Source organism: Chrysoperla carnea, chromosome 2, assembly GCF_905475395.1.
Source record: "Chrysoperla carnea chromosome 2, inChrCarn1.1, whole genome shotgun sequence".
NCBI classification, from domain to species: domain Eukaryota; kingdom Metazoa; phylum Arthropoda; class Insecta; order Neuroptera; family Chrysopidae; genus Chrysoperla; species Chrysoperla carnea.
The window spans coordinates 35270380-35505645 of NC_058338.1; the positions used below are offsets into that span (position 1 = coordinate 35270380).

Below are 235266 nucleotides of genomic sequence, written 5' to 3' on the forward strand. Positions count from 1 at the left end.
ACATTTCAATCAATAAATAATGAATGACCTAATTCAATATTAACAAACATACAAATGAGAGATTTCTGGAAATTGAATTTAATTGTTTCATGTAACGTGATTGAAAAAATTATTTATGTTTATTATCCAAAACCTAATTTTCATCCTGTATATACTGTAATTGAGGTTAATGGTCCAAAATCATATTATATAATCCTAATCATATTAAAAATTAATCTAAAATTTTTTATTAGAACGTGTTCCAATAGCATCCGCCAAACAGTATAAGATATCTAAAACCTGAAATTTCTTTAAAAATCTCTAAAAATTCTAAGATGTTTTGCTTGAGTGTACTTCCTTGTTAATAAGCCAATTTTCACAATTCTACAACTTTTTTATATTTACACAATAGCATTTTCCGTAACATAAGGGCTTTATTATAAAACCATGTTCATGACATATCCGAAAAAAGAAAAAAAACTGATTTTCGAGGCCTTTGTCCTTGAATATCCAACAACGTGAACGCGTGATCATATGTGACTTTTGAGACAACATTTGTACTATCCAAATAAATATGTGACTTTTGAGACAACTTTTGTACTATCAAAATAAAGGTTTGTACAAAAATTCAGCTTATTCGGTTAGATTCCGAGGTGAAATCCTAAAATGATTAGATTACGTCGAATATATCCAGGACACATTGTTTATTTGGTTAAATCATGTTCTACTCATTATAATTGTTCCTTGGATTAATTCACAGTAGTAGTGTGCTTGATGCTCAAAAATTATCAAACAATATTAGAAATAGTACTCAGTTTTTTCTTAGATTCACTGCTTGAGTATAGTATGTATGTAATTTATTACGTACAGCCAGTTTATGTGTTTGCCTTATAACAATAATTTCATTAAAAAGAATTATTAAAATTTGATTAAAATTCAATTTCATTAAAAAAGAAAACTCAATAATGTTATCGTAAATCAGATAGAGAGACGCCTTTGGCAAAAATAATTTAAAATATTATGTAAAATATAATTTTGTTTAGTTTACCCGATTGGCTTAAGAAACTGGATACTTAATTGAAACTACACACTCACGCTTTTAGAAGCCTAACCAAAATGAATTGTTACAATAGCACAATAAATGAAAACAAATTGGAAAATATTCATTAATCAAAGTTAAATTGAATAGAGTCTTTTGGAATTTTTCGAAATATTCGTATACGTATACTCGTTTACATATTTCAGTCAGATATTATTGAAGAAAAAAAATGTATCTATGTTATGAAGTATAACCCCAAGTGTCACATTAAATGTAATTGGTTCATGCTGCTTGTTTGCATTTAAATTACAAAATTTACATTATCACTAATACATACCTACATACTGAATGAATGCACTTTTTCTATCATGATTCTTTATATTAATATTATCAAAGATAATAAATGAGATCTCTATTTTTTCCTCTATTTTCTAGACTACCAAGTAGTCGTAATCGGTATGCATTAGCTAATCCTAATAACTCGTATTGTGTGTTTGCTACTCGTTGTTAATTTAGTGACAACCTGGTGCAAAACACAAAATTAATCGAGATTTATTTATGATTCTTTATTTTCAATATTTTTATTAAATAAAAAAATTTGAAACTTAATTTTACATTGTATCCAAAATTTCAGCATTCTACGGCTAATGACTTTTAAGAAATTTGAGATATATGGCAGCTAATACACTCGTATGTACGGACGACATTGAAACTAGCCAAATCAATTTACGGGTGTCCAAAATAGATGTATAATCTCTAATATAAATGTCAATACAATAATAGGTCATGGGGATCACGAGATGTACAATTTCATGTTGCCATACGACAACCAATGATTTTAAATTGAACTACGATAACAGGCTTAAACTAGATTTTAACAGATTTTAGGCATTGAATAAATAGATGTATATTGGAAAACATATATCTATGAAATTTCCTTCTAATTTGCAAAATAGTATCTAATAATTCAGCGTTTTCATTTCTAGCTCGCTGATACCTTGTCTTAGAAAGATATTAAACTAATCTAGTGGTATGCGCACATAACTTACATGCATCTGCCTTTTCGTGCTCCGTCAGATTCAACTACAACCTTACGTGCTGTGACAAATGCTGGTTCTTATTTATCATTTTATGTGGTAAAAAGGTATGGGATGCGCCTTGTTTGGATTCAAAATAGTAACATGGTGGCTCGTAATGAACAAATATAATTAGATATAGGATAATAAATGATAATTCTAGGATATTCCGAAAAAAATTTCGATTTTTGGTCCAATTACACAGATCAATTTTTGTATTATATACATGCGCATTTCGACTACCATGTAATCATCATCAATATGAATAATCTAATCGATGTTACTCTTTATTATTATTATCTAATATTGCATGTTACTCATTGCTAATTTTGTGACGGTCTGCACGTGGAACGAAAATACTAGGACTACCTAGGTGATTTTATAGACATCTGGGCCATAATTATGTTCGTATCATCGATATTTCTAAGCGTTACAAACTTGCGACTAAAATTAGTATATCTTGATATATATTTAATGTATACAGGATATAATATATAATAATCGTTCTTGCCTACAACACGTTTACATCGATTTTTCTATTACTGTCTCCAATTCACTTTTTAATTTTAAATAAACAAAAACATAGTTCATAAATTCACATTATATTTTAATATGTGGTGTGCATTAAAATATATTTAAAAGATATATCTTAAATTTTCCTTTGTAACAAGATCTATACAATATGTATACGTACATACATGTACATATATACTTTCTTACATGTACACATTCTGTTATTTACTTGTAACAAATATATATAATTTATATTATATAACAGTAAAATAGTATGTAAATATATAATTATCAAGTTTTAAGAGAGAGGAATATGTATGTATTATATACAATTTCTTTATACATAATTTAAATTCATTAATTTTAAAACATTGTTTAAAGGTATGTAATAGATGATAAATAACAGCAAACTTTACTATGACAAGTTATATATTATAACAATATGTGTCAAAGTACAGAATGTTCAAGGTTCAATATTTAATCTCTTAATAGAATTTAACTGTATATTACACTTGTATACGTTTTTTGAAAGCTAATATTACGCTAAGCTCGGTTGAAAACTGCCTGCTTATGCTTATTAATTACATAAATACAATCTGCTTCTTTAAAAATAATATAAAGCTATGTTCTTGAAGTTTTTATCACAAAAACAGTTATTACAACGAAAGTGAGGTTTGATTTTCGAGCAACACATGACAGATCTTGCTCTAAATCTCGATAGACTTTTAATTTATAAAAATATATTAATCACAAAATATCAAATTTTGCTCCAAACTTGATTGGTACAATAAATATATCAACTTCCCAAAATAGCTGTATTTCTTCAAGAAAAATTGTATAAACGAGATAACACGAAACGATTAAATACTTTAACAATTTGATAAAATACAAGAAAAATTACTTGGGAACATCAAACACCTCGAATTCGATGTTTAAGTCAAATAAAAAAAATGAATACCATTTTTCTTGGCATTTGTTTTTGGCATTATGGCTACCAGAATGATCCACATTATTTATTAGACAGGTGGCTTTATTCAAGGCCTGATTCGAAATTTTACTCTCCTGTAAGATAGATATTGATTTGATATCGCGTTTTTAGATAGCTGAAAAATAAATTGTTCATCACTGACAAGATGGAGAAATATTTTTTTGTAAAAAAATAATTTTAAGAATATTGAACGCGCAAAATATTTGACAAATGTGCAAAACGTATGAGCAAATCACATATCATATTACCGGACGGTTGACGAGAGTGCTGACGGGTTAATCATCTTTAATACTTCTGAATGAATTAAAAGTTGATTAATCTGGAAATACAATTAACCAATCAAAACGTCTGCTAATCGACTTGTAAACACTGTATAATATTTATTCCTGTACATAAATAATAAACTTTATTTAATATGTACAAATTCGTAGAGTATTTATATAGGAAGAATCTATTGTTATTATTTGTATAATTTAATTCAAATATTGTAAATTCATTTTATAAATAGTTGTAAATTAAACGAACTGCTTGCTGTTTGTGTGATGTAAATTAAAACATGTGACATTAACACATTAGTGATGCAGTAACAGCTACCATGAACAGCACATGCAATAGAAAAAATTTGACCTCCAAAATTTTAGAAACTTGCTGAAAATTTGCTGTTACGTAAAAAAAAAAAAAATTTACTGAGTTAATAGTTGAAATACCATGTATAGACAGTGTTGATTATGCAATCGTTTGTTTTTTATTCCCATATAATACATACTATATAATTTTCGCTTAATTTACGCCCTCACGGGTAAACAGTTATGCTTAGGCGAAAATGTTTCAAACAGAAGTTAGTCTAATTTTTTATAATTTTTTATAAGGAACATTTTTTACATTGAAGCTTTTGTTCTATCTCTAACGGTTTACAAGATGGGTCCTACGGACAAAAGACCTACTTGACCTCAGGACTCAATCTCATTTTTTACGTCCTGAGCACGCCATAAAGTTTCAGCTCGATATCTCTTTTCGTTTTTAAGTTATCGTAATTACAGACGGATAGGAAGACCGACAGACAACCGAAATGCACTATTTACGTAATTTTATGAACAGCTATAGCAAAATTTTTTTTGCAGTATCAATATTTATAAGCGTTACAAACTTGGGTCAAAACTTGTTCGTCCATCAAGTAAAAATCTAAACAGTAACTCAAATAAGGTGGTGTAAAAGTTGTACCTGACGTATCAAAAGCGGCAGACCAATGCGACGTTTTTCATATTATCATATTAGCTGATATGTGTGAAGCTCCAAATATTACCAGTTTGTTGTGCATACCTCAAAAACCGTACATTCAATCGTCACATTTTACTATTATCAGTTATTGTATGGCTTTAAAGTGATCGGAGAAAAATTGATGTTTTTAATTTCCAAATTTTTCAAAAGCTTAATGTGACAGAAACTTTGACATAATAATGGACACTCTTTCAAATAATTTCAATCCATTTTTTCAGTACTTACTAAAATTTTTGGGCTAAAAGTCGGATTTCTTGTACTAAAAATCAGATAATCGAATGAACCAAAATTCCAGAAGTACATAATGCATATATTGGTCCCATTTTAATAAAATTTTACTTTTTTCTTCGAATTGTTCTATCTTTAACTCTATAGTTATTAGTTATAGTAGAATACTAAAACACAAAAAGAACACAACAAAAGTTAAATTACTTAGAAGAAAAATACTCTCATCGCATTTTCTTCACTAAATTTCTATCACAGATTTATTTTTTATAAACTTTTCAAAGAAATCTATGTTAAGTAAGAAGAATAGTTTGTATTCACCCTTAAATTTCCCCAAAATAAAAACGAAATTCATAGGCAAAGTGCAGGATTTTTTTTATCACCTTCTTTATTATGATTATACTTTTATTATTGTAGCACAAAGATATATGTATATAGATAGTAACAGTGAATAAGAAATTATTATTATCGTATAAACAATTGGTTTGAAAATGAACTTGATAATCACAAAAAGCTTATCTCTGTCCTATCTTTTATTATTCACAAGAATAATACATGCTGTACATTGATAAAATCTATGTACAAACACATCTGTACAGGGTGGACAAACTCAAATGTAAATGCATTGTATACTTACTGAGCAAAGTAAATGGCCAAAAAACTAATTTTTAACATATCTAGGTGCCATAAAAAATGCACGGATTACCTGCATATAATATTATATGTAATCCGTGCATTTTCTGTGACACTGAGTCACAGAAAACTTAATCGGTTGACACAAAAGTAAAGTGACACTCCAAAAGGTTTTCGAATGGAATTTTTTTGTAAAATGTTTCAAATACTTTTAAGGTAAAAATATCGATCTTGTTTTTGCATATGTTTGATTGTTTAATTTGTATATACCTACTTGTAACCTTGAAGTAATCATAAAAGTCTCGATGAAGATCAAATATAAAATTTAAAATGGTGGATCCATGTTTTTGATCGTCGGTTCGTTTAAAAGACATAAACAAATTTTTATTCGAAATATTTTTCTGTAACCTGAATAGCTACGACAGAAGTTGAATTTTAAATTCTAACGATAACTACTTTTTTTTTAATCAAGTCTAACTAAAGATTTTTTTAAATCTTTTCTTTATAATAAAAAAATTTATAGCTTTCTACATAAGTAAATTTTACAAAGTTTAAAAAACCCCCGACAAATGCGATTTATTCCTTGTAAACCGATTTTTGGAAACTTAGCTATAAAATGTTCTGAATCAAGTCGGTTCGACGGTTTAGGGGCTACGATGCCACTGAGAAACACACAGACGCACAGATAAACACTTTAAACTTATAACGCTTCTTAAATCATTATCAAAGTGATGGTCAAGGACATCAGATGAGATGAAAAGGATACTTAGAGAGCTATCATTTTTTGGAAGAAATTTTTGGAAATATTTTAATTGAAATGGAAATATTTGAGTTGACAATGTTCTTTTGAAATATTGTTTTGAATTACCTAATTATTTTACCATTTTACTTTTCAAAATCAATTGAGCCAGGTTTATTTGACCATTCATTTTATTTATATGTTAAAATTATACGTCATGCCTTTTCCAAACTAAATCGATTTTGAATATCATCGCCAATTTTTTTAGTTTTTTTGAAAACGGAATAGCTAAGAACACTCTCCATTAAATTACCTTTCAAATGCTACGATGGACACTACGATTCCACAGACAGGCACACAGACACACGCATATAGCGATCAAACTTATAAACCCCTTTTTTAGTTCGGGGGTTAAAAATGTTTCCATGAAACAAGTATTCCAAAATATTTATGATGAGCATCCTGTAATAGATATGCAACCTAATCTAACATTATTGTACATAACCTAATCTAGTCTCTGTTATATTCAAGTAGGTAAAATATCTATGGTAATATATATAAACAAAGTAATAATTTAACTTTCGTATGGATAGAAACCATTCTTGAGGATCTGAAGTACACAATTAATACTTGAAGAAATGAAAAAGCTGAATTTTCTGAACTTTACAACTTCTAATGTACTCAGCGTCCTCAAATAACGAAAATTCATTGAATGTTTGCCGGAAATATATGCGTTTTTCAGAAGTAACTTCAATCTAAGAAAAATAATAATTTTTTTGATAATTAATCAATTCAAACATATCTAAAAAGTTGCAGGATCGAAAATTGATTGGTTTATGAAAATACAAATGGCCTATTTTTAAACTTAATTTTGTTCACGGGAGTGTGAAGTATTTTCCAGAGCACTTTTTTTTCGTTTTTTTATAAATGGGCTCACTTATGCAAAAAAGTGAGCCTTGTGCAAAACAAAAAATTTTAATATTTCTTAAAACCATGTAAATTTTTCCAGTATCATATCTCAATCACTATTTATTCAAATTTAATATACCTACTTTCAAAATGATAGTAGGAACTAATGAACAAAGCTCATAGTTTTTGAATTCAACTGCAAAAACCTAAAGGGTTCAAATAACATACCAAAAAAGCAGCTTTGCATAGCGTTTTGCGATTTTAATGTAGGTTTTGTTCATAATATGTAACTTATGTTCATAATATACTTAGTAATAGTCCTTTTAGTAACTGACCCTATAGTAGGACTCCAGTTAGATTAACAAAGACTTAATTAAAGCGCTAGAGTCAGCCGTGGTGTAGGTTAGATAAATTTTTTGAAAGGATTTTAACAATTGATATGAGTGGCGTTCTGATCCAATTTCCGTCTCATTTTTCGGGCTAGACCCTCTCTATTATTACATTACCTAATTAAATTACAAAATGACATATTAACTAATAACATACCAATACCCACGACTTCACTCGTATTATATGATGGTAAATTTTAATACCCAAAGTATATTTCATGGTCTTTTATTCTAGAGATAAAACCCACTTAAACCTTGGAACCATAATAAGAGAAATAGAATGATATAATTCATATAATATGGTGTATCAAGTAGTTAATCGAGTACATTTGAATATTATCAACGGCATCGGTATGGTTGGTTCTACAACAACAATATCCTAAAAATCTACTACACCAAACTGTATTTCGTTAGCTTGGTCATTCATGTTTCAGTTGAAGTGTAGCATATTGTAGCTTTATTATCGGAGTTGTTAGTGAGCTTTTGGTTATGATCCCACTTTAAATTTAAGGTACTTTGCGCAATTCAAACATTTCAACTGGTAACATTTAATAATATAATGCACTCAAAACCAACTGGTGTGGTAAAGAATGGAATTAATTTACATTATAGGTTGTTTTCGACACACAGCTCTTACCAAATATATATAGAATTTTGGAATAGAATAAAGTTGTTACACCATGTATATATGAAATATATCATAGTATATTAAACTTAGTCTCAAGTTTGTAACGCTTAAAAATATGGACGCTACATACCAAATTTTGGTATACGTGTTCACAAAATCACCTAATTAGTCCATTTCCGGTTGTCTGTCAGTCCGTCTGTGAACACGATAACTCAAAAACGAAAAAATATATAAAGCTGAAATTTTTACAGCGTGCTCAGGACGTAAAAGGTGGAGTTGAGTTCATGAATGAGCAACATAGGTCAATTGGGTCTTGGGTCCGTAGGACCCACTTTGTAAACCGTTAGTGATAGAACAAAAGTTGAAATATAAAAAATGTTCCTTATAAAAAAATTAACAACTTTTGTTTGAAACATTTTTTTCGTAAACATCACTAGTTACCCGTGAGTGCGCAAACTAGGCACAAATTATATATTATGTATTATATGGGAATATCAGTTATATATGTGTGACATGTATGTATGTGCAATGTGATAAAGTAATAATAATAATAATGGAGGTTTAACCTCCGTATTTGTGACATACGCCTTATCACAGAGGCCACCCACACCATTATTTGTTAATCTTTATTTATTCAATTACAAATATATTTTTACAATTGATAAAGTAGTAATAAACACTGCCTATAATTAGTATTTCAACATTTAAGTCAGTCAATTGTTTGTTTTCACTTGTTTTATGAATTTGTTTCCATTCATTCCAAGCGAAAATTATCATAAACATTCAATATATGTCGTTTTTTGAGATTCCTCCATAAGAGCTATATAGTTAATATTGACTTGCTGAAATTTTAACCTCGTGTTTTTTGAGTAAACGTCTTCTATAAAAAAATTTTGAGCCTTTAAATCAAACATTGTTGTCATGCTCACACATCTTTAATATCAATTATTGACGAGATATTTGACTGCACTAATTAATTACATCAAAGTTCGCATTTACCCTTTCATCTCTTACCCAAGTCTTCTTTGATGATTATTTTGTGAAAACCGTGAAACAATTTTCTTATTTTCCACATAACCAGCAAAACAGCCATAAACGACCAATGTTGAAGACAAAAAATCATACAGTTAATTGTCTCTGTGACAATTCTTCGCCTAAGGTTTGTTTGCTTCTACTTCTCTGAATAAGCTTATAGTACATTTTAACGTATTATTGTATTTTAAGTATTTTTTGTTTAACAAGAAAGTCCACGCTTTATTCTGCCCAAAAGTATTGAAATATATTTTGATGAAGTTAGACATTCTGTAGAAGTCGGACAAAATTAACTTTATACGAAATTGTTTTCTGGAACTAAAGGGTTTTTGTTTATGTTCAGTGTGAAAACTAGTTAGTAATATACCATACGGTGCTCTTCACTTGTATTGTAGTACCTACCATCCTAAAATAATAATGTAGTGTTATTATCTGTTACTAAATTACATTATTACCATGTGAAATTCAAACATTTTTATTTGATATTATAGACTAAGAGCCAGAAAGGACTTAATAACCGTATTATTTTGAAATATCTATTTAAAACTCTCAGCAACATCTTGAAATGAGTAAAAGCTGAGAATTTTTTTTTTTGTTTCAGTTCGTATAAAGTGTCAAGTCATCCATTGTTTCATTTCAACTCAATCAAAGTGTCAATTTGAGTCACTGAAAAAAACTTTAAAGATTTCTTGATAATTGGTATAAAAATAATAAAAAAAACATGCGAGGCAGTCTTTGGGAACAGTCGATAGCGAAAACTAAGGAACTTCTGAATTGTAAAAAATAGAATAATACTTCTAATCTAAAAAATCTTCAGTGTAACAGTTGACACTTCACATAAAAAAAATGGTGTTATATTGTACTGACTTTCTCTATTCTTGCGGTGTGTACACTCTCCTGCACTATTTTGGAGTATTATATGATTCGGCACAATATTTGTAGCTACCCAAATTAAATGAATTAAGCCTTACAGTAGGCTTATTATTATATTTTTCAAATTTATATTGGAAGTTAAAAGAAGAATATAAGCCTGTGTGCATGAGTTTTATATCAGACAAATTCCATGGTTACATTATACTACTTTATTTTCAAGCGGTAACCCATCCTAGAACTAAGTGCTGAATGTTGTTTAAAATCAGTGATCGGACGAGAACCGTTGTTTTCACTTACAAAATTTGATTTGTACTATCAAACCGATCTTGATTAGGGCTGCATTTAGGTACACAAAGCTTTGAGTCAAAATAACATGAATTTACCTTTTTCGTGCTGGCTCTTGGTTTATTTCATATCATCTATGCATGTTGGCGTGTAAGTACCCAACAAACCACTAGCAGCTCGAACTATGAATGCTAAACGCAATTTAACGACACAATATTCTTACCCGTATACTTTTGTGTTGTTTACGTACATCTATTTTGTTTAAATTTTCTGAACAAAGGAAATACTTAAATTATTTACTTTATATCTTTGAATAAATTTTCTATTTATTTCACTCATAATTTTAATAACAATTTAGATTTTTTGTACTAGTACCCTTTTTTGGGTTACAAAAAGAAATATCATTTGAAATATTTAAAATATTTTTAAAAATATGAAAGAATCTTTCAGTAATAGATAATTTAAGTTCATGTCTTTTAACCACAAAAAACGAAACCACTATGTTACCTGTACGTTTTTAGGAATAATTCGTCAATAAAATTAAACGAATAAACGTGGAATAGAGATCATGTGTGTATGTCAGCATCGGTCCAAAAATTAATACCATTTTCACATCTTCAGTCAAATCAAGTCATAGTAATTGAATATGTTTTGTACCGCTTACTAAATTTTCCAACAAATCATTCAATACAACACAATCAGAGTTTTGGAGTGTTTTAATAGTTACAAAAAAATAATTATCGAACAGGCCTTTGTCCTAGTATCGATTTGAACGTATCTTTCGTTGAAATTTGAAAATATGTAAGATTAGATGACAAGATTTGAAATTAAAATCGATTGAAAAACATATCAAAACAAAAAATAATTTTTTCTTCTTATTCTTGCAAAACAACTTTTGGAAATTGTAGATTATGACGTCTCGTAGTGACTACCAAATTCAAAAATACTACCAAAGTCAAAAATAATCTTGTAAATAACTAAAAACATAAAAAATCATTTAAAAAACAACTTTTTTAGTTTATTTCAAAGAGTACGTTGTTATAAAAATTGTGATTTGTATGATATGAAACAAAATAATTTTATCTATTGAACTTAATATTTCAATTATTTATATTACTGCAAGCAATCAATGAAAAATAAATTTATATAGCCATTAACTTTGATAAAACTTGAATGGTATAATATCACAAATAATATCAAGCGACTGTAATTTCATATATAATTAACTAGCAATTTGTTGAAAACTACAAATGAACTAAAAGTTCGTTTGTAGTTTTTGTTTATTTTGAATTTGTTTATTATGAAGCTGAACTGATAATAATTATAACTATTTTTTCATAATTTAATTTATATTCATTTATATTCAAATAAGACAACAAATAATTAATTAAACTACTGCACTTAACAACTATGTAAACGCAAGTGAAATTTGCAAAATTTAAAAAACCCCCGACAAATGCGATTTATTCCTTGTAAACCGATTTTTGGAAACTTGGCTATAAAATTTTATCAATCAATAGACGCACAGATAAACACTTTAACTCTCCTTTAATTAATATTAAAGTGGTGGTCAAGGACATCAGATGAAATGAAAAGGATACTTAGATAGCTATTATTTTTTTGGACAAATTTTTGGAAATATTTGAATTGCAACTGAAATATTTGAGTTGACTTTGTTCTTTTGAATTCTTGTTTTGAATTACCTAATTATTTTACCATTTCACTTTTCGAAATGAATTAAGTCAGGTTTATTTGCCCATTCATTTTTATAGTCAAGTTCAAATTTGAAACAACATAGCTAAGAACACTTTCCGTTAATTTTCCTTTTAAATGCAAATATTATGTATTTTTATCGAACCAAAAAGTATCGCTTTCTTGTTATGGGTATTTATACTATAACCAATTTCTAAAATTGTGTTTTTAGTGTTTTACCATATTTCTTGAAACTAAAAAAATAAAAATTTCGAAAAGATTATCGGAATATCAGTTATATAAGTTTAATTATTTGTTCCAATCAGCCTTATTTGAATATAATAACCATACATATATTTATTTTTGTGGAATGAAAAATAGTCTGTATCTATTTATATCGAAGAAACTAAAATAAGAATCCTAATAATTAAAAGTTAATTCCTAATTAATTCTTATTGAACTTTTAGTTATAGCTTTAAAATAAAAGCAATCAAATCAACATTATTTGTTCATCCTTTTATCGGTTTAATTTTTAAGCATGCATTTCCTTTTATTCGTTACTAAGGTTATTGAATTTATACATTGGTAAAGAAATTGAATATAAACCGATGACTGATGAAAGAGACATAAGCTTAGGTAAATCAACACTACCGTCAGAAAATTATATTATTTTTAAATTTATATTATGTAATAAAATAAATCATTATTTTGTATTTGTCAATATGAGGTGTTTTATTATTCCAAACATTTTAGGTTTTCATGGTTTCTTTAGAGCAGGCTTGGACAAACGTGGATTACAGAAAACCCTCGAACTATTAACTTAACATACGAGTATGACAGTGACTACCTAACCAGTGACAACCTAAAATACAAGTAAGACAGAGAGACAACATTTTTTTTCTATCTATCTCATTACTATAAGAGAAACTGAGATAGGTAGAAGAGTCGTATACCCGTCTCGCTTCCTCCTCTATGAGCAATGTGGACTTGGATAAAGAGACACACAGCAAAGTTTATGACACACAATAAAGCTCTAACAATGGTGACTTGTGTGTAATTTATTAACCCCTGAGTCAAAAAAGGGTGTTATAAGTTTGATCGCTATGTGTTTGTCTGCCTGCCTGCCTGTGATATCATAGCGCCTAAACAAATGAACCGATTTGGATTTTTTGTTTCGTTTGAAAGGTTATTTAATAGAGTGTCAAATTTTTCGGGTACGGAACTCTGAACTCGCATTTGAAACATATATAAGATTACTGTGCATTATATAACCTTTTTTCTTAAAATGTTTTGAAGATCGTTGCCAGTTTTTTTTCGGGTACGGAACCCTAAACTTGAAACTTGAAACAGAGTTAAGAACACTCAGCGATAAACTACCTGCCAAACGAAACCAAAGAAAATTAAAATCGGTTCATCCGTTTGATGGTACGACGCCACAGACAGATAAACATACACACGTAGTGGTTAAACTTACACTCATTTTTTTAATTCGCTGGTTAAAATGCATTTGAGCATACTCACAAAACGTAATGAAAATTTTTTCCTTTTGAAACGTATAAAATTGCAATTATCATTCTTCTCTTATTAGTTATAAAATAAGAATTATTCAGGCTTTGAACTTTTTGTTTCACCTTTACAAAATATAAGTAAATACTAATATGCTTTTTTACTTCTTTTGATTCTGTGTATATTTGAAGATATTCAAAAAGATTACTTGGATATTGCTGCCTAGTATGCATACAAGTAAGGATTCCATGCATCACAACCTTGATGTACCAAAGAGAAACGAGTAGAAGCAAATATCGATATATAAGACGTCTTTACCTGTATAAGATCAATGTAAATATAGACGCTTGTGTACCAATTTTGTATATATATAACATTTCAGGTATTATGTTTCATTGAAGAAAGGAACGTCATGCAACCAATTCAATACGTATCGATCACATATGTAGAGTTTATCCCACTCATCTATTTTGTGCTTATGTAAACAGGAAAATATATAGGCAAAAAAATAAAAAACTAACTCAATTCAAAGATGATTATAGTTATGGGTTTTTTTTTAAAGTGGTGATTATTTAAAATTGAATTTTCTTTGAATGGACAGAAATCAAATGAAATGAAAATTCGTCGATTAAGAAGTTTTACTTGAAAAAAACTTAAACTTTGAAAAACAGTTTCGGCTTAGGATATATAATATTGTAATGGGTAACGATTTTCGAAACCGAAAATTGCAACATATCTTTACGTTTCATGGTCAGGACAAAGCATTAACACCAATTTCGAAGTATGTGCTTGTGTGTGTATGTACGTACAATCGTGGACATTTTTCTCGACATCAATATCGCGCGAAGAAAAAATGATATCGACTTCGTTGAGGTGTCGATTGAAGCGTATTAACGGCAATATGACCTAAAAGAATTTCTAAACATTCAGCCAAGTCGTTTCGAGTCGATCGAATTTTAATTTATTTTTTATAACTACTTTTTTAAGCTGGGAAGTTATTCGTGTGGATCTAAATGGCCGCAACAGATCCTACCCACGGCTTTTTTAAATTACCCACTGGTCTTACAAGTTTTTTTCAAGTTAAGTTAAAAAGTTGGGCCTCAAAAACAGTGATGCAAATCAAAATAGAATCTTAAATAGGCCATTTTCAGGTAGGCTATTGGACTGCGTGTTCTTGAAGAGTTAAAAAATTTAAATTTATCATTTTAATCGTATAATTTTAATAGAACAAAATTAATGGACGTATTATATATTCCTATTTTAAAAAAGTAATTCATTCTTGAAAATGCATAGAAGTTATGGAGGATATATCAATAAATTTCTGCATACATATTCCGTTTTGCACAATTTCTAAGGATACAAAAATAAAACCAAAACTACAAAAACCATTTATATTTTAAATATTATATTTCAATTTTTAATTAAACTAATAACGGAAAAATGAATACTTATAATAAGTGTACACGTTCTTACACACCTAACATTAAAAATGTTATTTGCCTTGAAAAATGTTATTTGCCAAAGTATTTCTTGGTTTTTATTTTAATAATTGTTTTTTCTTTTACAGTTCCACCAGAAAAATTAAGTATATTAGATGCACAAGGATCACACATTCCACATTACATTTTGGGCCCATACAATGAAGGAGCAAGTATCGATATTACCTGTGTTGCTACTGGAGGTCAGTATTTAACATTTACTTAATAATTAAAAAAATTTTGTTATAAATTATTTTCTTTTAAATCGTTTGTACTCTAATATAAAACTAAACAAGAAAAAGGCGCCAAAAATTATGCCCCAATTTATTTTAATTTTACATAAATATTGAAGCAAGTAACAAGAAATTGCCAGTGTGAAAGGAAATATTATTCAGAAAAAATGGGGGTTATTTACAATAAATATTTTCAGAAATTATTAAATTAAGTTTAATTCGCGATAAATAACTTCAGAAAAGTAAGAGATTTTTGAGAATCTTACAATTTAGTAATTTGTGTGAGGTAATTGTAAAAGTTAAAAAAATTTCTGGATCATCTTCAAAATTCTGAACAGTATTTATTCTGATCTAAGATCGTAAATGGCCATCTTCTTTCTTCGCGAGTAAGATTTTTTTCTTTAAAAAAACTTTTCTCTGTTAAAATTATAAGAAATTATTTTTGTCCTTTTTGTAGCTTTCGTTTTTATGACCACACTGTATAACGAGCAAAGCTTACATTGTATCAAAATAAGATACATTTATGATGTATGTAATACATACATTATTTAATTGCCAATAAAATTTCGACAATATTTTAGCTCTACTTAACTGCTGACATATTATTGCACAATTTATCATATTATATATATATACAATGTAGCATTTATATAATTTTAAAATTTTCATAATTATTTTTGATTGGCAAACTTAATTTTATGTTATCTTTCGTTAAAAATTTTCACGCACGCCCCTCTTTTCACGCCACGTGCCTAGTTTACCTTGCACCTAATCCGCCTCTGTGAAACAATATTGTGAATATTACGACTTTTCATTTTATTAAGGTTTAGATTTAAGAAGGTTTTAGGTTGAAGCAGCCAATATATACATAACTGTATCGCTCGCATTCCTATCAAATAGCATGATGCGAATTGAAATATGACAAAAAATTGTTTTTTTATCCTAATACTTCTTTACGAATCCAGGAAAATCTTTATTTTGAAAGATTTAAGGTTTCTGTAGCCTAGTGGTATTCTGTGGCCTAGTGATTTTTTTATTGCTCGCTAATAAAACATTAAACTTCGTTTATGTCCTGAATTCAGAAACCATATTTTTCCTTCATATGTGCATTCTGGTAACATACACTGTCTGTGTAACATTTTGCTTTGGCTCTACTTTTGCGTGTTTTCAATGAAATTAGTTTTACGAAGAACATAAATCCTGAAAAAAGTCCATTTTCTTTTTTTAATCTTCAGTTATAATATTTCTGTTTTCTGCGATCAGAATTTTAGCTGTGTTTCATTAATGAATGTTCACTATTTTTCTTATGTATTCAGTAAATCATTAGTTTAATTGGGTAAAGGCAGCAACAAAACAAATCTAAGTAGACATCAAGAAACGTGTATTTCTTGCTAATCTATAAACATGTTAAACCTATAAACATGTGTTAAGTTTAAAACGTTATTCAATTATTGTCCTATTATCGTAATGAAATTGAATGTTATGTATAAATTAAAAAATTTGTGTTATTACATTAATTTTAAATAGAACCGTTTTTTTTAATGACTAATCAATTTTAGTTTTTCGATTTTGATTGATTTCAATTAGAAGTGTTTTTTTCACTCAATTTTCGATACACGTGTTTTAGGTAAAATACTTGCTTGATACAAAATAAATTAATTATGCTATTTGAAACACATGTAAACAAAATCACAACGTTTTCCACAAAAATGACTCTCTTCTTTGGTACCAATAATGCTAGAAATTATTAAAAAGCTGAGCTCCCGTAAAACGTATTTGCCTTTGTCTACATATAAGGGTACTTTTAAGCCTGTTTGAATATTCTAAGAACTTTAAGTTCATAGAAACGTAAGGTATAAAAATAAATAAATTTATTATTGTTATTTTTATTACTCAAAAACAATAATTGTATCGTGTTATTGTATTACATGCTACAACATATTTAAACAATAAATAAATAAATGTATTATATATGATTGTTTCTGTATATTTAGTAAAAGAGTGAGTATTATAGTTAGTGTTATAGGTACATTCTTTATTCTACATTTTGGTATTTTTCTTTTCACTTCGTATTTTTTTCTTTCCTGCGTATATCATTTTTATTATTTAGTTCTCTAACTCCTACAATTGTTATTATTATTTTTTTCTCATATATTTATATATTTGTTTATTTTTTCTTTTATGATTATTTTATTATGGTTTAAAATCATGCATGAATAAATTTTTCTGTATGTTTTATTTTTATTTTTTTTGTTACAAAGATGTTTCCTTTTTTTATTATTAATTTTTTAAAAGTAAAACAAAACAAAAATTTTTCATGGATACGTATTACACAAAATTTCTTTTTATTGCTGGATGTATGTTGTGCTGTTTGTATAATAAAGTTTGTTATAATTGAATTATAAAAATCAGAATTTTTCTATTGTTGTAGTTAAAGGAAACCATATTATTTTTCAAAGACGACAATTTTTGTACGACGACAAATAACATCAAATTTGAATAGCTTTCGTCTTCTAGGAAAACTTTGCATTGATTGTTCTACTGACTAAAATAACTGAAAGAATAAAGTTGATTAGCAAATGTCAATTTTTTTACTACAAAAAACATTTATTTAAAATGTCTGTTTCGAAAAATCAGAGAAACGGCAATTGAATGTTGAATATTTTATTGTATTAGACAAACTTCCCTAAAATATAATAATAATTCTCTATCAGTTTTAGCTCAAAAGCAAAAAATTTTGCTAAAAAATCAAATAAAATTATGATTAAGGATGTATGAGCATGACAAAAATGTTTGATTTAAAGGCTCAAAATTTTTATAGGCAGACTTTTACTCAAAGAATATGTCATTGAAAATCGATATAAAATACATTGGCTCTTAGGGAGGAATCTCAAAATACGACATATTTGGAAAGTTTTTAATAATTTTCGCTTGGAATGAATGAAATAAATTTTTATAGAAAGTAAAAATATAAGCAATGGCATAGAAAAGAAAAAATCCAAGTGTCTCCGTCCATATAATGCATGTAAGAGCAGGATAGATTTAGGGTTGAAATTTGAAGATGAAGTTTGTTATAACTTCATGAATGTAGACGAAAAATAAGAAAAAAAATTTTCGATATGTGCTTTGGTTTTCGAAATATCGAAAGCTAAATAATTAAACAAAATTTTCAATTTTCGATATTTTTAAGATTACGCCAGATATCGAAAAATGGTATTGTTACTTTTCGTCTTATATCGTCAAGCTATGATATAATTTATGATCGAAATTGAAAATATACATTCTGTACCCCACTGCCGTTCTCATACATCCTTAATATAAATTCTTTAGCATAGAATGTGGGAAAAATGAAGGATGTTGTTTACTGTTTTATAAGGAAAAATGAAATTCTTTGCCAAACTTGATGACATTTTCATGGACAAAGAACTTTGGAGTAAAGATTGGTTGTAATTACTAAAAAAAAAAAAAAGTTTAACCCAGTTGCGGAAATTTTCGAAAAGTGGTACTCTTCACAATAAAATAAATGAATAAATTTTGTATATTATTATTATTCGATACAGCTATGACATATTTATTGAACGATTTGAATTCAAGGCGTAAACACGTTACATGAAAACGTATATACAAGACAATTCAGTATTTTATCGTTGCTACTTCCTTTTATGATTCCCAAATCGAATGACGAAATCTAGCATACAATACAGGTGATTCAAAAATTCTCGAATTTGACACGCAGAGAACGGCTGTGAGCACATGCATACGATTTTTTTTAGTACCAAACTCAAATGTTAAAATAAGATGTTATATTGATCATTAGTTCTAGTGTTCTTAAAACTTAGAGATTGAAATCGATTAGATCTAAAGGACAAAGTTAATGGGAAAGCTTTTTTCAATGTATTCGATAGACGTGTAAATAAGAAATTTTAGAGTCTAAAATGTTGAAATTGTATTCTTTAAAGCTAAGTACTAAGAAATAGCCGTCTCCGAGCTTTCCAAGACACCTACTTTATAAAGGGCAAAATAGTTTTTATACTTTAGTTTATAAACATTAACAATTTTAGTGAGAAAGGTCAGTTTGTAATTAGCTGACCTGCGTTTTAAAGGAAGTAGGGCCCAGCAAAGGAGGTAACTCCAGATATAAAATATCTATAGATTGCCAAACTCTTGAATCAAAGTAATGCTACCAGATGCAAAAAACCAATACACCTTTTACTTTTCTTTGTGATAGTATACCGTTTCGAAATTGTTTTGATTTATGCCAACAAAATGCATTACTACATAATGCCGATACTCTTAACAAATGTTTAATTTGATAAGTTTAAACCCCTCTTACATCGAATATGTTTATAGGTAGAAATACAGTTGAAAAACGAATTTCGATATTATATTAAAGAAATACACCATCTGCATAATATACATATTTGCATATAAAGTCTGACAGGCTAGACATATGAATTGAATGTGATTTGGTGTGAGTGTACTGTCTAGAATTTAGATAATATTCCCATAGACTTTAATTAAAGTAATAGAATTTGATGAATTATATTTTATTGTATGATTAATTTCCTAATATCATTGTGATTTAGCTGAATAATTGATAAATATACAGAGTGGTTCACAAAAAAATGCTCGAAAAAAAAAATTACGTCACACTTAGTTTGTGAGCTCTAGAGAAAATTAAATTGTACTAGGTGGTACCATAATACCTTTCCAATGTAAATGATGAAAAATTATAAAAATTATTTTTTCTTTGAACATTTCGTTAACAAGTACCAGTTGCTGTATAAGGAATTTGCCAATCTTTACAAACTACAGTATATCTAAAACCTACCCCCTTTGGAGTCATAACCAGCTTTGCGCGTAATGCTACATTTCATAAATTGTATAGTATGGAAATAGAGCTTATTATGAATTGTGAATTTGTAATAAGTATGAATTGTGATTTTATTGTTATGTTACTCCCGTCATTGGAGATTAAAAACAGAGAAGTTCCAATTTTTCAGACTCCTTGAGTTTGAAGTTTTGCACAAGCATCCATATCGAAAATAGTAAGCAAGAAAACACTGGTTCAAGTCTGATTAGATATTGTTAAGCACCGAGCCAAGCTTGGCCATGTCACTTGCTGATAATGTAGCATTCTATAGATGGAATAATTTTTAAAATCAGTTACTTAAAATATCAGTGAAGTCAAAAATGTCGGTTTCAATATTTATTGGATTTTGACTTTTGGTGCAGAACCTTAATTTTGTTGAAAATAAAATATATCCCATTTTATTTGGTGATGAGGTAGCATTCTATAGGTGAAAGAACTTTTAAAATCGGTTAAGTAGTGAACTCAAAAATTACGGTTTATATATATTTTCATACAAACTTTCATCACCTACCAACCCAAACCTTCACCCTTTTAGAGGATGAATTTCGAAAAATCCTTTCTTTTGTGACACCCACAGTATAAAATCAATATCTTCTCGAAATTCCTAACTTCTATCATTAGCGATTCCTGCTGGGCGTCGATATATCAGTCGCGACATTACCTATTCCCCCTCCAGATTATTTCTTCCATCTGAAATGTTTCTGATTTTAAATAATATACAAAAAGAATCATTTTGAAAAAAAATTATGTATTCCTCTATCCGACTCTAATATTAAATGGCTCTCTATAAACACGAGTATTACTTTATGGTATGATACATAGTAGATGTACGTACAATAAACCTGACTATTGCTTAAAACGTAAGCGAATCAATGATGAAACACAACACAGAAAACAGTTTATAGGTGCCGGCAACAAAAACAACATCAAAATTTTATTTTCTTGAAAATCCTGATAAGGTTCTAGTCGTCTAGTTTTCGGGATATAGTTGTGTATGTTATAAGGTACTGTATATATGTATGCTATAAGGCATTTATAGAAAAAGCAAACAGGCACATAAATGCATTCAACAAAATGGTATTATGTCATAGGATAATCTGGATTATTCAGAGAAAATGATATTATATAATGCAATTCTATTATATGTTATATATATAATGTTTTTAACCTTCAATTTTATTAGTCTGTATTCGTTAGAAACATCTTTATATTTAAATGCTTCAAATTTTATATTTTATGTCAGCTATAATCATAAATGTTTTAATAAATTTATTATTTACAGGATATACTTTTAACCTTGGGTGTGTATCCGTTTATTGATTTTTAATATTATATATTGTTATTTGTTTGTATTTGTGTGGTATATCCAGTTTCAAACCGTAACGGGATATAAATATTATCAAAGATAATAAATGAGAACACTAGGATATTTCAAAATAAATTTGGTGCAGTCCGCCATCAAATTAGCAAGGAGTAACATTCATAATAAGAGTAATCACTAGCTAATTCTTATTGATGATGACTACTTGGTAGTCGAAAATACGTATTTTAAAAACACAAAATACTGATCTAAGAAATTGGGGCAAAAATCGAAACTTATTTCGTAACGGGATGACTAGGTCAAGGTGTACCATTTCTTAATTTTACCTCAAATGGAGTGTACAAATATGTTACAGTTGACTAAAATGAGAGAGTATCCGAGCTCTTCGCACAGTTAACATATCGAATCGAAATTACGATTGTATCAGCATTTCCATGATTTCAGATACTGTATCTCGCATCGGAAAAAGTTTGACATAAGGATTGCCAGTAGCAAAATTGCTTAAATAATCTATAATATAATGAAAAATGGCAATTTTCTGCGTTTCAGAAGTATATCCACAAATGGTCCTTGAATCAAGTAAGATTGAGGGAACTGAAAAATTGCTGACGAACTGGTGTTTCCTCACTAATTCTTTTTTTTAGTTCAGCTAGCAAAAAACGTATTTTTTAAATTTTAATCTAAGTGGAATGTAATTTGAGCTTCATCAAGATTTGTTAGTTAATTCGTAATCCTGAATATGATATTCTGATCAGAAAAATCTGTAAAACTTTTAAAACAATTTTATTTAAATTTCTTTCTTGATAAATGTGCGAATTTTCATGATAAATGTGCGAATTCAATTCGATTTAAAGAGGGTTAAAATTACGTTCAAAGATTTCGTTACATAGATTCATAGATAGAAACATTACAGAGATACATACCAAGTTAATTAAAGCATGATAAAAAAAGGAAGTGTGTTTGTAATTGAATTATTTATAAATCCGTTTCAAATCAATGGAATATAAGAACTGACCTTTTTATACGAATGGCTTCTGTTATTATATCAAACATTTGTTTTTCATGATATGTTTGACTGTATTCCATACAGATCGTGTGATTTCACCATTTAATATTATATAATACTAGCTTGATACCCGCCCGCTTCACTGGGCTTAAAAGTAAAAATCACCACTTTATAGCTTCCACCTATTTTAATCTCACATATCAACGTTCCATAACACTTGAAGGGATTGTTTTACGCAGCTAAAAGATATGCACAGTTTTCAATTTTTTTAATTGTAAAGTAGTCATAATTCATTGAGTATATCAGAAAAGGGAGCCATAAATTGTGACCATTTTCTATTTTACATTTTTACAGAAATCTTTTATTTATGATTCAAAATGATGATCATAGCTCTGCTCCATCTGTGTTCATCATTTTAAACCATAAATTAAAGATTTTTGTAAAAATTTAAAATAGTTAATGTCGGATTAAATTGATTAAAAAAAAATTTTTTTTTATTATCTATATCTTTTTAATTTATAGCTCATGTGTTATTCTGATGTATTAGCTATATTGCTGTACAGTTTCATTTAAAACGCGTAACAAACAAACAAACAAACAAACATCCTTACTTTCACATTTATAATATATAGGGATTATGTAAACGCTCTCTAAATAGATAAAAATATGATAACAAGTTATAACAAAATTTTCATTTATGACATGAATAACATACATTGTTGAATAATGATATTTTATATTATATTTTTTGTTACTCATATTTATATACATTTTGTTTGTTATTATGTTACAGGTCGACCCACACCACGTGTCACATGGTGGCAAGAGAACGCTCTTTTAGATGACAGTTTTGAGGTACTTCCGGAACGACGTGTACGTAACGTGTTACGTTTAGAGAAATTGCAAAGAAAACATCTACATACAGTATTCACCTGTCAGGCAAGCAATAATAATCTTATTGCTCCAATATCTAGTGCCGTCACATTAGAAATGAATTGTAAGTAAAAAAAAAAAATGTATATCGTATTCTATAATATATAAAATTTATTTTTCGTATTCAATTTGTTACTGTTATAAGAAGTTATATATCTAAAGATTTTATCTGTATACACAGTTTGTTCAACAGACAGTGCTTGAATAATATTTCAATATTTTTCAAAATCCTTACAGATGTAATGAGTTTTTTTTTAATATTAACTTTTAGAAAATCTAAAGCAGCTTCTGAGGATAACATGTGTTGGAAACTTACATCATAAACTATCAACTCTACAATTTGTCGGGAATATAGCACTCCCTTTATGAGCATTTGCTTACGCTCCATTTTAAAACACAAATAACAGTTATTTTTCAAATATTTCACAAATATATAATGCGCGAGCAAATCTCTCTTCACGAAACTAAAGATTACCGAATAGTTGGCGGGAGTGTTGCCGGATTAAATTTCAGTGAGGTTTATGTGTAGCGTTCTAAACTTGTGCAGGCCATGAATAAAATGGTAAACAGAAAGAATCTCACTATCCTACAAAGGTAAATTGCCCTATAGTAACTACAGAAATGAAGAACGACTGAGTTCAAGCTGCACTAGAGGTAACTTTAGATCTGCTAACACTAGCGTGGTGCGTTAAAGGCCTGGTTTCAAAGCTTGCTTTAAGACTACGCACACTCGATGAAATGAACAGAGAAGAGATAATATCAAGCGAGCAAATCTCTCTTCACGAAACTAAAGATTACCGAATAGTTGGCGGGAGTGTTGCCGGATTAAATTTCAGTGAGGTTTATGTGTAGCGTTCTAAACTTGTGCAGGCCATGAATAAAATGGTAAACAGAAAGAATGTCACTATCCTACAAAGGTAAATTGCCCTATAGTAACTACAGAAATGAAGAACGACCCAGTTCAAGCTGCACTAGAGGTAACTTTAGATCTGCTAACACTAGAGTGGTGCGTTAAAGGGCTGGTTTCAAAGCTTGCTTTAAGACTACGCACACTCGATGAAATGAACAGAGAAGAGATAATATCAAGAAAAAAGTCTCCTGAGTCAATCAACGGACTATATAGTAGCTGAAAATACCCCTGAGAAAAGATTGGGAAAATGACTCAGTAACCGAAGAGCAGGATGCCTCAGCAACTCCAACGGCGTAGATTAGTCTATTCAGAGATACTCGACATTTAAGTTGTTTAGACTGGAGAATAGTTGCAACCTCCTAGCTAACAGGCCAAACAAGTTATAGTTTACGTATGTATTCTGGCTGAAATCCGGGGCACTACGTCAAAGGTGATAATGTCAAAGATAACGATGAGTTGCTATAGATAGTTGAATTTTATAACAATTAGAAACTACATCTACTGAATGTGTAAATGTGAATTTATAGCTAGACCGTTATGTAGGCCTATAATATGCGTATTCTACATTTTAACTAAAAGCCCTTCTGTCCTAACTCTTAAAAACTCATAAAATAAATGTGTAGCATTAATTCCATTTTTATGTAAACGCTGTAGAAATGCAATCTAGCAAAATATAAATGCACACACCTAAATATAAATGCATTTCTAGTTCACAATTTCAACATGCTATACGTAAGAAATGAAAATAGACATTTTCTAATTTTCAATTACTGCTCGAGGATGACTGACCCAAATAAGATAAACCACATAGAATTATAATTTACATATACATACATACACGTACTAGCTAGCATCTCTTATTCCTTTGAGACGAGAAGTCTGCATTTAAACGAAGAAAGACATGTGAAACAAAATGCATAAATAGATACATAAATTGTAACAAGTGATGTATGAAAATCACATTTAAAGAGAGATTGTCTTTATTGTGTTCTGGTTATAAGTTTTCTACAAAAGATACATGTTGAACAGGGTATTGTTATATGTTCTTCTTGATATTTACTTTAACTAAAACAAATAGTTAATGTTTCTACGATTATCCCAAAAGATATATTCCCTTTATGGAGCTTTCAAAATATACAGTATTCTTATTGATCAATTTTATGAACTATGTTTATTTTACTCATTACTTTGCCATTATTTATAGAAATTTGAAGTTATATGAATCAATCGCTTGATCCTATCGGACGGGGAAGTTTTAACTTCTAATATATTTTCAAAAATTGAATTGACGGTCTATGCGCAATCGATAAAGCACGCGAAATTCTTATACGGCGAACTCGATTTGTCAAAAAAAGGAGTTTCATACACAATCTTTACAAATGGGGACAAGGGACAATGCATATTTCTAATGAAAAATAATTGATTTTGGAAGACCTTTTACCCACCCCAAACAACAGTTAATTGCACCGAGCCCGTTTTGAACAGACTAATGTTTTCATATACTTCGTTCTAAAAACCCAGAGGTGAATATTTTGCAATTATGTCCCATTCATTCCCATAATTCAAGTATTGCTACATGAGATCATACAAAAACTATGACTGCTACTTCAAGGAAGGATTAAAATCATGTAGCATTGTTTTTTCAATCAAGACACATGAAAGTATTACCTGTAACTGTCCGAAATCAAGTCTCAACCTACATTTTAAGAATATTCAATTAACTTCATGAACATCTTATCTATCTGTACATTGCCATAATACACACACATCGCTACGAAATGAAAGTATTTTATAACTTTTTCCACGTCAAAATAATCAAAATCTTCGTGAAATTGTCTAATGTGGTTCCCATTGATCTTAGGTACTTCTTGTTAACTTTCCAAAGGAAGTTAATGTAATGGGGCCTGGCCGATTTTGAAAATCTCCAGTTTTACATTTTTCCGCGATTTCAACGCTGTTATATCCGAATCAAACTCTTTCAATGTGGTATTTGTGTGTGTGTGTGTGTGTGTGTGTGTACGTATGTGCCTATGTTTGTTTGTATTTTTTCGCCTCCATTATCTCGCGAACCAGTTATGACATAAACACGTGACTGGGCTTATTCGACACATTATCGCGTATCTAAGAACTGAAAGAGTTTTCATCAGAATTATTAGAACCGTTTTTAATGGTAATAAAAAAATCTGGAAAAAACTGAATAAACTGAATCTGAAAAGTGGATAAAACACATCATTTATCTATGGAGATTACGATCGTTCTAGGGTAAGCTGTAGTACATATGCGAAGAATAATCTATGAAGGATAACAAGACCTTTTTTAAATGTATTTCTCCCCTCTGGGAAGTTAGTGGTGTGAACTACAGGGATCGCACTCACACGACTTCAGTACCACACCGACTATGTACTGCCTATTTATAAAATGTGAGATAGGTGAAGAAAAGAAGGTCATTTACAAAAACTGTTTATTATTCAAAAACAAACAATTAGTGTTTGAAACATTTTTTCATAAATTTCAAAATAAGTTATATTATTTTCTTTATGAACTGGTTTGGAATTAGTGTAATTGTATAACTTTACAGAGTATCGAAACAAATAACTCGGTGTTGTTGTAATCTTAACTTGTTCTATAACAATTAAAAATGAAACTAACATAAATTTTACAATGAAATTATTTTTAAACATTCACAAGTTTTGATATTTTAATATCCCATAGGCTTAAAAAGTACAAAACTTATATAAATTAACAAAACATATAAACACCTGATGTTTAAATTATCTTCATATTATTTTTATTTTTATTTTTTTGTAAATACTAATTATCGTGCATATAAATTTATTTTACACACAACAACAAAATAATAAAAACAAAACTTCATATGCTTAAAAAAAAAAAACTTTTAATATAAATTTATGCAAACAAATTTAAAATAAATTTTTTTTTTTTAAATCTTTGTTTTGTTGTAAAAATGCTTGTTATAACGACATATTACAAACAATATTTATTTTAAAATGTATTATCATAGTAGCATCGTAACATCGTTTTAGATACTACTACAACAACACATTTCTTCCCTTATAAATATTACACGTTGATTTTTCTTTGCTGGAAAACAAATTTTTACACAAAATATTCTTTTAAAGTTCCAACGTTATAGTTTGTAGCTTTGCCTGGCACGATTTTTAATGAGAATTGGATTTTGATCATAACCGGTGTTTTTATACCATCTATAATATACATAGTATATTAAGTTTAGTTCCAAGTTTGTAACTCTTAGAAATATTGATGCTACGAAAAAAATTTTGGTGTTCATAGAATCATCTAATTAGTCCATTTCCGGTTGTCCGCCTGTCAACACGATGACTCAAAGACGAAAAATGTTATCAAGCTGAAATTTTTACAGCGTGCTCAGGACATAAAAAGTGAAGTCGAATTTGTTAATGGGCAACATAGGTCAATTGGGTCTTAGGTCCGTAGGACCCATATTGTAAACCGTAAAAGATAGAACAAAAGGTTAAATGCAAAAAATGTTTCTTATAAAAAATCAAACAACTTTTGTTTAAAATATTTTTTCGTAAACATCAATGTTTACTCGTGAGAGCGCAAATTAGGCGCAACTTATATAGTATGATGAGCTTATGTGTTATTCTGATGTATGATCTATATTGCTGTATAATTTCATTAAAAACTATTCGCTAGGTTTTTCCTGACAGCGAAAACAAACAAACATGCTTACGTTCACATTTATAATATATATAGGGATAGGGATTTTATTTGGTAAAACCTACAAATCAAATATCCACTCTTTTATATCATTATGTAATCACATAAAGAATGACATAACATACCATGGTGTATGAGCCTTGCAACAGGATAGTGTTGTATTATTATACGAGAGAAGGCATCTTATAAAATAAATATTTTTACGAATAGCAAGTAGGTAATGTTTTACTAAAAATTGCACATTACAGTTGGTTTAAAAAGTTGATCAAAAAAATCGTCCAATTAATAATGAATATACAAATTTTTTTTTTGTGCACCACTCTTGTCAGTAATTTTCTTATGAAAAATAAATTTTTGTCGAACTTATATATTTTACAAAAATTTATCACTTCGTAAGGTTTTATTATGGGTACTGGACTGTCCAGGAGGTATGAGGCGAACAAATTCATCACTTGAACCACTTACGGCTAAATGAAGGGTACTTTAATTTTCAGAAAGCCCTGGAGAAGTTCAATACTTAGCAATATAGCACCTTCTTGTAGGTATTATTATTACTTAATCCGTCCCTTATTGTAATATACTTCCATTATACAGTACACAATCTATATATATAAAAAGAGAGTGTTTGTTTGTATGTCCCCGATTTTCCCTAAAACTAACCATTGACCTTCGGTAGGGGATTATGTCATTGGGTAGCCCTTAGGCTCCCATTGTGAATAAGGGAGTTTGGTGGGGGTGGAATTAAAACTGATCTAGAAATTCATAGAAAATAGATTAAAAAAATAGTTCTAATAGTACAATAGGAAATTCTGGAATGTTCTATGGATTTCTATCGAATTTTCAAGAACTTTCACGAATATTATCGAATGTTGTATGGATTTTTATTGAATTTTATCAAACTTTCTCGAACAACCTGGAATGTTCCATGGGTTTCTGTCGAATTTTCTAGAATTTTCTCGAACATTCTGGAATGTTCTATGGATTTCTATCGAATTTTCTAGAATTTTCTCGAACATTCTGGAATGTTCTATGGATTTCTATCGAATTTTCTAGAACTTTCTCGAATATTCTGGAATGTTCCATGGGTTTCTATCGATCTTTCCCTTACTTTTCCGTACACACAGAGAGAATTTAAAAAAAAGATATTTAAATGTGCAAAAACAACCCAGCGAAGCGGGTTTAACAGCTAGTCTATATATAATGATAAATATAAATAAATAAATAAATAATAAATATGTCCACTAAACTTATCATTTATTTATCTTTTGTTTTGCTTTCCTTTCTTTTCTCTTATATAATATGTAAACCCATTTTTGTTGTTGTAAAAAACCACGGCTGATAACTAATGTCTCTTTTTATACAATACGTATGTATCTCTCGAAAAATGGTTGTCGCTTGTTATGTGTTTAGAAATAAACTATAAGGTGTATACACAAATGTATTATAAAATTCAAGAAAAATTCATTTTCTAAGTAATTTTAAAACGTTTTTTGGTTGTTATACAGTAAAATTTTTCTATCAATCCATTTGGTATGGGACAAATCAAAGATAGATGATCAAATATCCTTTAAATTTTGTATGGCAGTATAATTAATTGGTCATAAAACGTTCAGTTTTCAAAAAAAATTGTGATAGGGGGGGGGGGGGGTGACTGTGTACAGGATTTTTTCTATATATTGTAGAGGACAACATTACATTCTTAGGAAATAAGTGTCACAGTTTTATGAAAAAATTACTAATTTTCTCTTCTTTATAACGGAAATGTAAAACAATGGCATAAAGATTAAAGGAGGTCAGTATGAATTGTTTTAATAATTCATGTACCTAAGAGGCATTTCAATAAATTGTTGAGCTTTTTACAACGTTGACACCATACCAAACCTTAGAAACCTTGTGCTTTTTTAAGAATTTAAAAAACATTGAATTTAACAGTTGGATCTTGCGCCATAGCTGATTAAGTTTTGAAACATGTGAAATTTACGAAATTTAAAAACCCCGACAAATTTTTTCATTGAAATTTTAAAAATTGGAAGTAGTTTTGAAATGTGCCTACTGCAATAATTTTCGAAAGTTTTCACTTACATTCATATCTTTCCTTATTTCCTAGCACCTCCACCAAATGAAATTACATTCTCCGATGTTGAAAAATTTTTTAACACGCTTATATTAGCTTGTATGTATGTATGTTTGTATGTTTATATGTAGCTCTCTTATTATCATACCCATGCATAGGATATCATCAGTTATATACATTTATTATACTAGCGATAACCATACTATAGATACATATTTAGAACAAGCAACAAGCGTGTTTTTTAGTTTTTTAAACTATTTTCTTATTTTTTTAATATTAAGAAAAAACTAAATATTACTCATGTAGTTTATGAACATTTTGCATACATATTTTTATACAACCTATATATAAATAGTTGCTAGACAAAGTTAAATACTATAACATTTTCTATAAGTGAAAAGAGATAACCTACATATTGTATTATGATAAAATATCTTATACATTTATCCTACTATTACTAAAGTCGTGAAAGTTTGTGAGCTTGTTTGGATGGCTAAATGATGAATAATGAATCATCTTGCAAAAACCACTGGAGGATTTTGATGAAACTTCACAGTATTTTAGCTTATATATCAGAATTCATTTATTATTACACATTCTAAGCTAAGTAAAATTGCAAACGGAGCAAGCTCCGTAGCTGAAGGCCGAAGCCGAACTAAATGTCTAAGGGATGGAAGTACAGTTGGTGCTAAGGGTACGGGCTAAACGGAGGCAATTGAGCTATTGAGCATTTGAAGGATAATATGTGGTGGATTTGTTCCTAAAGTAGAACTTGTCGAATTTCATGAGCGAGAACAAAGCATGTGAAAGTTATAACGTGGAAGTCTTTGTTTTTATTTTTTAGTGAAGTGGGCGAGTGGCTGCCAGTACAAATATAATTTTGACATCGTTAAAAAAATATTATTTAGAGTGTTTTTGTGTATAAACATAAGCAAATAATATCGTTTCTGCAATACTTTATGTAAACAATATAGCCTTCAGCCAAAATAGTTTGATTTTGTAGTTATTTTAACTTTGAATAGATTTATGAACTGATAAATTGAATAATTTATTTATATCATATAGCTTTTGTGAAAAGCTTTTGTATACAATTATGCATTTCATTTTAGAAATTTGAACGTACATTATTAGAATTGGGAAAATTTCAATAATTCAGTTTTTATTTAATTTTTTTGTTTTGCTAAAAAATAGGTGGTAAAAAACGAATAATTTGTTTAAATTCACTGGCTTTTTACTCATACGGAATGTGTACTTTCTTTCAAGAATCAATGTTTATAATTAAGCACTTGTCTTGCGCAAATTATAATATGTCAACAAATTTTTTGATACTCAAACGGAAACTAAACATTCTTGATTGCACGTATTTCATGCACAAAAACAGACTTTTTTGCAATACTTGCAGTTTACTGTAAAGAGATGTCGTGTCAAAGAGCCCCATTTTCTCGTTTCTTTCTCGGAGAGAGCCGAAAAGTTATGTGTGTTTTAATTAGAATAAGATAAAATTTCCCACATTTCTCTAACATATCGAAAAATTTGTTCCTCTACTTTTCGTTTGTTATGAACATAACATGAATTTACTTAGATAAAAACTATTTCTCGCAAAGAACCATAAAACTTTTATGGGAAGATATTATTCGGGGCATCATGACAATATACTGTAAGAAATGACGCCTTTGGTCAAGGAATTGTCTCCTCGTCAATTCATTTTTATGGGAGCCAGTTGAAAATGTTTACTCAACAAAGGGATTTATATGCGTACTTGTGGTTTTTCGATTTAGGTACCACCCTATGGGACAACCTTCTGTACCACCCTATGGGAGAACCTAATTTTTCAGACATCACATTCTCTCCATTTAACAGTTAGAAAGAAAAAACTATTGGATTTCATATTTTGGACAATTTTCAGCATTTTTAATTTTTAACATTTTTTTCTATCCTCACCGTTTTCGAGTTATGCGCATTTGAAAAACAAAAATGCGGATTTTCACCGACAACTTGTTTTTGACAAAAATAAATATTATTTTGGGATTCTGGTGTAAATTTGATAAAAACACTATAACATAAATATAACATATATATTTTAGCTATTGGCATTTTTTACCCTAACGCCACCGTTTTCGATATAGCGGAGCTTGAAAAGAAAAAAAAAATTCCGGAAATTTGTTACTGACGAAACTAAAGATAGTTTTTTTAACACTTTTTGACTCTTGCAATTTTTGATTTTACCACACCGTTTTCGATATATGATGTCCTCATCAGACTCTGCAACTTTTGTTTAAGTTGTTGTTTGATTTGTTAACTACAAAACAAGCGATTAGAAATAATAGATTAAAATGGTCCACGCTTTATATCAAAAGTAAATATATTTTGAAAGTTTTGAGAATTTCGGTTTTCGGATCGATTACAAGAACTTTCCTATGGGAAGTTAATGATCACAATTTAAAATAGTTAATGGTATTAAAATGTATTTATCATTTAATTAAATAAATATTATTAAAACAATTGAAATGATAAACATAAAATAAAAGTAAATAAAATCTTCTTGATGGTAGGTTATTTATTATAATTATATTTATTTCATTGGCTATATCGTTGATAAAATAATTTATTATATTTTATAATCTATGTTCAATAAAACAGTGCTTCTACACTTTTCTACAATATATTTGCAGGAAATCACGTTTTTAATATATGTATCCATTATTATTATAATACAGTAACCTTGTCGTTTGATAGCACGGGGTGGTACCATATCCGGTAGTTCCGATTTTTTGCAGACTTGTTTATAATGTTGGTCTAATGAATAATTCCTGTGACCTCGAGCGCTGAACGCAACTTTGTCAAAAATCGAAAAATTGGTGAACATTTTGGATTTTGGCAATTATAACCCTAAAGGGCTAGTGAAATCCTTGTATGAACGTTTTTAAAGTAGACTAAATTTGCTACAATGTACTCTGTAGATCCAACACTTTCCGAGATAAAGCCTATCAAAATTTATCGACGTAACTTTATACATCAGAGCTAACGTCAAATCCGATCCATCAGATCTAACGTCAAATCCGACTTGTTTAAGTTGTTGTCCTAATGAATAATCCCAGTTTTTGACCTCGAGCGTCGAACGTAGCTTTGTCAAAAATCGAAAAAAACCGTGGTAGTTTTTGAAGTACCTTTTTAAAATATTTTAAAGTAGACTAAATTTGCAACAATATGATATTAGTTACTGTAATACTATGTATATATAAATTTTTTGATATCAGTACGTATGAAAATGCAAGGCATAGCATGGTACGGTAATAGATAGAGAAAAAATTCCAATTTCTGTTGGTGTGCAATCAATGACAATTTGCAAGGTAATAAACTAATTTTTCGATATGATGTTTAAGCCACATTCACGCTTCATTGTTGTCACATGTCTATAATATTGTGGCTGCTCTCTGACTGCAATCTATATAATATGGTACGAAAAAATTAATTCCCAATTCAAAATAATGTATCTGAAAAATTATTTTTACACTTTACCGATTGAAAAACACTGGAAAAAAGGTTTACTTAAATATCATCTACATTGTGATTATCGCTTGTGTTCAATATAAAAACAAATTTCTTTAAAGATACAGGATTAACTTAAGATATAACGCTGAAAAAATATATCTGTATTGTATAGAATGAATAGTGACATCTTCTATTTGCTATAATTTTACTATTTTGAAGGAACAAATACTCAAGTAAACTAAAATCAGCAAAATAATACTTCCAATTTATTTGATTCTTTAAATCTTTTAAAACCCTACAAAAATCTGAAATTAAGAAAATAATTGAACAAAATGGAGATTTTAACTTATAGAACCCTTCGTGGTAACAATTTTTCTGGAGTCAAGTTTCTCACCTATTTTGATCAACCATGTATTGTTGGCCTATTTTACATACACCGGAAATTTTTACTACCAACGAACTGTAATTTTGTTTTGCTTCAAAAATGGGAAATTGATTTGGCTTATCACATTGAAACACGCCATGCGCAGCATAAGTTTTTATATGTCTAAGAATGTTTTTTGTTGTTGTTACAAATAAAGATTGGGTGCAGTTTTGGGCATACTTAGCTTGATTTCATTCTATGCGTTACCATTTTGTAAAAAAGTCTTGATTCATCTTAAAAATATTTTGCTAATTGCTCCTTCATAACTTTTAAAGCTAATAATGTTGCAAAAAGAGATATTTCGGATGGTAAAAACTGTTATAAATGTTGGAACTATCAATTAATGTACACCTTATATGAAAGGTTGGAACACCCTGTACGTATAATAAAATAACAATAACAAATACCATAAATATTATAATTCCAATATAAATCTATGCATTGTATTGATTTCCATTTTATATTAAACAATAATGTAAAAACAAAATGTCTACATTATGGATACAGATAATTTAATATTCTCGTTTCGGAATGTCAGTTATGATTTATTATTCATGAATTCCATAATCATATAAATAAATTAGACGTAAACAAATTCCAAATTCCGTAACAACATGGAATCGAACTAAATGTTTGTTTGATAAATAATTAATGATTCGTTACCAAAACTTATGTATCTTCGAAAATTTTAATGCAAAATGCAATGATCGTTCCTACGAATGCATAGATTCTCCATAGATACAAAATTAAACCACCTTAAATAATTTCGTCATAAGTTTCTATAGCTTAGACATAAGTACCTACAAGCGACGAAACAAAGACGATAGCTTAAGTCTTTCCTCTAAGATTCTAAAATATACATCTTTTATTACTCACAATCAAAATTAGCAGAATCATTACCGGAAATCTCACACAAGCAAGTTTTCCATTTAAAAAGATATAACTTTAAATTTAAATTGAACTATACTTTTGGTAGTGGTATAAAAATTTCTTTAGTTGAAAGACCCAAATGTAGTAACTCACAGCGATAATTATTATTAAGAAAGGTTGCATGTAACATTTTATGCAATATTCCACAACACTAAAAATTTTTTTTTTTTTGGATGAATATTCAGGTGTATTCGTACCGTGAACCTAATTATAGGCTCCTATCGTCATTATGATTCCATTATAATCAAACAATATGCGAACATTGCGAAACGTTCTTTGATCGAGTGCTCTTAGAGATAAGAATAAACAATGCTATCGATGATATCAAACCGATGGCATTTATACTGTCGAGTATTCGTAAATATTATTTTTTATGTACGCGCATTTCAGCGCAGCGAAGGTGCAGGTTATTCAATTGACTGGTTAAATATTATCATTGAAATTGCTATAAAATACTCTTTCATATAAAAAAATTTTGTGTGATATCTCATACACAAGTTTTTACATCATGTATATATATATATATATATATATATATATATATATATATATGAAATATACATAGTATATTAAGTATAGTCCCAAGTTTGTAACGCTTAAAAATAATGATGCTACGAAAAAAATTTAGTATAGGTGTTCATAGAATCATCTAATTAGTCCATTTTCCGTCTGTAAACACGATAACTCAAAAACGAAAAAAGATATCAAGCTGAAATTTTACAACGCACTCAGGATGTAAAAAGTGAGGTCAAGTTCGTAAATGAGCAGCACAGGTCAATGGAGTCTTGGGTCCGTAGGACCCATCTTGTAAGCCGTTAGAGATAGAACAAAAGATTAAATGAAAAAAATTTTCCTTATCAAAAAATAAACAACTCTTGCTTGAAACATTTTTTCATAAATATTACTGTATTACCCGTGAGAGCGAAAATTAGGGGCAAATTGCATAGTATGTATTAATATGAGATTATCAGTTATGTATGTGTGAAATGTATAGGTAGGTATATGTGTAATGTGATAGAGTAATCAACACTGTCTATAGATGGTATTTCAACTATTAAATCTGTCAATTGTTTGTTTTCAATTGTTCAATTTAATATAATAGTTCTATCATTTTATGCGTAAAATCCTTTATAACAATCCGATCATTGCAAGTGAGTGTGAAATTTATGGTTAACACCATCAACTTCCATTTTTCATCCTTTTCTTCTCAAAAAAGAAAAAAAAATCGATCAACTTTTTTAAATTTTATTAAATTTTGGTTTTTTTTAAATAAGGAAATTTAATTGTAACAAAGTGTTGTTTATTACTTTATTAATGATTCAAATTTCCAGGTTCATAATATTACTTTATTGTTTTTTCGACTTAACAGTTTATATTAAATATTTTTAGTGTAATTTTTCTACTTCCTTTCAATTTCTATGCCCAGATTTTGTCAGTTTTTCAACATACCTTGGTGTTAAATTAAAAATTACAAATCGGAGATCGTTCACGAGAAATCTATAACTGAGTTTTTGGAAATTGGAAAACAATTCCAATTCACAAGGTGATTTGACTTACAGCATGAATTAAATGCTTACTAATTACTTAACTTACTGAATAAAATATATCCAAATTGCCCAGGAAGATAAAAACGAATTTTATAATATGTCGTCACAAAACGGTAAATATGAATTATTTCAAATGAAACAAAGTATCAGATATGGTAGCTTTGTTTTAGTATATAAAATATTTAGTCTACTTCAATTATTAAGTAAGTCAATATAAAATTAAAATTTAGATTACAAATGGTAGATATTGTTATTACAACTTTATTTTATTCACTATTATAAATATAATTTATTTACTTATTAACATTTTAATAATGACATTTATACAAAAAGGATTATATTGTATAATAAAGATTAGTATTAATACATATTATATTATATTATGTTGTATAACAAACAAATGATTATTACAAAGGTTCTTTTCTGTATAACTAAGTATCGGTGAAGTGTTGTACCTTGATTAAAATGGAGTTTGGATCACCCTTCAGTTTCTTGAAAGAAATTATCAATCTGTGACAGCAAATATATAAGCACAAAATTACAAGAGAAGAAACATGAGACTGAAAGAATGATGTGCTTTTGTTTTCCATTAAAATATAAATTTTGTAATGTACAAGGGAAATTTACAAAATTAAAAAAAACCCCTACAAATTTTTCGGGTAAGAAACCCTAAACTGGCACTTGAAACATAGAAACACTCTCCATTAAATTACCTTTCAAACGAAACAAAAAAAATCAAAATCGGTTTATCCGTTTAGGCGCTACGATGCCACAGACAGATACACAGACATACATACACACATAGTGGTCAAACTTCTTTTATTTAGTTCGGGGGTTAAAAAACACAAAATTTATTAATTATATAAGTAAATTAATTATTTTTTGTGTTTTAATTTCAACCTATCTAAATCAAGCTAAGTGGTCATTTAAACATACCTTGGATCAAAACGACGTCCTGTTTTAGTGATCAATGAGGAATATGAATACTTATGAATACAATAATTTTTTTTTATATGTTAGTAGTATACCGGGCAAATTTTCATGTTCGCTAAGTAAACGAAATAAGCAATTGAAGTTGTTCTTGGACCCTTAGAGAAGGAGGTATGTATGTGTCCTATGATGCTGTTACGTAAAGTGACAAGTGTAGATTACATTTTTAACAAAAATCAGGTATAACCTTATCGGGTGATTCTAAGGATATTATTGCGTGATTCATTACACTATAGTTTTGTACCATGAATTACATATTAATAAAATAAAAATACGGTTTCTATTGCCTGTTAAAGAGTTGAATCACAAGTAGTGAGTGGGAATAATAGTGCTTTAAAAAATGTTTAAATTTCAATTGTATTCCAAGAAATAGCACTCTCCCATATATACTCAAATAGTTTAATAATCATTTATACATTTGCATCTTTTTAATGTGACTTTAAAAGGTATTTTTATTTCAAGTCATTAATATATATTTTGAGAAATCATTAAATTAATTGCTTTCTACCGACCTTGATATTATCATACAAAGTATTTAACAGGCTTAAAGGTTCTTTTACACGAACAAACAAACTTTAATTTGCTTACCGTAAATATTACTTACGTATTTTTACCCTTACTGTATATTTAAAATGTGTTTGTTTCTGGGGAGTGTTCGGTTATTCAGTCAAAAGTGCTATAATTCTATGAATCGCTGCATTTGTTTTTGTTTTCAACGTGAAGTACCAATTTTGGTACTTACTGAAGTTTCTTTAAATTCAAAATTCTTTATTCCAACTGCTATATAGTTTCTTTATATTTTTGTAGACCAAGCCTTAAGTTAACTTAGTCAAAATAATTGACATGATTCATATTAATCGATCAAATTATCTGTGACTTTTTTCGTAAAAATACGACGAGAAAGAATAACGTGCAAACTTAAAAATTGATCAAAATTCCTCCAAAATCAATTCTTGAAAATAAGACCACCTTTGATGGGCAAGTAAACGAACTTCCAGTTTGTAATAATAAATCATCGCGTTTTAAGAAGATAACCCATGTTTATTTAATTTCATAGTTATTTTTAATTTTTTTTTATTTCACAAATTACTATTTTAATGTCCTCATTTACCTGAATAATAAATATCCATTAAATTTTAAACTATTCAAAAATACAGGAGGCAGTTATAAAATATCAAATGACAATTTGATAAAGAGTTGCAGTTGGTATAAAAGTGTATTTGAGTTTATTTAATTCCATTTTTATTTTTAAATTTTTTTATTTCACTAATGGTTGCATAATAAGCGTGGAGCCCGTGACAGTAAATCTGCACTTACGGGGACTTCGAAAATTCACATATGAATCAATACAATTTACACAATCGCTATTTAACGATAGGTACAATATGTGCCAGTGTTTATCCTGGCAGAAATATTTTTTATATTTTTAATAATAACAAGTATTTTGCACGTTCATGGAAATTAATTTGTAATGACAAGTATTTTATTGCAAATGTTATCTATTTTCAGGAAAATTTGATGTAACAGCTCTTATCGTGGCCAATAAAAAATTAAAAAATCTGGGCAAAAAATATTTCTGAAAAGATAAACCCTAGCACACCCAATCCAAATTATACCCATCGTTAAATAGTATGGATTCATATGCTAAATTTCGAAATCCGTGTAAGTGCAGTTTTGCTGTTACCGGCTCCAGGGCTATAATGTTCTCATTTATCTAAATGATAAATATCCATTACCTAAGCATAAATTAAAGTTTAAACTATTCAAAAAAACAGGAGGTAGTTATAAAGTATCAAATGACAAGTAGATAAGGAGCTGGTCTAAAAGTGTATAATTTCATCGTTGTTGACATTCAGAATAGTGTATTCAAAATTCATTTTTGAGATGCTCCAATAATACGTATATTATAAACAGGGTTAAAATCCAAAAATAAGGTCCAAATGGCATTATCAGCTCAATACTTCAGTTCCCGAAAAAATCAATTCTCAAATTTAAAAAATGATAATCTAGGCTGATAAAATGATTACACGATTGTACCTAAAATATATTACTTAAATTTTGGTATTTTCTAAATAGACCACTGTTAAAGTAAACGTTTTTTAATGCTTTAAAAATATCGTAAAAATAAGTAAAAGATAAAATTTATACGCCAATTGGACTAGTTTTTGACGTTTAAACGTTAAAACCAAAGTTTTTTATGTTTTCTTTTTGGAAAGCGCAGTAAGGTAATGTTTTGTTTGCATAAACAGAATCTGTGGTAAATTTTCGCCATGATAAACTTTTTTAAAGCTCAATCACCGATTAACTTTTGTACAATTAACATCATTGTTCATCCATAAGGTACTATGTTAAAAATCACCATTTTAAAATGAAATAATTCACAATTTTGCCCCACAAGTGGCCCCAAAACTTTGTTGATTGTAATCAAGGGACTTTGAAAACTATCTTTAACCGCAAAAAAAGAACATTCAACGTACTTGCTTAAACAGCCTAGCTACTTTAAGAAAATATAAAGTTTTTTTCCAGAATATCTTCGACTAGATCCTCTTATTCATTTTAACTTAAACAAAGCAATTAAATATATAAATTTTAGTTCCACCTTCTCCTAAGCTAGAATAACAAAGTAATAAATAAAAAAAATAAGTACCTATTATAAATATTTTTACGTGTATGATTAATTTATACCTGTCTAAAAGTAAGCATTTAGGGAATCACAAGTAATATATAGTTTAAGTTTTAAAATAACTACTTCTGATGTTATAATTTGTTGGTAGCTTGGTAAGAGACCATTCACAAAACATATATTTAAAAAATAATATCAAAACAAAAACCACTTCAGTTAAATAAACAAAAATTATAGGTGTATCAAAAAAGGTTTTATTAAATTTCAGTGTATTCAAGATATTTTCCAAATCTTTATTCCACTGTTGTCGAATTTGTGCCAATTCTGGTACTTCATAGTACAAACTCACTTTTGAAAAAATCAACCAAACCTACTTTAGTGTCAGGATCTTGAAAGACTAGTTCTTCCAGTAAGCATAAACTGATTTCAATATCATTGATCATTAATATTATTACTAGTTAACCAAAAATTTTAATAGCGATAAATTACATCATTTTATTTACCAGTTGTCGTTGCTAAATCGTACGAATTACATTTAACAATACCAAGAAGACGAAATAACCAGCCTTATATTCCTTTGGATCTTTTATTATATAAGCATACACAAATACACACGCACATATACACTCGTTTTTCTCAAACTTTCTGAAGTTTAATGCCATTTCCACAGTGATTTTTTACTTAAAAACGCCCCTGTGTATGTTTTTGTTATGGTTGTTGTAACAACAAACTACGGAAATCGGCTACTTTTACATCCTTATTAGTCTGCAAAAAAATCTTTTTCAGAATGCTTTATATTCGTTTTCAAAAACTCTTAAAAATGAGCCATTAGTCGACCCCCATTCTATTACAAAAGTATCGTGTACCCCGTCCCTCACAGGACGGTTGCATTGTCGTTAAAGGGTCCAGATCATGATCAAGTTGAGTTCTTATAAAATTTATTCCATCATTTTGAATCGTTTCCATTTAATTTAAAAGTTGGGAAAATGTTTCTGTAAAATTAGATATATTTTTTTCAATTTAACATTCTTACTGTTAGTAATAATGACCAAATATCAGCACTCTAGCATATGCAAGATGTTTAAACAATTAAATACATTTATTGTTATCGAAACATAATTTAGTTATATTTTACTAGAGTGATACCCACCCGCTTCGCTGGGTTTTAAAGTAAAGATTGATAGAGAATGCTCCCGCTTATCCCTTTTCTGTAATAGTCGAAATACTGGTGAGGATTGTTTTACACAGGTAATATATATTATTTTTTCATATGTATAACAGTAAGCGTGAAAGCGTAACAAACAAATAAACATGCTTATTTTCGCATTTATAATATATAGAGATTTATGATTTAAAATAACATTTCTGGGGATTGAACGATCTAAAATTCAATAAATATATAAATTACGTGTATAAATAAAAATAAATTTCTGAGTATTTGAATAAAATTATATTTTATTATTTGTTTTATTTATTAAAACCATACAATTTTAATAATAATTACTCTTTTAAAAATAATAAAAAACAATATAAACTGTATAAAAATCATTAATCTCAAAAACAGTCTATAAAATAAAATATATAAGCCGTAATAATAATAATAATAATAATTTAAGAGTTTATTTGCAAATTAAGATTAAAATAAATACATTTTTCTTCCTTTCTATTATCCATCTCTTTTCTATGTTTGTTAAATTCTCTCCGAATATTTTATTATTTCAGTACAATTGTATTTTATATTATCACTAGAGTGATACCCACACACTTCGCTGGGTTTAAAAGTAAAGATGACTACTTTTACAGAAATCTGTAATTTATGGTAATGTCAAATAAAATTAATTTAATTTTTATTTTATTTTTATAAATATATCTTTATAAATTATACCTCATGTGTTATTCTGAAGTATGAGCTATATTGCTGTACAGTTTCATTAAAAACCATTCGCTAGTTTTAGCGTGAAAGCGGAACAAACAAACAAACATGCTTACTTTCACATTTATAATATATAGAGATTTCTTCATTATCAATAAATAATTTATAAATAGACATTAGTGTATTTAAAATGATGTTAAAACAAAACTTGTAAATGGTAAATATAATTATTGTATTTTAAATTAATACAAGAAAAGTGGGTAAGTTAGGTTAGGTTAGGCTAGGTTATATTAGCTGTCCTGGAGAGACATACGTAGGCGATAGGGCCCATTGTGATGCCTTATATGCGTTTTACCACCTTTTCCGCTAATACTTTTATTTACCAGCTCCCCAATGACTTTAAAAGGCTGAGTGCACCTCCTTCAGTCACATACCATTCCCAACTCCAGCCCATCAAAATCAATAATTTAATTAATTTGTGACGACGGGAATCAAACCCGTACGTACAATAAGCATACCACGTACAGAATTGGTTACGCTTTAACCAATTGAGCTACGAGGGTTGATATTGGGTAATTCATTATGAAATTTTTTTTTACTTTCACGAATAGAAGAAGTTAATGACAAAGAAATCTATAAATTAATGGAGAAAAAAAGTAACAATTAACTAATATATTCTGCACTAAATATATACCATTTAATAATTATGCATATTTTATTTTGAACCAACAGTTATCCACCCACTTCGCTGGACAATTTCAACTTTAATACAAATACAATCGTGGTATAGTCTTCACTTCTCTTGCTGTCACTAATACCCCTTTTGTTCACGCTCTCGTGGATTTTTTTTATTTTTTGAAAGAACCCTATTGTTTTAAAATAAAATACAGTCCAGGTTAATCGCTGATAGTGTAGCTTTCACCACGACGACGACATATTAACCATAATGGATTCCAAAAAAAAAAAAGATTTTTCATACAAATTATTCGATTATTTTAATATGTCTCGCGTTCCCGTCTGATATATACAGGAGTATCTCGATATACGGGAACTTAAACGGAAAGTTACGGTTATAAAGAACAACCAACATATACTTCCGCATACGCGAATTAGAAATTTTGACAGGTAGTTCAAAAAAATCCTGTTCAATACACATCTCATGCAACGGCTTGAAGAACAACATCCGCGTTTTCGTCTACGTTTGCATATGAGAGAGAAGTGTATAAACCATTAGAAATCACAGAATTTGAAATTCCCTTAAAGCGGGATAGTCCTGTATATATTGAGGATTGAATTAAAACAGCCATGATTTGACGAAAAGTCTTTCAGCTTAAGCGCGTTAAAGGTTTTTGTTTTTCTATACAGTCAGTCAATTTTATACGACAGAAATTTTACAAAGGAAATAATTGCAAACAAATTTTATAATAGCTTACTTTTAGCACAAAAGCATATTTTGTTACATGACAGTTTTTGCCAGTTTGCTCACCATTAACAATAAATTTTTGTTCAAAGACACCAGCTTCATAAATTAATTTGAGAACAAAACAATCCTATAATGTCATTTCCTGAAATTTCACTACTGTTTTTTTTTAGATAGAAAACTAATTTTTTGACAAAAAACGAGTGGAGCAGTACTTGAAGTGAATCACCCTGTCTGTCTGTATACAGATAAATTTTAAAATTAACGAACATTATGTTGAAGCTACTGTAATAATAAGTACATAAGTAAAACTGTCTGTCTACCCTGAAAACATCATTCATTTAGAATTGTAATTATTTGAAGTGCTACTTCCACATTATGAACTTACTGCTCCCATTCAACTCCAACTACCAGCATGCATACACCCTGCAAAGAAACCTTTTGCAACCAACAACCAATGCTGTAGATAGATACATATAGTATTTATATATTCATCAATGTGTATATACCTAGGTAGTAGGTAGCTTCTTAATATCTCTCAATACTAATTTTTTTTCTTTGTATGTATATACTATTCTAAAGCGTAGAGTAGGTACTTTCATTTATATAAAGGCTCCTTACGTTAATTTAAGATTAATGAAAAAATTATACATTTACTAGTGGGATGCTATTATATTCGTTATTTTAACACAAAGCTTTTGATATGACAGTACATAGGACAGGGGCAAGTATAACATTAGTCTGCAATACTTATACGAAGTGGAGCAGAAACATGTGCGATATTAAAAAGCTGCAAGAATTATTCTAAACAATTTTTCCAAATAATCTTTTTAATCAGTGGGCCACGTTTACCTTTCGTTTATCATACTTTCCTGTCATCAATTCGTTCACGAAGAAACGATGAATATCGTAGCATCGTGCTCACGCTATGAAAGAATTTGAAACATTACAAATATAAACTGACAATAAGTGGTTCAAGTGTTACTGGCAATGTTGATTGATATAGGCGGTGACTAACTTCAAGAAGTATCTGCAAAAATGTTTACGCCTAGACGGTTATGATCTTATTCGAGCTAAATACATTAAATTAAACTGTATTTACTAAATAATGAAAGTTTATATGAAACTCTGTAATTTTGGTGGTGAAAAGGGGATGACAGTTTGTATGAAAATTCGTCATTTTTGAATTAACTACTTAACCGATTATTAAAATTATTTCACCTAAAATAAGTTACAATGCAGAGTTTCTGAGATATCGCAATGTTCGGTTTGATTTTAGTCCGTATCTCTAAAACTATTCGACCAATCATCGAACGCAGCCGATTTTTGTACTGTTTGGGTCAAAATTACCATATATACTGAGTTTGATCGAAATTAGAGATTAAAAAAAATTTCTCGATTTTTTGCAATTTTTTTAGTACCCCTTTGAAAAATCGAGAAAAACGCCAAAAAAATTTTTATTTTGAAATTGGATGAAACTCGGTGAATGGAGTGATTTTGATCCAAAAACTATAAAAATCAGGTTAATTTAATGATTGGATGCAGAGTTTCTGAGATATCGCAATATTTGGATCGATTTTAGTCCGTATCTTAAAAACTATTTGACCAGTCAACAAATGCCGATTTTTGTACTTCTTGGGTCAAAATTACCTTATATACTGAGTTTTATCAAAATTGGAGATACAAAAAATTTCTCGATTTTTTTCAATTTTTTTAAAGGATATCCCTTTGAAAACGGTTTAAATCCAGACATTTTCTCAGAAAATTACCTACTACTAAAGACCCATTTACCTTTCCAATCAAATAATTTTCGAAAATAAATCAAAGGAATTTAAATTTATCAATCTTCCCGAAATTTGTTAAACCTTGGAATACGAATGAGGTCGAAGCATGTTCAAATTCGTTTGATACACTTTCTTATTGATAGAAATTCGTGTCTATAAAATTGATTCTTAAAGATGCGTTTAATTTTTCAATAGCGGATCTTTACGTCACAATACTCATCAATAGCATATCTTAAAGACATTAATTTAAAGATACGTAATCGTATCTTTATCCATAGTGTTAAAAAACTATAATATTCTTACAAAAAAAAACTTTTATGTAGAAACTCTTAATATTTAGAATATTTTGTTAATTGACTAAAATAGTTTATCCACTTTTTTATCGCTGTTTTAGAAAAATGTTATTGTACAAACTATTAAGGTAAATAGAAAGTCAGGTAAAAACGAATTCAACAAAATCTGCAAAAAAATGATCGTCTTTAAAGAAACTACTATTCTATTATTGAGTTTTTACCATAATTTATGTTACATGAAGGCCTGGTACATTCTAAACAAGGGCTGTATTTTTACTTAACATTTTTGCGTAAGAGAGCTTACATTTAGATTGTGGTCTCTTTCATTTTTTTTTTTTTTTATATACGATATTTTTTAGATACGCCTACAAAAAATAGTTCCACCCCATTTATTTTGCGCGACCATACTTTTATCACACAAGATTATTGAAAAATTACAAATTGAATTAATTAATTATTGTTTTCTATCCATAAAAAAGTATTATTTTTAATTTAAAAAAATAAGAAAATTTTCATTACAGCTTGTCAAATATTATTCATAACTAAATATGTCTCTAGACACTTCCTAACACACTTCCATGAAAAGTAAACCCTGATATAATCATTTTTAAATTAATAATATATTTTATAAAAGAAAATTGCATAGAAAATTATTTATTACATCAAATTAAATTCATTACGTTCATTATTTTTTCCTTCTACAGGAATGACATAAATCGTTATATCTTTCAAAAAGGGTTTATGAAAGATTTATATCAAAGAATAATTTGCATAATTTTGTGAAAGGTCTTATTGGATATGTTTTTAATTAACAGTATATTTAAACTTGATTAATTACGTTAATCTAGAGGCAACAAAAATGACATATTATTTTTCATAATTTTTTTCATATTTTACTGTTTAATTTTATATGCAAAATTAAAATACTGAAAAAATATTTTGTTGACACAAGAAAATTTTCAACCATGTTTTAATTTTACTATGTTTTCAATTACTTGTTTAGGAGTTTGTTACGTTTATAAGCATGTTTGCTATAAATTATTCAATTTTGGGAGAAAATAATTCTTGATTTTGGAAAAACTCAATGATATACTATACATAATAAAAACACTTACGAAACACAATCGTTGGTTGCTCCGTTCATTATTGTTTAAAAATCATATTCTTTAGTGGAAGATTAAAGTTGTAGCCCTTTTTTTTAAACATTACAAAGATTTAAGTGGCTGTATAATAATAGTACATAAACTTATATATTATATAATACTTAATTTCTCTTAAAAGCTGCCCCAGATCCTCAGCAGCTTACAGCATACTGTCATTAGTTAATTAGTGCCACTGGTTTTGAATGCTTTTTCATTAATTTATAAGATTAGTTTTTTTTTCTCAGTTTTAGCTCATCAAACATTTTGTACTAAAAAAAATCTGATAAACCTAAATATTTCTTGTAAATAAAAAGAATGCACGTTTGCCTCATAAAAATTCAGATCATTGATTTGAAAAGACTCTGCATGTAGGATAGAAAAAACTCATAATAAATGTGACACCATGATGGTAGAAATTCAGAAAGATAAAAATCCGATTTCAATAAAACGTCTCTAATAAAACTATAGAAAATTTAGAATTAGGATGACATTGCTTTTACAACAGGGTTTTTTACGTCCTGTTATTAGATAAACAAGCTCTCAAAAAGTATTAATAAATATCTTTATTTTTTTGTTATTTACTAAATAGTTTTTGACAAATGATAAAATGCTTTTTAGCTACGCTATAAATAATAATGCATATAAACATAGTCTATATATATATATATACATAATACGTTTATACAAAAGCGTTATATAATCCTAAAAATTCGCCACGCAAAGTTTGCGTAAACTAAAAGAATTCACTCTTAGTCAGGATGTTGAATATATAAGCTTGTAAATAGAATCATTTTTTAATTGAATATATAAAGTACAATTATTTTTTATACCCTGAATATATAATATATATATCAAGGTATACTAAGTTTAGTCCCAAGTTTGTGATGCTAAAAAATATTGATGCTACGAGCAAAATTTTGGCATAAGGTGTTCATAAAATCACCTAGTTAGTCCAATGCCGGTTGCTTTCCCGTCTGCTCGCCTGTCTATCCGTAAGCACGATAACTGTTAGTCCAATTCCGGTTGCTTTCCCGTCTGCTTGTCTGTCTGTCCGTAAGCACAGATAACTCAAAAACGAAAAGAGATATCAAGCTGAAATTTTATAGCGTGCTTTGGAGGTAAAAACTGAGGTCGAGTTAGTAAATGAGCAACATAGGTCAATTAGGTCTTGGGTCCGTATGACCATTCTTGTTAATCACTTGAGATAGAACAAAAGTTTAAATATAAAAAATGTTCCTTATTAAGAAATGAACAATTTAGGTTTGCAACATTTTTTTGTAAACATCACTGTTTACCCGTGAAAGCGAAAATTAGGAGCAAATTATATAGTATGTACTATATGTTAATATCAGTTATGTATGTGTGACTATGTAGTTATGTATGTAGTGTCTATCTTTCTTCTCTTACATAACTCTCTGCACATAGTATTTCAACAATTAATTCAGTCAATTGTTGGTTTTCACTTGTTTTAATTAATGAAGAAAATGATCGGATAATAAATAAGTAAAAGATAAAATTCAAAATTTTGCTTTTTTTTTTTAAGTATGTTTGCAACCCTTTCCTACAAGAACGTCCTCTTTTTGATTTGATATTATCCTTAATCCTTCTTAACATTTGTTGTACCCAAATCAGCTTAGTATCTTTCATTCAAATCGAACAATAATTGAGGTAGTAAATAGGCGAAAATTTTCCGAATCTGAATAAATTTGAATAAATTATTTCTAATTTCCATTAATTTTCTGAATTAAAGCAATAACTAGCTCATTTTCGCTGAAAGGAAATTCACTAGAAAAAAATTCAAAGAAAAATAATCCATAACCGCATAACAAAATCAACAACAAAACTGACCATTTAAATAAATTGTATAAAAATTTCTACAGTTTTTTTCTCCTTCTTTGTATTTCTTCTCCACACATCCATTTCTTATAGTTTTGTGATGTTCATTGTTATTTGTTAATAACAATAAATAAATCAAAAGTAAAGGAAAAATATGTCATAAATTTAACAATCAAAGTATAAAAATATTATAGAATAGAATGAATATACACACACAAAACATTTAAGAGCAGCAGAGAATATGATGTATACCATATCAAGGAAGAAAAACCTGAATTGAGTCATTATAAAAAAGAAAAAAAGAAAAAAAATGAAAACATCTATTTTGGTATATATGAAAAGAATGGAAACATTGTTATCTTCAGTAATTCATTCATATTTTTCGTTTCGGGGTTTCTTTCTTCTGTGTTTATACATGTATGGTGCTTCCAAGTATGATTACGGTGATGATGTCACAGAAAATGTACTCACGTAAACCGGCATCTGGCAGAGAAAAAAATCGATAGTTAAGACTCGTTAGCCATTATTGGTGAAATTTCGTCAAATACCAGTTTTGCCCGATGGTTTTCTCTCATCCATAATATTTGTATATAAAAGCGTTCTGTTACGATGTTTATTCACGCTTATCTCAGAAAACCGCTAAATCAATTGGTTGCCGTAACTTGAGATAGGATATTTTTTATCCAGATAAAAGTGTTCCTCAATATTTTTTAACCCCCCAACTTAAAAATGGGGTGTTATAAGTTTGACCGCTATATGTGTGTGAGTGTCCGTCTGTGGCATCGTAACACCTAAACGGATGAACCGATTTTGTTTTTTCCCGATTTTGAGGTTTCAACTGCGTGTTTAGGGTTCCGTATCCGAGAAAACTAAAAAATTGATGACGATCTTCAAAATTTGTTGTTCTTCAAAACCATGTATAGACAGTGTTGATTTCTCGGTCAAATTACACATACATACATGTCACACACATATAACTGATATACCTATATAATACATACTATACTATTAGCGCATAATTTGCGCTCTCACAGGTAAACAGTGATGTTTACGAAAAAATGTTTCAAACAAAAGTTGTTTATTTTTTTTTATAAGGTACATTTTTTACATTTAAACTTTTGTTCCCTCTATCTATACTCATCTCTAACGGTTTAAAAGATGGGTTCTACGAACCCAAGACCCAAATGACCTATATTGCTCATTAACGAACTCGACCTCACTTTGTACGTCCTAAGCACTCTTTAAAAATTTCAGCTTGATATCTCTTGTCGTTTTTGAGTAATCGTGATGACAGACGAACAGACATCCGGAAATGGGCTAATTAGAGAATTTATGAACACCTATACCATAATTTTGTTCATAGCATCAATACTTTTAAGCATTACAAACTTGGGACTAAACTTAGTATATCTTGGTATGTTTCATATATACATGGTATAATTATATTTAGCATTAATGATTATTATAATAAACGTTATATTTGATCTGTTAGCATTGATGTTTGTCACATATAGAAAATGTAATTTGATATAATTGACTAAACTTTATTGGATATTAATTTCACTTCTATGACATAATATACAATGACAAAAGGCAACTTCATGGAATTATTATCCCGACTATACAATGGTGAGGGTTATGTGTTTGGCCGATATGTATGTATGTTCATCTGTTCGAACCTTACTACTTATCATAATTTAAAACGTGAGATATCGTTAGAAGCATCTTAATCGGCCGCTGGTTATAGGCTATGTACACATTAAATTGAATATAACGCCCTCCAGAGAACATAAAGCTTTGATAGCCCTTTTCAAATTTATATATATATATATATATATATGTTGTCATACTTTCTCACGAAATTATAAACCCAAAATGGTTTAAATAAATTAAAGATCGGAAACTAAAACCCCGACAATTACAGAATCGCGCTCTTAAAAGTATGAAAACAAGAAATTATTTTCATCTGAAATTAAATAGTTTTCCACAGAACCAAAAAGAGGTCCCCCGATTGTAATAACGATTTTACTTATCATAACAATTACAGATTAAAAAAAAAATATTTTCTTGTTTTCATTCTTTTAAAAACGCGATTCTGGAATTGTCGGGGTTTTAGTTTTCGAACTTTATTTTATTAAGGTAATAGGATTAATGACAATTTTAACTAATAGTTGGAAAAGTAAACATCAGTTTACCACAAATTATACAAAATACTATATATCTTCTTTAATTGTTGATCATTCAATCTCGATGCTACCGTGAATTGACTTAGTTTTATAGAAAAAGGATGTAATTTTATTTACATTTATAGTTGCTAAATTTCTGTTTTAATAAAATTTTACTATCCTCATCAAAAATTCAAACTCGCTGGCCTATTAACGGTTATATTTTGATGTCATATGGTCTATTATATTTGAGTTCTGGTTCTCGAGCTCGTTATATTTGATCTGATCTTTCAACATTGGTGTTTGTCACAAATAGAACAATGTAATTTGAGATAATTGACTAAACTTTATTGAATATTAATTTCGATTCTATAACATAATATACTATGACAAAAGACAATTTTATGAAATTATTTAGGTAATGATTAATTGTTAATTTTAACTAATTGTTGGAAAAGTAAACAGTTATTCATAATTTATACAAAAATACATCTTCATATAATTGCTGATCATTTAATCTCAATGCCTCCGTGAATGAACTTTGTTGATAATAAAAGGGCTGTAACTTTATTGGCTGACTTATTAACGATTATATTGTAATCACTATTTCCACTTTGAAAATTTTTAATTCTTTCGACGTGATTGAGCGGTGTAAAAAAGGTGGGTAATGAGTGTACTAGATATTTCAGATTACTAAGACGTGTGATTTCAATACACTATCATATTTTGTTGGTCTTGAGGTAACTTTTTGTACAGTAGATCTTAGGCTCAATTCATTAAGGTTAATTTTGGTTAATAATTATTGAATAATTATTACCTTTTTCGATTAATCTGGATTAAATTAGTAAATATTATTTCAAGATCTTAATTGGATTACGTTTATCAATTAAAAAAGAACATTGTCGAGCGTACTAATTAGTTTTAAATCATGCAAGCAAAGCAGAATTGGACAATCCTATTTAGTAACAAAAAAATATTTTGTATTGTTTGAAATTTATACAGTACTTTCACTAATATGTAATTTATACTGCATAAAAAATAAAAATATAAAATCCAAAAAAGGAAGATATAAAATAACTTGCTGTCTTTATTTGTTTTTCACCTGGGACAATTTTCCTAATAAAGGTAAATTAGTTTTTCACAATTTAATATATTAATTAATATAGCGCTGTTAGATTTTCAATTTGCAATTCTCATCCATTCAAACAATTCCCCATCATTCCAACAGCTCTTATTTTATGAAGTAAAAGACGTTTATATTAATTTTGATTAAAATTAGAAAGGGGAACTTTATCATAAGACATAATGTATAATAATAACATATACGTATACATAATGTTTATATGTAATATATGCTTAAACGACTTTTTAAAAAAGCAATTCAATAAAAACATTTTTATGGCTGAAAAAATATATCTCATTTCTTTTCATATGATTTTAGTATCAAACAATTTCCAGCCAAATAGTATGCAAATTATTCAAATATAACTTGGCACACAAGATATTAATATTACTACTGTTATTCATATACATACATACATACATACAAGCAAACATTGAAATTGGTTGTAAAATGTTGAGGAGTGTAGAAGTGGTAGAAATGGTGAAATGGTATGAGTATGAGCAATCCGAAAAACCAACACCAACCAACGGAAAAACCAACAACATTCGCATATATCTCTTCTATATACGTAATATACACTTTTCCTCTTCTCTTAATATAAATTTTTTTTTATATTATATGTAAGTACAGAGTGTTCCATGAATGTTATTTTTAATTTATCAAAATCTGTGTAAATAAACAGATTTGTACCAATTGTAACTGGTGGGATTTATCATAAACAATAAAGTATGTTTCATTTATTTTTAAATTAAAATTGAATTATTGTCGTTTTTATAGTTTTCTTTTACGGATTTAATACTCTATTAAAATCATTTATGTAAAATACAAGATACGGAATTTCAAATCACAAGTATTTGGAACAAAATTATTCTGTTTTGTTTGGTTTTTTTTTCTTGTTTTTACTATTATATAACTGTCCCTGACTGTGTGTTCGATGATCACACAAAACCTATTGGGCCGATTTTGCTGAAATTGGATTTGGATATCACTATGTCAGTATCGGTGAGGACGGCATACTGATTTGACCATTGAGGGAATAGTAACATTGGCAATCCCTATGGTTAGTGAGTCAATACAGTATAGGTGTCAGGCACATACTGATTGGCGATACCTTCATTACTTCTGGTGGATAGCAATATTCAATACTCTAATATTACAGTAATATTACAGTATCTGTCTGTATACCATACCAACATTTTAGTAAATGCCATACATTTTTTTACCGTGTTCTATGCATTAAAAACCAAATACCGTCACTATATATTGCGAGCGAAGGAAGCATTGAAAAAAAAACAGACTGTTGAGGTCAAAAAAAAAAGATAATTATTAAGAGTAAGCTAAGTAAAGGTCTGAGCTTTATACTAAAGGTCTCAAGAGCCACCTTATTCTGGAAGATACTTTCAAAAATTTCGATATTTGAAGCAAGCCTCCTTATACTTTCTCATTTATTTTGCCCCAAGAAGTAATTCACAGCTCCTGAAACTGGGATTACACTTCATTTACGATCAAATGAAGATATTAATACGATTTCCAGCTTGCTGGAAATTAATTTCTCAAGACGCTTTTTATAGATTATATTTGATTAGTCTGTTATCTCTGATAGATAATTAAAATCTCTAAAGGTGTGTACACAATCCATTTTCTTAAATTTTTCCACTTCATTGAAACCCTTATCTTGCCACATCCTGTAGATTTAATATGTACGTATTATGAATTGTGTGTTGTTCTACAATATATATCCATTCTCTTCATTGAAATGAAATGTTCAAAATGTTCATATATATTAATACATAGATTTGTTCGTAAATTTGTAACGAACACTTCACAGTCTAATCATTGTTTTCAATATTAATTGAATCTGACGTTATTATTCCGTTTTGGTGCATTTAGACAAACAAAACTCACCACTTCATAAAAAACAATGAGCGTTTTGTATACCATTAAAAATCGTGAAAAGAAGGAAAGAAAATCACTCTAAATTAGAAAGTAATTATTTATCTCTATATATTATAAACGCGAAAGTAAGCATGTTTGTTTGTTTGTTTGTTTGTTTGTTTGTTACGCTTTCACGCTAAGTGTAAAACAATCCTTACCATTATTTCGAGTGTTATAGAAAAAGGATAAGCGGTAGCAATCTTTATCAATCTTTACTTATAAACCCAGCGAAGTGGGTGGGTATCACTAGTAGACAAATAAAGAAGGAAGTTATTCTTCCTTAATTTTCCTTTTGAAATATTTTTTCGAAATATATATATATGTAGATTTTGCAGATATTGAACATAAAACCTACTCAAATTATTAAATTTGGGCTCCGATTTTTACATTTTTCTCAATTTTAGGCTTAAGGGAAGTCTTTTTTAAAACAATGTTGTTCATTTTTCGCAACTATAATTTTAAGATTGAAACTATTTTTCAGCATTGGACTGAATCATCATCTTATACTCGGTTTTCATATTTATTTGTATGGTTGTTTGTAATAACTCATTGCTTGTTTCTACTTCGATGAAATATACGAGTTAAGTTCTGGCTCTTGTACATTCGAACGGTTTGTGTTCTGTTCATTATTTATATTAGTAATTTGTAGTGTTACAGTGACGGTATTTAAATTAAATTATAATTCATAAGTAGATTTTATTTTCAAGAAGGGAAATTCTTCATTTAAATAAATTAAAAATTTAATACATTCAACGTGACTTAATTTTAATCCATCATTCTTTTAAAAAATTAGTTTTACTATAATTTTAACCTCAAAACGAATAGAGAAACCTAGTTTATTTATTTATATCATTTCCTTTGACATTTGTTTTATAATCGAAACAATTTTATTAAAAAACTATCAACAGAAGCTATAACATATTTTGGTAGATTTTTTATACCATGTCTATGAAATTTACATAGTATATTAAGTTTAGTCCCAAGTTTGTAACGCTTAAAAATATTGACGGTACGAAAAAAATTTTGGTTTAGGTGTTATAGAATCATCTAATTAGTCTATTTTCGGTTGTCCGTCCTTTCGCCCGTCTGTCAACTCGATAACTCAAAAACGAAAAAAGATTTCAAGCTGAAATTTTTACAGCGTACCCAGGACGTTAAAATTGAGGGCGAGTTCGTAAATGAGCAACATTGGCCAATTGCGTCTTGGGTCCGTAAGACCCATCTTGTAAACCGTTAGAGATGGAACAAAAGTTTAAATGTAAAAAATGTTCCTTATCAAAAATAAACAAGTTTTGTTTGGAACATTTTTTCGCAAAAGTCACAATTTACCCGTGAGGTCGCAAATTAAGCGCAAATTGTATAGTAGGTATTGTATGGGAATATTCAGCAAATTGTATGGGAATATTAGTTATATATGTGTGACATGTATGTATGTCTAATGTGATAGAGTAATCATCACTGTTTATACATGGTATTTCAACAATTAACTCAGTCAATTGTTAGTTTTCACTTGTTATAAATCTAAAATTTATAATAAGTAAGTTGGCGGAGCGAGTAAACTTTATTTTTTTACCATCTTTTCATTAGTATATCACCCCCTTCTATACTAAATTTATGTATTTAAATACTTGATCAAACCTATAGCGATTATATCCGTCACGGATTGTGTTTTTGTTTATTAACTAATTTCAATAGATCAACAAGATATATGGATCTGCACGTTTAATTCTTTGTATTAATAGCCGTCACTGTTATCTATAACAAGAACAAAAACGAAAAATATATTTAGAAAAAGTGAAAGAAAATGATAAAACACATATCCGTACAGTATAATAAAATTGAAAAGAAAAATGTGAAACAAAAAAAGAGTAGAAAAAAATCTCATCGGCAAAAAAATTTTCAGATCCATAGAAAAAAACATGCAGGAGGTATGCAGCAGGAAAGGGATGGACGTTGAAAATTATTATTTGATTTTTCATACATACAATATGTATACTATTTGAGTACATGGTGACTCAGTAATTTTTAGTAATACCCTTCGTTTGTTTCCACAGAAATATTTAGATTATAATTAATTTTAATTTTCATTGTCAATAGTTTGCACTTCATTTTATGCAATGGTGGTAAACATACCAATAAAGAAAGAAATAATATTTGCCACTCGAAAAATCAAGGTTTAAAATTAAAGCATAATAAAGCATACTATGAGCTTTCCTACATACAGCAATAGAAGGATTTTAGAAGGAAACTTCTACCAATTCACTATTTAAACTTTAAGAAGGAGAGAACAAATTTCACAATAAATCTCTATATATTATAAACGTGAAAGTAAGGTTGTTTGTTTGTTACATATTCACGCAAAAACTACGGAATGGACCTTAATGAAACTGTACAATATTAAATCTCATACACCAGGCTAACACATGAGCTATAATTAATAAAGATATATTTAAAAAAAAAAATACAAAATGAAAAAATGAAATTTAGTCTATGGCATTTTACTATGCCATCTATAGACATCAGTTTTAACCATAAATTAAATATTTCTCTAAAAGTGGTGAACGAGATACAATTCATGACCACCTATTCTGATTCAATTACTGAATCAAGACAAAAAAATTGAAATCTGTGCATATATTTTGCCTGTGTAAAAAACATTTCTACCCCAATTTTGAGTGTTATGGAAGGAGGATAAGCAAGAGCAAGAGACATGACGGAGATGATAGTATGAATTAAAATACGAAAAAGTTAGTTAAACATTCTTTATTTGTGTTACCACGATAACTCGAGTGCAAACGAACTCGAGTAAAGTTTTCTTTCGAAGTGAAGTTTGACTAATTCACTCGAATCACTCGAGTAAAAGCAGGATTCGAGTCGCAACACTGACTCATCCATATTAAATATTGCATATTAAAAATAAGATATTTTTTTTCGCAAGCATTAAATTAATCATTAATCAATCAAAATATTTGAATTGCGTGTAAGCAAAAAGGATATATATTACAAAAAACATGCATGTTGTATATTGCATGTTTCTTGTACGACACTGGACACAGTGATAAAAATCGTAAGCACACGCAGCATACGTTTTTTTACAAAAACACACGGGTATATTCCGAATACATACAGGGTGTCATTTTTAAGCTACCATATGCTTGAAAATTGAAAAATAACTTTTGTCGATAAAAATGCTTCAAGCGAAAAATGTTGGATGTGTAGGCGCCCATCTAACGCAGCTCATTGAATAGATCAGTCTACTCCATAATTGATAATCGATAGATAAAAATTTTCGTTCGAAACATTTTCCGTAAACCATACAGTTTAAGCAAAAACGGATTGAAAAGTTTAACACAAAAGTATTTTTTCGTACAATTGTTTTTGCAAAATCTAGACACTCTTCGAAAAAAAATTTCCAATAAACTCAATAAAAGTTGTTTGTTTTTCTATAAAGACCATTATTGTTTCAATTGAATGAACAAACGCACAAAAAGCTAAAGTTTTGCTTTCAATTACTGTCTATAATATTCGGCTTACAAAAAAATGTTTAAAACGAAAAATCTTTGCTTATTTGTAAAGAATAACTTTCTAATTTAAAGTGTTCATCTAATGTTTGTCAGTAATGAATCAGAGTAAAGTTTCAATTGAACCTGAAAACTTCCCGGTATAAGATTTGTGCCTTTGAAACTAACATTTTTCGTATGAAGCAATTTCCTCCTTTAAATTTATTTATCGAGTTTCAAGCATATGTCAACGTAAAAAAGACACCTTGTATAAACTTACACTACCCCATATGAAGATAAGTTTATTAAGTCATCTCTTTCATGAAAAATATATTAAACTACAGATATAGGTATATTTCTTTTTTTTCTGAATAGAATGTATATATATCCTAATATTTACATTAAATCCTTTTTTATGAGGCCCAATTCCATATATACTCCACATATTTATCTCGTCATTTTTATCATATTTTTGTGGTAAAGTCTTTTGAAGATATATACATAGATAATTTGATAATAGTCCTTTTATTACATATAAATCCTTAACGCCTTAAGGTACACAAAATCTGTAATATATATATATACAAAGATATAATCAATTGCAAATTAAAATATTTTTATTTAACTTGACCTAAATACACTTAATAAGATTTCTTGTTTAGAATATATATTGATTCTTTGAAAATGAAATATTTAAATTTTTATACGTAGAATATTCACTCGATTTCACTTTTAAAAAGTGGTCACTTGTCGTTATTTAAGGCACCCAGCCATTAAAAGCCAGAAAAAAGACTACAAAAGGAATCAGATGTTGGAAATTAGTTTTGATGCAGGTACAAATAATACCCGACGCAAAAGCGTTAAGGTTGATCGGTCGTTGAGGCAATGAATGAAAATAAGATCTGAAGTTTTGATATGTTATTAATTACTACCTCATACATATAAAAAATTTAAAAAAAAATTATCACCATCTATGCTCAGTAATCAGAATTTACCAAAGATCCGAATCACTTAGTTCAAAGCTAATTGTATAGCTATAATAATGATTGTATAGGTATCGTTTTTTCTAAAAGTTTTAATTTCCTAGGTTACAGTGGTATATCTGTAGCTATACTCTTAGCATGTTGGTGGCGCATTCCAGGCAATAATCCAAAAGATTCTACACTGTTAAACTTTTCACTTCATTTAATATTTATAAACCAAAGCCTTGTATATTTTTAACCTCCGAATTCAAAAAAGGGGTTTCAAAAGTTTGACCGCTATGTGTGTGTGTCTGTGTGTTTGTCTGTCTGTGGCATCGTAGCACCTAAACGTATGAACCGATTTTAATTTTTTTTATTTCGTTTGAAAGTTAATTTAACGGAGAATGTTGTTGGCCATGCTTCAAATGCGAGCTTAGAGTTCTGAACTTAAAAAATCTAAAAAATTGGCGATGATCTTCAAAATCCATTCAGTTTGGAAACGGATGGCATATAATTTTATCATATAAATACTTGCTATGGAAATGAATGGTCAAATAAACCTGGCTCAATTCATTTTGAAAAGTGAAATGGTCAAATAATAAGGTAGTTCAAAACAATAACTCAAAAGAAAGAAGGTCAACTCAAATATTTCAATTTCAATTAAAACATTTCCAAAAATTTGTTCCAAAGAATGATAGCTTTCTAAATATCCTTTTCATCTCATCTGATGTCCTTGACCATCACTTTGATATTGATTTAAGCAGGAGTGTTATAAGTTTAAAGTATTTATCTGTGCGTTTGTGTGTTTCTCAGTGCCATCGTAGCCCCTAAACGGTCAAGGAGAACAGTTCATAGCAAAGTTTCCAAAATTCAAAATTAAAGAATTTTTTTTTCAAGATAGTGACACTGATCATGATTATTTTCTATATCTTGGAAAGAACTTTATCTTTCGTGTCGGAACACTTTAAAATAATCAATTTTAATGCATATAAACTTATTTATCCGAATCATGCTGTATTGAACATGGATATACAAATAATATTATAATATAAAATGTTAGGTAAAATTCAGAAAACTGATTTCAATATGTAGATAATAAATTGTTATTTAATACTGAACGACGTTATGCTAAAGAAATCAATATTTCATAATAAATCTCTTTATTCATTTAATATCATTTTTTTTTTTTACAATTCCAATTTTTTTTATACATATTTGGTTATAAGATTAATTGTGATTTATATGCATATTGTTATACCTATACTATGTGCTAGAACCAATCCATTTATATCTGTTCCGTTTTGATTTTTTTTTTTTTTTTTTACAATTTTATTTTGAAATTTGATTTACTTCAATTTAATAATAACAATGTGATTTATATTATAAATATTCTCACTCAATTCAATGTTCAATTATACATTTTTATTGATTGGCTATAAAATTTTTTTTTTAGGTCAAAACCATGTACCTATAGCCCAGAAGGAATTATAATTCTACATAAAATTTAATGTTAAACAAGTGAAAACAAACTATTGACTGAGTTAATTGTTGAAACACCATGTATAGACAGTGTTGATGACGCAATCGTTTGTTCTTTGACGTCTCGAAAATAAAAAAAGTTATCTTCTTTGAAATAGCCACACATAATATAAAATTTGCACCTAATTATCGCCCTCGTGGGTACACTGTTTACCAAAATATGTTTATGTTTGCACAAAAATGTTTCAAACAAAAGTTGTTTATTTTTTATAAGAAATATTTTTTACATTTAAACTTTTGTTCTATCTCTAACATATAACAAGATGAATCCTACGTATCCTAAACCCAATATTGCTCATTTACGAACTCGACGTCACTTTTTATGTCCTGAGTACGCTATAAAAATTTCATCTTGATATCTCAGACGGACGGACGGGCAGACAGCCGGACAGACGGACAGATAACCAGAAATGAACTAATTTGGTGATTCTATGAACACCTATACCAAATTTTTTTTCGTAGCATCAATATTTTTTAGAGTTACAATCTTGGGACTAAACTTAATATACTATGTATATTTCATATATACATGGTATAATTATACCATTTATGTAAGCATTTTTAGGCAAACTAGGTGAGAACGAAGTACCTGTCGATATATTTTATGAATTACACGCACAATAAAATTCATTAACTTCTTTTATAAGTGATTAAATCAAACAAAAATTATTTTTCGAAAGTTAGAAATTTTATGGAATCTAGTCAATTGTAACTTTTTCCTGTAAGCTAACCAAAAAACACAAGTATTAGGAAAAAGTAAAACTGTACCAGGATAACCCATCACAACAGTTGTAGCTAGAAAGACCGGAAATCGTGATTCAAATCCTGTGGAATGTAATGAATAAATTGACTACGAATGTATACGCCTGAATGGACGCCATCTCAATGGAGCTTTGTTTTGAATTCTTCTTATATTTAGATAATTTTCTTAAATGTTTTTTTAAAAATTTATTATTCAAGTTTTTAAATATCAATGTTTTTTTTTTTTTTTTGTGAATTTTAAGATGTTAAATTTATTATAAATAACAAGTGAAAACAAACAATTGACTGACTTAATTGTTGAAATACCATGTATAGGCAGTGTTGATTACTCTTTCACATTACACATACATGCATGTCACACATATACCACTAGTTCGATTTACATCTAGGTATATAAATATCGCGAGTATGACAAAGTACATGCGTTAAGCAATGCATCTAAGTAAGAGATATTATAGATGTTATATGAAATTGCAAAAAAAGACTTGTATCGTGGGTTCGATGTCTTTTCAGCTATACAACAGTTCTTCTGTTGTGTGCCTGCATAGAGTGGGAGAGAACAATGTATATAATACTGCTCACTTAGATGCATTATATAAAAATTTCAGCTTGATATGTTTTTTCGTTTTTGAGTTATCGTGATGACAGATGGACAGACGACAGACCGAAAATGGATTAATTAAATGATTTTATGAACACCTATACCTAAATTTTGTTCATAGCATCAATATTTTTAAGCGTTACAAACTTGGGACAAAACTTAGTATACCTTGGTATATTTCATATACATAAACTAAAGTACATAAACAAAAATCGAAAATAATTTATGGTTTCTGATTTGAATGAAACTTAGTATATAAGGTAATTTTGACCCAAAAAATTCAAAAATCGTATTCATTTGTTGATTGAAAGCATAGTTTTCGAAATATCACCCATTTTCTCATATTTTGGCTCGATATCTCCGAAACTAGTTGCCTAACCGTTATATTAATACCATTTTTGTAATTTATGGGTCATAATTACCTTAAAAACAGAGTTTTATCGAAATCAGAGCCAACATTTTTTTTTCGATTTTTTCGATTTTTGTAAAGGGGTACCCCTTAAAAAAATTCCAAAAAATCGAAAAAAATTTATGGTTTCTGATTTGGATAAAACTTAGTATATAAGGTAATTTTGACCCAAAAAATTCAAAAATCGTATTCATTTGATGATTGGAAGCATAGTTTTTGAAATATCACCCATTATTCCATATTTTGGATCGATATCTCCGAAACTAGTTTCCTAATCGTTATATAAATACGATTTTTGTAAATTATGGGTCAAAATTACCTTATAAACAGAGTTTTATCGAAATCGGAGCCAACATTTTTTTTTCAATTTTTTCGATTTTTGTAAAGGGGTACCCCTTAAAAAAATTCCAAAAAATCGAAAAAAATTTATGATTTCTGATTTGGATAAAACTTAGCATATAAGGTAATTTTGACCCAAAAAAATCAAAAATCGTATTCATTTGATGATTGGAAGCATAGTTTTTTAAATATGACCCATTATCTCATATTTTGGCTCGATACATCCGAAACTAGTTGCCTAACCGTTATATTAATATGATTTTTGAATTTCTTGGGTCAAAATTACCTTATAAACAGAGTTTTATCAAAATCAGAGACAAAAAAATTTTCTCGATTTTTTCGATTTTTTATAAAGGGGTACCCCTTAAAAAATTTCCAAAAGATCGAAAAAACCAATAATTGTAATTTTGGAATAATTAATAATTTTGAATGGAATACGCAAAGTAGAGCTGCCTATTCGTTTAAATAAATTTTAGTAATTTTTTTATTATGGAAATATTTATGAATAAAAAAGTGAAAACAAACAATTGACTGAGTTAATTGTTGAAATACCATGCATAGACAGTGTTAATTACTCTATCACATTACACATACATACATGTTGATGCGCAATCGTTTGTTTTTTTGACGTCACGTAAATAACAAAAGATACTCACTCTTAAATAGACACACACACAACTGATATTCCTATATTAATACATACTATAAAATTTGCACTTTTGTTCTATCTCTAACGGTTTGCAAGATGGGTCCTACGGACCCAAGACCCAATTGACCTATGATGCTCATTTACGAACTTGACCTCACTTTTTACGTCCTGAGTACGCTGTAAAAATTTCAGCTCGATATCTTTTTTCGTTTTTGAGTTATCGTGTCCACAGACAGACGGACGGACGGACGGACAACCGGAAATGGACTAATTAGGTGATTTTATGAACACCTATGACAAAATTTTTTTCCTAGCATCAATATTTTTAAGCGTTACAAACTTGGGACTAGACTTAATATACTATGTATATTTCATATATACATGGTATAAAAATATAGACAGTTTTTGGTTTTACAACGATATCGACAACCTTTGCTGAACATACTTCCAAAGCACTGTGATGGTTAATTTGTAACAGTTTTTTTTCAGTCAAGGCCACTTTTGCGTAATGTGTAACATGCGATTAGGAATTCAAAAACACTTACGTAAAACGTTATCACCTACATAATCGCGGTCCCGTACTATAGCTTATCGCTACATGAAATATTAAATGAAATAAAACAATTTTTTATTTTCAAAATTGTTTGATATAATTTTCACAAGATAACCATACATAAAACATTTAAAACACCGGCAGAAAACTTCATATATTTTTCTTATCGCAGAATATGAATTAATGTATTCCATTCGTCTTATTATCAAAATGAAGTTTCCGTATTTGACAATGATAGCGAATAAAAATTCAGAAAAACTAGTTATAAGATTTTGTTATTGAAAAAATAATAGTAATTGGAAATTTTTCAAATAACAAGAAAAAGCTTTTCGTCTTTTTATGATCATTTTAGCATACAGTCAATTTATGAATTATAACTGATGATATAATACAATTTCTACATGTATACATATTTTACACAATAAGAAAATGTGAAATGCATTTCTTGGTTTTTGTGTGTTTTTACACTTATTCATTGCATATGTAACGTATTGAGTGTAGCAAAAATAACTTCTAAATTGTTTATAATACCGTGTCCAAAAAACAAAGTGACATTTGAATTTAAACTGCGCGCGTTTGTTGTACATTATGAATTCCTTCCGCCTGGTCAAACAGCCAACAAGGAATATTTTTTGAACGTTATGCGTCATTTGCGTAACGCTATCCGCCTACAAAGGCCGGAATTGTGGAAAGACAATTCATGGTTTTGCCACGATAATGCACCATCCCATACTGCACTCATAATTCGTGATAATTTCTCAACCCATATCGTTCCGCAACCACCGTATTCACCTGATCTGGCGCCGTGCAACTTCTGACTGTTCAGCAAGCTCAAAAGACCGCTTCGGGGACACCGTTTTAATACGATAGAGGAGATTCAAGTCGCAGCAAAGACGGAACTAAAGGCAATCACGGGAAGTGACTACAACCAGTGTTTCGAAGATTGGAAAATCCCTTGGCATAAGTGCATTGCATCAGGAATGGATTACTTTGAAGGGAATGAAATTGATTTGGAAGAATAAATAAAGAATTTTCAAAATGAATACAATGTCACCTTATTTTTTCGAACCTTAGCCACAGCAACGCGTATCTGGGTCTGCTAGTTAAAATATAAAAACATTAATTCGAAGGGACTCAAATTGTGAAATATGATTAAAAGCTAGAAATTGGCTGAAAGCTTCTTATTGTTTTTTTCGATTTCATAATGTCTTACCATAGTACCAACCAAACTTCAATATTCAACAAATTTTTAAGAAACAATCACACTTATCACAAGTTAGCCATTTATTAAAGATTAACGTTTGTTTTTCTAACACACCATAATATTATGTAATAAAGTTCGGTATTCAAAAATATCAATGCAAATGTGAAAAAGAAAATATAGTCTTGTTATTTTCTTATAAACGAAAAATAATATTTTTCAAAAGTGAACAACAAAAAAACCAGCATATACAATCACATGTCAGAAGCATTGTTGTGCATGCATGTATTTTATTGTATAATATTATCAGATAGAGAATAAGTTATCAGTTGGTGAATGATTTGTTTGAATATGTACAGATTGATTTATTCCATATGTTACATTTATTTACTATTTTTAACTTAGACAGAGCGAAACCTAATACGCTGGCTGCTTGGTATGTTCACGGCTACTGCAAAAAGTTATTAAAAGACTAAGCAAAACAATTTTGTATTTTTTGATTAGAGCTTAAAACTTTATTTATTGTTAATACGTTAGTTACATTTTTGCGCTATTGTTAAATAAATCAATTCTCGTGAAATAGAATTTTTTAAATTTGCTGATATTTACTTGATAATCGAAATACGTATTTATAAAAGACGAGAGATTTATCTAGGAAATTGGGGCAAAAATCGAAATTTATTTCGAAATATCAATATAATTATTTTTGTACTATATATGAATATCGTTTTTATTAAATTTAATTACTTTGCACTCGCAACAGGAATCTAATTTCAGTTCTCTTTAATTCATATTACTCGGCAAGTTTTTTGTCTTAATAGTTCACGCCATGATAAATAAACATTATGTAACCATAAGGCTTTGTCGTTTAATATTGTATGCAAGCTAGTGAACAAAACATAAATATTAAATAAAATGACTCTTCCTTTACGAAATCGTAGAATTTTAAAAATGATCTATAATCGTAAGCGTAAGCGTAAAAGCTTATTGAATTCATATTAGGGAATAGTCAAAATATATATTTCTTATGGAAAGTATAAAAAACCATTTAAGAATCTCGTCAATAAATACTCATTTTACATTATTTTTATGAATTTTATTTCCCTTGATTCTAAATTACAAATACTTTTCTCGATCATTCGTTTCCTAAATTCGTATCGTATTTTAAAACAAATTTCATGATAAATAAAGACATCAAATTTATAAATATATAGAATCGTATACAAGTTTATGTCTTCTTTAACGGTAAATAGAAAGTTTAGTCTCCATGTAATGTGTTTAGTTAGATATACGATCATTTTATAGCATATTATGTGCATAAAATTTTACATAAATATGTAGTCTAACAAAAACTTCTTAGATTTTGATATATATGATAAAAATGTATATATATGACAAAAACTTTTCTTGTATCTTTGATGCTTAACCAATATAATTTTAAAATTATGTAATTTATTATTTTTATACTAGAATAATACAGCATGTGTATTTTGAAAACGCCTTTTTATTGAAGTAATTATGCATGATTCGACGTTTTTAATTTGTTTCGGCTATAAGATGATTTATACTTTTTTCAAACCTTGTAACCTGCAAAATTAAGGAAACATTTCCGGTATCCACGTTTAGGAGAAGAGCACTAAATTATCGGATAGGCTATCATGTAATTTAAATAAAAAGTCTCCGATAAATTATTTATAGAATTTGAGCAATGTTTTTTCCAAGCTCAAACAGTTGTGTATTAAAAATAGTTCACTAAACTCACAAATATTCATCAATCGTATACAATCGTATACAAATCGAAATCGTATACAATTGTATACGATTGTTCATCGGGGATGAACAATCGTATACAAATCGAAATCTTTATTGTGCCGTCCCGTTGAAACTTACCAGTAGACCATCTCATTTATTGTAAATCAGATGATGACAAAATATGGAAATTTAAGTTGTTGCAATATCAGCGATAGAAAGTGAAAAGCGGATGCATAATTTTTGAAAATTCTTCACAGCTCTAACATGTTAAATCAATTTATCAATACATTTCTTATCATTTTGTCAATATGTTCGATTAAGCTATTAATAGAAATGCACCCCGAAAAAGAACTCTGATCATATAAAGTCATTCGCAAGTAGATATTGAAAAACTATCAAATGAGAATAAAATTAACTAATCTACAATTTCATGAAATATTATGCACATGGACGTACAAATGAATAACTAACAAAATAATTTAAATTACTAGCTATTTGTAATAAAATGCAATAGATTCGAAAACGAATTGTAAAAATTATAATAAAAAACGTATGTTCCATGTTGTTCAACACACCATTATACACGATAAATAAAATATAGTAGCTTATTCGAGGAAAAGTATTTTAATGTTAATATTCTGGAAGGTAGGAAGGTATAATAGACAATGGGCCCATATTGTAACGAAATTTTTATATATATTTTTGTCTGTCATTTTTAGAATTAGTAAAAGTGTCTTTAATGGAGGCTTGAGTGTCGAATGTTTAAAATCGGTCTTCTTGATATTTTGTATAGAGTCATAATTGTTAATTTCGAGTAACTTTTTTTAGTAACATTTTGTCAACTTTTAAAAACGAAGGGTAGTTCACCAAAAAAAAAAATAGTGAAACAAAATTTTTGGCTACCCTATACATTATTTAGAAGTTTTAAATATTCCTTCATACTTTTCATAATAAGCAAAACTTCTTATAAAGAATGACTTTTTTTCTTAAAATGCAAAATAAGAAAATTTACAAGTATAGTTACCGGTTATATCCGGGGGCACACTGTATATGCCACAAGAAAAGTTGTCGATAAACACGAAAGTTTATTTCCATAAGTTCGACGTCCGAGGCTCGATTAAAACTTATGATTATCAATCCCCAAAAAAGGTAAACAAAAAGGATCATGGAATTTACGCTCCAATATGGACTAACGGTCTTATAGTACCTAGTATAAAGTCAATAATTTTTATTACAATGTGACATGCATACATACATCAAACGTATAAGTAAAGTAGAACATGTGTTTAATTTAATTCATTATAAGCTTTACGGTACTATTGACATTATAATATTATTATTGAATATAAAAAAGCTTTTTATAATAATATTATTAACATATTTTACATAGTTTTATTTTATGGTCTCTATGTTATGGCAGTGTCAGTCAGTTTAAAATCTTACGAAAAAATTAGACCCTAGACCTAGACCCTTTTCATTCCATTTCTAAAAAATTAGAAATGGAATGAAAAAAAAATGAAAATTCGTTTTTCGAAGTATTCAGGTTTTTGTTTTTGCATTAAAATATGTAAAATTTATTGAGTAATAAATAATAATCTGAAAAACAAGTATAAGCAGGAAAATTTAAGACAGCAAGTAAATACTTTGATTTAAGACAATATATTTTGCTTTACGTTAATTTTTAAGAAATCAAATACTTATTTGATTGAATTAAGGAAATCTTTTCGCCGCCAATGTTAATTTTCAGTGAAAGGACTAACGGTACATTTAGAGAATAAAGCTATCAACATCAAGTAATTTAAACAAAAACAAAGAAATGGTTCATTCTGCCTTAATTTATACAAGCCGGAAGTATTTATTATCCAATTATACTATTTCTATTAAAATCGCGCAGGATAAAAACAAACTAAGACATACATAGGTACTGTACTGGTAGAACAGTGTTCACTTTTTCCTGTATCAAAATCCGTTTTGCTTTTCACTAAACATCATTAAACCGAAAGTAGTACTAAATTTTAAAATTTACAGCGGGCATTGCAGCGGAGTCCCCTATGGAGCGTATGACGGTTCGCCAAATATTTCTAGCGATTTTTTTTGCTAAACAATGTGGAAATTTTATACATGCCGCTTTCTGTATATAAATTGAATTGTATATGATGTTAATATACCAATAATGTAATACTTTTTTTTTATAAAAATGTCAATATTATTAATTCATTATTATAAAAAGAATTTTTTTTATTGCAAAAAAAAATTAATTAATATTTTAATTGACTGTCGGTATATCAATAAGCTAATGTTAATACATTACATTTAATTTTCACTTTAATTAGTCAGTACAAAAACATTTACTCGATAAACGTCTGTCTTTGAATATTGTTTTTACCAGGCTTTTGTGCTAGTATTCAAGGGAATTTTCTGAAATTGATTAAAAAAATTAAAACATTTTAACTCTTATTCTTATTTATATTTTTATATCTAAAGTTTTTTTTATATCTAAATATTTTTATAGTTTCTGAGATATCGCAATATTTGGATCGATTTTAGTCCGTATTTCAAAAACTATTCGGCCAGTCATCAAATGCACCCGATTTTTGTAATTTTTGGGTCAAAATTACCTTATATACTGAGTTTTATCGAAATTGGAGATAAAAAATTTTTGTTTTGGAATTTGATGAAACTAAGTGGATAGGGTAATTTTGATCCAAAAACTATAAAAGTTTCCCACCAAAAAATTAAAATACATAAAATTTTGAACTAAAGGCTGTATAAGTAATAGGCCTCACTACGTGTAAGTCTAGAGGAGAAATTGCCCAGCAAAGTGGATGGGTATCTGCTAGTAATATATAAACAAACAAATTTCATTGTAAAATTAAAGAATTAGTTTTTCATGAATTTCACTTGAAAAGTTCCCTAATATTAGCTTCTTTCTCTACATGGACGCTTAAATTTAAAAATACAGAATTACGTCTAACTTTATGCGTCCCTCAACATATTTGTGTATTTCGTAAAATTTAATTTCCAACAAATATTTTCCCATTAACAGGTGTAGTAAATGATTTTTTATGTGGTGCATATTATTTCAATAACAATATTGTGAAAAAGTTAATCGACTCCCCTATGAAGGAACATATGGATTATTGTTTTAACCCATACCTAGGTATATAGAAATTAAAAGCTTAAATTTGACAATTTTTTTCAATTAAGTTAAAATACAACTTTTGATATTAAAGTTAAAAATTATTTATGTTTTGGCTATGAAAAAATTAGAGGTATTATTTACAATAATAGAAGTAACTGCTAAAAAAATCAAGAATATAGACCAATAGTAATTTGCCGGTGACAATTTCGCACATTAAATGTTTTAATAAGCACCAATCTGTACCTCTCTAACACAAACTCTCTTTATCTCCTTTTCTTTTACTGCAAGTGGTTTTAGCAAAGAAATGAAAACACTTGAATTACTTAAATTCTTAGTTGCTTAGTATTAAATTCTCTCGTAGAAGGTTTCCGTAAAGAAATAGAGTTGAAAGTACACAATCATGTGCTAAAAATGCATCAATGAAACAAAGTGAAACAAGTATCAACGAAAATTGCAAAATTAGAAAGGAATTTTTTTAATGCCAATTATTCAATTGTTAGCACAAATCAAATTGTTTGAAATATTTTATCATACGAATTTATTTCAATATTTGATTTTCTGAGAGGTAGTAAACAATCTATGTAAAGTCAAGTGAACAAAAATGTACATGATTTTGAGAATATAAGTTCAACGTTTTTCAAATAAGTGAAAAGAGAAGAATTGTTCCATGCCTGCTTTATCGATATGCACTAAGACAAGAATTTTAGCGGACGATCAAAATATGCTCTTGACGCCACTCATTTAAAAACATTAACTCTAAGTCCCTAACTCCAAAATTCAAAATAATGTTTTACTTTTTTTTTTAATTTTTAATAACTGCGTTTTCAGTAATGATTAGTAACGATCATTTATGCAGACAACAGAATTGGAACGTATGTATATAAAAGATGTGGTAGTATTTAGATTAATATATTAATACTAGCACACCCGGCCACGCGTTGCTGTGTCTAAGGTTCTAGTTATATAACATTGTAGTATGCTATTCAAGGGGAATAGTAGCAGGACATCAGTCATGAAGACCACCATGTTTTTTTACATCGATGACATTTGTAAAAAAACATGGCGACCTACATGACTAATTTTCTACTACCGTTACCCCTTAATACAATGAAATTATTATTTACGAGCGAAGACGGAAACGTTAAAGTTGGTATAAGAATCCGTTGGATTGGGATTTGAAGGGAAGGACTTTGAACACGATTGGTCAAAATTTTCGTACCGTTGATATTAAGCAGATAATTGTGACTGTCAAATAATAGACAAATAATTTGCAATAAATTAATATTGAGACTATAAATTGAGATGTAAACTATCCCATCTTTCAAGTTGGATCAAATTGCACACGGTGTGCAAATCAAATTTAAAATTGGTTCAGTAGTTCAGGAGTCAATCGCGGGCAAACAACGTGACACGTAATTTTTATATATAAAGTTAGATAGTGTATATGTAATCTTCTTTATATTTTGTGAGAAGTTGGATAGTTTTTAAAAAATTGTGTCATTTATCTGTAGAGTCAGTATTATCTCCTAGAAATTATTCCAGATTCATAGGTAGTTGTAGCGTTTCTCTTTTTTAGTTGTATTTGATGCATGTAAGAAGAATATGGGACGCTGTAAACGGTGTGTGACATGTGTGGCATTGAGGTCGAGTAGTTTTCTTAATAATATATGAATGGGTTAGTCTGGTGTGTCTAATTCGTAAACGAGCCAGAGCTATTCTCTCAGGTTTTTACTCTTGATTTCATTTAATGGGATTTAGATTCTTTTTTTTTTTTTTTTTTTTTTTGTACTTATCATTTTTATTTTACAACATTGTAACTTATCTTGCTTAGGAACGTTTAGAGTGGATTCTGTAAGAACTTAGAAAAATGAGACGTAAATTTAATGTAAAATTTTGCGATGTATATCCCATAGCTTTTTAGTCAACCTTAGCGGCTCAGTTCGTTAAAGCGTAACCAATTCCATTCGCGGATTGCCTAGGGTAGCGGCTTCGATTCCCACAGTCACAACAAAGGTGTAGTGCATGGTATATGCATGGAAAAGGAGCACTGAGCCTCATAAATTAATTGAAGAGTTGATAAATGCAATTATCAGCAGAAATAGTGTTAAAACACATGTATGGTTTCACAATCGGCACAATGTTGATGCATTTAAATTGATACAGTACGGTCAATTTGCTATAGTATGGCTAATCATGTTTTAAATATATAATAAATTCTATAAACAAGCGGACTTCTTAAAAAGAAAGGGTATCATAATTCGTAAAACCACTATTTCCCATCGGTTATTTCGAATAGAGTAAATACACATCATAGGCTTTATAAACACGTGCATCGAATGTTCAAAAGCACGATCAAAAGTTGCGACACCTTTTAACAAATTAGAATTAGACGATCAATTTTTTTTAACCGAAACTGTATTTATATATCAAGAGTATAATATTTATATGTAGTTACATACAAAACATTTCATGTTTATAGATAATATATTGAAGTTCGACGAAAGAGTTTGTCATGCATGAGTTTAAATTTTAAATTAGATTTTGTGCCCTAAAACGAATTACCATTTTAAAATGGGAAATAACAGAAAAACAAAATATATGTAACGAAACAGACACAATATTGTACACATATACATATATATATATAAATACGTATAGACAGACGACTATTGGTATTTTATAATACTCTGTGACTAGCTGCCATTTTTTAACTACAAACTAACGACTGCTGTTGCCAATTTTTTCTTTTTTCTTTTTTTTTTTTTTGTTGCAACTGCTATTTTTGTCGTTTGTAAAAATTTGTGTATTTGTGTATGTATGTGTGTATAAGTGTGTATTATATTCACGGTATATTCAAATTATTTTAAAGTATTCTCGTTTTTTTGTAGCGTTGTTTTGCTGATATTGTTGTCTAGTATTAAATTTTCATTTTGTTCTATTGAATTTTTTTATTCTATCATTAAAAAATATCACCTATAAATATTTCGCCAATATCTCAATAAAATATTTAATATTTAGTTGAATTAATCCATTCAATTTTAATACGTATAAATTGAATCAGTTTTTTGTACCTACTAAGTAACGACAAGTAACTTCACACTTCCCTTTAAAAATAAAATGACAGAATGCAACATTAATCGTACTGATATTTTCATTTGATTGACGCTTATAATCTAAGAGCTCCACTTGTCTTTAGAATGCTTATAAGAAATCAAAAATGATTTTACATTGTCCTTAATTATTTAATAAAAGACTCCAAGAGAATTTACAAAAAAGTAACAAATAATTTAAAAAAACCGACTCCAATCAATAATTTTCTTGTGAGCAATTACACTCTGAAGTCTCTAACCACGTCCTTAGCTAAAAATCGAATCAATGGCGTTAATTCTTACAAGTTATTGATTAGATTCGCGGTACTTTAAAATTATTTTTTACTTTTTTGTGCATTGTTTTTGGAATTGATCAATTTTTTTTACCAAAAATTTTTCTGTATAATTTTTTTTGTCAGTTTAAATCTACCTTCATGCGTAGGTAACAAACAAATTCACATATACGTATTAGTCCGTATCTTGAAAACTACTGAACCGATTTTGACGTGACAATTATGGGACCACGTGGAGAGTATATGTAAGAATGACAACAAAAATAATAAATTTATTGCATTTCAATTGCTAGCAAAATTTGAGAATTAATGACGCGGTTACATCTAGACTTTCTCCCCTAAGTAAAACAATGATAAAAACTGCATATTTTAGAAAAGCGTCGGATATTCGAGCCGTACTAAATAAATCGCCATATTATTTTGTTTTACAAGAATATTATTTCTAAAAATTGAACAATAATGATAAAATATCCCGTATTTCATGACATTACAGGGGCCATTTTATAAATTTTTTGTTTTGTTTATATTTTGTTACAGACGCATATTTTGTTAGATACATTTTATTCATACCTAAAATGCTCATTGGAACCTTCTAGTCTCGCTCATTCAATTATCTATGTATGTAATATATACAGACTGTTGATATAGATCGAACGATATATCGAGCGCCTCAAAAGTCATGGACACGAATACAGTTCTGATGGTTCCATCTTTTGTAGACTACAAGCTCATGCTAAAATTTTTCGTGTGAAAGGACCTACCAGTTTTGCGGTACAGAGTGAGTACAGGTGAGAATTGAATGTCACACCCACTGGTATCTCACTCTTGCACCATCCAATATGTACGGCGTTGCTGGATACTAACTCTTCGGTACCGGAAGATGAAAAAAATTGTTTGATCTCCCGTCAATTTCCGAAGCCCTTCGTGATTGATTTCTGTTTGACATTTATGTAATTTCCTTCGAATACTTATGGAAAGGTATCCACCAACACCGTGCAAATTTGCTGGTGCAGAGATGAGACAGCAAGGGCAGGGATGAGATACCTAGGGCAGGAGCTAGACACCTTTACTCACCCTGAACCGCGCAAATTGACCACATGGTGCTTAAACTCACTTTTACAAATAGGAGCATCTTTTTTACTATGATTCCTGATAGGTTATTTTACCGGAAAAATTTCAGCATGATCTAGTAGACTATTGGAATGTTTCAACCAGGCATCTTTAATTAATTATCGAATAAATAAGTACTTAATCGCTTCTGGTATTAGGAATTAATTTTATAAGTGTAGCAATTCTATTCGGAAGGAGCATTTCTGGAGCAATTTTTTGGTATATTATTTTTAGCGCCATATATTAATATTTGGCAATAACTAGTTTATGGTCAAATAATTTCGATATTGTTAAGATTCAAAGGAACACATAGAACAACCTGTATATTGATAAATAACACAGAACTATACAGAAGAGTAGTATACAGTGAATCAGGCGAAAATTACTTTAGAGGATTGTGTACTGTGGTGAATAATGCATATTAAAGTTCGCTATACAACACCCATAGCTATAACTAAAGGCAAATATAATCAGTGATCAGGAGCGGCACAGCACGGACATTAAAAAATTGTAAAACGGCTTTGTGTACTGCACTGCTACATATGAACATCATTTTTGTGTTGTGTATTTTTTTTTGCTTGTTCTGATGTTTTCTTTTCTTATAAATAATAGCAAAATTCTGGGATTTTTAAAAAAATATGCCCTTTGTGGTGTAGTGTTGTTAATTAAGTGCTAGCTTGACATCCGCGCGCTTCGCTGGGTTTAAAAGTAAAGATCACCGAGTTATAGCCTCCATCTTTCTTGCTCTTGCTTATCCCCTTTCCACAACACTCGACATAGGGGTAAGGATTGTTTTATACAAGTAAATAATTATAGTACTATCCAGCTCTTAAGTTATTTAAGATTTTAAATAATAAGTTTTATGAAGTGGCGATATTAAGAGATTGGTGCGCCGTATTTCTGAAAAATGTGATTGGTCATTAAATTTAAAGCGCGAAAAAAGATTGCCCTCCCAAATTTGTAACCATGACACATCTTCTTTGTGTGTTTTCGTTGGGTGTATAGTCATGGTAGGGACAATCAAATCGGTGGTAGCGCTTCCGGTTGATAATTTTGGCGTATAAAGGGCTGTTATGACTAATTACATGTAAATAGTAAAAATTATTGAAAAATAGCAATAAATAAAACTTGTCACAATAGAAATGAGACAAGTTTCTGATAAGAATCAAACGTTTTTGATTTTGCAATTTTTGGAAAATCAAAGATGAAATTACATCTTATTAAATTTGTTAGAAAATAATATTATATTAAACTTGTTAGAAAATAATATAATTCATAGAATTATATGTCCATCCATACAATAATATTAATGAAGTAGTGTATCGTTACTATGTAAACGCCTCCAATAAAACTCACGCTTGGTGCGAATAATATATGTTGGAATTTCTCGTATATACGCACCTGTTTGTAATCATAATAATCCTCAAGAGTTGGTATACCTAAACCAGGTATGAGGTACAATCATGTAACAAGCATGTATTTGTTTATCGATTATTTGTTTATCGATGGTAAACCAATCAATATATTGCAACAAAAGAATTTGATCTGTATAATATAATGGGCCAGTTTCATTTTGGTTTACATATAGGACCCACACACGATTTGAAACTAGTTGCAAACCAGTGTTTTGACTATTTTTCAATAAAATACCACGGAAACCGACTGGTTTGCAAACTAGTTACACAATGGCATGCAACCTAAATTCCAACTGGACGGGAGTCATTGGTGATAAAAATATTTAAACGGATCGTCAGTCGTTTTGGTATGATTGTTAAGAAATGAAGTCAATACTGTAATTTATTTGGACTTTTCCCAAAAAGCTACTTTTACTATCGCAACACACATTATAGAACTGCAGATAGGCAGTTAGAATTTCGTTGATCATGTTTACGTGGCCACAAATACATTAAGTATAATGACTACATCGAGATTTTGAACACCCCTAAAAGGAATACTTTTTGTATGTACCTATTCCGTATGTCCACAGTACGTACTTATATGTCTTGCATACGTAGAAATTACTAGCCGTATAATGTTGAAATTTTGGACTTAAGACTGTTACATCTTGTTGAGCTTCTTTCCCTTTTTAGTAAAATCAAGGCATATAGAAATGAGTTTTCGAAGACGGTAACATCTCTTTGAGCATCTTCTCTTTTGAGCATATCAAGATATGCACAAATTAGTATTCGAAGTCGAAAAAAACACAAAATTTGCTATTTTTCTTTAGACATTAGCAAAATAAATTTTTTTTTAAGAAGCAACTTTTTTTTTTCATAATCTCATCCTTTTTCCTTCCGGTACTATTTTCATTTCCTATCTTTTCTGTTAGTTGTAATTTTTGCGCTCAAAGATGTCAAGTGATCTCCACAAGTTTTATTAGGTAAAATATCAACGCAAAAAACCATGTTATTAAAAAAGTTTCCTGACCAATCCTAATATTAAAACCACTATAAATTTTTGATAAGGTGTTAAAAATATTTCATTTATTTAGATGGCATTGTATTAATACGACTTTATTAAATTTCAATAAATATTATACGTTAATATTTAATAATAAATTAATATTTATGCAAAAATTTTATTTATTTTTTAATAAATAAATAAATGCTAAATTATTTCATTCAACTTTTACTTGCTAGAAATTGATTATAATTTTTTATGCAAACGAGGATGATTTTATTTAAATAAAAGCTTTTGAAAAAGTTTACATGGTTTTTTTTCTTAATTATTTTAATTTTACTAATGCTTATTTTATGTCTGGCAGCATTCATAAATGGGTAAATGCAAAAACATTGTTAAATTTTATGATATTTATATTATTAAATTATTTTAATATTTAAAAAGAAAAACGTGTTTTTTAATTATAAATAATGAAAACTTTGTAAATGCTTTTAATTAAATAGAAAAGAACCGATTTTGTAGATATTCATTGAATTGAGTAAGCAATATAGGTTTGTTTATATTAGGACCATTTTAATTACACATGTTTTCTGTCTTTTTATACCATGTATATATGAAGTATGCATAGTATATTAAGTTTAGTTCCAAGTTTGTAACGCTTAAAAATATTGTTTCTACGAAAAAAAATTTGGTATAGGTGTTCTTAGAATCATCTCTTTAGTCTATTTTCGGTTGTCCGTCCATCCGTCCGTCTGTCAATTTGATAACTCAAAAACGAAAAAAGATATCAAGCTGAAATTTTAACAGCGCACTCAGGACGTAAAAAGGTCGAGTTCGTAAACATACATAGATCAATTGGGTCATGGGTCCTTAAGACCCATCTGGTAAACCGTAAGAGATAAAACAAAAGTTTAAATGTAAAAAATATTAATTTGGTTTTAGAAAAATAAAATTTTTTTTTTATAAATTAATTATTTAAAAATATTTATTTATTTATATATAATTTGCAATGACACTCTTTTTATTTTAAAAAATATGTTAACATGTTTCGGGTTTTATCCCATTGTCGAAACTAATTAAGAAAATACAACAGGTGACAGTATTTATACAAAAAATTTTTTGAATGAAACGTAAAAAAAACATTATACGTCATATAATGAGAATATTTAAAAATTAAAAACAAATTAGAAAACAGCAATAAAATTTTAAAAAACAAAAAATATTTAATAGAAGTGTATTCCAACCTTGAGACACACCTCCATCAAATAAGTCAAAATACGTTAGAATAAATAAAAATGTAAATATAAATAAAAATATTGATAGTAATTTCCAGGAATTACGAGGTTTTGTAAATTTAGAACAATAAAATAAATAAAATTTATATTAATGTAAACAATTTTGATGGGAAACAATCTGTTTGTTCATTCAACAAATTAAGTGGTCCATTTTTGTGTTTATGGATCTCTAAGCCTTCCAACACATCAAGCCTATGTCCTTTTTAAAAAATATTCCTTATAAAAAAATAACCAACTTTTGTTTGAAACATTTTTTCGAAACATCACTGTTTAACCGCGCAAATTAAGAATAAATTGTATAGTATGCCTTATATGGGAATATCAGTTATGTATGTGTGACATGTATGTATGTGTAATTTGATAGAGAGATACATGTAATATAATCAGTAGAGAGAGATACATCTAATGTAATCAACACTGTCTATGCATGGTATTTCAACAATTACCTCAGTCAATTGTTTATTTTCACTTGTTTTAATTGTGAAAAAGGGACATATTACCCTCAAAATATCTTAGACATTGTCATTAAAATAAAAATTAAATGTATTTTGTATTTTTCAAAATTTTAATGTGTTTTTAATGATGGTATTTCAACAAAATATTCTAATATAAATTGTGATTTTGACAATATGGATTCAAACTTTATAATACAAAATAATCATTGATTTTTAATTTATTTCATTTATTGTAGGTTGTATTATCAAAGTAAAAATATCAAAAACGTATAATCATCAGACGGATTAACTATATAAATAAAAAATTTAATATTATAGCAAACATCTTTCAAAATCAAAAATCTTCATTGGTCATAGTGCTTGCTATAATGGTAAGTTTAATTAAGTTTCTGCAGTTTAGGTTGAAGTTGAATTGGAATTGGAATTTTTCGGCCCAAGAAATTTTATTTGTCGAAGGTTTTTCCAATATAAAAAAATTTCAAAAATATAGTTCTATCTGTTCAAAAAACCTTTTGCTAACTAAGACTGTTTTTACTATAATATGCACAACAAAAAACCCTTTTATTTTTAACAATTTCCGTGATAAATTTTGTTTTTGTGAATTGATAAAACAGTATACATCTTTACGAAATACTAGTAAAAGTAAAGTTATCTCAAGGCTAAAACATTTACTTCAAAAAATCTGTTTGACGCCGAATAAAGGCAGGCAGAGTTCAAATAGATTCATAAAATGTTTGCAATTTCAGTAGGTATTGAACTCTAGAAAATATATTGACCTTAGAAATTAATAATGATATACATACATTTGAGTTTTTATTAAATTTTATGACCAAATAATCTATTTTTATTTTCAAAATAAAATAAATCATACCAGTAAATTTAATATCAATGAACTAAATTTAAAAAATAAAAATAAAAATTATACATGTAGGTATTTTATTTATCGAGTTCCAAAAATATTGTTTTGTATATGCTTTAAAAAACAAAAACAACAAAATTATTTGAATATCATTTATCAAAAACATAATTGAAACGTTACAAATATGTATACAAAATTTTTAAAAATAAAAATATTTCCCAAAAAAAATAATGGAAAAACAATTTTTTTTTCTTTTTTTGTAATATTATTAAAATGAATGAGTGTTCAGTATTGTGTAAACAGATAAATTATTATTGAATCAATAAATGTTATAAATGAGAACGCAATACAATGAATTTTCTCTATGTGTACACACACACAATATTTACCAAATATTATAGAAAATATGATAGAAATTGATGAACAAGTTATACTAACACAACCTACCTTTACCTACTCTAGTATCCTATCTTTCATTATGTATAAAATATGGGCCTTGTCAACAAAAATTATTTTTAAATACGCATTTTATGTTATAATTTACCCAATAATAAGAAGTAGTTAAAAAAATTAAAAAATCAAGCTTTTGTAACAAGCTGAAGAAAAAAGTAGAACATAATTTCTATGAGTCCAAAATAAAATTAAAAATAGAGTGATTAAGAAAAAAGTCATTTTATCGTAAAAAAGCGTGCTAGATTTCAACTATTGTAAATATTTTATTGTCAGTATATTAGTAAAAGTAAAGTCAGTATAAAATATCTTACAAGTGTAATTTACAAAATTTTAAAAACTCCCGACAAGTTTTTCTGGTACGGAACCCAAAGCTCGCACTTGAAACATATATAAGAACACTCTTCATTTAATTAACTTATTCCTTAAAGCCTTTTACCAAATTTAGCCGATTTTGAAGATCCTAAACTCGCATTTGAAAGTTAGCTAAGAACGTTTTTTCAAATCAGGTAAAAGCCGTGAATCCTGAATATCGTGATCAGGATAATCGAACAAACTTCTTAAATAATTGTATTGTAATTGGCCCATTAAAAATGTGCGAAATTTCACTTCACTTTGACGTTTTGAAGTGGTTAAAATCACGTTCAAAGATTCGGTAACATTGATACATGGATACATACCAAGGTAATTTCTGTTAACAAGTGAAATTTACAAAATTTAAGAAACATCTGGGAAATTTTTCGGGTACGGAACTCTAATATTGCACTGGAAATGTAAGTAAAAACACTCTCCATTAAATTGCCTTTTTCCTTAGAGCCTTCTTCTAACTGAACCGATTTAGAGGATCATCGCCTATTTTTAAGTTGTTCCGGGTACAGAACCATAAACTCACGTTTGAAACATAGCTAAGAACACTCCTCATTAAATTGTCTTTCAATGGAAACAAAAAAACACCAAATCGGTTCATCCGTTTAGGTTCATCACGATGCCACAGATAGAGAGACAGACACACATAGTGGTCAAATCTCGAGCACCCCTTTTTTTGGTTCGGGGGTTCAAAATGATATTTAATTATCAAAGATAGTAAATGAGCAGTCTTGATTGGGGCATGCATCTTGTAATGGTAGTTTCCGTTTATGTAATGTTAATCTGTAATGAAAATAAATACTAAATACACCAGAATAATATATTATTATTATTATATATATTGTGATGTTATAAATATTATATATTATATTATTACAATAAATTATTATTTTTTTTAATAAATGAAAATTTAAATTGAATATCCAGTCGTCCACAAGTAATTCACTTATCACTCATTTCACATACACAAACAATTATCTACTACATATATCCTTGTTAAATATTTAACTCGAATTTGTATTTTGTTGACAGTACCTACCTTCCTACCTATGTACACAATTTATATAAATCATATTTATAATGAATAGATCAATATTATTGATCTATTAATCTTTAAGTCACTTAGTCCAATGATTTTATTTTCAAAATAACTACATGGTAAAATGGTAAAATAGTCATGAGCAGCAAACTTCCATCAATAAAATCATATTTCCCCTTCAATTTTGAGTTTTTATGGTTGTTTTTGGGAGCTTAAATACTTTTAAAATTTGAAAAAAAATATAAAATGATCCATTTAAAAATCAAAAATTCTGTATCTCCTGATAATAAACAAAAGAAGTGGAAACAAACAATTGACTGAGTTAATTCTTGACACATACATTCATGTAACATACATTATCTTTAAGTCACTTAGTCCAATGATTTTATTTTCAAAATAACTACATGGTAAAATGGTAAAATAGTCATGAGCAGCAAACTTCCATCAATAAAATCATATTTCCCCTTCAATTTTGAGTTTTTATGGTTGTTTTTGGGAGCTTAAATACTTTTAAAATTTGAAAAAAAATATAAAATGATCCATTTAAAAATCAAAAATTCTGTATCTCCTGATAATAAACAAAAGAAGTGGAAACAAACAATTGACTGAGTTAATTCTTGACACATACATTCATGTAACATACATATAACTGATTTACTCATATAATACATACTATACAATTTGCGCATAATTTGCGCTCTCAGGGGTAAAAAGTGATGTTTACGAAAAAATGTTTCAAGCAAAAGTTGTTTATTTTTGTATAAGAAACATTTTTTACATTTAAACTTCTGTTCTATCTCTAACAATTTACGAGATGGGTCCTACAGACCCTAGACCCAATTAACCTGTGTTGCTCATTTACGATCTCGACCTCACTTTTTACGTCCTCAGCACGCTATAAATTTCAGCTTGATATCTCTTTTCGTTTTTGAGTAATCCTGATGATAGACGGACCAACAGACAAACGACAGACGGCAGACAGACAGGCAGACAGACAACCGGAAATGGACTAATTAGGTGATATTATGAACACCTACCCATAAAAATATAAAACTAGATTTGATATGAAGACAAAATTTGCAAGTGAAATTAAAATTACATAAATTTTGTTCTGACAGTCATGAAATGGTTTTATAACACACCACTTCCCTTTCCCGTTTTTTTCGATACAGTTGCATAAGTTTATATTTTTGGGGGAAATATGATTTAAAGTGGAATAAATTCAATTGTAACAATGTTTTGTTGAAAACATTTTTATGTTTGATAGTGAACTGTCATTCTCGGCTATGTAAATGCACAAGCCTTTATGAAGCAGCTAATATTTTGTTTTTTTTGTTTTGACAAACAAATCGAATTTGTTTCTATACTTTGTCAACGGTTCAAATTAAACCATTATGCTCATTAAAAAATATTTCGAGAGTTCACGTTGATTTTTTTAATCAAAAATTGATGACAACACTTTAATTATGACGTAATCGGATTATTTATTTCTGACAAGAACTAGGTACTTTTAGAAAGACGTAGGGAATTACAAAATAAAGATTAGAATAAGTGTGATTTAATGTTGGATTTCCAGTCACAATGGGTGCATCAAAGTGAGAATTCAGAGGAACGAAGAAGAAGAAATTGTTATCATAAACAATTTTGTAAAAAATGAATTTTATTACCTAGAATTCCTATACATCTCATTTTCAAGCAGGAAAAAAAAGAACTGATCTAAAAATGTACCACTTAGGAAAAACAGGATAAGTGAGAGCAAGAGAAGGGCACAGGCTATAGCTCGCGATCTTTACTTTTAAGTCAAGCGAAGCGGGTGGGTATCAAACTAGTCAGATATAAAACAAAGAAATAAATACCTAGATTACAAACTCGTAAAACTAAAAATATGGCTTCTAATAAAAATCAAATTTTGATAGAGGTATTCTTATATTCATAATAATTCCAATTTCTTGTTTCGAATTCATTATAACTCAAAGACGAAAACAATTAGTGTTTTGAACAGTGTCTTTTCTCATCTTGAAAGTGATTTCAATCTTTATCCTAATGTTTGTGAACTTGAAAAATTGAACGATTTCTATACAGAATAAATATTTAACAAATCTCTTTCGAACCACCACTTTATTCACAAGAATAAACATTCCATATTTTATCGCCTTTCCAAAAGCTGACATATCTCCGCAAAAACTTTTTGCAGAGGTATGGCTGTTATGTAAAATCGTTGAAAAAGTATGTTTTAACAAATTACTTGAAAGTTTTTATCAGTTTCTAAGAAATTTTTCATATTTGTATATTTTCTTTTTTGTCGTTCAGAATACTATATTTAAAAAACTATAATGTTTAGCTATTATTATGATTATTAAAAATCACAACATTAAATAATGTTTAAAAAAAAAAAAAAAACCCTTATAATAGGCAAGCCATTATTATAATAACTTAAGCACCATGCCATGTCATAAACATTAAAAGTATTTTCTTATAAAGAGAATTTTTATGTGAGATTAGAATTATGACAGGTTGTTATAGAGAATTAAATACCACAACGCGGAGGTTGGTGGTAACTTTATATAGATTTTTTTTCCTATTATCAATTTTTAAAATTTTGTTTTTTTATTGAATGTTTTTCTATTGATACACAATTAATGAATAAAAATTTTAATAAAATAAAAGGATAAAAATTTTTATGCGTAACATATAGCGCACAAAAAAGTATTATGATGGTACTACAAATATTTTCTTATACTGCAATCTTGAGGGTGAGCTTCGAAGTATAATCATTAAAATTAAATCAAATGTGCTGAATACAATTTTATAAAATAATTTTTGCATAATATACTCAATTACTGGTTTACTTCACCCCGCTTCGAAACCGTCAAAAAATTTTGTCGTCCACAATTTTTTCCGGCTTATAAATAATTTAAATAATGGATACTTTTACATACCGTTGCCTCCAGATGGTACGCTTTTTTCCCCAAATTTCTACACCCCCTTCTATATCAAAAATGGCCGGCCTGCCATATTTATGTTCCAGGAGAGAAAATGCACATTGAATCAGGAACTTTACTATACGTGCTATACCACAGAATGCAACGTTTCATATAAGAAAATACTTACTAATTTTCATATCTAAATATTGGTCAAGATACCCATGTATAGAAATTTATGAAAGGGGAATCCAGACAATTTTAGTCCAGATTTGAACAAATTGTTAGCAAATCGTTTTGCTCTATAAAATTACAACCTCTTCTATAAACTTTTTTGATATTATGGCCACTTTTTAAAATGATGTTACCAATGATGTTCATTAAACGATCAGATTTAAAACGTAACGGTACCGATATTCGTAAAGTCACTTTATGTGGACTTCTTGCAAGAATTATATTGATATCGCTGGTATTATATATTCAGTTTATGTATACATACACATATCAATATAAAGCTGGCAAGTCCACTGCTCGAAGTAAAATTAGCTAAGTTGACATTGAATTGTTTATTATTATAAAGTATTTTTAAAGAATTATAGAGCCGGTTTTTAATTATATTATATTTATAAAATTATAATTGTTTCATAAACATTTTAACATATTATATTAATGTGTCTATTAAAGTTATTTAATAAACTTTTGTGAAAGTTGAAATTAAATATTTAATAAAAAGATTCATTTTAGCATGAGGTCAACTATTGAAACAAACATAAATAAAAATAATAATTACTCTTGTTAATAATAGTAACTAAATGTACCTAAGCTGTATTATATGCACTGCTAAACAGTACCGATTAGTTAACAGTACAATAAAATATGTACTTTACATTGTATTAAGTAAATATTTTCTTGTTCCAAGAAAATTCTTAAGCAGTTTAATACTTATTTTGTTAACTTCGATATTGAGATCGTTGACTCAAAAAATATTGATTTGTTATTAGAACATCATTAGTAATATTTCTTCATTGCGCGGAGGGGTGGAGCATATATCGTTGGAATCTTGAAGCAGGCCTAATTTGCAGGCAAACCAGCTACAATTTAATCTATATTTACTTCTTTCAGCAAAAATTTCAGATTGAAATAAAACTGACACATTTCCAAAAATACAAAAGACCTAATTCGAAATGTAAAAAAATTGTAGCGCACGAGCTAAGCGAATTCTCTCAGAGATTGAAAAAATGACACATACTTTAGATGAATTATTCTTTCATTTCTGTATGAATTTGTGATAAAAAAAAGTTCTCTATTGGCTGTTTATTTATTTACTTTCTTATAACAAACTTTTAGAGCATACATCATTTTATAAGAACCAGGATAGCTTAGTTAATTCAAGAAATTTTATTTCTTAATTTTTGAAAGATACATTTATTAACATTTTTACCGGATGAATACCATCTTATAATCGGAGGTGGTTTACAAGAACTAGACAAATAGCTTATAAAATGTAAAATTTTATAAAAATAATTTCAAAATCAAATGTGTAAATTAACACGATTTCATGATTAATTTCAATCAAAAAATAAATAATAAAATTAATAATACAAATTCGTTAATATCAAAGAGTGAGTATATTGGATAGATAGATATAATACCACACACATAGATTTATAATTAATCATACACGCAACCAACATTATTGTACTAAAAAATTTAATACTATTTTACAGCCATGATAAATTTAAATAGTATGGTTTTATGTACATTTATTTTATAATTTGTGTTTGAACTTCAATCAATTATTTATAATAATTTTAGTATGATTAGTTCCACATTTCAAAATTAATAATAATACCTTGTCTGTCATTTATACAAAATCAATTTTTTTCTATAGCAAAGCATTCACGTATCCGCACGTCATGCAAGCTTGGCTTGCCAATGTGGGACAAATCTGAATTTCTTAGGCAATACTCCTTTCATTTGTAGTATTAAAAACAATATCAACAAGTGAAAACAAACAATTAACTGAGTTAATTGTTGAAATACTATACAATGCATACTATACAATGAACGCCTAATTTGCGCCCTCACGGGTAAACAGTGATGTTTACGAAAAAATGTTTCAAACAAAAGTTGGTTATTTTTTTATAAGGAATATGTTTTACATATAAACTTTTGTTCTATCTCTAACAGTTTTCAAGATGGATTTTTGAGTTATCGTGCTCACAGACGGACGGGCGGACAATCGGAAATGGACTAATTAGGTGATTTTATGAACATGTATACCAAAATTTTGTTCGTAGCATCAATATTTTTAAGCGTTACAAACTTAGGACTAAACTTAGTATACCTTGATATATATTACATATATACATGGTATAAAAAGAAGTTATTGAGGCCCTCTATGAACTTACCCACCAGTTTAATACAAGAAATTTAAAATTAAAATAATAATTTTTGAACTTTATGCAGAAAACTTAATAAGAAGCCGTATAATTTGTTTATTTATAAATTTTTTGTTTGCATAGTTTGCATTTTAAAAATATCTTGGAAATCGTTTAGATATTCACTGTGATCCAAGGTACAATACTCTCTCCATATAAATATAAAATCAATGATTTGATTATTGATTCAAACTGTAAAAGAAAATAATAATTTAAAAATAATACATACATTTCAATTTATTTTATGATAATAATGTTATATTGTAAGTATATTCTACTCACATGTAGGAATTGTATGTCAATATCATTTATTATTTTTTAATGTACGTTCATCATGCGTGTTTAATGTCAAAATTGTTCGTTATGGTGAACAAGATTAAAGAATAGGAAAAAACCGACATATTATATATTATTAACTGTTCGAACCAAATCAATCATTGTATTTTTAATATATAGAATGATTCTTAAATTGTTATATGGTAAAATATAAGTAGCAGACAATAAAAAGAAACTTTATAAAACAAAAGCATTTCAGAGCCAAAATGAAATATGATTCAATTGTAGAACATTGACAAAATGTAGTTTTAAAATCAATACAAAAAATTTCCCTGCGCCAACACCAACAATACTTAACTATGCAAGTAGAATATTTCCAGATATATTTATAAAAGGATAAAACAGCCAATCATTACAAATTTAGAAGCTTTACTACGTAACTTAAGCTTTTTATAACTGTATACTTTGTTTTCTGAAGCACATATCTCCCCCTCTCTTGTAAAATGTGTCTAATACTGCCTGTTGGTTCGACCTGGTACTGGATATCCTTTTCTCTAAGTCTGCGAGGTACCAAATAATATGCCTTTAACAGATTCATGATACGACTTGGTAGCGCTTCATGAATTTCACCTGGTGTTTTCCTTATCTTGGTTCATTCCCAAAAAGAATTTTCCCTGTTATATAAGATTTAATGCGTATGCTTATTGATTCAACAATGATCAATTAATAAGCTAGCTAATTAATTTCTCTGGTCCTTAATTGATTCCTTCCAAACTATAAGCGTCCGAAAGCTTTTTTCCAAGCTCTTTTCATATTTATTCCATGAATTTTAACAGTGTTATTTCTTATGAACTATTTTCCAAAAAACTCTGGTCGTGGGTTGAGTAAGGGTTTTAAGTAGTTTTGCCAAAACTACCATTGAGCTGAGTATTTATTTCAAACATACTTTATAAAAAAGAAAGTTCAATAGATGTCTTTACTTTTTATGGGCGAATTGCACTATTTTTTGCTCAATGATTTTTACCCCTTCGTATAAAAAACTAAAACTGAGCGACACGGCTTGTTAAAGATGGCCAATAATAAAAAAAAAATTGTATTCTTTTTATAATAAATACTTAAGTTTCTATTCTACGCTCTAACAAAGATTGACTATTTAAAATTTTTAAAAAGCAAACTTGAAATTAAATTTATTAAAAAATATGATCAGTATCTATTGCCATTAATAAATTTTATTTTCAGGGTGGTTTTTGTAATTGATTCTAATCAACGGTTTTGCCCTAAACAACATAAAAATTAGTATATAAGCTGAAAAATTCAATCAAATAACATTAAAAGTGATTATTCAACAAAAAATAGTAACAATGAAGTTTGTGGTAAGAAATTATAAATTTATTTTCTGTATTTTGTAATTTATTGTCTATTTGATTTTCTATCAGGTTATATTTTCTGCGATCTTTGTCGCATACGTCCAAGCCAATGTTGCTTTCGATCGTTCAGCAATCGAACAATCAACATACCCAATTTTGACATCCAAAGGTATAGAATACCGTTATGGAGGTCTTGATCATTTAGGATATTCATTGTACCACAACCAAGATATTCTCGGTCAATACAATTTTGGATATGACACAATTAATAACAAACGTACTGAGGCTCGTGATGCCCTTGGAAATGTCGTTGGTTCATATTCTTATGTAGATGCCGAAGGAAAATCACAAACTGTTAATTATCGAGCTGATGAACGAGGATTCCATGTTGCGGGTACAACTATTCCAGATGCTTCATCTGTTGTTGCAAATTTAGAAACCGTTCCTGAAACTGAAGAAGTGAAGTTAGCTCGTGAAGCACATATGAAAGCCTATGAAGATTTCGTTGCTGGAAAATATGTCTTACCTGTCGCACCAGAAGTACCAGCTGTACCTGCTGTTCCAGATGTACCAATAGTACCTGAAGTACCAGAATTGAGACAAATCGATGATGTACCTGAAGTTGCTTTAGCTAAAAAAGAATTTTTGGAGAAATACGATGCTACAGTAGCTATGCTTAAAAGCATTGAATCAGGAGAGTATGTTGTACCAACACCAGCTTCTATTGAACTTCCACAACCAGTTTCTGATGAACCAGCCGTTGCTTTAGCTAAAAAAGAACACAACGAATACCGTGAAGCTCTTAAATCACAATATGAAGCTTTGGAAAAGTTGGCAATTGCCCCTATTGTACCCATCGTACGCGATGCTGGAATCATCCCAACACCAATCATAGCTGTTGAAGGACAATTAAATGAAGCTCTCATTACACCAACAGTGGTGCCAGAAGTTAAATCACTTGTTTCAGAAAAATCCCTAGAAACACTTGTCGCTCCAGTTTCCCCAGTTTTACCACTCTTACCATCTGCTTCATATATTGCACCTGCTTTGAAAAGTGTTGCTCCAATTGTTGCTGAAGGAAAAGTACATGAACCACTTATCGCTTCAACTTATCCATCATTCCCTTTCTTACCAACTTCATACATTGCACCATCATTGAAGAGTGTTTCTCCAATTGTAGCTGAAGGTAAAGTGCATGAGCCACTAATTGCTGGATACCATGGATACCTTCCACATCCATCTCTTACTCTTGAAGGAAAATCTATTGAAGGCAAATCATTGGCATACAATCCATACTACTATCCTTATTACCCATACTTTCCTTACGGATACTCATTATAAATATAACACCTATGCCTAACTAGTTTTTATTAATTATATTGTTTTGTAAATGTTTGTTTCTTAATGAATTTTTTTTAAATGTTACTATTTGAATAAAATAAGTTTCAAATTATTTTATCTATAATCTATTTATTACAATTAATCCTCAAGACATTGTTTCAGAAAGTTTGTGGCAAACTATGGCAATAAAATGAAGAAAAAATCTTTATGTAACAACCTAAAAATTTTTTTTTACAACCAAAATGTATTTTTGCTTTTTATGATTTTGTTTTTGTAAAATATAATAGTTTTTATAAGAGTATTTTATAAGGGGTTTGAGAGCTTTTTTTAAAAACGCATATTGACTACGTAAATATAAACGTAAAATGTCCGTATAATTATTAAAATCAGATCAATAAAACCCAAAGCAACTTTCTTAAAATTTATTCGCTTTATAATATGATCTGATAAAAAAAATTACTCAATTTAGATATTAATAAGATGTCGTGCATAAGATTATATATAGGAGGTAGATACTCTTAACTAGGTTTCATTTTAGTTTAAGATCGATCTTCACTCATTTGATAACCAAATGAGACTTTTTTTAATGAAATTTGATTGAGTTTTAAACACTCCTATTATAGTTTTTCTATCGAAAAGTATTCATGTCTAATTCTGAAACCAATTTCAGTTGGTTATCAGATAGATCTATTAGTGTGTAGGTGTAGATCTATTCATAACATATGATCAGTTTAGCCAACATAGGTAAATCTACACCGATCTGTTAACGATCAAATTGATATCAGTAGAAATATAACTTAATAATGAAAATGGTGGTATAGGCTTGATTGCAAAAAGCATGGAAAAAAATGATTTAATTTAATTTCAGCAAAAATAATTTTGAACACTTTTCGATAGAAAAACATTAATAGCAGTGTTTAAAAATAAAGACAATTTCATAAAAAATACGACCCATCTGGTTATCAGATGGATGAAGTTCGACCTTATACTATCTGTTAAACTATTTAGAATAGTTAATGTTATGGTTAATGAAGACCATGCGTTAACCATGACTCCTAAACAGAAATTTTTTATATCTGTTCTGAAAATATTAGACTTATTTGCCAATTTCATTTGAATTTATTATCATTTCCTTCGCATTGGAGTTTTTTTTTTAAGTTTATCTAAACATAAATTTGTAACGTGCACATTATACAAACAATTGTAGACTTAATTAAATCTCAACAGTCAACGTATAATTCAAGTCATAGAACAACTGTAACTAAAGTTTCTGCCTTGGGAATTTTTTCTAGGCTACAAAATAAAATTCAATTTATTTTGAATTTAAATAGTGTTACTTAAAAATATATCATTCTTATTAAAAAACTCTAAATATTAAACCTATAGGCAAAATGCTCATCTCGTTTAGCTTTCAGTTGAGCCAATAACTTCTATTTTTAAATCTTCTTAAAAGATATATTCGTTACTCTTCAGACATGACGTTAGTTTACATCCAAGCTCTGGGTGGGCCACTCCAGTTTTACCTAAGCAGGCTTAGGGGTTTTTTCTTACTTTTGCTGACTAAGGGGATGAAAAATATTATAAATCTTGCATAAGATAAAAAAATTGTAAAATTATAAAAATGTTAATTAATAATCGTTTTCTTTATTTTATTATGATGTAATATCAAATTTCCGAATTAATTTTCATATTGCTTATACTCTGAATAAATAAATGAGTTTTTCGAGAATTAAAAATGTTGGTACTGAAGTTTAATTCATAGATTTCCAGGAAAATGAATCAAATTAATAAAACGTTCATTGGTATGCCAATGTCTATCGAATGTTAATTTTTTTAGTAGAAGTAAACATCTCATAATGAAAGGTAATAATTAAATATAATTAATATCCAATCTTTGAATAAGTAGTTAGTGAAAAGTGGCGTGGGGTGTTAAATCTTTTTTTATTGTATTTGTTAGTTTGTAATGTGATAAAAATGTCACAAAATAAAAACAATCGTCGCCAAGTTTTGTATCAAAAATTCTGTGAACGTTATATCACCACAATTTTTTTTTGCGTATACAGGTGATGGGGCTTAAAATCAATGAAAGTTTGCTTGTTTATTACCTGAACGCCCCCTTAAAATACCCAAGTAGTACCAAAAAAAAATAAATAAATAAATAAACCCTTTCTTGGGAAACACTGATAGTCAAGGTCATGCGAATATTATAAAAACTTTTCACGGAAAAGGATTTCAGAGCGTTTGCAAATGGAGATTCTTACTGGCCATTTTAAGATTCAAATGAGGATACTTACTGGCCATTGTAAACTCACTTCATATTTAAATTCTCAAAAAAACGCATTCTGGACATTCTGGGCATTTTTATGTCAAATTTTATCCCAGTATAAAAAAGCATTATTTTCCATTTATAATCGAGCCTTCGAGAATATGCCTTCAAATAATATTAATGCACGCACTCTAACGCATGACTATCTCACTCGCACTTATCACCGACGTTATGTTATAATTTATAATATTATCACGGGTAAACAGTGATGTTCACGAAAAAATGTTTTAGACAAAAGTTACTTATTTTTTTAAAAGGAACAATTTTTTATTTTTACTTTTATTCTATCTCTAACGGCTTACAAAATGTCCTAAGGACCCAATACCTTGACTTATATGGCTCATTTTCGAACTCGCTACAAAAATTTCAGCTTGGTATCAATTTTCGATTTTGACTTACCGTGTGCATAGACAGACAGACAACTGAGAAGGGGCTCTATTATTTAAAAAATAATACAATTCAAAATTTGTTATCTTATGACATATTTTGAAGTTACGTAAAGGTTGTTATCACTTAATACTTAATTGATATTTGATTATTATCAATCAAATATGCCGTTTTACTGGTGATATTTCTTTTCAAATTATATCCTCACGGGCATAAGCATTGACTTTTTAGTATAAATATCGTACGATGTCTAACGAATTCATCAGATTAGGTAATCATCGTTAATAACTCATATCGCAAACCAACCAACAATGAAATTTTTGGTAAGTAAAAAAAATTTGTCTCAATCAAATAATAAGTATAGTTAATGTAAATTTTTTGGGATTATTGGGAATTCAGTTGCTAGTCGAAAATTTGTATGGACCGTAAAAAATTAACAGTCCAGAATTACTCGACAATGCAACAAAACTGATATCCGCTGTCCGACATTATGATAATTATAATTTATAGATTGTCATTTGCTCGTGACTGAGGTGTTAGAAAAAGCTTTTTGATTTATCTTCATATAAGAATTATAAACTAAAACGAAGATGTATTTAAAAAGCGCGATATAAATGGTTTCCTTGGTCAGCTTAAAAACTACGTCTATTATATATTACAGTTAACTAACAGCAAATATTTTCAAAAAATTTACAAAAGCATTAAACCCATAAACAAATTCTATTTAAAAACTAATAATTTCAAATAATTTTGTTACAGGTACTCTTATCTCTAGCTGTGGTAGCTTGCTCCGCCTACCCAGGCTACTACCCTGTCTTAGGACGAGGTGAATATCCATTACAATATCCATACTACCCATGGAATCAATATCACAGACAATACCACAACCAAGATACACTTGGACAATACAACTTCGCCTACGACACATTAGATAATTCACGTAGCGAAGTTCGTGATGCTTTAGGTCATGTGGTTGGATCATACTCATATGTAGATGCCGAAGGAAAATTACAAACTGTCAACTATCGTGCCGATGAACGTGGATTCAATGCAGCAGGTACAAATATTCCAGATGCTTCTGCTATTGTTCCTCACTTAGAACCTGTTCATGAAACTGAAGAAGTTCAATTAGCTCGCGCCGAACATTTAAAAGCTCATGAAGACTTTTTAGCTGGACGATATGTTTTACCAGTAGCTCCTGAAGTACCAGTTGTACCAGCTGTCCCAGAAGTACCAATGGTTGCTCCAGTGCCAGAATTAAAACAAATCGATGACACACCTGAAGTAGCTTTAGCTAAAAAAGAATTTTTTGATAAATATGATGCAGCAATTGCTTTAAATAAGAAATTCGAATCAGGCGAATTTGTAATTCCCACACCAGCTTCGATTGAACTTCCACAACCAGTTTCTGATGAACCAGCAGTTGCCTTAGCCAAAAAAGAACACCTTGAATTACACCATGCACTTAGCGAACATCATGAAATTTTAAAGAAATTGATACCAGAACCAGTATGGAATTATCCAGTATTGCCATACAGTGCATACACTTGGCCATACATCACATATCCATAAGTGTATTTAAATGTCGCCCAGAGCCAAACATTACATCCATTCACATGTAATTACCTAATTCTATTCTGTTATGTTATTAACTGTTATGATTGTTATTAAATGTTTTGAAAAATATTTATTCGATTGTTCTTATATTTGCTGTTTTTATCCTATTTGAAACGATTTTTTTTATAGAAATGATATTCAATACCGATACCTGCTACAGCTCTATATATGAGAAATAGTAGGATAACTTAAGGTAGTACGAGCGCCAAGCAAGTTTAGACTTGTAGTTGAAATTATTTGTACCTTATTATCAACTTTGATGATGAATTTTGTTATAACTTTATATATGTAGACGTAAAATAAGAATACAACTTTTCTTTATCTGCCTTAGTTTTCGAAATATCGAAAGCTAAATATTTAAACAAAATTTTCAATTTTCGATATTTTGAAAATTATTCCAGATATCGAAAAATTTTATTCTTACTTTTCATCTTATATTGTCAAGTTACAACATACATCCTTAATTAGTCGGGCACAATGGGGATTTTTGTTTTAAATTATTTATTAAAGTTTTTACATTAATTTGAATAGTTTTTTTTTATTTCTACGGACTAGTTTTGGAGAAATCTTATCATCCATCTACCGTTTCCTAATAAGGTCAGTGTTAAATATGCCTATTTTTGAAATCACTTATTTATATAAATAGTCGGGCAACCACCCCTAAAATTTTCTGGATTGATTTAGACTAGGCTTAACTACATATAAAAAAAACTCAAGCGTTTTATCTAACGTTGTCCTGGCACTCGGATGTCTTTAAACAAGATAACTTTTAAAAGAACTCAAATGCTTTTTTAACACAAATAACTATAACTAAAATATAAAATTCAATGTTATAAATCGTAGGATGTTTAATTACATAAAAGCTTAGAATATCCTTCGCTGTGAAACATTTTACGTTTTAACTAAACTTATTCTGTACTTTATAGGCTAGTATCCTACGTTGTGAGACATTTTACATTATAGTTAAACTTATTTTGTAATTTTTAGGCTATATGTTAATATAATCTCGTTTGAAGCATGATTTTTTAGTTTTTGGAAACTATATTCTATTTCAAATATGTTTTGCTTGAAATATTTTTCATAAATTATTGTTTAATTATATTTTCTTTCTATTTTAGGTAAGTACCCATTGAGTTTCTTCACTATTGCACATCTTTAAATAGATTCATCAAATTGTAAGTAGTTTTAACTTTTTAGACAATATTTTCGATATTTTGTTTTGATGCAAAGATTTTTTTAGTCTAATGATAATTATTCAATCAATCTAAAGTTAACTCTTATAAATATTTATTGTAAAATTGTTGAACGTAAGTTCAAAAATGATTCATTGTCAACACTAAGTGATCGAACTTTAAAAATGTCGATATTGATGAAGATAAATAACCGTGATTTTATCCACTCTTCTTAGCTCTTTTGAAAAGTTGCCTGAAGTTAGGGAATATGAAAGTAACTTTGTTGTCTTCAAATTCCTTAAAAATTAATTGCGGTTAAAAATTTATCGCTTAAGATTCAAGAAACTAATATATTATTTTCTTAAGGTATGTTGATTGAAAAAACTTAACTTTCAAAAAAGAAGATGTTTTCAATTGATTTCTACCTCCAATTTAGTTAGGGCACTTTCCGATTCTTTTACTTTATTATAAATACAAGCCATACCAAGTTAGCAGTAATCAAAATTTCGTGGTTTTCGGTATGTAATTTTCCGGAGATAGCCATGGTTTTAGATACAATTTTCCCGAGGTAGTTACAGAAATCATTTCTTCAATTTACATTAAAAATAAACTTATTTTCTTGAAGTATAAAAGTTTATTTTCGTATTCCATTTTTCACTATAAGATCATATTTTTTCTGTCTACTTTACACATAGAAATGGTAAATGCTATATTATTAAGTGAAAAGTTAAAAATTAGCTGTTGTAAGTGTGGAAAAATGTGAAAAGTTATGATTGTTCACTTAATTATTTTTTGTTAAAGAAACTTTTTAAATGAAAATTTATGTAGACATGCCAGTCATTTTTGATTAACGGAATGAAAATAAGGTATTATAATGACGGAAAATATTATTTCAAAAGAAATTATATGAAGAGCGTTCTTCGTTAAACGCCATTTTATCATAAAGAACATCTTTAAGGTATTTATTTAAAAAAAAAAAAAAGATAACAAAATAATACTGGTGTATAGAAATATTTAGTAAAATGTTTCCCTAATTGTTTTTATAGAAATGAATGATTAGCATAATTTTTATTTTGTAGCTTTTATCTTTCATTAGCACAGCTCGGCTTTTTGTATGGTTTAACAAGTATTGATTCGAATCAAATATAACATACACATATTCTGCGAATTGTTCCGAGTTCGTTACTTAATTTTTGTTTATGTTTTCCTTTTTAGGGTTCCTTATCCAAAAAGTATCAACTGTATACTTTTAAACGTAGAGGTAATCGATTGAATTTTCCAATACATGTATGTTCAATAAACATTAGAAAATTGATACAAATAAAACAGTAGGGGATTCCATCCAAACCAGAAACACGTTTATCTCAACTGTTTTTATTTTTGCACCATTTGCATGCCCCTTTGCTCTTAAATTATAAGCTCTATGTTTGAAAAAAAGGCGAAGAACAAAATTTATTTTATCAATTTTTTTGTGGTATATTAACTTATAATGAAAATCTAATAATGTCTAGACTAATAAAATATGTATGTTAAACTGGTTTATGAAAGGTTATTAATAAGTTGTGTGATTTTATTACTAAATGTAAAACATAATTGTACAATCCCATTTATTATGGTTCTGTAGAATTACATGAAATTCCTAAACAGTTCATGTCCGGTGTTTTAAAATATTAACAACTTTAATCAACGCTTATTTAAATTTTGATGCCTAAATTGGTAAATAATCTTTTGACGCTTCTATAATTAGGAAAAATCAGAACGGAACCCTAAACTCGCATGTTCGGGTACCCTATATTCGCACTTGAAACAAGGACTAAGAACACTCTCCATTAAATTACCTTTCAAACAAAACCAAAAAAAATCAAAACTAGTACATCCATTTAGGCGCTACGATGACACAGACAAACACTAACACATTTTTTCACTTAACGGTATCTTCTGAAATAAGGATCGCTCAGTCTACGAGGCACCAAAACTGAATCATTTTGAATGGAGAGACAGTTCTCAGATTACGACAATTTTTTTGTAATTGTAATAATTGACGTTTGAATAATTTTAATAATTAAAAATAATTGTAATATTGTAAACTGTAATTTATCCTCAATTTACTTGCTGGCCGAACTACCTTCATAAGATAAGGAACAGCCCTAAGGGTGATTTTTATAAATAGCATACGGCTATTGCTTCTTAATTATAATAATTATAATGAAATAATAAATCCATTAGTATACCAAAGCGTTTGATAATACTATATTTAAAATAAAATAAAAAAAGTAGGAGTAGTTCATAACATAAAATTATTCATTATCTTTTTCAATTTTGGAATAATATAAATTCATGTATAATTTTTGTCTACAGAACAACCAATTCCGGTAAGCAAAATCATGTGGTAGAAAGTCATAAATTGATTTAAAGAAATTATTATAAAAAATTGTTTTTTATGATAAAAATTTTATTCAAAAATCAGATGAATTTGAATATTTAAAATCAGCATAAAATTAAATTAATTCGGTAAAAAAAATTCTATTTTCAATCTGATTTGCTTTTTTCTAGGTATTTATAATTTTTTTGACTTTCCAAAAGTGTTAAACATGCAAATGTTTACAATCAAAAGAGTTAGTTGAAAGCATTTTTTAAAACTGAAAACTCCTTCTCAATAATTGAAAAATATACTCAATATTTTGTATGTATCAAGTAATAGAGTTCTATCAAACCAAAGTGGCATTGAACAAGATGTACCTATGTACAACAACCAAGTTTTAAATATTTTTTAACAAAACTAAAAAAGATGAAAAAATACAACAGGCATTTTAAAATGAACACACATAATTTTTCTTTCAATTTTTTTTTAATTTTTCAAACTTTTTATACATTTTTGGCACTATCTATTACCAATTCGATATGAATAGCCTGTTGGAGTTGAAACACCAAATTGATCGTATATTGGTATGGTACCAGAAAATGGAGAATAACCCAACGCATTGTCATTACTCTTTAATAAATTATTACGTTCCATGGTTGATCGTTGAAAATCTGAAAAAGCTACTCGAGCAGCTGATACTTCGGGAGTTTCAGTAACTGGCGACAGTATAGCTTCTTCATGGGTTAATTGTTCTTCGGTAGATTTATCCTTTGCTACATTTTCATTCTTCAACCTTTCTGTGTTTATAGATCTTGAAACTTTCCCAGAATGTGAATTATCGACCAAAATTGTGTCTAATTTTGCACCCATAGGCAATTGAGTACGCGTGGGTTGGAAGCCATGTTCTGAATCAGCTTTATAACTAACAACTTGTACAACACCATGTTCATCGTAAAATGAATATCCTCCTTTAACAGCACCATTTTCTTCGCGAATTTCGTAACGTGTTAATAAAGGTGTTTCAAAATTGTATGAATACCGTCCCCATATATCCTGTTCCATATATCCTGTACGGATTGGATCAATTCTTATGGGAATATGATAATCTTCGTAATTAGTATTTTCATTTGATGAACGACCAATAAACATCGTAGATGCTTTTCGGAAAATAAGCACACACAAAAATAGAGCCTAAAGGAAACGATATGAAAGTTATTTTCATTAAATCTTTGAACCCCTTACATGTTACAATATTTATCCCTTGGAATTGCTTGTTTAATTATCTCCAGGAAATTTCCGGTATCGCATATTTTAAGTTTATAGGTATTAACATTAATCTAAATGGATGAAGTTCACTTTTTAAAGAAAAAGTTCATCAGAATAACAAAAATAATTTTAAAAAAAAAAACGAAAAATTTAAACTTTTATGATTTTTTTTGAAAGTTTTTTTTTTTAAAGATTTGTTGGAACAGTCAGTTGAAAATAATGTAATTTTACTTACCAGAAACCGTTTCATTTTCTTCTTGTTAAACTTTTCAACAATCTAGTAAATTATTTAATAGTATTTTAGACCGCTCGTTAGAGGTATTTATACTTATTTTTGCTTGCTTGTTGACTGAGTTCTTACAATTAATGTAAACATTAATAAAAGGCTAATGACAAAAAGAACTACTATCAATTTTTTGATGATAAAAATTATATTAGTACCAAATAAATATTCTCACACCTTTTGCATCATAATATTAAAAATATTTTGCTGTAAGACTAAAAATTTGTCAACTACAAAAAAAAAACCGATAAAACAGCATAGTTGTAGATTATTGAAGAAATATTATTGAGGACTACTATTTCTAATAATTATATATATATATAAGATTACCTAACCCAATCCTTTGAAACACTTAATCATGTCTTCACTTTTTTTACCTATTTTATTAATCTTGTTTGTTTGTCTGTTCATTGGAAATCTTGTATTTGAAAATAAAGGTGTTTCTCGATCAATTTTATGGTGTAGAAGAAAACTAAAGTACTTTAATCTACTAATCGCTTCTACCATACTTTGACATGGTGGTTTACAGTGCGTATTTTAGATCTACTCCAGTAATTGTAGCTTTCATTTTGATCCAAATATTATCAATTATACATTTTTGGGCAAAAAAATTTCCCGTTTTGACCATTTTACAGACATACTTGTTTTTCGTACATACTTGAGATTTTGAGAAAAGGGAAAAAGTCTAAATATTTCACATCTCTAAAAATATAGTGAAAAACTGTTGAACTTCAATTGATTTTTATACCCTGCAATGTGTTCTTCTTTTTTACTATATTTGTATAAAAATTTGTCCGTGATAAATTAAAGAAATTTAAATTTGTCAAAAAAATAATTTAATATAAAATTATTTTTAGAATTTTTGTAAGAATTAAACCCGAACATACAGTATATGTTGACGCGTTATATTTGAGTGTTAGGACGTGCTTATCATAACACCAACTGCTGACACAATAAAATCCTGAACGAAGAAACGTGTTAAATCCTCCGTATAATGTTCCCATTTTATATACTCCTCTACTATGTAGTAGGTAGCATGTAGCCAGTGTTCCATATAGTATATGAAGATGGGCGTTTTTTTTGCTTGCGGCAAACTTGCTTAAACTCAGACATAGGATATTAAAACATTTATATGTGTATATTATTTTATTTTATATATAATATTATATATTACGATTCTACGTGTATTATATTCATGTACTTGGGTAGGCTACCAATATTATGTGTACAATACTTATGAAGGTCACTATCCTACAAAATTTGCTGATGTAGTTCTCTCAGAATTATTTAATACTAGCAGTAACCTATATGCCTCGCTGAAAAATTTCTACTTTAAAAACAAAGGGTACCGGTTTATAGTTTTTGCTTCCCAAACTCTTACTTGGGAGGTTTATTATTATGCACAATTTCATGAGTTTTAATTTTTTGGTAGGATGTCCCAATTCGTTTTCTAAAATACAAGTTATTCTTTCATATAAATATACATAGTACATTATTTTATGTAGTATCAATAGTTTTGCGGCGCATGCTAAAAAATAACTTTTATATGCTAATTTTGTATACCTTCGCTTACATTGTTGCAATTTATGTGGGAATCTCCATTTTTTGAATATACTACTCATGTTCCTCGTTGGTAAGCTGTTTTATCTATGGTTTTATCTAATTTCTATTTCTCAATTTATTAATTCCATAAATTAGTCTTTGAACCTCCGAATCAAAAAAAGGGGTGTTATAAGTTTGACTGCTGTGTGTGTGCCTGTCTGTGGTATAGTAGTGCCTCAACGGATAAACCGATTTGGATTTTTAATATCGTTTGAAAGGTTATTTATTGGGGAATGTTCTTACCTATGAAATAAAAAATTTTTTAATTATATTTATTATTTTGACATTTCATAAAACAAGGTGAAGGAGATACAATTTGGACATCTGTTCAACCAAAGTTATCAAACATGCTTCTTATATTGAAATAAAATGTAGTCTGATACTTTGTCACTGTAGGTGAGCACTAAGGAAGAATTTTAAAAAATTTTACATTATAATAGAACGATTCACCCAAAAACTAGGTACCAAATTGAAAAATTATTTCACTTCAAGAACGCTTCATTATCAGCGAGTAACATGCGCTATTTTCAAAAAAATTAGGGTTCCTCATCCAAATAATAAAATAGGCGGGATTGTGAACAAAACAAGGATAAGTGACGGCATATGAAGTGAAGGTAACACAATAATTATATTAAAAATAGTATTTAAAATTGAAGTTGCCCAGCGAAGCTTGTGATTTATAGCTAGTTGTCTACAAAAGTTAGAGTTAAAGCAATAAAAAAACAAAGCCCAAAATGAACTTTTGTGAAAATATAAAACAAATATAATTTTTAAAAACTATAATTTTGAAATTTTTTTATAATTGCAGATTTATAAAATTTATAACTACGAGTCCAATAACTTAAAGAAACTACATTAAAAATAAATTCAAATAAGGAAATTTTTATAATTTATATGCAACCAATACTTAGTGTTTACTTAAACATAAAAACAATTCATTTACAATGAATTTTAATTAAAAGTTATAAAGATTATCAAGAGAAAATAAGTGAAAAGTGAATAATAATAAAATAATTCTTTTCTGGATGTAATTAATTGGTCGTTATTTTACAATTAAAAAAAAAAATTATTTTTATTCCTCTCATTCAAGTGAATGAAGAAAGAAAAAATTATGAACAAAAAGAAAGAACAATAGAAAAATTCTGGAATATTCAAAAATCACAATTACATAACTTTAAAATTGTTTTTTCCTTTATTTTTTTACTGAAGTTTATTCGATATATCTAACAAATATTCTAATTTTTTACAGAGTGACAATGAAATTTATTATACATACCCTAAATTTTTAATATAAGGAATATAATTATTATCTTTGATTGGATCTCAAGATAAATATGCAGGGTTCTAAAAAATTATCAGAGTTCTTCTTGATAAAGGAAACTAGAAGGAGATAGTGGAAAATTTGAATGACAAAACAATTATAGACGAAAGTGAATGTCCAATTTCTGACAGATCTCATCGAGCAAAAACTGCTTGTAGTTTTATTAGAAATAACTTTCTAATTTATAATTTTCCCATTCCTTTTATTTGTTTTAATAGGAGTTGCTTTTAATGACCTTGAAGATTAAGGTCAAATTTAATGCTGGAATATTTTCCCCTTTAGAATCAAACAACTTTTACTTTGGCCATTTTTCAAGCCTTAATTACTGATATCAGAGGAAGATTCTATAATTTTTGAAATATCTAATCACGCGTGAACGAATGGAACAATTTTGGTAATTATGTTCTGGTTGTGTTAAGCGGAACATTAGCAAATTTAAGAAAAAAAATTAATGCAATAAATGGTGGAAACGCACATAAATAAAGCATTATATTAACTTTACCATATACTTATGTACTTATTTGCGCTCCCACCATATTTGTCTAGAACTGTGAATCTAGGTATTTAAATGGTATTAAGATATTATTTATCATTATTTAGATTTTGTGAATAGAAGGCCGAAGGGGTGGCCTTGCAAGTGGGTTTAACGGACTAAGCGAGTGGGCTAAGCATAGTATAGATATTAATGAATAAGAGCTGCAGATAAATTAAGATTAATAATCGCTGATCAATAAAGATAATTAAACAAATTGTTGGTGAAACGAAGTTTACTGGGTCATCTAGTCTTTAGATATTGTATTAAGAAAATTTTAAAATAAAAATTGGAAAAAAATTATGTCGCCTAAATTTTGAGAATTTAACCGTGATATTATTTGAAGCGACAAAGTTATGATTCGTTTTACTTACCATTTGGAGTATCCATGTAGAAAAAAAAGAATAACCATTCCGTTAAATCGAAACGACATTAAGTGAAGTACCTAAATTTAAAATGAAATTAGTTAATGCAGCCCATCAATTTCATTACCATGTTGAACCATTTCTTGGTTTACAATCGTGTCTGCCTAAAAATGTATAATTTATTCGATGGATATGGATTTTAAAGACGTCTGCATTTTTTCGAAACAAATTTTGTATGTCGTGAATATTATGAATGCATGCTTTTCAATAACTTATATCAAATAATTTTTTAATTTTAAATTAATTAATTTTGCGTAAATTTTTTACTTTTTTAAATTTTAAACCACAAATCTGGAATTCATTGTCCATATTCTAATATATTTACACTAAAATATATTAGGAAAGATATATTTTCATAGAAGAATAAACTTAAAGTTAATGCTTCTGTATATAAGGAAGGTATAGGTATTTCTGGATAAAAGCATTGTTAGGTCATGAACTTCATATACATGTACGTTACAGTAAAAACCCGAATAATTGGTTTGAAATTCTAGACTATTGAGGTTTAAAAAAAATTCTGATTTTAGTTCTTAATAGTGCTTAGTAATTATCTCCATTGTGGCAAATTGAATACAAATTTATATCAGTCTTTAGGTATCACCTTATCTGAAGAACACAAAGTCAGATCTGATCAATTTGTTTGTGGCATTGTAGCTCCTAATCGGTTGAACCAATTAGGAGCTACATTTTTATTAAGATTTGATCGAGAGTATTCTTCGAACCTTGGTTTGCCAAATCTTGTACCAAGGTGGGTCAAGCGTTGGTTTTCTAAGCTTATGTATGCCAGCCCTAGCTATCAATAAAGACTTTTATTAACAGTAAGCACATATATTCTGATTCAAACCCCTCTGTGTCAAACTCGTATTAAATATTCACATCTATTATGCAAAAACCTTGAACTGATTTAACTCACTTGAACCCACAAGTGAAATTGAAGTAAAAAACAACCATGATAGACTCGAAATTAAAATTGTTTAATGCGTTACTTACACCTAGGCTTGGGCAAAGATTGGGAATCAGTTGAACCTTGGCAATCAATTTCAACCTCCCAACAATCCAGCCTTGAATAATTAGTGATTTGTTATAACCTGTACAGATAAATACCATGTTATTTTAAGACCACAATCCGAAGCTATTCTTATTTTATCGATAATTGTACTAGATATCAGTAAACTATCTTTGACACCAGTTTAATTTGACTATTAAACGGACTCGGACTGTAGCACAAAATATATCACGTTTACTTGCGCGCGAGACCTAATGTTATAAAATGAAAAGAGAGAAAGAGAATGAAACAACGACAAATGACAGCTGTAACAGAAGATAAATGAAAATGGGTGAACTGCATAAAACGCTGTGAGATGGTGGTATATACACTATGTATTGTAAATTACAAACTCAACTTCAAACCGGAAATTAGTCCATACCGTCACATCAAACTGTAGGTACTAAATATACTATATACAAGCTTTAGTAGATATGACATTTTTAAGATTAGATCAATAACTTTTTGAACACAATTATTGATAACATAGTTTATATTTAATACATTTTTACTTCATTCTGCTTTAATTGCTACAAAACCACAAAAAATATATTTATCCCTATTTCAAAACTCCTATCGTATCAATTCTCCAAAGAACACTACCATAACTTAAAGTTTGAAATTATTCGCATCATTTTTTCTTGAGACGAAGTTTTATCACAGATTATTGGTACAGGATAAAAGGCAACGGTTTTGAGTGCTTATTTTCATATGGCTGAATTTTTGTTATTTCTTTCCATGTTGAACTTAGTAGTTAAGGATGAAATGCATCTCACATCGGAAAGTGGTTGCGGAGTTTCTAGCGAACTATTGCTTGATGCGCGCAAGTAAAGCAACCAAATTTATGTGTAGCACGTATCAAATTACACAATAAAACGATGTGCAAACTTTTTATTAATTGTTAGGTTATTGGGGATATTAGAAACAATAAAACTTGTATTGCTAACAGGCATGAAAAATCATTTTAAAAAATGTTCCTATAATAATAAGACGCAATAACAACCGGAATCGCTAATAGGTATTTAGACCACCATATTCAATTGCCAGAACTACTTCAACCTTACTTAACAAGAGAAATATCCAAATTCCAGCCATCAAAATTCAACTTTTTCGTGACATTATTATCTGGTCTGTATGGCTTGCATAATCTCAAAAGATATCATGTTGTTATTTCGAGTGTCAAAATGGATTCAATTACTTTCTATCAGACAGTTAATAATACTAAAAGTCAAAACCACTAAATCGATTTCAGTGTTGACGAACACATACGACGAAGACAAACAGACACAGACAGACCGACAGACAGATAGACTTACTTAAATTTAACAAAGAATAAATTATTATTATTATCAACACACGTTTAACATATTATCCGTTTAAATTGTATGCCATCAATTTTATATGATAAAAAAAGAGCTACTCTTTCTTCGTGTGTTTTTTAACTATCCTATATTATAATATAAGGTTATTGCAAGGATCATATTATAACTCTTATTTATCATTTGTGAATAAATATGGAGCTAGTTTAATCGAATAAAAACTCACCTAAATACGCAGGGAAATTTGGCTGCTTTGTGTGATAAGCCCGATTGATTTGATCGATCTGGATTGTTTCCGGTTCACTAATAAATTACAAAACGTTTGTACTTCGTTGAACTCTGTTTTTAAACTGTTAGAAAATCTATTTTTGGCAATTGAATGTCATCGAATATTCAGACTCAATACGGTAGTTATTTGATATCGAATTTGCCATATTACGCATAAAAATGTAAAATTAGACTTGATACCATGACAAAATTTGAAAGCAGTGAAAATTAAAATTGATTAAAAAACGAAGAAGTTATAATCATTCAAAGATTGTTGCCCAATCTCCTATTAGCGAAACAAAGTTTTATATGTATCAAATAATGACGTGACTAACCCATATCTTCCTCTTTGTTTAATTAGGAATTTTAAACGTTCATATTTTGCGTACTTCTAAATATTTTCAAAAACCAACTTCACTTTTCTGTTTGTTCAATGAGAATTATTCACCTGAAGTGATAAAAAAACTTAGTCAACAAGCCTATTCTACATGAAACTACGTCAGTTTGAGAAATAATCATTAGAGAAAAAATGGAAAATATTGGCTTGGAGAGTTAAAGCAAAATGGTCCAGGAAAATGGACGCTAATGAGATCCAAATTAAGTCTGGGTATTTTCATTCAAAATTAAAGAGATCCTGAATGATAGATGTTATGATCACTCCAGACCCGCGAGTCACAGTGTAGCACGCGAAATAATTTTAACTGTCCCGCGCAAGTAAGTTTTGAAATACGCATCAAATCGAAATATCTTACCCATTGACTGCCGGGAAGGAACGTAGTACTTCTACAGAGTAGAGGTATATACAGTGTACAGTATTAATGACCATGCATTCGACCGTGCGACCGTTTTGCTATCAAATTATCTTCGAATGCACAAAATTCTTCAGAAAATTTTGCAGATTTCTGGAAATTTGTACCGTGGATATGGTACCGTGGATTGGTCTGTGGATAGGTTTTTTCAAACCTTAAAAAGTAAATACCGCACATCCTTAACTGACTGACAAACATATTTGTGACTTGTTGCTACTGTCAAATCGGGTTTGTCGCCTAAAATAAGTAAATTAAAAGATAAACAATGGCAGAAATCACATTGTTTGTACCAACGGTTTAACCTAGAATTCCCTAGATTTAGATTTGAGAAGATACATACTTCAGTTCAATTTTGTTTCTTTATTTAGCATAAGAAAATGTTTGTTTGTTCATAATATTACCTAATAAACAATAAATTAACTTTATTTTTTAATATTAGGTTTTTATTGCGCATGTCCAGAGCGTAACTGAAGTAGGAAATGTAGGTGGCCCGTAATAAACGTCTGAATCCACCGTTTGACACGACTGTTCAAAAGATTGAATATTTTTATTCATAGAGTTGGGTAACAACTAGTATTATTTGCAACAATATTTAAAATTTCTATGTGGTAGTGGTCAAGTATTCCTTTCGCCTGGGATTTAAATATAGTACAATTACTATACGTTTGCATATATAATAAATACACATATGTGTCACTTCGGTAAACGTATATATGGCTAATTTGTTAATATAAACGTGCTTTTATATAAGAGTTTGTCTTTATATGCAAAGCAAGTGTTTATTTTATTTAGCAAAATAACATGCATTATGTTCGGAAGTGATGCCGTTACCAGCACTTTTAAATATAAGAAAATTAATCTGAAAAATTGCAATAGTCTTACTCAGAATTTTAAATGATTTCTTAAAAAAAAAATGCGTAATTTTGTTTTCTCAGTCAAGTGCTTCCTAAAAGTTTCTTTATTTTGATTTAAATTATAAATAAATCAAATGTAATTCAAAGAAACATTATTAGTTGCCCCAGAAATAAATTACGTAATGTGTCTAGTTATGTTTGTTGCCAGCTCCGGTAACAGAGACTCTTTCTGTTATGTACGAATCTAATTGTATTTCATGAAACGTTGAACTGAACATTATTCTCTAAAAAGTTTAAAATAGATTTTCCATAACAATATAATTCATCATGTGTTTTTATTTGAACTGTTTCTACTTTTACCAATTTATTTCATTCAGATAATTATCTTAGAAAGGCTAATAAGAAAAACAAAAAATAAATACTATATCGCCAGAAACATGTAAATGGTATTTGGAAAGTCAGTTTTCTGTACTCGTAAATAGTTACAAGTAACCTATCTGGAAATAAATGTTTAAACTACTATTAAGTATAAATTTCAAACTAAACTCGCAATTGAAACATATCTAAGGACACTCTTCATTCAAAATTCAAATACCTTCATCCTTAGAGCTTTCTCCAAACCGAACCGATGTTAAGTATCATGGCCTATTTAATAGTTGTTCCGGGTACGGAGCCCTAAACTTGCCGTGGAAACATAACTAAGAACACTCTCCATTAAATTACCTTTCAAACGAAACAAAAAAATCAAAATCGGTTCATCCGTTTAGGCGCTACGATGACACAGACAGGCAGACAGGCAGACACACATAGCGCTCAAACTTATAAACCCCTTTTTTGGTTCGGCGGAGGTTAAAACTCAAGTAAGTTTCTAAAAGTTATCCATAGCTTCGTTTCACAAACTATGTAAGCATAATTAATTTCATTTCCCGAATACGTTCGCATTGTGTTCTAATATCTAGTTTTCATCCATTCTCTTATATTCACACTATATTAGAACTTTAAAATAGAAATTGTAAAATAATGTTTAAAATAACCAACACAAAAATATAATAATAAAGTAATTAGGTAGTATTCCATTAATTTTTTTTTCAATTTTTTTTTATTATACATTTAATAAAGAAGCATCGGTCAAGAGAGAACAGATAAGCGTCTTGAAAGTTCCGTACTAAAGTATGATTGAGATAAAAATGATATGATACGGGAACGTAAAGCCACTACTATCCAATTTCATCAACAATATATTTTCGAACAAGAATCTCCGAGGCTTTAATATTTCATTTTTTAGTAGGTACTATTCACAATACCAAAATTAAGAATAATTAAATCATATGATTACACCCCTGTAAATTTTAGAATAATCGAAAACGTTCTCGAGCTACACGGAATTGAGGTCCATGCAGACAGTAATTTTTAAGTATCTTACTTTCTCTCGTTTATGAGTACAAAACCCTAAAAAGATATAAAATAAAAATATTTTTCATAAAATAATAAAAATCAATATAAGAATTATGTTTAAAAATCTTTCACTTAGCTATAGTACTTTCTCAAGTATTTTCGAACACATAATGTATAATAATAATAATAATAACAATACTAAACATGATTTAACATTTTCCATTGTTTTATGACATAACATAACACATAAACATCTATACCAACACGATTTTCATGTTCTATTTCTTTGTTTTCTGGTATTTTAGTATTAAATTGTAACAGTTGGTCATATAATCACTTTTTAAAAACTTATTTTTAATACTCTTATGTTTTCTTTTATATCATTAATTTTATGTATAAACGTCTTTAAAAATATATAATAATATAACAATACAAAATAATAAATAATAAACAATTATTATTACTAATTTTTATTATACTTGAAAATTATTTATGTATTTATTAATCTTTACGTTTATGCGTGGCATACTTTAAGAGGTTCAGATGAGAAAAATTCATTCGAAATATATCTGTTTCTTCTGAGGTACATTTTTTTTTTAAAGAAGATTGTAGGATGGCAGCAATTTTTGCTTAATTTTATATTTTGATATAAAACAACATACCCTGCATAACAGAATTAATGGCATCAAACCTACAAAAATTGTTTTTGTTTTAGTTAAAGTTACCTAGGTATTTCTACTGAACGCTTCACTTATGAGAACTTAATCCGTCAGCACTTGCGTTATAAGGATTTGGCTCACGCTCGATTTTAAACATAGACAACCTTTATTTTTCAAATGGTATTTTTATATTCATATATTTTCTATTTTCTATCTATTTTCGAATCATGAATTTGTCAGAATTTGTCAACCCATCTACAGTTTTTTTAAATATATATTTTCTGTTCGTTTACTTTCGATAGTTTATTATAAGTCGTGCTCAATAAATTAAAAAAACTTGTGCTAAAAATATGAAATTAACTTGTGAAATTAATTAAAATGAGTTAAATAAGTTAGATTATTTCTCAGCTGTAATATTTTCATTCTCAAACATCATTCAATAATCACGCAACCAAATTATTTTTAATCATTTAGTGCATTAAAAGGTAAATTAAAATAAAACAATTGAAAACAAACAATTGACTGACTTAATTGTTGAAATACCATGCATAGACAGTGTTGATTACTCTATCACATTACACATACATACATGTCACACATATATAAATGACATTCCCATATTAATACATACTTACAATTTACGCCTAATTTGTGCCCACACAGGTAAACAGTCATGTTTACGAAAAAAGATTCAAACAAAAGTTGGTAATTTTTATAAAGAATATTTTTTTATTTTTAAACTTTTGTTCTATCTCTAACGGTTTACAAGATGGGTCCTACGGAGCCTAGACCCAATTGACCAATATTGCTCATTTACGAACCCGACCTCACTTTTGACGTCCTGAGTACGCTCTAAAAATTCCATCTTGATATCCCTATTCGTTTTTGAGTTATCGTGTTGGCAGATAGACGGACAGATGGACAGACGGACAGACATACAGACAACCGGAAATGGACTAATTAGGTGATTCTATGAACACCAATATCAAAATTTTGTGCATAGCATCAATATTTCTAAGCGTTACAAACTTGGGAATAAACTTAGTATACCTTGCATATTACATGTATGCATAGTATAATTATATTGAGTTATGCATTACAAAGTTAAAGAATATTTAATTATATATGATTTATTTTATTTTTGGATATAATGTTTTTATAATTCGATTTTTCCCACTACATTGAAGGCTCCTGGTTAAATAGTAAAAACTAGTTCTGAAATTTTCCTTTAAAAATATCTGCTTGGCTTTGTGATGTTCGTTTATGCAACGATTCCGAAAAAAAAGCAAATTCAGATAGATTTATTTTGAAAAATTTAATTGATGTATTACTTGTATATAAGCTTTTCACGTGTATAACCACATAATAAGGATGATTCAACATTATATAATGATATTAAAATAAATCAAAATTGAAAAGCAAATATTTATTATGATGAAGTGTTAAATAAGAACTGAACGCCATCATACAAGTTCATATATTTTAAAATCTTCGTGCAATGTAAAATGAATGGATTGTTTACTTGAAACAGTTTAATCAATCATTCCCTTTTTAAAAAAAAAAACTCTGTCAAATGAACACGGAGTACGATGTCAAGGATTCCGTTCTATAAAAGTTTATTTCTATTAGACATATTCTTGGTATTTGTTACAGTTAATTTCTTCAATACTCTTATAATAATGTTTTTCTGGGTATCACTAGGTGTTGCAGAAGTAAGACGTACCTTTTCGTACAAGTATTTTTTTGTAAATTCATATATATAAAGGCCTTTGTTAAATTGCATAAGTGTTGCCATCTAATTTTTGGTTTCATTGGTAAGTCTGAACGTCTATTGCTTCCATTACGATACTGGTACTCTTTATGAGAAGCACACCTTATTCATTACTTGTTTTGTCACAAGTTAAATTTACAAAATTTATAAAACCCCCGACAAATTTTTCGGATACGGAACCTTAAACTCGCACTTGATAGCTAAGAACACTCTTCGTTAACATTTCAAACGAAACCAAAAAAATTTAAATCGGTTCATCCGTTTAGGCGCTACGATGACACAGACAGACAGACAGACAGACGACACACAAAGCAGTCAAACTTATAACACTCCTTTTTTTAGTTCGGTAGTTAGATGTTCTCAATCGAATTGATTCGACCGTTTAGGGGATACGATCCCACTGAGAAACACACAGACCCACAGATAAACACTTTAAACCTATAAAACTCTATATAAACACTTAAAACTTATAACTTAGTTTTTCGAGTACGGAAACATAGCTAAGAACACTCCCCGTTAAATTACCTTTCAAATGAAACCAAACTAACACACATCAGACAAACTAACACACAGTCATACACACATACCGGTCAAAACTGTATCACCCCTATTTTCCCGTTCGGGGGTTAAAAACGATTTATCCTGAGTAATACAATTGGAAATGTATCATATAGTTCAAATGACTTGTTGAATCGAAATCTAAATTTTAATAAGAATTATTATTACGCCACTTCCAGGAACGTAACTACAATGAAGCACATTTCTATCAGGAGAAAAAGATGTTGAAAAACCCGTTGAAATTCGAGTATCCTGTATTAGAGACGAATTATTTATCCAAAATTGTTAATATTTACTTGTAAATAAACAAACAGTAAAAGTAAAAAAGAAATACAATCACATGGACATCCATTCTTTTGCTTGACTGATAAGTACATTTTATTTTCAGGTAAAATAGTTGGAGCCTCACAAATAGAAATTAAAATGTGATTTAGGATACATTTTCACAGCGGTACAACACTTTATCCTATTATATTCAGATTTCTTTTGGAAACAAAATCCTAAAAAGTAAATGAAACCTCTTCATTTCATTATTTAATAATTTTGATACATCTGAATAGCAATTTCCATATATATATAAACTGTTATTATTTCATAACGGTGATGGTATTTGTAATCAACTGAATAAAAATAATAATGCCAGGCAAAACCATCGAATAAACATACATACATGTATCGATGAGATTGAAACCTATTTTAGTATCTACAAATACTATCGATAGATATATATATATACACATATATCGATATAGAAAGAAAGCTGTTAGCTAAGCCAAGTGTAAAAAAAGGAGAATATTTACCCTCAATCTTAACATAATATTATTTTTACTGTGTGAGTCACGCGGCTTAGGATATTCAGATAATCCTATCGGTTTTATTTGGTTTGAATCTATTGCTTAAGAAAAATTGGTGTGGTGATAGAAAATTTTGTCGGAACCGACCCTTTTGGAAAGCAGCTCATAAGTTTTCAATGCTTCAAAAAAACAAGGTTAAATTTGGTTAAATTGAAAAGAAAATATTCTTGACTTCTATGAATTACTTTATGGCAATATTTGGAAAAAGTCTAGGGGAATTATTAGGTATTATGACAACTTTGTTATTTTCTCGATTTTTGAGAAAATTTGAATCAAATATTTCAGCGCGAGACTTGGCTAGAATTTATTTTCTTACCTGGAGCATCAAAACATAATAAAACCAGATCATTACACATACTCTCTAACCAAAAACATAAAATAGAGGAGAAAGCTCCCATTACTAGCAATGTTAAAAAAGAGGGCATTTCACCTCCAGAATATGCTTTAAATTAATTCTGTTGGTAGAGCTTAGTTCCGATCTAAGGACCTCTGTGTTATGAGTCAGTTCGCTTCCATTGCGCCACTGTGCTCTGTGTCATAAAATCGTAACAACATGTACTGGATTTGTTGTAAACACAGTAGTATTTACAGAATCTAAAATCCAGGTATTCGTGCCTGTGCACGCGACCACCTTCTTTAATTGTTCCCTAACATGTACAGTATAATCAGATTTCTTCCAGTGTATCCTTAGTTTGCCCGTCACTAAAACCTACACTCTAACCTCCTACACATTTAAAATCTACACTCTGACTGCTAAAATTTCGTAATTCACACGTCAAATTAACAACAAATACTCCGACAGCAAATTTGAGTTGTTATAAACTCTACAATTCTGATGTCAAAGATTTTTGTATGTAACCACTTTGTTTTCATTTGAATATGGAATAAAGACAAACATCTTTTTTTGTAAATTTTAAAGATCGTTTCGTAAAATAAACTTTGAATTTTTATTTTCCGCCACTAAAATAAAATTTAACTATAAATGTATGTCTCAGGCAATCATGACGAAGTTAAGCAGCTATCATCTACCTATCGTCATTATACACTTTTATAGAGAGTGAAGTAATATCTCAATGAATGATGAAGTGAAGAAAGCTTTTAGTAGAGGGTACCTACACCAGAAGTAGGGAAGCTATATATATAAAGTGATAGATAGTGAGTGAAGAGAAGCGCCACTCGAAAACGTTTATCTGATTATCTGAAGAGTGAATTTAGGTTAAGAATACAGTATCTATAGATATATATATATACTATACTTTACACTATTACAGATAATAAGTGTAAAAAAAGTGGAACGAAACGAAATATATATGTGGTTGTTTGCTTCTTATACTTATGTGTATAAGTAGTACATAGTGAAGGTAAGGTACGGTACGTTTGCTGTCTTCATCTATAGGAAAATCGTGAATCGATTGGAAAGATTACTTACGATAATCTAACCGTTTAAATCGAATGAAGATTTTTATTACGCTTTTATACATACAGAGTGTTGTGGAATCGGTAATCAGTTTTCTTTTGAGAATTTGACAAAACATAAATTCTCATGATAAGGTAATCCCTTCATGACACCATAACTACCCAATGTTTTAATAGAATACGGGCATAACGTATTTGAGAGAACTTCACAAAATGGAAGAAAATAGAATATTAGAAATATAAATTTGGTGGAATCGGCGTGAAAAAGTATCTCAAGTTAATAAGTAGTAACTAATCCCATGTGCTGCTCTTTGTTGCATTATTACCCACATAGCATACATTTTATGTGCTATTTTTGTTACATCCAATGTGCAGTTTTTGTAAATAAATTTTATTTACACTACCGTCAATAAATTATAGACCATGTCAATCTATTGGACTGTCGGGTCTTTGGGACTGCACTTAGAACTTTTGAAATATGTAAATATGAATGGATATATATACGAAAAAAAATGAAAAACTATGATTTTTTAATATTCATGGACTGTTATCTGTGCTTACGAAACTCTATTTTTTTTATTGAACTCATAAAAATTATTTTCTACTTTTTAGAAACAAAAGCGTTTTTTTTTAGTTTTTTGAAACTGTTATTAATTTTGTTTTGTATCGATTGATAAAATATTTTCCTAAATCAAAATTAGAACTTTCCACCTGCAGTGTAGTTGTGTTTTTATATGAGATGCAGGTTTTTTTTTACACATTTCCTAATCGAAACAAATATGGGTTAAAGGCTATAAATTAAATCTTATGATAAATTATGTTTACGGCATCGTTTAAAAATACGTATTTAGAACCGTTATGCGTACGTATATAACGGTATGATAGTAGTAAAAAATATTCTATAAAGAAATGAACCATTTTATTATTTTGTATATAATCTTATTACCACATTTTCATGATGTGAATTATGATTATCCGTAATTTAGTACTGCAAAAATAATCAATTATTCATCAGATTAATTTTATTTAACGGTTTTGTTGGTGTAAAAACTTTACTTATTTTGAATTGATTCCAAAAACAGATCAGAAGATGATAACGTAAGTTCGTATAGATAAAATTGTTCTTTATTTTCTTAAAAGACATATCCATGAGACAGTAATTAGATACATGTACGCAAACAAATTTTACTTATCAGTTGGCAAGCAACCAAGAGCATCATTAACCATGTGCATCTTTTTGAGCAAAATAAATTTTTATAGATGAAGATAAAAACATTATATGTTGAAGCGACCTCGATGTAATCGTTTGAAGATAATTCTAAATACGGGAAGGTGTGTTATTCGGTTTTAGGAAGCAACTGTATTTCCAAAAGGACCTGTTGCAATAAATGAAATATTTTTGGAAATTAATTATACCATGTATATGAAATATACATAGTACCTATATTAAGTTTAGTCCCAAGTTTGTAACGCTTAAAAATAATGATACTACGAAAAAAAAATTTGGTTTAGGTGTTCATAGAATCACCTAATTAGTCCATTTCCGTATGTCTGCCGTCTGTCGTATGTCGCCTGTCGTCTGTCGCCTGTCCGTCTGTCATCACGATTACTCAAAAACGAAAAGAGATATCACTCTGCAATTTTTATAGTGTACATAAGACGTAAAAAGTGAGGTTGAGTTCGTAAATGAGCAACATAGGTCAATTAGGTCTTGGAAACCGTTTGAGATAGAACAAATGTTTAAATATAAAAAATGTTCCTTATAAAAAAATAAAGAACTTTTATTTGAAACATTTTCTTGTAAAAACATCACTGTTTACCCACGAGGGCGCTAAGTAGGTGAAAATTTTATAGTATGTATTAATATGGGAATATCAGTTATGTGTGTGTGGCTATTTAAGAGTGGAAATCTTTCCTTATTTACGTGACTTCAAAAAAACAAACGATTGCGTTATCAACACTGTCTATACATGATATTTCAACAATTAACTAAGTCAATTGTTTGTTTTCACTTGTTTTTTTTTTAATTTAAGTTTATGCATGGGCACATGATTGTTTTCAAATATTTTGGTCTATATTTTAGACTTTGAAATAACTGTGAGAACATAATCTCGAAAAATACCCTTCCACTGTTGTAATATATGTAGAACGAAAGCATTTACTTAGTAATTATAAAAAATTGTAATTTAATTTTACTATTTTTTTAAATACTGTTTCTATGATTTAATTATATTCACCTGTAAAAAACTATATATGCAAAGCGCACGTATATTCTCTTTGCTATGTATACAACAAAGTATTCAAAAATTCATTTTCATTACAAAAAATTCAAAAATTCAAATTCAACTTGAGCTCAATGAGAAAATTTTGTTAGTTATTTAAGATTTTTGTACTAAAATAATTCAAATTTTGAAACTGGAATTTCGTTATATTATCATTATATCTTTTATCAAGTGATGTAATACAATTTTTATTATATGAGTATAAATATTAAAATTATTATTTGGGCGGAAATAATACTACAAAATAATATCTTTTGTAAAATTTTCGAATTTGGGAGCTATTTTAGTCTTTGTACTACTTCTAAACTATTTACCTCTGCCTTTTTTCCTACTTAAAAAGATTTTTAGAGATTACTGTCAACAATTGCATTTGCATAAAGATGTCTTTACAATGGAAAACTCGTTCTTTTAAGCTTAAAACAAAATTATTTATATACATATATTTTTTAACTTTTTATTTGAATATCATCCTGAACTAATATTCAACAACTTATTAAAATTTGCTGGGTTCCCTGAAAAATAAATCCCTGTCTATGAAATTTTTCCTAGAACAATAACATCTAAAAATTTGTTTTTAATATAAAAGACTGTCAAAATGTATAAAAAATACTTAAACAAAGTATACAAACATTTTTCAAACACAATGTGTTTGTATGTATCTGTATACTTGAACATCAACAAATTATGTAAATTTAAATTAAATTTTCTAAAATAAGTTTAATAGCAATATGCATATTTTAAAATCTCTTCTAGTTTTTGTTAAAATTGTATAATATTTGTTGTAGTAGTGAAGTTGTTTCTTATTTAGTTTAAAATGCAATTTACTATAGATAGACATTAAAAAAATCATATAACTCATATAGTATTCTACATAGAAAATTTACTATGCAGATTTTGTTTTTATAATAAATATGCATATCACATTCAAAATTTTAAAATACAAGTTGAGCCTAGAACTATTTTAAATGATACAATATCTCAAAATATATTGCAACTCATTACAAATATATTTGGAAAAAAAGTATTCTCAACAGGGTGGTGTTCAATGCAGAACGAAAAATTGAATGAAATTGATAAAACCACAAACGATAAATAAATTTAGAAATAAATTTATTCTCTATGATAGAATAATTAAATCAAAGTACATGGAAATAACAAACAAAATTATTTTTCCAACGTTTTATACCTGTATTTCAGAGAATTCACATTGGTAAGTTAAATTAAGAATTTCGGTTTTAGGGGAAACTCGAGTGAGATTTTAATTAGGCTTTTCGAGCTCCACATTTTACGACGAATGTTTTTCTACGTCTGTTGTATATTATCAGAAAGTCATTGACAACATTGTTCGTACAAAATAGGAAGAAGTTTACAAGTTTCGAAAGGGTAGAAAATACATTTTTTCTTTAGGAAACCCGTTCGTTACTTGTAAACTTCCGTCCAACTTTCACGTAAAGTGCTGTCAATGATGAAATGAAAAGCATTTTACTTAAAAAACTAATTCATTTCACTCGGATATCGCCTGAACATGGAAATATCTGCAATTTATTAAGACTTATTGTAAAAACAAGTAAAAACAAACAATTAACTGAGTTAATTGTTTAAATACCATGTATAAACAGTGTTGATTACTCTATCACATTACACATATACCTATACATGTCACCCATACATAACTGATATTCCCATATAATACATTCTATACAATTTGCGTCTAATTTGCACCCTCACGGGTAAACAGTATGTTTATGAAAAAATGTTTCAAACAAAAGTTGTTTATTTTTGGATAAGAAATATTCACTTTTAACATGATAATATTTTTAGTTAGTTTTTTTGCAGGTAAGTGACGTGCAATATCATTTCATCTGCTATGTACGAAATTACATAAGCTTAAGAAGTGAGTACTTTCTTATCTACAATAAAATGTCATGCATTAAAAGCACACTCTATATTAAATTTAAGTATTAAAAAGTATAAAATGAGAAAATAAGTGCAAATTTTTTTTAGAAATATACTTCCACAGATTCTTCTAAAAGATTTTCTTTATGTGTCATAAAAAGATTGACATCAACACTCTAATTAGAACAAATTGAGAACAGGATTGTGTAAATATTTTATGATTTTTTATTAAAATAGTTTGATATTGAATGTATTTATTTATTTTATTCTAGTCTTGGAACTGACATGAATTTTTATATAAAAATTCGAACTTTAATTCTGATCTAAATCCTAAACATATATCGTATGTTGATAATTGGAAATAAGATGACACCATTTGTTCACTTTACTTGGCCCGTAAATCCGTCTTTTAGAGGTTTTAGGTCTTGGGTTGCTGGGAGTTTAAATTGAAATCTTTTATCTGTACCAATAACTTGGTGTCGTCGAGTATCCCTTCCAACAGTCCTAGCATAATATCTTAAAAACGTCGGATTTCCCAGTCAAGTGTAAAAGAAATACAAATCTTTATATCACCAAGTATTAACCAACCAGGCATCAGAATTTTAGGTTATAACCCCTAATATTTGGTACCTCATTTAACGGTTTCTAAGGATTAAAATTGTGAGAATAGAATATGAAAAAAATTTTCCCTATAAAAGTTATTTGTTTTTCTTCCGACAATTTATTTACATTACGACATTATTTTGAGAAAATTGCAAATTAAAAATTTTCTTCTTTGTAGAAATTTTTAAACCTAAATATAATTGAAATTAATAGCCAAAAATTGAGGTTCGTTTAAAAAAGCAAGGTACACTGTTTCAAGAAAATATTCCGATATAAAAAAAAAAACAAAGTACTGTATTTTCGTTCCCCCTTAAAGAAGTTTGAACGTATTTTCACATTTATTTATTTTCCACCCTATTTTCCGTTGGAGGAACTTTTAAAAAAAGTCATGCCTGAATATGGGCTGCCTTATTGATATATACTAATGTTATGTTTGCGGTATTTTATCTTGTATTTATCCTTTTTAAAAGATATAAGGTCTTCAGTTTCCTTTTTGGAAAAAGAAAGGCTTATGATTATGAAATTTTATTATCATCATTCTTGCGTATGGAAATTTAGCTTCTTTGTTATATTTGTTGGCTAGTAGCAATCTAATTAACAAAGAGAGAGACGTTACATTTTATAAAATTAGGACACTATGCCAGAGATTCAGTGTCAGTTTAGCTTTTAAAGTAAAGCAAGCCTGTTCTGTTAGTTTAAATTAATTTTAATTTAAAATATTGTTTATGTGTTTGTATAGGTAAATAAAATAAAATAAAATAAATACCGTTTTAATAAATATATGTATGCTTTTAAAATAACATTATATAGATATTTATATCTGAACACAGACTGATTTTTAAAGAGTTTTCACCGAAGAAATAGAATGAAGAATAAAAATGCGAAAACACGTATTAGCTCATTTTAGGAGGAAAGAAAATACAGTATTTAGTTTATTTTATACAGGGGCGTGTTGACGGTTAAACAGGAGTCAATTTTGTTTTTGAACTATACAGAAAGTTTGATTTACATCTAGGCATATAAATATCACGAGTATGACTGAGTATATGCATTAAGCATTGCAACTAAGTAAGATGTATTATAGGTGTTATAAGTCACTTTTGCAATTGGATATAACAGTTATATCAAATTGCAAAAGTGACTTGTATAGTGACTTATCTGTTGTAGTTCTTCTTTCAACCAAGAAACTCCCACTCTCCAAGCGTCCTACAACTATCTCAACACATATTGAAGCTTTAACACATATATATATAACACCTCTCACTTAGATACATTGCTTAACGCATGAATTCGGTCATACTCGTGATATTCGTGATATTTACATGCCTAGATGTAAATCAAACATTCTGTAAATTGCTTTTAGAAAATTCTTGTTCTTTAACACAAAAAACCAACTTTTGTTTTAAATTTTTTTTCTAGATGTTAATTTCTTTTGCTACAAGAAATACATAATTCTATTTTTTTTTAATTTTTTTTTTAATTTAGCCCTGTTTGACTATAAAGACTCGCCTAAAAAAGCTTTTTAATGATTTTCATCCCCCCTTAAATGGAGCCAATACGTACTTTCTCGTCTTTGAAATATAAGGACGGAAACTATTAAAAAATCACGCAATATAATTTTACCCCAATAAGGCGGGATACAAAAAATATAAATAAAAACAACAACCTTTTGATTGATAATACCCCGAAGGAATATTTTCTCGTATTGTTCAATTTTCATTACTTATATATTAATATTCAATTTTTATAAATAAATATTTAAAAAAAAAAAACACTGTTTGTGAAGGTATGTTTAACTACATTTTTACCTCAATGTATATACATTTGCATTAATTATAAAGGAGCCAATGAATTTTATTAACTGGGTCCTTGTTTTATTTGCTTGCAAGATCTTGGAACTTTAAGATCAAGACTTCAAAACTCAGCTTGACTTTTCCCATCACTAATTTCTAAATATAATACACGGTGAGAAATATTTTGTGGATATCACATTATCCGTGTGAACGCCATGCTGTATACTGTGTCGAGAGAATAGTAACATAGCAATATTAATAGCGAATGAGTCAATGCAGTATGGGCGTTCGGCCCATACTAGTTGGCGATACTCACGCTTCTTCTGGTAAATAATCAATATTGTAACATCACTTATGCTCATATAGATACTATAGTATCTGTCTCTATACCATGCCAGCATTGTAGTAAACGCCATACCTTTCTTACCGTGAGATAACTGGTACTGCATATGTCACATTAAAAACACTGTAAAACTAGCCTTTATACCATAACAAATCTGGATATTTTAATTTAAATTCATAACAAAATGAAAAAGTTGAAAACTTTCAAGAATTATTGTCCGTTTCTTATTTGCGAAATGAAATTTTACATGAAATCTGACTATTTATAGAAGTAACGTCACCTCTATTATATCTCCCTCTTCGGGCGGCTGGTGATTCATATTTTTTGTTGATCTCTATATAAGGTGATATAAGATCAATTAGATTCATGCTTACCATCTCACATATAATACTTTGGTTTTGAGAACAACCAATTGCTCTCAGAAAACGGACTTCAAATTATCAAATTAATTTGTTTTCATTTTCTACTAAGATTTTCATCTCTAAATGTAGGAAGAATATCCTGCAGGCTCATAAGTTTTAAAGATTCGAAAGATTAAGAAAAAAAACGTCATCTTTCTAAACGTAAGGTGGTAATTCTTCAACCTGAAGGTAAGCAAAATCGAATAAATAGACAACAAGCAACTATCATTCGTAAAACTTGACATAGAGGTCAAGCGAGTATTTCGCATCTAATTTTTTTGCAATTGTGTTTATTTGTTCATTTTATTTAACCAGTTTTTTTTGTAGGTATAATAATCAATACATCAGTTAATGCATTCGAAATCAATTCAAAATAATATCTATATAAAAATTTACAGTATTCCATTATTAATAAACAATATTTATAAAATTTTTTTTTTAAATAAAAAACTGACATAAACAGCGTTTCAAACTGGAACAGCTGAAAATTGAGAAATTTTATTATTACAAGCTTATGTTTTTATTATTTATAATAAAATATGAAATATACATATGAAATATACATAGTATATTAAGTTTAGTCCCAAGTTTGTAATGCTTAAAAATATTGATGCTACGAAAAAAAATTTTTGGTATAGTTTTATAGCGTACTCAGGACGTACAAAGCGAGGTCGAATTCGTAAATGAGTAATATAGGTCAATTTGGTCTTGGGTCCGTAGGACCCATCTTGTAAACCGTTAGAGCAAACCGATAGAACAAAAGTTTAAATATAAAAAATGTTTCTTATAAAAAAATAAACAACTTTTGTTTGTAACATTTATTTGTAAACATCACTGTTTACCCTCGAGGGCGCTAATTAAATGCAAATTGTATAGTATGTATTAATATGGGAATATCAGTTATGTGTGTGTGGCTATTTAAAAGTGGATATCTTTTTTTATTTACGAGACGTCAAACTATTGCCTCTTCAACACTGTCCATACATGGTATTTCAACAATTAACTCAGTGAATTGTTTGTTTTCGCTTGTTTTTATTTTAAAATTACTAAGTTCTTAATACACGATATACATTAAGTTAGGCCTGGTTCACAATAATAAACCCCTCATATCGAAACATCTTGTAAAGAATATTTTTGATCACGAAATGAAACAGTTTATCAAAGAGATTATAAGAGTTTGGAACACCATCCAATCAATCTATATTTAAATACCCGTAAGCTTTAAACCAGCAAATAACAAATAAAATTAGTAGGGTTTTTATTATGTCTATACCTCAAAAAGATAGACGCAGCTCAAAAACTGAATTTGTTAATTTGTAAACTCCGGTCAAAGGATCCATTATTCTCAAAGAGGTTATACATAAGATAGAGGCTTTAAAGCATAGTAAACGCAATAAGTGAATTAAGAAAAAACGGACCGTCTTCCCTCTTTGTCTCGCAGCGTATCAAAGTGCTATATTAAAATTTTGAATTATTGTATAAACACGTGAATGTCTGTGTATTTCATAAAGGTAATATAAGACAGACGAAGGCAGCTATACTACATAACGATCAACCGTTTGGAAGGCCATATTACGGTTCTTTGTGATAAATTCTAGGATTATTCCTCTTAACACAACCTAAATAAATTAAAAATAGTTAACTTGAAGTTATGGAAAATAGACAAGTTGTATGTTTTTTAATTTTATTTTTTTTCGAAAGTTACTCAGAAAAACTAAAAACAAACATTTTTTTAAAATTGATTTTCCATGTAATTTTACAATTGAAAATGATTTTTCTAAAGTATAAATACAAACGCTAGTGGCGTCAATACATCGTTTTAACAACGCCACCGCACAGAGAAATGATGAAATAACATGCAGAATCATAAATGGTTTGTCTAATTAAACATAATTTTATTTTATGACTTGGATCAACCTGTCTCCTTTGTCACCTCTGAAATTCGATATAAAACAATTTTTTCAGTATACTTAGCAAAACATTGCATATTATAAATATTGAGGCTCTACCTTATTAAGTAAAGCTTTTTCTTATTATTAAGTAAAATTAAAGTCATTGAAAATCGATATGTAATATATTGGCTCTTACGGTGGAATCTCAAAAAACGACATAGAAAATAAAAATACAAAGTGTCTCCGTCCATATAAGGGATGTAAGAGCAAGGTAAATTTAGGGTTAAAATTATTTTTATCTTATTGTCAACTTTGATGATCAATTTTGTTATAACTTCATGAATGTAGACGAAAAATAAGAATAAAATTGAATGCTAAATAATTAAACAAAATTTTCAATTTTCGATATTTTGAAAATTACGCCAGATATCGAAATATTTTATTCTTACTTTTCGTCTTATATCGTCAAGTTGTAATATAATTTAACATAAAAATTGAAAATGTATATTTTTAAATTTTTGCCCCTACTACCGTGCTCATACATCCTTAGGTACACGATTACTATTCAATCGATTTGATGTAAAAAACAGCAATTTCGGAATAAGAAAGTTATAGATCTTATTTTGAACATTAATAAATAAGAAAGTTACCCAGGATATGATGAAATAGAGAACAATATAAATGATAAACTATATATAGTTCGGTTGTGCGGTTGTGGTTTACGTATATCATAAATGAATGAAATCTTAGCCATTAACAGTCTATTCCATAAGTCCTTATACACACTTGAATGAGAAATATATAAAATGAGCGAGATATACAGAAATCTTTGTTTGTTAAGTTTTGATGCCTTTATAACGATCAATTTTTTTTTATTAATAGTGTTCTTCTCTTATAAGTTACAGATCCGTTTTGACTTTAAGATAACCTTGAGTTTCGAAGTATTGAGGGAAACCTTGAGTTTCGCAGATGGGTTATGTAATGTTTGACTTATCAATACGTAAGAACTGAAATCTCAACTAAAAAAATATTCCCTATCGTACACCTACAAAATAATTGAAGCTAACATTTTTCGCAACGGTTTCATATGATCAAGAATTGATTGAGATGACGTTTTCAGATATCTATATTACCATCTCGTTTTTAACAGCCGCAAAACAGAATTACATTGAAATTAATGAAAAATTATAGTATGAACGAACTATATTAAATGGTCTAATTTTCACTTTTAAATTAGAAAGACATAGAATTTGACTTTGGTATTTTCTTCTTTATATAATTACGGAGGGAAAAAATCATTCGTCCCACATATTTGGCATATTTTCAAATAAGAACAATACATACAAGTGCAATTTACAAAATTAAAAAAATGCCCAACAAATTTTTTTGGATACGGCACTCTAAACTCGGCTTTGAAACATATCTTAGAACAATCTCCATTAAATTGTCTTTTTTCTTAAAGCCTTTTGAAAACTGAGCCGATTTGGAAGACCATCGCCTATTTTTAGTTTCTTTGTGTACGAACCCCAAATTTGCACGTGAAACATAACTTAGAACACTCTCTATTAAATTACATTTCAAAAAAAACCAAGAAAATCAAAATCGGTTCATCCGTTTAGGCGCTGCGATGCCACAGACAGAAAGATATACACACATAGCGGTCAAACTTATAACACCCTTTTTTAGTTCGGGAGTTAAAAATAACACTGTATGCCATGATCCGAAAGTACTTTATAAGCAGCCTATGTATATTGTACCTACATAATTATAGAAATAATAAAATATGAAAGAGGGTAAACAGCAATGCGGCAATGGAGGAAATAGACTCATAAGTAAGTCATAATAATAGAGCTGTGAAACTATTAGAGCAGGAGATCATTGTATGGATTTTCTACGTTATTCGTTATCATTACATCTTAATTATTCGTATGTAGAGATTTAAACTATAAACTTTCTTTTTTCATGCTTCTTTCTATAAAGACGTTCAATTAGATTAGAGCAAAACAATTAGATTGCATGTCTAAATAGTTCATTACAAAGTCTCACAATAATTCACAATTTGATATTAACAGCTTGACCAAGTATGAGTTTTTATTCCGAATAATATATTTACAAAAATAATCCAGATTGATAATATTTACCATGGTTTTGATTTCCCAAATAAAGTGTTTAGCAATAAAAATCTAAACTACCTTGGAAGTCAATGTGTAGGGCTTTGCCCAACAAGTGGGATGATATAGGCTATAAAAATAATAGTAATAATAATACATAATGTAGCAAGTAATTCGTATACTCGTTTCAGTTTTAAGGACTGATATAAAACTCTAAACATAGAAAACTAAAGAAACAATCAGCCTAATCTTCCTATGGGATATCAAAATTTTTGTTGGGTCAGTAAACTGCTTTTGATACAGCGATCTCCAGCTCTTTATTCTCAACACTACTTCTGCTGTTTACCATAAACAAAAACAATGATCTCTCTTCATCAGATAACCTGAGGGTCTTTATATTAACCTTATTCTACATCATCATGACTGTATTATAATATTCTTTTTTTATAGTATGATTGATCGTATATTTGTGAAACACAAATATAATATAATTTTAACCCGTAATATTTTTTGTTTTAAGAGTTGAATAAGAGAAAAATATTCTTTTAAATAATCCTTGACTGGCCATTTAATTTGTAATAGATTTTCTGAAGAAATTTTGTACCACTTTTATATATGTTTAGTTCTTATCGGTATGTTACTAGGTTTAATTCCTTTTATGTAACTGGTCAAAGTCATATGCCACGCATGACCAAGGATACCGAACGGTTTGGATGCCGAACGCATGAGCAAGAAATTTCTAATTCTTTTGCCATTAACTATATAGGGAGGATCATTTTAATGTATACTGGCTAATAGCTCATTTTGTTGTTAACCAATCGAAAAATAACTTAGACAAAAGTTGCAGAGTTTGATGAAGGACATTATGTTCTGACATCAGATTGGACCTAGTTTCTTCAATAGCCAATATAGATCCTAAACGGTAAGAGATAGAATAACACTTTAAATTAGCAAATTGATCTTCATAAAAAAACGTTTTTCATTTAAACCATTTTTTTCGTAATCGTCAGCTTTTGGAGGAAAAACTACTTAAAAATATGCTTTTATTGCAGTTAGCTGACACGCTTACTACGGAAAAATGCTTTATCCAAAAGTTGTCGAGGGCAATAGAGGACATTTGCCTGTGTCCATGACCTTGACCTACAATTATCGGATCATATTTTGCGTATACAGTTAATATCTTTTCATTATAGGAACAAAATAATTAGCCAAATGGTGACATTGAACCAAGGTCGTACATTTCATGGCATGAAAACTATCTTAAGTTTAAAGGTCATGAATTTGTATGAATTCCTTATAATTTTTTTTTTTTTTGTGAAAGCAATTTGCTTTTGTTTATTTCACAGTTAGAATCAATTCATTAGAAAAGGTCAATGGAAACTATCAACAATTCAAGAAAAGTGGAGGAGATGTACTAACATTAAAAACAGTAACATCTCGAACTTAATAGTAACCACACGAATTTATACAGTTCTCAAATTTAAAGTATATTTTAACTACTTTTGTAAGTAATACTTTTATGCTGTATAAACAAACTATGAATATCATTCGTACATATTCTAAAAATAAACTATATTTTCTTCTACATAAGGTTCGTTTTAACGATGGTAATATGACAGGATAGTGTTTTTAATATTCCTTTACTAGTTCATCCACCATTTAATTTACAAAAATATGAATAAATTTGCAAAAATTTAAAAGCAGATTTTATAATAAGTCTGAAAATTGAAATATAAAGATAAACTTAATTTGTCACGATGTAGTTCTATTTGGGCGCCATTTTGTAGATTATCAAAAAATATCCTTAATAAGGCTGGAAAAGTGTAACGAATTTATCCCCTTTTCACAGTTAAAATCCATTTTTCTTTATCTACTGGAAAATTCGTGAAAATCTATTAAAAGGACATAAACTGTTTGCCAATGATATGGCCATAGTGAAGCAAATATATGGTTAGACACGTTTTAAATTTAAAAAAAAATTTACATAATTTACGTTTTGCTTAATTAATATACAACAAATTTTTGGTAAACCAGCAAAACAGAGTTTCCAAATTTTATACCTAAAATTTCTTGTGTGGAGTGGTGTATAGAAGTGGGGCGAGAGGGTACCTATGTTATTTTAAATCATGAGTTGCAAATCGATAAAGTTATTTTTTACATGGTTTTTACTTACAAAACAATGTCGACTTAATTTTAGCAAAATTTATTTGTTAATAAGTAAAATAAATCAAAAAATTTATAATGAAAACAAAACTATTTCAAAACTTCAAGGCTGAATGTAATCGAAAAGAGAGGGCAGAATTCAAAGTGGAATTCGGAAATTATCGAATCAAAACAGTCAATTTTTTGAAATGAAAATATGAAGAATTTAAATGTACAAATAGAAAATAGCAGGTGTTGACGTCATAGCTTGTGACTGCCAAAGTTGTCATCCATTCTCGCACATTTTCAAATTTTAACGAGAGTAAATGAAGTTGGCACCAGCCTAGCCAAAATTGACTTATTCCGAGCAGTGTTAGAGAAATCCTGTATATTGTAGACTAAAGTTCCCGCAGTAATAATTATTGTGAATGAAACTATCGTGAAAGCCAACCTTTATTATTACGTTACTTGCCGATACAAGCATATTCGCTCCGAGCGTGAATTTCGTTTCCATGACAACGATACACTACTTTAATTATAGAATTAATGGATGCATATATAATTGTGTGGATTGCATTGAAAACTTACATTTAAAATTTAATATTCTTGTTTCACAAATTTAAATAAATAATTACGATAATTAACATTTGAAAAATAATATTTGTACAATTTGATTTCTTATTTTCACAATTTTTAATGCATTAAGTTTAATTAATTAGTGTTTTTCAATCATTTTAATTTGACAGTTTCTATATCATTAACATGTAAATAATTGCAAATTAGTCATAACAGCCCACTTTATCTCCAAAATTTTTCACTTAAAGCGCTGGCATCGATTTTATTATCCCCACCATGACTACGCACACAACGAATAAGCAAAACATATAGAAATAGTAGGATAGTTTGTGTAGATACATTCAAACATAGGTTACTCAACTTCTTCCATGTTGTGAATCCATAGAACAAACCAAGGATTTATTCTAACGGTAATAATACAATAACTTGCTCATATTTCTATAAAATATTCAAGAACTCGTAACATTCAAGCATTTCTAGCATGGTTTCATGGCTAAATTTGTTTTGTTAATGTTGATCTACTACCTTCGATATGAATATTTTCAAATTTTACAATAGTGACGATGATTATTATAGATTGTGAAATTCTCAATGAAATTCCAACATTCCAACAAAATATAATCCCTATCTACTTTAAGATATAGAAGCATTTTTTTCTTCTCGAATAACTTTAACTCGTTCAGTATCTTTATTACACTCTCATCATTTGAGCTACACTATCAGTCTCTTATAAATTAAGTTCGTTTTTATAACTTAAGTTAACCGGCTTTGTTCAAGGACTGGTAGTTCGCATAGTAGCTACGTTACCGTTATTCAAGCCGATGTATTGAAAATGACTTTTATACATATTGTGTCTCTCCTATGTATTCATAGTGAACTCAGCCTATCCTGGAGAGATATAATGCCTTTATATTTGTATTTTTTTATTCTTGGTTACGATAAAAGAGATATACACACACCTAGTACCAGATATACACAATGTACCTTAATACTTTTTTTGAAATAGTACACACAATAAAAATATAATTTATTATCTTCTGTTTTCCACAGAGCATCAAAAGTTTTATCATTTATGTAGTACGTATTGCATATACTATTTTCAAAAATTATCATATGGTATTAAGATGGCGAATTAGCGAAAAGAATAAAACCCACAATGAAATTGCCCTTGTAAATGTTTTTTTTTTAAACACACATGTTAAAAACACCTCCTTGCACTGTCAGCGAAAAAAAAGTGTTTTACTATGATAGACTTAATTTGTTTAAGCATCATTGTCTGCGCACTCATATGACAAATATATTGACAAAAATTGTCATCCAGACAAGTTATAACAGAGAGAAGGTATCTTCAAATTTTGAGGCGTTATAAAGTGCGTCTTCTTCAAAAGTCAGTCAGAAGTTAATTAACAATAATTATCAGCCAGACGAATTTTTTTTAAATGGTTCATTATTTACTAAAAATCGTGTAAATTTCAAGCAAGTGTTTTGAAAAAAAAAAAGTAGATTGTTTTGCTAAATTCAAAAAATTATACAAAATAACCAATAGTCTGGCGGGCGTAACATGTTTTTATATGTTTTTCAGTAATTTTTACTTTATAAAATTGTAGTGTTCGATGGTGTGTCTTTTTTGTTATTCACATACTGAAACCGTCCCTGTACATTTAGTCCTGTACGAAATTTATTAAACACATATTTCGAATGCCAACTACCTCAGTTCCACAATAGTGTTGATATCGCCAAAACATTGGCTGGCATAAAATACATTACTTCCCATAAAAAGTTCATCAAAGCAAACCGAAACCTTTTCGCTAATGAAGATTGCAAAGCTACCATTTTAAAGAGCATCCAAGATTTCAAATGCTTTTTAACATTCCTGTTTACATTAATCATATAAGTTATTGAAATAACCGAAAAATAAAAACTTACACTCTGCCACTCAGGTGGATCTGCGGCGTTTCGAAAAACGAAAAGTATATTAAAACTATTTAGCTAGAAATTTAATAGCGTTTTAATTATTTAATTTATACCTTAGGTTAAACCTAATATACTCCTCATAGATTACGTAATGCATGCTATGAAAATAAGAAAACCATATAAAATTTTGTCATAAAAATAAACTAACAAAAAAGATTTTATGAATATTATTGCTCTCCTAAGAATTTGTCTGTAGTTACCTTCTGTAATTTATAATTCAAGATAATTATGTTAGAAAAAAAAACGTTTCCTTTTTCATAACTGGAAACAGGTCGCGCAGTATCATTTTTCTATTTAATTATTCATTAACATGACATTAAAAACTTTGAACAAAAATAAGATTGTTTTTAATATTTCTTTTATTATTATAAAAGAAAAGTATTTTCAAGAGAAGTATGTGTCTGTGTGTGCTTTAGTCTTTTATACGTTTAAGTGCTAAAGCTTTCTTTCTATTGTGAGTATCTTAATAATGATAGTTTCCTTCTTTTTTTAATTGGAACACAGATTTTATTCGAATGAAAAACAGCAAATGGACGTAATAAAAATTCACTACCTAATTATATTTGTTTATTCAAATGTTTTGGTATAACGTGTATCCTGATAATTTTTTTTTACTTTCTAATTAAGTTATATTGGAAATTTGATAACAAATAGAAGTCAAATTTTTGATGTTAAGCTAGTTTTCGAGATATGAAAATCTAAAATTTGAAACACATTCCAAAAATATGATTCCCTACTGCCTTGCTCATTAAGAATGCACTACCAGTTTAAAGATGTAGGTAGTGTTCTTATTCATCAATTATATAAGAAATTATGTGTACTAGTACAGAAATTAATATAAAAATGGATTCAAAATGGCAGCTTGTGCTTACTCCTTAAGGATGTACGGGCGCCAGGGCAATTTTGAATAATAGGCTTGATTTTTTTTATATGAAGTTGGACAAAGTCTAAATCATTTATGCAAATTTAATGAGGGCTGCCCGATTTTTTTAAATAAATAAAGGATTTCAAAAGTAGGCATATTTAATATTGGTCTAATGGGAAAATGGTAGATGGGTGACATGTTTTCATAGATTTTTTCAAAACTAGTCGTTAGAAATTAAAAAAAAAAAACTATTTAAATTAAAGTTAAAACCTTAATAAATTATTGAAAATCAAAAAACCCATTGTGCCCGGCTAATTAAGGATGTATGAGCACGGTATTGGGCCAAATAGGAAAAATAAATATTTTTAATTTTGATGGTGACTTATGTTAAAACTTGACAATATAAGACGAAAAGTAACAATAAATTTTTTCGATATCTCGAGTAATTTGCATTGAAAATTTGGTTTAATTATTTAGTTTTCGATGTTTTGAAAACCAAGGCGGATATCGAAAAAAATTTTTCTTATTTTTCGTCTAAATTCATGAAGCTATAACAAAGTTCATCATCAAAGTTTAAAATAAGGTACAAATAATTTCAACCACAAGTCTAAACTTGCTTTGGCGATCGTACTACCATAAGTCAAAATATCACAACTTTAGCAACGCATTTAAAATTAGTAAAATTATTCAGTTTTTAATCCTAATTTTGTCACTAAAAAATGTATAAATTATTAATAGTTCACGGGAGTAGGCTAGTCTAACCTTTAGAACACACAAAAAAATCCCTTTTGAAAATGTGCCTCAATTTTCTGATAATTTCATAATAAAGTTTTTTACAAACTATCATTTAAAGTGAGTTTCTTTATATGCAGAACCTTCGGTGGTAGGAAACTAACGCTTGAAGAAAATTGAATTAAAAATAATTTAGACGTCTATGCGATGTTTTTACGAATAAAATTACAAAATAATAATGTAGAAAAACTATATAGTTTGTTAGAACATATTCGTAAATAGATATTCACCATTTGTTGAATCTTCACCATTTGTTGTGGTTTTTATAATAATCTGGTGGTTTTCATTAAATTATATTTCAGTTTAAGTAGCATTATTAAGGTAGTACCAGCATGAAATCACTTTTCGACAGATTTGGCCGAATTTTTTTTCTCGGGTTTATAATAGCTTTATTTATGAATTCCTAAAATTTCATAATTTTTGACCGTTTAGATCGCGAGATATTTAAAGACAAAGTTCGCGATTTTGAGGGTCATGTCCTATTTAAAGCATGTAAAATGTCCGGTCTCTCCAACTATTTTTTATGATATTATTATATATTGAAGAAAAAGTAGAAAAAAATGTTTATACAATACAATTCTAAAAAAAAAATTTAGAAATTAATTTTCACTTTCGAGATATTAATTTTGACGTAAATTGATCGAAATTGGGACGTTGGCATAATTATTTCCCATTTTAAACGGTCAAAATTTCTGAAACTTTGGGAATTAATAGTAAGCATTATTAAATTCTTAAATTTAATTTTTCGTTAAATTCTGTCGAAAAAAAAATTGTACCATTGCTTTAACATAGAAACTGCAAATACCATGCTGGAACATCGTTAATATAATTTTAATGTAATTTTATTTTTCTCCCAATGAATTTAATTTTATACAAAACAGTAAAATTGTTTTCCTCAAAAAGTATTCCATTTACCATTTGCGAATCTTTTAGCTTCGAGATGGATCTTGGTTCTTTTCCAAAGAACAAGTTGCAATTCCTTGCCCTTATCGTCCCAAATTTTCGAGAAGGACAAAAGGTTTACCATATTAGTTATGAAATATTAGTTATGAAATATCTAAGAAAGAAGACGCGAAACAAGGATAAACCCAGTTTCAAATCCGTTTTATCTGACGTAATCAAAGAAACGGTTAATTTGGAGTGTGAAAACTTTCCTTTATAATAAATTGTACACCATTTAAAAACTACACTGTGAAAATATAATATTATTACAATTTCAATTTACCATTACATTTCAGAATAAATTCACCAAAAATTATTTTTATCATTTAAAAAAGTTTTTTTTTCTTTAAATTTTAAAAATTAGATTTAGTTTACTTTAAAGAAATCTTAACGTGAATTTAATGACAACATTAACATATGACAAGTTCACTATAAACCCCCGTAACTCGTTCGTAAACAATATGGATTATAATACCAAATTTTTCGTTATTTTTATTTTATTTTGATAATATATTTGATAAGAAACAACAAAGTATATTTGATAAGAAACGTTATTGAATGAAGAAGGCCTCAGAACGTCTTCAAAATATCAAAGTGATCGATCCAGGTGAGAACGCTTAAAATGAAACTTTTGAAATTATAGAAAAATAACAATACTTTACTATGATTTTATATACAAAGTTGTCTATTACTTTTACTTTATTATATTATAAATATAATAGAGTATTGTGATCGAAAAAAAAATCGATATCGGGGTTTCAATGGAAATACACATTTTGAGGGTTCCTGATTCCAAAAAAGTGATATTTAAAAAATATTGCGTCCGTCGGTATGTCGGTATGTCTGTTACCAAGCTGGAGCCTTCAATTTTCAACCGATTTTTCTCCAACTCGGTACATAGGTTCAGTTTGGTCATAATTCCAGACGATTTTTTCATTTTTTCAAAAACGGCTCTAACGATTTCGATTAAACTGGGCACAAGGCTAGACCTTAAGGTGTTTCTAGGATTGGTATAAGCCACATATCCGGGAAAATTCGAGAAGGTCCACATCTTTGGGAAAAACTTTTTGTCACAGTGTAGTCTAAAATTGAAGCTATCTTGTGTGAAACTATCTAAATAAAATCTATGTACATACATATCACATTTATTAGTTGGAGGAAGAAGTAAGTCAAAAACTTTACCATATACACAAATTTTTCTATCCTGCTATTCTTCTTTTTAAACTTTATGTCTTTTGTTTGTTTGTCAACAAAGTAGTAACCTTTTGATTCTTTTTCATATTTTTTTCCGTACAGTTTTATTGTAAATATGAATTTAAGTATTTGGGTTGGTTATATGTGTTCTCAAATGTAAAAGAACAGAAAAACAAACAAAACTTGTATGTTGCATTTGTGTTGAATGAAAAATTTATCGTTTTGGTGACAAAAGATTATACTGAATTTTTAATTTTTTTTCCTTTTTTATTCCTGTCGTTTCATGTTTTTCTGTCATAATCAATAAAATAATTGTGTCAACTGTATGTTTAATTTTATTAGAAAATATTCCTTCCTGCTGGATGTTATAATAGGGGAAGCTCAAGAGGCGATTTGTGTAGTGACTCGAGCAGGTCAGATTAATATTTGAGTGGTTCTTTGGACCTTTCTTAGTACCTAGACCGAATATTAACCCTAAATATGGACGGGAAGCGCGTATTGTAGACGATCACCACGTATATATATTATATTTTATTCTTCACTTTAACGATACATTCACCGCATTCTGGTAGCGATGCTATTTTCCAGTTTTCAAAACCAAAAGATAATAAAATTTACTCAACCTCGCTATTAAACGATTCTACCTTTATTTTTTCAGATTCTTTAATGCTAGGAAAATGATCATCAACTCTCGCGATATTTCGAGATCAGAGATAAAAATTATTGAAAAATTAAATGAAAATGTAAAATTCCATTTTGAGAATAATGTTTTTTTTTTCTCTGAAGGAATTCGCTTAGCTAACACAGCTCCTGCGCTACAAATTTTTTTTACTTGAAAATATCCTCATTGCAATACATATTCTATCCATTAAATAGCATCTACCAAGAAACGACAGAATGATTCAAGGTACATTGTACTCTAGGTACTATATCTTACTCAACTATTAAAGAAAGAGAGGGAGAAAGAGGATGTTAAATAATCGAAAACTCTTAGAGATAGAGGTAAACGTTAAATAACAATAAATGCCCCTCACAATCGAATATAAATCGAAACAATCAAATTCAAACAATCGAAACTTTTCTTTAAAAACTCAAGAAATACGGCAAAAATCCGAAATGGTGTGCTAAATTGGCAATCGACGATGGCCGTTATCGAACCAATATTCGAATGATCTTTTTTTGACATTAGGAATAAATGAACGAACGTTTTGATGTCAGGAATAAATTCTTTAAGCCATGAATAATTATTCAAATCATCCTGTATAGCATGCACTTTTTCCACTTATTCCATAAAGTGTACCCAACCTATTATGGCCTGTTAGAGGTGTACGTCTATAAAGCTTATTTTTATTTTCATATAAACATCAATTATAATGTTTAAAAATAAAATTAAAAAAATAGAAAAGCTATTTTAAATAACATTGCACTTAGCATATAATAGAAGAAAACTACATAAAGCAAATGATAACATTCGAGAATTGTTTAAAGATGATGGGTGCATGTTTCTTTTATAATATAGAACATATATAAAGTAATAATAAAGGAAATATTATGAGAAAAAAGGGGCAAATATTAAAATCCATTCAACGTTCAGTATAGTGTGTTTGAAGAAATTGGTGTAATGGGATGTGGAAATTGTGTTCAGCCAACGGAATGTGTATGATTTCCCTAAGGAAAATATGTATATATATATATATATATATATATATATATATATATATATATATATATATATATATATATATATATAATACACATACGTTATATAATATGTAAGGTTTGGTGTATGTAACTTAACGGAACTTTCCTCTACTGCTACTTACTTATTGTAATATCAAGACACAATCTCATGTACTGGGTGTAACACAATATTTGTGGTATATCGTTTTGTTATTATGTTTAATACTATAAGCACTTACGACCTAATTTTGTAGAGGAGTATTGAAAACGGTTGAGAAGTACTCTAAAGTTAAAATTAGTTTCCTAAGTATCTTACAGACAGAAAAGGCCACAGAGAAGTCCATTTATTTATTTTTACCTTTGAAAAAAAACCTTCTTCGGATTTCTACAAATTGACATTCTCAACAATCAATCAGGTATCCTAGGTTTAGTCCCATGTTTGTAACGCTTAAAAATATTGACGCTACGAACAAAATTTTGGTATAGATGTTCATAAAATTACCTAATTAGTTTATTTTCGGTGGTCTGCCCGTCTACCTGTCAACACGATAGCTCAAAAACGAAAAAAGATATTAAGCGTGAATTTTTATAGCGTGCTCAGGATATAAAAAGTCAGGTCGAGTTTGTGAATGAGCAACATAGGTCAATTGGGTTTTGTAAACCGGTAGAGATAGAACAAAAGTAATGTTTTCGTAAATATCACTGTTTACCCGAGTATGTATGTATTTTTTTTGTCTTATCTTTCTTTTCTTATATGACGTTAAAAAACAAACGCTTGCGTGATCCACACTGTCTTTACATGGTATTTCAACAATTAACTCAGACAATTGTTTTTTCACTTTTTTTTTTTTGATCTTAAAAATAAGTCATTATCGAAAATATGTGTTAAAAAAATCACTAAAACTAATTCGTTTTAGTGAGTGCAAGCAGTCTGATTGAGTAGCACAACGACAACATGTTAATCCCAATCTCCTGTTATTGAATGTTAGTAATAAATATGCTCAAAGACAAAATTCGTCACCATTTTACCAAAAATGAAATCCTACGTGTAACGTCGTCTGTTTACGTTTACTTTAGCTTTTGGCAATAATAACTGTTGATAACACATTTGTATATATATTTTAGCAACTTATTTTCGATAGGCGGTCATGCTTGCATTTATCAACGGTAAGGATACATTCAAATTTGAAATTGGAGTTCGACAAGAATAAAATTGCAGTAAATTTTTGTTTTTCCACAAACATACAAAACGTTTTACTCTTACCTCCGAGATTTTTCCAAACAAATGGAGAATGTTTTGAGAAGATGATGTATATAAAATTTTAATTTTTCCCGTACAGATGGAAGTATATATATTCAACAAATTCATATAGATAAGTCTTCTTCTTGCATGTGTAGAAATCAAGTCTAAGCCTCTACGTTGAGGACCTATTTTTTCAGGTATAATCGTCGACCTAGTATTGCTAGCATTGCGTTAGACCTTTCTTAAATAAAAAGCATTGCTCAGAATTGAACTGAACCAAAAAGTTTTAATTACATTTTCCACAATATCGGAAAATCGCCTACCGATCAATTTACATATGAAGAATGACTTACAACTTGTTCATAGGCAATTCAATTTCCATGAAAAATAAAACAATTTGGGATAAAAAGGATTTTCCACTAATTTAAATTTGTTATTGCCACACAATAACTTGTATCACTTGTTATGTAAGTAGGTATACATTTTGAAGAACGAATGCTTTTCTAACTATTTAAACAACTATAGGTATATATATACTACATATACACATATGTAACCATATTGTAACAACTTTGTTACTTTTGTAGATTTCAATATAATACATTTACTTCTCGTTCATACTTCTTACACTTCTTGGTAAGAGATTGGTTTAACAACGGAGGAAGCATAGATGTGTGATCGTGTTTCAAATATATTTATTCAATACAATTCATGTATTGAAAATTTTTCACCATTTTGATCGATGGGTTTTTCTTAAAAGTTTATATACGAATTAAAAAATTTCTATTTCTTTTATTCTGCACAAAATTTTTATATACACCTTTAGATATATCGATTTTTTTTTTAATCTTTCCGTTCGGTTTCTATTTGCAAGATACGATTTTAATATTTCCTAGTGCCAAGTAAATAAATAGAATGCTCTTGTGAATCGAATGCATTTGTATAATTAAAATAAAATTTCATTCTACAAATTTTCATTTGTAAATGATTGTGTAATTATAATGTAAAACTCTAAGCAATATTAAATTTCGTTTTCTTTTCATGAGCGACAGGTAATCAATTTTATTTAGATGATGAAAACTCCCCTTGTACAGTTACAAAATATCTGTTTTTCTTCGTAGTATTATAAGAAAAATATTGTTTTATGTTCTTTCAAGAGTAACTTTTTTTGTCATGTTAATTACGCTAAGTGTTTACATTATCAAAGCCATTAAAACTATTATTTATCGATTCATCTTAACAACAATTTTGGATTTTCATTCTAACGCTATACCATAAACCTTAATCAATAATGACTTGTATATTAGTCCATATATACAAGTCATTATTGATTAAGGAAATAGCGCAAGTTTTTTTTTTTTTTTTTAAATCAGAACATTTAAGGCATAAAACAAATAACGGAAAATTTTAAAACTGTTTATTTATAAGAATACTTGAATGAGAAATATTAATACCATAAAAGCGGTACAATAAAACTTTAAAACGAGTCAAAATTATTTGCCCTTGTTGAAATTTGAACTAGAAAATCAATTTTTATATTATTTGTAACTTTTGCCTTGTTTTTCACAGTCTTGATCTGTTATTACCTAAACGCATTTTTCATAAAAATAAAATAATAGTGGAAGCAGTGTAAAAAGTATAAAATAGCATTAATTTATGTTTAGCCATGCAATATAAAAGTCTATCCAAAAATCCAAATTTTAAACGGACCCTAAAAGTATAAATAAATTACACTGCCTCATTTATTGCATATTTGGCGCATGTTAATTACATCCAATTTATTTCCTTCCACTCCTCAGTTAATTAAAATCCATCCATAAACTAAGCAGTCAACCTAACAAAATAAAGAGTAATACCTACCCCAAATGCATGCACCGGTCATGGGGCAGTGGTGTATGTTTTTCACTGAGCTCCCATCATAGCTCTTTATACGGCTGCCATTTCCTATTGTCCAGTGTTTGTCAATTGTCTGCCAGACAACATACAAATAATGTACATATATGAATATCTATATCTCATATGTCAAATTGTATTAGCCAAATGATATTGAAAATTTGGAATTAGACCTAATAACATCTAATTATTCACAATGTTCACCTTTCACCTTTTAGTCAGGGCAACGACGAGAAATCTCAAATACCCAAAATGAGATAAGCATATATTCAGCTTTTACAATCATCTTCTCATTGAGTTATTTGATATTACAGACAAATGTGAAATTTAAAACTCGCTTCTTAATGGAAAAAGCCATGTGGTGTTCAAAGTTTTTTTTAGCTTCACAGTAGAGAAAGTTATTGTAATGGGTCCGATTTTTGAAATCGAAATTTTCAACATATCTTTACGTTTCATGGTCAGGACAAGGCATTAACCCCAATTTTTAGAACAAGTATGTGTGTGTGACACGTTGACACTAACTTAACTCATATAGATAGTCAATTGCTTAGATTTTGAGAGTCTGTGAAAATGCGCAACAACTGTTAATCCATGATATTTCGACATACAAAGAATCAAATAAAGCTGTGTTGATACCTCCAAATACTTAACACTAACTAAACCTACATATCCATTTCCAACCCTCTAGCTCAATTTAGGACGGTTACTCAGGTACATAAACTGTTAAGTACAGAGTATCTTTCCCCGTTGACCTTAGACACAGTACATAAGTCTATTTTGGGAGGGGGGGGGGATATGATTAAGAAGATAATCAATACATTATAAGAACATAAACAAGTAATATTTGATAATTGAATAACAACATTTACGCCAAATAATAAATCAATGTCAAATAATTCTTTTATTTTATTATATATTGTGTGTTGTTTGTTTGAACATAAACATCTCTTACATCATTTTTACACAAATAATATAAACCTACTCAACATAAAATGTGATTTATTACAAATTTGTTGTGTATGTTTAATGTACCCTGTGTGAATGGCTTTTATAACAAAGGCCAGAAATAAATATTTGGAAAATCAAGCTTTGAAAGAACTTGAAGGCAAACTGGAATACATTTTCTCTAAATTAAAACATATTAGAGTTTTAAAAAGAAAAATATTTTTTGCTTTCAAATAAATAACCACCGCCAAAGGTAGCTCACTTTTTATCGAGTGATAAAAGTTATTATTTTAACATTATATTAACATTACATTTCTTATTCTTCCTGGCATGTCCACGTTATCGCTCTACACAGTTACAAAGTGAACCGATATGATTTACTTCTAACTTAGCTATTTATATCGCGATTAAACCTGCGATTAAATGAAAAGACCTGAAAAAACACTGAAGAAGAAAAACTGTAGATTTACTCTTAATTCATATTAATAAGAGTAAGATTTCCCTAGTCACGGCAAAAGAGTGTATTTTTAAAATTGAAATATTCGATTTACAACTCAGTTCACTGTGCTATACAGTGATATAAAATTTAAAATAGAATTCTACCTAGTATCATTTTAGTATTTAAGTTGTAAGTATATAGTGCCATACATTTGAAAACATAATTCTATTTTTTTAAATATCCTTTTTTCACGACAAGGTAGAATTAACCACGATTAAATGAAGCTGCATAATTTTATTTCATATATTTGCATTAAAGCTTCATACTCTTTTAATTTCACAGGGTATATAATTGATTAAAGTCAATTGGTATCTGATCTTGTTATTTTTTTAAGAAAATGTTATAATTTAAGACATTAACAATTGATTTACTACTGGTATTCATTTGAAGACAAAAGACAAAAAACACTAACAACCAGTCAATCAGAGACCTTTTTTATTCATTGACGTGTTTATCCAGTGCATTTTATTTTTTGAATTTATTATTATTTATTCTGGGTTAACGTAAACAGTCAGTAAAATATAACTCCACATTTTATTAGGGAATGATTATTTGTCATATCAGCTAATATGAAATTTTATAGTTTGAAAATCTTTAGAATTTTAATGGAATGAAAAAATTAGACTCCCCCGTTTAACTTTTAACTGAATGCACTGTAAGACATTTTAGATCCGAAATAAAGATTATAATAAGGGTTTTTGAGGTTTTAGAGCCCTCACGGATAAACAGTGTCGTGTACGAAAAAATGTTTAATTTTTTATAAGGAATTTTTTATATTTAAACTTTTATTCTATCTCCTACGGTTTAAGACCGAATTGACCTTTGTTGCTCGTTTACGAATTCGACGTCACTTTTTTCATCCTCAGCACGCTATAAAATTTTCAGCTTGATATCTCTTTTCGTTTTTGAGTTGTGTTTACAACCGGACAGACGGGCAGAGTGACAGACAGACGGACAACCGAAAATGGACTAAGTAGGTGATTTGATGAACTATACCAAAATTTTGTTCGTTGTATCAATATTTTTAACTTAGTATATCTTGATAGATATTACATACTTACTGATACCCACCCGCTTCACTAGGCTTAAAAGTAAAAACCACCGCTTAATAGCCTCCACCTCTTGATCTCACTTATCCCCTTTCTATCACACTCACAGGAATTGTTTTACGCAGTTAAAATATATTCACAGTTTTAAATTTTGTTAAATGTAAAAAAGTCATAATTCATTAACATAAGTATATAAGAACAGACGGCCATGAATTGTTTGACATTTACTATTTTACATTTTTACAGAAATATTTTAATTTGTGGTTCAAAATGATGATCATAGATAGAGCAGTAGTAAAATGCCAGATTAAATTAAATTTGTAAATTTTTTTTTATATCTTTATAAATTATAGCTCATGTGTTATTTTGATGTATGAGCTATATTGTTGTTCAGTTTCATGAAAATTCATTCGGTAGTTTTTGCGTGAAAGCGTTACAAACAAACAAACAAAAAAACAAACATCCTTACTTTCACATTTATAATATAAAGGGATATACAAGGTATAACATTCTTTCTGTTTTCAACGGTCTTATTTACCTTTACAATAACTTATGTAAGCAATATCTTCTCTAGACAAAATAATGTTTTTCAATAAATTCACGTTTATATTTTCGATCATTTTCTCGAAACCAATAGAATAAAAACGATTATCTTTTGCATATACACTTATAAAATTGCAATAAAATTCGAAATCAATTACGTTAACAAGAACATTAAATATACAATTACATTCCGGTTTCGTGCGTTTAATTACGCAATTTATTATTGGTTTGTAGTAGTTTTCATATAATCTACAGCAAGTTTTAAAAAAATTTCCATGATTCTTTTTATGTGCCTTTATGGGGATTGATAAAGAAAATATATTTGTAAATAAGAAATTTCAGGCTTTAATCGTGGCTTGAGTATCAAATTTATTATTATCAAATTTTAATTTAGTGTTTTTCGACCAATTTTTTTGCCTGCTGTATATGTTCAGGTTTTTGTACAATAGGATACGTGAAAACAAATGGTAGAAATGTGCACCTGTCGAAAAGGTTGAAAATAGTTATGTCTTTTAAAATTAAGTATCTTGTTTATTTTCTTTTAACAAAAACGGCAGAAACTCTATTTTCAAAATGAATTGACCCAGATTTATTTGACCATTCATTTCCATAGTAATTATTTATATATTAAAATTATACGCCATGCCTTTTCCAAACTGAATCGATTTTGAAGATCATCGCCAATTTTTTAGTTTATTCGAATACGGAACTCTAAGCTCACACTTGCAACATAGCTAAGAACACTCTCCGTTAAATTACCTTTCCAATGAAACAAAGCGGTCAAACTTATAACACCCCTTTTTTTAGTTCGGGGGTTAAAAAGGTGTTGATGATGGACAAGCAATGTTAAATAGCTTCACAGCATTCAAGCAAGAGTTGACTTGCAACACATCCTTTCTTAGTGAATTTCTATGCAGATTATGGATTTTGTATTACAAATTCCAAGTTTTTAACTTCAATGGTTTTGTTTCGGCGTTGTTTGTCAGTTTATATCTTATCTTTCTTATTTTTATACATACACCTATATTACCATAGTTTCAGATACTTCATACAAGGATATTTCCAGATTTTCTATTTATAAAGAAACATACCCAACATAGTGCTTCTGAGAAGAATAATTACAATTATTTGTTATAAATATTAGAAATATTAATGGAATATCTATATACAAAAGGACATCTTCTATTGCAGCCTAAGAGTGTACAAATCAAAATCGGTTCATCCGTTTGGAAGTTACGATGCCACAGACAGACACACAGATATACAGAACTTATAACACTCGTCTCTGTTAGTCGGAATTAAAAAAAGATGTATTAAAACAGAAAATTCTACAAATAATTTAGAAAACAAACTATATACAAACCGTTTTACCCACAAAAACAAAGAAATCAATATTCATTTTAATAAAATCTCTTTACAAGTGAAAATCTATTGTTGGATATTTATGTACGCATTTATTGTGTGATAAATTTATATTATACTAATGATTTTATTTAATAGTTCACGTTTTTCTTAAAAGGAAACAACATAAACGAATATTTACAAATACTTTCATGTTTTCCACCAGTTCCGTAATCACCTTCTGAGGTGATATAAATTATTCTTAACGGCTTAATGCATAAAGTAAAATTATACAAACAGATGTCGATATTAAAATCGCTTTAAGGAAAATACTAGCCTCACACTTACGATATTCGTTGTGTGCGTAGTCATGGTAGGGACAATAAAATCGATGCCAGCGCTTCCAGTGAAAAATTTTGGCGATAAAGGTTATGTTTCATCATCACAAATGTTATTTTTTAAATGTAAATTATCATAATTATTTATTTAAATTTGTGAGACATTAATATTAAATTTTCAATGTAAGTCATAAATGCAATCCATACAATTATATATGCATCCATACAATTCTATAATTAAAGTAGTGTATCCTTACCATGGAAACGCCTCCAATAAAACTCACGCACGGTGCGAATAGAACCATGACGTTGACAATTTTTTATATCAATCGCTGATATAAAGTATACGGTTATATTCATAAACAAAGTCTCAATATTACACGTTATTTTCTTTGATTACGCTGCTGTAATGTAAATGTCACCCATATAAAAAATGACATAAGTCGTGTTTTTATGACATACATTAAATGATTCTATTGGGAATTTGTTCATTTTCAATTAGTATACTTTTATTAGCACGTAAGTATACAATCTTTTATCTATTATATGTAGATACATTTATGTATGGTCTTACTTATATAAACAAAAAAGACTCATTCTTTTGGACTAAAATAGTAGGGATTCAAATGACCCCTGTAAGTTCAGGAACGGGCTGAATAAGCACAGTTACCGACACGAAAAATAGATTACACAGTTCGAATCTCTCAAAATAATGAAATATCAGGTATATTTTTGAATTAATTTAATGTTAGTCTCCCAACTCATTCAATATATTTAGTTAACTTTTAATAAAGTTTTTGAAATGAAATTTTCTATAAATTTTCATAGAAAAATTTGTCTAAAATGATACCATACTAATTGAAGCGTACCACTAAATACAAAGAGTTATTATACTGTAGAATATTTAATTTAAAACTAATAAAACCATGAAAGAAAGGATAAAGTTTTCTATAAATAAAATTTAAAACTTCACCTAAATTAGTTTGAAATATAGCTGTATTTCTAGCACACACTATTTAGATGTTCGGAAACATTTTTTTGGATTTTTTATCCAAAATGTCTTTATTACGATGAGAGAGCAAAAGAAAAGCTAGGCAAGTAATTTAATTTTAGCTTTTTGATCAATAAATAAATAATTATTTTTCAAATATGTAGTAGTTCAAATCAAATTTTAAAAAAGTAATCACCTGTAGCTTCATACCTTTGATTTACAAAATTTTCTTTGTCGATTCCGTATTGAAGGAATAATTTTTCCACTTGATGACTATTTTTGACCACATCAAAGAGTAATTGATATGAATATTTAATATTTAATAACTTCTTGACATTCCATAAAAGGGTTTTATTTTAATTTTAATAGTTTTCATTTATTTTTAGCACCTCCATTCAATTTTAGAATGTTTGATATAAAATAATGAACAATATTCAAAGTATTTTGTATATAAAAATTTTTCTGTATATGTGGAAAAGTACTGTACCTTGGATCACTATATCTACATTTATATGCTTTGTAAGTACGAATATACCAACACACTATTTTTGAGAATTTTAATGTTAAACCATCGCTAAAAATGTTTCTACACTCTTCGGCATAGAATTTTTTCACAATAGAATTCCAAAACAAAATAAGTTTAGATATTTGCGCAAAATATCCAATCTTAACCGTATACAGCTATGCACTTTGTTCCTATGCAAAGTATGCATTATAATGTCATTAAAAATTACCAATTGTTCCCAATGTTTCAATCCCATGATGATGCTATTCCCTAGAATGACCTTTATCAGTTACAAGTTGAATAAAGCGTTTTGCAAGTGCAATTGATAGGCTGGGTGATCCTAGGTACATTAGGGTGTGTTTCATATTACATTATGAAACTGTACCATAAAACAAACATCAAGTACCATGGAAAAAACGTTATTAAACAATAGTTATTTAACACATTCAATTTTGATTCTAGGTACTACATTTTACTTCTACATGAACATCGAAAATATCACAAACTCCCTTAATATATGTATTACTTGGTAGATAGAATATAATATAGAAGGTACATTATATATTACAATGTGATTATATTATGTAAAACCACAAATCCCAATAGGATTCTTTATAATATATGTGTGATGGTTGGTACCTACGAGTTCATTCTCTTCAAAATATGTAACGTAATGTATATATGTATCTATATCTATATATCTATCAGTATCTATCTACTAACAACTAGAAACATCATAGTCATCACATCACATGATAGATAATATCTGCTTGCATTAAAGAAATATATTTTCAATAACACATGAGATATTTATAAAATTTCATGAAAGACATATTATCAAGATAAGTAGCAACATTCACTTCAAAAATGAGAATTGCAGATAAATTTTATTTAGTAATCAAATTGTAAGGTAAAGGTGTAAAGTTTAATCAAAGTGGGCTTATATATTTTTATTTTTAAATAAAAGCAAAACGGTATGGAATATCAGTGTTTTATTTTTTACAAGCTTTTAATAACTTGCCTTTCATGTATATATACATCTAACAGAATATTTTAACATAATTTTTTTCCAAGTTTTCCTATTTTCTATTGTAAACAAACGAAATTTACAAAAAGTAAAAAATCTTGACAAATTTTTCGGATACAGAACCCTTAACTCGTATTTTAAACATAGTTAAGAATACTTTCTATTAAATTAACTTTCAGACAAATCGAAATCAAAATCAATTCTTCCGCTTAGGCGCTACGATGCCACAGACAGACAGACATACACACACACACACACATAGCGGTCAAACTTATAACACTCTTTTTTTTTAGTTCGGGGGCTAAAAATATAATCAATTTATACTTCCATATCACGATCCACATCAATATGTCAATTTTTATGAATGTTTATCATTATTAATTAACAGTTTTTTAAACTCTGAAACGACAATCAAGCTAATTAATTAAGCAATCACGTAAAATTGTTTAATTTTAAATTTGCAAATTACTTTTTGTAAACGAATGTATTATAACCATCTTAATTAATATAATGCTGACCAAATAAGCGCAAATAAACAACTTTGAGGAGGAATAAAAAAACATCACTTTTACTATGACAAACCATCAAACCAATGAATATTAGCTATCCAAAAGATTCATTAATGGTGGATGTAAAGAAATAATTTTGTTTTCTGAGCTTTCCAAAATCATCTCGGGCATAAGCTGGCCAAATATTTCCACTGCACGTATAAAAAGGAATTATAATATAAGTCCGGATGAAAAAATTAATATTTATTGAATAACCTTATAGGTTTGAGAAATTTTCCATTAAATGCAAAAAATGTTTTATACATTTTCTGTAGGTTGCTATGTAAGTAATGAAATTTTTAATAGTATTCTGTTAATTTGACTTTAACTTTGGGGAAAATCTCATCTTTGTAGCATGTATAGAATAGAAAAACGTAATTTTGGGAGTGTTTTCCCATTTTCCAGAAGGTTACTATTAAAAAGTTGAAATTTTTCAATTTTTTCCGTCGGCTTCAAGAATTTTTGCGTCAAATTCACAAAAGCGCATTTTTCTAGCATGTCTAGAAGTCCCTTCTTTATAGATCAGTGAGTGTCTCAGTCAGCTTCACTTGGGGCTATATATTATTATAGATGAATTGCCAAAGTAGCATTCTGTAGAATTAAGTATATCGTTGAAACTGTGTAGACTAATAAAGAACTTATCGAACAATACGTTTTCAAAACCTTTTCTGCAAGGTGAGAGACAAGATATCCATGTCCTAATTAATAACTTTTATATAATGTAAAATATAAAAACTAATAAGTTTTTTTTTAATTATAATAATAAAATATTAAATTTTATATATATATATACATATAATACACAAACGAGTGAATATAATCTATAAATCACTATATTTTACATGCAAGTATTATGATACTTCAAAACAAAAATAATAGTCTATTTCCGTTATTAGCACCAATAAAAGTCAATGATTAATCGACATTTTAATTAACTTTTTTTTTTGTTAACATTTCATTGAGTTTAATTAAAATAAAATTTAATTAACTATTAAAATAGTTTATGAATTATTTAAATTATCAAAATATATAGAATAAAAAAAAGGTAATTTATACTTCAATTCATTCATTCAAGAGAAAGCAGCATTGGCTACAATATTATGATTTATTAATATTATTGTTAGAATTTAATACGATTATACAGATTAAACAGATTATATTATCAGCATATTATTCAAACAGGTTACATTATTTGAATTAAAACTATAAAATAACGTCGTTATCAATTATATTTATTATATTAGCAAAATATCTCGTACACTTAAATTTGTATGTCGCTTTTGGTTAAACGTTTTTGAAACCCTAGATAAATGACCCTATTGTCATCCTAATTCAAATCGACGATCCCTTCTAAAACCATTCGTTTCGGAATTACAGCCCTTTAAATAGCACAAACAAAGTTTGACGTCTCTATACAGGGTGTCCTGAAAAGTTCTCTTCCATTTTTTTATGCGATGCACGGGTAGTTAGCTATTAATGAGTAGTAATAAATACTAAATTTAGATTAATAATCCCTGATCAAAAGTTATGGTCAAATAAATTAATTGTAGTTGAATTAATTGCAGAGGGTCTGCTTGTTGTCATATAAATTACAAATTCGCCCCAATTCCTGGATCAATTTTTTGAATTATAAATACATATTGGTTAAAGTATTTATTTTTTATTTTTTTGCCATGATTAGGGCTCTGCTAATCCCCTTGCTTTAACCAGTAACAACGATCAGCTGATGTTGTTTTGACCAACACTGCTTGTCAAATACCGTTTAAATAAATACATTTACCCTAAGCTGTTTCTTATATGTTGTCTTATAAAAGCCACATCTGAAGTACCTGCGAATATAAATTATTTCAAAATATCAATGCCAAAATACCAATTATGATTTTCATTCCATTAAAAATAAAATGTTTTGTATTATTTTTTACAAGTTAAATAATTAAAAATAAAAATTTATAAAAAGATACTTATATGTATGGAAAAACAATAATCAAGTATACAATTTTAAATAAAAAAGATACTTTACATAAAAAACATTTTTTATAATCTACATCATTAATGTTTTAAAACTCAGACATCTTGTATTTCATTTAATTTAAAATGATATTCGAAAGTGTATTCAAACTCAAGAGATTTTTCAAATTAATTTTTTTTTTAGTTTTTTGTAATACATTTTGTCTCACATTAGTTTGTGCTAAAATAAAACACTTTACAGGATGAAATATTTTTTAATAATAAAAATTGGATGTTATTAAAAAACCATGAAAACTATCATATTGATATTGAAGGAAAGATAACATATTGACGAATGATGTCAGATAATTTAATTATAATTTCATTTTTTTATTTTTCTTCCGTTCTAAACAATTTATTTTATAAAATTAATAATTATAGTTTAAACAACTAAAAATATGCTTTTGTAAGAAACTGAACTAAAAAGTAGAAAATAAATAATAGTTTAACAAACACCCCATGCTTTTTTACGATAAAATGATTTTTTTCTTAATCACTTTTTTTTTTAACAGAAATTATTTTCTACTTTTAACTTCAGCTAGGTACAAAATCGAATTTTTTAATTTTTCAAACTATTATTTAGTCATATTATTGAATGTTATCTGCGCTTCCACCATCAACAACCAACCTTTCGGTCATTGATAGGTGTGTGAAGTATCAATTCAATCCGACATTTTGAAGTGGGGGGAAATCATGTTGTGCAATTTTGAAACAGCCTATATAAAATTATTTTATTCTCAAAAAGTATAAAATATAGTTTTTTTCCATATACTTCTTTATATGTATTCATTTATTCTTGTATTTATTTGAAATTAGCGTCTAATCATTCAACATTATGTTATATACTATATAAAGTTTTTATACTTTTTTCCATAATTTGTCTTCATAAAAGCATTCATTTCGAATGTTATAATGACAGATTTTGTTTAATCACTTTTTATTTCACGAAGCACAATATTGATGATAATTATTGTTGTAAAATACAAACTGAAAAATGAAAAGTTCATGTTTATTGTGCGCATTGCTTATCGTACTTCAGTGCTTGGTCAATATTTATAAATATAAGGTATTAAATTATTATTTAAGTAGTATTTAATGAATAGTATTTAAGTAGTATTTTTGTTGAAAATTTTATCTTCTACAACTTTTATAATGAATGTTTATACGATTGAAGGTAACAGAAACGAGATATTCACGAAAAAATGTGAATTTTCGAGACCTTTGACCTTGAATATCATAGGACACGAACCTATGTGACTTGCTTGACCATATGTGACTTTTGAGACAACATTTGTACTATCAAAATAAAGGTTTGTACAAAAATTCCGTTAGATTCCGAGGTTGACCACTTATAATGACTAAGATGATCGGGTTATAATAAGTTTATCTAGTGAAAGTATTCGATAAATTAAAAAAAAAAAAACAAAGACAGTCTTTTAATTTTAATTCAATTGTACCTACAATTAAAATCACAATATTGTCACACGGTATCCCTTTCAAATCAAATTAATCACAGAGAAAAGCATTTATTTTGTATTGACGTTTCAAACTGTGTATAGGAGTTAGTTTCTTATAACTAACTAGAGATATATATTCTACACCATGTACACCATATACGACATAATATAAGTAAGTCGGTCAACTGAATGTAATTGCTCCCTTAGGATAACAAGTATTGTAAAAACAATGCGACTAAAATAACAATGAAATATCCCAAAATTAAACACAGACGACCCATAAAATAATCCAACACTAGCAAGCGTATAGTATACTATATAATATACAAGCTTTAATGAGTAAGACCTGTACAAACGCAAGACCAATGCCTTTCAAATTAAGCAAGGTGGCAACTTAAAGATTAAGGATTGATTTTTTTATATGTAGTTGAAATACGTATAAATCAATCACCAAATTTTCAGGGGAGGTGCAGGGTTTTAAAAATACCCTGGGTAAAAAAAACAAGAGTGAAAAATGGCATATTTTGAAATATTTTAATAACTTTCATTTGAAATAAAAAACACGAATAAAAAACAAGTGAATTGACTGAGTTAATTGTAGAAATACGATGTATAGACAATGTTGATTGCGAAATCGTTTGTTTTTTTACGCCATATAAGTAAAGAAAGATAGCCACTGGTAGAGAGACACATATACATGCATGTCACAAATACATAGCTGACATTCCATATATATTTGCGCCGTCACCGGTAAACAATGATGTTTACGCAAAAATTGTCATACAAAATTTTTTATTTTTGTTCTATCTCTAACGATTTACAAGATGGGTCCTACGTACCCAAGGCCCAATTGACCTATGTTGCTCATTTACGAACTCATCCCCAATTTGCTTGATATCTTTATTCGATTTGGAGTTATCGTGTGTACGGACGGACGGAAGGACAGACATTTCGATATCTGTGTTGATTTTCGAAATATCGAATATCAGTAATCTGAGTACCTATTATATTGTAACAAATTCTTAAATGTTTTATTTCAATTTTCGGAGTGTAAATAATTACTTGCTATCGGAAAGTTAACAAGCATATATACTTAATTTAACTTAATACTAAAAACATTTGGTGTTATTTTTTGTGTTGTGTTTTCCTAAGGAAAATTGTTCACTGCTTACGATAAAGAAACAAAAAAAAAACTAAATTACAAGTTACATTGTCATCAGTGTTAAACTTATTTTTTATATATAGATATAGTCTTACAAGATAAATAGGATTTTTGTAATCGGCCAACAATATTGAGAATATAAAATTTGTTAAGAAATCTTTAGCTGTGCAAATCAGAGTAAATGTTTTTTTATTAAAAACAAGTGAAAACAAACAATTGACTGAGTTAATTGTTGAAATACCATGCATAGACAGTGTAGATTACTCTATCACATTATATATCAATACATGTCACACATATATAACTGATATTCCCATATAAAACATACTATACAATTAATGCCTAATTTGCGCCCTCACAGGTAAACAGTGATGTCTACGAAAACATATTTCGAACAAAAGTTTTTAGCGGTATTAATTGTCCACATAGTATTAATTTTCAGCGATATAATATATGATATTTTGTTTTGAAAAACTCAGTCTATACATTAAATATATACTTTAGCTTTCATCATAGCTATAAGGAAAACGCAATATTTTTATTTTCTTGCACCCAGGTTTGGGTCATAAACCGACACTCACATTGAAACTCAACAATTTCCAACCAGGCTTAAATCAATATTGGCTTTGTTGTTTTTTTATACTGTGCTTATAAATTTCGTGATAAAGCACTTTGTATCTAATTTTAGTGATAATACTAACAAGTTTCTAGAAATATAATCGAAAATATGTATTGTAACTGTGGTAAATGATTGTATATTATATTTGTAATATAGCTCCACCACATTAAGAGAACAAGTTAACGCCATAATATCCGTGATTTTCGACGTATATACCTATTTAAGTTTAAGTTTTAGAGCTACTTCTCTACAAAGTTCTTAGATAACCAATATCTAACATTGTTGTAATTTGTTACGTTACACCAGTGATAAAATACCATTTATGAACAACAAGATACGATAAAATGTTTTAATTTTAACATGGAGCGAACTAAAGTTTTATCAATCAAATAGATGCCTTTAAAGTCCTTCTTCATTATCTATTCTTAGCAGAGATACAAAACGCGTTGGGAAATTTAAATGTTCGATAAAACATCACACGTTTACTTTGATTCTTTAATTTTAAAAATTTAAAATTTAAAATTTTAAAAATTAAAAAATTATTCTAAAAAGATGATTCTTATACTTTTAGGCTTGTTTCCGATTCTTTTAAATGGTTTTAACATGTTTTTATTAACTCGCTTTTTATATGTCCGGATAGAATTTTAATGTATCATGGAAACCAAAAACACGTGGCGCATGCAGCAGACACTACACTCATTATAGTTATATAATGCATGCGCCCTATGTTTTTCGTTTCCAATCTTACAAGTATTTAAATAGCTTTTAATTATTTTTTACTTTTTATTCCGTTATAGAATCATGAAAAATTAAAAAATTTAAAATTTTTTTTTTTATTTAATCTATATTATTTCAGTGTTTTTTCTCAGAAATTAGCCTACTCAGAGCTTTAGCACATTTCCAGAATGTATAAGGACTATTTAAGCGCTTCAAAAATAAATAAATATAACAAAAGTTGGCCGTAAAAGTTATCAGATCAGTCTCATAGTAATAAACTATTATAAAGCCATGGAAAAAAGTTCGGCAACAAATTATTTTCAAAAGGTTGGAGATAAATTTATACACTCGTTTTTATTAGGTTTTCTAATAAAAAGTCGTAGAATAATATACCTTAATGTTATACCATACAAAATATAAGTAATTAATACTAGTAGGTCAACGAATTTGACAAGCCAATACTATGACATTATGTCCGTTTTAAAATTTGAATTTCCGTTTTAGAAATTTTGAATTTCTCTCACTGTAATTAAAAAGATAATAATTACTGAAATAATGGTTTAGTTGAAATGTCCAGCCAATAAAGTTACGAAAAAAAAATATTTGAACAAAATTTAAATTTCATGAATATTCCCTATTGAGGTATAAAACTCTACCCTGTAGTATTTTCAATAAAAAAAATGAAAAACTTGACAAGAATGTAAAAATAATAAATAATCATTAATAACATGAATGAAATGAAATCAATATTGCAATAAATATTTTTCTTGAAGTTTTCTTTTCAGAATCTATCCTACTATATGGATGGACATGTTTTTATTTTTACTTTAACATTTTTTATGTATATTGATAATAAAAAACGACATAAAAAAACATCATAAATATATTTTGACTGTATGTTATGACTGTTCTGAATCCATTAATCATTAATATTTGTTATGGATCAAACATACACAATGTTACAAGTCAGTAATTTCATCGAAAGTATGCGTATGGTTTTTAAATTTTTAATATTTCAATGATTTTACAAATAAATGTTTCATTATTATTAATTGATAAAACGATTTTTAAAAATTGAATGCTTATAGTAATAAATTTCCAACATGCAATTTTTGAAATGTAACTAATATCGTTTAACGTACAAAAAAAATTTTCCCACTTACTAATCCAAATTTTACCAAGGTTATAAAGAAAATAATAGTTTAAAAAACTAAAATACGCGCTTTTGTAACAAGCTGAACTAAAAGGTAGAACATAATTTCTTTAAATTCAAGAAAATCATTTTATCGTAAAAAATAAGTGTGGAGTGCTAAATTTCAATTATTGTAAATATTTTATAAACAGATATTGGTAAAAGCAAAGTCATTTTAAAATATCTTAAAAAAAACCCCACGCTTTTTTAAGATAAAATGAATTTTTTGAATTCAAAAAAATTATTTTCTACCTTTAAGTGTGCAGCTTGTTACAAAAGCGTGTTTTTTAGTTTTTTCAAACTATTATTTATTTTTTGTTTATTAGACTACTATTAATTTATCAAAAATTCGGTATAAAATATAGTGGAAGCACAAATAAATGTATATATTATCAGATATAGAAATCGTTAATCTTGAAAATTCTGATTAGGAACTGTTTTCTTGATGATTTAATCGACATTATTGTTCAGTCATGGGAAGATATTTTCCTAATAGTAGGTATAATGTTCTGAATGTAGTTTGGAAGTGTCGAAAATGTAAAAGATAATAATTTCTACATTGGTTATTTAAACTTTATTACTATCTACGAATCCAAGTTCAATCATTCCCCATCACTTTAAATGAGCTATAATTACAATTTCATTCTCATTTATTCAAATATCTTCGAACCATAAAAATACTGCCAAGTTATTATTTTTAAAAGTTATTGTAAAGCAATATTGTTAATTCACCGTAAAATTTGTTTATCCACTATGGAAAAAACACAGGCTAAAAATACAAAAAATAACGCTCGAAGTTTTTGAAATCCTTATAACATGTTAGTTTTTTTATTAAAAAAATTTCTCAGTTCCTTAAAATAGATATAAAATTTTCGTAATATTTAGGATTTATAATATATATTTACTTCAAATTATTTCTTTCTTGTTACAGTGCGGCCGTTGTTGATTCGATTAAAAGGTGAAAATAAGCCATTATCTGCAGAGAATTCATATGAACTTGGTTGTGAAGTATGGGGCTCACGGCCGACGCCAACAATCACCTGGTGGAAAGGAAGTGTTGCGATGAGAAATACCCGCGAAATGGTAAATTGATTATATATTTTTTTCAAACGAATAAGATTTTGTTTTTAATTTTTTTCTCTCTGAATATTGTTTTTTATTTGAAGCATATTATAACAAAGTTTACCCTAATATTGAATGAAAGACATCGTCAGACCCACAAAAACACAAAAGTAAGCCTTTTCTCGTGTATGACATCTCTTGACTTGTGTTACTACTCATTCAGGAAATAATTACTCGCTAACTTCTCTTCCTAACACACGCCTCCTTCCGTTTTGGCATTCGTCGATCTACACATCTTTGTTAATTTGACCAAATTCACCTTGGATCTACCCTGAATGTGCTCCCTTATGTGATTTTACAACTGTGAATTTCTAAAACAAGCTTACTGCTCTTATTTATAATTTATTTGCGAATATCAGTTCGTTTTTAGAAAATTTTAACCTTTTGTTTCGCGTCGAATTGAATTCTTTAGATACAAGAGGGGTTAAGAAGATTCTTATCACAATATGCTCAAGTTATCGTTTTCAGAGGTCAGAGAGGAGCCAAGGTATACAAATTATTCGACTGTTACAAATATGTTAGTTGTAGCAGAAGTATAGATATAGTAGCTCTCTCGGATAAATAATAGAATCAATTATAAATTGTTACATGAAACGCAATAACGCAGTGATTTACAATAGCAATTTAATTAAATCACACCGTATAAAATCCAAATAATGTTCATATATTTCAATGAGTGTGTAATATGATATTCGTTAGCTTTGTGATAGAAGTATAGTATTTAGAGGCTGCTTTCATTAAGGCTGTTATGTACACAAATTTTTTATTGGCGTGAATCATTCTCAAATTGGCAAATTTTCTTTCATCAGTGTATAATTTGTATCACAGTACAGTCAAAGTTAACCTGAAGGATCTACCGATCTTTCTTCGAAAAACCCTTTCTACGGGCAACAAATAAAGTAGCCAATTCTGAGGACTATCCAAACAACAACTAGAGACAGCTGCTCTACTTTCAGGATATTTTCTGTGTTCTTATCGTAAGAGAAATGCCGCAGCCTCCTGTAACTATCATAAAATAAAAATTAATTCATTTAATTTGTTTATTAAAATACTCTCAATTAGAATCAGCCATATTTTCATTAAAAATTTGATAATAAAGCTTACATATAAATATTAGAAATATGTTCACGTCCATATGTATATTTACTACTAATATTCACATATATGTTATTAGTTTCCTTATTTTCCCAACCCGGTTAAATGTATAATATTGTATTCAAATAATATATAGAATGTTTCAAAATGACTTTTCAACGTTAATAACTGCAGCAGACCTCAAATAGTAAGGGCGATTTACTGGCGGTAATATCAAGCGTTTTACAAACAAAAACGTAACTAAGAAAACTAAAAAGAGTGGTGTATCTTTAAGTGGCATGACCTGAACAAAAATCAAGATACGAAAGTGAATAGTTTTCGAGAAAACGAAGAATTCCTTCTATAAATTCTTATATTTAAAATTTTATTTTCTTTATAATTTTATTGCTAGAAAGCAATAACAACGTAACCACCGTCTATTCCCTTGCTGTTTCCGGATGATAGGCCTGTAAGTTCCTTTGATCAAGTTCATGTGTAAAAAATCTCAATGCACAAGAACCCAGAAGCTTTTTACAAAGAATATTTCTAAAATACAAATGTTCACCCTATATTATAAAACATGATGATTTACATTATGCATACAATATGAAATTTGGCTCAATTATACTGTCTAACAAAACTTTCAAGTAAATGAATTTCTACAACTACCAATACTGAAACAACAAACTAAACAGCAAAACAACATAACAAACAACATATTCTATAAATGTTTCAAGCTTAACTGTTTAAATAATAGTTTCGGGGAAAGATTTTAGTTGCTCGGTTTGGAAAATATTTCATATATTATATTATTATATTACGTTTTTATTTTAAAATATACTATATAAAAGAAGTTAAAAAATACTGTAAATGACTCCACATAAAATTTTGTCTACGTTTTGCGTGTACATTCTTTGCAACATTTCGTTTCAAAGCTTATACATATAAAAAAACGAGTTCTAAACAAATTTAAACAAATAAATTTTTTGTTGTAACAAAATTTTTGATCCCTATTAAATGGGGTTGATATGATATTAGAAATCAATAAACCTACTCTTTGAAGCTTCCTACAAATTTGCAAACATAACTTTTATACTTTTGAAAAAAATCTCTGGAAACTAGACTTGGGAAAGTCACTCCTTTTCATTCTCCTAATATTATTAGATAGGTATGAAATTAGGCACTCTAGATCAACAACTTGAAGCTACATAATGTTTGGCAAACTTCTATCTTTCATAGCACGTGCCTCCTCCCCCACCGTAAGGTGGCTTATGAGACTTTGCTGTTGGTTTCGTAATTTATTACTTTGAACCATAAATCATAAAGGATGTTTTGCCAATACTGACAATCATTCAATTTTTCTAAGCAGGTTATTTTGCAGGTCTATATGTTTTCTAAGCAGGCTTTTTTATGATGTACTTGCATCAAACCACACATAGAGGTGAAAATGTGTGTAAAAGTTTATTTAAATATATGACGTACTTCAAAAAGCACAATTTTATTGTTGTACTGCCATTCATTTGTATTTTATGCACGCTCTACTGGCAAACTATAACTAAATGTGAATAGAACATTTTATTCGGGAACATAATATCATGCATCCACCTCCACATAGCAAAAAATTTTAGCCCACATTCTAACCGAGCGTTATTAAAACGTACAATAAAAAAAACAATATCTATCATACACGAATGAGTAACATACCCCCATTCAACTTGCTTCTCTGAATATTTTTACCTCATACATTGAAAGTTCAAACACATTTTTTATATTAATAATAAATAAGTTATTAAAAAACAATTTTTGAATTTTATTTCAAAAAAACTGAAAAAACGTATGAAACGTTCAACATTATAATAAATGTACTATATTTTCTATTATTGATTTGCTATTTGGTGACGAGAGACAAATAATTGGGAGCGAATGACGAACAACACCCGATAAACGATTAAATTGTCCTCAAAGAACTGTAGTTAACAAACCGATTCTCACGACTTCGTAAGCCAACTCTAAAAAGGTTGACAAAGAGATGCACTTTGCTCCATCCAGCGTCCCAAATAGTAGTGTCAATATCAGTGTTTTACCATGTTTAGCCGAGATTTTTGTTAATTTCAATGACTTTGCAATGCCCGATTTTTATAAATTAAATTATTTTAATACAATTAATTATTACAAAGAAGAAAAACACATGATAAGTAAGACGTTTTCTAGTGATAAATCCACATGGAAAAATCATGGTTTTATAAAGAATTTGTTTTGGAGGCGTAGAACTTCAAATTGAAATAAAGCACAGAAGATTGTTTTAAATCTGTGTATTTGAAACAAGAAATTGGCTGTATTTGACAGATAATTATATGACCTTAATGAATATGATTTTAGAGTTGGAATGAGATTTAGAATCCCAGAGTTAATCATAAAGCCAAAGAAACTGCAAATCCGTGATAACTTGACCCCATTAAAGGTATTGCCAACCCGTGGATCAGTGAATGAACGCAATCACAGGGAAAACCCAATTTTTCTAAACGAAACTTAGATAATATTCTGTTCACAATTATTATCTTCTCCAAATTATCTTAACGTGAGACTCACGGTTGTGACCGTACATCCTAACCGTAAACTAAATTAATTTAAGAGTAAAGGAGGGGTATCAATAAAGCCTCATTTCCGCACCAAAATAATGAAAATAACAAAGTCATGCGATTTGATGTTTTCTTTATATATCCTGTAAGGAGATAACGAGACAAGGAAACTTCTCTGAATCAACTTTTTTTAATCCATAGCAGACATAGTTAACTATTTCTAGGAAAACCGTGTTTACTTATTTTAAATTAACTCTTACTGATGTTATTAGTAAAAGTTTACTCTACCTAGGAAGACTCAACTCTTATAAATAATCAACTTTTCCTGTAACATATATACTCTTTGTAAAATGAACGTCCTCAAACGTCTCAAAAAAGAGATTAATAAACACTTAAAAAATGACACCGCACAAACAAATTGAAAACCTGTTTATAAAATATTAAAATTCTCAAATCATTGAATTTTTTTGAAGTTTTCCAAATGAAAGTAATAATAATTTATAAAGTGTGTAAACATTCAAATTTAAATTACCTATATTAAACGTTTTGTAAACCTAAACGATAACCATAAATATATTCATTACGAGATAATATTTATTTGTGTATGTATAAGTATACAAATATGATTGACCTCAGTCACCTGCAGCTATCAATATTAGACAATATTCACTGATATTAATTCCATAGGTTGATCTCACCAAGTTTTGGCCTTCTATAATTTTAAAAATGGTGCATTAATAATACATTTATATTGAGCACCTCAAGCTTGTAGGAATAGTCATGTATGAGTGACTCAAAGGCAAAACTATTTTCTACTTTTTGGTTCAATAAGTAAAAATTTTTGCTTTAAAAAGTATTTTTTATTTAAATTTTTATTTTAAGTCTAAAAAAAGCATGCATATCAAATATGGTGGAAGCGATAGGAAAATCAGGATGGCATTTACCTTACCATGCATTGTCATCGAAACTAAACGTGTATGCAAAATTTCAGCTTAATCGGTTAACGATAACTGCTTCAAAATTGTAAAATAGGTGACAATTATAGTCATTAAATAATAACACAAATAATAGAGATAAAGAATTCGACCTGAGCTTTAAAATATTTGAAACTCATTGAAAATTTGATTAGGTATATATAGGTAGTCGATAAGATGTATAGAGAACGTATAGAGAACTAAAATAGCAGTTTTCTGCAAATGGCTTGAAAGATATATGTTAAATGAAAAGGTGTAGCTGGCGTTTTTATTCTCATTTTTATTTTTGATACCACTCTCTAGCGTAAAAATTAACTGAGATATATCAATTTTTTCTAAATGTACCTACTTTTTTCACTTTCTGATAAAAATCCAAAGTATAAATTTATTTATTTAATTTTAAGTATAAATTCAATCGAAAGAACTGTAATATCACAATAAAGCTTTTAAATAGAAGGGCGATACTTGTTTATTTTTGTTCCTGTAAAAATAACACTGATCGAGCTTACGGCTCATCGACTGTAGCAATTTGTACGCCGAAAGTCAGCATTTAATTATTAATAATGGAAAAACAAAAAATTGTACAAACGAAAAGGGTGAAAACTCAAATTGCCTTTTTTATTTGTAAAAAGACTTCAAAATGAGCAGTAGTAGAAATTATGAACGTTTTAAGAGAATCTACCGATAGAAGAATCTTGATATTCAAAATTTAGTTGAACTTAATTTAAAATAACTTTTTTTAGTTAACTTCCTAGAAAATTAAACTTGTATTTTAATTACGTTTAAGATATTCTTTATTGTCTAATTATTCAACGAAAACTTAAAAAATTTTTGTTATATCAATCATTTAAATTTTATTGAAAATATAGAAATATTTTTCATTTTAACAATTCGTCAATAAAAAATAATCTCGGAAAAAGTTACTAATTGTACTAAAATCATCAGTTTTATCACATAAACTTCCAAGTATTAAAAAATAAAATTTTTTTTCTTTCATGGGGACTGATAGGGTATGCATACTTACCTCAACGACAAAAATCAAGCTTGAACTAATAAAATTATAATTTCTCTTTCTACATCTCAATAAACGCTCCAAATTTTAATAATTTTAGATCTCCTGCATTTCGTTCCAAAATATTTTTTTATTAAATATTTTAAATCATTGTGTAATGTTGTGGTACAAATTTCAATCACCCGTAAAAATCATTTGGTTTGTTTTTAAACGAATGTAAATATAAATAAAACTGAATTTTATTGAAAATAAAATAAAGTATTGAAATAAACATTAAATTTTGTATACATTTTAGAATTATGTAGAACAGGTAGCGATAGTACTATACAAAAGTGATATGTAAATTAAACAAATATCATATTCAATCTCTCATGATAGACATTTTCTGAATGTAAATATTTCCAAGTAACACAAGTAAAATTGGAGTGTATGTGAGTATATTTACCAATAATAAATCATCAAAATTAAGCTTATGTTTTACTACCCTAATAAATTTTTATTTTTTCGTTAAGAGAGAGGAGAATAGAATCAGTAAGGAGTGTGGAATAAGAATAAAAATTTTCATTTATGTATAGATTTTAAAAGTTATTTATATATAACAATACAAAAATTTTTCACTTAATAGCATTAATATTCCTTCATATTATGTATTTTTTTTTGACAATTCTAATATTAAAATGCTTTCTATCAAAAATCAAGCGCGTCTAAGTCGAAACAAAAAATTGATACACTTGCAAAATCTGACTGCAGATAGTGCCAATGCCCCAGCAAATTTATAAAACAATATTTTATAATCCAAACGTGAAATTTAAAGCTTAACGATGGAATTGTTATCTTCAAATCTTTATTTACCAGCTCTTGTTGAAGTCTTTTCCAACGCTAATAAATCGAGACTCGGATTGACAAACCTCTGCCAAATCTTGGTTAAGGGTAATGAACGCAGTTTCGTATTCATTTTTTTTCTGCTATAAAGAGTGTGTAAACAAATGTGTTCACATGCTAGATAAAACTTCAGTTGTGAAAAACCAAAATATTAAATATGTGTGACTGCTTTATATCCCGTAAGTATATAATATCAAAATGTCCTAGTTTTGAGCGAAGACCTGAAATCAACCTTGGGCCAATATCCTGTACCCAAAATTGACACGATTTTATCATTCGACGCAAATGAAAGACTGAGCCAATCATGGTTTCTAAGCTTGAATTTCAATGTTCAACAATTTCGAACCAGGCTTGAATAAGTATTTGCCTGATTATTATTTCTTCTACCGGAAACAATCTGGGTTTTCATGGGGGCATGACATGCGCACCTAGATATTAATCCACCTGTATTAACAAATATATTTGTTTTCTAAAACTTGGGGTTTATTAGCCCATAAATATTAAGCCTATAGCGAAAATTGACCCTGAAATACAGGAAACGGGCTGCTATAGGTCTCTCCAAAAGCAACGGGGTGGGATCATCTCTCAAATTGAAGGTTTTAGACGGCATTTGTTCCAAAAATATTTGTGACGCAAATACAAGCAATATATTGTTGCTAAAGGCTGACACAGTTTTCAAAACACAGATATAAACATATGTAAATTAGAACTACGCATTAAAATAAAACTTGAATGAAGTAAATTTTAAAGAAAAAACAGAGAAAAGAAAACTTGTATATTTGTACCTAAATATGTATAAATCATTTATTAGCGTGTCTGCAAATTTTATCGACTATTGCCGATTGAATTTTTATCAAAATTTAATATATAGTGAAATATATGTTTAATCCTACTTTATCATATTGTTTATACATCCTTTTGTAAGAAATTAAGAACTTAATTTAATAACCTGTCAATGAATGGATAAATATTAGTAAATACAATTTATTTCTTTAATATGAATATTATTCTTATTAATCTTTTCTCAGACTGATCCTGATGGAAATAAAACAACAAGTATACTGACGTTTGTTCCAACAATTGACGATGGTGGAAAATATCTTTCATGTCGAGGTGAACAATCATTGATCCCTGACAGTGGAATTGAAGATGGTTGGAAATTAGATATATATCGTAAGTTTCTCTTACAGTTTACCTTTTTGTATGAAATATAATATGGATTATACACAAAAGTATATCACTATTGTTAACATACACTGTGTCTCTTAAAGAATGAACCTATTTTATAAATAATCGTCATTCCTTTCAAAAACATTAATTCAGTATATCATTAAGAAATTACTTAAGGAACCACATCTGGAGTTTTTCTCGTTCCTATGTTACTTCTAAAACTCTAAAGTCTTTTAGTCTTTATACACATTATATATGTAGTACTTGGATGACCGACCTTTGCTTTGTTAAAGAGACACAAATTTATCACAAATATAAGAACCGTTTAAAATGTCTTCATGCAAATGTCAAATTGAATGTCCCGGTAATGCACTTTATTTCGTTAACTACGATATACACCAATAGATGTCAAAAAGATTCATATTTTGCAGTGTATGTTTCAGTTTAATGAAATCTAGCTAGATCAATTTTTCGCCCCAAAAAACCCTTGTATACTCATTTTCATAAAAATCGTTGGAGCCATTTCCGAGATCGTTGATTACTTAATTTTATTTTTTAATTTATAATTTCGATGTAGTAACTTTTTACACATTTTTTCTGTGTAGTTTTTACAGACAGCGGCCACAGATTTTCAAAGTTAAATTGTATATAAAACAAGCTTTAAATTGATAATTTTTACTATGAATTATTATTATGAATACGATCATGTAAAAGTACTTTCAGAATCAAAAATGCATTGAAGACTACAATCAAAAGTTTAGGTTGATTGGAATTAGTGCTCGTATAATTTGGATTTATCATTTTTCTCAATATCCACTTGTAATTTAATTTTGAACTAACATAAAATATAGAATTTTTTGGCATTCAAAATTTCTGTAAATATGAATGAATTAATCTGCCCAATTGCATAAGTTTGTTGCATGAAAAAATAGGGCAGGTGCATTACTAACACTAACCAAACGTCCAATTTATGTAAATTTATTTCTCTAGGCATTTTGTAAACAAACTTGAATTACTGATAATATTTATTTTAGATGTACCTGTGGTCACATTAGAACTTGGAAGTAATTTAAATGGTAGCACCATTAGAGAAGGTGTAGATGTTTATTTCGAATGTAATATCAAATCAAACCCTTGGGTGTATAAAGTTAGTTGGAGACACAACGTAAGTATATTTTTCTAAATTTACTGCACAATAATTTATTTAATATATGTCTTTTATGAAAAATTTAAAATCCCATACTTAAAAATCCTATAATTTCACTCATGCATCGATGAAATATACAAGAAACTAGAGATGCCATCTTTCCAGATTTGATCGGAAAACTAGTTTCATTTCTCCCAACACCCGATATCAATAAAAATCAATTTGGATTTTTTGTTTCATATTAAGGTAAATTCGACAGTTCTGAGCAGTTTTTATTTTAAATTATTTGAAGAATATTTACTAAATTTTTAATTATGGAATTGATTCGGTAATATAGCTACATTAATTTCACTATCTCCCGACTTTTTGGTTGATTTACCGACTTCCCGGTAATTTGAGATAGCAATCCTATACAAAAACCAAAATAGTTTAAGAAATAAAAAGATTAAATGTGTCTATGTATTAAAATATATATTGTTTTGTGCAGAGAAGATGTCTAAAGTGCATTTCTACCTAAATAAGAGCAAAAATGAATACTAGAAAGGACTTAAAATACTTAAAATATTTATTATTCTATATTTAAAAGAGCAAAAAATTCATTTTCTTCATCTATAATAGTAGCTCTACAAGATGTTGTTTATTAGTTCTGCGATAATTGGATAGAATTCCAGGAATTCATTTTATAAAAGTGTGATTATGAAACTTTTTACTAATATACTTTGTTGATTATATTTTCAGGGAAAAATATTATACAATAATATTGAACAAGGCACCATTGTTAGTAATCAAAGTTTAGTATTACAAGGTGTAACAAGAGCACGAGCAGGGCTTTATACATGTGTTGGAAGTAATCATGAAGGAGATGGCGAAAGTAATCCAGTACATTTGGATGTCAAATGTTAGTGATCTATGAAATACCTATAAACTTTAGAATATTAAAATTTTTAAACATATTTTTTTAGTTGCTCCAGTTTGTCGACCAGGCCAACCTAAAGTGTATGGTGTTGCCAGGCAAGAAACAGCACGTATTACATGTGAATTAGAAGCAAATCCACAAGACTTACAATTTACTTGGAAATTTAATAATACAGCTGATACAATTGATATACCACAGTCGTTAATTGCCATGGATCGTACACGTAGCCAAGCGGCGTACACACCCATGACTGAATTGGATTATGGAACTCTTATGTGTTGGGGTAAAAATGAAATTGGCATGCAAAAAGAGCCATGCGTTTATTATATCAATCCAGCCGGTAAATTGTATTTTCGTTATTAATACATTGAGTATTTTATGTAGCCGTACTGTCATTTGAAGCCCGATAGCCTTCTGTATTTGTTTTTGAAATTATGCTAGTTGCTATTTTCTTTAAAGTTTCATTATTCTTATAATTTTGTAAACATTTTTGACCACTTATTTGCTACAATATGATCCACCAGAAGTACTATATCAATATAGATTATGTTAGATCAGAAATCCAAATATACAAAAGGTTTGTATTACGCTGAGTTTAATCTATTGAATTCTTTAAAGCTGTTCCCTGAGACAAATTTCATTGTCGCCACATATTATACGGATTTCGATCTCCTCTTTATGGCAAGATCCACATAAATCATTCCCTGTAAGATTAACTTTAAAGCATATGCTTATTGAATTGATAGTGACCAGTTGAAATTGAAGTCAGTATGTTTACTCAATTGGTTGTTTCCTGGTTGTAACCATTTGTAAACCGTTTTTTCCTTAGAAGCTCTTAATTTAAGCACCTATATTGTCTTGACCATACATTTTCCCCAAAAAATTATTTTTTGGTTTTATATTCTATCAGTTTTTGTATTTTATATTTTGTTGTTTCCAATCTATTCTCTATCTATCTGACTGCAAGAGCTGTCACAGTGGTGAGGAGGAGGAGACAATGTCTCATCTTCTCTGTCACTGCCCAGCTCTTGTCATGAGGAGATGGACCTAGACTTGAGCCAGCCTCTCTTTGACGACCTCTCCGACCTAAAGTCCGTCGACGTCAAAGCTCTCCTGCTGTTCTTAAACAGCTTCAAATGTGTCCCACCCTAGGACAGCCACTCTAAAATAACCTAACCTAATCATCTATTTTCTAAAAAATGGCGCTAGGTTGTTTAGTAAATAAAGTACTTGCACCTATTTTTGGTCAATTCCTGAATGTTCATATACCCAGCCAACAACGGCGATATTTCTGATTTCTGACTATCGGATAATATTTCTTTCTTTCCCAATGGGCTAAATTAGCATAGATTTCGAATGAATTTATTATGATAAACAAACATAATTGTAATAATTTTGATACAATTTTTAGGCAAACCAGATGCATTACAAAATTGTACATTATTAAATCAAACATTTGATTCGTTACAAGTTGAATGTCTTGAAGGATTTAATGGTGGATTGACACAAGAATTTGTAATGGAAGTATATGATATAACACAAAACCGTAAACTTGTTACTAATGTTACATCACGTACACCATATTTTGCGGTTGGTGGCTTAGAATCAGGATTAAGTTTCGATATTGTTCTATTTGCCACAAATAAAAAAGGAAGAAGTGATTTTACGGTATTACAAGCATTCACATTACAATCAGCTGAAAAACATACTGGTAACTATATTATTGTGTAAATATTATATATGTATCGGATTTCATTTTTTATCAGTTTTGTTTAGTTTCTTTTTTTTTTTTGTAGAAAATAGTTTTTTTTTAGTTTTTTAGTATTTTAAAATAACAAGATAGACAATTTGTTTGAATATACTAAAACAATATTTATTTAAATATGAATTATATCAATGCAATGCAACTTTTTATAGTAATAGGGTAGTCTACTATTTTTGAAAAAGTACCTCAAAATGTTGATTTTGCTAATAAAAAGCCACCAAAAATTTATTTCGGAAAAATACACACGCCCTCTTGCCAAAAACTTAAATTAAATTTTAAACCTTTTTTAAACTGTCAAAAACGCGGGCATCCAATTTGATGACGTAATATGGGTATCACTGTACGAAATAACACAAATAATTTTGACAGATATATTCATAGACATCTGATTATAATATAAATATCAATACTTATCTATGTATATATTATATCCAACTGTCTACACTGAACTAACTGATGGTCTATGGCTCATACCGCTATGACCTCACAGTAGGGCTTAACCGTGTTTTAGGTCACGTGATATACAGTTTAAAAATTACGATTTTTAATTTTAATATTTTATAAGAAAAAAGTGCTTTTATGACTCGAAATCAGTATATTTTTACATAAATTTTAACTTTTTTCAAATTTCATGATTTATTTTTGACTAACGATAATACCCTATTATGTTCAAAGAAGTATACAATTGAATCAAAAGACGACATACAAAGTTTATATGAAATAGCTCTCAGGTAAACTGTCTCAATTTTTGATATGTTATAGTTTATGCATTCTAAATAATTGACTCAATATACTCCAAGAAAAACAATGAGTAGTATTGGAAAAATTAACCATTTCCTCCATCGATAAAGCAATGCTAATCTCATTTCAATCTACACGGTAAGAAATGCATAGCGTTTATTACAATGGCGGTATGGTATAGGAACAGATACTCAAAAATTATCTGATAATCTAATATAATATAAAAATGAATCGCTGAATGTGCTAAGCGCAAATTTCGAGAGCAGCTGAACCGTTTTCGCTAATTCTTTTTTATAATATTCCTTGAAGTACGAGGATTGTTCTTACGGAGAGAAAAATTTAAAAAGTTGCCTGAAAAAGTCTAAAAACAACACTTTTCTATATACCCAGAAGATTCGTAATAATAATTAAAAGTCAATTGAACTTTAATACCATACCATAAAGTTTAAGTTGTTAGTAGAGGGGATCCGAGAAAGCAAAACAATTGAGTAACGCTAGTATCGTATAGGAAAAAAGAATCGACAGTTAGGCGGTACGAAGTTCGCCGGGTCAGCTAGTACTCTATATAAGTAAGATCCATAAGCTTTGGCATGATTTACTATAACGTATTGCAAATAGCGCCATAGATATGGATCTTACAATAATATACCATACCAGCATTGTAAGAAACGCCATGCATTTCTGAATTTCTGATCGTGTTGGTAGTTTATGATATTTTGTTGTGGCAATGTTTAAAATGTTATTTGAATCAATAAAGGTAACAGTACATTTTATTTAAGTTTTGATGAAAAAAATTTGCTATTATTTTCAGTTTTTATTTGTATATTTAAACAAATTGTCACGGTATGTTATCTAAACACTTGCCTTGTATAAAAATCTGTAAATGTTGCCACGATAATTTGTGAGAGTTATCATAAATTAAAATAATTGTTTCAACATTAGACCTCCTGTTTTTAACTAAATTATTAAACAAAAATATATGCTAGGAAAGTAAAAATTTTTTTAAATAAATTGATTATATAATTACTCTAAAAGGTGATACCGAAAAACCTGATCCACCACAAAATTGTAGTGTTGTACATCACACTATAAAAAGTGTTCATGTAAGCTGTATCGAAATTTCAACAACATCGTCCGATCAATATCAGTCATATGTAATGCAAGCGTTTGATGCAGATAGCCGCCATTTATTAGGTAGCACGACGTCATTAAGTGCAGAAAATCTACAAATAACGGATTTGCCGCGTGAACAAAGCGGTAGTCTAGTACTATCGATAAGATCATTTTCATCAAGGGCAACCAGTGATGCAACAGTACTTTATTCGGCTCCAATGATGTCAAATAAACATCATCGTGGCGGTAAGCCATGTTCAAATATGAAATTAATAATCGGCTGTATATTTTTATTATCAAATTAATTCTTACATATATACATACCATAATAATTGTGACTGTATTTTCTACAATAGCCTTTTGAAATATATAATCAGGCTATGCTTTAAAATTGTGGAGAATATTTACGGGGCGAGTCTTTGGACCATTTTACGAATACCACCTCTTTTATAAATTTTTTAAATATCACTTTTTGTTAAATAGAACAAAATACTAACATGAGGCAATTTTTCTTGTTGTTACGAATTGAGCATGTCAATACGTTTCGATTAATACATTGCCTTATTTACTCGCAATGCTCAGACCAAACAGCATGATCGACCCCTACCTCAACTTTAAAGAAGGCATCCACTTAGCCTAAAAGGAGGCAAATCAAGGATTTTTTTTATCTAAAAAGGGACTATCAGGAGTTTTTGACCTATAAAAAGACTTAATTTTGAAAAAGATCGGATTTTAGACATAGGCATTAACCAGCTAAATGTATATGCTAGATAATAAATATATAGTCCAGATTTAAGGGAGGCCAGTTCAGAATCAGTTAAATTAGATACCTATCTCACCTGAACTTTTACACGGTATCATCATTGAGCCGCGTTCTGTAAAAGTGAAAAATTTGTAAAGTCTCTCATGATTATAAAATTTTAAACACAATATTCACTTACACGAGGTACTAGTAAAACTAATAACTGATTCAAGCAATGTTTATTAATAATTGACAGATTTTTAAACACGTGAAACAAGTATAACAAAAAATACTCTCAGTATAAAAATGTTTGGTTAATTATCATTCAGAAGTTTATTTTACCGGTTAACCAAATACCTTACCGGTAAATAACTAAAAGATTGCCCTCTCTAAATGATAGTGTCATGAAATTTTGAAACACCCAGTATAAATAAAACAGTCTTTTTGTCGGTGATATTGCAATTTATTGTTCTTACCAGCCTCGCAGATTATAGTCTTCGAATCTGATTCGCATTCACTTTCATTTGAATAAAATATTTTTTCGTCAGTATTTTCGAAATTTTTATGCAGGGCAATATTATTTTGGATCTATTTCATAAAAGAGTAATATGATTTATATTCCGAAAGTTAGGATCGCTTACACCATACCATTATTTTCGATCACGAGTGATATTTGAAACAATTTTAAAGGAATAAGTATTTTACTAAACGACTCATACCAATCTTCGCTTAAATTTATTCCACATATTTTAAGTTTATACCCTGTGTATATATTTAATAACAATGTAAATGGTTGTGGAGCATGGATTTGTTCTGGTGGAGGATCTTGTCGTGGCCAGTTTTGTTCTCTACATAGCATGAAATTTACCATAATTAAATATATCATTAATTCATTTTATTATATAGAAATGTCAGTATTTTTACTCATTTTAATTTTTTCATGTTTAAGTTTTTTTGAATTTCTATAAATTGAAATTTCGCTTTACTTTTCACATATATATTTTACGTACGTAAGCAAAACTCTTTATTACGGTCCTTTACTCTTAAAAACACTAAAGTTATAGTTATTGAACACTAAAGTTAAGTTTATTTCAATAACTATGTCTCAACTCGAAGTCAACAAAAGTTCATCCTTATATAACACTAAAGTTATTGTGAAGAATCCAATGCAAGATATTTTAATTAAATTAAAATGGTTAATAAATATAACTCCTGTGGTTATCAATGCAATAAATAATTTCCATTATTGCATTGCTAAAGAATTTCATTTTTCGCGTAAACGGCATTATATAACATTTTACTATTTCGAAATATATAATCGTAGGGGAGCTGGTGACCATTTAGTACAGCCAAAATTTGAAATTTATTCCTGACCGTATCAGTTTTTTTTTTTATTTATAATCATATTTTATAAAGAAAAATCTCTATAACACTGCAAGTATCGATAGTAGAGAGTTTTCACTGTACATATTATGATAAGTGTAATTAAAAATAAATTTTAATTCTTTATAAACTAATTTTAAAAGATTTGTCCCTTATTTCATTAAACTAATTGCATTTGTTATCAGTTCTTTTAAATAATATTATGTCGCTTTGTTTGTTTGTCTACTATTTATCTATTATATCAAATATTTCAGTAAATATCGATAAATTTTTAGCAATTAAATTTTTTGTTCGCAAGTACATGCATTGTATACAAGACTTTCCATTAAAGAAAACATTCCGAAATATCGAAATTATAGAGACAATAAAGTATTTACAGCCGGTATCTTATTATTCGCCCTTGAATGTTTTAGCCGTCTTTTTAGCCGTTTTCATTTGCACATGATTCTTAACTTCAGCGTTTTTTACAAGCTTCTTATTTGCATCTTTCTCTTTTAAGTCTTTTCTCATTAGTTATTATTTGTTTTTATTTCAATAAAAGAAAATAGCATTCTTTTATACCCCGAACTTTTGGCTTCAGCAAACATAATTTTAAATGAAAATCTAAACCATTAATAAAAAAATTAAAATACTTTTAAAATTCAAACCCGTAACAACACGCGCAATTTACATGAATCCTATATTATGAAGAACGAAGAATGCATAAATAAATAATTCTGTAGGTACTTATCACGAATCTTTTCTTGCTTCAGTCTCCATAAATCTAAACCATACTACATACATGTTAAGAGGTTTAACCTTAAATTGAATATCTTAATGACCCTCGGAACCTCCGCTCCCAAGCGCTGAAAAAACTATTCCATTTGAATCTAAACCCTGAAATCCCTATAATGTTGAATAGCTTTCTAAACATAGAAATTGCCAGATTGAGAAATTATTCGCAATCTCAAAGACAAAAGTTCAAGGAAAAACTTGGTGCGTGATGAAAAGCGAAAAGGACGGCTAGGTAGGAACATTCATTTTTTTAGATTCGGGTTAAAAATGTTTAAAAACGATTAAAAAAAACAAATTTTGTATAAAATGTATGTGACAAAAGAATTTTTTTATTTGTGTCCTATATTTTAAAAATATTTTCATCGCCTCATTTTGTAAATATTTTCATCATTTATTTATCACCATCATTATCAAAATAAAGAAACATTTATAACATTTCTATATAATATTGAGAATCTTAATGTCATTAATACATTATTTAATATCATTAACCAGTAATATCATTAATTGGCCCAATCAATATATTAGGTATACATTTTGTTTTGTGAATGGTAAAATACAATAATCATCAATAACTTTACGCAAATATGTAATTAATAGCTGCACTAATGACTAAGTGTTTAAATAGAGTGATTGTCTAATACCTACCCTTGTAATCATTTTATATACGGCATCATCTTTAATACATCAAATAAAAGCATGCATAACAATTATACAACATCGTAACATTCCTGATATCCTTGCCTAGAATAAAGAAATGTGCTCAATTGATGAAGAAATATGACGGAGACGGACGTAATCGAACCCATCACCTGTTACATACCGAGAGCAAACACTTTAACTTCTACGCTACCAAATAAAGGCATGGCATTTAATGGCCAAATAATTAATCATATGTGCACACTGTATTCACGTCTTTGTATTTTTACTTTCGATTTCTAATTTACCAAACTAGTATTAGCATAATACAAACAGTTTTACAGTAATGAAATCTTTTCGCGTTCGAAAGCGTATTATTCATGGATCTTTTGTGACCCTGGCAGAGCTCAAACTCATTCGAATCTGACATAGCTTTGGTTACTCCAGATATTCCTGATCACGGTTACGGTCACGATTACTTTTTCGTTACTGTCGTTCGATGAGCAGACTCGTTATGGTTAAAGTGCGAACTTTCCAGTCACGAGTTTGATTGTAAAAGACTTTGGCGTGTTTGGTAGTTTTTTTTCTGCTTGCAAATGATTTAAGACAATCAACTTATTGGCACCAGGTAGCATTGGCAGTGTTTTGCGTGTCTTATAACAACAAACCGCGTTAAATGCTTGGTATTATAAGACTTTTAAATTTTTACAAACACATTAGCTCAAATATGAAGTGTGTCCACATATATATCTTACAAACTACGATATTTCGACCATGTACTGCCCTGATCCTGATGAATTATACTTGAGCTTTATCTGAACTTTGCCAGACCTTACACCCGCAGTGAAAAGGCAAGTATTCGTTATTGATGAAGTAACTCAACTTTTAATACAGCAGAAAATCTGATGTATTGTTGATAAACACCTCCATCATCAAAAGCTCGTGGCACGATAGGTGAGCAGCTTCAGTAACGCTTCGAGATGTCGAAATTCTACAGCCAACAACAGATGAAAAATTTCTTAGTACTCCCGCCAACCAACAGGTCCTGGGAATAATGACTTCTAGCTTGATGCTCGCTTAAGGTGAAGCTAGAAGTCATTATTCCCACATTTTTATAAGCAATAAGGATAACATTCAGCCTCGCAAAGTTGTTTTTTCAAATAACTTTTCAGAACTCTCTTTTTTCAAATACTCAAAAATCTGTTTCACCCGCATATTTTTAAATGTTGTTCATGCTTTTATTAATAATTTACCCACCTACAAGAAACATAGGTTCACAAATTCAGCAATAAGTTCCTATTTAATTAACGTTACATACATCATATCTGATATGTCTTCTATTAAATGTAAAATATTAATAATCATATTTAATCGTAAAATATAATCTTTTATAACGTAAATATATTTTTAAAATATAGGGTAGATGCTTAAATAAAAGTATTTGTACATAGAAAACTAAAAGAAATCTTTTTAGAAAACTACTTCATGGCAATATTAATTGTGCTTCTTTATTAATATGTTCATATGCAGTAGAATTTTGAATAATTGTTAGTTTGTACAAATTGATTCACGTAAAAAATGGTAGTTTAAAATATGAAAAAATTTATCTTTGTGGGCTAATTTGCACTTATTATTTAAAAACTGCTGTACCGCACATGGCATACCTGGTGGATGATAAAAACTATACCAAACTTCGTAATTGAATCTAGAAATAACCTCAAACAATAACATTTAAACTAGTTTTAAGCGAGTTATTAATTAACAACTACGCCCGCATTATGAATTTAGTTAACTATTTTTCTTTCACCTACGTATATGTAAATGCTAGTTAAAACTATTTCGTCGAGAGTACAAAGTTAAAACAAGTGCCCATTGCAAAGTTAAATCAACATCAATTAATGACTATTAGATTATTGCACTTAAGCGTTAGATAATCAAGGCTTTTACACATTATATCTTTACTGCTTTCTTACCAGCTTCTTACTATCAAAATCCAAAGGTCGGATGTACCTATAAATATTCTATTACTTTTGTTAAACAATTGTGTATTTTTGACTCAAATGCCCCCCCCCCCGCCAAATCATTGTTGTTCCAATCATTAAAAATATATTAAAACTTGGTTATCCGTATGCCTATGGTAGCGAGTTCGATTCCCACCGTTGCAACAATTAATATAATAGTTTTGATATATACTGCCGAAATAATTGAGGAGGTGATAGTCCGTGGATTATTAGCGAAAAGGTAGTATCACAATGGGCCTTATGGTCTAAGTGTGTCCCTTGTGAACAGTCAATAGAACCTAGCCTAAACTAAGTCATCTTTCAAGATGGCTAGCAACTAAAGACCTTATTTTGTTAGTATTGATAAAGCATGGACATGGACATATATAATAAATAACGTAACCTGATCGTCGAGATTTTAACCCTCTATTACCGTATTTTCTATCTGAAAGTCTTCATTTTAGCGTAAATACCAATAATGTGTCTTATAAAAGCCAGTAAGTACTGTAAAACGCCAATTAACTTTTCCTAATTTTAAATTTGCCTAATCCTTCAAAATAAGATAACTATCATCATTAACTTGGCTGTCTTTAGATCACAAGTTTTTATTTATTTAATTGTTAACTTTCGTGAAACAATCTGTACAACTACCTATAATCTGTTCTATTATATTTTCTAGTAAAAAATAGAATTTCAAATTCGTGATTTAAAATATATAGAGCGCAAAAATTTTAATAAAAGACAATTAATATAATGGAACATATCTACTCATATAAAACTTTTGACCTTATTATCGCTAATTGTTTAGTCACTGTTTAATTAGTTTTGAAAATAAAAGATACTTTTCAATTAAATATTTCTAATTGAAAAGAAAATATTCGATTTCATCTTTTGATATTGTTTTACAGCTTCAACTCCGGTATTTTTGAAAATCACACCAATTTTGGGAGCCTTAATCGGTGTTATAACTGCCTTATTAATGGTAACCATAGTAATTGTGTGCATCATACGCATGCGGCGTCGTGATAATCGGGACGATAAAGATGCTGATGAAAATGGATTAAGTCATGATCGCCGAAGTATCAATACAAGTGGAGATAAGGCAAGCACAGAACCTCTAAATAAAGAATTAGGTGATAGTATGGATAGTTTTGAAGAAAAGAATCCTGATATAATTCCACAAGGTAATGGTGAGGATGATTATCAAGATGAAGAAAAGGCATTTGAACGATTAAATAATGCATCAACACGAGTTTATTCAAGATTACAATCGCCAAACAATATTGGAAGATCAAGTCCATATGATTCGTCATTTAACATTGGCAAAACGGTAAGGTATTATTTTATTAAGTCGATTTTTAAAACTGCTCAAAAAAACATGCGGAAAATAATAATTTTATAGTATATTTTTACGTAGATCATGAATTCATTAGCGGAGATGCAAATCGACAGTTTTTTCGCCAGTAAATGACTAAACTAAACTGAACTTTTACTATGTGAAGATTAGATCTTTACTATAAGCGATACAAAAAAATTAAAGGCAAGTACTCAGTGGTGTGCTGCAAGATTATTAGCAAGATAGCACGAATCTCGCTAATTAAAAAAAAAATCAATTAAATAATAACAATATTAATGAGTCCAACTCACTAAAACTGCTCAAAAAGTGAAAAATAATTGAAAATCTCATTGATAGATAGGCATTATTTCGTCGCTTTACAAAAATGATTATAATTCGAGGATACTTTCTGTTGGAAACTAATGATTGCCAAGAAAAACAAGGGGTTTTTCAATTATAGAATAATCTAAAAAGGGGCTCGCCCTCACCACACCACTGCCAGTATCCTATTATTCAACTACTAAATAAATAATATTTCTATTTCCAGAATGATGAAATAACGTATGCCGAATTATCGTTATCAAATAAGCAATTACCGTCACTGCCACATGTGGTTTATTCAAACCATCAATCAATACCGATGACATTAATACGCCGAAATGAGCCAACAGTATATGCACAAATTGACATGTCAGCAAAAGCACAATCAATGCAAAATCCATCACGTTTTCCATTACATCCTCAATTAAGCATGTCAACTCAAACACATCCTAGTATGCACCAAAGAGGTGGCATTCCTGTACTTCCTACAACTACTATCCAAACATTATCACCTCCATTACAAAATTCGTTACTACAACATCGTAGTACAAATTTACATCCTGCTTATCTTACCACCCCACGGCAGCATCATCAACAACATACTCCCGCACATCAGCACCATACTACTGCCGATGACAGTATGCACATCACTGCGGAAACTCCGCTTATCAATCCTCGTGAAAGCACGGTATAAAATTTTTTTATTCACTTATTTTGATTCTTTGGTTTGAAATCACTTTTTGTTATTAAGTAAACTTGGAAAGAAAACTTTGGTTTGCAAAACAGCTTTTATTCTTATTTACAAAAAATAATTCAATATAAGTTATTGTCATAAAGTAAAAAAAAAGATAATTTAATAGTCCCAGTCATCAAAACTTGAGTTTCAAAAGCACGTAAACATTGAAATTCAAAGAAATGGAAGTGGCAAAAATATGATCATCTTGTTACCACTCTGTAATACTATCCTAATTTTCATTTTTCTTGATGTTTGCCGATTTGTACGCGTAGAGGAAGGTGTCCTATAATGATCCCCCTGAGAAAAAATGTGATTTATAGCTAAACTATTCGAAATATGTATAACGTCGAAATATTTTTGGTTTCTTTATTAAAATGCAATAATGGCGTGCCAATTTCTTTCGATTTGTTCAAATTTTTAGAACTATTCAATATTTTTTAAAAGGGCTCGTTTTACTGACCATTTAAAAGTAGGTGGGTAAAATAATCCCATTGCATTTTTACATCAACAGTTCACATAAAATTTTAATTATTTTGTACATTGCATCAACTAGTATGATCAAATTAGTATGAAAACAAAAATCACTGGTAAAATCATCTAAATCAACATATTCAAGACAAGCCACATAATGAGGGATTATTTTACATAATATAATTTTACACCCAAAAAGGAGATCATTTTAATGTATATAAAGGAGATCATTTTACCCGTAACGCCATATTGGAATATCGTCATACGCCTATCAAACTGTGTTCTAATATTATTAAAAGTCAATAGAATCCAGGAGTAAAACTACCAGCCGGCGAAAACTATCACACAAAAAAAGAAAAGCTTGTGAAAAAATTCAAAAACATGGAAAACAAAATAAGAACCAAGTTGAAAATTCAGAGTTTACTTAATAAAACTAAAAATCATTTTGTATATATTTCGAAAAATCACAAACTATTTCACTGCCTTTTGAAACAGGTACCAACTTTACAACCACTGCTTGAAGCAAACGCTTCGCGTTCCTTAAACAATCAACAACCTCGTTCAATAACTGCAACCCGATTTTGACCTCCCGGACAAAGTCAAGAAAATATTGTCCAGTAAAAAAAACCAGCCGTGCCAATTAATATATATATATAATAAATTTATCTAAAAGTTAGTTAAAATTGTTAATAAAAAAAACCGTAATAATTAATAAAAAAAATAATAATTTTAATAAAATAAATGAAATCAGACTGTTTCTTTTTTAAATAACCATATTATATATATATTATTTAGAGACAAATTAAATAATTAATAATTAAAATATATAGAATGTATATTGTAAATATTATTTTAATAATTGCCACTAAAAATTAATAAATTAACAATAAATAAGTAATAAATAAATTAAAATTAGTAGTTAATTCATAAGAACATAAAAAAGAATGAATATTATTAATAATTTATATAAATAATAAATAAATCAAAATATATATTTCAATTTTATGAAGTGATTTAAATTAAATAATTAATATAAAAAAAATTAATAAAATATATACGAAATCTTTGTTTACGTCTTACAGGTAATTTTATTTAACATTTTGTTACTTTAAAAAAAAATTATATATAATATTTCGAATTTAAACTTTATTCATGTAAATAAGGAAATCAGGGATAAATTTTATAAAGTTGTTTTTATTTTTATTAAAAACTTTTTTGAAATAAACACATGTCCCTCCATAAATACCCTTCAGCTATTCTTTCATTTGAGTTTAAGGTGATCCAAATAAGATTTTTGAAGTAATCCACTTATTAAACCTTAAATTTTAGCTTATCTCTGCAAATACATTCCAGTATAGTGACAAAAAATGCAATACTGCACTGATTACGATCGTTACAATTATTCAAATTCTGAATTAAAAATGATAAAAATTTCAGTGTAATTTTATTTAAATGCAAATTGTCGCCAAACGAATGCCTCGATAAATTCAGGTATATTGCAAACTATTGTATCGCCATCTGTAGGTTAATTAAGCAAATTATCAGAAATCTTAGTCGGTAATGTAGGTAAATAGAAAGGTTTTTTTATGGATAGAAACAAGTATCAGCTTTTTTCAAAAAACTATCTTATTGTAGTAAACTCATATAAAGCTCTTTTTTTTTTATTAATGTGTGGTTAAAAATAAATAAGTATATGTTTAAATACCTTTTTTTATTTATTTAACTTTCAACTAAAATATAAATATTCCCAAACGCGAGAATATTTTCTAAGTACGATACAAAAATGCTTTAATTTCTTATTTACAATTCGAAAGTTTTTTGGAAAAAGTTCATACTTTTTTCTTTATGAAAAAAGCAAAACAGGAAGGACACAACTATAATTTCCACATTCGAAGAAGAATCGTTAATTCTTAATTAACGATTACTCTAATTTAATGCGGCTCAATTAAAGTTCATGACTATACATTGCAAAATAATAAATCCCAAAATATTACAACATTAGCAATTGCAAATAAATCACATAGTATGAACTATTTATAGTCTCTCCAAACGTTTTGTGATCGAAAAAAATTTTCCTAATAAATTTAAGTCTACACTATCAGCATAGCATTCTTATTTCAAAATTATGCATGAAAATAGTCATTCTTACGTTATTGTTCACGTTATTACTGGTTATACCTACGTCACGTCGTTTGGTGAATTCTGAAAGTTTGTAGTTCACGTAAACTGCCACTTGACACAACACTATCAAACTTACAACAGTCATTGTTTTTAATTCTTTTGTAATATACAAATAATGTACTTAGACCAAAATCCTAAAATATGTATTTCCAAAGCACTCCCATACTTAAGTTACTTTACCGACGCCAAAATAAAAATAAAAGTACGTTTTTAAAGCTCTCAGTATAATTTTAGTAGTTCAAACTTTTAATTCTGATTTAAAATAACTCATATTTAGTAAAGATATAAATTCGAATCAATTAAATTGTACTACTAGCCTCGAAAACACACTTTAAAATTCAAAAACTTAGCCTCGGTAAAATAACTCAAGTATATAAATATTGACGTAATATGGCAATTCGTTCAATCACTATCCCCAAAGTTAAAAATGAAAAAAATAAAATTACCTGTAAGATATATTTAAAAAAATACTGAAACACATTGTACATATATAACTTTTCAATAATGGAATGACTATATAGATTTTACGATTTTTGTACATATAAAAAATTAAAACGTGAAAATTTTTGTAAGGTTAATAAAGGTGCAATTTTGAGAAATAAATAAACAAGAATAAATAATAATTATAAATATTGTAATTAATAAAGTACTGTAATAATATTCATTGTGAAGTCAAATTTGTAAATAAAAAAATTATTGTGGAAAAATTTTTATAAATTTTATTTGATTTACTGTTTTAAATTTTATTTTTTTACTTTATTTTTTACTATCGAAATAAATAACTGTATACTTGTTTTTTAAAAACGCGATGGAACAATGTTTATAAAAGATTAGAATTTTTATTTCATTCGAAGTTCTGAAATCGAATAGAAAGAAAAATTTGCAAAAGTGGTCGAATTATAAAGCTCCTTAACGACACACATCAATATCGTTAAGTTTAGGTAACGACTTAATCCTTGATTCTGGCATTCTCATGGCATCAATATCCGTTTATCTATTACTGTCTAAAATAAGCTTTTACTGATAACAGTATCGACAGTTTCCGTTAAATAGTTAGAGAATACGGGTTCGCTGAATTCTATATCAGACAAACTGATCCTAAAGTAAAACACAACTGAATTATAACATTAAACATGAGCTAAACAATCGATTACTAAACGGCCTACATTCTCAGTAAGTTTTAGAATTTCATTCGAAATATTGCCATTACCTAATAACTGAAACTTTTACAGAAATGTCAAATGATACCGAAAGAAACGTTGTTAAATTTTATACCAAAACCTGGCACTTATATCCATGGTTAAAAAGTCTGTCTAGAGATAATTATATAAGAAATTAGGCTTTCATTGAGTTAATTAAAAAGTCCAGTGAAACATTTTAGCTCAGTTAGGTACAATGTAAAAACGTATTCTTGATCTGCATCAGTTTTTGAACCGACATCATTCGGTAGGTTAGGTTAGGTTAGGTTATATTGGCCCCGAAGGACAGCCAATATAACCTAACCCTAGGTTACTAGGTCACTACCTTGAGATACCGCAAACGGAATTGGTTACGCTTTAACCAACTGACCTACTAGGGTTGACCATGATTCGGTAACAACCAGTATTCTTTATAATTATATTTTTCCATTTTTCACTGGCATAATCTATTCAACTGAGATGTCACCAACGTATGCGAATAAACTTCAACATCCATGTCGACTAACAAATTAAAAATTTCATTCTAATCATGCACTAACATCCATACATACCCAGTAATAACTTTTGGATACAAATTCTTTAAATTTTTGTTACAGCAAATTAAAATACATACAAATCCAATGAATAATTCTTTCCATGGTGTTATCCGAATTAGTGTTGAAAGAAAATAATCAAAATTTATAATTTTGGTAAATACGAATTATTGTTGTGTTCTTATTGTGAAACAAATTATTTTTTAATTGTAAAATAGGTATTATTTAATAAAATTTCATATAAAAATTTGTAAATATTTATATAAATAAATAATTGAAAAGAATAATTATATAAATAATGGAATATTAAAAACTTAAAAAGTTGATTTATACTGTTGATTAACAATGTTTTAAAACTGTATTACTGATTAAAATCGTTTCGACAAGAGTAAAGATTCGAGTTTACTAATATAACTAGTTTTAATCTATTCACAAAAATAAATAATAATTTTCAATATCTCTTCCCAATCGTCACGATTTTTAATATTTTAAAAGTGAAAAAATTTGAACTCGATCAAGAGTTCGCAGAGAGTTTCCTTTTGAAAGTCGCAAAAATTATTCGAATCGATTAATTTGTCGCTAAGATGTTGTACTACAAAAAAAGGTCACATTTATACATACACTCGGGCTTCTACCCAAAAAAAAAGTTTCAAAATCTTCGAAAATCGGTATGCTTTGAACTTTGATTATGAAAGCTTACGCTTACGTCTATTATAGACAGAGACCATTTTTGTAGATCAGTTAATTTTCTACAAATATATTTTCTGCTCATTTTATAAGTTTCATTAATTAATGAGTTTTAAAATTAAGAGAAAAAAGTTCCTCTGTTCTTCAACCTTTGACCTTAAATACCTTTTAAATGGTTAGATTAGTGGGGAAAAGGTAAGAGATCTCTTTTGACAACAGCATTCAATTTCCTGTCAAAATATTAGTTGAGATTTGCTGTACGTTCAATTAATGACAAAGATACGAATTTTTTGATAAGAGTCTAAAGTAAAAATGGAAAACTTAGGACCTTCCTATTAATACTAAGGGCTCCTATTTATGAATAATTTTCTTGATATGCGTGGCAACCAATTTTTCGATATCGGAGATAAAAAAAAGTCGATTGTTTTGGCCCACCTTAGTGTAGATGCAGATGCACCTCCCTGAATTTAATCCTGGAAGTTTCCGTGTTAAAGATTAAATATTAAATAAAACTAGTTGTTTTGATAAACTCGACATTTATATCTTTTATTAATAAAATGGAAAAAGCTATGCCAAAAATATGTCACATATTTTTTTTTAACTCAGTAGGTAGCGAAATACATAGGAAAGGAGTGATTTTGAAAAGAACATGAGACCTTTACATTCTAAAAGTGGCCTTAAATATTACTCGCTTTAAATATGTAAAGCAAAATAGAAGTACCTATCTTCGAGTCCTGGTTCGAGTGTATTTTTTTCAATTCTCTTTAATTAAGATTACTAGACAAGCATTTGTCAATAATTAGTTTACGATTGAATGTAACATATTATATATCAAAATTAGTCAAACAGACCATGATGTAAATATTGTGCGCATAATTAAATGTGAACAACAATAATAAGTATCTATCTATTATTTGAAATTATCGCTTAAAATTTGATAAAAATAATTATTATTCTCTCTCGAATTAATCGAATGGCGAAATCATAAATATTTAAAAAGCTGAAGATCTCGTGATAAGAAAATCTTACAGGCACATAAAGAAAAAATGCATTTTTCACAAAGCAACCTCCCGGAAAATTGGGGCAATTGTTTTTGCAATTTTCCGGGGGTTTCCGTTGGAGAAAATAAAATTTTTCGTACATTTCTGTTAATTTGAGTTTATTTCGAGTCGATTGGTGAAAATCGCATCTTACTAGCATACATAAAACAGAAAATCGTTAATGTTGGATGGTTTTCACGCGCTCTCTTAACAATTAACAATCAAGCACTTAAAACGCAGTTTGGCTAAACATTTTTGCGGGATTTTTGAGTAAGCTTTACACTATAAACAAAAATCGTAAAAATAGCGTTATTTCAAATTTTATGAATTTTGTTAAATTTAAGCCCTGATTATATTATACAATTTCTTCCGAAGCGATTCAGTCAATATTACTTACTTGTTTAAAAAAAATTAGTTTAAACAATATCTTACCGGGGCTCTCACCGGCAACCTGCACTTTTAGGTTCAGGAGCATGTTTTAAACGGGATCTTGCAAAAATTTTCCATGCGAAAATTAATTATGCTCAATGACAGATTTTGCCGGGACTATAAGCCAATGATATCAAAACAATTGTTGACATATTTTTGGACATCATTAAACTGCAATTAAAATAATTTATACTAATTAGATTTAAATATACACAAATATATATTTTTATAGTAATATTATTTCAGTCAAAGTAAAAAATTTAAAAACAATAACAAATTTATATATTATTTTAATAATATTTTATTTTACGATTAAACGCATGAATTAAAATAATTAACACTATAAATGATAAAAAATGAATAAATAAACAATGAAATTTTAACGAAAATGAAAAATCATTAATTCCCAAAAAAATGAGCTTGTTGTAAAATGTTAAATCAGTCATCATCATTAATAAATGAACATTGCTCAAAATTTTTTCAATCGTTTTTAATTTATTTCATTTGAATATATTTATAAATAATTAAAAAGTTTTGACGATACAAAAAACCCACATTCAAGCATTACTTTCTAGTTTCTTTTTTACCAAATGGATATTATTAAAGTTTTATTTAATGAAAGAACAATTTATGTATGTTATACAAGGGAAGAAGAAATTTTATAAAACAGATAAATACCGTAAATTATTATATTTAAGTTTATTTGCCAAAACGATTTCGTCAAAAAGTTATTATCAATTATTATTATTTAAGTATACTTAAATTGTTATATTTGAAAATATTAAATGATGTAATTTCATTATGTTATATTTAGTGGAAGGTTTAATGAATCTCATATTATAAATTGTAATTAATTACTTTATTAATTATTTTTTAGTTACTCATTTTGTTATATATATAACATTTTAATAGGCAAATATCTTCCTAATTTTTTACAAAAACCAGTGTAGATACCAGTATTTGGAATTGACGTGAAAATAAAACAATTATTTTGGTTAAAATTTTGGTTTAGGTTTATGAAAAATTATTATAGACCAGGAATCATGTTGAAAAAGATGCTCCTCTATGTACAGGTAAGTACAGATGGAAATATGAATGTCACACCCCTTGGTATCTTACCTCTGCACCCAGCAAATATGTACGGCGTTGCTGGGCACTAACTCTGCATAAATGCATAAATGTCAAACAGAAATAAATCACGTAGAGCTTTGGATATTGACGGGAGTTCAAAATTTTTGTTTAACTTCCGGCACCGATATTACCGGATTTATTTCTGTACGGCATTTGTTCGCTTCGTATACTTATGCAAAGTTAGTCCCCAGCAACGACGTGCATATTTGCTGGTAGAAGGGTGAGCCATCCAGAGGTGTGACATCCATATTCTCAACTGTACTCACCTATACCGAGCAAAACAGACTTAAGCTCATTTTTACTTGTAGAAGCATTTTTTCCACATGATTCCAGGTGGATCATTTCCTTCGAAAAATTTTAACGTAGTATTGTAGTCTATTATGTAGAACATCGACCAGGGCCAAATTCTTGCAATCCTCATAAAAAAATTAAAAAAACAACCACATAATATAATTGGGAAAATATCAAATGAAAATATAATTACAGGTATTTATTAGTCCATATGAAATCAGCGCCTGAGTAGCAACAACTAACTATTCCACTTTTTTTCTTTAGGATTTTCTTGCAATTGTCCTACTGATGAAATGTTGCAACTTTGCAAGTATGTAGGTACCTGCTGATGATATGTTCTTGTATATATGCATGTTACCAGATCGGAAAAGTGGTGGGAAATATTTTAAACAATTTTCCTTAATACAATTGCCGAAATTGTTTATTATGCCCCCGGATTAATATTTTAGGAAGAAATAATGAAGTTATATCATTTAATTCTTATATATTTACTAAAAAAGACATTTGGCCATTTTATACATTATTTTTTATTAAAATTAAAAATATGTAAATATGTACTGTATGATGTGCTAAGCACAAAAAGAAAATTTGTATAAAAAACTATGAATATGAAATATTGAAAGGATTGTATTTATTATTATCGAATTTTGATTGTGATTTGTGTACTTTTAATTATTCCAAAGAAATAATTATTTAATTCAATCATTATTTGATGTTTTGAATTATAATAAAGAAAAAGCACGTCTATGGGGCAGAGTACACTCTGCTGTAGTTCAATAAAATTAACAAAAATAAATGTAATAAAAAGAAAAATCGTGCTATACAACAAATTAATACGTATATGTAATTGTAAAATACTTTGGAGTCAATAAAAATTTTAATAAATGAATATTTTTTGTTTTTCGTATAACATTTTCAGAACATCATTGTGCGACGAGCAGACATAGAAAGCTCACACATTAACGCTAGATACTCCGGCTTGCCATACTCGTCCATCTGATTAAAAAATTATACATAGTAGTCAGACTGTATACTGGTAAAACTTACATAATTTTAATTTTGAAGATTAAACAAATTTTCAAGTTTACTTCCAGCTTGCAAACCTTGTTTTGGTATAAATTACGGCATTTGCCAAACTTGACTAATTAAGACAAACAAATAAAAAGATAATTTGCATACAATCTATTTCATAATTGCTCTCTCTCTCCGCCTGAAGTATTGTAATATAATATATAAGATATTATTCTTAAGACGGTTCTTCACTCATTTTTCAAGGGCGTGAAATCATTATTTGATTGGCGTGAACTAAGACTAAACTAACAAGAAATATCAAATGAAACTGGTAAAATTTTATCGATTAGTGCCTCTAGTTTTTTATAAGCAAAGTCTTCAAGCAAAATTAAAGATTCAGTACTACCGAATACGTTTTATTAACTACATGTCGCAATGCTCAACATTTTCCAACTAGTTGAAACAAAATGAATGGTTAAAAAGCCTATTTGAACAATATCGTTTATTTTATATGTGATTTTCGATGCCGCATCAAATTACTTCTTGTAATAAATTTCATACCACAGACATCGCACGTGTATGGTTTTTCTCCAGTATGCATACGTTTATGTATTGTTAACGCAGAACTTGCACGAAATCGTTTATTACAGATATCACAAGTATATGGTCGTTCCCCGGTATGTGTACGTAAATGACTTTTTAAGATAAAATTATCTGCAAAGCTTTTCTCACACATATTACAATGAAATGGTTTTTCACCAGTATGTGTTCTCATATGTCGAACTAAATTAAACGAAACTGCAAAACCTTTACCACAAACATTACATTCAAATGGTTTCACACCAGAATGTGTTATTTTATGTAATTTTAATGATGAGTTTTCCTTAAACTTCATATCACATAAATCGCATGTATAACGTTTTTCATTGGAATGAAAGCGTTTATGTTTCGATAACGAACTACTACTTATAAAAGTTTTACTACAAATTTCACATTGATATGGTTTTTCACCGCTATGCAAACGTATATGTATTGTTAACGCGGTTTTAAAAGTAAACCGTTTATCACACACATAACATTGAAACGGTTGTTCACCAGTGTGCGTCCGTTTATGTGAGGTCACATGAGCCGGTTGACTAAAAGTCTTATCACAAACATCGCATTTATACGGCCTTTCTCCTGTATGCATACGCATATGACGTTGTAAATCTGAACTACGTTTAAATACTTTTTCACATATTTCACACAAATGAATACGTCGTTTCTCTGAAGTTTGTAGCGCCGATTGTTCATCAGATGCATTGATTATAATATCATTCGCAAGAACTTTAACATCATCAAATTTTTTGTTAGGATTTAAATAATGACCTTCTTCTACTCTTACATGTGATAACGTACTTAAATTTTTGCGTAATGTAATATCAGAACGTAGGCATAATGCACGAAAATGATGAGCTGCATGTAATTTATTCATACAATCATGACAAATAAATGGAGGTAATCCGTCACCAGGTATTATCTAAAACATAATAAATTACTTCAGAATCAAAAAAATTATTACTTATTTTAATAATTTTGTATTTACTTACCGTCACGGGGACGCACTCCATTACAGCAGTTGCAATATTTGTGTATGATAATCCAGCGGAAAATATATCTAAAAAGCCACCTCCAGCAATCAAACATATTCGGCAAGTTATGCTGTAATCAGGTTTGTACGATGTCATATTTTAAGCGTTAAAAAGCTTAAAATCAAAATTATAGATGCATATTTAATCCTCAATTCCTTGAATTACCATTACAGAGGTTTCTTCCACTTTCTTAGGTTACTTTGTTTTTAAGGTCCATTAACCCAGCACAACAATTTCAGCATACAATGACCAAATCGAACTCGAAATTTAATAATTTTTTTAACACAATTAGTGCAAATATAGTACCCAGAAAAATGTATAGCTTTTATTTTCTAGAAAATTAAAATATGAGTATAACATAAAAATTACAAGAAACCAAAAATTGGAAAGTGTTATTTTGTAATTTACCACTATAAGCCTTAAACCCTGAAGGATCCTAAGTTCATACTGTTAAATTTCCAATTTTTCTAAGCAATTCATTTTCCAAAATATCTTTCATTTCAGGCCTATTTTCAGCTTTAGTTAAAACACACCTCTTACCAATATTCATTAAAATTCGATAAATTTATGAATTTTCATTAGGGCAACGTTTGTCAATTAATTCCAAAATGTTTTTTTGATTCTCCAAAATATAATCTTAGAATACTTACAAGCTTTTGGGCTGTAAGCATTCAATCCTGTACAAATTTCAAATAGTACAACACCAAAGCTATAAATATGAAATAAATTTCGATTTTTACCCCAATTTCCTAGATGAGTTTTTTGTATTTTTAAAATACGTATTTTCGACTACCAAGTAGTCATCATCAGTAAGAATTAGCTAGTGATTACTCTTATTATGAATGTTACTCTTTGATAATTTGGTGGCGGACTGTGGCAGCAAAGAGTAACATTCATAATAAGAGTAATCACTAGCTAATTCTTACTGATGATGACTACTTGGTAGGTATTTTTAATTTGAACTTAAATTTAATCTAGGATGGCAAGCAGTCTATAAAAATGCCATGTTCTCAATTTTCTCCCATATCTCGGAAATTCTCTCTCAAAGACAAATAAAACACATATAAATGTTAAAACAATTTGTATAATTATTATAAAAACTTTCAGTACATATTAAAATTACTCAATTCTTCCAAAATTTCTTTCATTTCAGGCCTATCTTTAGCTTTAATTGAAACACATCTCTTACCAATATTCATTAAAATTGGATAAATGTATGAATTTTCACTAGGACAACGTTTGTCAATTAATTCCAAAATATTGTTTTCATTCTCCAACACATAATCTTTTAAATACTTACAAGCGTTTGGATTGGAAACGGGTGGAGGTATATATGCATTTAAACCTATACATATTTCAAATAGTACAACACCATAGCTATAAGTATCAACTTTAGTCGACATATGCTTATTTCGTAAGAAATCACTAGGTAAATAAGGTTTAGTACCAAATACTCTGGATACTTCTATATGTGTATACCCATTTTTAGGGCCTTCGCGTGCTAAGCCAAAATCACCAATTTTTGGTTGGTTACACGAATCTAAAAGAATATTCGCTGGTTTAATATCACCATGTATTAAAGGTTTTTCACCCACAGTATGTAAAAAATGTAATCCACGCGCAACACCTGTTGCTATATTCAATCTTCTTGCCCAGTGAAATGTTTTAGGAGATAATTCGATTCCTTCGTGTAACTTATCTGTTTCGTTGTTCTTTGGATGAAGAACTTTATCTAAGTTATTACCAGGCATGTATTGATAAACTAAGCACGGGAAATCTCCACTCATACTGTAAGCATACACCGATAAAATATTGTCATGTTTATATTGGTTTAAAAATATTAATTCGCGTAGCGATTGTTCCAATTCTATACGTAAATCTTGTTTGGAATTTGTTTGTAAACGTTTTACTGCAACTTTTGTCCACTTCCATTCTCCTTCATAAACAGTACCAAAACCACCTTTACCCAATATAAGTTTCGGATCCCAATTATTCGTAGCCTCAGTTAATTCATTGTAATCGATATGAGGTGTTAACACTTCCGGTTTCACAATTGGCGTATCTCTTGATGCTGGTGTTAAGTCTTCGGGTTTCACATTTTGAATTTTATCATCACTAGCCGATGTTGAGAAATTATCATCTTTTGTATCATACGTTTGGGGAATTTCTTTCATTTTTTGACATTTACATCGTATTTCATTTTTAGATGTAGCTATTCGATTTTGTAACGCTTCAATTTCTTTTTCATTGTTATTGATTTTTACACTGTCTCGAAATTTTTGTACCAAATCACCTTCTTCGCGAATCATGCGATGAAATTTAGGATGAACGTACGACTTTAACAAATTCATTGCTGAATACAATTTCAGTTTGCTTAGTAAATGGAATAATTCGGTTATTGTATGGTTTAACTGACTTCCCCATTGTATTAATAACTCATTCGTTGGTGATTTACCGTTTGATTTTTCCTTTTTTATCAATTCTAATGTTGCGCTATTATATTGCATTTCTATACACAATTTTTCCCAAATATCATTTTGATCTAGTATTTGGCACAAATTTCGTTGTATTGTTGGTGATAAATTGTATATATATTCTTCTTTCTCCATTTCAAAATATTTAAGAGCTTTGATTAAAGGAAAAGTATATAAACCGATTTCTTTCAACTACTGTTTTTTATAACCCAACATTATACTTTAATTCGAATAGAATTCACCGAGAAAGAATAATTCTACAAAAAACAGCACGAATACTTGTGAAATGTATTTTTAATGGATAAACCATATATAAAATATAGTTGGGATAAACCCACCGAAATACGAGAAAGTGTTACTAAAAATGAAAGTTATTCAACTACTTGTTGAATATTGAATCAACTCATATGATGATGTAAATTAAATATAATATGTATTTTATGCAGTATTTTTACATTATTTTACCAATTAAAAAAAGTTTTGGGAAAAAACATATTTCTATGACGTATTCTTGGAATATGGTGGGAATAGTCATGTACCATCCATATACAAGTTGTGCCCAGCGAGTATAAATGCATTTTATATAATTCTTAGTATTAGAGTATTTACCTCCTATTCTTTGGGTGCGTAGTCATGGTAGGGTAAATTAAATCGTCGCTAGCGCTTCCAGTGAATAATTTTGGGGTTAGCTAAATATAAACTGTCAATACTAGCATTAATAAAAAATATCCACAACCCAAAAAAAAAAAAAAAATTATAGTATGTACTAGCACAAACAGAAAATGTGATTTTTTTGGTCTTGTTTGCTTTTCCAATAACTGGATCATTTATCAACCGAAAAATTGGTATACATAAATTGATATAATAGCACATTGTGATTATACCATTACAAAGCTCAAGACGATACCTTGACAACCTTAGGTATATTTCCATACTTTTTCAGTATTCTTAACCTACATATGGAGGTAAAATGTTTAATATATTGTTTTTATACCATGCATATATGAAATATACATAGTATATTAAGTTTAGTCCCAAATTTGTAACGCTTAAAAATAATGATGCTAGGAAAAAAATTTTGTCATAGGTGTTCATAGAATCACCTAATTAGTCCATTTCCGGTTGTCCGTCCGTCCGTCCGTCCGTCTGTGGACACGATAACTCAAAAAGGAAAAAAGATATTGAGCTGAAATTTTTACAGCGTACTCAGGACGTAAAAAGTGAGGTCAAGTTCGTAAATGAGCATCATAGGTCAATTGGGTCTTGGGTCCGTAGAACCCATCTTATAAACCGTTAGAGATAGAACAAAAGTTTAAATGTAAAAAATGTTTCTTATCAAAAATTAAACAACTTTTGTTTGAAACATTTTTTCGTAAACATCACTGTTTACCCGTGAGGGCGCCAATTAGGCGGAAATTTTATAATATGTGTACAAACTATACACTAAATGTCGGTCGGTAATGCAGAAACCTATAAAGTCATTTACATATGTACTATACTTTATTAGTTATGTATGTGTCACATGTTTGTATGTGTAATGTGATAAAGAAATCAACACTGACTATGCATGGTATTTCAAAAATTAACTCAGTCAATTGTTTGTTTTCACTTGTTGTTATTCGTTTGTGAATGCTTGTGATTGATATTTATGCAATATGATTTACATATATAAATTACTACTGCATAAAACGTATGAAAGAATTTCAAATTAGAGTCGTAGGTCGTAGCCACAGTCATACATATATAAATTTCGACAATGGGGCGGAATTTTTTCCTTTACCCGAGGGCGGCGCTAATTTATTTTGATTTATGAGTATGAATGATGTGAGTTATGACCCTGTGAGTCCTGCAGGAAAAGTAGTTTTGAAAGGATCTTGCAGGGCTAAAATCTCTTGCTTGTGGCGAATAATGCCAAAAATGCTTATCAACATAAAATTGCAACCGCCAAAATATTCTGGCTGTTTACATGTACTTTTTAAACTATTGAAAGAATATTATCTCAAAATTTCAGACTTGTGGGAACAGGATTATCACTCCTATGACAAATTTGCTAAAGTCTGGTAAATACTTGCAGCCGGCAAAATGGGTTGGCAATTTGTTTTTACACTTAAACATATGTAAATTACAACATATTAAAATTGTAGCCTTGTGGCAAACATTTAAAAAATTTTTTTTTTTTGTATTTTCAAAAATTTAAATGATGATAACCCAACCGCAAGATGCCTACCAAAACGGTACTTTCTTAATTGAACGATAATAAAACATCATTAAAAAATTTTCTAGCTTTGTCCGGGAAACGATTTAGTCGGATGATTAACTAGCTCTTAGACTAGTTAATTAGTCCTAAATTAATTATTCAATTTAAAATCGGTCAAACGCTCTTTGAAACTAAACAATTGCTTATAAATAAATTTGTCAAAGCTTTGAACAATTTTTTTTACTTAAAATAATTTTAAATTACAAATCATTTAAAATAGTAAATTCACTATTCAATAAAATGAATAGGAGTAGCATTATCAAAACCATTATCCGTCGTTGTAGTGATTTACATCACAATAAAGCACCATATACAGTACCAGATTTTAGAGTATTTGATTCAATTGAAAATTGTCCAAGATTAATAAAACTGCGTGATGCGTTAGCCGCCAAAGGATTATGTGATCCATGGATTCGTAATGAAGTGTGGCGTTTGGATACAAGAAATTTTGGAACAGAACGGCAAAGATTTTTTAAACTCTTTCGTGGCATACAATATGGATTGATCTTAGCAATTATATCAGCATTATTTACAGAATATTCGAAAAGATCCGATGAACATCACGTTGTTGAGCATAAAGAAAATTCTGATGAATCTATTTGTGATGAAAATGTTAATAGGAGTATCATACCAGATCATGGCAAATACACTGTTCCAAGCGATGGTGACGAATGTCCTCCCCCTTAATCATATTAAATAAAAAATAAATAATTCACACAATTTAAAAAACTTAAAAATTTATTATAATTTTATATTAAGCACAATTTGTATTTGATACCAATTCTCTGACATTAAATGCCCATATTCGAAAATTAATTTCTTGAGGGTTTAAGCTTCTGTAATTAAAAAATGGCATTGTGTTTGTCATAACCCATATATTACCTTCTCTATCATCCGTGATATCACTTGGGTAGATAAATCGTTCGTTATCTTGAAATAGTACAACATGATTTTGTGAACTAAAAGGTTTTCTTGTATTCCAGCATCCTAACGCGTTGTTATTCACCTAAAACAATGAATGAATTATTTAAATTTGGTGTCTAAAATTTCTTAAGCCAAATATCTCAAGAATGGGTTTGATCTGCTTTGTTAATTTTAATCATTAATTAATTAGATACGTTCATAAGCTAAGGGGAAGCAAGGGTAGAAAAATCAAAGTTTTTAAATTCTTTCTCGATATAAGCGAAGATTATTTCGGATTATATTGATCGCAAGTATTGATTTGTCTTGAAATGACAATTGTGACAGTTAAATATCCATAGGCTTTAAGAATATTTGGGGGCCGCTGACCGGATGACCACCCTAGGTAAAATCTCTAGTTACGCCAATGAATTTTACATTTTAAAAGTTAATTATTATTCAAAGTTAATCAACGATGATTGAACTTAACATTAACGCAAATTTCTGTATCGATATAAAATAATGATTTGATTTGATAATACCTACAATTTAAAAAAACAAAAATTTTCAATCAACAAATTTTATAAATATGCTAATTACCAAATCATAAAATAGTACTCCTGTGTCCAGATCAAATACTGAAGATGATGTTTGTTGTCGTTCGCCCTTATCGCCTAAATGAACAAAATCATTTCCATGAAAGCTACGTTCAGAATTTGTTTGATTACGTAAAACACGCGTCGATACACTAAACTGATGGGTGCTTGCCATTGCATGATAATATGCTGTACGGTATCCATATCTATCAATTGGTCCAAGTGCTATACTAAATATACCATCATCCCATTCAAATTCCAAACCATTTAAATTAAATTCACCACCAATTGGATCTTGATGAAAAGAATTGTGGGTAAATTTCCAGGAACGCCTTTCCCTACAAAAAAATCAATTTCAACGTGAAATAATGTAAAGATTAATTACGACTTTGAAGTAACTATTAATGAATTGAATAATATAATAAGTAATGGTGTATTCCATAACATAAAATAAACATGCAATGTACAGAGAATTAAAAGGCTTGTTGTCATGAGAGTTCCCTTAAAATTAAAAAATATCCGATTTTTATTATCCAAATAAGAAGATACTTGAAAACAAATAAAAGAAGTCTAAACAAATATTCTATGATATGGCACGTAAAAAAATCCACGAATGGTTTATCAAAATTGGATAAAATTTGGATGTGATCGAGCAAAATTAAATTTTTTGGATTCTGATGACGTCATAAAGTTAAAAAATTCGATTTTTTTGATAACACAGGCAAATTTGATCCGATCTTATTGGAATTTTTTTGAAACTCTCTAATTTTGAGTCATTCTTTTCAGCTGTGATGTCAATTTTTCGCTAGCTATCACTTATGTGCTTAATTCCGAGACCAGGAATCCACATTCTTGAAACCTATTAGAGCTAGGTTAATTTTGATCACAAATTTGAAGAGTATGACCTAAATTTAGTAGGATTACATACTTAGTTTATAAAATTGGATAAAATTTGAATGTGATAGAGCAAAATTAAAGTTTTTGGATTCTGGGACGTCATAAAGTAAAAAAAAAAAGATTTTTTTGATAGCACAGGCAAATTTTCATCAAAATCGTTAGAGACGATCCCGATATATATAAGGCACAACCTAAATACTTGCCACCGGCGCTATGTACCCTCGTTACGGCCCCGGCCGCGTGTTGTTTCGATTTTAAAAATACATTAATAGCCCGTTGCAGACCTGCATTTTAGAAAGCGAAATAAAAGAAAAACTTCAGATATCGAAAGTGGTTTAGACAAAGAAAGTACTTAATAAAGCGTTTAATAGTTTAATGAAAATATGTTAATACAACAACCACTTGCCAATCAAATACGGCATGAAAAGTTACTAATTTTGATATGTTGGTGGAGGGGTTGGTGGAGGCGTTGGCACGGGTTTTTACTTGAATATATTATGATAATATTATTGGATTATTTCTGTTATATAATGTCTTGTAGTAAAATTAATTTATTCAAGAAATAATTGAATAAAAAATTAATAAAACATTTTTAATATTATTTATTCCATTTTTTTTTACCTTAAATTGTAAACAATAATTGCATTACCACTAACGTCAGGTATATATGCGAATGTATCCTCACAAGATCCAGGACGAACATCCACAGCAATACTGGCTAAAGTTGATGAATTTGTAAGAACATTATCAGGCAGTTCATAACGATGTATAATACGGTTTCTATTTAAATCAATAACAACAATAGCAGGCTGTTGAACTTGTTGACGATTATCTAATGAAATAAAAATTAAAAAAATTATTTTTAAACACATGTGCATGTTGATAACTACCATAACTATTGAAGAAATATAGTTTTTATTTTGAGGGGCCCAAACCAAAAAAAAACATATCTCCAAAAATTTTGAGAAGAGATAAACTTTTTATAATGCACGTATAAAAACTTCTGCACGTTTAAAAACAATAATTCCAAATTCACAATGTGAGACAATGCGACATAAATAAATAGGTATACTTGAGGTGTTTTATCGAGGCCAAGATTTAAAAAAACAGAGTACATTTTCAAAGCACACAGTTTAATTTAAGTAGTTCGATGTTTTAATTCTGATTTAAAATAGCTTATATTTAGCAAAAATATAAATTCCAATTAATTAAATTGTACTATTAGGCTCGAAAACACACTTTAAAGTTCAAAAAGTTGGCCTTGATAAAACAACCAGGTCCGTAATCAGGGTGTGGCAAAGGAGGCACCCAACACCGGCGTATAAGAAATAGGAGCGCAAAACAAACGTATGTTTTACACGTAAAACAAAGTTAGTATAGAATCATTTAAAAGGCGCTCATTAATTTACATAAAGTCATAAAGTGTAAAAATTCGATATTTTGATAAAACAGGCAAATTTGATCCGATTCTAGTGGAATTTTTTTTAACCCTCTAATTTGGGTCATTTTTTTAACTGCAATGTCTGTTTTTCGCTAGCTATCATTTATGTGCTTAATTCCGGGACCAGGACTCCACATTCTTGAAACCTATTAGAGCTACGTTAATTTTGATCACAAATGTGAAAAATATGATCCAAATTTAGCAGGATTACATACTTGGTTTATCAAAATTGAATAAAATTTGGATCTGCTAGAGCAAAATTAAATTTTTTGGATTCCGATGACGTCATTAAGTTAAAAAATTCGATTTTTTATTCATAATATTATCTAGAGTAGATTTTAAACAAAGATCGAGTTACCAGTAAGTTGTTCATTTCTTTAATTGTATATTAAATGATATATATGATTATTCCTTTTCATTTAAGATCAAATAAATATAAACAAAAATAAAGATAATAATAATAAATTATCATAATTATTGATAAAATATTTTATAAGTTTATTTGCATATTTAGTTAAATATATTTTTGAAAATAATTAAAGAAATTAGTCATTACTTACGAAAAAACAAAATGCTTTACGAAAAAAAACAGAAACAGAGATGTTTACGAAAAAATGTTTCAAGCAAAAGTTGTCTATTTTTTTATAAGAAATATTTTTTATGTTTAAACTTTAGCTCTATCTCTACCGGTTCACAAGATGAAATTTTGCGTAAAATCGTGTAATATGAAAAAATAGACTTTGAAAAATATCTCCGAGACTATTGGTCCTATAAAAACCGGTTTGATCTCAAATTGTTGAAAATTTAACCTTCTTTAAAAATAAATACTACAATTTTTGAGGAAAAACCAGTACTTCCGGCTAAAAATCGGCAAAAACTGAAATAATGTCAAAATTTTCGGGGTTTTTCTAATTTTTCGGTCGGTTGGCGAGGTCGAAAATTTGCATATAACATTGCCATTACATTGCAAACAATATGTCAAAAAAAAACCTGATTTGATGCTAGGTTTTTGATGCAAAAATACCTGATACCAAATTTGATTTTATTTTATGTAGATTGTAGATTGTGACGTTATATATACAGAATGTTCAAAATTGCACGGCACTATTTTAGGAGCGTGTCCTCTAGCTCAAAATAAGTAAAATTTCATGTTAACTTGTGTCCAAAAATAATTTATTACCTATGTATAAAAGATATATCTTTCTTCTAAGTTAAATTGATTAGATTCAAGAAGTTATAGAAGTTATAAAACAATAATTGAATATTGTTAGTTGTTAGGCACGTGATTAAAAATCTTTCAATTTGAAATAAACACTGCTTCAATAAAAATATTACCCTTTCAGAACCCACAATAATATTCTTTTTTTGAGTCCTGAAGGAGATATATTTTAACAAAATGCATAACACAGCAAACAGAATGTTCATTTTAATTTGAATGACTGCTTCAGTAGGTATAAAGTTATGAGTTTGATTAGAGCTTTGTGTAAGTGAATACTCATAATCAATATTTTATAATGGGAAACACCACTTTTTTCACTTTTACAGAACAAACAAAAAGTGCAAAAGAAGTAGGAATTCGTTGTGCTGAATGCTTCATTTAACAAAACGGCGGCTAATTCTTTTTTTTGAAGAATGTATCTGGTCAACTTTTATCATCATTTAATTTTTTTTCAATTTCAACAATTTCTGGGGACTATTGAATTTTAAAATTACCTGGATACTCAAGTAAACCTGTATCAACCATCCATAATCGATCACATTCATCAGCCGTGGTTCGGTAAACTGAAACTAAGCTAGTTAACCCTTTTACAGGTCGTGTACGTAAACGATTAACTTCCAAATCTGGATACGGTATTAATGGTACATCAATATTACTACGCCGTGTCTTATTAGCAACAATATACGTTAAAGTTGCTGGTACACCTGTTCGTCGTCGTGGTAATGTAACAAATATTTTTCCTTGCCATCGTGTTGCACCCATTGGTACATTATTATATTGTATATAATCATCATGAACTCCCCCATTGTTGTTCGAGTTGGCGCTACGAATTTGATTCGGTGGTGGTTCAAAATAAATATTTTCTTCGTTTAATTCATTATCGTCCGTAAAATCTATTTGACGCCATGCAAATAGTGGTTCACGCGTTTTAATATTATTTGTCCCACCATAAACTGTTCCACTTTGTATATAACACACTTGACATAATAATAACACTAAATAAATTAATTTCATTGTAGAAAATTCACTGGCTACGTACAAAAAACATCTAATTGTGTTTTGATTTATTCTCAAGGTTTATTTCATATATTTATAGTATTTATTTTTTTATATTTCTGCAATTATTTATTCTTTGGTTTAGTATATTTTCAAGTGGGGGTATGTTATGTTTTAACATTAAAGCAAAAAAAAAAAAAAAAAAACCATTATGAGAATTAAATGTGTAAATAAAATTTTATTATAATAATAAATAGTTATCATAATAAGAGAAGTTATTAATTCTTGATAAGGAGTTTATTAATTATTGAGTAGTTCTTGAATATAAATCCAGTTTGGTAAAATCACAAACATAGAGAATGGACTAAGCAATATCCTCAAGAAATTGCCCACTCTCGAGAGAGAAAGCGATGGTGCGGCATGGGCGTGTTATTTTAAGTCGAAGTCACCATTGTTATAACTTTATTGTGTGTCATAAACTTTATTGTATGTTTCTTGAGACGGGTATAGACGGGTAAAAAAATGTTGTCTCTCTGTCTTACTCGTATTTTTGGTTGACACTGGTTAGGTTGTCATTGTCTTACTGAGGGACTTCTCTTAGTCACATTTGCCCATGGCTGCTGTAGAATAGGCGTAAAGAAAGATCAACTGGTCGCACGATAGCTTTTACTCTCTTATTTTCTGCTTTTATTTGCTGTACAGGTAGATGGGAAGGTTTAGTCCATTCTCTATGTCTGTGGGTAAAAAGGACTGTAGTATATTTGCAATGACTCACCATACAGTTTGTGGGACAGAGAAGTGTTCGGTTTTGAAAACGCTGTGATATGAAAACCCAATTTGTATGCCCTGAATACATGTAATATAGGTTTATCAAGGTATACTAAGTTTAGTCCCAAGTTCGTAACGCTTAAAAATATTGATGCTACGAACAAAATTTTGGTATAGGTGTTGGTAGAATCATCCAATTAGTCCATTTTCGGTTGTCTGTCTGCCCGTCTGCCTGTGAACACGATAACTCAAAAACGAAAAGAGATATCAAGCTGAAATTGAAGCTAAGTTCGTAAACAAGCAAGATAGGTCATTGGGTCTTATAAACCATCTTATAAACCGTTAAAGATAGAACAAAAGGTTGTACAAAATGTTGTACTAATAAAAAAAAAATCAACTTTGGTTTTTGTTTGACATTTTTCTGTAAACGTCATTGTTTACCCGTGACGTAAATTAGGACAAAATTTTGGAGCCCATTTTCTCCAAAACAGATAGAGAGTTAAAAATTTACATATAGTTTCATATAGTGGTCTTGTGAAACATTCTCGAAAAACGAATAAAAGCTCTAGAAAAAAGCTTTTGAAATTTTCGAAATAAATGGTGGTCGAAAGGGTGCCATAATTGTGTTGGTTTTTAAACTCTTCTAATTTATAAACAAATAATACAAGCACTGATATTCAACACTTTCTATAGAGTATTTCAACAATTAACTCAATCAATTGTTTGTTTTAACTTGTTAACAATTATTTTTTTCCGTCTGAAAATACATTAAAAAACATTTAAGAAAATTGTATTTTCCAGTAAATTATACTTGTATTTTTAACTAAATTAAGCAAATTATTTTCCTAACTTAATTATTATTTAATTAAATTAATTTAACTTGTTAAATTAAAAAGCATTTAAGAAAATTTTCTAAATTTAATTAAGTTTAAAAATTCGAACTGCTTATTATATCATAATAAATTAATATGTATTTATTATTATAACAATAAATAATTCTAATAAATTCTGTGTTATCTTAGAATCAAACGTGGAAAATCCTTCCACGCAAATAACATTCTTATTATAATAAAAGTAATTTATTCGAATTAACAACCAACTTAATTAACAGAGAAAAATATGATTACCAATACAAAACAAGTGAAAACAAACAATTGACTGAGTTAATTGTTGAAATACCATGTACAGACAGTGTTGATTAGTCTGTCACATTACACATACATTCATGTCACGCATTCATAACTGATATACCCATATAATACATACTATACAATTTGCGCATAATTTGCGCTCTCACGTGTAAACTGTGATGTTTACGAAAAAATGTTTCAAACAAAAGTTGTCTATTTTTTGATAAGGAATACTGTTTACGTTTAAACTTTTGTTCTATCTCTAACGGTTTGGAAGATGGGTCCTACGGACCCAAGACCCAATTGACCTATATAAAAATTTCAGCTTGAACGGACAGACAGACAACCGGAAATAAACTAATTAGGCGATTTTATGAACACCTATACCAAAATTTTTTTCGTAGCTTCAATATTTTTAAGCGTTACAAACTTGGGACTAAACTTTATATAATATGTATATTTCATATATACATGGTTAAAAAATATGAAAAAATTGATTTGCATAAACAATTTTTTCTGGATCTAAGATTTTTCCAATAAATAGGGAAGTTTATTAAATTTAATAACACTATTGATTATATGTTGAATTTATTTACCTACATAATTGATTATGAATTTAAATTTTAAATAAAATTTTAAAGAATATGATATAATCTCAGGGTTTTTTCCAGTACAAAATGCCACACAAACAAGAACACTCAACTCTTTAATTCTATCCAAAATAATTAAAACCACATCCGTATTTAAATTAATATTCAAATTGATTGCTAATTTAAAACATGTAAAAACAAACAATTTACTAAGTCCATTGTTGAAATACCCTGTATACAACGTGTTGAATGTCAATGCTTTCATTATATTTCCTAAATAAGAAAATTTTCGAAATTTTCTAGAATTTTTTTTGTTTATTTTGAGAATGTTTTACAAGCTCACCAGTTGAAGCTACCTCCAAATTTTCAACTCTCCATCTTTTATAGTTTTGGAGAAAATGGACACCAAAGTTTTGTACTAATTTGCGCCCTCGCGGATAAAGAAACAGTGATATGTATAAGAAAAAGTTATTCAACCAAAAGTTATAAATTTTTTTATATTTAAATTTTTCTTCTATCTCGATTGTTATAACGGTCTACAAGATGGATCCCACTGACTTAAGACCCCATTGGCCTATGCTGAACGAACTAAAACACTTTTTACGCCCTGAGCACGCTATAAAAATTTTAGCTTGATATCTCTTTTCGTTTTTGAGTTATCGTGTTGACGGACGGGCGGACGGACAACCGGAATTGGACGAATTTTTTTATTTTAGGTTAATTTTATTGTGTAGATGTTCACACCTATACCTAATTTTTGTTTTGAGCGTTACAAACTTGGGACTTAAATTAGGTTTTCGCTTTTTTAAAACGGTTTTATAAAATACCCGTGGAATTTAGCCATTCTGTTAAAAATAAGCCAGTCATAGAATTAACAAGATTGTCTAGAAACATTTTGGGATCGTGAAAAGTTCTTAAAATTGGTTTTTGCGTTTACTTTTTGATTCTTAACATTGCAAAATAAAGTTTCATGCGGAATTAAAATGAGAACAAAATGCAACAACCACGTTGCCCGTCAAATTTTCAAAAAAACGAGTTGTACGTAATATTTTTCTTTCGGAACCATTTACGGGAATTTTGCAATTACAATCTTATTTCGTATTAACTAAATTTTTAGATTTTATGAAACACAAAGTCAAATTTTTGAAAAAATTTATTCCGGTCGTAAATCAAACCAGGCCCATGTTAGTCTACTTAACTTAATTGAGAAGATCATTGATATTGATCAAATTCTCAGAATTTAATGCGCAAACAAAGAAGATAAGTATAAAGTTTAAAGAAAAAAATTAAAATTTACATACGTGACTGAAAATCAATGCAGCATATTAACAAAACATGATTATTAAATTCCGTTACATTTTAAGATAAACTAATTGAAATAATAAAGAATACACGTAAGTATTTTGTATTATTCATTCTTCCTAATAAGATAAAGAATATTATATGTATATATAGTATTTACTTTACGTATTTTTTGCAATTTACAAATAATAATAGCAAACTGTTGTAATCGATTCTCATTGATGCCCAAATCAGGGGATTTGGGCTTTGTATCTCAAAAGACGTTAAATAGGATAAAAACTCAAAATGTCGTCTTTATTGCTAATATATTTTTTTAATGTATGAATATTTATGTATAAATAAAACAAACTTTTTTAAATTATCAACAGATGATTGTTTTTGGGCTTGGGCTTTAATAATTAAGCACTCTAGAAAAAACAATATATTCAGGCGCGGATCTAAAAATTTTTGGGGGGGGGTCGTAGGATTTTTGTCATTTTTGTTTTTCAATAAAATAACAAAAAAACCAAATAAACAAAGATTTTTTTTGTTTTTCGGTTTGTAAAATATTGATTCAGCTCTTTTTTTGAAATGCGGGCTGTTTTGGGGGGGGGGGGGTCATGACCCATGTGACCCCCCTTAGATCTGCGCCTGAATATATTAGGGACCAAAAACAATAAGAAGTGAAAATCGGTATTTAGTTGAATTTGATAATAATAAACTTTTGGGTAATCATTTACAGCGTTTCTTTTTTTTTTTTTTTTTTAATAATAAAGAATTGCCAATTTTGTTATCATATTTATTTTTAAAGTAGTATAGAAGTGTCGAGGGTCACAGTTAACTACTATTTTTAAAAAAAAATTTATTCGAAAGATTATAGTTCCCTACGTAAAGAGAGAAAAAAAGATTTTTTTACCGTACCGTTTGAGGGAGATATAATTAATTAAAATTATGCAAAATTACATATATTAAATTATATGCAAAATTACATATTATGCGTATCTTTGTTCAATTTTACCGGAATGGTTTTTGTTTGCAAAATTGGCACAGTTCACCATAGTAAAAAACTTTTAGATTTATAAAACAGCACTAAAAACGTGCCGTTTAGCTTTGTTTTTCCGTCAACAGTCATATTTAGGGGAAAATAAATTTAGGGAAATTGCGGATTACTTAAATACAGTATATTATATAATATTTATGACCCAACGTACAGCCGTTAAACTACACTAATAAAAAAAAAAAATAATATTTCTTTTTATTTGGGGCATATTTACTAGTAAAAATATATATTTCAAATGTCGTTGACTATTTTATATTTTGGCTATTGAAAATAATTAAAATTTTACACGTGCGTTTCTTTTCTCAAAATAATTTGAAATATAGCAGTATCACACATTTGACATTTTAGGCTATATTTAGTATTATCTTTTTGTGGGGATATAAATTAAGTAATTAAGTCAGTAAGTGAAACCCCTCTGATTAAACCACATACTTAAGATAACAAATCTATACATTGCTCTAGCATCATTTCCACATCAGAACCCTGTTCAAACCTTTTAAGCATGGCTAAAAAATAGGCCAGCATTGTCAATTCTACTTTTTCAAATATAATTAAATCGGAATTTTGTAATTTATTAAAAAAATATATTCAGGTCAAAATAAATATTTACTATAGAATTACAAAATTAGAATATGGTAATACATTATTTGTACAATCAATAACATGAAAATTAAACAGTAGAAAATATACGGGGTGCTCAAAAAGTTTAAGATCCCCCTCTGTTTTAAAATCGTAAAATCTAATGGTAGCCTTGGATTTGCACCTTAACCTTGTTCATGAAGGTAACTTCAAGGTCAAGTCGGTTTTCTAAAATGAGATTCTTAAATGATTTTATGATTAAATGAATTCACTATAAAGAACAAAATTGCTGAAAGAACTAAATACATTAAACAATCAGACGTTTTGACATTACTGTTGTGAAAAATTTTGCATGTATCGACGGATTTTTTCTGCCAGTGTTAATATATCATCCAAGAACCAAATAATACAAAAATATCATTAATATTCGTTCAATCATAGAAAAAATTTGATTAACAAATATAAAATTACTGTCTATTCTCTCTCTGTCAAGTATACAGTGTGGGTCATTTTAATCTATAATGGCCAATAGCTCGTTGTGTAGTTAACCAATAACAAAATAACTTAAACGAAAATTAACAATTAGTATTTATTCTTCTCAAAATTGTGGAAAAAATTGTATCTGGTAGCTCTATCTGTTAAAGCCTGTATATAGAGGTAAATATGGGCAACATTACTAACAAACAATAATGTAAATATAATATTTTTGAAATTATTGTTTTAACTTGCATACTTAGTAGTTTGAACAATTAATAATTAATAATAGTTGACAAAATGTTGTTCACCTTGAATTTTTTCCGTAAAACAAAAAAATTTGTATAAATTTTGATGGCTAAGTATATACGAGGTTTTTTAATTAAAGAGTTTTCAAAAAAATTATCATAAGATATTTTTTCAAGTCCTTTAAAAAAATTGATAATATTTCACGGTGTTAAAAAGTTAATGACCTGTTCGATATGGCTGTATCGGCTGCATTTATGATACATGCACTCCAAAACAGCTGAACCGATTTCGCTAATTCTTTTTTTATAATATTCTTTGAAGTACGAGGATGGTTCATACGGAGAGAAAAATTAAAAAAATTGCCTGAAAAAGTCTAAAAACAACACTTCTATATTCTCATACAGAAGATTCGTATTAATAACCATTTGAACTTTAATACCATACCATAAAGTTTAAGTGTTAGGGGTTCCGGGAAAGCAAAACAATTGAGTGACAATAGGATCTTTTTTTATCTTACTAGCTGACCCGGTACCTCAAATAGCAGAATAAGTATTTAAAAAAAAAAAAAGAATTGACTGATAGGCGGTACGAAATTCGCCGGGTCAGTTAGTTGTTTATAAATTTATAACAACTTTTGGGCAGCCAAGGAGGCGTGTATTGTTTATTGTAAACAAATTTTTAAAATATATTCTTTGGTAAAAATTATCAGCCACTAAAGTTTTTTTAAACTGTTTATAAAAAAAGTAAATATATAAATAAAATAGACTCCTTTAAATTAAATTCGATTATTGGTTGCCATCCATCGTCATGCATTTTAAATCTAAAACAGAACAAAGTAAATATGCTTGGAAATATAAGCATAAATTAGAAAAGGAATGGAATGAATATCAACGGCAGAAAAAAATAAAAAAACAAATTAAGGATTTAGAAGAAATTAAGGTACATTTAGACTAATAACTCATCAGTTTTTTACAAATTACAAAAAAACTATGCATCAAATTTTAAAAATTCTAGCTGAAATATTTCTGCACATTTCCGTTTTTTTTTTCTAGCTTCAAAATTGAGATATGCCATTTTTAAAATGGAATTTTTTTGCCCATTCTTTATAACCATGATATTCTATTTAATTTTATTAGACTAAGATCGATTGATTCGACAATAAAATTACCAAAATTAACTTTGTGCAACTTATGGTGCTCAACGAAAGCTCTAACAGACTTGTTTAATTCGTTCCAATATTAATAATTAAAATTGAATAAATTTTATCAAAATAAAATATTTTCATTTAACTGATTAGGAAAAAATGATTGAGACAAAATTGAAGCATGAATGCATGAAACTTTATAAGAAAAAACCTAAATACGAAGAAGAAATTGAAGAATTATTTAGACGAAATTTTGATATAACATTAACAAAAGGGAAATTAGCAAAAGCTTTATATAAAATTATCGAAACCAAGAATATTTTAAATAAGTATAATATGAGACAAATTGATAATCGATTAAAAATAATTAAAAAACTCGCTGATGAATTTGATAATTGTAATAAAAAAAAACTTAAACCAATACAAAAAGAGTTATCATTTGGATCCGAAAAAGGAGAAGAAGAAGAAACAACCAGTTTTATGGACTTGATAACAAGTAGTCATATGTCATCACATAGTAGAAGTCGAACTAGTACAGGAAGAAGACATCGTAAGTCCAAAGGTTTTATAAATACATATCCAGCCCATGTGGGTCATATTGAGCAAAAAGATATTACTATGGTAACTCATGTATCTTAAAAAAATGGATAATTATATATGGGGTTCCTAGTACGTTTCCTAGTATATTTATGTCAGTTCCTAGTACGTTTTTATAAGCGATCGCCTAGTAAATTAATTGAGCGTTCGCCCCATGTAAATTCAGCCCATCTAATGACTAACATTATTTTACCTTATCTAATCGAAGTAACAATATGATTGTAATGATCGATTTCTTTTGAAAACAATTATTACACATTCACGGATGGAGTGTATAGTAAATGAAACAGTAAAAAGACTAAAACACTAGAGACTATAAACTAGTAAAAAGACTATTCCAAGTTAAATATCGCCATTGTGATAATTTAGTTTTCTTAATAAAATTGGTTGGAAAGTATAGGTTTTAAGGAATAGTGATCCAAAAATGATATGGAACTTCTTTAAAGATTAAATCAGTATTTCAGTAATTTTTCTGCACAGTCGCATTTTTTTATGAACCATATAAAAATGAAAGCTAATATTTTACTAGCCTTAGCTACAACTTTTTTCAAAGGGGGGAAACGATCCAGTAATAATTAACCTTCCACCACACCTGGAAGGTGGGGTTAAGAGTCACTTTGAAATCTATTTTAATTGTAGGTATGCAATTTTTAGAATTTAGGATTAGAAGTTTTACAGTAATTGCCTCTCTTTGATTTCAGTGTAATTAATGATTGTATATACTTTTTATGTTTTTAGGTTCATCCAAAGCAAGTTTCAGAAGATTTCAATTCGTAAGTACCATTTCTAAAATAACAATTTTTTGTTTTATGTCGTTTATTATGTATACCAAATCTTTTTGTGTTGGAACTTCCAAAACTAACCTGGAACATCTAATATTTACATCTGCTTTTGTTTTAATTCCAAATAATAATCAATATAAAAAAAATTTTTTGTTGACAAAAAAAAGCGTTAAAAAGAGAGTTGAAAATGTTAAATCTGCCTCCTAGGGCACAGAGGACTCTTAGTTTAGGTGCTAGGGACCCACTTGCGGTAGCCTTCTTTTGTTTATTATTATTAAATCTGCCTCCAAAACATGTGGTCTTGTAGCCGTTTTCTTACCCACCAATATTATTTGAGTACATATTACTAATATTCATATATTATAATATTTTTTGATTTAGGGCGCATCGAAAAGGAGGAGCTCGGTATCCCGACCATCAACAGACATAACATATTTGAACACATTACCCGATTTCAGGGCAGTATTACCCCCTGAACATATTCCTGTATCCGTATTTTATAAGAATAATAAAATTATTGATGAAATTTTGAAAGATGAACATGAATTTGACTATTTGTCTGGAATCAGTAAACTAGAAAATGAAAATGACATCGTGGTGAAACCAAGTATAATAAAATTTAATGTAAGCTTATGATGTGAGTGTATTCAAAATCAATTAGATGGAAAAGACTCAATTTTATATCATCTTTATATAAGCGGTTTTGTTCTGGCTGGTAGAGGAGACATGAAATTCGGAATTTAGATTCTAAGTACGATCGATATATGCAGCCACTAAGTAAGGAGTTAAAAAATTTAACCGCTATGATGTTGAAATGATGGACTTGGCCTTTGGCGAATTTTTTTCTTTTCAAGTAAAAAGATGACAGCTTTGTTATTTTATAAAGAATAACTTTCTAATTAAATATTTTCTGTATATCTTAACATTTACAAATATGATTTGAATTTTCAATGGTACTGCAGGTCAAGGTCTAATTTATGACTTCTGAGAAATGTTCCTCCTTTTAATATATAACAACTTTCACTAAGGAAGGAGAGTTGTCCAAAAACTCTTCTTTGAAAAAATTTTAAGCTGGATTGCTTACAATGGTATACCAGGCATAACTTATTATATTTTCTTTTCGTAGGATTATAATATTGATAATATTTATTCTCAGAAAATTTTTGTACACAATAACAGTCCACTACCCATACAGTGCACGTTGATAGATCTTATTTATATTGATTTGGCTGAAAGTAATCCCTTCCAGGTAAGCCACAATGCATCAATAGTCCAAAATAAATTAAAAAATACCAAGTCTTTTCAATACTGCTCTCAATTGGCCACAACTTCAGACCCAAAAAATGTTCCTTTTGGAAAAACAAGAATTTTTTTCATAAACATCATTTATTGATTTTCTAAAAGGGTGGTAATTTTTGGCAAAACTTAAGTTTACTTTTTCTCCAAAACTATAAAAACAAAAATAATTTCGGCAATAATAAGAGATTTTATAACAATATTAAGAAATATTTTCCCATATAACAACCGGGCAATTTATTCTAGAATAAAAGAGGTACTTTTAATGGTAAATAGTTCAGACATTAGCATTCAATCATATTCAGGGATTCCAACAATTTATTCATTAAATTGCTGTATTCACTTGCTTTTTTTTTAGATAGAAATAAACAATAAGTTACAATCACTTTATCGATATATGTCTTTTCCAATGAAAGTGGTATTTCAACCAAAAGAAATAAAAACAATCCAAGCAACAATCATATTTCACACTGTGCGTCCAGATTGTAAGAAGAAAAAATTTGAAATAAATATTGAATGCAGGCCAATATTTAATGATTTAATCATTAACCCAACTACTGTAAAATTTGAAGATACTCCATTTTGGAAATTTGATAAGATTTCATTAAAGAAATATATAACTGTAAGTATCAGCCAATTCTAGTGCTATTCACAAGTTAAGTTTTTCTTCTAGAAAAATTTAGTTTCTTAAAATTGAACCACCTGTATCAAGAATTTTAAGGTCGCTAAATGATTTTATGGACTTCTTACAAACTTCTTACGAACCCTGTTGATAAGCGTGTTTTGTGGATTCTACCAATCTTAACGTCCACAGCTCAATGTGTATTTATCATTTTTAATTGACAAAAACAATAACATTTTTTACAGTTGAAGAACAATTTTTCCAAGACACTCTATATTCGTATCGCACGTTACCAACGAAATACTGATAGAGCGAGAAGCAGCGTTTCACAAACAATTTTAGATGTAGCTCCCGAATTCGAATGCAAGTACACTTTAATTTAAAATAAATAAGTTATTTTTTGTAGAATTTTTTTTTTTTTTTTTCATTTGTCTGCCTTGAAAATTTTAATTTTTAGAAGCTTACTGTTACCTTGATTAGTAATAGACACTTTTCTCAATGTTGAAAAATAAGGTTTTAATATGGTGTTTTAGTATACTTTTGTATATTCCGGCAGCTTTTGTAAAAAAATTTTCGGGCGTAGGATAAACTGTAAACATACTGTAATTACACATAATTTGATCAACAATTTATTTGTTTGCGAAATTTTCCGATTTAAAAATTGATTTCGAGTCTAATATTGAATTTGTACAATGCTCAATAAAAGAGTGTTGTTATGTCGAAAAAATTGTAATTGTTATTTAATTTAATCAAATAAACGATGTACGAACGCTTAGGAAATGAACACACAAAGTTTCTATTCTTTTATGTAAAAAATTATTCTAATTTTTAAATATTTTTTATAAACACAGGTTTTACTGTGGTAAAAAGTTTACTAAATAAATTGTTGAAAAGAGTTTCAAATGTTTTTGATATATTCACTACTTTTATTGAGATACCATCCAGAGGGTTCTCTAAAATTCCATGTATTTGCAAAAACATTTCCAGTGAAGGAGTTTTTGTGGATTATTTCAAGTTTTATCTTTATTCGGACGCAGATTGCAATGATTTGATAGCAGAAAAGGTAAAAGGTTATAGAATAATATGTAAAATTCATTTATACAAATGGAGATCAATCTAAGAAATAAAAAAAATTCCAATATAAGTTTCTGGATCCACTATAAGTTTTATAATTTTATAAATTCATGAATCATGAATAAAACTTAATAATTGTAAACAAAAATTAAATTATGTGTTTTCCAGACAATTAAAGCAGAAATAAGTTGCTCTGGGTATAAATTTGAGTTTAGTAAACCACATGTTGATTTTAAAATATGTATAATAAATTTTGGTAACTATCAAGATAATATTAGCGTTATAAATAAATCAAATACTCTGTTGAAATGTATTGTAAAAGTACCAAAATCTATGAAAGACTTTATGAGTGTATTTCCAGTCGAAGGTTTTATATTGGCTAAATCAACACAAATTTTTTATTTACGCTTTTCTCCAGGGTAAGTTCAAGTATAGTTAATTTACATTTACGACAAATGCAAAAATGTAATGCTGTTTAAAGTTTAGATATCTTAAACTTTCTGGTCCATCAAAAGGTCTGTCAGAAGTAAGTTAACAAAAATTGTCAGTCAGACTTTTTTTTTCAAAAAATGGTTTTCACAAATTGTGTAAATTTAAAGCAGGTGTTTTAAAACACAATATTTTTTTCTAGGTAAATTCAAAAATTTAGGTATACAAAATTACAATCAACAAATTTTTACTAGCCTGGCGGGCGTAACATGTTTTTCGGCCATTTTCGCTTTCTAATTTTGAGGTATTAAATGGGATGCTTTTTTTTTGTTATGAGCTTTTATATTATAAACTCTCTGACGATTTGTCAAATTTGTAGGAATTCTACATATTCATTAAACAGGCATGATTTAGAAAGTAGTCGTTATTATAATTCCATATTACATCTACTAAATTTCCCACTAAAAATGTGTATTTCAAGTTCAGAATACAAAGATTTAAAACCACCAAAAATTCCGATATATGCTGTGATTTACATTCCCTCAATTCAAATAGAAATTAATAATGAAGGTATTGTAAGTTTTCATATCTTAGTTCAAACTTGAATTTAAACGTAATTATATTTTTCTCCTCCCTGCAATAACTCTTTAAGTTTGAAAAAATTTTTAAGTTTGTTTCTGGGCGGTTCTGTAATTTTTTTACTCTTCACAATTTTTTCAAAAAATTGTTAACAGATCAGTCCCAACAGAGAACGATCTCTGCAGATTTTGTCATGAAGTGGAGAAAACTGGATAGTTCTATATGAATGCGAATAAGCCTCACCTCAAATAACGCCGCCATTTAGGATGGACTGATCTCCGCTCAAGTGAAATAAATGAAGTGTCTCTCAAGAATATCCTGTAGTTTATTAAAGCTGTAGGTCTTCTGGAGCACCTATGAAGCAAAGTAGGTACAATAGATTAAAAGACCTAATACTTACTAGGCTAACTGAAATCTAATCCAAGTTATTTTTTGAATCAGTTCTATATAATATATTCCTCGAAAGGCAAAAAAAAAAAGAAATTAAATTATTTCTGACTTTTCTACACCATATCTAATAGCAGTTTGTGTATTTAGTAGTAAAAGCAATACATTCCCGGGCGACTATGGAATTTTCAACATGATATTCAATTTAAGTTTATTAAAACTTTATTACATTTTTCAGGTGTTATAAAAATATTTAATTTAGGTCGAGTTACAACAAAAGAAACAGTATTACTACAACTTCGATTATATAATACTTCAGTATTATCAGAAGAATATGGATTCTTAAATTTACCAAGCGTATGTTTTAAATCAAAAATAACAATTCTCATTTATTAACAAAAAGATATCCATCAATAAAGATTTTGGCGCTAGATATAGAGCAGTTTAAAGTTTTAGATCAACTTTTAAACAGTTATTTACTTAATCCGGCTCTGTTTTAAGCTAAAATAGACATATGGCGTTTTGCTTCTAATTGCGAATATTTCAATATAAAACCCTTTTTTATCTCAAGTTTGTAACGCTTAAAAATATGGATGCTATGAAGAAATTTTTGGTATAAGGTTTCATAAAATCACCTAATTATTCCATTTCCAGTTATCTGTCCGTCTGTCTGTCAACACGATCACTCAAAAACGAAAGGAGATATGAAGCTGAAATATTCATGATGTTTTATTTTATAAATAGTATATACATATTCATCCTGGATATGGATTTGGAAAAATTTACCCTAATGAATTTTTCGATTTTGTAATGTTTTATTCACCCGATGTGGATGATATGATTAATACGGAATCAGATTTGCCAAATACAATAGCAGAAAATAATTTTCAAATAAAAGTTTACACTGTATTCAAAGGTAAAAAAACTCGCCAAAAGCAATTATAACTGATTGTTCGTTCACCTATTTTAAAACTTGAAAGATACGGCTATTTCGAAAAAGTAATCACATTTTCGTAAAACCCTGGTGGAAAAAATATTTGAAAAAAGAATAAGTCTTAATAAGTCTTAGAAAACTCTGAAAAAGTCTTAGAAACTTTAAAAAAGTATTAAGAACTCTGAATTAGAATAGTCCGAAAACGTTGAGAAATTCAAAGTTCCAAAGACTTTTTCAGAATTTCTTATCTTCAAATATTTTTTCCACCAGGGAAGAACAAAAGTAATAGAGAAATTAATCAATTCTGACCTTAAATATTTTAGCAACTCGCTGAAAATTGGGTTTTAGTTAAATTTATTTTAAAGGATGAAAATAATATGTGAAAGTTGCTGTCACATAGAGGTTTTGGAAAATTGAAAATAAAAACAGTTTTCCCTGATAACTTAAGGCTATACATTAACTATAAATATTATCAAAGATAATAAATGAGAACTCTACTCTTATTGGGTTACTCGTTGTTAATTTAGTGGCGGACTGCACGGTGCTTTAGTGTACCAAATTTTCAGTCAGTTGCTAATATTCTGGAACCCAAAATTTGTTTTATTTTACTATAATAGAAACAATGACAAAAGTTTGGAACTAAGGAAAATAAAATATTTTCTATTTTAATGTTAGACGCGAAAGTACCAACTGGTGAAGACTCCAGAAGTTCTTATGACAAGCCCGGGGGTATTGATATGACTGTAGCTTATTTTAAAAGCTATATCATAAATCCTTTATTTGAATTTGATTATCAATATATTCGAACTAGATGTACACCATGCGGAAGTTTTTCATTATCCATAATTCACTTACGCTTGAATGAATCAACTCAAAGATGTTTGAAACGAAAAAGTAAAAATTTACAAGGCACTTTTATGCTAAATACAGATTCTGAGGAAATTCAAGCACAACCTAGATTAGGTACATTAAACAGTGAAACCAAGGTGAGATTGTTAATTTATTTTTTATACCAGGCTCACCATATATATATAATACTCCTACTAACATGCCCCAAATAAACCGGTTATATATATAAGCCAAATTTTGTAACATAAACACCTGAAATGTCTAAAATTACGAAAAATAATGAATAATAATAATAAACACAATTGTCGCAAGTTGCGCAGAAGGATGCGAAGGAAGGTGTAATAGTTAACGTGAAAAATTAATTTTTCTCAAAGTTGATTAACTCGACTCTGAATATTAAAAAAACAATTACTTTTCAAGAGTATTAAAATTGTAATCCAATGCAGTCCAAAAGTACCAAGTGATTTGTATAAAGAAGTCGCAAAGCAATTCAAACAAGGTTCACCCAGAGAAAAGAAACAGCCTACTACTATGCAACCTCGTTTTGATGTGGTTCAAAGTGTATGGCAATATTTAAAGCCATATACGCTTGATGTAACAGTTAGATGTCAGCTCAAATATACACATATACCGTAAGTAAAAAATGAATACTATATTAGTCCTAACTAAAGGCGAACCAACTAAAAAACTAATTTATTAGCACGTGCCAGGTGCAACACACGTTTTATAATGAACAACTGTTCACAATAAAACGTGTGTTACAAAATATTACTTCATGTTCGTCTTCTTAAGAATACTTTTCAACAACGCATTTCTGAAACATCGGCAACGACCTCTCATGTGTATTAATATAAAAATTAGAAAAAAACATTAACACAGAATTTTTTTAAATATTTTTCAGCCATGAAGAGATGTTAATGTGTCGTGTTGTATGCCCCGTGATTAAACCTAATTTTATTTTATCTAATTTAACATCACAAAAAATTGTGTTTGGTGGACAACCAATTGGATTACAATCACATATAACTGTGCTTGCTAAAAATATAACAAGTAAATTCATAGAATTAAAAGTCATTTTTCAATTTTTTTTGTAATATAGGTACTCTTTTAACCATAATCCTAAAGTTTCAGCTCAATCGGAAGGAAACAAAATGCGGGCAGTATTTTCAAATTAAATGCCCTTTGAATCATATAATCCCCAATTTTAAAAGTGATTAAAAAAATGTTTTCCCCGCACTCAACAAAAATACTTAATTTATGATGGTGTATTGTAACGACATTGCGATTACGTTTCTATCGAATGTATGTACATTCGATAGATGCGACTTTTAAAAATATTTTACAAATATTACTTAAGCAACACTTGTGTTCTGTACTCCATCATTGCGGAATAAAAACCAAAAGAGACTTTCCTATAGTATATTACCTTATATTTAATGAATTTCATCAAAAATCTGATTTTTTTATAGTGCGCAAAATTACTCTCACTATTCCACATTTAAACCCGAAAGGCCCATTCAGATGTAATATATCACCATTAGGATTGACTTTATTGCCGTTTGAAGAAAGGAAGTTTCAGATATCTTTTGAGCCGATTACAAATACTCATGTATGCTATTATATTTTTATCGTATATTTTCTTATAGCGCAGAAGTCAGTAATAAACTTTGGACAGTCATTTCACTTCGGCTGATAAAAGTTGTGGACTTGTGAACGTCAGTTGATCGCGTAGCGATGAACTTGGAATACGGAAGCCTGTCATGCACGTTATGGAAGCCTGTTATGCATGATTTATTTTTTTGAGCATGTTGAACATAAAGTTTTTCATATTTTTGGTTACCGTTCGACCAACTTTTCAACCCCAACGACCACTTACTGTTACATCTATATTGATATAGATAAAATCAACTTACCTAAAAAAACTGTTTAATTGTAGTATTATGAATACATCGAAATACAATCCGAACTCACATTAGTTCCATTGGCTTTAATTGGATATGGAATAGCTCATAATATTAGTTGGACTAGCACATTAATCCATCGTGGAACCTACAATAATCATCAAGTTACACCAGCTAAAGCGGTTTTTGAGGTAACAATATTATTATATAAAATTATTTATTTTGAAAATTTCTTTCTTATATAGCAATTTCTACTTGTCAATAGATACGAAATTTTATGGAATGCGACATTCCTATTACAATTGATGTGGGTCTTCGATTAAAAGGTTTTATACCATCTGATAAAAATCGGCAAAATAAAGCTAACATACAAGCATCTAAACCTGGTAAACTTTCAACTCAGAAATTTACCGAAATAGAAGAAAAATCCATATCAAATTTTGAAACTAGTAAGAAAAATTCCGTTATAATATAATATTAATAATTTAAAATTAGCCCGCAAGCTGGCAATATGAACGCTACGTCATTCTGTAAAAGACTTTCTTATTTTGCAGTAATAATAGCAAGATTCGAAAATGTTCGATCTTCCAAAGAATATCTTGAATTATTCGTAGAGTTAATAACATATTAACATTCATATTGTTAAAATCAAGATAATATAATTTTATTAATATAGTGGATTATTTCATAATTCACTAAATAATTCCCAATTTCATATAATACAATCTAGCCGAAAAGAGAAGAAAATCACAGCCACATCAAATAAATTTTTAACAAACTGCATGAAAAACACTTTATTATCACAGCAAACCCGTCTTTACAAAATTGATGAAATTATGGCAGCATGTCTAAAATACCAATTTTTCTTTTTTAATTCACTTAACTTCACGTGAAAATATGCTAATATATTTTATGATCATATTTTTTAGGTTTCCGTGAATATTTCACTCATCGTGTTTATGGAGTACAACAAAATAATTTTACAATAAAAGCAAAATCAAAAGCTGCCATAGTCGTGACATTCGAAAAGCCCTCAGCGAGTGGTTCACTTACTTCGTACAGCAAATTACACTTCTCACAAACCAGGCTAATAACTACTAACGCACATTTAATAAAATATAATTTATTGATGGGTAAAAAATTCCTAACAGATTTTATTTATCTTGTAAATGTTAAAAATTAAAAATAACGTCTAATAGAGTAGAAAATGGAAGAATAATATAATTAATTATTTTAAATTGTTTATGCGGCCTAATTTTTGCATATGATGAATTTTTTAAAGAATAAAATCTAAGCAATTAAATTTTATCTTATTTATACACCATCTATTAAATTGGATGATATTAGTTTCCAAACTATATCCGCTGATCGAGTAACATATCAATAATCATCTTTTTAACAGAATAATGAAACTGACAAACGTGTAGCATAAAATGATTATTTTTTTATGAAAAAAATGGTAAAAATTGGTAACATAATTTTAAAAATTTAAAAATATACGAAGTTTTTCCAAAAATTACGCATAACTAGAATACTAGAGGCAATGGAGAAGCCCCTACTCTTGTCCATAATGCGCCAAATTACAGCAGTTATTTTTTTAATAGGTTCAATATCACGTAATAAATCTAAATGCACAAAAATATTAATTTTAGAAAAAAAAGTAAAAGTTGTTGGAAATTTGTAGATTTAAAAGTTAAGTTATTAGCATTTTATTGTTTAAAAAATTATTAGAAGAGATACGGACCAAAAAGCCATTAAATAAATCGTAATAGTGATATAAGTCGTAATCAGTTAGGGGTACCAAAAATTACTTAACTAAAAAGATTATTACCATTTTTGGCCAAAAGTGTACGGTTATGGAGACAAAGGCCGAAACAGGCAAAATGGTGGCACTTCCTTCTTATTAAGGATTTTGTGTATTTACATTTATATTAGTACGTGATACTGAACCTATTTAAAAAATAGCTCAATAATGATCTAAGTCAAAAACTGGCAATCAAAATATCTTGTGTGCCACTATATTTTACACAATAATAATTAATAATATATTTTCCAACATACCATATACAGTGATAATCCCTCTAGAACGAAACTAACGGCGGTCAGTTTTATGCCTTTCTTGACTGGTGTACTCTTTATTAGTGATAATACAGACAAAATTATTAATTCTTTTCTACTCTTTTAATGAATTCCAACATAAGTCTGATTCAGGTCAGAATTTATAAATTTTTCTCGTGAAATATTTTATAACACTTTACAATAAAATTTAAAATCACAATTATTAAGTCCAAATCTTTTTAAAATTATTTACTTTTGACAAAATTTCAGACGAATTTTCATAACGTGGTTTTCTCCAAACACTATGATGCAAATCTAACAAACCACCAATAATTTCCTGTGCAAAATTTTGAGGAAAATCACGACGATCCTCAATGACATGAGCGAATCCTGGTTCTGAATCAAATTCTACAGAAAAGTATGCTAATCCTTTCGGTATAACTCTTCGTACATTCGATTTTTTCAATTCAATTAACTTTTTATTATTTGACCATTCTTTTTCACATTCAAGAATGGCCTTTTTAAAATACATAGGCGCTAACGAACCGTCTTGTTCAGGTAATGGGACACATTCAATCATCATATGTGGATATTTATGCAAATCCTTAGCACATTCAAAAAATATTGTAACATGATTTCGTTTCGCAAATATATTTGATAATTTTGTACGGAATTCCTGTAATTCATTCCATTCGTCTTCATCGAGTTGTGTTGCACATGAAACATGACGGATTGGAATCAAAAAACAATGCCACTCGGTAATACTTTGATATGGTGGAATTGACAAATATACGTTATCCCCTAACTTAATAGTTAATTGATTATTAAATTTATCTGAATCAATACACCGTGGGCAATTTAACAAAGTTTTGTGTTCTTTTAAAGCTTTTGCTTTATTTCGTTCATCCACTTCTTTCGCACTGGGATCAAATGAAGTATTTTCAAACAAATCTGTAACTTCATCATCTGCGTGTTTTAATTTTGATGCTATTTTCATAAATGATGCTTCATCATCATAGCCGGAAGTTAGTTTTTCCTTTTCAAACATTTCGTTTAAATTATATCTATCGTCATCCCCAAAGTAACGTACACGTTCCCCGTGAACATGTGTTGATACTTTATGTCTTTTCTTGGAAGTACTAGGTTCATTTAATTCATGTTTTAATACAGGTTTTGTTTGACCTTTTTCGTCTGTTATAGACATTATAACATCATTTTTATCACTGCTTATGAGAGTAGGCCCGTTATTTTTACGATATTCTCTTGCCTTTTCTAATTGTTTTTTTAATTCATCATGTAACTTTTGATTCCCCATAATTTCTGCTTTTAAAACACGCGCTGCTAATTCATTAATTTCTTTATCAGTTAAATTTAACTTTGGTTCGGACACTGGTTCGGACACTTTTTGTTGTTTTTCTGAGTCATATTTCGATTGTTTGTGTACCTCATTCAATGACTTCTTCCTCCAATCTCCTAAAACAACAAGAAATAAAGTTAAAAGCAGTAATGAAAAAATGCATGACTTAATACATAGATATTCATTGCCATCAAGTTTGTGCTGTGAAAAATCTTCAGTGCTATTTATATTATGGAATAGACGTTACCTGCAGGTAAATATTGCTTACAAAATAAAGTAAAAGTATAAAAATGATCCTAGAACGTCAGGAAAAAATCAAATTACGTAGATTACGAATTTGTTTGCAGAGAGAGAGTGAATATTTACAATTTTTTTTTTTAATTAAGGAAGATAATTTTAATTTTCATTGTCAATCGACAATTCACAAGTTATTTACCTTATTTATTATTAAATACTTATGCTAAAATTTTAAAAAAATATATAAATATAGGGACTCCATAAAATTAATGAATATTATTATATAAGTCATCGACTAAATGCAGCCATCAATAATAATTTCAAAAAGTAATGTTTGTACCTGAACTTTGTACTCGAGAACTATATGAAGATTTAGTTTCATCAAATTTCTTGTATTGAGTTCCGGGTTTTAAAAACATTTTTGATTGATTAAAACTTGGCAACCCATCCCCGCCATCTTTCCAATAAGGATTTAACTCACGCGTGCTTTTACTTGGATTATAAGTATCTAAACTTGCATTTTTTGCTTCATCGATTTTAGCTTGTGTTTTTAATTTATGATTTGAAGTAGTTGGAATATTGAACGTTAAATCTGTCATCCAAGAATCTCGTTTCGGTGAATTATCACGTGCTGTTTTTTTAATTTTATCTACTCTTGGTTTTTCTACCCATTCATCTTCGGTCGATGAAGAAGACGTGGATGAGTATCGCTTTTTTTTATGCTTCTTATGTTTTTTTTTATGTTTACTTCGCTTTTCTCTGCTACGTTTCTAAAACACAATATCAGTTTTTCGAATTAAATTAGGGTCTTTATCAATGATTATTCAAAATTGATTAATCGGATGAGGCTATACGTGCACCAGCGGGTCTTTTATAGCGTGAATATAATACTTCCGTTTTCTGTAATAGTGTCCCATTTTTGAACTCAAGGGCTAAAAAATTCAGAACCCAAACAACTCCTCTATAATCGACAAACTCAACCTAACCAACTCGTAATGATAATAACTAGCTTGCTGAAGACTCGATTGTGTACTAATAGCCTAATCAATAATATTAATAAAATTTAAGAAATTTTACCTCAGAATCCATAGTTATCCGAAGAAAATTTTTCTGTAATCAAATTATAATCTGTGTTACAAATTCGATGTTCCATCTAACTTATCTTTGGATAAGTCACAAACATTTAACACAACATCACAAATAAACACAGATGACAGATCAACAGATGTACGCACTGACCTCCATCTAGTAGACATCTTAACGGATAGCGTTCAAGCACTTGTGCGACCGACGTGTGGTGATGATTCGATTTTAACGTTAAGATGTCAGCGCAACGAGTAAAAAAATGTAAACCATACTTTAGAAATTCAGATGATTTTTCATTGAATAAAAAGACTAAAGATTCCTACTTAATGTATACATATAATACGTGAAATTTTTATTTCCTGGCAACAATTTGGAAATTAATGAAAAACGAACTCGCGATTTACTTTTTTAAACGACATAATGACCCAAATTAAAATTAAAATAATTATTTTAATGTTTTATATAATTATTTAACAAAATTTGTGTTGTAAAAATTGTTACATTACCTCTTTTATATGTGGGTATGGTTTACAAGATTGTATCTATGGGCTTTTCAAACTATGATTCTTTTTATTATCGCTAGATAGAGTCTTTTTAGTATTAAAATTCAATAGCAATAAATCTAAAAACCTCACTAGTCTCTATATAACTGGATAGAGGATCTATATGGCGTAAAAAAATAAAATTAAGTATAAAATTAACTACTATCTTTTTATCTCTAAATTGATTGTATTGAAGCATTTCCAGCGCCCCCAGAATGAGTGGTTGAGATCTAAATAAAACCATTCAACGCATGCTATATGTTTTTAGTTTTAGCCACTCATTTGGTAGCGCTAGTATATATCTATATATCTCAAATTCAGACCAATTTCAATACATGGTATCCTCTACCTATATGTTATATATCAATGATAAACCAGTTTATCATGGCAATTATACGCGAGTCCAGGATGCTAAATGTATTGTAACGCGAGCATCGACGTGACCTATTGGATTTTGTTGCTTAGATGATTTTGAAAAAAGGTCTTATAAATCTTTTCAATTTAGCGATGGGGGGAGAACTTACAGGCGTTAGAAAATGTAAAAAAAAAGCAGACTATAATTGACTATAGCGAATCATAGAACACCCTATTTTAAATAGTGTTAGCTATCTAAATTGTTGATAAAAATCTGTGTGTTTGACATTGTTTGGCAGAAAAAGAAGGTTGGATTGTTAATTTCATCTTGTGTTTTCATTCCATTTTTATCTATTTGGAAAATTGTTGACAGTTACTTCCTTACTTTTTAAAAATAATAAAATATATAGATATATTTAAATATAATGCAAAGGGACTAATTGACTATTACATACAAATAATTTCGTTAATTATATAATTTCTCTAAATTGTTTTACAACAATCGTCTTACCGGTTCTCAAATTATATTATTTACATACCTATTTCGTCATGATTATGAACGAATTTTAATAATTACAATTATCTATTTTATCTTATCTCATTAAACAAATACCATTATCGCAAAATAAATAAATATAGTTAAATTTATAATATGACATACTTGTTAAAAGTTCAATTTGTAAATGAAGATAGTATTTAAAAATTAATTATGATGACATCGTGATTCGTGATGGTTTGACGATTAGGATAGGATATAAGTGTCCTTGTATACTATTAAAAAAAATTTTACAATAAAAATACGTATTTTATCGCAGGAGTCGAATATAAACTGTAGTTCTTAATTTAAAATTTTTATTACATGTATATGTTATATACATTTATGTAAGTTTTCGAGTTCAAGAAAAAATTTAAAAATTATGGGTACCACACGTCAGAGAAAGGTAAGAACTTATTATTTTTCTATACTCAATGTTACGTCAAAAATTTTTGTGTTGAGCCATGTGATTTTCCTTTTTTTTTCAAATTTGTATGTAGTATAATTTTTTATTTACTTTGTTTTGAAATTTTTTTTTTGGATATTTTTATAATTTATGTTAAATGATTTATGAAAAGGTGAGTTTGCAAAAATTTTGGAATCGTCAAAACATAACCTGTTTCTTCTTCATTTTCTTCGATTTGTAATTATTTAAACAAATATATTATTAGCTTGTAGGTACAGAAAATGGTAGTAAACATGCATCAAATGATAAAATCAAACGAAAAAAATCATCAAAAAGTTCATCGGCGCTTAGTATACGTGGACAGTTGATATGTTTATTGTTATCAGTTGGAATTTTGATAATATTTACAGGTATTACATAATCATAATTTTTTAAATAAATATTTACCTGGTCAAAGTTTAAAAATGTTCGCTTATTTACTTTGATGTTGTTTCAATGACATTTAATTTACAGAACTCTTTATATATCATAAATAGCAATGCAAATTTTCAAGTTTCAACATTTGTAGGAATAAAAATAATATCAAAACAATATGTCCACAAATATATGTGGTAAAAAATATTTTTCAAGTTGTCGTTTTACTATTTTACTTGAGAGTCGACTTTTATTGTTCTAGTATGAATTCAAGCCTCAATTTTTATGAACGTTGAATTAACAACTTAACTCGATTACGGTTTGTGAAAATTATCAAATTCTCGCTTAGTCTCCGAGATATGGACGGTTGAATTTACTTATAGCTTTACATATTTCAGTTAGAGCTAACTGTAAATTATATGAGTTTTATTATTCTATTAATTTGAGCTTTAGTAAATACTTAACAAATTTTCCGTCTTATCTTATCGTATTATATAAGAATTCATCTTCAAATTTTGTTACTAGAAACTGTATTTGAATCAGGAATTTGACCTTTTGATCGAGAATGATCGATTTCGATTAATTGGCACTTGTGGACTACATAAAAAGTTCAAATTAATCAACAATTGATAGCTATTATACACGTTTATTTGTGGCACGGCTATACATTTACGAGTGATTCGAATACTTACTTATTCTCCAGATTTCTATCTAGTATTTACTTTCATTGTAATGTATTATAAGTTGTACAGAATTGGCTAGTTAACTACTGATTTAAGAAAAATTACTGTTATATTTTATTAATTCTGTACCTCGGTCAATGGATATATTTTTTAAAATCTTGGTTACGAATGTTTAAAAGTATGGAAATACTATACAATAAACAAACTTTTCTCTCTGCCCTGAACCCTATGATTCTATATATATTGCACAGCATTCTCCATCTATTTAAACTCTTTCCATCTCTGATTCCACCCTTTCATCGTAAGGAACAACTCTTCTCTCGTTCTCCTTTTTATGTCGAAATATGTATAATGCTTTTCGCGGTGTTTAAGGCGTTTACTGAGAAATAAAATTAATTTTTATTAATTTTTTTCAATTTTTAGGTTTATATTTAGACACAGTTGTTCATTCTACTGCAGATAAATTAGCTCGACATTTAGGATACAATGATCCGGTGTATGCAGCTATTATAGATGCAGGAAGTACTGGTTCGAGGTTACTAGCATTTAGTTTTCATAAAGCTTATTTAGGTAAATATTAATTTGGATTAAAAAAGTATTTATCTCCTTATATAAGATGATAAGCTGGCTATCATTAAAAATTCAATTGTCTGTTGTTTTTTTTTAGACGGACGTTTAATATTAGATAAAGAATTATTTATTCAATTAAAACCAGGGCTATCATCGTTTGTAAATGAACCAAAAAAGGTAAATTAAAAAATCATTTAATCTAACAACATAATTCTTATGTTTGATAATTTTATTCACAAACGAAAACAAAACTTGAAATGTTATGATTGACAACTTTAAGATTGGCAATTTTAAGATGTTCAAAAGCAAAGTCGCCTATTTTTAAGAAATCTGCATATACCTTGCAGTGCCAGTCATAATATAGTTGTATAACTCGTACCTAGATTGGAATATCTAAGTTTTTTAAAAATATTTTCTTGTTGCTTGATTTTTTTTGGAATAATTTTTATTCAAAATAAAAACACAAAAACTGTGCCTTTCTGACGATTGAGCGAGTAATTTTTAAGATATCGACTTAAACCGAATTAACTAAAAAACTTCCTTGTCGGTCTGCCTATACCCCTTGAATGTAAAGATCCAATCTACTGTTTCATCCAGCAACAATTTTGAATATGCTAATAATAACATAATGTTTAAATGTTATTGTCCAACTTTTGTAAAATATATGGGGGATATCATCTTAGAACAATTCTGAACACGATATATATATATATATACCAAACCAAAGTAGCAATACTAGTATCCTTAAAACAATAATGCCATGGAAATTTTAGAAATTCGTGTAGTCCCTACGATGCAACGCATTTGTACACAAAGTAAGCTTTCCATATTATGCCGATTCTAAATTTATTTACCTATTTTTTGTTCACTTAGTAATTGACTATGTTTACAAAAAGTATATATATTAAATAAATTGTTGAAATGCAGGGCGCTGATTCGATTAAACAATTATTAGAACATGCGTATAAAGAAATACCAAAAGAATATTGGAAAAAAACGCCTTTGGTGTTGAAAGCTACTGCTGGTTTACGAATGTTACCCGAACAGAAAGCGAATGCTTTATTGGATGAAGTACGGTTATTATTTAGTCAAACACCTTTTCATACAAATGAAGATTCTGTATCAATTATGGATGGTGTTGACGAAGGAATATTCTCGTGGGTTACAGTTAATTTCCTTCAAGGATTACTAAACGGTAATCCAAATCAAGCGGCCGCTGCGTTAGATTTAGGAGGTGGCTCAACTCAAGTAACATTCGCAGCGACCTCCGATTCGTCATTGTCACAAAAAGAATACATTTACAATGTACAACACGGCAATAATAATATTACGTTATACACGCACAGTTACTTGGGCTTAGGTTTAATGGCTGCACGTAAAGCCATTTTAGCTGAAGGAAATGAAAAAAAAAGTTTAAATTTAATTAGTGAATGTATCAATCCAATAATTAATAACACAAAATGGCATTATAATGGAAAAGAATATTTAGTAAGGTACGTAAACAGTTTTTCATTTTAATTCTTAAATTAAACTTTTTAATTTTTTAAATTGTTTTACTCTTTTTGAAGGCGGCAATTTTTCCGATAACATTTCCTTCACCCCCCCCCCCCCCCCATTGATAATTTTATTGTATTTATGATTTGGTTTAAAGAGAGGGGCAACTCTTAAAATATCCCAGTTTGTATTCATATTACGAAATCTTTTATAGAATGCCATTTGTTAAGCTAAAAACAAGTTTTTACTTACAGGACGTGTTCCGAAATTTTGCTAACATCAAGCAAATGTTCATATTAGTACATTAAGCAGCGAATAGATTTTACTGTTTCTCACCATATCACGAATGTTTGTTATTACCGCATAACTCGTGTCCGTCTTTTAAAATAGATAGATCATAGTAAACGAATATTCGCTTTGAGAACAGCATTTTATTAGCGTACACTTAAATTCGGGGAACATTTGTTCGATGTTTCTCAAATATAAATGTTAAATTAATAGCTGAATTTGATGGGCTAATAGTTTCTCAACATTATCAATATAGTTTCTCAACATTCTTCTTAAATAAACCTTAAAATTTTAATTAAATTTACTTTTATTTCAGTGGTCCCAAAACTGATATTCGATATAAAACAGACAATGCAAATAGTGAAATATCAGTAACTGAAAAGCATCCAGTAATAAAATTTGAAAAGTGTTTGAGTATTGTTGAAAACTACGTAAAAAGTTCTGTAGTAACTCCCTCCGAATTAGTTTCTAAAAAAATTAATGCTTTCAGTTATTATTTTGATCGTGCCACAGAAAGTGGTTTAATTGGTATGTTTTTATTGTATATATATTACTTTGTTTCACGAGTTATTAAATTTTACAAATATTTTTAATAGATCCTTTTACTGGTGGTAAAGTTCCTGTTAAAGACTTTTTATTAGCTGCTAAACGGACTGCAAATTCAACAAATGCAGATCAACCATTTATGACCTTAGATTTAACGTTTATTTATGTTTTATTGACTGATGGATTTGGTTTGAAACCAACAACACAATTAAGTGTAAGTACTTTTTTTATACCGTTTCAGTAAGGCTTAGAAAGTTGGGAAATTTTAAAATATTTATAAAACTACTGAAAGACGATATTATTCTGAAGACCATGACCAAAAAGATAATATTAATTAGCCGTTCTTTTAGACGTAGCTTAAACTTCCTGTATTGATGATTGAGACCTATCCTATATGTAATTACAGATCGGCCAATGGTGACAAAATTAGTAACAACTACCTTGGCGAGTAACAAACAGTCCTCGATTTAAAAAAGTTTTTTTTGAATTATCCATTATACTAAAGTTTTCTAACGTTACATTAATTTTGTTTTCAGCTCGTAAAGAAAATTAATGGTCATGAATTGAGTTGGGCGTTAGGAGCAGCAATTAAAATTTTACAAAATTAGTATCAGTTAAATATTTGTTAATAGAATTTTACGTGCATTTTGTACCAATTCTCATTGTGATCGTTTAGTAAGATTTTGTGAAAATTTTTAAGATTAAAAATTGACTACTTTTTATAATTTGACAATTAATATAACCGATAAAAAATACAGTTTTTATAACACACCATTCGTTAGTTATACTCTGCCTCAAATCATACACGGATTCCGTTGTGCAGATTCACATAAGTTCGACAGCGATAAGCACATAAATACACACATGTACTTGATAGAGAACGCCACACTCTAGATTCCGTGTGTGAAATGATGCACACTGTATTAATTTTATTACATACTTTAATTAAAAATAAATAACAAATATTAAAGGATATTTTAACAATGTTTTTAACAAAACACTTGTTTAATAGTTACGTTTACCTTACTCTTTTTTTTCGTCATAAACGTGGTGGTGGCATAGAATCAATGTATCTTTTGGTATAAACTAAATTTTAAATAAAATTTTTAAAAGTTCCTTTAAATTTATGTACCAAAAACTCTAAAATGAAAATAGAAACCTATGGTAATGGTAATGATTGGTTTAAGAGGTGAAATCAAAATTCGTTGAAATTCCTTTAGTGTTTTTTAGTATATTTTCACCAAAGTGCACTTCATTCTGACACCGTTAATCATTATCAAAATTTAAAATAATTATTACTCCATTTTTTTAAATGATGTATTTGAATGTCCTTATTTTGATACGAATATCAATTGAAGGAATATTATTTGTTAAGATGAAACTTTTCTAATGATGTACAAAACCTGATGTTAATCACCACTGGATGGTTGTAGAAAACAAGTACTTTTTAAAAAAGTTTCATTTCTATGTGATAATCGTGACGAACTTGTAGCCATGTATCTTTTATATTTTGATCGTTATAATGTGTACTATTCCACAATAAAAGACATAATTTTATTCGAATAATTTTATTTTCATTAAAATTAAATAGATCATTGCAGATGTTTTTATGTTTTGTAGATGTATTTTAATTTAAATAATTACTTGAAAAAAGGAACCTTACTCAAAGCTATATTTAAGGAATCTTTCTAGTGAACTTCTGTAGCTCGACTTTTATTTGACATAATTAAATATAATTCGATTCGGTTTAATTATGACTTTTGAATCCAGAGAATGATTCACTCTTACTTTCCTGTTTTACAGATTCGTCATTTGATGCGTTTTTCAAAAGAATCCTAAAAACGCCTTTAAGGTTCTCTCTACAGTAACCAATTACAAATACTAAGGAAGTAGTACACTAGCGTCTATTTAAACGCATGTTTTACTGATGTTTGTTATAATTATTTAACAATAGAGCTGTATCATGCGTTGAAATTGATGTCCAGAACATATTCTGTACACTTTAAGGAAACGTTTTGTAGTGAACAAAAATTGATTTCCATAAACGTTGTTCTCTAGGCAAATCCTTTTAAGTAGCACCATTGAAATACATTGTTAAAAAACATGAATAAAAATATTTGATGTATTTTTAGGGTATTTTAATAAATGTATTACAATGGAGTCAGCCAGCAGAAAAATTTCACAATAATGTTCCCTATTTCAAGGAGTACGTTTTATATATTTTATTTTATTTACAAGACTACATAGAGAGTAATTTTAAAATATTTTATAAATGTTCACAATTTTTAGTTCAGTATTTCACTTAAAGTAAGAAAGAAATATTCTAAATAATCAAAAAAATTAAATTTTGGGTGCCTTTTAAAGTACATAAATTTATGTGTGTATATATTTGTTGTCAACATATATTTGTCTTAGACTTTGTATATTGAAACTATGAAAATATTTATTAAAACATTCCACAAAAATATGCAGTTTTTTTTACTTAAGGTATTTCGATACCGTAAAATTTAAAATGATACCAAAATGATATCAATTAAATACTCTTTTATACGTCTAAAAATTGGTATGAATTTTCCCCAAAAAATCGATATGAATTAATAAAACAAGCAGTACTGTTTATGAGAAATGTAGAATGAGAAAATTCATCGAATTTGGTCCTCAGTAGATCATTTGAAAACTTGTAATTTCTAGTTTTGAAATCTATTACTTAAATTTTATCATCTTTTGCTGCTTTGTACTGAGGGTTGATTCATTCGGTTGGAAGAGGAACAAAGGTTATCCCTAAATTAGAAGCGTACAAAAATTTCAAACCTGATTTCACAACAAAATGTTTTAGGCGATTTTTCATTATATAGGCAATTATATATATTTAGGCGATTAAATGTGGAAGATTCGTTAAGTTTATGATGACCTACATGTTGAACTTTTAAAATGGACAGATCCCAAATCACACAGAGTATTGTACAATAATCATACTAAATTGAAATTACTTCGTATCCGACTTCAAACTTTGTGCGTGGTATTTTTTTTGTAAAAAATGTCGAAATAATCCGTAACTTTCGCTTGTCAAATACTTTACAAATTCTATTTTTGTCTTGTTTAAAAAAGAAAATTTTGTGTCGCAGCTTGATATTATATACAATAGTCCAACGTAATGTTTTGAATATGGGAATTTCCAGCTATAACATAGCTTTAATCACAATTTAATTCTTAAGATTAACTAATATTTCTTGAAGAAGAAAAAAATATCAATTTTTTGATCGATAGTTACTTGGTAGAAATTTTTATGGCAACCCTGAGCCTATGTATCCTACAGTAGGTTTTGTTATGATTTTATGTTACAGCAATATAGCTCATACATTACAAATTTAATCTGACATTTACTATTTTAATTTTTTACAGAAATCTTTAATTTATGGTTCAAAATGATGATCACAGATGGAGCAGAGTTATGATCATCATTTTGAATCATAAATTAAAGATTTCTGTAAAAGAGAGGCTAACACAAGTATTGGCAGTATGTAGTTATAGACCCCTTATTGTCTAAATACTATTGAAAATTTTTATAAAAAAATTATAATTCAATTATTTACAGGATAATAAAAAAAAGTTTTTCCAGATGGGAGACTGAGCAATTGTTTCTCATTTTTATTCTACTAGGAAGCAGAATGTCTATTGTTTGGTTTTTGTTTATTTCGAATCGATAAAATGAACTCATAAGATATAAATAAACAAATTTAGATGAAATGTCAATCTTGTAAATAAAATCGTTAAAAATATATTGTAAACGCCGACAACCTCTATATACAAAGGCCATAGTTTTGTAATAATTTCTTCGTTCCCGTTTAAAATTTTAGTATATTTCATAGGAAAATATTTAATGTTTAAATATAGGGTGCCACATATAAGATGCCATATAAGTTATCATTTTTCCGGCCCGCTATTTGTTTATAGGTCGAAAGCGAACCTTTTGCGAAAGAAAATGCTACATAATTATATATGAGAAAAATGCAAATTTTTTCTAGTTAAAGAATCTTTTTTATTTTTTCAAATATCTATATTAAAACTTGAGTTATTGCAACCGAACGCAAAGCTACTCAGCGCCTACACTAAGTAGGGTACCTTGAGTGACAAATATTTCCCCCATTTTCAGAGAGTTCCACCACTTTTGGAAGAATCGGGTTTTTTAATTTTTTATTCTTCACCTACACATAAAAATGTAAAATTTTAATTCAGAAGTTCATTTTATTAATTAAACATTTATCATTTGCTTGTAGTAATAGTAGGTACACAGAATCGTAATGTTATTGTAACTTGTATATAGACGAAAAATTATTAATAGGCCGGGTAAATAAGTTATTCACTATTTGTTGAAACGAGCAGATTTTAACGAAAAGTTCTAGGCCTTTGACTTTTAAAAAGGATTTTCGGGACCCTTAATCACAATTCGCATCTCTGGACAGTGCAATTTGCTATGTACTGTCGAGTGCTGTTAAGAGAACGTAATAAGAGTAGATACTATTAGACCAAGCAAACTAATTACTTATTATTGGTTCGTTAAATTGCGAATGGAGCAGTTGGATGGATAGCAATGGATACCGTAATGTTTACAGGACCCAAATAGCAGATGGTTCTCGTGCCTGTTTACGCGACCTTTTCCTCTATCTTATACTTATTGGTTTAAACATTAATATCGTAAAAATGAGCGTATAAATACTGCTGTATTTACAACAGAATCAGTACATGTTATTACGACATTATTACACAGAGCAGAGTGGCGCAGGGAAAGCGTGCTGGACTCATAACCCAAAGGTATATATTGAGAGTACGGTTCTCGAAATTCCTTAAAAAAAATTAAAAACCTGCAATTTTACGTTGAGAAACTGTTTGTTTCATAATTTAACGAACCAAATTCCTAATTTGCTCGGACTAAATGGATTACTGCTTACATCAAATTAAAAAAAATGCGTCAAGAATAAATAGTTGAAGGTCGATAATGCTATTAGTTATGAGGGCGTGGATATATGTATTCTTACAACGCATTACTGGCTGTTCATATAACAAGTTCTCATACATTATGTCATTCAAGGACGACCTATATTTTTCGACACAATCCACTTCAAGTTCGATTCGAAAACAAGGCTGTCTTTAAATTCAATTTTATGGAAAAATCTTAAGCAAATAAAAGACGAGCTTGTGTATGGATTTCCAGTTTTGTAATTAAAGGAAGCTTTCAAATTTCATTAAATAATCGAGAAATTCTCAAAATATTTGACCAAGCTCGAATTAATGGTATATCCAACCGAAAAAAAAAAGTATTAAATTATTAAATTTATAAATAATTACTAATTTTAATTAAAAATTTAAATAAAAAATGAAAACATCTTGTATATCTAAAACTACGACCAGATACTACGAATACTCAACAAAAATCAAACAGTCAAGTACCAAACAGAAGGTATTCGCACCGCGTTTGAGTTTTATTGGAGGCGTTTCCATGGTAAAGATACACTACTTTAATTATAGAATTGTATGGATGCATATTTAATTGTACGGATTGCATTTGTGATTTACATTGAAAATTTAATATTATTGTCTCACAAATTTAAATAAATAATTATGATAATTTACATTTGAAAAATAATATTTGTCTAATTTGATTTTTTATTTTCACAATTTTTAATGCATTAAGTTTGATTAATTAGATGTTTTTCAATAATTTTAATTTGACATTTTCTATAACATTAACATGTAAAGAATTGCTACGTAGCATCAATCAAAACTTTGTTCGTAGCATCAATATTTTTAAGCGTTACAAACTTGGGACTAAAATTAAAAGTATACCTTGGTATATTTCATATATACATGGTATAAAAATTAAATTTTTTCTCTCTAAGAAATAAATAATCTAGACATACGACATTTTAGCTATTAACTTTGAGTGTATTTAATTAGCTATTTAAATTTTCCTGTTTTTACAAAATTTTCCTGTTTTTACACAAGTTCTTCATTGAGCCGTACCTATCCGTTTCAAGGAAATACAAAAAAAATTTTACTATCCCTACTACATTTTCAAATATAAATTACCTGCAAATGTTTCCACGAAAGTTTATTGATCAATATATGTGAAAGAAATAAAGTTTTCTAAAAAAAAAGCCTAGTGCAGATTTAAGAGAAAAATGGATCTAGAGATGGCCTTGATTATCAGGATCTAATTAGGTACTCCTTTTCTAAAATGACCAATTTCTTATATCAAAAGCTAAGTCGGTTATACCTACATTCTTGATAGGCTCGAGAATAAAAAATATTAAACTAGAAGTTTTACTGATAACAAAGTAAACAAACGTTATAAGGGTACTTCAAATACGCCAAGAAAATAATACAATATGGTATCTATAAATTTCAAGTTATTAAAAAAAGTAGGCAATGTAAATTCCATAATATATATTATAGAAATTCCGTAACATTGTTAATTAACATTTTTTTTTGTTGATAACATTAGTTTCTATAAGATAATTTATTAAATTTAGTAATGTGTATAATACTAGAGTAAAATTTTCAATTTTAACTTCATTTTTCCACGTTATTTGGAGTTATTTTTCTAAAATATCAATCTATTTAATAATCTGAAGATCATAAATACATACATTGATGTCAGAACTTCTAATCACTTCATGGACTAAGATTTTTTTTTATTCTCGAGCCCAAAGAAAAAAGAAACCCGATGAATCGATTTTGATTCTTGTTTGTTTGTTTGTTGAAAGGAAATTAAATGGAGAGTGTTCTTGGCTCTGTTTCAAGAAAATTGACTTGTTAAGAGAATGCGCGAAAAACCACTCAAAAATAACGATTTTCGGTTTTATACATGCTATAAAGATCGGATTTTGACCAATCGACTTGAAATTAAGAGAAAGTAACAGAAAAGATCCAAATTTAAGTTTAATTAGTTTTTCCGATTTTCCGGAGGGTTGAGTTGTGGAAAATAAAATTTTTCAAACTTTTCTGTTAATTTGACTTTATTTCGCATCGATTGGTGAAAATTCCATCTTTCTAGGAAGTATACAACAGAAAATCATTATTTACGGTGGTTTTCCGTGCGCTCTCTTAACATTTAACAATCAAGCACTTAAAATTCAATTCAAAAGCAATTTTACGAATTCTTTACTAGAAAACTGGAGGGTTTAGAGAAAAATGTCTAAAAAACATTTTTTGTTAATTTTGACCCCAATTATATGATACTATAAACATACATACCTACAAACATTACAAGTTAAATAAAAGTTTCTAAAATTAATATCGAATTCGAAATATAAAAATAACAAGTGAAAACAAACAATTGACTGAGTTAATTGTTGAAATACCCTGTATAGAAAGTGTTGAGTGTCAGTGCTTGCATTATTTTTTATAAATTAGAAAAGTTTTTAAAAAAATATTTATTTAGTTTTTTTCTACAATTTTTAGTATTTTGTACAATTTTTTTTTTCGCTTTTCGAAAATGTTTCATAAGAACAACTAGTTGAAGGTAACTTCAAATTTTCAACTTCTTTATAATAAAAATTTTGTTCTAATTTGCGCCCTCACGGGTAAAGAGTGATGTTTACGAAAAAATGTTTCAAACAAAAGTTGTTTTATAAAGGACATTTTACATTTAAATTTTTCTTATATCTCTAACGGATTGCAAGATGGGTCTTACGGACCGAAGACCCAATTGACCTATGTTGATCATTTACAAACTCAAACTCACTTTTACGTCCTGAGCACGCTATTCAAGTTTCAGCTGCCTCTTTTCGTTTTTGAGTTCTCGTGTGGATAAACGCACGAACAACCGGAAGTGAACTAATTAAATAACTTTCAATATTTCTAGGCGTTAAAAAAACTTGGGAATAAAGTAAGTATACCTTGATATGCATTTTTCATTTTCCCAGGGTTTAAAAAATTTAAAACAAACAAGTGAAAACAAACAATTGACTGAGTTAATTGTTGAAATACCATGTATAGTCAGTGTTGATTTCTTTTTCACATTACACATACAAACATTTATCATACATAACTGATAATCAAGTATAGTACATATTATAAAATTTCCGCCTAATTGGCGCCCTCACGGGTAAACAGTGATGTTTACGAAAAAATGTTTCAAACAAAAGTTGTTTAATTTTTGATAAGGGACATTTTTTACATTTAAACTTTTGTTCTATCTCTAACGGTTTACAAGACCCAATTGACCTATGATGCTCATTTACAAACTTGACCTCACTTTTTACGCCCTGAGTACGCTGTAAAAATTTCAGCTGGATATCTTTTTTCGTTTTTGAGTTATCATGTCCACAGACGGACGGACGGACAACCGGAAATGGACTAATTAAGTGATTTTATGAACACCTATGACAAAATTTTTTTCTTAGCATCATTATTTTTAAGCGTTACAAACTTGGGACTAAACTTAATATACTATGTATATTTCATATATACATGGTATAAAAACGTATTTTTAAAATAGTATATTGTGCAACAAATTGACAATTATAAATTTTAAGATTGTTTTCTAGTCTTGGAAATTGGCATTTAGCCAAAATGTTAGCGGTTTATACCTTCAACTTGTTATAAAAATTATCAAATTAACAAAAATTAACAAAAGACCCCATTTAAGTCAAATTACCCAAAAAACCACAGGTGGAATAAAAACGAAATTTTTTGCGATTGTTTAAAATAATTGGAACTAAAATTTCATCCCGCAACTCTTTCCTTCTTATTCAAAGACATGCTACTTGAATATACAGAAAATGAAAAAATTTTGTAATGCAAATGCAAAATTTTCAGATGATCTAAAAAATAAAATTCCAAAAATCTCATCTTTGCTCATTATTAAAATTTAGTGAACCTTTCAAGAATCATCAGCATATATTGCGTGTATATTTACGTTGGCTCCATTCATTATAAGGTAACGAAAAAAAGTTATTTTTATGCTTTGGAAAATATCAACATTCAGCTATTCACTTTTGACATCGAATGTACAGAGTGTTTACACGTTCGATAGGAATATTAATAGTCGTTTTGAAATGTAAATAATTTAGAACAGATAATAAGGGAAACGGATCAAGAAATCAGTTCGGGGATAAGTAAGAATGTAATTAAAAAATTCCGTGAAAGAACAATTACATGTATGGAATGCGTAGGTGGATACGTTGAGATAAAAACAAACTGAAGATAACTGTTTAGGAATGTATTTGTTATCGATGGGAATGTTTTTACCCCTTCAATTTGAAAATAAATTTTGCAAATCCTATTTATAAAATACGTTATCTGTTATCTTAATTAAACAGTCATCGTATTCCAAATGTTTATTTGCTGATTTGACACATTTCATGAATGGTATGTAACAAAATAATTAATATAGAACATTTCTCATACGTTACATTGCAAATACAATTGTTGATGTACGTAACAATAGTTATATTCAGTTCGTTTTAGCCTCAACGTATCCATCGATTTCCTTTCATTTAATTGTTCTTTTACAAAATCCTTTAAAGGCACTCCTACATATCACGTGACTGATTTCTTGAACTGTTTCCCTTGTTATCTGTTCTAAATGTAATGCATTTTTAAACGAATGTTGATTCTTATTGAACTTTTCAATTTATAGAATGTACATTCGTTGTCAAAAGTGAATAGCTGAATGTAAATATTTTCGAAAGCAGAGATTTTTATAATGAATAACTTTTTTCGCAAAAATTATAAAAAAGTTTTCCATATGGGGCCAACTTATGTAGACACGCTGTATAATTGTGTGAGACTTAGAAGAATTTCGCATAAGAAATGCTTATATAAATGCACAGCCTTAATGAAAAAAATAACCGCGATCGATTTTTTCAGAGTTTATATTCCAATGTGGCACTATCCAGACCGTCTTTAAGCTTTTGAAAGCTTTGCGTGCATAATGATCACGGGGCCTCTGTGTAGATATGGGTAGATATAAGCAAAATTCTAAAATTATTCAAGAATTTTTTTTTGGTTCTTTACAATCATAATAAATGAATAGATAATTTTAATATGATTCGGAAAAGTATTAATAAAAAAAATACATTTACAAAAAAGTATACCTACTATCTAACATTAAAAATCTCAAGGATTTGTGAGGTCGCTGAACAAAAATATCGCGTCAGAATTGGTCTCTGAAGTACTTGGTGCACAGAGTAAACGGTATCCTCGCCCAAATTCGTTATATAATCGGTCCAAACTCGTCACCCAGGGGTTTTTGGGGTCGGCAAACACGAATATCTAGACAGAATCGAGCAACAGGTATCTGGTGTACGGGTTACCCAGAGTACTCGAGATACCCATGGCACCAGGTACACCGGAAACAATTCTGACGCAAAATTCGTCGTCAGCGAGCCACAAAAATCCTCGAGTAACCAGTTCGGATTTATTTTTATCACTATTAACCGAATTGTGAATTTAGCATATTTATGGTTAATTTAAAATGCAATTAAAAAATGCATATTATTTTTGAAAATTGCATATTTCTAATTGCTTATAAATCAATTTAATTCACAAAATTTCCTGACGCTCAAACAAATCGAATGCCGAAAATCGCACTCAAATCCAACTTACTGTTCAAATTTTTCGATTTTCTATGTTTCGTTTCTGCGACTAATAGGTACATGAAACATGCTAACATACATGAAACATACTGACATGACATACAGAAAAGTGACAGGCTTACTCTTTGTGTCAGAGTACACTTATAAACAAATTGATGTCATAAGAAAACATCTCATTTTTCTGTCACAAAAAAAAAATTAAAATATTAGCATTTAATTTAAACTGGATAGGTTTTTCGACTTAATTAATGTGCTAATTAGACAATTATTCAATGTTATTGTCTCATTTCGGCCCGTTTTACGTATTTTTATAGTTGGCAAATCGAATTTCTTTCAATGTTCAATTGAATGTTACCATTATATAAAACCAATAAAAGAAACATAATACTAATACTACATAAATTTGAGGCTAAAAACTTCAAAAATCGCATTGCATATCAATTATTTTGTCCTTGAATTGTGTACTTACTTAAGGACGTTCTTTGAGAAGGGCCAAAAAAATCTCGTATTCCTAGGGAAATCTCTAAATCGCGTATATTCATTCCCATTAATGCCCTTTATAAGCAGGTAAATTTTTTATAACCCTTACGGTGTTATGTAGCTGTTTAAAGAAAAATTTGGAAAACTTATATTGATTAGTTAAAAGCAAGACAAATATTTTCTTATAAAGCAAATTATAGCAAGCGGTACTCGTTTATCCATAAAATAAAAAAGTGATGAAATTGCATTCATTTGTAT

General features: G+C 28.7%; 8 protein-coding genes across 10 annotated transcripts; 4 read left to right on the forward strand and 4 right to left on the reverse strand.

Annotated features, from left to right (window-relative positions):
* Positions 1-23661: 23661 nt before the first annotated feature.
* Positions 23662-176346, forward strand: LOC123292210 (titin-like). Of its 2 annotated transcripts, XM_044872776.1 has the most exons (11): positions 23662-23692; positions 153754-153905; positions 161494-161638; positions 162670-162800; positions 163521-163680; positions 163745-164038; positions 165110-165409; positions 167240-167563; positions 173764-174185; positions 174739-175200; positions 176215-176346. In XM_044872776.1, the coding sequence occupies exons 1-11, from the start codon at positions 23686-23688 to the stop codon at positions 176302-176304; spliced, it is 2487 nt and encodes an 828-aa protein (XP_044728711.1). In that variant the 5' UTR covers positions 23662-23685; the 3' UTR covers positions 176305-176346. The 2 variants fall into 2 exon arrangements, with proteins under 2 accessions (XP_044728711.1, XP_044728712.1); XM_044872777.1 differs by lacking the exon at positions 167240-167563.
* A 7607-nt stretch (positions 176347-183953) lies between these two features.
* LOC123293184 (zinc finger protein 239-like) lies at positions 183954-186012 on the reverse strand. Its single transcript, XM_044873916.1, has 2 exons — positions 185811-186012; positions 183954-185740 (listed from the first exon to the last, which is right to left on the reverse strand). The coding sequence occupies exons 1-2, from the start codon at positions 185946-185948 to the stop codon at positions 184724-184726; spliced, it is 1155 nt and encodes a 384-aa protein (XP_044729851.1). The 5' UTR covers positions 185949-186012; the 3' UTR covers positions 183954-184723.
* A 282-nt stretch (positions 186013-186294) lies between these two features.
* On the reverse strand, positions 186295-188654 carry LOC123292643 (serine/threonine-protein kinase pelle-like). Its single transcript, XM_044873357.1, has 2 exons — positions 186966-188654; positions 186295-186385 (listed from the first exon to the last, which is right to left on the reverse strand). Exons 1-2 carry the CDS (start codon positions 188459-188461, stop codon positions 186295-186297), a joined length of 1587 nt encoding a protein of 528 aa, XP_044729292.1. The 5' UTR covers positions 188462-188654.
* Positions 188655-190823: 2169 nt separating this feature from the next.
* On the forward strand, positions 190824-191270 carry LOC123292644 (NADH dehydrogenase [ubiquinone] 1 beta subcomplex subunit 3-like). The gene has a single exon (XM_044873358.1). The coding sequence runs from the start codon at positions 190824-190826 to the stop codon at positions 191268-191270; it is 447 nt and encodes a 148-aa protein (XP_044729293.1).
* Positions 191271-191303: 33 nt separating this feature from the next.
* Positions 191304-196713, reverse strand: LOC123293772 (L-dopachrome tautomerase yellow-f2-like). The gene is made up of 4 exons (XM_044874679.1): positions 196131-196713; positions 193598-193808; positions 192084-192417; positions 191304-191589 (listed from the first exon to the last, which is right to left on the reverse strand). Exons 1-4 carry the CDS (start codon positions 196648-196650, stop codon positions 191338-191340), a joined length of 1317 nt encoding a protein of 438 aa, XP_044730614.1. The 5' UTR covers positions 196651-196713; the 3' UTR covers positions 191304-191337.
* A 7589-nt stretch (positions 196714-204302) lies between these two features.
* On the forward strand, positions 204303-214540 carry LOC123292645. The gene is made up of 16 exons (XM_044873359.1): positions 204303-204457; positions 205243-205277; positions 205668-205910; positions 206443-206535; positions 206941-207204; positions 207450-207567; positions 208056-208066; positions 208447-208697; positions 209111-209277; positions 211283-211593; positions 211877-212088; positions 212358-212506; positions 212926-213065; positions 213393-213548; positions 213623-213806; positions 214287-214540. The coding sequence occupies exons 1-16, from the start codon at positions 204388-204390 to the stop codon at positions 214538-214540; spliced, it is 2658 nt and encodes an 885-aa protein (XP_044729294.1). The 5' UTR covers positions 204303-204387.
* On the reverse strand, positions 213429-218238 carry LOC123293773 (CWF19-like protein 2 homolog). Of its 2 annotated transcripts, XR_006535044.1 has the most exons (4): positions 218087-218238; positions 217350-217779; positions 215419-216888; positions 213429-213505 (listed from the first exon to the last, which is right to left on the reverse strand). XR_006535044.1 is itself a non-coding variant. In XM_044874680.1 (3 exons), the coding sequence occupies exons 1-3, from the start codon at positions 218096-218098 to the stop codon at positions 215639-215641; spliced, it is 1692 nt and encodes a 563-aa protein (XP_044730615.1). In that variant the 5' UTR covers positions 218099-218238; the 3' UTR covers positions 215033-215638. The 2 variants fall into 2 exon arrangements, 1 of the variants encoding a protein (XP_044730615.1); XM_044874680.1 differs by lacking the exon at positions 213429-213505 and having other exon boundaries at positions 215033-216888.
* Positions 218239-219673: 1435 nt separating this feature from the next.
* On the forward strand, positions 219674-225490 carry LOC123293774 (ectonucleoside triphosphate diphosphohydrolase 5). The gene is made up of 8 exons (XM_044874681.1): positions 219674-219932; positions 220198-220342; positions 221453-221599; positions 221697-221776; positions 222527-223092; positions 223698-223909; positions 223978-224141; positions 224464-225490. The coding sequence occupies exons 1-8, from the start codon at positions 219909-219911 to the stop codon at positions 224533-224535; spliced, it is 1410 nt and encodes a 469-aa protein (XP_044730616.1). The 5' UTR covers positions 219674-219908; the 3' UTR covers positions 224536-225490.
* The last annotated feature ends 9776 nt before the right edge of the window (positions 225491-235266 follow it).

Excerpts from the sequence above, each read along its gene's own strand:
- LOC123292210 (XM_044872776.1), top strand. Across the intron at positions 165,410-167,239 it reads ATCAGCTGAAAAACATACTG|GTGATACCGAAAAACCTGAT; the intron begins GTAACTATATTA and ends TTACTCTAAAAG. Across the intron at positions 175,201-176,214 it reads TCAATCCTCGTGAAAGCACG|GTACCAACTTTACAACCACT; the intron begins GTATAAAATTTT and ends CTTTTGAAACAG.
- LOC123293184 (XM_044873916.1), bottom strand. The coding sequence starts at position 185,948 with ATGACATCGTACAAACCTGATTACAGCATAACTTGCCGAATATGTTTG. Across the intron at positions 185,741-185,810 it reads TGGAGTGCGTCCCCGTGACG|ATAATACCTGGTGACGGATT; the intron begins GTAAGTAAATAC and ends ATTATGTTTTAG.
- LOC123292643 (XM_044873357.1), bottom strand. The coding sequence starts at position 188,461 with ATGGAGAAAGAAGAATATATATACAATTTATCACCAACAATACAACGA. Across the intron at positions 186,386-186,965 it reads GAAGAATTGAGTAATTTTAA|GTGTGTTTTAACTAAAGCTG; the intron begins TATGTACTGAAA and ends TATTGGTAAGAG.
- LOC123292644 (XM_044873358.1), top strand. The coding sequence starts at position 190,824 with ATGAATAGGAGTAGCATTATCAAAACCATTATCCGTCGTTGTAGTGAT.
- LOC123293772 (XM_044874679.1), bottom strand. The coding sequence starts at position 196,650 with ATGAAATTAATTTATTTAGTGTTATTATTATGTCAAGTGTGTTATATA. Across the intron at positions 193,809-196,130 it reads AGGTTTACTTGAGTATCCAG|ATAATCGTCAACAAGTTCAA; the intron begins GTAATTTTAAAA and ends TTATTTCATTAG. Across the intron at positions 191,590-192,083 it reads GAGTACTATTTTATGATTTG|GTGAATAACAACGCGTTAGG; the intron begins GTAATTAGCATA and ends TCATTGTTTTAG.
- LOC123292645 (XM_044873359.1), top strand. The coding sequence starts at position 204,388 with ATGGACTTGATAACAAGTAGTCATATGTCATCACATAGTAGAAGTCGA. Across the intron at positions 205,911-206,442 it reads CAAGTATAATAAAATTTAAT|AAAATTTTTGTACACAATAA; the intron begins GTAAGCTTATGA and ends ATTTATTCTCAG. Across the intron at positions 209,278-211,282 it reads AATAGAAATTAATAATGAAG|ACGCGAAAGTACCAACTGGT; the intron begins GTATTGTAAGTT and ends TTTTAATGTTAG.
- LOC123293773 (XM_044874680.1), bottom strand. Across the intron at positions 216,889-217,349 it reads TTCTCGAGTACAAAGTTCAG|GAGATTGGAGGAAGAAGTCA; the intron begins GTACAAACATTA and ends TTGTTGTTTTAG.
- LOC123293774 (XM_044874681.1), top strand. The coding sequence starts at position 219,909 with ATGGGTACCACACGTCAGAGAAAG. Across the intron at positions 219,933-220,197 it reads GTACCACACGTCAGAGAAAG|CTTGTAGGTACAGAAAATGG; the intron begins GTAAGAACTTAT and ends ATATATTATTAG. Across the intron at positions 221,777-222,526 it reads TTGTAAATGAACCAAAAAAG|GGCGCTGATTCGATTAAACA; the intron begins GTAAATTAAAAA and ends GTTGAAATGCAG.